The following is a 285,956-nucleotide window of genomic DNA, read 5'->3' as shown; positions in this document are numbered from 1 at the left end:
GAACAGGAGTGACGTTTCTTAACAGCCTCAGAAACCTGCTCCGGGCCAGCCACTCTACAACCATTGTCTCATTCCATACAACAGTGTGACCAAGAAGATCCTTGAATTTTCCTTGTTTTATAGATGAGGCAACTGAGTTTAGGTTAACTGACTTGTCCATAGTGATCTGGCATAGAATTCGTTGAGTTGGAATTCAAACCTGATCTAAAAATTAGATCTAGTGCCTGATCTAAAAACTCTTTTTGCTACATTTTGTTGCTTAACAACTGCCAGTAAATTCACTGCAGCTTCCATGTACATATCTTACTAACGTCTTGATCTACATAGTTTTTCTGAAGGAGTGTTGTTTCTCATGAATACATTCATGATGTGATCGAGTTTATAGTCTTTTCAGTATTAACCCTTCACCAGGCCCCCTCCAAAATTGTTCATTCAACAGACTTTTTTTTTTTTTTCCTTAAGGATGTTGTGTATCCCCAGTGATGTGTTAGGTAGGTTAGGAAAAAGTCGTTTTTCTTAAAGAAATTGTAATTTAACCAGGAGGTGGGGTAGAGGTCGAGATAGGTAGGAAGTCCAATAATTACCGTGTAGGGTACCAAGTGCTTGCACAAGGCAGTAAGAAAAACAGGAAGGGACCCCAGTGGGGCAGTGCTGGCTGTAGTGGAGACTTTCAAGAAAAAGTAATGCTGAGCAGTCGCCAGGCGACAGGCTCTTGGAAGTGGCGGTGAGAGGGGGGAGCCCAGGAAAACGCAAGAATGAGGGCCAGGAGGCAGGATTTTGCTAGGGGAGTGGCTGCAGGTAGGCAGGCACCAGATCTCGGAGGGTCTCAGAAGTACTTAGGAGTTTGCACTCTGTCAGTAGGACTGTAAGAAGCCTCTGAGGAACGTGAAGGGGTTAGAAAGATGACTGGCAAGGTGTAAACGTGGGTTGGAAGAAGGCGGCTGCAGGCCTGGAGACAGATTAAGGGCTCGTGTTGTCCTCTAACAGCGAGAGGCAGTAGAGTGGAAGGAAGTGGGGATGGCAGTGGGGATGGAGGAGGGCAGACAGCAGAGTAGTGAGGATCTGACCACTTCTAATGATCAGATTGATGAAAAGGAGGTGGGCATGGGGGAGGAGAGAAAAAGATGATTCCTTGGTTTCTAGCTTGAGAGAAGAGTGGATTGAGGGAGAATGAGGAATTCCAGACAAGGAACAAGCAGATTTTTGGAACATTGAAAGATGAGCCAACATAGAGAGCCCCACCCCTGGCCTTTCCACTCTGACCTCTCCATCTCTTTGACCTTTTCTTTTTTTTGTAACAGGCCTCAGAACCTAAGCTCACTTTTTTCCCAGTAGGTAATTGCTGCCACTCTATAACTAGGATTCTTCCTCTAGCCTGGTAGGAAAGTGGGATGTAGCCCCCACTTCATTCTTCACCCTTTCTGTCCGCCTTAGCCAAGAGACAGAGAATGATTATGATACCAGCTAACATTTATTGAGCGTTCAATATGTGCTAAGCATTTAACTTGCTGCATTTAAATGCACCCCATTTTACAGATAAGAAAATTGAGGCTGGTAGAAATTAACTAACTTGCTAAAAGACACACAACTAGGAAGTGGCAGAACCTGGATTCTAATCCAGAGTTTGATTCCAGAGTTGTTGTTTTTTTTTTCATCAGTTTATTTGAGAGAGAGCAAGAGCAAGAGGGATCACAGAGGGAGAGGGAGGAGCAGACTCCCTGCTGAGTGGGGAGCTGATAGGGTACTCAGTCCCAGGACCCTGAGATCATGACCTGAGCTAAAGGCAGATGCTTAACCGACTAAACCGCCCAGGCGCCTTTGATTCCAGAGTTCTTAATCCCTTCACTAAACTACCTGAAAACAAATAATCTAAGCAAGTTTATGATGTTTATAGCATTTTAACTGTTCCTTTTGAAATGGGCAGTGGAAACCCCAGTTATTGCTAAAAATGGAGCTCATCATATGGCCCGCTATTCTTGTAGGGGAAGAAGACAAAAAGACTTGTGATGAGAGGCCTTTGGCTCTCCAGACCTTTGCTTGGTGCAGACTGCGTTTGCTCACACGGTATTTAGACTAAGTGTAGGTGGACGTGCCTTCCCATAAGCAGCTCATTGAACTGTATTTGCTGTTTACTTGCTGCGTGTCAGCTGCCACAGGAGCCTGCTCACATGGAGCTTCATTCCAGTGGGAGGAAACATGATAAGCAAACATGTACCCTTAGAATGTCATGTGGCAGTAAGACTACCAAGAAAAACCAGATTAGCAAAAGGGGTGGAGAGTAATGCAGGCATGAAGCATGTACAGTTTTAGGAGGGGCTTTTTTTTTTTTTTTTAAGATCGTATTATATATTTGAGAGAGAGAAAGGGAGAGGGAACATGAGCAGAGGGAGGGGTAAAGGGAGGGAGAGAATCCCAAACAGATTGTGAGCGTGGAACCCAGCACAGGGCTCCATCCCAGGATGGGATCATGACCTGAGCTGAAATCAAGAGTCAGATGCTGAACTGACTGAGCCACCCAGGTGCCCCAGGAGGTGGCTTTTGAATAGAAGTTCTATGGATAACAGGGAGCCATCTGGGGGGAGGAGTGTTCCCAGGTACAACGCACAGCAGGAAACAGGGCGCATCCTTGGTCTGCTCCAGGAACAGCAAGGAGGCACGGTGTGCTTGGAGGCCACTGAGCAAGGACACACAGGAGCAGGAGGAGTCAGTTAGTTATTCGTTGGGCAAAAATCCGAGTTCTTATAACGGGAGTTCAGTTGTGAGATGCCCTTCCCCACCCCTTTTTTTCCTTCGCGTTTTAACACCTATTGACATCAGGATGCTTGTCACAATGGTATCATCCCTGTTGGCCAGGCGGCAGGTCTGACACACTTGTCATTTCCTGTTTGTGTGCACACCTGGTTCTGCCTGTTTATACTGTCGCCCCTTCAGTCGAGTGCCAGTGCCGTGGGTGTTAAATTTAGTTGCCATTGCAAATGCCTTCCCCCAAATCACACCTTGATCAGCAGTGATGAAAAGCAAATGTTACTTTGTATGCAGGAGGATGGGCGGCAGCAGTGTGCTGTAGTGTGATCCTAGTAAAGAAAATGTTTGTGGTTGGAGGAATGACCATGATTCCATCTTTTATTGCAAAGCACGAACGGAACGTATTAGGGAGCTTTAGAAAGGCGGCAGTCTGTACCTTTATGAAGCTGGGCGACATTTTGAAATTGAACATACAGCAGGAAGGATTGCCTTTCCTACCTAGGCAGCGCAGCTCACGATCACAGATACTCCACGTTCCTCAGAGAGAGATCTCAGAGCAGCGGGAGGCTGGTGTAACTGTTTACAACTCTGTCCTGATCTGTTGCTAAGCCATTTCGTTGTGGTTTAATGGGCAGCACTTCTTTTCCTTGGCAGGGCAGAAAATAACAGTGCAGCTTATTATAATCACTGACATCTTAAATTTGGTGAAATATATGTCCAGTCTTGTTCTAGACCATGAGGGTATTACCAATGAAAAGTTCAGGCAGAAGCCCTGCCTTCGTGAGTCTTAAGTTCTGATTTATGGTTTTTTTTACTGTATTTATTAAAATTTTTTAAACTAAATCCCTGTGCCCAGTGTGGGGCTTGAACTCACGACCACAAGATCAAGAGTCATATGCTCCACTGACTGTCCTAGCCCGGCGCCCCATTCTGATTTGTGTTTTAAAAGAATCATATGCTCTGCAGTGCATAGACAAAAGGGGAAAGAGTGAAAGCAGAAAGGAGGCGGTCCCAGGAGTCCCAGGGCAGGGTTCGCGTGAAGTAAGGAAGGGTCAGATAGTGGCTGGTCAGGTAAGGGCAGGAACCCGTCACACTGGGGGACGGTGGGGGACGTGGCGTGTAAGAGTGGAGTCGAGAATAGCCGAGCGAGTCGGGGTGTCACTGGGGGGGACCTTTGTAACAGAGATTTGCAGTCGCGGCTGCTTTAGAGAGGTTTATTTCTCTCTAAATAGGAGGCGGGGGCTGCAGAGGCAGCTTTGTGTTCACTAGGGGCCCAGGTGCCTTCTGTCTTATTGTACCAACTTGCCTAACTTAGGGCTTCCATCTTTTGGGCTATACATGTCTGCATTCTAGCAGGAGGGAAGAGAGGAGAGGGGGAGGAGACATCATATTCCTTCGCTTGAATGGCACAACTTGGAAGCTGCGTGATCATTTCTGCTCGCCTCCCGTTGGCTAATGAAAAATACAGGCAGAACCCAAGGCATGTGGCCACAGCTCCTCGCTGAGACACTGAAAAGTACGGGTTCTCCTGGGTGACCATATGTTCACCGAACAGTTCTCTTATGTTAGAAGGGGAGGACAGTCTAGGCCTTTCTTTCCAGACCTTTCTTCCCAAATCTAGAACACACTGTGCACCTTTCCAAAGGAGACAGCCCTCAGTCAGCTTCAGAGCCCAGAATCTCTGGCTGATTGATACACAGTCTAGGAAGCTTTAGACTGAAATACAGGATACCTACTGGTGTCCCCCTAACACTGTCCCCTGAGTCCTATGCTGTGATTCGGTAGGATAGGATAATGGAACTCCGGGTTGGGCTAGGGAAGCATGGGGAGTGCAGACCCCTTGCTGGTCCTTAGTCATTATTAGCTCCTGCCAGGCCATGTTGTGGGGACTTCTGCCTTGACAGTGGTAGGAGTTCCTATCTGCTCATTTAGCAGTCCTCGGTCTGCTGCTCTCTTGGAGGAACTCCCTTGTCCCTTGCCCTTTGGGGTGGTTTTTCAGTACCTGTTTTCCTCTGGGGAACGTGTCATTGGAGAATATCCCTTCCGGGGGATGAACAGTTTCTCTAGCTTCTTTTCTTGCTGGATATGGAAGGAGTTGGCTTTATCAACCCTTTTTAGCCCCCAAATTTTCAGGTTCTGAGTTGGTTGAGACTGTAGGCAGTGGACATGCCTTAGGCAGACCTGTATTCCCTTTTATCTCTGCATGCAGATCGGCAGGTTGTAGCTTGAATCTGTCTCACTCTCACGGGACTTCTTGCTTTAAAAAGTGGCAAGAAGCCAGTAAGCTCCCAAATTCTGAATTGTTCAACCAGTTCCCCTAGAATTACAGGCCATGTTGGCTTGCAGGCAATTTTCGAAGATGTCACGGGTTTTACCAAATACTTTGTTGTGGCCTAACAAGGGTCACCAACCTTCTGTCCTGCAATATCTGTGCCCATGCTGACCCCCAAGCCGTTGCCACATAATTGTAGTCTATTTAGGTTGATTACTTCCAGATTCCAGATTCTGTGCATTTGTTAAGATACTGGCTCGGCTGCCGCAGCCTAGACATCCAAAACAATAGTGGCTTAAACAAGGTAAAAGCTTATTTTTCTTTCAAGTAAAAATCTGAGTAGGTGGTTGAGAGCTGGTTTAGTAATTTCACGATTCCTAGGGAGCCTGACTCATTCCGTTTTGTGCTCTCATCCCCAGTGTGAGGCATGTAGCTTGTAGTCCAATATGGTGGCTCCAGGACCTGCTCACGCATCTGGGTTCCAGGACTCAGGGACTAAAGGGGAGGGGAGGACATGTTCCTGTCCCTTAAGGACATGATCAGAAAGCGTCACACATCATTGCTTACACGTTCTTGGCCAGAACTTAGTCACATGGCCCCAAGCAAATGGTGGCTGACTATGTTGCCTCCAGCAACCAGCAACAGTCATATCATGAGTTTAAGCCTACACAGCCTGAAGAATGAGTTCTCACCTACTGTAGTGAGGAATATTGAAAGAAGATTGGAGGAGGAAACCACGTTATGTTTCAGTCGTATGATGACTGTGTTGCTTAGCAGTTCTCCACATGGAGATGTTAAGTAGGTTGTTGGTATGTGTTGGGTTTGCAGCTCGAGGAGGTTGGGGCTGGGATACCCATCGGGATGTGTCAGTATATGTAAAATCATGAGAATGGGGGCATCTGGGTGGTGCAGTTGGTTAAGTTGTTGACTCTTGGTTTCGGCTCAGGTCATGATCTCGGGGTCATGAGATGGAGCCCCACATCGGGCCCCACACTGGGCAGGGAGATTCTCTTAGATTAGATTCTCTCTCCCTTTCCTCCTTCTCCTTCTGCTCGTGCTTTCTCTCTCCCAAAGACAGAAATAAATCTTCAAAAAAATTTTTAAAAATCATGAGAATGGACTGATTACATAGGAGGTGAGTGTAAATAGAGAAGAGAGGAAGTGAGACGACTGAGTCTTGAGCCGCTTGAGCAGTTAGAGGTGGGGAGGAGATAAAGAGGACCCAGAGAAGGACTGCTGAGGGAAGCCACTGAGGTAGGAGGAAGGTCAAGAGATCATGGAGTCCTGGCATCCAGAAAGTGTTTCATGCCAGAGGGGAGTGTTCAACTCTGTTTAATGTTCAGTAAAATAAGTTAGAGGAGGACTAGGCCTTGATGATAGGGCTTGGCTATATGGAGGTGGTTGGTGACTTCGACAAGGCCAGTTTCTTGGCTGATCAGAACTGGTTCAAGGGAGAATGGGAGGAGGGAATAGATAGCTGAGGAGTGAGGGACCGGCTCCAGGGAGAGGCTGAGGAGCCCTTGGAAAATGGTAGAAGCCTGGATTTAAGAAGTGGGGAAAGAGGCGCCTGGGTGGCTCAGTGGGTTGAGCCACGGCCTTTGGCTCGGGTCATGGTCTCGGGGTCCTGGGATCGAGTCCTGCATCGGTCTCTCTGTTCAGCAGGGAACCTGCTTCCCTCTGTCTCTCTGCCTGTTTCTCTGCCTACTTGTGATCTCTCTCTGTCAAATAAATAAATAAAATCTTTAAAAAAAAATGAAGTGGGGAGAGAGTACTTGGTGAGCACATCTTTCAGAATTTACCTTTTACCATTCTCTGTTACAATCATCAATGCCTTTCCTCAGTCAGTAGATACTTACTCAGTGTTTCCTCTGCTCCCTTCTTCCCCTGAAGCAGGAAGGAAAGGCGTAGAGATACATTTTGTATATTGTTCCTAGCAGGGTGTTGGGGGCCTGAAGAGTGTCACAAAGAAATTTTGAACTATAATCAGAAGAACACTAGATCATATTATAGTTAATTCTTAAAACCTTTAATAAAAAAAGGGGTGGTAAATATGTAGATGGCAAATATTACCAATTCTGTTAGTTTACTTCGAACAAGTGTAGGCGGGATGTTTACTCTGTGCTGGGTACTGAGGGGCCCACAGCTGGAGAGACCATCCCTGATACGAATAAGACCTGGTCTTTGCCTTCAGGGAACTCATAGCCCAGTGGAGGGACGGGCAGCTGGAGTGCACGTGCTACCACAGATGGTTCAGTGACGGAGTTAGGTCTGTGGAGGGAGCGTGTCATGCTGACCGTTTCCTCCGGGAGGATCGAGTTAGTCCTTAAAGATGCTCAGGAGGGTGGACATTGAGAAAAGTCTGTGGTGGGGGTCAGCGTTGCAGTTATCTCTTACTCTGAGCAAACTCAGTTAACGTTCATTCTTTGGAAGTTAATTGTAGAAATGACTGGAACCACTGAGGAAAAATTGGAGATGGCGAAAAAAATCCCATAGGGTTGGTGTTTGCTGATCTCAGAGATTTTAGGGTTTATCAGGCCCAGTCAGAGGTGTCACCCCCAAACCACCACGGTATGGGCGGAAGCTGAATGCCGGGTGGCTGGGGGAGAAGTAGAGAAGACAGAAAAGGTGTTTCATTAAAATTGCTTCTCCTCTCCTGATGCCGGTCACACTGCATTGGAATTGTCTGTGCGTGTAATGTACCAGCTGGTATGACACAAGCCCCTGACCGTCCTCGTTCACTGTTTCTTACCCAGCTCGTAGCACAGGGCTTGGCGCACAGGGGCCCACAGTAAGTATTGTTGAGGGGCTCCTGGGTGGCTCAGTCGGTTAAGTGTCTGACTTCGGCTTCCGGGTCAGGTCTGGATCTCAGGATCCTGGGACCCAAGCCTTGCATTGGGTTCCCCGCTCAGCGGGGGGAAGTCTGCTTTTCCTCTCCCTCTGCCCCTCGCCCTGCTCATGCTCGCTCTCTCTGTCTCCTCTCTCAAATAAGTAAAATCTTTAAATAGAAAATATTTGCTGAATGCATGAATTGAATACAGAGTGGCTTTTTGTGAGTCCCAGTTCTTGTATTGTAGGTTTTTTTTTTTTTTTTTTTTTTAAGATTGATTTATTTATTTTGAGAGAGAGAGAGCGAGCACGAGCTGGAGAGGCAGAGAGGAAGGGAGAGAGAATCCCATGCAGAGCAGGGAGCTTGGCCTGGGGCTCCATCTCATGACCCTGAGATGACTTGAGCCAAAACCAAGAGTTGGCTGCTTAACCAACTGAGTGACCCAGGCGAGATTGTTTTTTGTTGTTAGTCCATTAAGGGGCATCATTTAGGTAGAGGTAGGCAGTTGTAACTAGAGTCAGATAAATGTGAGTTTTAAGCAAACCAAGCAGTTGGAGGACCCCGAGCAAAGTACTTTCTGAGCCTCAGTTTCTTCAGCTTGTAAAACTGGGGGTAGGAACACCTGTCTCATGACCTTGTTCTTCAGAATGCTTGCAGCGACATGTAAATTTCCCAGCGCAGTGCCCTGGCAGGCTAGATTCCTGGGACATACGTAAGATTGAAGTGTACAGAATTAGAATTTTAGTGGCTGCCCGTACAACATCTAGAAACTTCCTTGCATGCCCAGCACACGTTGGAGGTACTACAGGTTTTATTCCAGACCGCTGCAGTGTAAGTGATGCCGAGCAGAGCGAGTATCAGAGTAAAGCCAGTCAAACAAATGTATTTGTTTCCCAGTGCGTGAAAAGCACGTTTACACTGCCGTCCGTTAAGTGTGCAATAGCCTGAAAAGTATGTATATTTTTAACAGTATGTATATCTATAGGCATATAAATATAGCATAAAATATATATATACCTTAATTTAAAAATACTTTATTGCTAAAACACGCAGACCATCATTTGAGCTTTCAGTGAGTCATAATCCCTGATCACAGATCTACCATAACAAATATAATAATGATGAGAAAGTTTGAACTATTGTACAGATTACCAGAATGTGATGCAGAGACACCAAGTGAGCAAATACTGTTGGAAAAATGGCGCCAGTAGACTTGTTCGATGGACGGTTGCCACAGACGCTCAATTTGAAAAACATAGTATCTGCAGAGTGCAGGAAAGCAGGGTGCAGTAAAATGAGGTTTGCCTATAATAATGCCAAGAGTGTAAAAGGCCGAATCTTCCAGGTTACGGTAATAAACAGGCCCTGGCTTGTATGGAAGGCTGGGTCGGAATTTTCTCTCTCGATTCCTTAAACTTCTCTTCTCACCCAATATTAAGCCATACTGGGCCCCCCCTTTTAAATATTTATTTATTTGACAGAGAGGGAGCACAAGCAGGCAGAGTGGCAGCAGAGGGTGAAGGGGAAGCAGGCTCCCCACTGAGCAGAGAGCCTGATGTGGGGCTCGATCCTAGGACCCCGGGATCATGACCTGAGATGAAGGCAGACGCTCAACTGACTGAGCCACCCAGGCGCCCCGCCTCCCCTCCGCCTTTTTCTAAAATCAGGAGAGATCGGGTGGCCTGAAGGAACTAGGGAGTAAGAGTGGAGCCAGGAGGTTTGAAAGGGGGGGGAGCCATGCAGACAGGACCTGAGGAGTCCCTGAAGCGATGTCACATATCGGACCTAAACAATAATACCGGGAGTGACCCAGTCTCCCTAAACCAGAGGACTGACTGAGTCTTCTGAAGGGCCTGCTGGTCCTGCAGTGCCGGGCAGGGCCGTGGATCTCGGAACTGGAGGTCATGGGGTTAACTGCTCACCAGCCGCTCTATCCTGAGCATCCTGTCCTCTTCTTAGAAGACAATAGTCCGGCTGGGATGAGAGGTATCTTTTGGGGGCGTAGTATTAAGAAGTGCTGGGCCTTGACTTCATTAGCTTTCTAATTAAACATTGTGAAATGTATTTAATGCACACTGTTTCTTTGTTCCCTGTCAGTGTTTGGTATAAACTCTAGATGGGTACTAGTGTTGTAATTTAATTAGTCCAATTTTCTGGGTAGATAAAGTAGTACTTTGCTTTTATGGGTCTTTTGGGGAGCTGAGCTCCTGGCTTCCAAGCAGAGCACAGTGAACACCTGCCACCTGCCAGGTGTCCTTCTAGAAGCATATCAGGTCAGGGTCTTCTGTTAGACCGTGTCTATACTTGTCACCAGGGCTGGCGTTCAGGGCATGTGACCTGCAGTCGGATGGTTTAATGCATACGTGGTTCAGTGCCCTGTTGTTGATGTCTTGGAATTCTTAATAAATCTTCAGCAGGAGGCCCTGCATTTTCGTTTGGTGCCGGGTCCCGCCGGTTCTGTAGCCGGGCCTGCTTTGTCTCTGACTTTCTCTGTGCCAGTGGATAAACGTCTGAGAAGAGTTTGCCCAGATTCCAAGATTATAGGAAACCATACGAAAATTGACCGAAGAGAGATGTTCCCGTTCTTACGCAGACAACGTTAGTGTATGTCTGACTGTGATGCCATGTCATTAATAGAGTTTCTTGAGATCTTTAATAATTTTCTACTTCTGTGTGATACGGGGTCTTAGGATAACTTATTTCACTTCAACCAGTGGATTTGTTTTTTTTTTTTAAATTAGGGTTTTTGTCACAGAGGCATTTACTTTTGTGTTATCTTTTTCATGTTCTACATCTTATCTCTCCAATCTCAATAGGACTTCTTTTGTATCTTACCCAGTGTGTATCTTGGTCATGCTTTCACAGTAAAACACTTCGTTCTTTTTGTGAAATATGGATTGTTGTATTTAAAGCTATAACTCATGTGGGGCACCTGGCTGGCTCAGTCAGAAGAGCGTGGGCCTCTTGGTCTCAGGGTCGTGAGGTCAAGCCCCGCATTGGTTGTGGAGCCTACTTAAGGAGAAAGGAAAAAAAAGAAAACTGCCTCTCCTGTTGGTTTTAACATTTTCAAAAATTTAAATTAAAAAATGTCCTCCAATAAATAAAATATTAAAAAAAAAAAGGTTCTCCAGAGACTGGTTTTTTTAAGTATTAGTGTTTCTCTGTAAATATTTATCTGTGTTGGCCGATCAGGTATTAAGACTGACCAAAAATAATCATGTACTAGTGACCAATTTTCAAAAGGAATAAAGTACATTTAATATTCGACCTGGACAATTCTGTATATATGTATGTCCTAGTAGGGAAAACTTATTTCTGAGAAAGAAAATTGATGGAAAATTTAAAAATACCTAGCAACCTTTATAATCTACTCAGTAGAACTTTCTGTGTATGATTTGATTTACTCATTAAATTGTTATGTTTAGGGTATTGAGAGATATGAAAAACCAGAAAAAAAAATCTTTTTTTGAGGTGAGATCAAGGGAAAATATGCCAAAAATAAAAACAAAAACCGAAAAAACCCCAACCACTTTTTCCATATTGTATGTAGATCTGCCAGAGGAATTTACGCGTTGGTTTGGGCAGTCATTATTTCGTGGGCCAGTTGAAAAAACTGTAGCCCTGTTGCGTTTCAGAGGCCAGTTATGTGAAGTGGATGTTCTGTCCTTTTCCGTGCTTTGTTTTAGGATGCTGGCAAGTGACAGCGCGCATACCTTTGTGTTCGATGAATATTAATGAATGAATGAATGAACCTTTTACTTTTGTATTAGTTCATCTTCTGCTTAGGATAGGTACAGGCCAGATACCATTTCTGTGGAGTTTCATCGACAGAAGGGCCATACTTTTCCCCCCAGGGTCAGTTTGGGGCAGATGAGGTGGTCATCTGCGAGGGCTGTGCTTGTTCATTCATGTTTGCTTTGTTCAGTCGTCCTCATGCTCAAAAAGTGCAGATTTCTGGCCCAGGGAAATGTGAATAAAGCAGGCTTTTGCCTTGAGATGGTGTGACTAGAATGGCTTGTGAGGGGGAGAACTTTAGGGAACGCCGAGTGGAAGAAGTGCTTGTGGAGTGTCCCCAGCGGACACCTCTTCATCCTTTCCTCTGTTATCGCCTACAGTAAGCACATTCACCCGTCCTGGAGTGAGACGGTTATGTGAAAATGTGGTCATTGCTGATTTTATTTACTAACATAAAAACATTTAAGAAACATCTTTTTAAAGATTAGAATGAGAGAATGTGTGCAGTTGCAGAGAGGGGCACAGGGAGAGGGAGAAGCAGACTCCCCACTGAGCAGGGAGCCCTAGGTGGGGCTCGATCCCAGGACCCTGGGATCATGACCTGAGCCGAAGGCAGAAGCTTAACCCACTGAGCCACCCAGGTGCCCCTAAAAAAATTTTTTTAAGTAGGCTCAACACCCAATGTAGGGCTCGAACTCATGACCCTGAGATGAAGAGTTGAATGGTCCATACCGAGCCAGCCAGGCGCCCCACCATTTCTGATGTCTAGAAGGGCCTGTTGGCATTGGCCGGGTGATGACGCAGAACCTGCAGGAGGAAGTTGCCGTTGACAGTCACATTAGGAAGGAAACCTGTATTCACACCCAGGACTTGATGGGCACGCGGCGCCCAGAGGGGGCGTTCTCTGTCCCTGAAAGAGCGCACTGCACACTGTTGACCAGATCTGCTGGAATACTGGCTTTGAGTGTTCGGACTGGGTGGGAACACAGAGCTTTGGTGTAGTGATCACAGGGAATGCATGAACCTTCCTGCAGAAGAGTGTACCCTTGGGTACACTCTAATTTTGTGAGTCAATTTAAGACACTTTCCATATACCTGGGTTTAAAAAAATTTTTTCGGAAGTATTTAATGCTGTCAGTTCCACTTGGTCCCTTTTAAGTGACCAGAATCCATTTTATGGAATGTGTCAGAAGTAGCCGCTGCTTGGGCTTGTCATCTTGTCTGTTTAACCAGTTGGGATCAAAGATGAGAATGGGGTTTGCCCACATCATCTCTATCACTTGGGATATTTTCGGTGAGGACATAAAACTGTAGTTGCAAGAATCATTTTTTCAAAAACCAGATGTAGTGAACACAGTTCTCCTCTCAGGACGCGTCTCTGCGGACTTAGGATGTTGGCGAACTTGGGTTCCTGCTTCTAGTAGTTTCCCCTGCCAGTTTCGTAGTCAGCCAACAGGTCCGATGCTAATTTTTAGTGGCTGGGCTCCACATTCATACTGCTTGGGTGAGACAGAGCCCTGAGTCCAAGGAAAACAATGTTTGGGCTTAAAGACGGGAAAGCAAAAGGATGAGAAAACTTGTAGGCTGAAGTTACGAAGAAAAATAATGACTGTTTATTGGGTGTCAGGTAGACACTTGTCATTTGTCCAACAAATAATTACTGTGGGCCATCTGCACTGGGCATCGTATTAGTTAGAGGGGAGATGGCCGCGAATGTAGTGCATCAGGCCTCTGCCCTCTGGGAGCTTACATTGTGCTTGGGGGAGACAGACTGTAGACGGCTAAAAATTCGGGTAGTAGATTCCATTCCCTTTCTCTCTGACGACTCCTGCTCTGTAGATAAGGGATGTTTATGTCATTGCCTTCTAAACGGGGAAGGCTCAGAGACATAACACAGCGAGAAAGGGGTACAGCTGGGATTGTGACCGGAGCCGGCGCCATGAGAGCGTGTCGTGTAGAAGACTGTGAAGATGGGACCACACGGCGACAATTCACTCGTCCGCTGCTTGGCCCCTCGTCTCACCTGTAAGTGGAATGCTTTTTTAAAAAAGGTGGCGCTAATGGCAGATGTTGATGAAGAGTCTAGAATAAGTCTTTATTCTTATAAGCTATTTATTATTCTAATTTGAACTAATTAGAATAACTAAGCGTTACAGGTGACTCAAGAAAGCACCTTTGGTGACTAGGCGGCTTATGCCTTTGGTTCTTAGCCCTTGCCCATCGGCAGAGTGTGGTTGGGCTCACTTAATGTTTTCCATGTTACTGATCAGGCAGAAAGTATTGGGGTGAGTAATTGTTGCAGTTTATAAAACCCCTTGTAATGGAAAAAATAGAATCACTGGATTACATGGGGGAATTGTAAGGACCACAGCCTTGTTGGCTCTCTAAGAAAATAGCAGTTCACAGTCTGTTTCTGATGACAATAGAACCATTTCTTTGGTTCTGTTTGCAGCCAAGGCAGTAGGAGTTCAAAAGATGACAAGTTTGAAAGTTGTGTAGTTGGCTAGTAATTGCTAGAACTTGGCCTTTGTAAGAATTTTGTGTTTTATTTTTGAGAGATTTAGTCGACTAGAAGAGGGCTTGCGGAGGAAGTAAGGTAACCTGCCTGGTCTGCTCTCCTTTCTCAGGGAAGGGAAGCAGTGGCCGGCAGCTGAGGGCACGGGGGATAGAGAGAGGCGCTGGAGGACAGGGGGAACTGGCACATGGATGTAGGGTGACCGCGACATGGTCACATCCAAACTAGAACTCTTCTGAGAGGGAGAATGAGACAGGAGCCTCCGGAGTCCCCCTGTCCTCTGTGACACTTTGGGGGTGGTGGGAAGCATTTGGGTCAAAGCATTAGTTGCTTTATAAATGTTGTGACTTGGGGGTCAGGCCTGAACATGGTCATAATATCCTTTGGAGAAGAAATCAGGCTCTTTGTCACTTCGAGTCAGCGTTGTTTTGAGCTGGGTGAGTAATCTGGAAAGGGAGGCAGATGATTGGAAAATGAGGGGACAGTGCTCCTGTGTTCTTCTCTTTCCACTGTGCCCTGATGTGCCCCGTGGCAGTTCTCAGCTGACTGGAGGGCTTGGTCCTTCATTTGTCAGCGAGGGCAAGGGGGTCGAGGCTATCGGATTCTTGTGTGTCAACACTCACAGTGCATGGTTACGCGATGACAACCAGTAGCCGGTTCCTCTGTTCTGATGTGTCCCTTTCATGCTAGTGGAGGCAGGACTAGAGTACTCTGCATTCTACCATGAAATGTACATTAGGTTCATCGTATTAGGAGGCAGAAATAAAAAGGAAAATAGGACGCAGAAGGTAAAAAGAAAATCTTTGTTCCAAATCACACTTTCCAAGGATACCAATTCTTTTTCTAGGTTAGGATTTCTTTTTTTCCAAGCTAAATCTTCTAATGTCCTTTCTTTCTCTTAGAATCACGGAGTTTTAGAACTTGAAAAGATTTTAGAAATCTTGGTTGCCTACCTTCTTCATTCAAATTGATTTCTTTTATTACGGATTCGGTGGCATAGATAACTGAATTCTGTAGGATTCTTCATAAGATTTCCAAATCAAGAATTAAGGCAAAAGCAAGAATTACCTGTAATCCTGTTATCCAGAGATGATCATTGTTAAATTTTTAGGCTTTTATTTTTTGGCATTCCATTATTTTCTCTGTGTTGTTAAAAAACAAAATTCGGTGGAGTAAGTTTAAAGATCGGGTTGGCTTTATTCACTGAATCATGAATGGGGCAGCATGCCATCTAGCAAATGGAAAGGAGTTCCCAAGAGCCAAACAAAATGGCAGACTTTTATGGGCAGAAGGGGTTTCGGAACAAGGAGAGAGTAGAGCACCTCATCCTTCTGTGGGGGCCAGAAAGGGTCTGTCAGGCAGATCAGGAAACTCCTAGTGCTGTCAGGAAATTCCAGATTGACTGGTTTAAAAGATTACGCTCCCAGCAGAGGTTGAAACTGTTAGGTGAGGTGTTAAGTCTTGGTTTGCTGATACGGGGCTTAGCACAAGTGACTCCAACATTATGGGCCTCTTGTCCCTCTTTTGTCACTGTGTATATATGAGGTCCCCTCCTGTTCCTTACTCCTGTATCTCTGCTCTTCCTGAAGCCCTCCCTCCCTGACCATGACAAGCTCGCCCTCTTGTAAGACTCAGCTGCCTTGTCACCTTCCCCTGGAGCCTTTCCCTCAACACCCCGCATGCCTGCAGACCCCGACTCTGGTTTGGCTTCACTTCTGCTCTCACCATATTGCATTAGAGCCATCTGCTTTTGTGTCTGTCTCCCCTGCTAGATTGACAGCACAGAACAGGTCACATTCATTTTTAATTTTCAGAGCCCATTTATTTCTGCCTGAAACACTGGGGCTTGGGGAAAGTTTGTGGAATCAATGAATAAATCATTGGAATCGTATTGTATGCGGTATATATATTGCATTTTAACTTACCCTCGTGTTATAAGCATTTTCTTGTATCCTTACAAATTAAAACACCAATTTTAATGGCTACAGGTTTTTCCATCATTAAGTGTAGTGATTAAGCTTTTCCCCAAATGTAGGAAATTCAGGTAGTTGTCAGGGCTGACTGGCTGGCTGGCTTTCTTTCTTTCTTTCTTTCTTTCTTTCTTTCTTTCTTTCAAGATTTTATTTGGGGTGCTGGGTGGCTCAGTCAATTAAGCGTCTGCCTTTGGCTCAGGTTATGATCCCAGGGGTCTGGGATCGAGTCCCACATCGGGCTCCCTGCTCAGCAGAGAACCTGCTTCTCACCCTTCCTCTGTCCCTGCTCCCGTGCGTTCTCTCTCTCTCTTTTTCATGTGTTCTCTCTAATAGATGAAAGAGAGTGTACAAGAGAGCATGAGTGCGGAGGAGAGGGGCAGAGGGAGAGGGAGAGGGAGAAGCAGGTTCCCCGCTGAATAGGGGGCCCTACTTGGGGCTCAGTCCCATGACCCTGGGATCATGACCTGAGCTAAAGGCAGATGCTTAACCAACTGAACCACCCACGTGCCCCAGTTTTTTCCTTTTTAATATGTGTGTGTGTGTGTGTGTGTGTGTATTCTTAAATGTTATTTCTTTAGTTTTGAACTTCTTAAAAAATTACTTTTATTTTTATTTTTTTAAGTAAACTCTACTCCCCGTGTGGAGCTCAAACTCTCCACCCTGAGATCAGGAGTCACTTGCTCTACCAGCTGAGCCAGCCAGGAGCCCCTCTTTTAAAATATATCTGACTGTGATGAAGCTTTGTGTATGAGTCTTTGTCTGACTTTTTTTTTCTTTTTTTTTTTTATAAATTTTTTTTTTTAAAGATTTTATTTATTTATTTGACAGAGAGAAATCACAAGAGGCAGGCAGAGAGAGAGGAAGGGAAGCAGGCTCTCCGCCGAGCAGAGAGCCCGATGTGGGACTTGATCCCAGGACCCCGAGATCATGACCTGAGCTGAAGGCAGCGGCTTAACCCACTGAGCCACCCAGGCGCCCTTTTTTTTCTTTTTTGAGACTACTTATTATTAGAGAAGGTGCCCATGTGTGAGAGCGGGCATTGTGGGGAGGGGCGGGGGAGAGGGAGAGAGAATCTCAAGCAGACTCCCCGCTGAGCGTGTGGGGCTCCGTCCCAGGACCCTGATCATGACCTGAGCCAAAACCGAGAGTCAGATGCTCAACTGATGGAGCCACCCAGGTGCCTCTGATTTTCTGATAATTTCCCTAAGGTTTCTAGAATCCCTAAGTCTAGAAACCCTAAGGTTTCTGGATCAGAGGGTGTGGTCATCGTTAAGGACTCTTCTGGAATGTAGCCAGATTACCTTGTAGAAGATGAGTAGGACTACTTCCTCAGTGTCAAGACGGTGGGTAGTGTTTTAGAGGGCTGGTGTTTTTGAGGTCACCTCTGTGATCCAGCGTCATTTTCTGAAGCTGCTGCGACCTGGGCCTAGTGCTGCACGTGAGGGGGGGCTCCGTCCGAGTCTGGGTCAGGGTTAGGGTGAGAAACAGGCTGTGAGGACATGTGAAGAAAAATGACGGGAAGGGAAGTGTAGTGTCAGTGGGCACAGGTGTCAGCGGGCGACTTCTCTTTGTATGGTGATTGCAGAATGACAGACTTGGCTCTGTCGCTTGTTTTCTTTTTCCTTCTTTTAAACCATTTACTGATCTTCTCTAATCCAACACTTACCATAACAAATTACCTTTTTTCCCCCTTGGCCTTTCCTTGAAAAACATGTTTTGGCTTTTTTGGCATGCCAGAAATCATGATACTGACAGCAGTAATAGCTAATGTGTCCAGCACTTCGGATGTGCTAAACACTCACGTGGGCAACGGCTGTTTGACCTCAGGAAGGGACGGTCTGGTCTGGTTCTCACTCTGTATGTGCGCAGGGAGGGCGATGCTCAGTCACTTGCCCAGGGCCGGTTGAGCTCTCCCTGCCTGCCCGATGTCCAGAAAACAGGGGTCTTGCTTGAGCAAAAAGCAGTCCTAAGCAGCCAGAGTTGTCTAGGGAGACACGAGGGATGTGTCTTTGCCCTTCCACTGCCCTCCAGACTGTTCTACTGCCCTCCGGAAGTATTAGAAGTACCCACCTCCCCCGCCCCCCCCCCCCCCACTTCGCTGAAGGGACAGCCCCTCTACATTCCCACTAGGTGACATTGTCTTCTGCTTTCCAAAGAAATCATAGTAGTCAGGCACTTTTTCCCTGTTCCTTTTACCTCCCTCCTTCGTTCCCACTAACTTCTTTCCATGTTCAGGTCATGAAACCTGCCTCTTTCTGATAAAAATAATAACTGTGGTAGTGGTAGAGGGGAAGTAGTTATGGGGCGCCAACCCCTGTTCTAAGTGTTGGATTTTTTTTTTTAAGATTTTATTTATTTGACACAGAGAGATCACAAGCAGGCAGAGAGGCAGGCAGAGAGAGAGAGGAGGAAGCAGGCTCCCTGCTGAGCAGAGAGCCCGATGCGGGGCTCGATCCCAGGACCCTGAGATCATGACCTGAGCCAAAGGCAGAGGCTTAACCCGCTGAGCCACCCAGGCGCCGAACGTGCTGGATTTTTGTGTCTTCTCTGTAGCACAGTGTCTTCATGGGTGTTCTTTTCTGTCCCGTCTTGCCCCGTGCCTGGCTTTCTGGGTGATCACTCAGTCTTCTGTCTTCCTTCTCTATCCCTTTTGACTCAGAAGCTCTCCAGCTCACACCCGTTGTAAAAACAGCAAGCTGCCCACCCTGGTTCTGTCCTCTCCTCTCGCTGTTGCTTTATCTCTGTCCTTCCCTTTCACAGACCAGACCCTTACAAGAGGGGATCTCCCGGCCCCCTCATTTTCCGGTGTCTTCCCTCCTTGTGCTCATTTGCACACTTTCCCCTTCATCGCTGCATCCACACTGCCCTCGCTAAGATTGCCAGACCCTGGGCACTTCTCAGAACATTCCCTTTAACCTCTCTTTGGCTTTTGACCCCGGTGATCACGTTTTTTTCGCAAGCGTCTTCTGGATGCCATGGGTATATGGCTTTCTTACCTTCCTGTCTCCGTCGCAGACTGCTCTTCCCCAGTACACCCTAAAGGATGTTTCTCAGGACTCTGTTCTTGGTTCTCCTTTTGTTTCCTACATTCCAGGTGCATTTGTTGAATGAATGAATGAATGACTGGCCTGTTTGGGGGCATTCATTTTATTTATTCTCTGGGCTCTGTGGTCCATGCTTAGTTCTGAGTGCTCAGGAGGTAGCCAAGTTCTGCCCTCTTGGTACCTAGCGTTTCTGCCAGTACCTACTGTACTGAGTACCTGCTGAGTACTTAATGATGACCCTCCAGTCCCCTCGCTGGTCCTGTCCCCTGCTTGAGATGTGCACACAGATCTCCAGCTTCCCCAGTGTGGTGGACAGAACATGGCTTTTCAGCCTGCCGTGCTTCCCTGCGTGGCTCTGCTTGCGGGGATGGGGGGCCACTGGAAAGCCACTAAACCTCCCCGTGGCTCAGTGCTTATGGAGAGTAATGGAGCATGTTTTAACAGCGGATTGAATGAAGACTATGCAGCCCATGCATGCCCCGAGAGAGTAGTTTTTAATCTTTTTTAGAAAGGGACTCCTTTGAAAAGCTAATGAAAACCAGAGGCCCTCCTGACCCTCCGGTTTTGAACCTGCCCTTGGTACTCTATCTTAAATCAGTCCGCACCAGCAAGGGTGATGTGTGGGTCTCCTTGTGGGGGCCCCTCTAAAATTGCTTTCTCTGAATCGTCCTGTGGCAGGAAGCCTCTGCGGGTATGTGGTTTGTGTTGTCAGTCACGCACTGTGTTGATACGTGCGTGTAATGTGTATGGATCTCTCTTCTGCCTTAGTGTTATTTTTTGTGTCCTCACTTTACTTCTGTCCTAATGTCCTTGTCTGTTTGATTTTAAGGTAAATTGAAAATATGTCTTACGTATTGTTAATCCCTTTGAATCTAGTTGCTAGAACAAGGAAATGGAAACCATATCCATACCCATGTCCGTCTGTCCATCCGTACCTACCCGTGTTGGCTGCCCATAGGGCAGTATTCTGTCTGGGTGTTTTTCGAGGCACCTCAGCCCACAGTGCAGTCGGAACTCACCTTCTCTTCTCAAAATGTCCTTTTGTAGTCTCAGTTTTAGGAAATGGTGCCATCTGTTTAGGCCTGAAATCTACACTCTTCTTCCTCACATGTCACTTGCAAGTAATGATCAGTTCTGCTGATGGAACTGTCCCTTCCATGGTCCCTGTCACCCAGGCTTGCTTTGTCCCACCCAGTCCATTCTCCACGTAGTAGACAGAGTGATGCTTTTTAAAAGACAAACCTGACCCAGTTACTCCCCTGCTTGAATCCATCAACATCTCTTCCTCGCCTTTATGGAAAAGTCAGTCTTAGGATAGTATCAGACCTCACCACGGGCTTGTCTCAGCCTGCCTTGTATTGTGCCTTGGCCGCACACGCTCACCCCTAAACAACTCAGAATTCCCCAAAACGCTGTGTGTTCTCATCGAGCCTCCCAGCCTTCGACAGTGCTCCTCTGTTCCGTCACCTGACGAACTCCTCCGTCCTGTCTTAACTCCAGTCCGGGGACGTGCATGCATAGCATACGAGTTCGTATGTTGCTCAATTTTCAGGATTACTGCCTCGGATGATTTGCCATGATGTTAACATACAGTCGGTGTAACTGAATTTGAATCCTGAAAACCCACTCGAGAGAAAAGCGAGGTGATGTTCCCCACGCAGGCAGAGGACTGAGAGCGCCCCTGGGAAGCTGAGGTCGTCACACGCATACACACAGGAAGTAACAGAATGACTCATTTGATTTATGAGATTTATTTTACGGGTGCGGGGGTCTTCTTTTTGAGCCCAAGGACAGAAGGAAGGCTGGGCCACAGGAAGAGACCAGAACCTGGAATCCAGATGCCGCCTTTGCCTTGGCTTCTGCTTCGTGATACTCAGTGCCTTGTGTACACTGCCCATGAGCTTCCCCGTCTTCACTCAGCAGCCCCGGAGACCCCGGCCTCGCGCCTGCTCTGTGCAGCTGAGCCCAGCTAGAGAAAGCATGAGCCACGCTGGTGAATCTCATTTATCCCCTCAGCTTCTTAACTCCAGGAATTTCCAGATTCGCAGAAAGGTTGACCGAGTCACCCAGATGCATCAGTGTTTGGTGTTGCCTTCTTGCCGTGTTCACTTCAGTGCTCTCGGTCCAAACACACGTGTGTGTACACATGTGAGCATACACGTGTGCCCGTGCATGTACACATGTGTGCACACACCCGGACCTGTGTACGTGTGTTCATGTGTACGTACGTACGTAAACATACCTGTTGGTTTTGGCAGGACTGTTTGAAAGTGGAGAACCGTAAAGCAGAGATAGGGGATAGGAGGTGGTAAGGGAAGGCCTCACTGGGAAGTAGCATTTGAGCCAAGAACCGAAGAGGCGATGCTGGGCAGTTACTTGGGGAGGCATGTGCGGTAAGTGACCCGTAACGTCACATATGCAGTGAATTTTTTTTTTTTAATAATTTATTTATTTGCCAGAGAGAGAGAGCATAGGCAGGTAGAGTGGCAGCAGAGGCAGAGGGAGAAGCAGGCTCCCTGCCGAGCAAGGAGCCGGATGTGGGACTCGATCCCAGGACACGGGGATCATGACCTGAGCTGAAGGCAGCCGCCCAACCAACTGAGCCACCCAGGCGTCCCACATATGCGGTGAATTAAAAACACTCTACTATACCAGACTGTGTTCTTGTTGGGATATTCACTGCCCCTTCCTGGGGGAGGGGGGTCTCTTTCTCCGCCCAGCTGCCTTAAGTTGTGCCCATGTGACTTGTTCTGGCCAATGAAATGTGAGCAGAAATGACCGGGTCCCTTCCGGCCAGTCCAGCCTGTGGCCCGTGGAGGCTCGGCTGTCATCCTGGCTGTCGGAGCGAGGGTGATCTGGAGCAGAGCTGCACTTCCACCGGAATGTTTTCCAGTTTTAGAGGCATGGCAGGAAATAATGATGATTTCGTTTTCTTCTTCAGAAATTGTGGGAAAGGAGAAGAGGGGGAAAAATAGAAACTTATTATGTATCCTTGCCATTTTCATTTATGTGTAATTTGCACTTAATAATAATATCCATTGTAATGTAAATATGCCCAAATGGAATTATTGTGTGTGTCCTTTTGCAGCCTGCGTTTCCAACTTAATTTTTTAAAGTACTGTGGTAAAACAGTGCATAAAAATAGTTCCCCTTGGGTCGCCTGGCTGGCTCAGTGGGTGGAGCCTGCGACTCGTGATCTCGGGGTGTGAGTTTGAGCCTCACTTTGGGTGTGGAGTCTGCTTAAAAATAAAATCTTTAAAAAAGAAAATCCTCCTTTTAAGAGCAGGAGATTTTGAAGTAAACAGAAAACACGTTGGGGGCACCCGGGTGGCTCCATTGGTTGAGCGTCTGCCTTTGACTTGGATCATGATCTTGGGGTCCTGGGATCCATTCCCTGCATGGGGTTCCCTGCTCAGGGTGGAGCCTGCTTCTCCCTCTCCCTCAGCCTGCTGCTCCCTGTTTGTGCGCGCGCGCGCTCTCTCTCTCTCAAATAAATAAAATCTTAAAAAAAAAGAAAACAGCTTGTTTTCTTTTAAAGATACAGCATTACTGAGCTCCCCGTGTGTGCACGTGTGTATGTGTGCACGTGCGTGTGCGTGCGTATGTACGTGTGCGTGCACGTGTGTGTGTGTGTACGTATCTGTAACCTCCCCATGAAGTGACAACAGATACCCCAGCCTGAGTTGGGGTCTGAGTTGCCCTCCTTTGTGTCTTTTCTACTCTCACTGCCTCTCATGCAGACCTTATCGTGCTGTATCCCAGTTGATGGTTTTTGTCCATGTTTTCTCCCCGCGTGGGTCTGGAAATCCTTGAGGGTTGGGCTTACTGCTCTGGCGTGGCCCGCTCTGGAGCACCTGCTGCAGTGACTTGAGAGCAGTTGATCGGCCAATAAGGGACTGAATCTGAGGGGGCAAGATTATGTTCACAAAGTGTCATTTTTGTTTGTTTTATTTGCTGGTAATCTGTATATTTTGGACCCGAAAATAGAAATGTTCTTTATTTCAGTGTGGGCGCTCATCAAAGAGGGAGCTTATAAATAGTCCAGTGTTCATAGAGTTGGATACAGTATCTGAAACACTAACATTAATGTATGTGCTCATTAACTCATAACTGATAATGAACAAGGACTGGGTCTTCAGCGGAATGAGGCCACCTCTGTGTGCAGGTCCCTGCGACTTCAGAAGGGATTTTCTAGATCAGTGGGTGTGGTTCATATGGGGCACTCCAGAGTTAGACTGTCCCGGCTTTTTTTTTTTTTTTAAAGATTTTATTTGTTTATTTGACAGAGATCACAAGTAGACAGAGAGGCAGGCAGAGAGAGAGAGGGAAGCAGTCTCCCCGGGGAGCAGAGAGCCCAATGCGGGGCTCCATCCCAGGACCCTGAGATCATGACCTGAGCTGAAGGCAGAGGCTTAACCCACTGAGCCACCCAGGCGCCCCGGCGGTGCGGGCTCTTATCTCCGCTTTCATTTTCTAGCTGTATCACCTTGAGCAAGTCACCTTATCTCTCTGAGCTCAGTTTCCTCATCTGTAAAATGGAACGATAAATAAATGGACTGATCTCTTTGGGTTATTAACTAGGTTTATAAACTATGAAGCCCTCAGAATAGCATCTGGCGGGACGCCTGGGTGGCTCAGTTGGTTAAGCGACTGCCTTCGGCTCAGGTCATGATCCCAGCGTCCTGGGATCGAGTCCCACATCGGGCTCCTTGTTTGGCAGGGAGCCTGCTTTGCCCTCTGCCTCTGCCTGTGCTTGCTCTCTCTCTCTCTCTAATAAATAAATAAAATCTTTAAAAAAAAAAAAAAAGAATAGCATCTGGCGTATGGTTTAAGGGCTGAGTAAGTGTTAGTCATAATATTAAAAATTACTGTTTTGTCTTTGAGTTTCCAGCACCCTTCTGGAATTAGTTGACAGTGACTAACCTTGGAAACTTTATTATCTGAGTGCTCAGTTAGCTTCCTGTCCGCAGGAGAGGTGATGGGATTGTATTGAGAAGTAAGGAGATATTTACTTGTGTTCATTTGAAATCTTCGAAGGAGAATTTAAGTCACTTCTTGCCATAATGTTAAGATTGAAGCAAAAAGAATTTTTGTAGGGGCTCCTGGCTGGTTCAGTCTGTAGAGCATGGGACCCTTAATCTCAGGGTCCTGAATTCAAGATCCACATGGGGTATGGAGTCTACTTAAAGAGAAAGGATTTTTCTGTTTTCGGCCTCATGTATGTAGGGTGACAGCAGACTGAACTTAATATATTTTTTCAAATGGGGGGAGGGATTTAGATGGCAAGAGTCCTGGAGCTTTTGAGTGAAGATTAATTTAAAATAGTGAATTTTTAAAAGGCAGCTGGTGAATTTTGGGTCACAGAGGTGTGATGTTCACTTTTTTTTAAAAAAAGATTTTTAATTTTTATTTATTTATTTGACAGAGAGACGGCTAGAGAGGGAACATAAGCAGGGGAAGTGGGAGAGGGAGAAGCAGGCTCCCCGCTGAGCAGGGAGCCTGATGCGGGGCTGGATCCCAGGACCCTGGGATCATGACCTGAGCCAAAGGCAGATGCTTAACGATTGAGCCACCCAGGCGCCCCTGATGTTGAGATTTGAATGCATTTACTTTGAGATACAAAATCAGCAATAAACAAAGTAAGTATTATCTCCAGGACACCATTCTAAGGAGTAGATATTCAGATGTGTTTATGTTGGAATTTAATTTTTTTAGAGTATTGAAAGATGCTTCTGTAGAATGACTCTTTACTAAATTTAAAGCAATGTTTTTTGGATTTACCACCCCCCCACCAAAGAAAACCCCACTAAAAATGAGAGGAAGAGTTGGGCCCATCCTGTCAGAGCCTCTGCCCCATGTCACCGCAGAGACCCTTGCTGGTTTGAACCGTAGCTGTTTTGAATCTATTTTTAGTTGATCAGGAACGTGAGAGTAGGAAATGCATCAGAATAGAACAATTCTGGGGAAAACCCTATTTTAATGCCACTTGTGAAATGAGATCCCACATGGTCAAGACCAGAAAAACTCTAGAAATGAGATTTCATGATCTGTATGTTGGGTTTGAATCGTGGCTCAGGACATAAGTTGCAGAATTGGAAGCTCCTTTTTTATGCTTTTGCTGTTTTCTCTTTGTGACATCTGGGAAAACCGAATTCTTGTTTAAGAGAGGTTATACCAATCTTATGTTCTTAGTTTGTTAAAAAAGTAGACTAAGCAAAGAGAAAAAAGTTCAGTAATATTTTGATGTGCCGAGCTATTTTTAGTTTGTGTCTCACATGTTGTGATGTTCTGTTGGTGATAAAAGTGAGGTCACATCTCTTAATAGTCAAATTAATGAGATGAGCCCTCATACCTTCAGATGCTCACAGCCATCTCCTAGCAGTCTCCTGTCTAGATACTTCATGGGTCTTCTGGCTGCTAAACCAGTTCATGGCCACCCCTGCTTAGAAAGTGGTCCGTCTCCCGAAGGGCACTGTCCTCCATGGAGTACGGCGCAGGCAGCCCAGAGCGCTGGCCCTTCCGTGGCTTCTTCTCCTCTTCCCAGTAGGTCTTGAAGATGGAGGCGGGTGAGGACGGGGCTTATCAGTCATCTACCAGTTCGTGTCATGCACGGACCTGCCTATGTCCCTCACTGCCCTCCCTGTGTCTGTTAGTAGTCCACACTGTATTTCACAGAGTCCTGATTCTTCGCTCTCCTTTCTTTCTTTCTCTTTTTCTTTCTTTTTTTCTGACCTGTGTTTGCAGAGTGCTGGGGGTAGGGATTGGGGAACGCCAGCGCAGTAGAAATCTTTCTTGGAAAACTTCCTTCCTTCAAGCCCGTATTGCTGTGAGCCAGGGCATTTATTCTGTGTTCACCCAGAAGAACCATGTAAATATAACATCTCAGGCTGAACTTGACACCAGATTGAAAAGTGGCTTTATATATTTTTTCAAAAACACCATGTGTGCTTTTTCAAAGTAATGATAATATTAATTCCTGAACAGTAAATTGTATGTGCAAGACATTTTCTAGCACTTTTCATTTATTCTTTCATTAATTCAGCAGCTGCTCAGAGAGCATCTTCCGTGTACCCGGTACTCTTCTAGGCACCGGTGAGGCATCAGAGAGGAAACTGAGAGAAGTCCTTGCTTCGAGAAGCCTAGAGTCGGGGAACAGTGAATGAGCAGTGCATAAAGAACATCACGTGTGTAGGAGGTCAGATACAGGCCGTGGACAAAAGTAAAGTAGGGCGCAGGGCACAGGGCACAGATGCTGGTTTTCCCACTGCTCTGTGGAGGCTACGGTGTTTAGCCCCAATGTCCAGACGTGGACACTGAAGCCCAGAGAGGGTTAAGTGACTTATCTTGATCCTACCTAGGTAGTAAGTGATAAAAGTTGAACTTGAATTTGAAACCAAGCATGGGCTCCTAAGTTAGTGGCCTTTAAGGTACTGAAACTCAGCTTCAGGCAGATCAGCCCAAATGCTGGTTTCTGTAAAAATTTTAGTCTCCCTTTATCAGGCCTTCTGTTGTATGGGTGTGTATAGATAAACACATTTTAAAGATTTTATTTATTTTGGAGAGAGCGAGCAGGAGGAGGAGCAGAGGGGGAGGGGGAAGGAGGGGGAACGAATTTCAAGCTGACTGTGCACTGAGCGGGAAGCTTCACATGGGATTCAGTCCCATGACCCCGAGATCATGACTTGAGTCGAAACCAGGAGTCAGACACTTGAGCCAACCGAGCCACCCAGGGGCCCCTAGATAAACCCATTTTAAAAATTAAAGTACTGGGCGCCTGGGTGGCTCATTTGGTTGGGCGACTTCCTTTAGCTCAGGTCATGATGCTGGAGTCCTAGATCCAGTCCTGCATCGGGCTCCCGGTGGGGGCGTCTGCTTCTCCCTCTGACCCTTCCTCTACTCATGCTCTCTCTCTCTCAAATAAGAAAAATAAAATCTTAAAAAAAAAAGTTAAAAAAATCAGACATGTAAGATATTTCAATTACTACTTCTTTATTCATTTATGCTAAATGAAAAAAAATTATAGAATCTACACCAAAAATGTAGCACTTGTAGGCCTTGAAGGACAAGTAGGATTAATTTTTTAAAAAATTGAATCACGTTTGGGACACCTGGGTGGCTCATCCAGTTAAGCATCTGCCTTCGGCTCAGGTCATGACCCTGTGGTCCTGGGATCGAGCCCCACATCAGGCTTCCTGCTCAATGGGGAGCCTGCTTCTCCCTCTGCCTGTGCTTTCCCCTGCTTGCACTCTTACTCTCTCTGACAAATAAATAAATAAAATCTTTTTAAAAAACTGTATCATGTTTGAGGGGCGCCTGGGTGGCTCAGTCAGTTAAGCGTCTACCTTTGGCTCAGGTCATGATCTCCAGGTCCTGGGATTGAGCCCCACATCAGGTTCCCTGCTCAGAGGGGAGCCTGTTTCTCCCTCTCCCTCTGGCCCGCCTCCCTCTCTCTCTTGCTTGCTCTGTCTCTTCTCTGGTAAATAAAAAAGTCTTTTTAAAATTTATTTATTTATTTTTATAGATGTTATTTATTTATTTGAGAGAAAGGGAGAGCACAGAGGGAGAAGCAGACTCCCTGCTGAGCAGGGAGCCCAACATGGGGTTCGATCTCAGGACCCCAAGATCATGCCTTGAGCCAAAGGCAGACTTTTCACCGACTGAGTCACCCAGGCGCCCCAATAAATGAAGTGTTTAAAAAAATGAAATTAAGGGGGCGCCTGGATGGCTCAGTGGGTTGGGCCGCTGCCTTCGGCTCAGGTCATGATCTCAGGGTCCTGGGATCCAGTCCCGCGTCGGGCTCTCTGCTCAGCGGGAAGCCTGCTTCCCTTCCTCTCTCTCTGTCTGCCTCTCTGCCTACTTGTGATCTCTCTCTGTCAATTAAATAAATAAAATCTTTAAAAAAAAAAAAATGAAATTAGGGCTCCTGGGTGGCTCAGTGGGTTAAGCCGCTGCCTTCGGCTCAGGTCATGATCTCAGGGTCCTGGGATCGAGTCCCACATCGGGCTCTCTGCTCAGCAGGGAGCCTGCTTCCTCCTCTCTCTCTCTGCCTGCCTCTCTGCTTGCTTGTGATCTTTCTCTGTCAAATAAATAAATAAAATCTTAAAAAAAAAATTAAAAAAAAAAATAAATGAAATTACGTCACGTTCGAAACATAGAGAAGACTCCATTCAATGTTGAAGTTGCGAGGAACCAGATATATAGCCCGGAAGCCACGGCCCACATGGCGGGCTTGCAGCCCAGGGCGTTTTCTCACCGTGCACACACCTGTGAAACTCGTCAGTTACAGAACAAGACCGACGGCAGCAGCCCGGGCGCCTGCCCACACCTCTTTTCTCTCGTCTGTGAACCTGATACAGATGGGACCACGCGGTCCGTGCTGGTTTACATCTAGCTGCTTCCGCTTCATACTGTCGCGAGTGGTACCCAGACTGCCGTGTGGACTGGAGCTCGCTCGCCAGCTCGCCCCCTGGATTCCAGAGTGGGACGCGCCGCCCCTAATTTGTCCTCACCTGCAGTTGTCAGGGCGCTTCTGCAAACACGCGCCGCCCGGTCTGATTGTAACAGCTGCCTGGGCAAGCTCTGCAGGGGGGAGTTTATCATCCCCACTTCCCCTCCGGGAAGGCGTTAAGTGTGTTACCCAAGACGACAGCGAGCACGGCCCGTCGGGACACCAGCACGCAGGTGTCCTGCCGGATTGCGGGTTCCCGTCCGTCCGCCGCAGCCACCTTTCCTGTCGCGTCCTGCACGTGACACCGCTGGGTTCTGCATCCACCTGCGCTCAGACACTTGCGTCTTTGCTGCTCTCCTCGGCAGAGGGCCCTCACTCCCCTCCCCTCCCCACTTTGGCTCTTCTGTTTTTTTCTTTTCCGACAGTAGAAAGTCTCCGAAATCGGTGCTTGCAGTCTCTGGTTCTTGGTTGGAGCTGCTGCAGTCAGGCTTTCTGCCCCTGCATTCCTCCAAAAAGGCCTTGACAAGGCCTTCAGCTCCCACCTCTTTGCCGGTTCCGACGGACACCTGTCCGTCTTCATGTGGCTCGCCTGTCCACGGAATGACGTTACTCGCCGTGGCAGGTCTCTGACTGGTTTCTAGGAAGGCAGGGTCAGTCCTCCCGGTGAACCCGGAGGCCGCCCGACACCATTCTCTGTCTCCTCTATTGGTGTCCCCTCCCCTCCCTTCCCCCGCGCCAGTTGTTGGTGTGTTGGCAGGCTCCGTCCTCGGACTCCTGAATCACTGTCTGCACGCGCTGCCTCGGTGACGTCATCCCGGCTCACGGCTCTCCGTGCTGTCTGGAAGCCAAAAGCTCTGCAAGGGTCATCCTAACCTGCCCTCTGTCCTGCACATCAGATCCTGTTTTCATTTTAATTGCTATTTATTTAATCACTATTTATTTTTAAAAGATTGTATTTATTTGAGAGAGAGAGTGCACAAGCAGGGGAGAGGCAGAGGGGGCAGGAGAACGGGGGCCTTGATCTCAGGACCCTGTGATCGTGACCTGAGCTGAAGGCAGACGCCTCACCGGCTGGGAGCCACCCAGCCGCCCCCTAATTACTATCTTATACTCAATTAAAAGTCATAGAATTCACATGAAGATCACGCCATCTGCATGTTTAATAATCATGTGTCTAAAGTAACTTTCATCTCCCTCCCTCCATGTTTCCTACTGTCGTCTTTGTCTCAGTAGACTGATTTGGTGAGTTGCTCAGGCCCAAGACGGTGTCAGCCTCGTTCCCTCCTTTGGTTCTGTCCTGCCCCGGTCCATCCGCAAATCCCGTGAGCTTGTGCTCTGCCTTCAAAGCGTATGGCAGCTGATCACCCCCCATGGTCTTCACGGCCACCCACCCCAGTTCAGGGTGTCGGCATCCTCCCAAGTGCCCTCACTGCCTATTCCCTTTCTCCCCTAGCAGCCACAATAGTACTTTAAAATGTAAGTTGAATTATGTCGCTCTTTATTCTCCGTAGCAGCCAAAATAATAATTGAGAAATGTAAGTTGAATTATGTCACTTTTCTGGTCAGAACCCCCTGGCGGCTTCCCAGTGTTTTCGCCACGGCCTACCAGGCCCCTTCATGCCTCTGATCTCATCATCTGCTCTTTCTCTCTTACGCATTTTGCTCCAGCCACACGAGCCTTGCTGACCTTGAACATGAGCCACCCACACCCCCGCCGTACTTCCCAGGTACCCACCTGGTTGCCTTCCTCTCTTCCTTCATGTTTGCTGACGCCCCCGTTAGCAGAGACGCTCTTCTGTCCACCTTAGTAAAAATCGCACACCCTCTCCCCACATGCCCTGCTGTCCCTCCCTCCCTGCTTTATTTCTCTCTGGTGGTGCTCATAACCTGCTGGCATACTTTTTGTCCGTTTGGCTCTTGTCCTTTTGACCTCTGCTAAAATCTGAGCGCCACGAGAGTAGAAACTCTTTAGTTTACTCTCCTGTACTTGATGAGTATTTTATTTGTTGAACGAGTGGCTGTCTGAAGAGGAGTGAATGTCAGACGTCGGAAACTCTGAGCTTTGACTGTTCTGTTAAACATTCTTCTGTGTGGCTTGAATACTTCGCCTTTCCTGATTCGACGTATTCCATTTCCCCATTGTTCATTACGTCCAGACCTGTTACGTGCCTGGCACTACGCTCAGTGCTGGAGATATACCCGTGAAAACAACGCAGACTGCTTTTCTCATGGAGCTTCCATTCTAACAGGGAAACAGTAAGCAAGACAGTAAGAAATAGATAATGTAATGACAGGGGCCCCTCGGTGGCTCGGTTGGTAAGCATCCGGGTTGGTTTCAGTTCAGGTCATGATCTCGGGGTTGTGGGGTCAAGCCCCACATGGGGCTCCACGCTCAGCATGGAGTCTGCTTGTCCCTCTCCCTCTGCCTCCCTGCCCACAGGTGCATAGGCATGCATGCCCTCTCTCTCAAATAAATCTTAGAAAAACCAAAAGGAATAGAGAATGTAATTACAGACCTTGCAGAGTGCTGGAGCATGTGATCAGAAGGCTACAGCATCAGTGTTTGTGGCGGGAAGAATAGTGCTAGGTAAGTGATCAGGGAAGTCCTCCGGGAGGCGGTGATACTTAAGCTGAGAATGGAGGGAAGAGGAAGAACCAGCCATGCCAAGAATTAGAAAATTGTGTCTAGGCTTAAGGAATTGCAAGTGGCTGAAGGTAAACAAGGGCTAACGACGGGGCCAGTGTGGCTGGCGCCTCGTGTGGTTTACCGTGAGCCTGGAGAGACAGCCACGGGCTCCGCAGGACACGGTGACGGCTTGGTTTCTCTTCCAAGTGCAGTGGGAAGCCGTTGAATGGTTTGAGCAGGGGAGGGTGGTGTGTGTTTTTAAAGAATTACTGTGATGGCTGCGTGGAGAGGAGATTGTAGGGGAAAGTTGGATAACATGCTTTCTTATCACTTAGGATTTTATTCTATACTTAGATTTTGAAAATCGCCCCAGCCCTTGGCAACCGCTATTTTACTTTCTGTCTCTGTGAATTTGGCTACTCTGGATACCTTATAAGTGGAATCATACAGTGTTTGCCTTTTCGTCACTAGCCGATCCCACTTAGCCTCAGGTCCTCAAGGTGCATCCGTGTTGCCGCACGTGTCAGGACGTCCGTTTTAAGGCTGAGTACTGTTCCGTTGTGTCTGTGTGCCACATTTTGTCGACCCACGGGTGGACACTGGGTTGCTCTTACGGACAGCGCTGCCGTGAACGTGGGGGAATAGCTCCCTGTTTGAGTCCCTGCTTTCACTTTTCTTGGGTATTTCCTAGGAGTGGAATTACCGGCTCCTATGGTAATTCTGGTTTTAATTTTTTGAAGACCCACCCAACTGTTGATAAAAAGTGGCTGCACCACGTGACGTTCCCACCACCGGTGCTCGAGGGCTCCAGTTTCTTCACGTCCTCACGAACACTTGTTATTTTCTGGTTTTTTTCCATGGCAGCTGTCTTCACAGGGATGAGGTGTTATCTTCATCGTGGTTTGATACGCAGTCATTTCCGAAATCTGAAACTTTGAAAGTCTTTAAAGAAAGGAATGTAGAGCCTTTGCTTTGACCAGGCCAGAGCGGACACAGATTCCTGGGGCCGTTTGGCAGAGGGCCTGGTGAGAAAGGATGGTGGTCTAGGTAGGGTGGGGGCCGAGGAGCTGAGGGGAGAGGGTGGACCCAGGTTGAAGGAGCAGAGCTTGGTGACAGACTGGGTGTTTGAGGAGACGGAGGGAAGCGAGGAAGCAGTGAACACAAATCCTGGGTCTGTGGCTTGAGTAATGGGATCGGAAATTTCTGGTCCATGTTCCCACCCTCTACCCCAGGTAAGTGTTCATGAGAGAAACACTTCAGGAATTTCTTTCAGTGAGGTTTTTCATCTGTTAACAGAGCAGGTGTGGGGCTTGACAGTAGGGAGATAAGGATGAAGACGAGAGGGCCTCCTGGTTCTCAGAGATTTGGTCTCAGGACTCCTTTACACTCTTAGGAAACGGTGAAGATCTCAAAGAGCTTTTGTTCAGGTGGGTTCTATCCATTGAATTTGCCATAATAGAAATAAAAAGTGAGAAACCTGAAAAATAATAATAAAAACATTGTATATTAATGTAAATAATGTATCTCTAATGAAAAGACCACATTTTCCAAAACAAGCGTTTAAAAAAAATGGTTTATTTATTTGAGAGAGAGAGCATGAGAGGGGAGAAGGTCAGAGGGAGAAGCAGACTCCCCATGGAGCTGGGAGCCCAATGTGGGACTCGGTCTGGGGACTCCAGGATCATGACCTGAGCTGAAGCCAGTCACTTAGCCAACTGAGCCTCCCAGGCACCCCCAAACGAACATATTTAGTGAGAAAAGTTGATATTATCCTCACTTTTGCAAGTCTTTTAAATGTCCGATTTACTAGAATACAGCTGAATTCTCATTAAATTCCATATTAAAGTTGTTGCAACATGACATGTCACATGGTCTCTGGAAACCTCCACTGGACCATTGAGAATGAGAGCAAAAGAGGCAGATGTCTTAGTGATATTGTAAAAATAGCTTTGGCTTCAGCATGCCCTCTTCTAAGGGTCTCGGAGATCCTCAGAGATCCCCAGACTATTGGAATAGTGGTGAGGGCATTGGCTGTGCAGCTAGATTGCATGGGCTCACATTCCAGCTCTGCCGCTTACTAATTAAGCAAGGATGTAACCTCTGTACCTCAGTTTGCCCATATGTAAAATGGGCATAAATGCACACAGAAGCTCATGATAAGGATTAAATGAGTTTGGCTTTATAAAGTGTTGAGAATATTGCCAGAAGACAAAGTGCTATGTCAGTGTTTGTTTTAATTTTATTTTTTCAGTTTATTTTTATTTTTTATTAATTTTTCTTAAAGATTTTATTGATTTATTTGACAGAAAGAGAGGTCACAAGTAGGCAGAGAGGCAGGCAGAGAAAGAGGGGGAAGCAGGCTCCCTGTCAAGCAGAGAGCCCGATGCGGGGCTCGATCCCAGGACTCTGAGATCATGACCTGAGCCGAAGGCAGAGGCTTAACCCACTGAGCCACCCAGGAGCCCCGATTTTTTATTTACTTTTTTGATTTGTAATCTCTGCCCCCCGCATGGGGCTTGAACTCCCAACTCTGAGATCGAGTCGCATGTCTAACCAATGGAGCCATCTGGGCGCCTCTCAGTGTTTATTTTTAATCAGTAAGACCCCATCTTTCCTTCAAGGGATTTAATTTAATGAAGTAGATAGATGAACAACCAGACAGCTTCAGGATTTTGTGGAAGTTCGTTGATAGGTATATTTGCAGCTGGGGCATAGGAATGGGCTCCTCAACTTTGGGGTTAAGAATCAGAATGTCTGGGGCGTCTGGGTGGCTCAGTGGGTTAAAGCCTCTGCCTTCGGCTCGGGTCATGATCCCACGGTCCTGGGATCGAGCCCCGCATCAGGCTGTCTGCTCAGCAGGGAGCCTGCTTCTCCCTCTCTCTCTGCCTGCTTCTCTGCCTACTTGTGATCTCTGTCTGTCAATAAATAAATAAAATCTTTAAAAAAAAAAAGCATCAGAATGTCTGGGGCACTTGAGAGGCTCAGCGGGTTAAGCCTCTGCCTTCGGCTCAGGTCATGATCCCAGGGTCCTGGGATCGAGCCCTGCATTGGGCTGTCTGCTCAGCAGAGAGCCTGTTTCCCCCTCTCTCTCTGCCTGCCTCTCTGCCTACTTGTGATCTCTGTCAAATAAATAAATAAAATCTTAAAAAAAAAAAAAAAGAACGAGGATGTCCTTGCTTGTCTGAACAGCGGAAGGGACAGGTTGTCTGCAGTGTCAGGATGACACATGCTTCGTCCGGATGCGCTGCGTCCCGGTCAGCGCTGTCGTAGGCTGACTTTCTCATCTTCCTTATTAGTGATGGAATGAGTATAGCAGCCTACTTGGTTTGCTTCTTGGATGGCTGCATAGAGCCAGAAGCTTATCACAGGAGTTAGATGTCCTCACTGCATGGGACAGCAGGTGGTCAGTGAGAGTTTATTGCCTGGTTGTAAATTAATGGTTATCAAAATGTGAGGGAAGCATTTTCGGAATCCACTGGGATTTTGTGGCAGGTATTTTAATCACTGGATAACTCTGGGGTATTATTATAGGGAAGAAGTAGCGGATTATATTTTTATTGCAATTAAGTAAGAAAAATTGAATTGTTTTGCTCCGGAAAGTGAGGACAAAATTTGTGTCTTGGTGTAACGTTTGTTACTTTTGCTTGAGTAAATTAAATTGGGTATTTATGAGGCGCCCGGGTGGCTCAGTCATTAGAGCGTCTGCCTTTGGGTCAGGGCATGATTCCAGAGTCCTGGCATCGAGCCCTGCATCGGGCTACCTGCTCCACGGCAAGCCTGCTTCCTCCTCTCCCAGTTGCCCTGCTTCTCTTCCCTCTGTCACTGTGTCTCTCTCTTATAATAATAATAAATAAATTGGGTATTTATTTAAAATCTCACCTGTTTAGGGGAGCTGGGTGGCTCAGTTGGTTGAGTATCTGACTCTTGATTTCTGCTCAGGTCATGATCTCAAGGGCCATGAGATCGAGCCCTGCATTGGCCTCTACATTGGTGTGGCGCTTTTTTTGGATTCTGTCTCCTTCTCCCTTTGCCCTTTCCCCCCCCTCTTCTCTCTCTGAAAAAACAAAAAACAAAACAAAAACAAACCAAAAAAACCCTCCCCCAAAACAACTGACCTATTTTGAAATAACCAAGTTAACATAGTTTTATTAAAATAACAAGCTTCGGTGTGTTTGAAAGTGTAGCATGCTTGCGGCAGATTCACGCTGTCACTTAAAGTGTGATAAACGGGGATCGTAAGGCAGTGAGATGCAGGTTTGAAAAAGCAATGTGGCAGTCCGTGAAGGTACTGGTATGCCAAGTTATGACCTGTTTTGAATGAGCCCTTTTTTCTCCAGACCTGTGTGGCCGTGAAGCGCCTGTGTGGCTTTCGATGCTTCCTGACAGCCTTAATGTTGTTCTTGGGCAGAAGCGTGTTTCTACGCTTGAGTTACAGAATGTCTTTTCTCCCCTCTTGTAGATCCGACGGAGGCGCCTTGCACGACTTGCTGGTGGACAGACCTCCCAGCCGACCACCCCGCTCACCTCGCCCCAGAGGGAGAACCCTCTGGGGCCTCCCATAGCAGCATCAGCCCCAGGCCCCTCCCAGAGCCTCGGTCTCAGTGTCCACAACATGACCCCAGCTACCTCCCCAATAGGTGCATCAGGTAAGCCTCACTCTCACACCTGGGCCGCGTTTATAATCTGCGTCATAGCTCCCTAGGAAGCTTGCGATGGCGATATTTCCACAGTAAGGGCGAAATGAATTGAGGACAGCAACTTTTTAATATCCTACAAGCCAAAAACAAAACAAAGCAGAAATTCTGCAAGGAGTAGTTTAAAAGATTAAGATCATTATATTGTGTTTTGTTCATTTCTGTTCATTTTGATGGTCAACTGTTAAAACTGATTGTTTTCCTTTCCGTAACTTTCGTCCTTTGGTTCATACAGGCGGCTCAGGTCTTAATCTCTGATGGCAAAGCCAGTAAGGCTTCATTTGGCTCAGCTGATTTTATGAGTTTGGTTGGAGCTTTTTTTTTTTTTTAATGATAAAATCATCTGAAAATGCAAGATTTGGAATAATGGCCAAAATAACAAACCTTGAAGTATCAATTTCCTTCATATTTACTTTGTCTTCATTTTACATTTCATTACTTTGGCTCCATTTTACATTGTCTTGTAACTCTTTCTGTAAACTTTCAGGGTATAAAAATTTACATGACGGGATGTTTTAGAGCTATCTCATTGACAGTTAATTAATGTGAAAATTTCTTTCTTTATAATTAATGGGCTCACAGTTGATATCCACAACTGCCTTTGTTGGGAAACAGTGATATTGATGCATACTGTATATTTGAAAATATCTGTCTTTTATCAAGTGAACTTTTCTACTGAGCCTAAGAATTATTACCATTATAATGAGTATTATAATTGGGATTCTAATTTTGAAAAAGCAGGTGCGTTCAGATCCGCATTCATCACTGTGTCATTGAATAATTTAATATGATCGTTCATTCTTACAGTCATGTAATGCGTTCCCCTCATTGCCTTCCGCATAATCCGTCTTTCTGAACCGGGTAACTCGTCAATTAAAAGCATTTGCCGAGTGTCTGTTGCCATAGCTCTTGTTAGGTATCACTGTAGACCGTTCTGCCATGTAAATATTAATGCTTATACGTCCTTCTGTTGATGATAAAAGTGAGAGATGCTTAGGCCACGTCGTCAGTTAGTACTTCAGAAGTGCCTTTGCCTGAAGGGTCTTCCCTGTACACCTCTGAGAAGCCGTGATGGTCTTCTGGTAGGGGATGGGCTCAGGATTCCAGTTGGGTTTTTGCCTTTTCCTTAGGAACAGCGCTTCCAACAGTGTCGTTTGTCTCACCATGGCCAGGTCCCCCCTGGAAGGCTGGAGATTGTTGGGGGAGAGCTAGTGGGATGGGGAGGGGCCTGAGATCGCACTGCATCAGTGGTGGGCAGACCGGAGACCCGAGCTCGTGTGTGTCTGGCTGACTGCACCTGCTCACAGCGCCGTGCCCCTTTGGGACTGCCAGGGATCATCACGGCCTGTGCCCTGTCCTGCTTGTCAGCCACCGAGACTCCCAGGTCCTCATCCCTTACTTCTTGGTCTCTCCGCTCTGTAAGGCTTGCTATATACCCCTCTGTACCCCTACCCCAACCCCCAGCACTGAAATGCTCACGGTCAGTCCCTGGCTGGTTCCTTCTCTGTAGACAGCCCTTCCCCTTGGGGCTCTCGCTGAATTTATACTCCTCCTCTGTTGCTTTCTCATTTCTTCTTCTAGACCAGTCTTCCTCCACTCTAAGAACACATTGATTTGAACCTTGTGTCGTCAGACTGTATTCTCCGCTCCTGTCCTTGTCGCAGCTGTCCCCTGACCCCGCTCTCCCTGCCTTGTGTGGTCCACTCTCTCCTCAGCGCTGCCTGTGTCGTGATTCATGGTGACTTTAGTAGCTATGTGGATGACCTTCCAGGACTCTGCCCTCTAACTTTTTGTGCTGCTTTCCCTTAGCGACGTTGTCTTCCATCCGACACCAGCCACTTACAGCCATGGTCAGGCTCTAGACTTTTCCGTCTCAGTGACTTCCTGAGGACCACCTTCAGCTTTTTGGCTCACTCCCTCTATGCCTCTTTCTTCACTTCTTCCTCCCCTAGGGTCCCCACTTCCCTCCTTGCCCCATTTAAATTCCACGGTCACTCATTGTCACTCCTCTCTCTTGCCTCCCTCTCGTTTTGTCTTATTTCCTTGGTTAAACCATGCTCCTAGTTGGTTGGTTTGCTCTATAAAGATTTTATTCACTAATTCATCCATTTATTTATTTATAAGATTTATTTATTTATTTGAGAGAGAGACTGCAGGTGCGTACATAGGCAGAGGGAGGGGCGGAGGGAGAGAGAGAGAGAATCCCAAGTAGATTCCTTGTTAAATGTGGAGCCCAATGCAGGGCTCCACCTCAGGACCTTGAGACCATGACCTGAGCTGAAATCAAGAGTCGGATGCTTAACTGACCGAGCCACCCAAGTGCCTGTAAATATCTTATTTTTTTTTTTTTTTAAGATTTATTTATTTGACAGACAGAGATTACAAGTAGGCAGAGAGGCAGGCAGAGAGAGAGGAGGAAGCAGGCTCCCAGCTAAGCAAAGAGCCCGATGCGGGGCTCGATCCCAGCACCCCGGGACCATGACCTGAGCTGAAGGCAGAGGCTTTAACCCGCTGAGCCACCCAGGCGCCCCGTAAATATCTTATTTCTAAGCAAATTCTGCACCCAATGTGGGGCTTGAACTCACTACCCTGAGATCAAGCGTTCCATGCTCTACTGACTGAGCCAGCCGGGTGCCCCCATCTGTGCTCCTGGTTTCAGATCCCATTTCCTGGCTTCTTGCTGTCTCATGCCATGGAACAAGACCAGAGAAAAATCCAGAACCATGTGTTTGTCTCATTTCAGATTTGTGGTCATGCACTCTCACAGGGAGTTAGAGCGTATTTCCGGTTTACTCGCCCCCTCCCAGGTCTGTTTCAGACCCTCCTCCTTCGGTGGCAGCACCTCGTTCTCCATGCAGCTCTGGGCTCAGGGCCTGCCTTCCTGTTTCATGGAGAAAACAGACACAAGATCCCCATCATCGCATCCTCCTACCTGCCTGTATGCGTGGCCAGTTCTTGTTAAGCTTGAACTGTCCCCCCTTACTGAATTCTGTCCCCAGATCCCACCTCCTCTGTCTTACTCAGAGCCGTTGCCCCAGCACTTCCCATCTTTCCTGCTTCGTCAGGTTTTCTCCCTCAAGTGGAAAACTTTTATTTTTTATAATAGTCATTATACATGCTGTTCCTTCTCCCATCATGGGAATACATAAAAAGGAACTCTTCCGATCTCATTTCCCCTGCCAGCTTCCACCCCACTGGCTCTGCATCACAACAGAACTTCCGGAGCGACTTGTCTAGCCTCTGTCTCCTTGTCTGTCCTTGTCTGTCCTTGCACCCACTGCTGACTCGAATCCAGCAGAGTGAGGCCTCCTGCGGTCTGCTCTGAGTCATCGTCTCAGCCTCAATGGATGGGGCTTTGGCCCTGTTCTTGAAACACTTTCTTCTCTTGGCTTCCAGAGCTCTGCATTCTTACGTGTCTTTCTCTTTACGTGGCTTTCATCGTGTCTCCGTCTGTTTCTTCTTGCTGCTCGTTATGGTTCTGTTTCATTCCTCTAATGTGTAAGTGTCAGGGGTCTAGGGCTCAGTATTTCACACTGTTGTGCCCTCCATCTGTGTTAATTCTCTTACTGATTTTATCTGGGTTCCCGGCTTTAATTACTGTCTCTGTGCTGCTGGTTCCAAGGTTGATCTCTCCAGCCCAGAACTGCTCCCTGAGCCTCAGACTCCTACACCGTCTGAGAAGCATCTCACAGTTACCACGTCCGAAATTGAGCGCCTGGTATTTCCTCTCATCTGGTCTCCTAGAATCCCGTCTCAATAAATGGCAGCTCATTTCTTTCTAGTTGCTTAAGCCTACAACAGTACCTCTTCTTTTGATCTCATCTTCTAGAGGGGTCAGTAAATGTTCTGTAAAGGGCCGGGTAGTAAATATTTCTGGTTTTGCAGGCCATATAGTCTCTGTCAACAAACTATTTGTTTCAGCCCCCGTAGCACAAAAGCAGCCATAGACAATATATAATGAGTATGGCTGTGTTTCAATAAAACTTTATTTACAGAAACAGATAGAGGGCCAAATGCAGGGCCCAGGGCACCAATGCAGCTCACCTGGATTATTGAAGTGGCCTCCTGACTGCTGTCTCCTGTCTGCCCTCGCTTCACTTCGGTCTCTTAGGGTAGCACCAGACCGGGTCCCCCTGAAGCGCAAGTACAACTTCGTGTTCCAGCAGGGTTGTTTGTCACAGCGAGCTCATGACGTTGCCATCACAAACCGCCGGCAGACTTGGATCGCTCCGGATGGTTAGTTCTGGGCGGTGCACCTCTGTGCTGTGAAGTCCTTGTGTTTCTCACATAATCACCGTTATTCATAATCACAGTTACGGAGATATTCTTAGCCTGGCTAAGTGTGCCTGGCAGGTTGGATGAACAAATTTTCATGAATTTTTTAAAGAAACAGTTAAAATGAAACCAAAACAAGTACCTCATAAGGTAGGCCACATCTGTCTTTTGTTGGCTCCCTCGGTTGGCTGCCCACCTCATCAAGAATGAAAGTCACGGTCCTCGCCCTGACCCGGGGCTCTGTGTGACATGGCCATGTTTTAGCTCTGACCTCCTTTCCCATTGCAAGCCTCCTCCTCGTTGCTTTGGCTCCAGCCATACTGGCTTCCTGGCTCTTTCTGGAACATTCCAACCATGAGCCCTATTGGAGCCTTCGTTTTTGCTATTTCTGCCTGGAAGACCCGGACCCTAAAAATCCACATGGCTTTTCGTTCAACTCTTTAGATGTTTGTGCAAGGGGCACCTTCTTTGGCCACGGTCTGTGAAGGTGCCGCCTCTATCTGACATGGATACTACTACTTTGAGCTCTGTCCCCAGCTGATGCAGGACCTACACTACTTGTAGATCCCGTTTTCTCCACTTACCCTTCTGATGTGTGAGCCACAGGGCAGGGACTTGGATCCATTTTACCGACTGCTGTATCCCCGTGCCTTTAACAGTGCCGGGCATGTTAAATCTGTGCATCTAGTGAATTGACTCACAAGAGAAAATGCCAAAACAACATAAGCATACATAACTTAAAAGAAAATCTCAAGAAGACTTAATAGTTTTCCATTAAAAAAAAATGCAAAGTGGGGCGCCTGGATGGCTCAGTGGGTTAAGCCTCTGCTTTCGGCTCACGTCATGATCTCAGGGTCCTGGGATTGAGCCCCGCATTGGGGCTCTCTGCTCAGCGGGGAGCCTGGTCTCCCTCCCACACCTGCCTCTCTGGCTACTTGTGATCTCTCTCTCTCTCTGTCAAATAAATAAAACCTTTTAAGGGGCACCTGTGTGGCTTGGTCATTGAGCATCTGTCTTCAGCTCAGGTTATGATCCTGGGGTCCTGGGATCGAGCCCTGTATTGGGCTCCCTGCTCTGCAGGAAGCCTGCTTCTTCCTCTCCTACTCCCCCTGCCTGTGTTCCCTCTCTTGCTGTCTCTCTCTGTCAAATAAACAAATAAAATCTTAAGAAAAAAAAAAAAATGCAAGGAGTTGCCATGAAGAAGATGAAGGCTAGTGCTTGTTTTCTGGGGTCCTTGCTGGTAGACAGAGGGCCAGTGGGTAGATTTATTGTCCGCTGAATATGAAGGAGGGACTTCTGCTCCAGAATCAAGAAGTGCTTTCTGCAGATGCAAATCCTGGGTAGACTGGCACCATGGTGAGAAGTTCCTGGCCCAGGAGTGATGTGGCAGTCACTTGCCCCCTCCTTAGTTAAGCTGCTTGCCGCCTACAGGTAACTGGAGCAAGGGTTAGGGAGCAGCAGCGTGTTCTAGTTGCTGGTTCTCCCATCGGCGGTCCTAGCTTCTTGCAACAGCCCCTTTCCTAGGGCCGCCGTAGCGAAGTATCGCAGACCTGGAGCCTTGGAACAAGAATTGTATTCTCTCTCAATTCCGGAGGGTGGGAGTCCAAAGTCGAGGCGTAGGCAGGGCTGTGCTTCTTCAGAAGGCTCCAGTGGAAACTCCTTGCCTCGTTCTGTTGGTTGCTGGCTGTCCTTGGCGTTTTTTGGCTTGTGGCCACACCACTCCGGTGTCCTCTGTCTTTTTATGGCCTTCCCTCTGTGTGCGTCTGTGCTCAAGTTTCCCTCTTCTTGCGAGGACACCAGGTATTGGACTAGGCACCACTCTAAGCCAGCATGACCCCATCTTAACTTCATGACGTCTGCCAAGACCCTGCTTCCCGGTGGAAATATCATTTATGGACTCCCCCCCCCCCCCCGTCACCATCCCCCCCTCCCTTTAACACATAAGGTCAGAACAGGGACCTCATCAGTGCTACTCATTCCCGTACCCCCAGAACCATCCCTAGAAGCACGCCCCAGAACCATGCTGGTAGGTAGCAGGTACTCCGGCAATGCCTCCAGTTAAACGACCAAATGGGTGAAAAAAAATTTTGTGTTGGGAATGTCAGATGCAGAATAAAACTCCAGTTCTATTGACTGATTGATTGATTTTACTTTTAACTAATCTCTATACCCAGTGTGAGGCTCGAACTCACAACCCCGAGATCAAGAGTGGCATGCTCCATTGACGGAGCCAGCGTGGCGCCCCTCGAGGTCGAGAGAACATTTACTGTAACATTACTCTCCCACCATAACCAGCTCTGGCTGTCTCTTTGCTTTTCCTGGCACTCCGAGCAGAATTTTAAAAATCCCTAAGCCCATTTTTTACTAAAATTTTACCAAGAAGTTTTTATAGAACATTCTGGACATACATGATCGTTAACATCCATGAGACATAGTACCACCTGTGAACCCCCGATAGGATCTCTGGCTCTTTACACCTCTTTTCCACACCAGCAGGCCATCGCTGTTCTGAATTTTGCAGATATTTCTTAATTTTTTTTTTTTTTTTTTTTTTGGTGCACTGTCAATATGACATTGCTTTTGCCTGCCTGAAAACGTTGTATGAGTAATTTCCTCCAACTGATTGCCTCTTTTTTTTACAGTTGTCATTGATTACGTTGCTTTTACGTGTCAGTTCGGCCTGCCTGTGTTTATTTAGGGCCGGTGGCAGGCTGGGCCCAGTGCTAGGTCATGGGAATGCAAAGACGAGCAAGTGAGGCTCAGTTTCTTTCTCGGAAGAGCTTACCATCCAGTACGGGAGAAGGTGTTCTTTCATTTTCTTTTAAGAATCTCTGCTTATTCAATTCCCGGGAGGACAGACTGGTTTTTAGTTCCTTCCCCTGCCCCCCCCCCCCCCCAGCTTAGATTAGTTCATGATTGCTCAGCCTTCGGAAATCCTTAACCCCCTTGGACGATTTTTATTTTACAGTTTTCTTTTGAGATGATACTTCTGTTCCTTCTGACCGCCCCTCTGGCATCTTGCGTAAAGCCTTCCTGGATGTCCTGACCGCTGCAAAGGTGTGGCCACTCTTGCACAGGAGTTCCTCAGTGAACCCTTCATCAGCTGCTTTTATCTTAACGGAGTTCCTTGGATGCCTTTTTTACCCTCTGGAGCTGGAGTTCCCTTTTTTTTTTTTTTTTTTAAGATTTTTATTTATTTATTTGACAGAGAGCGAGCAGGAGCACACAAGCAGGGGGAGTGGCAGACGGAGAGGGAGAAGCAGGCTTCCCGCTGAGCAGGGAGCTCGGTGCAGGGCTCTGCAGGGCTCGATCCCAGAACCCTGGGATCATGACCTGAGCCGAAGGCAGATGCTTAACTGTCTGAGCCACTCAGGCGCCCTCGAGCTGGAGTTCTTAAGACTGTTGTCTTTTTTTTTTTTTTTTAATTTATAATTGTTTGTTTCGGGGGTACAGGTCTGTGAATCATCAGTCTTACACAATTCATAGCACTCAGCATAGCACGTATCCTCCGGTGTTTATCACCGGCCACCCCATCCCAGCCCTCCCAACTCCCTCCCCTCCAGAAGACCTCAGTTTGTTCCCTGAGATTAAAAGTCTCTTACGGTTTGTCTCCCTCCCTGGTCTTTTCATGAGCTCTTCTGGCAAACCGATGAAACCTTGGGTCGGCATCTCAAAGTATATTTTTAAATGCAGATAATAAAACACAAGATTACAGAGGAAACTGGTTATGTAGAAATATAGTGATCACAATATTTTTAAAGATTGTGACATAGTAATTTATGTGCTTCTGTGTTAAATGCTTTAAATAAAAGATCTAGCCGCTAATCAAACAGCTACTATAATTTTGACCCCCTGAATTCTGTTTCCATCTGCTGTGACGAGCCTCTGATCTGGGAGCAGAAGTGAACGGCGGGGCCTGTTTGGAATGAGACAGAAGCCAAATGATACGTTTGGCCTCTGGGCTAGTTCCGGGGTTTGGATTAGAAACACAGAAGCCATTTCCTCCGTCTGCCTGCTAGTCTTTAATATACTTAATAATAATTTAACCGAAATTCTTGTGTGTGAAAATGGTCTTTGTCCTGCTTCCATTTATGCATTTGGACTCTTGTTTAATGCCTCTGTGTGCTAGGCTCTGGGTTAGGAGCCAGGACTGCCAGCCAAGATGGGGGCGTGTCAGAGGGCCCCTCGTCCGGCAGGAGGGGACGTCCTCAGGGAGGCTCGCGCACCACCCCTGACACCGCCCGCCTGCAGGTGGTCTCTGTCTGCCCCAAACTCCCGCCTGTGGTGGTCAACTCTTTGGGAGAATTTTCCCCCAAGGATTTATCTGATTGAAAATTCTGCCTTAAAACCCCACCACCAGGGACGCCTGGGTGGCTCAGTGGTTTAGGCCGCTGCCTTCGGCTCGGGTCATGATCTCAGGGTCCTGGGATCGAGTCCCGCATCGGGCTCTCTGCTAGGCAGGGAGCCTGCTTCCCTCTCACTCTCTCTGCCTGCCTCTCTGCCTACTTGTGATCTCTCTCTGTCAAATAAATAAATAAAATCTTGAAAAAAAAAAAAAAAAAACCCCACCACCAACACAGGATTATTACTTCTGAAAGTAGGGAACTTCCCATTGTTATTCTAAACCCCCCAGATTTGTTCGATGTGCTTTATGATCTGTTTTACATTTCGTTTTATATCAGTTGTTATCAGTGATCTACTGAACGCTGTAAATTCATGCAGCCTTCATTTACTACCTGTTTATTTAAATCCTCTCATGTGTCTGTTCGGTTCTGTTCTAGGTCACATCGCTTATAGTCTAGTGAGAGAAGACAGACGATTTTTAAGAACCATAAATCTGACAGGTGGTGAGAATTATTGTGGAGAAACTAGAGAGTTATGTTGCCAACGGAGGAAGGCAATGCTATTTTCAGTTAGAGAGTCGATGGTAGACCTCATTAAGAAGATGACATTTCAAAAGAAGCCTGAATGAAGCTGGGAGCAAACCAAGTGGTTATCTATTGGGCATTCTTTCCTGACAGAAGGAACAACAAATCCAAAGGTCCTGGGGCAGAAATGGGCTTGGTGGTGATTGATGTAAGGCACAGTCATCTTCAGTTACCCCTCAACTGCCTCCTCCAGTTCTGATACAGAACATATTATTAAATAACAGTACATTGGTAGAAATTCCAACAAAATCACACTTTTATAGTTAATTGTCTTTGGCTAAGAATGCTGTTAGCAATGATAGAACCTTTCATCCTATCCTTGATTGCCAATCTGGTATTTAAATCATTTTTTTCCCCTCCTTCTTCAGAAAGAAACCCTGTTGTTTCTGCTTGGTGTACAGCTTGGGAGAGGGCAGGGAAGAGGGCTTGAGGGTGAGTCAGAAGCAAACTGGAGGCAGAGGCTCAGGCAGAAGTTCAAGACCAGTGGGCCGCAGTGAGACCCCTGCAGAGTGCGGGGCTCAGGAGGCTCCTGGTGGTGGTTGAAATCCTTTTCACTTTCGTTGTCACAGGTGTATCCTTTACTGGCACGGATAGCTCATCTCACTGGAGCAGCTTTTTGGTCCCCCAAGGGGGCATATTTTAGATGTATTTTGGCCACCAAGGGGGCAGAATGTTCTCTGCATTGGACCGTCTGCGTTATTATAATGGACTGCATTATGTAGCATTATTCCTAGGGTCGCGATCCTTACTTTGTGAGTGTGGAAAAGGTGCTGACAGTTTGTCAGTGAGGTCTGTAGCGCTGGGAAACAACTTCCTGAGTTTCAGCCTGGCATTGGTCCCTCTCCTCTCCTTCTCTGTCTCCATTTAGGCTAACCTGGTCCTTGAACTTCTGTGAAATCGGACTCCAAACTACCCAGTAGCACTCCGCCCACACGCTGGGACACGAACAGGATGGCACGCCTGCTTTCCCTGCCTAGGTCAGGCACGCAGCTCTAGGGAGGGCGCTGAGGTCCATCGTGCGAGAGCGGGTTCCATAAAATGTGCTTCCTGTCTCGGGGAATTTGTGGCCTCGGTGCAGAGATCGGACACGTCGCCTGCTCAGAAGTCTTGTCTCCATGTTTGCGACTACAGTGTAGTCCGGGAGATTTCAGGGTCCTCTGTGATCAAGCCCCCCTTCATTTAACTCCACGTTCTGTTTTCAGAGCATTTCTGCTCCTGTTCTCGTCCCCATCACACCGGAGACACGGAGAACCCTTAGGAATCACGCTGCACAAGCCATTCTTAGTTTCGTGTGCATTTATCTTGTTTTCCTGACTAGATGGAGCTGTCTTCTATTTTCTCTTCTCTCTGTTGAGCTCATAGTAGGTATGTGTCCAGGAAGTCATTCTCTGGTTTTGATTTGGGAATATGCTGGCAGTTTTTCTCGCCATCTGTCTCCAGTCCCCCAATTGGAGTCTGAGGGAGTGCGTTTAAGAAAAATTAATGTTTTGACATACACCCTTCTAAGACTGAACCATGAAAAAAATAGAAAATCTGAATAGACTGATTCCTAGTAAAGAGATTGAATCATTAATCAAAAATCTCCAACAAACAAAAGTCCAGAACCTGACAGCTTCACTGGTGAATTCAAAAGAATTAATACTGATCCATCTCAAAGTCTTTCCAAAAAAAAAGAGGGACGCCTGGGTGGCTCAGTCAGTTAAGCCACTCCCTTTGGCTCAGGTCATGATCCCAGGGTCTTGGGATGGAGTCCCGCATCGGGCTCCTTGCTTGGTGGGGAGCCTGCTTCTCCCTCTTCCTCTGCCTGCCACTCTGCCTGCTTGTGCGTGCTCGCTTGCTCTCTCTCACTCTCTCTCTCTCTCTGACAAATAAAGAAATAAATAAAATCTTTAATTTAAAAAAAAAAAAAGGAGGAGGGAACATTTCCAAACTCAATTTTATGAAGGCAGCCACTACCCTGGTGCCAAAATCAGAAAAGGACACCGCAGGAAAAGAAAACTATAGACCACACACCTGGGTGGCTCAGTTGCTTAACCCACTGCTGCCTTCCGCTCAGATCATGATCCTGGAGTCCCGGGATCAACTCCCACGTCGGGATCCCAGCTCCGCAGGAAATCTGCTTCTCCCTCTAATCTTCTCTCCTCTCATGCTCTCTCTCACTCTCTCTCCCTCTCAAATAAATAAAATCTTTGAAAAAAAGAAAAGAAAAGAAAATTGTAGACCAATATCCCAAATGAATATAGGTACAAAAATCCTTGACAAAATATTAGCTGACCGAAATCAAAGGTACATTAAAGGAACATCCATACACTGTCATCACGTGGGGTGTATTTCAGGGAGCCAGGGAGGGTTCATTGTCGGCCCACCAGTCAGGGTGATGGTCCACATTAGCAAAATGAAGGATAAAATTATGAGCTTTTAGAATAAGTGCTCAATGTCCGTGTATGAGAAAAACTCTCAACGGAAGTGGGTATAGAGGAAATGGACTTCAATATAATGAAGGCCGTGTTCAGTAAGTCCATAGCTAATGTTCCACCTGGTGGTGAAAAGCCAAAAGCTTCTCCTCCAAGATTATGAACAAAAGAAGGTCCCGACTGTTGCTACTTTTATTCAGTCTAGTTTTGGAAGTCTGTCCTACAGGAGCAATGAGGGAAAGAAAACCCCAAATTGGAAGGAGAGAAGTAGAGCTGTCACTGTTTTCAGATTTGAAGGTGACTTGATACTGTGTGTACGAGACCCCAATGACTCCACTAAAATACCGTTGAAACTGACAAATGCATTCAGTGAGGTTGTCGAATATGAAATTAACATACAAAATTTCTTGTTTTGGGGTGCCTAGGTGGCTCAGTAGGTTAAGCCTCTGCCTTCGGCTCAGGTCATGATCCCAGGGTGCTGGGATCGAGCCCTACATCTGGCTCTCTGCTCAGCAGGGAGCCTGCTTCCCCCTCTCTGTCTGCCTGCCTCTCTGCCTACTTATGATCTCTTTCTCTGTCAAATAAATAAATAAAACTTAAAGCAATTCTTGTTTTTTTTTTTTAAGATTTTATTTATTTGTTTTTGAGAGAGAGAGCGCGGGTACAAGCGGGGGGGAGGGCGGGCTAAAGGAGAGGGAGAAGCAGATTCCCTGCTAAGTGGGGAGCCCAACATGGGGCTCAATCCCAGGACCCTGGGATCATGACCTGAGCTGAAGGCAGATGCTTAACGGAGTGAGCCACCCAGGCGCTCCAACAAAAATCACCTGTGTTTCTACACAGTTATAACAAACTGTGGGGAAAAGGAATAAAATAATCCCGTTTACAGTTGTATCAAAAAGAAGAAAATACCAAGGAATAAATTTAACCAAGGAGGTGGGAGATATGTACATGGAAAACTATAAGATATTGACAGAATTTAAAGAAGACATAAATAAATGGGACGATCTGTGGTCATGGATTAGAAGAATGAATACTGATAAAATGTCCATACTAAGCTAAAGCAGTCTAGATTCCGCGCAGTCCCTATGCAGATTTCCATGTCATTTTTCACCGGACAAAGCATCCTAAAATTTGCAGGGAACCACAGAAGGCCAGAACAATCCTGAGGAGGAAGAACGAAGCCAGAGGCATCACACCACCTGGTTTCAAACTTATAAAGCTGTAGTTTCCAAAATCATACGGCCTGGCGTAAAGACATTCACATAGATCAGTGGTACGGAACAGAGAGCCCAGAAGTAGACCTGTCTGTGTATGATCAGGTAATTTACAGTAAAGGAGCCAAGAATGTACAATGGGGAAAGGACACTCTCTTCAGTAAACGGTGCTGGGAAAACCAGACACCCACACGTGAAAGAATGAAACTCGACTGTCTTACACCATGCATGAATACTCAACATGGATAAAGACTTGAATTGTAAGACGAGAAACCATGAAACTCCTAGCAGAAAACATAGGTGGTAAGTTCCTCAGTGTCAGTCCTGGCGATGGTTTTTTGGATTTGACTCCAAAAGCAAGGCAACAAAGGCAAAAATGAACACGTGGGACCACATCAAAGTAAAAAGCTTCTGCAGAGCAAAGGAGATCATTAACAAAATGAAAAGGTAACCTAGAGAATGAGAGAGAGTATTTGTGAATCATGTATCTCATAAGCAGTTAATATTTAAAATATATGAAGAACTAGACCTAACTGTGAGACCTGAAACCATAAAAATCTTTGGGGTTTGGGGCGCCTGGGTGGCTCAGTCATTAAGTGGCTGCCTTCAGCTCAGGTCATGATCCCAGGGTTCTGGGATCAAGCCCCACCCGAATCGGGCTCCCTGCTCAGCAGGAAGCCTGCTTCTCCTCCTCCTCCCACTCCTTCTGCTGTGTTCCCTCTCTCACTGTGTCTCTCTGTCAAATAAATAAAATCTTTAAAAAAAAAAATCTTTGGGGTACTTCTATTAACTAAAGATGAGTCTCCTTTGGTCTCTGACAGTTTGTTAGTCTTTCCGTGGTTTTCATTATCTTGACAGCTTTGAAGAGCTTTGTGGAATTTTCTCTTAATTTGGCTTTGATGTTTTTCTCATGATTAGACTCGGGTTTGGGGTTTTGAGGGAAGAAAATCACCCATGCCAAGGGCCCTCTCATCGTTTCTCTCTGCGTGCACACTGTCCATACCACACCCCTGGTGGTGGTCACCTTCACCACCTGGTTAAGCTGGTGATTTTGAGGTCTCTCCACCGTGAAGTTAATGACTTTTTTTCCCTTTCCAGACTCCATTCTTTGGAATCGAGTTCCTAAATCCAGCCCACCCCACTCAGGCAGTGGGAATTAAGCTCTTCCTTTTGGAATGGGGATGTCTACGTGGAGATGTGTTAGGTGGACTCCTCTGTAAGGGGCATGTGCTTCTTCTCCTTACTTACAGCAGTAAGGACTCATGTATATTTATTTTGTATTTTGAGTTGTAATTCAAATTGCTGTATTTCTTTTTGCATTATTATTTTACACAAATTGTTCTAGCATTGGCCATTGGGAGCTCTTTTGGGTTGACTCCTCTGTTTGACATGCTTATCTTTTCATTTTTTTGAGTATTGTCTCTTGGGGGCTGTAAGATGGTACAGACCCAACCTGTTTTTTCTCTGCGCTCGCCCTCCACTCAACCAATTCTCTAAGGAGCGGTCAAGGTCTTCTGATTCTTTGCGTGATTCTTTGCATGATTCACCCTTTTGATATGAAGGAAGGGAAACTATCTCATAAGAAGATTAAATCATTTTTTCTAATTCGTGTCATTGGTTTTCTTCTCTTAATATTTTAGGTACCACTGTATTTCTTTGCAGGTTTGAGATGTCCTTCTATTTGTGTTAATTGGCCAGAACAAAATGTTTTCACTAGGAAGTTAGCTGCTGAGTGAATGTATCCGTCGGCTTTATGGAGTAGGATGTGCTCATTAGAAGCACTTCTGAGGGCTCACGTTTGGTATTGGCCAGATAAACTACTTTGTGTTTTCTGGGAATGTTAGTTAACCCTTTAGCTTAGTTCGTTGTCAAGATCTGTGTAAATTAGCCTTAGAATTTTAATTAGTAGTAGAACGATGGTTCTTTTTGTAAAACTAATGTCTTTTTAAGGTTTGCTTTTATAATTTTAGAATACATGAAACATACAGCTTCGGTGTAAATAGCTGTGATCACAGAAGTGTTCCGCAGTTTGGGATGGTGGAAATAACAGCATTTTCTTTAGAGTCAAGAGACATGTATTTTTTTTTTTTTTTTTTTTTTTTTTTTTTTAAAGATTTTATTTACTTATTTGACAGAGAGAGATCACAAGTAGGCAGAGAGGCAGGCAGAGAGAGTGAGAGGGAAGCAGGCTCCCTGCCGAGCAGAGAGCCCGATGCGGGGCTCGATCCCAGGACCCTGAGATCATGACCTGAGCCGAAGGCAGCGGCTTAAACCACTGAGCCACCCAAGAGACATGTATTTTAATCTTGCCTCTGTTTTTAACTTGCTAATAAGGGAAGTTCTTAGACTTCGTAATCTCAATATTTTCATCTGTAAAAGAAGAGGATTGGCCAAGACCTTTAAAAAGTCACTCCCTGCCACACACACACCTTTTTAACAGCTTTATTGGGGTTTTAAGGTTCCATTTGGCAATTCTGTTTCTTTTTATACTAGAATTTAGCAAGCCACTGTGTGTGTGTGTGTGTGTGTGTGTGTGTGTGTGTGTGTGTGTGTAAAATACTGGACTGGATCCAGTGTTAAAGCTTAAATAGGCGTTTGGTTTGGTTTATACCTGAAAGGGAATAGCATTCAGGAAAATACTGTGGTACTGGGAGGAAAATCTTAGAGATTTAAAACCCTCCTTTATTATTTCCTTTAAAATTATGGCCTTCCCACCCAGAATGTATAATTTTCCTTTAACAAGCTCTTATTAGTAATAAAGGTTTGGACAGTGGCCATCTTGAACGTCCGCGGTTCATCTTCTATTAAGCAGACATGGCTTTCTCCATTCTTTGTTACATATACCCTCACTTTTTGAAGACTTGTTTTTATTTTATTTTATCTTTTTTAGATTTTATTTATTTATTTGACAGAGAGAAACAGCAAGAGAGGGAGCACAAGCAGAGGGAGTGGGAGAGAGAGAAGCAGGGCTCTGCTGAGCAGGGAGCTCAATGTAGGACTCGATCCCAGGACCCTGGGATCATGACCTGAGCCAAAGGCAGACGCTTAACGACTGAGCCACCCAGGCACCCTGAAGACTTATTTTTAAATTGATAATGCACAGATTTTCTCATCTTGTAAAGGAGGACTGGAGGAGATTATGTCTGTTTTAATTTTTTAATACCTGTCTTTATGGAGATGAAGTGGGGAGATATCTCTGTTCTTTGAAACTTGGCTTCCTGACAAGTTTCCCAAGTTAGGAGCCAAGAGAGTGCATGCTTTGGAAACAAAGTGATGTTTTGTGCTGTTGCTTTGATTTGGTTTTAGCCACAATGTTTAATTTATATTGATTCTAAATAAAGTCAAAGACACCATCCATTTTTTTAAGTTTAAGAAAGCAGAGGGGTCACTCCAGATTCTAGGTGGGATTGAGGAAGACTGTTATACATACTAAATTCTGGGGAGAATTGCCCCACTGAAGATCACATGGAGGGTTCAGGAAAAAGAGAATTTGGATGTTATCCTTGATGTTTTATTAAAATATTACAAACATAGTATTCTGTACTATCTGGTGTACTCTGGGATTGTATTACTGTAGGATCATTGTACTTGCAGTATAGTTTAGTATACTGTGTTGCAAATACAGGTTTTTTTAAACAACTTACTGTGTTTAATTTTAAAACTGGTTTTACAAGGTAGAAGTTTTAAAGTTGCTTAATTGCTATTCCATAAAAATTGTTGAACTTTGTTATTATTGATTAATCTTATTTACAGCTATTGGGGCGCCTGGGTGGGACTCAGTTAAGTGTCCAACCCTTGGTTTCAGGTCAGGTCATGAGCTAAGGGTTGTGAGATCGAGTCCCACATTGGATTCAGTGTGGAGTCAACTTGAGCTTCTCTCTCTCTTTCTCCCTCTGCTGCCCCCCCCCCCCCGCCCACTCACGCTTGCTTACTCATGCGCACGCTGTCTCTCTGTAAAGAAATAAAGTCTTTAGAAAAATTGTTAGACCTTTCATCGCGCTAGGTAAAATAATATTCTCCTAAGGACCTTATGAAGGCTGTATTATTTATTCCTTCAATAAATAGTTATTGAGAACTTACTTTGGGTTACATTCTTGAATTCGGGAATATTTCTGAGTTTCTGCCACATTAGGCACTTTCTGTATTCTCCTTGAATCTATTTCGGAATAGAGGATTTAGAGTAGAGTCTCTTTTCTTGCATGAACCCTACAGAGGCTTTAACAAACAGAAACATGTTAAAACCCACTATCAGGAATAGATGAATGTTTTCTGATACTCTTCAATGAGAGACAGAAAAGGGTGGCAAGTCTACTTTCTTGTAATTCTGGGAGTGTTCAAGTTTATCCGCCGGATTCTTGTTTCAGCTACAAATGGTAATTCAAGTTGCTGTTGTTGTGTTTTTTGTTTTTGTTTTTAATGTCTCATTTTTAAATTTAAATTCAGTTAATTAACATAAAATGTGTTATTAGTATCAATCTCATTTTCTTTTCAGCAACGTGAGTATATATTTTTTAAAGTACTTACAAATGCCTGGGTAAAACATCTTTTTTTTTCGTGGAAAGGTATTTGTGGAGTTGGAGTATTTTTTTAATTCTCTGAGAAAAACATGGTTTCAAAGACATGGATGAGAATTAGTCTGCCCTGTCCTCATGGCTGTTGTTATCTATGCCGTAGGCTCTGCAAAGGCAAGGACAGTGTCAGGGTTTTTATTTTCCCCAAACCATCATCTGATGAGATGTTCGGTCACCAAATGAGTTGATCTGTATTTAAGGACATTGCTTAGATGGCTCTGTTGGCATGTTTTCAACATTTTGTGGTAAAAATCTTAAGCCTAACCCAAAGGTGAGAGAATTTGGCAATGAACACCTGTATATACACCAGCGATCCAACCATTAACATTTTGGTGTCTTTGCTGTGGCACACATCTATCCATCTGTGTGCTTCTATAGCCATTTACTGATTTACCGTATTTTTGGTGCATTTCAAGGTTTTTTTCTGGACCATCACCGAAGCTAATTTGTATGGGGGCCGTGTTTGAATCGGTGAAAGAGAAAGTGATGAGGAGTCGGTTTTGGCTCTCAGATGAGGCTGTGTCACTGACCTCGCACGATATACGCGGATCAACTATGATTTCTTGCTCATGTTTCCGTGATTTTAATACTAAACATTGAGCATGCTCTCCCGATGGAGATTCCTCATCTGCTGACTGTCGTGATGGCAGGAGTGCTGATTGTGTTTGCTTACTGTCGCCATTCCAGATGGCTCTAATGTTACTTCGCGGGAAACTTAACTTTTCATGTCTTTTCCGGCCAGGAGTAGCGCATCGAAGCCAGAGCAGTGAAGGAGTCAGTTCTCTCAGCAGCTCGCCCTCCAATAGCCTTGAAACCCAGTCTCAGTCTCTCTCACGTTCCCAGAGCATGGATATCGATGGCGTCTCTTGTGAAAAAAGGTAAAGTAAGCCGTTTGCCAATCAGCTGTCGGGTTTACGGAAAGGGAGTGATTCAGTACTTTGGTCTCTAGTCCGCTAGTCCCAAGTGCCAGCCCTTAGCAAATTAGTGCAACAGCTGTGAGGTTTATAGGTCTTTGTATTGTTCTGAAATAGTCTTTATAGAAGTTTTTTTGGTTTTGGCATTGAAATACCTTTTATGAAATAATGGCATAAGTGGTAAAAAAAAATTATTTTAAATTTTTTCTAATGTCCGTATTTTGTACACACTGTGTCGGCAGGCGTATGTCAATCCCTAAAAATTTCTTCAAAGTTTTACTGACTAGTGAAATTGGAAAGTTTCGCAGGGTACGGACAGGTAAGCCACATACCTTATGAGCTCCGTAAGGGTCAGGATGTCCTAGAATAGGGTCTGTCTGTGCTGTCACAGTGCCCTGAGTGGGTGACAAGAGTGGCTGGGTACTGAGTCCTTCATTGCTCGGGAAGGCCAGGACCCCCCACCTCCCGCCCCAGGACCCGGCTCCTCTGCCCTGAAGCAGCTCCCACAGTTCTGTCAGTGGACCGAGGAATACTGTTTTCTGTGTGTGTTACGACGTGGAAAAGGTTAAGAAGCAGTGGCATAGAGCTTTGCCACTTGATGGGCTTGGGTTGAGGAGATCACCTTACATTAGATCCCGTTCTTACATTAAGAATTCAGAAAGGACTGCATTCTCACGAAAAAGATCAAGTAGGAAAAAATCAACCCCACAGAGCAAAAACAATTGTGTTCTTATTACCTTAGCTCTGAGTAGATAAATTGGTAAAAAGCCAAGTCATCTCTGCAGTTTCATGGCCAGTGGGTGACTTCACTGGGTCGAGCACCTAGATTTATGCTCTTGCTATAGTCTGAAAAGCCTCAAGCTGAGAACTACTGTCATATACAGTGGAGCCAGGCCTCTGCTGTCTGAAAGGCACCGAGCAGAAGCAAACATAAATCATCCATGTCTTCAGAGAATTTCCCTAGAAAAATTGCCAAGAAGTGTGAGCTCATGGTCAGAAATCACAGAACACACCAGATAAAAGCCAGCATGAAGAAGGGACCCAGAGCGGAAGCGACAGAAGTATCCACCTGGAGACTTCGGGGGTTTGGAATTACTAGGTGTGGAATACAAAACACACATGTTTAAATAAATTACAATGGGAATTGAAAACATGAATAAGGGGAAAGCAGCTAGAAAAACAACCAAGCACAGCCGAAAAAGAATCATGTCGAATCTCTAGAAATGAAAAGATGACTCAGATTGAAAACCTGATACAAGAATGAGGCACAGCTAGATTAGACATAGCTAGAGACAGAACATACCGAGTGGTAAAGCTGAAGAAATTACCCAGAGTGTGCCACAAAGAGAAAATGATGAAACCTCTGCAGTGTATTTAGAGACATAACGGACACACAGCCAAGATAGACCGCATGGAAATTCAGAAGGAGAGAGTAGGGAGACTTAGAGCAACTCCCCACACCCCGCTTTGTTCTATGCTTTATTTCCTCTACTGCTTGGGAAGCCATTTTCAAAAAGATAAATGGCCACGAATTTTTCTAGAGTTGATAAATGATATGACTCCTGATTCAAAAAGCCCAGAAACTGCCACGCTGATTAAACCAAAGGAAGCTCATATCTGGACATTTTGTAGTACAATTTCCAAACATTGAAGACAAAAGAGTTTTAAAGCAGTCAGAGAGAGCAAAGAGTTTAGCTGCCAAGGAATGACAGATGTCTGAACGACAGAGGTCACGTGGAGGCATAATAGTATCCAAACGTTGAAAAGTAAATCAGCTGCCCACTGGCACTTGTGTGCCCTCGTGCACCTATCTTTCAGGCGCAAGGGTGAAATAAAGACATTTATCGATTCAAAATAAAACCAAGTGCACAAACAAAAACAACCCGATAGTCTGCCCCCAGAAGAGCCCAGCTTTCAGCAGATGTAGTTGAAGAGGAAGGGGAGTGGTCCCAGGACTGATGTCCGCGATGCAGGCTGGAAGGACGAATGAAGAAAATAGATGTGAATCTAAACCAGACCGGCGGTGCAAAACAGGAGTCACAGCACAGAAAATAACACTGGGGGAGAGAAGGAAAACAGTGAGTTAGACGGAACACGCGGCATAGCAGAGCAGGGAAGCCAGGAGCGGGGCGGTTAGAGCAAGCTCTGAGCTCCCTGGGTACTTGGGAGAGGGGTGACGATACTTGGCCAACTTTTAAGTTTTGATGGAAGGATACTTGGTAAAACTTCAAGGGTAGCCGCTCAAAGAACGGGGATGGAGTATGTCTTCCAAACCAGTAAAGGGAAAATGTGGAATGGGAGTGGGGAGCTTGGGAGGATTTAAGTCAATTCAAAAGGAGGGAAGAAAGAAACACAAGTTTTTAAAAAGGGACAAATAGAAGATCGAAAGAAATGAAAATCGGTCAGTCAGCATAATGCATCACAGTGAAAAGGCTTAGGTTGGGGTAAAAACAAAACAGAACTCAGCTTTATCCTTGTTTACAGAAGTCGCACCTGAAACATTAGGTTAGATCTTCAACCTTTCACTGAAAGCAAAAGAAAGGGAAAAGCCTATCCCACACAGATACTAAACAAGAGAAAACTGGGGTAAACGTATTCATAGATTAAATTTTAAGGCACAAAGCACACTAGAAATAAGCACTGTGTACTGTTTAACAGTTTCCAAAACATATGCACTCGGTAAGAGGACAGCAACAGCAGTAAGCACACAACAGTACAACTAGGAGAAGGCAACACATAATCATAATGGGAGATTTTCACATTCCTTTCATCCATCAATAAATCAGAAAGAATGACATCAGTAAGCGTATGAACAAATTAAACCACACAGCTAAAAGCTTGATGTAATTGACAGATACAGAACTTGGCACTCTACAGTTGGAGAACACACATTCTTCCCTAATACCCAACGACCGGAGAGTTTCTGTGTGACGCGTCCCATAGATCATGTTTTCTGACGAGGACATGAGATTAAGTAATTAATAGAAGGAAAAATCCTAAAAATTTCCTCATACAGTTGGCAATTTTTAAAACAGAGCATGCTTCTAAATACAGACCAGAGAAGAACTCAGAATGGGAATTTGAAAGGATCTGGAACTGAACAGTAAGAGATAGTCCAGGTTACGGGCTGTATGTCGTAGCTAAAGTGGTCCTCGGGAGTAAATAGAAGGCTGGAATATCTTACAAATGAAACGGGGAAAAAGAGAATATAAATAAGTCTCAGAAATAAAAACCCTTTTCTGGGAAGACTCTTTCCCTGCATATGTGCATAGCCGACCCCTCTCTGGTCTGTATTCATGCGGCATTTCACGGGGAGGCTCACCCCATTTCAAATGGAAAGGCCTGCACCCTCACTTGCCCTTTCCTTAATTTTTCCATAGCAGTTATCACTGTACGATATGTTTCACTTATTATGTTCGTTGGTGTCCTTCTCCCTCTCGAAGGTAAGCTCCATGACACGGGGGTCGTTTTGTCCCTTGTGTTGGTCCGTCGATCTCTCTGACAGCTAGAACAATGCCTGCATAGAAAGGGGATCTTGGTAATGTTGGTTATTAAAAAAGAGAATTCCGTGAAAAAAATATAAATGTGCAACATGCAAATAAACATGAAAATCAAATTCCTGGAAAAATGTCGTTCTCCCAAAATTGACTCAAGAGGAAAGAGAAAACCTGAATGATCAAAAACCAATGAAATAAATTGAGTCAGTATTTTAAAATTTTCCAAACTAAGCCCCTCGCTCGTATAATTTTATGGGCAGATTCTGCCATTCCAATTATACACAAATTTTTCCTGATAATCTTAAAAAATGGGGAATAGTTACCAACCCAATTTACAAAGCTTGTAGGACCTTAATATCAAAACCAGGCAAGAATATTATAAAAGAAAAAAATTACATGGTAATCATGTTTATATGTACTTACAAAAATCTTGAAATATTGACAAATCAAATATTATAACACATAAAGAGCAGACAAAGCTTCTCTGGGGCTAGCTGCCAGGATAGTGGTTACCGTGGGCTTGCTTGGTTGTGGAAGGGTCATCCGGGTGCTCTTGGAGATCTGGTAATGCTCTGTTTCTTGATGCGGGGTGCTGATTACATCAGTATGTTTCTTTTGCGAAGCTTTATTCAGCCAAACACGCATCATCATCTATGGATAGGTCTGTACGGATATTTCAGTTACAAGTTTAAAGTAATAACATAACATGAGCAACTTGGGTTTACCTCAAGAATGCAAGGGTACAGCATTAGTGAATCTATAAATATCATCCCGCACGTTGTATATGGAAGAGAAAGGCCGTATAATCTTGGTAGTTGGAAAAGTTTGATAAAACTCAGCCTCAGTCCTGGTAAGAATCTTCGCAAACAGGAAACAGAAAGGTGCCTCCTGAATTAGCGATATGGCAGAGACAGAGTTCAGCGAGTAGGCGGGGGCCAAGTGACTAGTTTTGTCCGGTAGACTGTGAGTGGAGGTGACTTGCGTCGCTTTTAGGCGAAGGCAGTTGAGCCGATTCCTCCTCCATCCCTCTCTTCTCTTGCTCCAGTGACCTTGGAGGCTGTGTATTGCAGATGGCATAGATTAAAGATGGAGTAAGGATGCTTCACTCTCACCAGACTTTGCGTAAGCAAGAAATAACCGTTATAGTGTTAAGCCTCTAAGATTTCCAAGTGTGTGTGTGTAACCACAGCATAGCCTACCTTATTCTGACTAATATAAAGGATCTCTCTCAAGAAACTACAGCAACTCTCATAGTCTGGGGTGAGAAATTAGAGACACTCCCTTTAAAATCAGGAAAAAGAACAAAGATGGCTGCTCGCTCTTCCTACATCTGATCAACACGGGGATCCTACCCAGTGCAATCCAATAAGGGTTAGAGTGGAAGAAATGAAGTAGTTACTATTTGGAGAAGAAATGGTTTTCTACCTAGTAAATCCCATGTGTAAGTAAAAAAGTTGCTTCTCAGAGGTCTCAGAGTTGTATTACTATGGACTAGCAACAAAAGAGGTACCATTCCCGATTTCATTTAAAAACATATGGTACCTGGTATAAATTTAGCAAAAGAAGTGAAAGACATGGAGAGAAAACTGTGAAAGTTTATTGAAAGACCAGGGGTGCCTGGGTGGCTCAGTCAGTTGAATGGCTGGCTCTTGATCTCTGCTCAGGTCTTGATCTCAGGGTTGTGAGTTCAAGCCCTGCACTGGGCTCTGTGCTAGGTGTGGAGCCTGCTTACAAGAAAAGGTTTATTGAAAGACCTTGAAGAAGAACTAAATACTTGGAGAGAGATTTTTATTATGGACTCAATAATGTAATGATATCCTTTCTCCCCAGTTTGATCTCAAGAGTCAATAAAATTCTAGTGAAAATACCAACAGGATTTTTAAGGAATCTGTGAACCTGATGCTTAAGTATGTGTGGATGAGCCAGAGGCCAAGAATGGCTAAGACTCTCCTGAAGTAGGAGAGTTAGGTGGAGACATTGACCCAGCAGATATCAAGATTGACTGTGAAGTATTAGTAAGTAAGATAGAGTGGTTTTTGTTCGGGGACAGGCAGATTATCTAATGGAACAGAAATGAGTATCCAGAAAAAGACCCATACGTGTGTACATGGTCACTGGACCTGTGAGAGGTGATTTCATATTAGCATAAAAAGGATGCTCTTTTCAATAAATGGTGCTGGGAAAATTATTTAATGTGGGAAAAATTAATATATGTGCTTCATGAGATTTTTGTGATCAGGCTCTGATTGTATGTGTGCCATTTAAAAATAATATGTATAGAAAATAACCTCTAATTTGCTTTTGAAAGTGAGCCTAAGAAAATGCCAACTTAGGAAAAATATTTCCAACAAGTGTAAAGACAGGATGTTTACATCCTAGTATATGAAGAGCTCTTAAAAGTCAATCAGAGAAAATGTTTATTATTATTTTGCCTTCTTGACTGATTTTGACTTCTTTGCTTTATTTTTGTCTTCTTGACTGATTTTGACTGATAGTCAAGAACTTTTCCTCAACCAGGAGCTATGACATTGGGTGGATTTATAAAAGGTAAAAGCCTTATTTGTCTTTTATGCTTAAAGCATGTCCCAGGTGGATGTGGATTCAGGAATTGAAAATATGGAGGTTGATGAAAACGATCGAAGAGAAAAGAGGAGCCTCAGCGATAAGGTTGGTAAGAGATGAAGCCCTTGCTTCTATTTGTAGAACAGGTAATATAAATGCCCTTTTGGTTCTTACATCTACACTGTTGATCAGAATGAGCTGCCCCAGGTCAGCAAATTCTGTTGAGGTGACTTTTTTTTTTTTGAGGAGAAATGGGTAGCTAAGATTGCTCTAATGAAAGGAGAGCTCACTTCTTTCATCCGGGCAGATCCTGCAATTAGCTTGGTTTCAGATCCATATTTCTGTCAGTAAATGGAGTTTGTAATGAGAAGGAATTTAGCCCTAATTTGAACTTTTTCTTTTGGTCTTTTGCTTATGCAAGTAGGTCATCAGATCTTCCATAGTACTGGGAGGAAAATGGCTGGGTATTGAAGCAAGAATACATGAAGACCAGTAGCACTTAGAAGCTCATATGAAATATGAGGTCTTTATCTGAGCTTAGTTCCCTATAGTTAGCCAAAGAGAGCTGTTCTGTTTTGGGGGGGAGACCTGGCAGAGACCGTTGCGTCACTTCCGGTGTGGTGATCAGGAGTGTTCCGAAGCACGGGGTGGTCACCTGTTGGACTGTGGCCTTCTAGTGGCGCGATGCTTTATTTTGTAGAGTGTTTCTTATGTGTTTCCAGAATTCTTTTATATACGTGGTATTTTATCTGTGACAGAAACTAGTGAGTAACATTAAATTCTGGAAAAGTTTTTGGATGTAAATGAGTTCTGTGCTGGTGTTATCCCGGTTCTTTGGCGTTCGGGAAAGGATGTCTATGCATCCTTTCTCTAATTCCGGCCCTGGTGATTACAGTAATGTCCGTACAATTATCCGTAGATAATTGTAAGCGGATGAAACCTCCAGGTGGTGCTGAAGTCAGAGTAACGAGCTGATTTCCCCCTTAGTCAGTGGGTGAACAGTCGTATGCATTTCTAAAATGTCCCGGTGAATAAATGAGTGACTTGAACTTAACCTGCAAATCTTCTTCCTCACAAGGAGCCTCCCTCGGGTTCAGAAGTGTCGGAAGAGCAGGCCTTGCAGCTGGTCTGTAAGATCTTCCGCGTCTCCTGGAAGGACCGGGACAGAGACGTCATCTTTCTTTCTTCTCTTTCTGCACAGTTTAAGCAGAACCCAAAAGAAGGTAGGAATCTAGCTTCGCTGTTCAGAGAAAGCAAGAGTGTCGGATCGTTGCCTTCTGTCACCCACATTCACCTTCTCTTGCTTTGGGGTTGAATGTTTTGACTACAGAGTTCTGATGAGGACACTGCTCTTTGGCCACTGTCCACAGCTCTTACTGATAAACTAGTGGTTTTTTTTTTTTTCAAGTTTCATGATTTCTATAGCAGAAAACTATATAAATAAGTTAATGTTGGGGCGCCTGGGTGGCTCAGTGGGTTAAAGCCTCTGCCTTCAGCCCAGGTCATGGTCCCGGGGTCCTGGGATCGAGCCCCATATAGGTCTCTCTGCGCAGCAGGGAGCCTGCTTCCTCCTCTCTCTCTCTGCCTGCCTCTCTGCCTACTTGTGATCTCTCTCTCTCTCTGTTAAAAAAAAAAAAACCAAAAAAAAACCAAAAAACCTACCTTAGAAAATACTCTTCTCTAGGAAACAAGAAAAGCTACCTGCTTGGTGATTTAAAAATCACTCTGATTTATTTATTTTTTGTTCTTTATTGTTCTTCATTGTTTCAGAGTCGAAGTTATTTGTCTCTAATAAGTAGGAGTCAGGGGTGCTGGGGGAGGTGCTCGGGTGACCTGTACTTGCTTGAAGTGCCGATCAGGTCACGTGCAGACCGTGGAGTAAATCTCGATCAGATTGCTTAGCAGGCTAAAACATTGATAGTTTGCTTGTTTCCGGGATTCTGTTTTAAGAGGCTACCCTAAGCCGCACGTCCGTAACAAAGCAGTAAAAATTCTAGCAAGATGGCAGCGTTTCGGGCACTGACACTCTTCTTGGCAGAAGTCGAAATCTGGAATGCGGAAGAGGCAGCGGTGGTGTGCTGCGTGTTCCTTCCATGTCACTCGACCATAACCCTGCTCCCTGATGTAGTCCTGGTGCCAAGTACTGTGCCTTGCACTTAATAATCCCTCTATAGACGTACTCTAAAGGAGTGAAATGGAAAGAAGATGGTCTTTCCCTTTTTGTGCTGCCCATCCTCCCTGGCAAGAAAAGTCCCCCATGTTCCTGGCACATGGGTAGTTCACTTCTGATTTTACTGGGATCTTATTATTATTATGGTTGTAGATGTGAGCCTGGCACCTGTGTGTTTCAAAAGTCTGCCACTTGTTCTTTTTCTTTTTTTTTGAGTAACAGCTACTTTTTTTTTTTTTTTGAGTAACAGCTACTTTTTAAGAAAATTTTTATTCCAGAGAGAGCAAGAGAGTGAGCAAGTGTGAGGGGGGAGGGTAGGGAGAGGGAGACTCTCTACCAGACTCCCTGCTGAGCAAGGAGCCTGACACCGGGCTCGATCTCACAACCCTGAGATCATGTTCTGAGCCAAAATCAAGAGTCGGGCGCTTAGCCGGCTGAGCCACCCAGGCGCCCCCTTGTTATTTTTCGTGTTGTAAACCTTAAGATTCTTAAATCTGTCTTGGACATATATAAGTGATCATTTTTAATAGCCAGATCAAATAAGATTTACATGTGTTACAGCTCTCATGTACTTAGTGATATTTAAAATGTATCTGAAGACCTGCAGTAAAGCATTTGGAGCGTCGAAGAATAAGGAAGGAGTTAGAAAATAGAATTTGTTCCAGAAAGCCAGATGGTGACTAAATATTAGTACCTTCATAAAAGATTTTGAACCTGGCATTTAATAGTTTTACTGTGCATAATACATAGGTAGGTGAAGAAATGTGAACCCAGCTTCGTTTCTAGTACGATAAACAAATCTCTGTAGTTACACAGTTAATATATATGAGCAGTGATTCTCATTGGGTGCGCTCCAATTTTCTTTTCTTTTAAATATGTTTTGTATTTCAGAATAATTTTAGATTTACAGAGGGTTTTGGAGATGGTGGCAGGAATTCCCATAAACCCTTCACCCAGTTTCCCTAATGTTTCCATCTTATGTAACCATAGTCTCTTTGTCAGAACTAAGATATTACTATTATCTGAACTCGGGCTTCGTTTGGATTTCACCGGGTTTTCCCGCAGTGTCCTCTTACTGTTCCAGAATCCAGTCCGGACACCACACTGACCCTCTGGTTCCATTGGCTGATTCAAGGACTGTGTATATGAAGAAGCATTGTAACCTCTTCTTTATTCTGCCTTTCCAACAGTGTTCTCTGATTTTAAGGACTTGATTGGCCAGATTTTAATGGAAGTGCTAATGATGTCTGCTCAGACCAGAGATGAAAATCCCTTTGCCAGTCTGACGGCCACGTCACAGCCAATTGCAGCGGCAGCTCGGTCACCAGACAGAAATCTCATGCTCGCTACCGGCTCCAACCCAGGAACTAGCCCCATGTTCTGCGGCGTGGGTTCCTTCGGTGCCAGCTCTTTCTCTAGGTCAGTGTGGTTCCTTGTGTACAGCGAGCTCGGTAATAGAACAGCCAGGAAGTGTGTGAGGGCGGGGACCACCCCCTCACGGGCCTTCGCCAGTCAGATGGCGGCATGTGTTGTATTCAGGTGGGGGCACTCCGTCGTGGCTGGAGGGCTTGCCTTTGCCAGATAGGGTTGTGTGGCTTCCTGTGGTTAGGCTGTTGGTAAAGTTGAGAAGCAGATGGCTGGATATAGTACATTATTCTTTGGAAAGAAGGCTTTATCATACTGTAAATGTAGCCTCAAGATGGGCACGGTAGTCGGATTATAGCCGTTTAGATGAGTATCTGAGAGATTCGTACACCTGAACGCTTAGAGATACAAAGTGTCATCATACTGTTCTTTAAAAGCGTGAATCATTTCCGTTTTAGTGATTTACCTCAAGTGTGTCTTCAATTTTCTCTTCTTTCCTCTCTTTCTCAACTGATTCAGCCTCTATGAAACTAGCCCAGCTCCCAGTTCAAGTTTCTGGAGCTCGGCGCCAGGGATGAGTCTGTCCTTTGCCTCCTCCCCTGCCCGTGCAGCCGGCCCGATGGCCGGGCCTGCCGCTTCCCTCAGCCCCCACGCCGCGGCTCCTGGGTCTGCCGCGGGAAGCCAGCCCTCATCTCCACGGTATCGCCCCTACACCGTCACCCACCCGTGGGGGTCCTCAACGTCTCCTACCCCGCGGTCCCCCGGCATCTCCATTCTGTCCAGCTCGCCCAGCCTCGCTAGTAGCCTTCAAGCGGCACCCGCCAGCTCTCCCAGACAGAGACCCAGCAGCCTGGGGCCACCTTCCTTGGCCGCCTCGCCCAGTGCCGCGAGCAGACGTCCCTCAGCCCTAAGGATCTCTCCTAGGTATTTATTCAGCAGGAGAGCTGGGTGCGTGTTTGCAGTGCAGGGAGAGGCGATTAACTCGCTTTGGAGGGACTGGTGTGTGATGCTGACCTCAGTTACGTGTGTTTCCCTGTTTGGGGTTATTAACCTGTGTGTGTAACCTGTCTGGTAGGCTCGCGCCCGAGGCCGTGCTTCCGCCAGGCTTTGATAACCAGAGAAGTTGTGGGTGTCCATTGCGCGTCCCTTAGTCCGTCCTTGCACCTCACTCTTCCCCCTTCCTGTCCAAAAAAAAAAAAAAGGAGTCCCTTTCCATGTTTTGAAATCTAGTTTATGTGTCATGGCTCATGACAGATGAAGTCCAGAAGCTGTGGGCAGTTCGACTCGAGAGTTGGGGCTCACAGAGCACTTGTTAACTCTCCATACTGTGGTCGATCATAGCTGGAACACAGTTCGCCCCCGGGGTGGTGGGAGCAAGTCTGGGCCTGTGCCCCTTACCTCTGACCCCTGGTCTGGGCCCGTGCTTGTGCCTCGACCCCCTGATTTGAGGCTGTTGGAAAGGAGCCCTAACAGAATGCCACTAATCCAATGTGCCCTGCCCCACCCCCGCCACATACCTGCGTGTTTCTGTCATTGAGGTGAATTGTTTCTCTGCATGTCCGTAACCAGAACTTTCAGCATAACATTTAATTAAAAAGGGATAACAGTCACAAAAGATTTCCCCCTCTTGTTTTTTTCCTTTGTTCCCTGATGACCTTTTTTGCTTCTGTTGCGGTAGTATGTACGACAGTCCATTCTCCTTCCTCTTCCTCGCGCTTTCTGGCGACAGTAGTGATGAAGATGAAGAAGAAGATGATGATGGTGATGATGAAGGTGGTGGTGGTGGTGATGAGTTTTCTTGTGTCCAGTTTGGGTCCAGGTACCGGAGGAATGGAGTCTTACCCTTGCATGTGCATAGGTGCTTAGGAACTAACTTTTATAAGCCCTCACTAGGGGCGCGCTTCGAATCTAAACAGGGCAGGTCAAATGAGCCGGCCTGGAGACGCAGGATGTGGGGAGCGTGCATGGACTGAGGCGTTAGGACCTTATCCTGGGGTAAAGTGGCACCTAGGAAAGTCTTCCTCGTTGTTGCCCGGTATGTTTGGAGGAACACTTACGTGTAATCATTTGTCAGAGACACAAACAGCAGATTAAAGATGAGTCATCAAGCCTGAGGTCTGAAATGAGGGACCCTTCGTTCATCTATGGCGAGTGTTCTCGTGAGCTGCCGGATGTGAGCAAACCGTACACAGTGGGGGCATGTTTCCTTACGTGCGGTTGCATGGATTGCTGCTACTTAGGAATGGCAACGGGGCTGGAACCATGTGTGCGTGTGTGTGTGTGTGTGTGTGTGTGTGTTTCCCCCTCTCCCGCCCCAGCCCGGTATGGCAATCTGTTTAAGAGCGTATGGGGCCATCCTGTCTGGTATAACTGATTCTGCTTTCACTTCTAACCTTAAATTTCACGGATCACCTCCTGACCGCAGTGAATCTAGACCCTTGTTTCGACAGCCTCTAGAATGACAGTCGAGGCTGACACTTAGTTCGTGATGCTGCTGAATGTTCCCCCCACCCCCGGAAGCCGTGTGAAAAAAGACTGCTTGGGTTCTCTAGGTGACTTTGGGCAAGAAAATATAATAGCACCTTCTTTCTGAACCTCTGACTCATTGTCTTACGATTTTGCTCTTAAATTAAAGTTTCCACTGGGCTGATTTGGTATTTGTGCTCAGCACTGTTCAAAAATAACTCCAGGTTATAAATAGAAGCGGCACTAGGCCTTAGGTACACTTCATTAAATTTGACAGCGTTCAGAAGAATCATTAGAGAGAGTACATAAAGAGAGAAAGGAATGTTGGTGCAAGGTTCGATTCAGGAAGGTTGATATTTGTATTGGGTTGAACGTTGTGTTACTGTTTCTTAAGTAAATTTCCCGAAGGTGGAAGTGTCTTTTTCACGTGGATAAAATCCTACTGCGCGATCGCAGTAATGCAGCAGGCATCCTTTTTAGGAATCCTTTTCCATCCATGATGGAAGTGCTTTGTGAATCGGTTTTACTGTAAATGGTGAGAGAAATGCTTTCTCTCCCTGGCCTATTTCTCTCCAGCTTGCGTTCACGAAGAGAGCAGATTGTGTGCTTTTCCTAGCGCTAGGCTCCTAGCATCCCAGCCTCGTCTCTGATCTAGATTCTGCAGCTACAAGGAGAGACAGCTGTGTCATAATAGCTCCAAATACTGAGCATCGCGGCCCAGACCCCATGCCGGCACCCTGCACACATTATCCCTCTGTCCTCACAGCGGCCCTCCCAGCTACCATAAGGAACCCCCGGGACAGGGAGGGCAGTCACGGGACTGAGTAGGCGTCAAGGCCAGGGTCCAGAGCTCACCTGCCGCACCACCACGCTGGGCTCGCAGCAGCGTTCGTGCTGTTCTCGTCCCTCACTGGCTACCTCACTCCTGAGTGTGCTTTTACTCTGTTCTTGGCAAGGAAGCGCCAGCCTTTTACTCGGTAATTACAAAATTCCATTCGGTTGGCAGGTCCTTGCTGGCTGTTAAAATGGAATCTGATCTCTCCAGATTTTGGCAACTTCATAGCTTTCTGAATCGCTTTCAAGCAGAATGTGAGAGGATGTAGAAAAATACATAACTGATTAAGCAAATAGGCACTCGAGAGTGCACGTAGGGCCAAATCCAAGAGGAGGTCACAAAAAACCTTGTTAATTTGAGTGATCAGGAAGTACCAGGTGTTTTCTTGCCAATCGATCTTCCCTGAATTTCGCTGACATTCAGGTGAGCAGTTTCTCCAGCTGCGCCCTCCCCGGTGAGGTGAGCGTTGTAGGAGGAGCAGCAGGGGCCCCGTCTGTCCCCCCCCCCCCCCCCCCCCGGTCCTGCTCCCCTGGTGGCGTTGACAGGTTACAGATGTTTTTGGAAGTGGTTGGGACACACGTTCCTATGTTAATTATCTATGGTGGGGACGAGGAGGATTAACTTAAGAACTGTGACACCCTGTAGCCCTCTGTGAGAGGAGCTTTTTGAATTCTGAGGATCGACCTGATGCAGGAGCGGAACGAGCAAAGTGAGAGAATCGCCTTGTAATGAAGACAATGTAGCATGTCCTCTGAGAAAAGTTTTTCCAAGTGTTTGCTGGGAAATAAATCTGTTTGTAATTGCTTAGATATTTCGGCGAAGGAGGCAGAATCTTCAGGGTCGGGAACTGGTGTGAACAGAGAAAGGGACAATTAGCAAATGGTAAAAGATGGTCACATTTACCCTCTCATTTCTGCTGCCCGTCACTGCTTGGAGATGAAACATAGACACACACCCCCGCCCCCATGTGTGTCTCCAAACCCTCCAGTGATGTCCCTGCTCACACAGAATAAAATGCAGAGCCTTGCCCTGACCCACAAGACCTTTGTCTCACGTACACACACGTGTGCACGCCACACACATGTACATTCCTCCTTTCCGACCTCACATGGCTCCCCTCACCTACACCTTCTGTTGCTCGCCACCCTGTTCTTTTTTTTTTAAGATTTTATTTATTTACTAGAGAGAGTGAGTGAGAGAGAGAGCATGAGCGGGGAGAAGGTCAGAAGGAGAAGCAGACTTCCTACGGAGCTGAGAGCCCGATGCAGGACTCGATCCCGGGATTCTGGGATGGTGACCTGAGCCGAAGGCAGTTACCCAACCAACTGAGCCACCCAGGTGCCGCTCGCCACCCAGGTGCCCCTCGCCACCCTGTTCTTGACCTCACCTGGCATAGTCCCTGCTGCCTTAGGCCTTCGTGCTTACTTCCTCTCTTTGGACAGCTGTCCCCGTGATGGCTGCATGGCTTGTGCCCCTGACGCTCCCAGGTCCCGTCTACACGCCATCCCCCCAGAGGGTCGTATTACACGTTATAGAAAGCACACACGCACACTTACTGCCCGTCTCTGTCACCATGCTCCGCTTTCATTGTTCTTCATAGCATTCCTGTATTGTTCCGGACTGTTCCCCGCTCTAGAGTGTAACCGCCACACCAGCAGGCTCTGTTCCATTCCGTGTGCTGCCCCCAGAGACTACAACAGCGCCTGGCACACACGGCACACCGTGAACATTTGTTCAGTGAATTCACGTTGCTCGAACCCACTGCTCTGACTTTGCCTTGCACTGAGAAAACACAGCATTCTCAAGTCTGCATTCAAAAAAGTGGGTTACATAGGAGAGAGATTATTCATGCCATTGTAGAAGAAATTACCAAGGAACATGTTTTCTCAGTGCATTTCAAATGGGATTCTGTTTGCACAGATCTCATGCACGTTGGCTCCCCAGAAGGATTTGCGTTGTGTTTCCAGAAGGATTCAGGTATATTTCTGTTATGGGAAGTAATCACTTTGTTAAATTGGACAGTCAATGCAGTTACCAGAAAACGGCTCAGACTTCTCCCAGAAGGAGGTATAAGTTTGTAGATACTTGCAGGACTGGAATGTGACATATTTCCAGTGTGGTATTCCATGTGTCACAGTTGTTAAAAGCATCATGAATTTCGGAATAACTTGTTTAGGAAAAATGAAAAGTTACTTTAAGACTTTAAGGATGTTTATTGCTAGCATGAACACATGCACACAAACACTACACCACTGCCTCCTTCAGCGTGGCGTTCAAAATTGGAGTCCGGTGCTCTCACCTTGAACCTGAAGATCGTTGTGTATTTTGATCGTTGAGACCTGTGTGAAGCGTTGTTGAGACCGGCCACTGTTCATGCCTGGGGATCGTGCTTTACTTCCACACCTTTAGGGCCAATCTTAAAATCGGTAATCTATGGACAAATGCTGGAGTTTATGCTACATTTCCTATTTGGTTAAATTTTATTTCATTTTTTTAGTCGTCTTCTGTTCTTCAGAGTTAGCTGAAGTGTTTTTTGGTGTCTGACAGATGATCACCAAAATATACCAACTTCTTTTAGCTATGAAAATTCTCTCATATATTCTGGGTGCCTTTCATTGCATTGCCTGGCCCGAGACAGGCAATCTTTACATACATTGTCACTCTTCATGTCTCAGTGAAACAGCTGTGAAGATACCTCAGTTGGCTTTGAGATGTTTTGAGTTAAAATTCAGCAGGATGTGTCCGCTAAGGATGGACCCCAGTTTCGGTGGCCACTATGGAAGCCCGCTGATTGCACGCAGGTGTTTGCGTGCTGGCTGTGGGTACTGACCCCTTGCAGCTGGCAAGGACTTACCGGCATCGAATGTACGACATTTTTCATCAGAAGTGTAAAAATGTGATGTTCTATAACATCAAGGAAATGGATAGTTGAAATTTTCGTTTTAAACATGAGGCAGATCGGTTTTCATTGTTTTCTGCGAGAGGCACTCAAAGGAAAATTAACCTTAGCTGGGTCTGTTGAAAGCCTGTGTTGGTCAAGTTCATCTTTGGAAGTGCAGTGAATAACGGGCTGACATCAGACAGAAGAGGAAAGAATTGCAGAGAGCTCGAAACTGAGATGGCGCAGTAAGAAAATATCTCCCTTTCCCCTTTCTACTGTTGAGGATTCACCATGCTTCTCATAGTTGTGGGTGAGTTTTGCTGTTTTTTTCTGATGGTTGCTTTTTCTCCCTCCCGCCCCCCACAATGCTTTCTTCTCTCTTCCATTTTGTCAGACCTGTAGAGCAGATTATAGGAATTCAGATTTACTAGACTGCCCTGAAAGCCTTGGATTTAAAACTGGCATTGTTTTCATCTTTGTAATTTTAATACCATACTTTCATTCCAAGGTTAAACCTCTGAGCACCATGGGTTTGAGCTGCACAGATCCACATATATGTGGATTTTTTCAATAAATATGGTACAGTACTGTAAATGTATTTTCTCTCCTTTTGGTTTTCTTTTTTTTTTTAAGATTTTTAAATTTTATTTATTTGACAGAGAGATCACAAGTAGGCAGAGAGGCAGGCAGAGAGAGAGGGGGAAGCAGGCTCCCCATGGTGCAGAGAACCCAACGTGGGGCTCGATCCCAGGACCCCAGGATCATGACCCGAGCCGAAGGCAGAGGATTTAATCCAATGAGCCACCCAGGTGCCCCTCCTTTATGGTTTTCTTAACAGTATTTTGGTTTTTTTAGCTTAAGAATAATATTTAAGAATATGCTGTAAGAATACAGTATATAATACATATACAAAATACGTGTTAATCGACTCATGTTATTAGTAAGGCAAAGTAGGCTGTTGGTCATTAAGTTTTGGGGGAATCAGAAGTTAAATGCAATTTTCAGTTGCATGGAGTTGACACCCCTAAACCCTGTGTTGTTCAAGGGTCAGCTGTATTTTTCTAAAATTCCGAGGTCAGTTATGCGTATATTCCAGAATTAGTCGCGTATTTCTATGCATCTACCTGCATAACGTGTTGTTAATACCTCAATCCCTATTAGTCCTGTCGGTTTCTAGCCTTCAATTGTCTGCCCCAGTTGAAGTCGGCATGGGTGGGTCTTTCAAGGTTGTGCTGTTCTTCCCATCCTTTGTCGTCTTTCATAGGTAATTTTTTTGCTAAGTTTATGCTTTCTCATTTCCTTTTCATTTCAAAATCCCTAGCCTCTCCGGTGCCATGATTACTCTCTTCGTATCTCTCATGTGTATCAAATAAATTTGTGAGCTAAACATCAGGTTTGGTATGTGACTTGTTGATGGCTGATCTCCACTTTAATTTCCTCACACCTAGCCCTTGAGATAATGCTTGGCTTTGGTCTCGGTGAATAGTTAATTGCTAATCATAACAGTGCTTCGTGCTGTGTCCTGCTTCTGTTTTACAAAGCACTTCGGTTTGGTTTCCTTTAAGCCTCACTGCAGAGATGGGGAGGTTCTAGGGTCAGGTGACAGGCAAGCAGCGCGGCCGGAAGAGAACCCAAGCTGGGGTAACCCTACACAGGGTTTTTGTCTTGTTTGTGTTCGCTGGACAACTTGGACTTTTTCACGGAAAATTTTGGAAATTTTTACATGAATACAAGTAGGTATATGTTTTTTTCTATAACTGGACGGTTCTCCTCCTCTGGTCCTATTGCCAAAGGCTGGCTGAAGGCTTTTGAGCTTATGCCAGAAGTCATGAGAAGGGGTCTTCTTGTTCGCCTTCATTACTTTACTCCTGCTGAGTTCAGTGATGGCAGTAGCATCGTCTGGTTTCCACCTCCGAGTCAGCTTGAGTGAAGCTGGCCGGGTTGATTTAAATCCACGTGCTTGCCCTTCTAATGCACAGCCCAGTAGCAGTTCCTAGTCCTCCTGGCTTTGTCAGTGGCCTTTCCCAGTAAGATAAGGTGTTGGGTCTCTGATCCAACTGACTCTTCTTAGGTCAGTACCGTGTTTAGCAGGAGTTCCTGTTGCTGGACTCGGGGCAGGTGCAGTGAGCAGTCCGCTCCAGCCTCGGCTGCATGGGCGTCTGCGCTTTGTCGTGGGTGCAGGGATCCTAACGGGCTTTCCGCCGCAGAAATGCAAACTCTGTCAAGGTGATTCATTGAGAAGAGGTAAGAATCACCAATTTTCTTTTCTCTTCTCCGAAGTTTGGGAGCCTCTGGTGGGGCAAGTACCTGGGATTCCTACAGTGACCATTTCACCATTGAGACCTGCAAGGAGACAGACATGCTGAACTACCTCATCGAGTGTTTTGACCGAGTTGGAATAGAGGAAAAAAAAGCACCAAAGGTAATACGAAACAGATCCAGTTAAAAAGCCCATCAGAACCTGGGTATTTTTTGATAAATGATCACTTGCCCCCTTCGGGAGTATTCCTTCCCTTATTCAGTGAGGAAAGTGGTTCTCCAGCATGTGTTACGTGCCAGGCGCCGTGCTGGGAGCTCAGGGCGTTAGCAGTGAACAAAACACACAAAGAACTCACAGAACCCTCACAGGATGCATGTCCTCGTGGCAGGAAGACGTGATGGGGGCAGGTTCGTTGCCACCAGAGTCTTACATGGCCCTCAGTTTCCGATAGACTGTGACAAGTGCGGTGATAACCGCTCACGGAGGGACCGCCGACCCTGGGCTCCCTCTGTAGGAGCTCCGATCTCACAGTTGTCCGGCTGACCTAGTATCAGCAGGAATTGTTTGTATTGTACGAAGAAGCAAATGCACCTCGAAGACCCTGAGTGATTGTCTGCGGTCACGTAAACGTCACAAAAACGGGATCTAAACTCCAGAAGCTATGCTTTTTCACCTGTTCATGCCGACTTTATTATTATTTCATTCCCTGTTCGTGGTCCTCTTCTAGCTTCCCAGACTAGTCCACTTGTCCCCCTGTTAGTTACGTATTTGTGACGGGCCTCTCGGGTTTGTCGCACTGAACCTTAGCGGAAGCGGAACATGGGTGCCTCGCTCTCCCGCTCTCTCTGCTCTGACCGTGCAGTTGGGCCGAGGCAGCCCACGTGGACGATATAGTTACTCTAGTTTGTTTGTCACGAGTCAAGCAAGAGAAAAGCGTGCCGCTACCTGGAGATGGACGTCTCCTGATTTTTGTCCGTTTTCAGCAGCGCAAGCGTATTCTGTTGGTTTTTGCGGTCCTGACCTCGGCCTTCTCTTTCAGACGTGCAGCCAGCCGGCAGTCAGCCAGCTTCTGAGCAACATCCGCTCGCAGTGCATATCCCATACTGCGTTAGTCCTGCAAGGTTCCCTCACGCAGCCAAGGTAGGAGAAACCAGGTGCGCCCGTGGTAGCAGGGAGAGGACCCTGTCTGTCAGCAGACGTCGGGCTGTCCGGCCGACTTGCCTCACCTTGGATAACGTACTTTCTCACCTGCAAGGTGAAAGGGGTTGACTGGATGATCCAAGAGGTCCCGTTCCTTCTCTGTAACACTAGGAAAATGAAACACTCTCTGCTTTACCTCTAGGCCACTGTTGACATAGGTCAGCATCAAGGCTCCTTGAAATCAGGGGAGAGCTTTGAAAAAAATATGCAGGTTCTCACTTCTCCATGTATCCTGCAGTCAATTTCTGTTATTCAGTGATAAATAATAGTGGGAGAATAGTTCGTTCGGGAATCCCCCGAAGTACAGACTACGTTATTGATTGTTTTGGAGGGTCCCATCAAGGTTTCTAGTCCAATGACAGAGTATTTATGTATTTCATTTCCTTTACTTAAATATCTGAAGGAAAAGTAATGCGAAAATACCTTAGGAAGAAATGACAGAGTCACAACATTTATTTGTTCTGGTGCTCTTATATTACTCTCTGTTCCAGAACCATCTGTGTGTGAAACTTGTCAAAAAGAAGGAAAAGGGGAGTGGGGGGGGGACTCTTGAGTTTGAGTCCCACGTTGGGTATAGAGATTACATAAATAAATGAACCTTAAAAAGTAAAAAAAAAAAGAAAAGAAGAAGAAAGAAAGGATAAACATGGATCAAAACCTCGAGAAATATTCTGTGGTTAAAATTAACAAGAAAAAAAAAAAAATTAACAAGAGTTTGGGGCGCCTGGGTGGCTCAGTGGGTTAAAGCCTCTGCCTTTCGCTCAGGTCATGATCCCAGGGTCCTGGGATCGAGCCCCGCATCGGGCTCTCTGCTTGGCAGGGAGCCTGCTTCCTCCTCTCTCTCTGCCTGCCTCTCTCCCTACTTGTGATCTCTATCTGTCAAATAAATAAATAAAATCTTTAAAAAAAAAAAATTAACAAGAGTTTTATTTAAAAGTCCTCTCCCATCGCTGATCTTTTTCTTTTCAGTTGGCTGTGCCATAAATAAGTAAAAGAGACCTATAATGCTTCATTTTGGGGGCAATGCTTTATTTTTGAAGGGCTTGACTGTAGAAAAAGATGGCTTCTTTGAAACTTTCTATTATAGTATCTTCATTCAAAAGACCAAAAAGCAATGATGAACAATTTAAGAAGGTTGGTCTTTTGCCAAAATTGTTGTGTAGACTATTTGAGAGATTTAAAGTTTGACATTGGACCGGACACTTCTGCGGGCGTGACAGCCCGTGCGCCGTGTTGTCGCACACCGATGAGCTGAGCCGTCGTGGTTTGCCTCTTGTGGGTTCGCAGGTCCATGCAGCAGCCGTCCTTCCTGGTGCCGTATATGCTGTGCAGAAATCTCCCGTATGGCTTCATGCAGGAGCTGGTGCGGACCACTCACCAGGATGAAGAAGTGTTCAAGCAGGTGAGGCTTTGCGAATTTGCCGCCGGCACGTTTAACCTAGGAGCCTCTGTGCCAAGGCTGACTTCTCAAGACACCCTCTACTGAAAACTTCGGTTTCGGAATTTGAACACACTTGTGTTCATTGCTCAGAGAGATCTACCTGAGATCTCTCTCTTGAGATAACCAGATTGACAGCTGCATGGTTCAGATCGTTTGTCCATTTCAAGCCGTCAGGCATCGAGTGTTGTAAGGAGTGCTGAGTGCCTTGAGAGGTAAGAAGTCACCTGAGGCTCTGTCCCTGACTTCAAGGTGCTTTCAGCACAGGCGTACAGAGATGGCACGTGACATGACGTGAATTTGCCAGTTGAGTCATGCTGAAAATTAGTTCTCTGAGTTTGCAAAAAGGAGGTTCGTAAACCAGCGACCAAATTAGCTCAGTGAGTCTGCGTACCCCCAGGATCTTTTGTCTTCTCGCCACTCAACTGGGAACGATGTCTCATATCTTGCTAACTGCTTCTTTCATTAAGTATTCATGCAGTTTTTATATCTCACTGTGTGAAGTCAAGTGAAAATGCAGATTTGGGATATTTAGGCATAAAGCTGTTTATTTAGTCCAAAAGGTTTCTTCTGAGGTGAAATTTCGGCATCTCGCTTGGTCGCTGTGTTCCGGCCTGTGTCGTGACATGAGCACTTGGCCACGGCAGCTCTCGCACAAGCCGTTTCCGGTGATGGAAGGATTTTTATGACACTTAGAATTTACCGTATGATCGTTTCTTTCTACACAGAACAGAGGCAATAGCTCTAAGTGATATGATTAATTTTTTTATACCTAATATTATTTGTAACTATTAATTTGAAATCTCAGGAATTGTGTTTTTAGCAGTTTCTAAAATGTCAGTAAAAGAAGAATCCAGAAGCAAAACTCCTAATTAAGCGTCATGTCCGTGTTAGGAACTCATCAACTACTTTTCTTAGATGATGGTCTTGTTGACTTGCAGGAATACTCAAGGCAGCATAGTGAGCTTTTCCTCTCCAGAGAGAGAAAAATGAATTCTGATGAAAATAAACAACTCTCAGGCCCCTGGGTGGCTCAGTCAGTTAAGCCTCTGACTCAATCTCAACTCAGGTCTTGCTCTCAGGGTTGTGGGATCGAGCCCCAGGTCGTGCTCCACTTTGGGCATGGAGCCTACTTAAAAAAAAAAAAGAAAGAAAAGAAAACAGAGAAGAAATAACCATCTTGGAAGGTTTAAGGGGAGCCGTCTGTTGTGTACGTGATGCGCATTAATTAGTGTACTTTCCTGCGGCACCCGGCTGGCTCAGTCAGTGGAGCGCACAACTCTTGATCTTTGGTTGTGAGTTCGACCCCCACATTGGGTGGGAAATAACTTTAAAAATAATCTTAAAAAAAAAAATGAGAACACTCTCTCTGTTGTACAAGACATTTGAAGAACCCAGAGTAGCTTTAGCTCTATAAAATCGGCCCAGTGATTAGCTGAAAGGGCTGTGTTATGCTTATCTTATTCATAAAGAAACTTACACAAACGTTGTGAAGTGACCCTTTTTTTCCCAATTGAGATGAAATGCACATAACATAAAACGAACCAATCCAGTGGCTTTTAGTGTATTCACAGTGTTGTGCACCAACTGTTTCTTTTTATTTTCCTCGGGGGGCTGCAGCAGATGGGGGTAGGGGCCAAGAGAATCTTAAGCACTCCCCACAGGGAGTGTGGAGCCGGGTGTGGGGCTCGATCTCACAACCCTGAGGTCATGCGCTGAGCCAAAATTGAAGAGTCGGACCCTTAACCAACTGAGCCACCCAGGTGCCCCCCACTGTTTCTTTTTAATCATAGCATTCTGATGCCTCTTCTGCCTCTCGGTCCTGAACACTCCTTGTCTGTCTTCGCATTACCATGTGCTTCTTTCTAGAGAGAAATGATGAGTGAGTGGAAAAGAGCACTTCACTTTCTTGTCTGAAGAGTTGGGCAGATTCAAACTACTAAATCTTTGACTGAAACTTCAGTCTCGTTTTAATGTTTGAGATGTTCACAGATGAATAGAAATAAACGGTAGCTAGAATTTAGGATTGGAGATGAACACTTGTATTTTTTGTCATTGCTCGAAGGTGTTTATTTGAAAACAAGAGAATCATTGCAAATACGTAAGTCAGGGGCATCTGGGTGGCTCAGGTGGTTAAGCATTTGCCCTTGGCTCAGGTCATGATCGCGGGGTCTTGGGATCAAGCCCTGCATCAGGCTTCCTGCTCAACAGAGAGTCTGCTTCTCCCTCTCCTTCTTCCCCTCCCCCTGCTCGTGCTCTCTCTGTCTCAAATAAATAAACAAAAAATCTTTTAAAAAAATCAAGTCTGTGCTCGCTTCGGCAGCACATATACCAAAAAAAATCAAGTCACACGAATATTCTAATGCTTAACTATTTGAGAAATATTACAGGTAGTCTTGTCTATTATAAATTAAATCGTACCTGCAAAAGAGGATAAGTCTTCCAGAAAACATAAGATGTTTTCTTCATAGCCTTCTGGAAAAAAGTTTTGACATTTTTCTAGATGACCAGTTATTTATTTTGGTGATTTGGGAACTTCAGTTCATTCTGTCCATTCTGTTCATTCATTCTGTCCATTTGTAGTTAGCTTCTGACAGCGCATTACTTCTATCCTGATGGTTCTGAGTTGCAAAAACTGGGATGATCTCTTCCAGAACTATCTTTTTTATTTCAAGACACTCCACAGACACTTTGTAATCCAGGGCAGCTTTTTTTTTTTTTTTTTTTTTTTTTTTTAAATCCTGGGCTCCTTAAATGACCAGGCTGCACACTATAATTGGATGAAATTAGTAGGAAAGGGAATTTTTCAGATTTCCTAGGGGCTTTATAGAGCACTCCCATGTCAACTTGTTGACATTTGGGTTTTCAGCGGTTGTTCATACCATCTTCTCCTTAATGTTCCTGGTCTGGAATCCCAACCAACTCCCTAAGTGAGTCGGTCAGTGAGTGCCTGGTGACATTTGTAGATGAGCTATGCTGAGCAAATTGTGCATGGCGACAGTGTGCCCTGGTGTTGATGGTAAACTTGGGAAAACAAATCCGGGTGCCCTCGAGCTCCGGCGTCATGTCCACGCATACATTTTACAGACGGAGGTAAGTCATTCTCGTCAAGTTTTCTTTTGCACACTCCACATTTACCAGCTACCTCTTTGCTCTGTGTAATTAAAGTTAACGAAATAATGATCATATCCATTACTGGTGTGTTTTTCTTGTTCTCTTCAAAATAGGGAACGACGGAAAGAATCAGAAGGAAGTGGGAGAGTAGTTTTAAATACTGATAGCGTTGAGAAGATACTGGAACATTTAGTCCAGTTTCTTTATAGATTGTAGGTGCTTGGTTATCGGAAACATAGTCATTGTAGAGATGTGGAGAATTTAGTTGACTAGAGTGAGGACCCTTGGGGACTCCTATAGCGGGCTGTAGTTGTGAGTTTCTGTTGAGTCACTCGGAGTCCTGCCAGAGCATTGGGGCTCGCCAGATCCTGTTACCTCCGGAGAATCCATCTATATATATTTCTTTATGGTTAGCCTTGTCGAAGGACAAAGCCACACTCCGTGGCCGGATACCAGATTCCTTTCTAAACAAAACAGCTTTTCCTTGGGGAAGGTGGAAATGCTTAGACATTCAGACTCAGCACTTTATTTTAGCACGCCTCCTGTTCTTACGTTTTCCTAAACTTACATTTCTGATTTTTTTTTTTTCCTTACAGATCTTTATCCCCATTTTACAAGGCCTGGCCCTCGCTGCCAAAGAGTGCTCCCTCGATAGTGACTACTTCAAGTACCCCCTCATGGTAAACCTTTGTTCTTTCTCTTTAAGCCATTCAGTAAACGCTTTCTCCCAGGTGATTATAACATGCACTTTTCTTTCAGGTTATCAGCCTTGTTTTCACACTTAAAACCTGAAAGCACTGTGCTAGCTGCACGGTGTTTGGTGTGCAGGGGTGCGTCAGTGGAGACAGGGGGATAGCAGCCCAGGACGTACTCCTCGCACGCGGGCCGTAGGCAGGAGTCGATGACACAGGCGCCCGGAATGCACTTGGCCTGACGTTGTAGCTTAGGAAAAAGACGATTCTTGGTGGATCCTTCTGCTCCTCCTGGCATCAGGCATACCGTAATCGGGATGAAATTTTGTTATTTAAAAAAAAAACTGTTACAAATACAAGGAGAAAGACAGAGTTATACTAGGAAGAGTAACCCAGCTTTCTGAAGTGACTTTCTATAGAAAAATCTTCAGAGTAGTTTTCTTTCTTTTTTTTTTTTATTTATGTATTTGACTGAGATCACAAGTAGGCAGAGAGGCAGGCAGAGAGAGAGAGGGGAAGCAGGGTCCCGGCTGAGCAGAGAGCCCGATGTGGGGCTCGATCCCAGGAGCCTGGAATCATGACCTGAGCTGAAGGCAGAGGCTTTAACCCACTGAGCCACCCAGGCGCCCCTCAGAGTAGTTTTCTTGTTCACCCTCCCCATTTCCTTCAGGCTTCCTGTGGGAAACAGACTGCTTAGCTCCTTCACGCACCTGCAGCAAGTGTAAATTGTGGACAGACCTTTCCCTAGACGCTCATGGAGGGCCCTGACTGCTGTGAACACACTGGAACCAGAAAGAAAAGAAAAGGCCCTTTTCTTTCTGAATTGGCTCCTTGGAAATTTAGAGCGAATACTCGGACATATGACTAAGTATTTTTCAGTCTAGGATGTGAAGGAAAAAAATAACCAAAATACGAAATAGCTAACTCAGTGAATGAATACAATCTTGTATAAATTGAGGCCCTGATTAAATCGATCTTTTTACTGACTTGATTCCATCTTACATTAAGTCATTGCTCACTGAGGACCTCTTCTGTGCCAGATACTTGGGTTAATTAGACAAGGCACCTCTCTACTAATTGCCCCTCACCCACTGCAGAACTCAAGTCCATAACAGTGCAGATGACCACACCATGATAAATGCTAACACGGGTGAACATGAAGGGGGCTTGTCTCTGTTTTAATCAATCAAAATGGAGCTAGGAGGCGAAGATAGTGTTGGGAAATTAGAAAGCGAAATGGGATTCTTTAGCTTTGAATGGATTTATGTCAGGCCTCTTTCTACTGCACCTGCCATTCGGGTTTCTAATAAAATTTTGTTAATCCTTTGGTGCATTATTCTGTCTGTGCCAGATAAGAGGAAGTGAAACCATCTGATTGTTTGAGTCCAGTGATGAAATAGTCGAGTGCACATTCGTTCTCAGCGAATGATGTAAATGTTCTTTCGCGGTACTGTTAGCTTTTCTGTTGCGGTCTGAGCTGGCTCGATGTTTCAGTAAGGAGCTTTCCGTGTCAGATATCAACAAAATGTTCTTCTCGGTCAAAAAACAAAGACCTCCATTATGGCAGACAATAGCTTTATTTTATACCCTCATTGATGCTTGTCCAGCGGAGAGAGTACAGTGCGAGGAAAGATAATGGGAGCAGGAAGAGGAAGACCACCGGAGCTGGAACCAGAAACAATTGTGATTGTTCTCTGGCCCAGTGCCTCCCCACGTTGCCATACCCTCGAATCATCTGGGGATCTTCAAAATTAAGCACCTGGTGCCTGCCTCCCACACTCTGTGGTTCCACTGGTCGCGGGTATGGTGAGGATGGGGCCTGGCGTTGGGTTTTTCCAGCTCCCCCTGCGATCCTGGTGTGCAGCACTGGTTGGGAACCTCTGCCCTGTGCGGTGAGAACTTTGCCTTCTCAGTGCACCCCAGAGACCTGTCAGGGCCTCCCTGCATGACTCACAAGCAGCTTCCGCAGGCTGGCTCGGGAACTTTGGTAGCTGTGTTCAAATCACAGAAAATGGAGCTCACTGTTCTAACAGTGTTTGCAGTCAAATGCTCTACCACTGAGCTATACCCCCTCTAACAGTGTTTGATTGGAACACGCCGGCTGTGTTAAACTGTGTTTATGTCCCTAAAACCCACTTTTCCTGATTCTCTAAAATGAGAATGATTGCGGTTCCAAAGGAGAAAACCGTGGAGTTCTCAGAAATATCCGAGATCTTGAAGCCAAGTAAGGCTTTTAAATATGTTCTGAATGTGGTAGCTTATTAGATTGCAGTGATACATAGTTGTGTTTCAGCACTGGCAAGACGAGCCGTCCCAAGTTGATGAAGCATATCTTTTTTTTGACGTGGAAAGATGTTAAGTGAAAAAATCACTTTTTGTAGAACTAAACCCATTCATTTCAATGTGGATTGGCACAAAAATATGGCTGGAAAGCTGTTAAGTAAAATAGCAGCAGAGGTCATCTCTTCGGGTGAAGTTTATGAGTGAGTCTTAGTTTCAGTTTATAGTTCTGTTTCATCTGAGTTTTTCACAGCACGCAGGTACCTCCAAAGAAGTGAGGCTCCTAGTGTTTTGGAAGGAGTGCACGTGGCGTCACGGCACGTCACGGCTGCTGCTTGGCGTTACACATGGCAGTCAGTTCAAGATGGGATGCATTTAGGGGCGTCTGGGTGGTTCATTGGGCTAAAACCTCTGCCTTCGGCTCAGGTCATGGTCTCAGGGTCCTGGGATCAGGCCCCGCATCAGGCGCTCTACTCAGCGGGGAGCCTGCTTCCCCCTTTATCTCTGCCTGCCTCTCTGCCTACTTGTGATCTCTCTCTGTCAAATGAATAAATAAAATCTTTTAAAAAAAAAAAAAAGATGGAATACATTGAAATGCCACTTTCTACGGGATGCCTGGGGGGCTCAGTTGGTGAAGCATCTGCCTTGGGCTCAGGTCATGATTCCAGGGTCCTGGGATCGAGCCCTATATCAGGCTTCTTGCTCGACGAGGGGTCTGCTCCCTCTCCCTCTGCCCCTGTCTCAAATAAATAAATAAAATCTTTTTTTAAAAAATGACACCTTGGGGCGCCTGGGTGGCTCAGTGGGTTAAAGCCTCTGCCTTCGGCTCAGGTCATGATCCCAGGGTCCTGGGATCGAGCCCCACATCGGGCTCTCTGCTCCGCGGGGAGCCTGCTTCCTCCTCTCTCTCTGCCTGCCTCTCTGCCTAGTTGTGATTTCTCTCTGTCAAATAAAAAAAAAATAAATAAAATTAAAAAAAATTAAAAATAAAAATGACACCTTTGGGGGTGCCTGGGTGGCTCAGTCCATTGGGCGGCCGTCTTCAGCTCAGGTCATGATCCCAGAGTCCTGGGATTGAACCCAGCGTGGGCTCCCTGCTCGTCGGAGAGCCTGCTTCTCCCTCTCCCTCTGCTGGCTGCTCTGTGTACCTGTGCTTTCTTTGTATCTTTCTGTCAGATAAATAAATAAAAAATATTTAAAAATTAAAAATGACACTTTCTGATCTTATTCCTAGGCTTTAGGTGAGCTTTGTGAAACCAAGTTTGGGAAGACCCACCCTGTGTGCAATTTGGTGAGTGACTCCCTGATGGACTTGCACCGGTTCTAGGGATGTGTAACTCCGAAGATACCCCTTAAGTAACATTGTGTGAAAAAAAACATCTCCTAGAGGACATTTAGGTTAGATGCAGGTAACACGTCTGGGTGACTGTCAGTAGTGAAATTGCTTAACCCTACACGTGATTGCCTGGGATGAACTTACTTACGTCCTTCCATGATCTTTGTATAAGTATCGTGCAAGGAGGAAAACAAGTCCCGTGGGAAAATGTACTTGAGTCCTTTGATAGTGTAAAAAGAGTTGGTCCAAGCGCTATCAAAGAGCTTTTCGAAACATAAAAAATCAAAAGACCATCCTGTGAAAACATAGAGGAGTCCGGAGGGTTTTCCGCCTCCATCCGAGATAAGAAAAGGCAGCAGGGGTCCTAATACGTTCGTGAGCTTTGGGGTTTTGTGTGTTAACTGTCTGCCCAGTCCTGGGGGCCGAGACCCCGCTGAGAACAGGTTGGCTGTCGAGAACTCTGCTCATCACGCTTCCCCCTCACTTGCTGGCGTAGGAGCCTGACCTGCCTCTGCCATTTCTTGCCCAGGTGGCTTCTTTGCCGTTGTGGTTGCCTAAATCCTTAAGCCCCGGCTCTGGGCGGGAGCTGCAGAGACTGTCCTACCTGGGGGCTTTCTTCAGCTTCTCGGTCTTCGCGGAGGATGATGTAAGTACAGCGGCCATTTGGACTGTGCTGCTCTGACGTTCGGATTCCTTCCTTAAATATACATTGTTTATCGATGGAATTTTCCCCTTCTCTTCCCAGGCTAAGGTGGTTGAAAAATATTTCTCAGGGCCCGCCATTACCCTGGAGAACACTCGTGTGGTCAGCCAGTCACTGCAGCATTACCTGGAGCTGGGAAGGGTAGGTGTTCGGGGAGTGAGTTCAGAGGACGAGTAGTGGAGAGGCTGGGTATGAGTAACAGCTGCCGTAACAGTAGTATGTGGCCTCCCTGGGCACTGGTTCAGCCTGGAAGCTACGGTTCCAGCCCGCTTGTGGGCCTTTAAAACATGAGAGTGAGCGAGCGCCGTTCGTTTGCACGTACTCCTCGGTCACTCGTGCCTCTCAAGTGTGGATTCGTATGCCCTCCGTTCTGAGACTTCTCGGGAGCAAAATTAGAGGCTAACGGTAGCTTAATTAAGGTAATTTTGATCCTGTCCTAAAAAGGGAATAGAAAAGGTTATTTTATTAAAACTGTAGTAACTGCTTGCCTCCCCCACGCCCGCCATCTGCTTGCGTGCGAATGGTCTTGACACAGTGGAATGTGGACACCCCTGTTCCTCTGGCAGTCGGGCTCTCTTCTAACAAGTGGAAAGAGGAGAGGAGAGGAAGGGGGAAGAAGCCCAGCTGTTCTCGAAGTCAAAGGGAATCATTTTTAAAGTCAAGTCTTAATTTTTTGCTTCTCCCTTTCTCAAATCAATTCCAGCAAGAGCTTTTCAAGATTCTGCACAGTATTCTGTTGAACGGCGAGACGCGCGAGGCCGCTCTCAGTTACATGGCAGCCGTGGTCAACGCCAACATGAAGAAGGCACAGATGCAGGTAGGGTTCGAGAAGCCCGCGTTCACTGATTGGCTAAAGTCACTCATCTGGCTTGTCGTCACTCGGCCCCTGCCAGGCATCGTTCTGGGAAATGGAGACACGGTGTTGAGCAGGAGGGAAAATCTTCCTTCTGCGGTGCAGCCGTGTTCCGCGGGCTGGATGAGTCAGCACGGAAGTACATCACGTCAGCGCTGGTGGCATCTGCGTTGCACGTAAAGCGCGTAGAGGGCTCGGAAGTAGCCATGGAGGTATCCGGAGGAGGGTACGGGAGTGTGTTTCGATCACGTGGTCGGGAAGACACCTTTAAGGAGGTCACATTTGATCAGAGGCCGGCCTGATGTGAAAGTCGGCCATGACAAGGCTGGAAAAAGAATTTTCTAGACTCTTGTAAGGCCCCAAAGTGGGAATGATCTAGCTTTGGAACAAGCCCCATATGCGGTCTTCAGCGGCTCGAAAATAGTATGCAGGAGGGAGGATGGCGGGTCGGGGGCTCCCATCAGGCTGTGGCTGACAGCCACAGGGAAGAACTAGACTGGGAGTCCCTGGGGGCTTTGCAGCAAGGAGACCGCCAGATGCGCTGTGTGGGAAACGGGCTAAGGTGGGAGGAGGGACAGAAGCAGACCCGAGGCGATCTGGTGGGGAGCCTGGTGGCCTGGACTACCTTGCAAGGGAAGAGAAGTTAAAAGGGCATCTTTCCTATATTGCTAATAAGTAATGAATGAATGACGTGACCTTTCTGTTGAGAAGAAGAAAAGGGTATAGAGAAAAGTGTGGCCCTGCGTGAGAGTGACTGGGTTTCCCTCTCTGGCCCCACCATTTACTAATGGTTGGACCTTAGCCATTGATTTCTCTGTGCCTCAGTTTCCTAAGTGCTAAATGGGAGTAATAATAGTACCTAACTGTGGGGTTACTATCCGTAAAGCTATTAGAACAGTGCCTGGTGCGCCATGGACACACAATTGATGTGAACTACCATTATTTTAATTGTTATGTTATCAACACAGGACTTCCGTAGTGACGTCAACTGGAGAAACTATTAGTCAGGGGCGCCTGGGTGGCTCATGCAGTAAAGCATCTGCCTTGGGCTCAGGTCATGATCCCAGGGTCCTGGGATCGAGTCCCACATCGGGCTCCCTGCTCCGCGGAGAGCCTGCTTCTCCCTCTGCCTGCCGCCCCCCTGCTTGTGCTCGCTCACTTTCTCACTCTCATTCTCTCTCTGACAAATAAATAAAAATCTTTAAAAAAAAAAAAACAACTGTTAGTCAAACAGTGCTGATGGAAACTAGGGTTTGACGGTCTTGAGGGGAAATAAAGAGAAAGGAAGCAGCATTTATTGTGTTTCTACTTAATTCATTTTGAGGATCTTAGGCAAGTCGTTTAGCTCTCTGAGCCTCAGTTTCCCCCTTTGTAAAACACGAATAACAGTATCACTGTGCAAGGGCTCTTCTGAAGATTCAGGGAACGTATAAAGTGCTTCACACGGGATTAAGACTCCATGAAGAGCCCCTCTGACAGAATGACAATGGTAATGGTATATGTCCTCTCATTGACTCTGCGGTGAACGGCTCGTTTCCTTTCTTACAAAGTTGTGCCAAAATGTCCTTTTCAATCATTATTTTAAATACCTTTTTTCCGTATTCCACAGACAGATGATAGATTGGTATCTACAGACGGATTCATGCTGAATTTCCTTTGGGTGCTGCAGCAACTAAGTACAAAGATCAAGTTAGAGACGGTGGACCCCACGTATATATTCCACCCAAGGTGTCGGATTATTCTCCCTAATGATGAGACGAGAGTGAACGCGACAATGGAGGACGTGAGCGACTGGCTGGCTGAGCTTTGTGAGTGACGACGCTCATTGTGAGGTCGTTAAAACGCTGCCCTTTTATTTAAACACGTCTCGTAGATTTGGGTGCTAATGATCTCTCACAAATTGTTGTTTTCTCTCCAGAAAATTAATTTTAAGAGCCAGAGATACACAGTAAAAATGAACGCATTAAAAACTTATTTGGGCGCCTGGGTGGCTCAGTGGGTTGAGTCTCTGCCTTCGGCTCAGGTCATGATCTCAGGGTCCTGGAACCGAGCCCCTCATCGGGCTCTCTGCTCAGCGGGGAGCCTGCTTCCCCCCTCCGCCTCTGCCTGCCTCTCTGCCTACTTGTGCTCTCTTTCTCACTGTCAAATAAATAAATAAAATCTTTAAAAAAAAAAAACTTCTTACTTGGCTTAGCCAAAGTCAAATAGTTAAATAGAACAAGTAGAAGGAAATACACTATTCAGACTAAAACAAAAAAAGAAGAAGAAGAAGAAAAGAAAAGAAAAAGAAATGTAATAGGGATGCCTAGGTGGCTCAATTGGTTAAGCAGCTGCCTTCGGCTTGGGTCATGATCCCAGGGTCCTGGGATCGAGTCCTACATTGGGCTCCTTGCTCAGTGGAAACCCTGCTTCTTCCTCTCCCTCTGCCTGCTGCTTCCCTGCTCTCTCTCTCTCTCTCTCTCTCTGTTAAATAAATTTTAAAAATCTTTAAAAATATATATATAATAAAAATGGTAACAGAGAATTATAATATAGATTTTATATATACCAATTAAAGTTCTCCTGAAATATTTCATAGATCGTGATGCATCATTGGTATTACAATGTGAATATTTTAAGGGTGTTAAGTTGTTGATCTTTTTCCTTTCTATGTGATAAGACAGTAATGATGCGTATCAGAACCCTATGGCATTTATTTTCTAAATATTATAAAATCATTTACGGAATAGGATAGGGGTTCCATGCCTACCTGGGAGCATCGTGATCAGATGGGTGCATACATTCTAGAGAAACATGTAAGCTATAATAAGAACTATCTGATGAGCAATAAAGTTAGTGTTTGATTAGTATCACTTGAATGAGTCGTAACCGGTGTCGTCTTGGAATCATATCATGGACTAGTAAATTCCAGAAGAATCAAAGGGTTAAACATTTTTAAAATATATATATATTTTTTTCTTTATATATATCCTTTATTTTGTATGCATTTTTATATTTTATATGTATAATATAAAAATAAAGAAAACATGAAAAAACTGAACAGACGATTTGACCCAGCCATGAAGGAAACAGAAATTTATAATGATTTAATAAATGAAGCATATCATCAGAGATGATATGTATATACAGTATCTTAGATAAATATGCTTTCTGTCGAATGAGATAAAATGAGTATGCAAAATTAAAGAATGAAGCAAAATATGTCTTATGTTTGATAGAATCATGTCTTTTAAAAGGTAAACTTGTGGGGCGCCTGGGTGGCTCAGTGGGTTAAGCCGCTGCCTTCAGCTCGGGTCATGATCTCGGGGTCCTGGGATCGAGTCCCACATCGGGCTCTCTGCTCAGCAGAGAGCCTGCTTCCCTTCCTCTCTCTCTTCCTGCCTCTCTTGTGATTTCTCTCTGTCAAATAAATAAATCTTTAAAAAAAAAAAAAAAAAAAGATTTGTTTAAAAAAAAAAAAGGTAAACCTGTTATAAATGTGTAAGGCCCAAACTGAATTATACCAAGAGACAGTTTTCTTTTGGGGGACAAAAATGTAAGCAGTATATATATCATAGAAAATAAAAGATACTTGCTGGAAAAAATACACATACTAATAGGAATTAGATACAAATTGAAAGAAATTCAGCTTATTGTTGTGTATCTGTAAATTATCCAAAAACAGGGGCATCTGGCTGGCTCAGTCAGTGAAGCTTGGGGCTCTTGATCTCAGGGTTGTGATTTTGAGCCCCTACATTGTTGGGTGTAGAGATTACTTAAAAATAAAGTCTTTAAAAATAAATAGATATATAATCCAAAAACAAAGTGATAAGATAGAATGTAAGTTTGTGAAGAAATAGATGGAATTTAATCAATTTATTTAATGAATTCTAATTTATACCAAAAATTATAACACTGTCATTCTCAATAATTTTACATTTTAGAATATACTCCCAATTCTGGGAGTGGGGTGAAGGAGTGATTTTTTTTTTTTAAGATTTATTTATTTGACAGAGATCACAAGTAGGCAGAGAGGCAGGCAGAGAGAGAGGAGGAAGCAGGCTCCCCGCTGAGCAGAGAGCCCGATGCGGGGCTCGATCCCAGGATCCTGGGATCATGACCTGAGCGGAAGGCAGAGGCTTTAACCCACTGAGCCACCCAGGCGCCCCAAGGAGTGGGGGGTCTTCCAAACACTATTTATAATAGAGAAGAATTAGAAGTGGCAGACATGCCCACAGTACGGAAATGGCTTTGGAATCTGTAGATTAATATAGTCTATCAGTATTTTGAGATTCAAGGTGATGTTTCATGGCCTGTGTCGAATCATAGGAACGGTTATATAAAACAGGTTGTTGATGTACATCTATGCAAACATTTAATCAGATGGGGCAGAATACCTGGTCATTCAGTGGAGCTCATGGGAATTCTGTGCTGCTTATAACTTAGTCTATATTTTTTAAAAAGCATCCTTAAGCTTCTTGAAAATTCAAGTGTAATTCTGTCTTAAATTGTGCTTTTCCCCTGATTTAATCTTGTTAGAGCCTTTATTTAGGGAATCACGTTATTTTTCCTAGATGGAGATCAGCCTCCATTTTCTGAGCCGAAATTCCCTACAGAATGCTTTTTTCTTACCCTGCACGCCCACCACCTCTCCATTCTGCCAAGCTGCCGTCGCTACATTCGCAGACTCCGGGCCATCCGGGAGCTCAACAGGTATGTGCGTGACCCCGTGTCCTGGGATTGCCCGAGGTACAGAGCAAGCAGTTCTGCTGTGACCAGTGGATTCGAATGCCGGGAGTGAATATAGTGCAGTGAACCATCTGCTTCTGGTTCCCTGTCCACAGTCCTCGGTCCACCAGAGTTCTTTATGTGGCAGAGTGCCCCGGCCTTGGTTTCAGAGCGATCTCAATCCTCGGTATGTGGTTCTAGACTTCCCTTAACTTTTTTCACTGAGTGTGGTGTTGACAAGGAAGCCCTTTAAAGGATCTCCTGGTTTCCATTCATTCTCCTCCTTCCCTGGACTCTGAAACATTAACTCTAGTTTTCCTTGATCAACAAGATCATTGACTCCTGCCATCACGGAATTCCCTTTTTTGCATGTTGGCCTATGGCATAAGGAACCCAGAATGACCAGGTAGTAGCCGTCAGTTTCGCATTCATTAGCACCATGGCTGTGTTTCTTAACCTAAGCATTTTTCCCCATGTGCCAACGCCTCCAAATAAATCACAGAAATACGAACCAAACACGTTTCGAACAGGTCCTCTGGAATAATAATAGTGTGGCCACTGCATTTGGTCCAGGACCTATGTACATGTCTGGCTATGAGAAAAAGTATGTCATATCTGCATCTGTGACTCTGTATCTCTATGTATCTGTCTTGCTAATCACCTGTTAATGCTCATGGTTACTCTGTAGATGCTTTAAGATTTTCTTTCTACACTTATTTGTGTTGTTGGTAAATGAGGTCAGTTTTCTTATCTACATTTTTTTCTGTGCCTTTTTGTATACTGGCTCTAAGTTCTAGTAAAATCTTGAATAGAGGCAGCTTTCTTCAAATTTTTCTATTGTTCTAATTCAATAGGGGAAAGGTTTTTTTTTGTATATCCTCTATTACCAGATGAAGAACATTTCCCATTATCTCTAGTATTTTAAAAGTTTTTTATTCCTAACAGAAGTTGAATTTTACTAAATGCTTTTTCCAAAGCTATTAAAAAAGATCAGAAATTTTTTTCTCCTCTGTTCGGCTAATGTGGTTGAATTGTATCAACTAGTTTTCTGATGTTAAACCAGCCTTTCATTCCTGGAATAAACTCAGTTTTTATATTATTGCTTTTACAACTCATTGGATATTCAGTTTGCTAATACTCTGTTTAGGATTTTTGAGTCTGTGTTCAAAAGAAAGGTGGGCCTACAATTTTCATTTCTTGGTATATCTTCCTCAGGTTTTGGTATCATACTTGCCAAATAGGATGAGTTGGGGAGTATTCTCACTTTTTATATTCTTTGGAAGAGTTTATTAGGGGCGCCTGAGTGGCTCAGTCGTTACGCGTCTGCCTTCTGCTCAGGTCATGATCCCAGGGTCCTGGGATCCAGCCCTGCGCTGGGCTCCCTGCCACTCCCTGCTTGTCTGTCTCTTTCTCTCTCAAACAGATAAAATCTTCTTAAAAAAAGAGTTTATTTTATAACAGTTATTTCTTTCTTAAATGTTTGGAAACATTCATTGATGAAGCTATCTGGGCTTAGAGTTTTCTTTATGGGAAAGTTTTTGATTATGTGTTTTATTCTGTTATTAGATTTATGACTATTTACACTTTTATTTCATCTTGTGTCAGTATTTCTGTGACATCTAAAGCTTCAAAACTTCTAGGCTTGAAGTTGTTCATAACATCTTTTTTCGTTTTAATGTCTGCAGGGTCTTCATTATTTCCTTCTATATTCTTTTAGTTTAAATTTGCTTTTTGTTGATATTTCTGTTGTCTCTTAAGATTGGTGCTTACATCATCCATTTTCAGCCCTTATACGTGTATTTAAGGCTGTTCCTTTCCCTGAAAGCCCAGTTTTAGCTGCAGCTCTCAGTTTTAGTATGTCACATTCTCCTGGTCAGTTCAAAATAGTTCCTAATTTTTATTATTTCTTATTTGACCAGTGGGTTATTGAAAAATACATTGTTAAATTCCAGATTCTTGGGGGATTTGTCTGTTACCTAGTTCAATTTCACTGTGGTCGGAGGACATGCTCTGATTTGTGTCCTTTGAACTTCACTGAAATTTACTGCGTAGCCCAACAGGTACGTGAGTAAATGTTCCGTGGAGACCTGAAAAGAATGTGCTTTCTGTGTCGCTTACTGCACGGTCCTGCATTTGTCAGTTAGGTCAGGCTTGTTCATCTTTTATTCAAATTTTCCTCCTATCTGCTGATTTTATCAGCTTATAATATCAGTTATTGGGAAAGGCTTAAGTGGTTTCAAGCTGTGATTGTGAATTTGTCTGTTTCTTCATCTTGGAGCCCTGGGATCCCATATCTCTTTTACTGACTTTGGTTGATCCATTTCAATGGTACCATCGACTGCGTTCACTCCCAGGCGACTGTGGACGGTCACTGTTGTGCTCAGAGGTATCCGTGTTTCCCTCGCCTGTGTGCTTTCCAGTGCTGGGATAGGAGAGATGTTCTCTAGGATATGGGGGGCGAGAGGCAGGTTTTGGGACGAGGGGTTGTCTGAGCCAGTCACCCGTGGTGTATCTATCTTAATATTTTCAGCTTCTTAAACTTTAGATTCCTTCCTCTGAATTCTGTCAAGGGATACCAGATAGCTCAGCTTCACTCAGCATAGGTCCCTGTCAATGCCAAGTTTGAGTCCACTAGCTGGGCACACATCTCAAACCCCTCCCAGCTACTCACGACCATCTTGAATGCAGGGTCTCTGGTGGGTGTAGTGGTGTCGGTGAATTTAGTCCTACACAGAAGGGTGTTCGCATGGTTCACTCTTGCGGATCAAGCATCTCCAGGATCCGTTCCACACACACTCCCGCATCCTCTCCCCACAAATGTGGTAGGTAGAACAACGATGTCCCAGAGATGCTCGCGTCCCAGCCCATTAAACCTGTAGATCTGTTACCTTCCATGGTAAGGAGTCAAGGGTACAAAGGGGAAGTAGTAAGTCCAAGTGCTTTGAAATCTATAGTGGCTTGTTTGAAAAAACAGATTTGTCTCCACACTGGTCGTCATTACCACCCACTTGGAAGCTAAACAAGGCTTCCTTGCACTTTGTCCCAAGCCTGTCCCGTGCAGCTCCCAAGAGGCGGCTGCCAGGCCAGTCAGCCGTTCCCCCGGGGCTTCTGAGCGTCTTCCAGCCCCACCTCCCCCACCCCGAGCTGCAGAGACAGGTCCCACGGGGCAGTTTCCGTGGCTGCAGTCATTCTGTCAGATCGTCATCAGTTCTGGGGAGGGAGGGAGGTATGTACCCAGAGTTCGCCTTTGAACCTGACCTGGCAGGAAGCGGCTCCAGGCTTCATCCTGACCGGAGAGCCTCTGTCACTGCCTCAGGCAGAACTCCTCCGCCACTGTGCTTCCAGAAACACGGTGTGGCTGCCACTCCCAGCATGCGCCTCTGCCTCCGGGGGGGGGGGGGGGGGGGGGCACGTCTCGATGGACGCTTAGGTCGTGGGCAGATTCACGGGCAGCAAGGGAGTCGGGGAAAGTGTAGTTCCTAAAAAATTTGCCGACCTCCAGTTTTCTATAATTGTCTTGACGGAGAGGGGTTGATAGAGCATTAGGTGAGCCAGTCTCTAAAATACGTTGCATGTGGCCTGACTGGCAGCTGATACTTGGGCGGGCATAGGAAGGAAGGGAAGGAGCGAGCACAGAGAATCTCAGAGAAGAGCATTGCACACGGAGGGAACGGTTGCAGAAGAGGGAAGGGCACTGGCATTGTTGAACCTGCCTTTGGTTTGGGGTAACTGACCAGGCCTGGTAACCGTGAATCCGCAGGTGGGACTTCCTTTTCTCCCTCCTAGGAAAATAAGGGAACGGTGTAAATAATGTGTTTCTTTGCAAAACAAATGACTAAATGTCATCAAATGTAAAGTACCATCAATTTTAAGACATTCATTAGATCAGGAACCCTAAGAAAGGTTCTGCCAACGGATGACAGGAAATACTCTGACTTTCAAGGTGCTGAAGGGTGGGAGGAGATGGCTGGCGGTCCTTGGTCCTCGACTGGTCAGAACAAGTAGATAAGAAAGATCCGGGCGTCTTCTTGTGTTTGACCTTTAGTCCTTGGTTTCAGAACCGTGGAAGATCTGAAAAACAATGAAAGCCAATGGAAAGATTCCCCACTGGCAACTAGACACCGCGAGATGCTGAAGCGCTGCAAAACTCAGCTTAAGGTTTGTACGGCTGATTGGAATCGTCGTAGCCGCGCAGCAGCCGTTTTCCGACCAGAATGTGTGCCTGGGCTGAGCCACGTAGTGTCCTTTTGCCTCTGTCGTTCTTTCCCCTGAAGATAAAACACGGGACTTTCAAACCAGTTGATGATCTCACCTGGGTCTCCCTGTGGGATTTAAGTCAGGACAGAATCTGCGGGTGCTTTGCCAGTGGCAGTGTGAATTCCTCCTGGTTTTATCGTCCTCGGTTGGCCGTCACCTGCCTCACTTAACCCTTCTGCAAGGCTCTCCCCCTCCGCTGCCCCCCAGCTCTGTGACCCAGTGTGCCAGCCGTGCATTTTCACAGTGTGTAACCGAGTGGATTTGTGGCCGTGGGAAGACCTCCCCCCACCCCACCGCCTTGTCCCTCCTTCATTTGTCGTTAAAAATGATCCGCTGCACAGAACCTAACAGTGGACAGGAAGATTTCTGCCGGTGAGACGGATGCTGAGCAAAGGCTGTACAAGGGAGTGTAGATCGCTTACTTACGCATTTATCTTGTGTGTTTGTTCAAATTCTAAACCTGAGTGTTAGCAGGTTCTGGTTTCTGTTGATTAGTAAGAGGATATGTGGACATTTTAACTTCGATTTCTGGTGCAAGTTAAGATAGATTTGCTTTATTTACTAATAGACAAGACCTGCTGAGGTGCAGAATACACCAGGAGCCATTTTCTGGTGTCTGTAGACCCCCATGAGCACCCCACAGACCTGTCAGAAGGAGCCTGGAAAGTGTTTAGACGGACACGCCGATGCGCATGCGTGCCTGGGTTTCCTTCTCACAGCTGTCCTCTGAGGCGGGTGCGGGACCATCAGTGGACAAGCATTTTGTCCAGGGGCAGCTCAGAAGCGGTGACCTAGAATTCAGATGCAAATCCGTCTGGCTTCTGTCCACTAACCATCTCTGTCTGACGCCCATCAACCCTGTCCCCCAGTCAAGCTATTTCAATATGACAGGAAGAACTCCTTTTTGAACCTGAACTATGTGCTCAGCCTTCCACCCAGTGGTTTGCATGGCGTACTTCTGTATCTCTCAGAACAAGGAAAGCTTTGGGGACGTGACCAGCATATTGTAGTTAGTTAGAGATGAAGCTCGCGAAAACCCTAGAACCTCGAAACTCCTGGCCCATTCCCTGGCCAGTCGACACCGCCGGCACTTGGCCACCGACTAATCTGTGGGTGGGGCGTACCTCCTTCCACAGAAACTGGTACGGTGCAAGGCCTGTGCTGACGCTGGTTTACTTGATGAGAGCTTTCTGAGAAGATGTTTGAATTTTTATGGCCTTCTCATCCAGCTGCTGCTCCGCATCCTGGACCCCGCCTATCCCGAGTGAGTGTGCCCCTTCCCCCTCCCTTCCGCCCTGCTTGTCTCGGTTGTGTTGTCTTCACTGTCCCTCAGTCGATAGCTGAAACCCAGACCCTTACTTTATCAAGAATCTGTTCTTCAGTTTCGAGGTTGTACCTGTATAGATTACAAAATCCGTAATATTAATAAGTGTTTTCCCAGTGATGACAGTTAAGAAGGGAATCTCAGCACCGCCAAGTTTAATTCTGACCTGGTCCTTTCTTTTTTTTTTTTTTTACAAATCGGCTAGATTGATAGAAAAGGAAATCTATATGTCAGAAACTAAATTCTGGAGATAACGGAGTATTAGGTCTTTTTAGGGACTGGGTGTGCAGGAAATTACAGACAGTTTTATTAGTTTATTGTTTCTATGAAGTCTCTGGAACCACTGATGTTGGTAAGTTTGGCCCAGCGCCCTCTGCAGGAGCCGAAAATACTGTGCAGCTCTGTTGTCTCAAAACAGATGGAATTGCATAAAATGACCAAATATGACCCTTCTGTTTCCTTCCTATTTTACTATATTAACCTTAGCGGAAAATCAGTAAGAGGAGAAACATCTCCTGCACCCCCAATCCGCCCACTGTCTTCATTCTTCCCTGTTGATTTCAGGCTCTGGTCTCCTGGCTTGTGTACCTTCTCCTCATTTGTGTTCTAGGAGGCTTTTCCCCCCAATAAAATATTTAACTTGTAAAGTCCGTGTCATAGTCCTTAGGGTTTCAGGTGCCAGGATTTTGTGGGTTTTTTTGGTTGGCTGGTTGGTTAGTTGGGGTTTTCTGCGGGGGGTTGGGGGGTGGTTTCCAGCTGCCATGGTTTGGTTCTGTAACGTGTGCTCTTATTCTCTTTGACAGTATAACACTGCCTTTAAACTCAGATGTCCCCAAGGTATTTGCAGCATTGCCTGAGTTTTATGTAGAAGATGTTGCTGAATTTTTATTTTTTATTGTACAGTAAGTGCCTTTGACGTACTACAGGGTTCTAATTTGTTTTTGTACGTGGCGTGTACATTGTATTACGAACTACACTGCAGCCCTCCATTTTATGCCTGAAATTCTCTGTAACTGCTGTAAGCGAATGCTGCCTGGAGACTGGAAAAATAAATCCAACTCTGGCACCAAGCCAGTTCCAATAATATCTTCAAGACAGGAGCAGGATTAACAATGCCGATAAGAATGTACTCTCTGAAAATTGAGTTGAATTTTCTAATAATTGAGTATGTGTTTCTGAGAAACAGAAGGAGCAAACAGTTTATAAATATCTAAGTGAACATTCAGAAGCCAGAAATACCCACATCTATATTTTGTACTGAAATTTTTCTTAATTATAACACTGGAGAAAGCTTACAGGGAAATGGCTTGAGTGTATAACTGGCATTTGAAGTTTGTTTGCTTGTTTGTTTAATTAAAAGAACTACCAGAAAAAATTTTTAGGGGCCCCTGGCTAGCTCAGTCAGTGGAACATTCGATCTTGATCTCAAGGTCGTGCGTCTGAGCCCCACACTGAGTGTAGAGAGTACTTAAAAATAAATCTTTCTTTCTAAATTTTATTTTTCAGGTTTTTTTTTTAACCAAAGAAAAAAAAACCTGAAAAATAAAATTTATTTATTTATTTAATTAATTAATTTATTTTAACCAAAAACAAAAAAAACTCTTTTTATGAACCTTACCCCATAATTTAATCATGGTGGCTTTGGTTTGTTTCCTAAAATAATGTAAGTTACTGTAACATGCTTTAGCCAATAGACACAGTAGATTTAAAATCTGTCTAGTTGTAAAGTCAACAGTCATTTGAAACTCAGCAAGTTCAAGGGAATTCAGCATCTTGGCTCGTAGACCTGTTGGCCCCTTCCCTGCTTGATGACCGCAGCGTCCACCGGGCTAGAGCTTCTGGGAACCTCATTTCTTGTTCTTCTTGCCTCTCTCCAGATACTCTCCTCAGGTGCTTTATGAACCCTGTACTCAGGACATTGTGACGTTCCTTGTTGTGATGTTGTGTAACCAGAACTACATCCGAAATCCGTATCTGGTGGCCAAACTGGTAGAAGTCATGTTTATGACCAACCCTGCTGTTCAGCCACGAACCCAGAAGTTTTTTGAAATGATCGAAAACCATCCTCTCTCCACCAAATTGTTGGTCCCTTCGCTGATGAAGTTTTATACAGGTAGGTTCTGGGTATTTGGGTAGGCAAGGCCCTCTAAAGCCCGTGGAGGGGAGTTGCTCTAAATCTGGTAGCTGATATCCTGGTGGCCTCTTCCAAGTGTAACCTGCTTAACCCCACCACTGTTGCTTAGTTTATGTCAGTGGACGTACCCCATGGACCATTCTCCGCACTGGTCCCTGATGATGGGGCAGGATCCAGTGTAAGTCAGATGAACTTGTAGCTTCTTTTAGAAATCGGTCGTATAACTCAGAGTTCCTAGAGCATGAGTAAAACGAGGAGCTTGTTAAAAATGTTTATTTTCGAGCCCCATTTAGGTAAGTGGAATCAGGATATCATTCTCTCATTCACTAAATCTGTGAAGGTTTATTGAGCACCTGCTGACGGCCAGGTGCTGGGTCCCACTGGCGAGCAGACAGAGCGCACATCAGACTCTGCAAGGAGGTCCTCCACGGCCGGATGAATTGGACTCCAAATTGTTATGCTTCGTTTGGCTTTTGAACTACCAGTGTGTTTTCATCAAGCTGATGACCTTGAGACCCGCTGACCTGTCTGCCAGCAAAGGCGTAGGATTGTACTAATGGCGCATTTTCCTTCCAGCTGGTACATGGTGCAGGAAAGGAAGTGCGTCTCGTCTGTCCTCCGTCAAACCTAGCGCATTCTGGGCACTCAGTGTCTTTAGCATTTAGTAGAGTGTACTTGCCGCACTCTTGGGAGAAACACTGGCTGTCGGTGAGTGCGGCTGCTTGCTGTTCCTGCAGCCGCAGAAGGTTGAGCATTCTATCAGTGGTAACCATCCTTGCCCTGTCGACCAAGACCTGCTCCGGCTCCTTTGGAGCTGGTGTCGTCCCCTCTCTCTGTGCTACTGAGGGTTCCCACGGTCCGTGCGCCTCCTTTCTCCTTTGTCACCACTGCTTTGTAACATCTAGTAAGAGTTTGGCTGGCTGGCTGGCTCCATTGGGAGATCACGTGACCCTTGAGCTGTAGGTTCTGAGTTCAGGCCCCACGTTCAGTATAGAAATTACTTTAAAAAAATGAAAAAAAAAAAAAGGTTTTTTTTCTTCCCAGCCTACCGATTTCCTTTAAAGCTAAAGCAAGTAGACAAGCACTTGAAGTTTCGTTAACATCCTTGCTTTGGCGACAGCAGAGGGAACAGTCCTGAGTAGAAAGCCTCTTCTTCGTTCCCCTTAGTCCTGGTAGGGAGGACCTCCCTCCCTGGTGGAGAAGGCCATTCAGGTGCAAATGATGAGACACCTGTGTACTGGACGCGACCTCATTCAGTGTCTTGCACATAACAGGCTTAGTTGAAGATAATTCTGCACTTCTTAAAATAACAGTAAGTTATCTCTTTTTACCCCTTTCTTTCTTTCTTTCTTTTTAAGATTTTATTTATTTAGGGGTGCCTGGGTGGCTCAGTGTGTTAAGACCTCTGCCTTCGGCTCAGGTCATGATCCCAGAGTCCTGGGATCGAGCCCCACGTCGGGCTCTCTGCTCCGTGGGGAGCCTGCTTCCTTCTCTCTCTCTGCCTGCCTCTCTGCCTAGTTGTGATTTCTCTCTGTCAAATAAATAAAATTTAAAAAAAAAAAAAAAAGATTTTATTTATTTATTTGTCAGAGAGAGAGAGAGGGCGCTCACAAGCAGGCAGAGTGCCAGGCAGAGGCGGAGAGAGAAGCAAGCTCCCCGGCATGCAAGGAGGCCGATGCACCCTGGAATCATGATCTGAGCCAAAGGCAGCGGCTTAACCGACTAGCCACCCAGGCTGTTTCTTTCTTCTTAGATCTATTTTTTAAAATGAGAATACCTAGTGCTTATAACATAGTTGTAGCGAACTACACTAACCTACAAATACTGTTTCATCTCCCCATTAGCTGGTGTGCGGAATCAGCGCTATGAAATTCTCTGAGAATGTAAATTGGTAAAACCTTTTTTTTTTTTTAAGATTTTATTAGTTGACAGACAGAGACAGCAAGAAAGGGAACACAAGCAGGAGGAGTGGGAGAGGGAGAAGCAGGCTTCCCGCCTAGCAGGGAGCCTCGATCCCAGGACCCTGGGATCATGACCTGAGCCGAAGGCAGATGCCCAATGACTAAACCACCCAGGCACCCAGTGAAACCCTTCTGAAGGGCAGTTTGGCAGTCCATACCAAAAGCCCTAAAAATGTATATATCCTATGTATCAATCAAGGTCCAGTAAGGAAAACAGACAGTTGACCCTTGAGCAACGTAGGATTCAGAGACACCCCCCACCGTGCAGTCAAAAATCCACTTTGACCTTTCGACTCCCCCAGATTTATTAACAGCCTGCTCTTGACCAGAATGTTAGATTTGCTCTGTTGTGCCTTAGAGGTAACATCAGCCGTCAGTTAACACATCCCTTGTACGTTATGTGTATTACACACTGTATTCTTAAGAGAAAGTAAGCTAGAGGAAGGAAAACGTTATGAAGAAAATCTTAAGGAAGAGGGACACCTGGGTGGCTCAATCAGTTAAGCATCTGCCTTCAGCTCAGGTCATGATTCCAGGGTCCTGGGATCGAGCCCACATCAGGCTCCCTGCTCAGCAGGGTATCTGCTTCTCCCTCTCCCTCTGCCCCTACTCGTGCTCACTTGCTCGCTCTCAAATAAATAAAAATAAAATTAAAAAAAAAAATAAGGAAGAGTAAATACATTTATGGTCCCCTGTATATATTTATTGAAAAAAATGTGTAAGTGGCCCCATGGAGTTCAAGCCTGTGTTGTTCAGGGAGCAGCCGTGTAAAAACTAGTCAAGTAGATATTGGAGGACAGAAAGGCAAATGAGAGCTTTGGCTTAAGGCAGATTACGGGTTCAGGAAGCAGCCATCATCTGTCTCCAGAGCTGGGGGAACCCAAGGAAGAGGCTGGAGTTAGTAAACTAGCTCAAATGAGGACCAGGACAGAACGGGGACCTAGGTCTCCAAGGGAGGACGCTGGCCAGCCGGTGTCTCCGAGGAGCGCAGGCTTACTAGTTCTGCCACGGTGGACCTGAGCTGGAAACTGGAAGCAGCTGGTGCTGCGGGGAGAAAGAACCACTGCTGCTGACAGGAGCAGCCAGCCTAGGGCCGGGTACAAGCCCTGCTCGCCTGTAGTTTTCCAGTTCTCCTGCAGCGCCCCCTATTGGCGAACCCAACGGAGGGTCTGCTGGCGGAGCCCCAGCCCCAGCCTGGCCGAGCGGAGTATAAAGGGCGGATTGGGGGCCGAGACAGCAGCTAAATAAACAGCTCACCCTTTTGCCTGCAAACTTAATTTCTAGTCATCTGTTCTGTGGGGATAATTACGAATGTGTGTGCGTGTTTACAGTGATACTGCAGCATCGTTTATAATGCAGTGCAGTGAAAATGCTAAAAACAGCCTAAATTTCTTCCAGCTGTGGATAAATTAAGGAAATTATAGTTTATCCATAAAGTGGGCCTATATGAGCTGGGAAGAATAATGTTATTTACATTAAATGGTTAAGTCATAAGAAGTAAAGAAAATGCCAAGTAATGAGCCCGTATATACAGTAGGAGCTCGTGTTGGTAGACATCTGTACGATGGAACATATACCACAGTAGCAACAGAGATGGTTAGTTCTGAGTGGTAGAACTGTGAATGGATTTATTTCTTTTCCTTTTTAAAAAGTTATCTAACTGGGGCACCTGGGTGGCTCAATCAGTTGAGTGTCTGTCTCCGGATCAGGTCATGATCCCAGGGTCCTGGGATCGAGCCCCATATTAGAGGACTGGGGAAACTGCTTTTCCCTCTGCCTCTCTCTTTCTCTCTCTCTCTGTCTCTCATGAATAAATAAATGAAATCTAAAAAAAAAAATTATCTGAACTTAATTACTCTGCAGTAAACATGTATTGTTAGTATTAAAAGTAAAAAGTGTTGGGGCACCTGGGTGGCTCAGTGGGTTAAAGCCTCTGCCTTCGGCTCAGGTCATGATCTCAGGGTCCTGGGATCGGGCCCCGCATCGGGCTCTCTGCTCAGCGGCGAGCCTGCTTCCTCCTCTGCTTGCCTCTCTGCCTACTTGTGATTTCTGTCTGTCAAATAAATAAATAAAATCTTTAAAAAAAAAGTAAAAAGTGTTTAGTTAAATGTATTTTTTTAAAGTTTTTATTTATTTATTTATTTATTTATTTGACAGACAGAGATCACAAGTAGGCAGAGAGGCAAGCAGAGAGAGAGAGAGGGGAAACAGGCTTCCTGCTGAGCGGAGAACCCAATGTGGGGCTCGATCCCATGACCCTGGGATCATGACCTGAGCTGAAAGCAGAGGCTTTAACCCACTGAGCCACCAGGCACCCCTAGTTAAATATATTTTATACTCAGTAAGTGCCCTGGGCCTGTCACTGTGGCTTTGGTATAAAGCATGGGGCGCAGAGGGGTGGGCTTCTTTTGGGAGACCCATGCTGGGTCTGGCAGAGCCCCACTAGTAAGATCTGAGAAGCTCCTTTTCCCCTTTGCCACCAAGCGGTGTACCCTCTGTCCCTGGACCACGTCTGCAGTCCTGGAGAGATGATACCCATACTAATAATAGCCACCACTTACTGAATCCTCACTAATCCTTTCACTTAATCGGCACAGCCATCATCAAGATGGGTGCTATAAATATCTCCCGTTTTCTAAATGAGGAACCTGAAGCTTAGAAAGGTCCAGAAGCTTGCTGAAGGTCAACAGCTAGTGCATGGCAGCAACTTCAGCAGGTGGGCCTTAGCACAGGTGCTCCTGACTGATGCACTGTTACTGCTGCGGTAACGGGGGACCAGTCCCCAGAGAGCCCTCCAGTGGGACACCACAGACAGCCCCCCACTCCTGCATCAAGCCCATAATAAGTCCTGCTGAGGGGCGCCTGGGTGGCTCAGTGGGTTAAAGCCTCTGCCTTCGGCTCAGGTCATGATCTCAGGGTCCCGGGATCGAGCCCTGCATCGGGCTCTCTGCTCAGAAGGGAGCCTGCTTCCCCCTCTCTGCCTGCCTCTCTGCCTGCTTGTGATCTCTGTCAAATAAAATCTTAAAAGAAGTCCTGCTGATTGAGGTCCAGAGTCTCAGACGTGAACTAGAGATGGACACATGGAACAGGCGCCTCTTTTCTACCCCCCGAGAATATCCTAGCTTTGGAAATACTTAAGATCAAATTTTTGTTTCAAAAATAAAATTAAGTTCCAAAATTAGAGTACTTTATTTATACCAGCAGTCAGTTCCGTAAGGAACAGCTCTCCCAACCTGGCTACTCAGAACTTAGAAGAACACTGATAACTAAGGCTTACTGCCAGACTGTTCTCTTCCCCGGGCAGATCTGAGTCAACAAAGCCCGCATTAACCCAAGTAGATTGAGTCTCTAACTCTGCACATACTTACGACGCTCCTACTATGTGTCAGCGCTGGTTCTGGTGCTGAGGTGGTGCAGATGGCTCGTGAGCCCGGTGTTCTAGTTGAGAAACAGACACGGAACCAATAAATAAGATACTTTCAGACGGTGGGTATGGGAGGGGCACGATGCTGCTTTAAGGAGCGCAGTCAGGGAAGGTCTCTGAGACGGTGACTTTGGAGTAACATGAGACAAAGAGTGAAGCATATGAAGTTCTGAGCCACAGCATGGCAGGCGACCGGGGCAGCTTAGTGACGTCGAACAAGAAGACCTACAGGAGGGAGCACAGCAGTAGCGGGGCGCGAGGCCCCCCAGGATCTAGTCATTTCAGGCCTCCTGGAACTCGGACATGGGAAGTCGAACTCGGGCTGCCACAGTTTCGAGGGAGCATGAGGAGTGAAGTTTTTTAAATGTTGGCAGTACATGGCTTCTGCTGTGCCCAGGAAGTGGTAGAGGCATTATGGGCGATATTGAGGGTATGAGAGGCTCTGTATCAGCCCCCCAGCGTCTTTCTCAAGTAGACTCCGTTGGCATCGGCTCTTACACTTCAGTTCACACTTTTTTTTTTACACACTTTTTTAAATTAAAGATTTGTCTGGGGCGCCTGGGTGGCTCAGTGGGTTAAAGCCTCTGCCTTCGGCTCAGGTCATGATCCCAGGGTCCTGGGATCGAGCCCTGCATCGGACTCTCTGCTCAGCAGGGAGCCTGCTTCCCATCCTCTCTCTCTCTGCCTGGCTCTCTGCCTACTTGTGATTTCTGTCAAATAAATAAAGTCTTAAAAAACAAAAAAATTTGTTTATTTGAGAGAGTGAAAGAGCACACACAAGCAGGGAGAGAATCTTCAAGCAGACTCCAAACTGAGCGCAGAGCCTGATGCAGGGCTCAGTCTCACCACCCATGAGACCGCGACCTGAGCCGAAACCAAGAGTCAGACGCGTAACTGACTGGGCCTCCCAGACGCCCCAGTTCACACTTTTTCCTGCAGTTAACAAATTGACACTTAGTTCATTGTGAAGAAAGCTTGACCTAATAAATATGCATCTGTGCTTTTAGGTCTTTGTATGATAGGTGTTAATTATCTTGTGCCTCTCATTTTTAAATAACCTTTCTTGTCACCAAAAAAAATAAGTTGATTGCAAAATATAGGAAATACCAAGAAGAAGAAAGAAGTTAATGATAGTCTCTGTACTCAGAATCTCTGTTAACATTTTGGTCTGTATTTTTTTTAGCCAGTATGTATGTGTATGTGTGTTGTGTATATATGTATGTGTATTTATGTATGTATATGGTGTGTGTGTGTGTGTGTGTCGTTTTAAAGATGATTGGCCCCATTCAGTAACCTGTGTTTTTCACTTCCTGTATGACAAATATTTTTTCACATTCTCCATTGGGCATTTGCATTTATGTTTTTTCTCTAATACAAATAGTAGTATAGAGAGTATCCTGGGAGATCAGTCTTCGAACCTGCCTGCATGTGTTTTCTGGAATAGAATTGGTGGGTCAGAGAGACGGGCTCGGTGGTGGTTTGTGATCCAAGTTGTCACATTGCCTTCAAGAGGCTGTGTCACTGTTCATTCTCACGAGCAGTCAGAAGGTACCTCTCACCCAGATTCTCACACGCGGTTTGGTCATTTTTGTAATACCTGTGAAGTAAAAATGGTATCTTATTTTAATTTACATTTTTATCTTTTTCTTGAGCCTTGTTGTCTTTATTTGACAACTTTCCCTCTTTTTAAAACTTGTCATAAACTCAGGAACTTCTTGAGCTTCAGCCCTTCGTCTTCCAGATACCTCAGTCTGACCTTTGTTCCATTTTAATTAGTAGGACATGAATGTCGGTGATTGGTAAATGAGTGAGGAGCACATGGGATTTTACTGAGCTTGTCTCTACTTTGGTACATGTTCGGAAATGTTAATTATACAAAAGTATTTAAAATAATACAGGCACATTTCAGAGATCGTGTGGATGCAGACTCCGACCTCTGTAATAAAGCAGATGCAAGAATAAAGGAAGTCAGCTGGATTCTTCTCTTTCCCAGTGAATATGAAAGTTACGCTTACGCCGCACTGTGGTCTGTTAAGTGTACCTTATCATGCTGTCCAAAATAATGATGTATATATCTTATTTTGAAAGTATTTTATTGGGGCACCTGGGTGGCTCAGTCAGTTAAGCATCTGCCTTCGGCTCAGGTCATGGTCCCAGAGTCCCAGGATCCAGCCCCGAGTCAGGCTCCCGGCTCAACGGGGAGGCTGCTTCTCCCTCTCCCTCTGCCCCTCCCCTTGCTCATGCTCGCTCACTTGCTCACTCTCAAGTAAATAAAATCTTTTAAATAAGTATTTTGTTGCTGCATCATCTGAGCTTTTAGTGAGTCATAATCACTGATCACAGATCACCGTAACAAATACAGTAATAATGAGCAAGTTTGAAATGTTGCGGGGATTACCAAGATGTGACCCAGAGACACGAAGTGAGCAAGCGCTGTTGGAAAAACGGGGCCGACAGACTTGCTTGAAGCAAGGTTGCCACAAACCTTCAATTTGTCAAAAAAAAAAAAAACCCAAAAAAACAACTTACAAAATGCAATAATTGAGATAGGCCGGTAGTCACATTTAATAGGTATGTGACCCTTTAGAAAATTCCACCCGTTTCATTGTTTTTTCTGGTCACTGATGCGTGGGCGCTGCGCCCGGGATGCTAAGCCGCTTTGCGAGCCCAACTCATTTGGTGTCGTGCCGCTGCGAGACCTTCGCTGTGAAGCCTGTGTCTCCAGAACCGCCTCCTCATTTCTGTCCTGCCTTACGTGTGAGAGATAGGGGCACAGTCTGGTCACATCCCTGCATTTACAGATTGGCGTGCACTCGGTAACATCCTGGGCGCACCGACTGCTTTTAGAAAGGTCGATGGTCCCCATGCTTCAGTCCCTCTCTCTCTCTCCTCTAGACGTTGAGCACACCGGAGCCACCAGTGAGTTCTACGACAAGTTCACCATCCGCTATCACATTAGCACCATTTTTAAAAGCCTTTGGCAAAACATAGCTCACCATGGCACCTTCATGGAGGAGTTCAAGTGAGTATTGGGCGCCCGATGTCACTGCTTGTCGCTTGCGAATCATGGGTAGGGTGACTGCTTAAATCTTTCTGAGCTGGTTCTTCTGGACCATTGGCTTGGTCTCAGCCTCCTTTAAGTTTTCTAGATCATTCTGCTACATGTGAGCAGGGTTAACTAAATGTCTGAGCTTCCAAGATATCGCCAAGCTTTAGAGCTGTCGAGACACTTTGGGGATGGTATGTATACATAAAGAGTCTATAAATATTCTGAGATGATCCATGAAGTGTTTTTTGGTGTTTCTGCGATTACAGTGTTAAGTGAAGTTGTCAGAGGACTGGAATGAGATTGTAGAGTGTTCGGGAATATGATGTCAAGCTTTAGATGCGAAATGTTAGGAAGACTTTAGATTTGGAAGGAAGGTTGGGGTTATTTCAAATGGCATTCTTTGTAATGCCCTAAACCTTGATTAAGGATTTTTTATTACCTACCTGAAATTTTAGTGGCTCCTTAAATCGGGACATTAGTCATTTTCATCTAAGTTACCATAAAAAGAAAGATGCTTTTAAAAAGAAGGGAGATGAAAATGTTGAACTCTTGAATTGTTCTTCGGGAGAAATTTTATCCTGTCTGGTTGGATCTTTTGCAATCCCTGCTAGATGACGGAGCAAGTCTCCTTGTCACTTGTTAGCTGAGTTACTAGTCAGTGCGATTTCGTATTACCAGTGGAGAACCATTTGTGGGATAGGTTTCTGTAAAGTAAGCTCTTCAAGTCAATTCTCTTTCCGAGAGTTGCTCTTATGGTCAGAATTACGTTCCCGCAAACCCTGGCACCAGCTTAGACCACCAGGCCCATGGCTTGGTCTGCGTGGTGCTGAGTGGGAGCGCTCGCCCTGAACTTTGCTTGTTCCTGAAATCCAAGCTTCCCACCCTTGTTCACAGGAACTTCTCCTCCCCAGGCACGGGCTTCCCACCCCTGACTACACAGCAGTAGATCCTAAAGTGTATGGAGCTCCTCTGTGCTCTACCAATCTTGCAGTTACAAAGCCTAACGGTGCGCCAGCATCTGAGTGCCCCAGCGAGCCCTCCGCTGTGACGGGAGATGCAGGACAGGTTTATAGGCTGGAAGCTTCGGGTTCTAGAAAGTGAGTTAATACTCTCCTGTATCAATATTGCAGCTTCCAGCTTTCCTTCCGTGTGACTTTATAATAAGGAATCACTGTACTGGTAATTCTCTTGTCTCTTATATGTGGGTAATTGTGCTTTCTTGGTGAGTTTAAACCTATTTTCTAGTCCGGAGGAGTGTCTTTTCTACTTTAAGTCATTGAGACAATGAGCCAGGGACGTGCTGGTAAACCTGCTCTCTGAAGAGGGGGGGAAATTCCGCATTCGCCGACTTTCCAGGCTTTGCACTCGTTCTGGTGCCAGATCTAAGCTCTCAAGGGAATCTGCTCACAGAATCCTGAAGCACTAGCAACTGGCTCTCCCGACCAGGCCGGGTCCCCCCAGTGCACCGCTGCAGTGAGCGTCTTGCAATTAGCTAAAAGGGGTAACAAATCCAAGGAGAGACTTCACAGACCTTGACCTCTGCGGTACTGGAGTGGTGCCAGGGCGGTGGGCAAGCTTCCGGGGCGACGTGGTCGGCACGTTGGGCGGGGCCCGTTTTCTTTGGGGTCTGCCGCAGCCTTTGGCCTCAGGGCGCTGTATGACCGTGTCCGACGTAATTGCCTTTTCAGTTCGGGGAAGCAGTTCGTCCGCTACATAAACATGCTGATAAACGACACGACGTTTCTGCTCGATGAAAGTCTGGAGTCTCTGAAGCGAATCCACGAAGTGCAGGAAGAGATGAAAAACAAAGACCAGTGGGACCAGCTGCCCCGGGTGAGGACACAAGGGGACAGCTGTGGCCCGGGAGCTGCCCTGGGCCCGGGGCAGAGCTCTGCTCCGGGGCTGCACTCGTGGGGCCTTGGTGACATGGATCTGACTTGTCGCTACCTGTCCCCTCCCACCTGTGGACTTCTGTGAGGTTCCATCCCAGGGTTGCGGGAGGGGTAAACACCTCATCTAAAGCCAAGAAATGAACTGAGAAGGCTTGTCGAATGCGTCCCGAAAACTTTCTTGCCTCCTTGATGTCAAAGGGCTTTCTTGGAGAACCGCTGTTACTGTCTGAATGTGCTGATGTCAATTTCTGAAAGTAGGAAGGGAATTCCTAGGATGCGGTGCCGACCAGGCATTTGATCTGCTTGTGTGATTTCCTTTGGACAGCTGTGTGCCTCCCGCGGGAGGTTTTTCCTTCCATTTGATCTTGGTTTTTGTGTTCGGTTATTAATGGAAGAGAGGGTTGTCTTACCAGGTTGCATGAGAAACTCTTGCCGCGCCGGTGACGGCACGCTGACACTCTTTTCTGACATTACTGCAGCTGTGTAGACGGTCTGTGCCGTGCCTGGTGTTCTCGGGCTCAGGATCAGAATTGCTTTCCAGAAAGAGTTCTCTTGGAAAAGTAGGGAGGACTGTTTTTTTCTTGACTAGCAATAGCATCCTCAAAACGAAAATGCTGTCGAGCTTCTAACACTTAAGGTAAGCCCATATGAAAGCACATTTCGGAAAGGTTTTCATTCCCAGTATTCCTGCGGCTGTGATGGGAAGTTTCCATCTTGCTGTAGCTCACATCTTACACCACAGACTGAAACCTCCTGGGGACTTTGCCCAGGGCCCGTGAGTGCTGGATTCCCCGAGTCCGGGCTTCTACGCTGCTGGAACCCCTCTCATCCCATTCTTGAGACGACGTGGTCGTTGTCCTCTCTGTCCTCCGTACTGCCCTGGCACCTGCCCAGGTGTGGCCTACCCTCTACCCTCGTGTTTATGTCTAAACACCCATTAAATTATTTTGCTGCTGTGCCTCCAAAACCTCCCTCCCGTGCCTCCCCACGTCCCACAGGCGGGAGGCAGCCCAGACTCGATGCTCCGTGGCCCCCCCATACGGTAGCTCTAAGAGAGCCTTCCAAGCTTACCTCGCATTCCGGTCCGTTGGATCCTGCCTGGACCGGTCCCCAGGCCCTTGCAGAACCATCTGGGAAACAGATGAGGCCTGTTGAAAGAGCTCCAGATTTGGAGTCCAGGCTACCTGGGTTTGAAAACGGACACTGCCATGCCCTCAGAGTTCTGTATCCTTGTCCGTGAACCAGAGATAATCCCTGCTTTGCGGAAGAGCAATGGGGAGGATTGCTGAAGGCCACCACATAGTTCGGGACTGTGCAGCCCCTGTTTTTCTGTGTGCCTTGAGCCGCTCCTGTCCACAGTTCTCTACTCTGTACTGAAATACTTTTTTCTTTTTTTTTTCTGTACTGAAATTTTTTCTGTACTGAAATCCTGCCCATTCTTTGAGTAAGGTCTTGGCTTGATGGTCCCTTAGGGTTGGACTACCCCATTCGGTACCTTTCTCGGTACCTCTGTCCCCTCTTTATGCTAGTTGTGATGCTCGGCTCAGACCAGCTCATGCCAGAGACAGCGGGAGACAGGCCCGTGCGTGGCTCGTTACCTTATTCACAGTCAGTGCGCGCTAGCATTTGCTCGTGAGACAACCGAACAATTCCTGTTGACTTCTGTGTGTTCATGGGTGAGGGGACGTCATAAATAATCCTGGACGAGTGCTATTCCCAAAGTCATGTTTGACCTTGAAGTCCCTTTCTGCCGTCCACCTCCCGGCCTTGCCTGCTCCTCACCGCCCTGTCCTCTGAACGCTGGAACTTTCTGCTGCTCGGCCCTCCGGCGCCCCGTCCCCTCCCCATGCTCGCTGCTGAGGCTGGGGTCTCTCGGCAAGGGTGCTGGTTGGGACTCAGCGGTAGCAGGTTTCTTTATCCTGAGAGACTGCACCATCCGTGGCAGGACATTTGACATCTTTGGCCAAGGAGGTACCCTCCTCCCGAGAGTCCTCAGGCAGCCAGAAACACTCCCACACACCTGATGCGCCCGGCTCAAAGTCACCATGGGGGGATCTCATCTGAGTAAGACACGAGTTGTGTCTTAAAGCTTCCAGAATGTGTGTCCTCAGCCCCTATCTCTCCTGACTCCAGACCTGCCACACCCTCCCGCCGTCGACCTGCCCCTCTGCCCGGTAGTCTAGTCCTCCACATCTCCTCGGGTCTGCCCGCCTCACTGAGGGACAGCCACACTCTGTCAGACGCTTGGACTCGACGCTTTGGAGTCTTCCTGATTCTTCTCCCTCAACACATGCCTCAAGACTTGGTCTTCGCATACCCGTGTCTGACCTGTTGTCCCACAGCCCTCTCTCAGCTGGCCTGCTGTAGCCTCTCTGACCGGCCCCTCGGCCTCCGCTGCTGTCCGGGTCCACACGGCAGGGACGCTGTTAAAACTTGTCTTCTCGTTATCACCGCTTGACTCAGAACCTGGCCAGGCTTCCCTTCTCACTCAGAGTCCAGTCCCGAGTTAGAGCGGACCCCCGGCCCACCATTTTCCCTGTCACTCTCTCGAACCACGCGGGCCTCCTCGCCCTTCTGCTGACCCGCGTGCTCGTCCCTTGGCTGGGAGCTCTGTTGCCCCAGATTGGCGCTGAGTCTCTTCTTCAGACCATCCACCTGCATGCCTTCTCCTCGGAGGCTGTCCCTGACCACTCTTTCTCTCTTCTTTTCCTGCTTGCTTTTTCTCCGTCGCCGTCAGACTTGTTACGTGTCCGTGTGGGTGTTTGTTGATTGCTTGTCTCCCTGCCTGCGATCCGGGCTCCATGAGGCCCGCGAGCTCACTGTTCACGTTCCACGCTCCGGCGTCTTGACGGTGGGCCTGGCCTGGACCAGGGCCCGGAGACCACGGGTGGAGGAATGCATGTGACACGCAGACACGCACCGCACCAGTTCTCACCTTGTTCTTGTGTCTTCCCGCTTCGACATGCGTTCTGCGCGCATCTGGGCCAACGGGGCAGTGGGCAGGTTACCCAGCATCGCTGCCCAACCTCCCCCACGCAGCCACTCAGAGGGCCCTACCCCAGGGTCCCCTGCAGCGTGTCAGCTGCTCTAGTTCCTTTCCGAGCCAGGATAGAAGAATTTCCGTCTTAACTGCTGTTTCTGGGGATTTTCTCCATCTCAGAGCCTTCAGTGCTCCATCTGGCTTTACCCACGAGTCAAACACACCTTATTATCTTGTTCCCCAGCCCGGGGCAGAATTGGAGGAGGAGGACGGTGCCAGAGGCAAACATGCTGACGGTTTTGCGGGGAGACAGTCTTGAGAGCGTGGCGCGACGAAACTCAAAACCTTAGCGCTCTGTAGGCACTCGGTGTAGAGGCAAAACTTCTGGGCCCCGGTATCCTAGCATAGCACAACTCATGTTTTTAAAATAATAGTGACTGCAAGTTGCTACTCAGGGAGGCAGAATATCCTTGATAAGCAACCGCGTGTATGGGGTGGAGGGAAGCTCCACTTACTTCATCCCACACGGAAGCTGAAGGTGACTTGTTTTATCACTGGGGAAACTGAGGCTCATGTAGGTGAAACAATGTGCCAGGGTCACCTTACCCAGAGTCCCGAGAGTTCTCATGCTGAAAAGAATAAACCTCAGTTACCTGGAAAATTCTCTGGTTTGGGTTCTTCTCATTCCCTCAGCGTGTGGGCTTTGCTGTGCGCTTGTCCCGCGTTCCTTCACGCTTGGCGTGCCGGGGAGCTCCCGGCCGGGGCTGACCTTGGCCTGGCCTCCGCTCCGTGTTTCCTAGGATCAGCAGCAAGCCCGTCAGTCCCAGCTGGCTCAGGACGAGCGCGTGTCCCGCTCCTATCTTGCCCTGGCAACGGAGACCGTGGACATGTTCCATATCCTCACGAAGCAAGTCCAGAAGCCGTTCCTCAGGCCGGTGAGTAGAAACTTCGAGGTGTTTATGTTGGGTATCGGATACCATGGTCAGGTTCTGGCCTCTGTCGCAAAAAGTAGTCGTTGAGAGCCTGGACATTTCAGCTCCGAGTTGCTAAGTGAAAGCTCGATGCCGATTCTGTTCCCAGTTCTGCTGAGTGCTCTGGTGCTCTGGGGAGAGACCGAAGTCTGCTAACGCTTTCTTCCAAGATAACGTAATTCGCTTTCTGCCTGCATAGCACATGGGATTATTAATGCCGAAGCTGTGACATATTTTTATCGTTATTGATGCCTGTATTTTATTTGTAGGAAAAGTAGAAAGTAGCATCCGTTGGAAAGTAGAGTATAGGAAGCAGAAATCATTGATCATGGGTAAGAGCTTTGGTTCTCCTGGTTGTAGCTTTGTTACGCTCAAGAAGCCAGAGGGTAACGAGAGCCATGATTAGGGTTTATGACAGACTGAGGGTAGTCAGGATATTTGGCCTTGATACTATCAGTGAGACCTGGGTCCTGCTTCTGAAATGGAAACCGAGTGGCCTAACTGAAGCCCGCTGCTTTGCATTGGCCCCCTGCTGTCCCAGTGCCACACAGCGTGGATGCTTTATGATGTGGCCAGGACAAGAGTGGGGAGGAAGGCAAGGAAGGGGCCAGGGAGCTGGTCGTTAATGGCCCGGAGATACGGAGGCAGGTTTGCAATGGAACGTCATTTTATTTCTCATTTCCTCCAGCGTCCACGTCCACCATTCTGCCCCACATTCTCACCACACCCTGGCCTGGGTGCCTCTCAGCGATGTGTGTCTCTCCTCTGTCCATTTTCCATTTCACAGCTCTTCATGAAAGAGCAGCGGAATGTGAAACAGAACGGAGCTCACTCCTGAAAGCATGCAAACACCGCAGCTAATTTAAACAAGACAGTTCAGACCCTTGCTTCCCTGGGGCTCACAGATGGAATTTCTTTAAACTTTTCCTACAAAGCCCCAGTAGTAAACACTTAGGCGTTGTGGGCTGCACAGTCTGGCATGCCTCCTTAACTTGCTGTTGTAGCACAAAGGCAGCTACAGACAATGTATATAAACAACTAGAGTGTGGCTTTTTCAATAAAACTTTATAAAACCAAGCATCGGGCCAGGTTTGGCCTGCAGGCAACAGTTGGCCAGTTCCTGTACTAAAAATTTGTCTTATTTTCTGTTCAGGAATTCTTAATTCAGTGAGTCTTTGATGATTAGGAAATATAATAAATTATTTGAGATGGAATTGTGGGTGATTTTCCTTCTTACCTGCTTCCCGGTGAATTTGGAGTGATACTTGTTTTTCTCATTGAAAGCATGAATTTGAAGAAAAGGTTGCCTTCTGCGCATATTTATAGATATTCCGCCAACCTGTGACATTATTAAGTGTTAGAATTACTGGATTAGAGATGGAGAATAAAGAAAATTTTGAATATAAATGTCCTTCAGCTTTATGACTCACAGAACTTCTCAAGGATTCTTTAAAGATGAATCCAGGCAATTCCTGTTCCTCCACTGAAATTTCAGGGAGTTTTGGTCCTTCTCACTTGTCTCAACAGCATGAAATGTCCCCTTACCCTGTGATTCCCTAGGAACTTGGACCCCGATTGGCCGCAATGCTGAATTTTAATCTTCAGCAACTCTGCGGCCCCAAGTGCCGTGACCTGAAAGTTGAAAACCCCGAGAAGTACGGCTTTGAACCAAAGAAGCTGTTGGACCAACTGACGGATATTTACCTGCAGCTGGACTGTGCCCGGTTTGCCAAAGCCATTGCCGACGACCAGGTCAGTGCCCGGGGCAGCAGGCCGTTGCGGGGGGAGCCTGGGCCTCAGACTGCCGACCCAGCTGGCCAGAGTTCGTGTCTCTCTGGACTTCCCGGCAGACCCATCTGTCCCGGGTTTCCCACTTGGAGTCAGGGAAAGCGATACTTTTCAGCTTGCGATTTGGGAAGTTTTTAGTACGTAAATGGAAATAATCACTGCGTGGGCCGGGAAAACTGGTCCGGTATAAATGAAGCTGAATCAGCTCTTTTCCTTTGGGTGGAAAAAGGTCGATTTGGCCCCCAGATCTGTCTGCAGCGGGTCCTGCCAAGGGCCTCGCACAACAGATCTGTCCCCTCCCCACCAGGGTCCAGCCCTCCCAGGGGACCAGGTCTGCTTCCCAGGCACCCCGTCAGTGCTGCTGTGACTGTGACTCCCGGTTTCAAACCTCACGTGGTCTTCCCAGTCTTCTCTCTGCTCTGTTCCTCATGTCCGCTGTGATGACACCCATTCCGTGTTTGTCATTTCCACAGCCGCCAATTTAGTCCAAGCTCCCCCACCCCTGACTGCCAGCGGTCTCATAAAGGGCTTCCCCACCTGCCATGTGCCTCTGGCCTGCATCATGGCCGTGTCCTCAGAGCTGACGCTTATCCGTTGAATACCAAGTTTAGCCACTTGGCTTGTTTTCATTGACTTAATCCTCACAAAATCCTCTGGTATAGGTTCTGTCAGATTCCTCATTTTCACATGAGGAAACTGAGGCACAGAGAGTTGAAGCAGCTTGCTCCAGGCGGCACGGGGAGTATGGGATGGAGGCAGGGCTCGTACCCGGGCCGTCTGGCCCTGAGCAGGTACTCCCGCAGCCTCTCTGCCCTCTACTTAAAATACCCAAAAAGTCCCATGCTCATCTGTCTCTCCATCTTTGTTCACCCCATCTGTCCAGATATCTCTCACGTATCAGGTTAACCAGCAGTAGGGGTTCTAGAAGGTTCTTTACCCGTCTCTCATCCAAAGGAATAATAGTGAAGTAGGGGAGTTTTAGGTACTACTTTTTTAAATAGTAGTTTTACTGAGCTATACTTCACATATGTGGGTACTTCTGGATGTAAGCAAGAGAGTCGGTCTTTTTTTTCCCTACAAGGGGAAACACCACATAGGTCTAAAGCGGGTTTTCTGTAAAAGGTAGAGGGTGTTAGGAGTTTGCAGTTACTGTGCGGGGGGGTGCAAAGATGTTTTTCTAGCCTACAGCTCCGTAATACTGCACATCCTGAGCTATGGACGGTAAGTGGCAGTCTGCAGTCCGAGGGAGAACGACGAAGACGTGCCCCCATCCGGATGGGGGTGTCTGCTTGGACGGCAGGCCGGCTGCAGGCAGGCTGCGGTAGCCCGGCCAGGGGTCGGGGTGTGAGAAGTCCCCAGACACTCTTCCGCTCTTTACCGTAAGAGGCTTAGAAGAGTTGCGTCGCACGGTGTTGCTGGTAGGCCTTGCTGTGGCTGCGGGCTCAAGCGTCGGGAACAGAACCATCCTGCAGTGTGGATAAACGCAACACGGCCGTGAGATGGTGAAGACCCAGTGGGAGACAGTGCCCGGTGGTGCCCGTGGGGTGTGGTGGGGCCTGTGAGGGCACCCAGCCTGAGTCGTAGACCGCAGCTTCTGAACCGTGGCCCGTAGCTTTTCTTGAATTTCTAAACAGCCCCGCTCTGCCAGGCTCGGAAAGCAAACACGTGCGACTGTCACCATGGACAGGGAAACGTTTTAAGTGTGATGTTTGTTCTGATTGTTGGGCATTTCCCATTTATAGTGGCTGTAATGATTCAGGCCCTGATGATCATCTCAGAAGAGGGTTTGGGAGGCTAGGGAAGGAAGGTTGAAGTCTAGAAAGCTCCAGAGGAACAGTAGTGGAATTTTGTTTTCTCCTTTGGGAGCCGTGGTCTTGGCTTGATCTGGGATGTCTGGGAAGACCAAGGAAGAAGAAAATGACGGCCCAGCAGGGAAAGAAACTCAGAAGCTTCTCTCCGGTCAGCCAAGAGCAGGCTAAAGATAAGGGTCTGGAAAAGGGGACAGGAGGCACGGCGTGAAGAGCCACTGAGCCTCTTGCTCACAAACTGGAGGAAAGAACCCGGCGTCAGAGGACTGGAGAGCAGCTGTCCTGGAGCTGAGGGAGCCTGGGACGGGGGGCCCTAGGGAGACTGTGTGCCACACTGATGGCCACGCAGGACGGGCTCTCACGGACACTCTGTGTGGACAGCTGCTGCCGTCCGTTAGCACGAGGGGCTGTTCAAAAATAATGAAGGGGCGCCTGGGTGGCTCAGTGGGTTGAGCATCTGCCTTCGCCTCAGGTCATGATCTCAGGGTCCTGGGATCGAGCCCTACATCAGGCTCTCTGCTCGGCGGGGAGCCTGCTTCCCCCTCTCTCTCTGCCTGCCTCTCTGCCTACTTGTGATCTCTGTCTGTCAAATAAATTTTTTAAAAGTCTTTACAAAAAAAAAAGAATAAAGAGGGGCACGTGGGTGGCTCAGTCAAGTGAGCGCGTGACTCTCGACACCAGCTCAAGTCATAATCTCATGATCTCGAAGTGATGAGATGGAGCCCCATGGTGGGTTCCACACTTGGTGTGGAGTCTCCTTAAGATTCTCTCCCTTTGAGGCGCCTGGGTGGCTCAGTGGGTTGAGCTTCTGCCTTCAGCTCAGGTCATGATCTCAGGGTCCTGGGATCGAGCCCCGCGTCGGGCTCTCTGTGCAGTGGGGAGCCTGCTTCCTCCTCTCTGTCTGCCTGCCTCTCTGCCTACTTGTGATCTCTCTCTCTGTGTTGAATGAATGAATAAAAAAAAAAAAAAAAAGATTCTCTCCCTTTTCCCTCCACCCCCTCTCCCTGCTCGCACTCGAGGGCTCTCGCTCTAAAATAAATAACATCTTTTAAAAGTAAAATAAATGAAAATAAAGAATAAAAAGCCCATCTTAAGTCACACTTCTCTCCATCTTTCCTTTTTGCTTTGTTTTTTTTTTTTTTAAAGATTTTATTTATTTATTTGACAGATCACAAGCAGGCAGAGAGGCAGGCAGAGAGAGGAGGGGAAGCAGGCTCCCTGCTGAGCAGAGCCCGATGCAGGGCTCGATCCCAGGACCCTGAGATCATGACCTGAGCCGAAGGCAGAAGCTTTAACCCACCGAGCCACCCAGACGCCCCCTTTTTGTTTGTTTTTTTTTGTTGCTTCTTTTTTTTTAATTGAGGTGAAATGCACGTAAGACCACGTTGAAGCGTGCAGTTCGGTGGCATTTAGTGCATTTCCAATGTTACGCAACCTCTACCTCTGTCCAGTTCCAACAGCTTACCCAGACATCACCCCCAGACGGAAATGCCACACTCACGAAGCAGGCGTTGTCCATCCCCTCCCCCCCCATCGCCGCAGCCCTGGGTAGCCACTGATCTGCTTGGTCTCTTCATTTTACCTAATTTGGGATTTACCTATTTGCCTATTCTAGATATTTCTTGTAAATGGGATAATACAGTACGTTACCTTTTGTGTCTAGCTTCTTTCATTTAGCATAATGCTTTGAGGTTCACCGGTGTGTACCGTACCTCATTCCTTTCTTGCAGCGGGATGGTCTCTCATTACATGGAGCTTCTCTTGGGTTTCTCTCTTCATCCATCGGTGGTCCTTTGAATCGTTTCCACATTTTGGCTGTTAGAAATGGTGCTTTGCCAAATATTTGTGACCAAGTATTTGTATACCTTTCTTTGATTCTTTGGGTTATCCACTCAGGAGTAGAATTGCTGAATCCTAGCAGTAATACGATGTTGAACTTTTCAAGGATCTGCCCCACTGTCTCCCACAGTGGCCGCATCATTTTCCATTCCCACCAGCAGTGGACAAGGGTCTCGTTTCAATTTTTTCGCATCCTCACCAACACTTGTTAGTTTTGTTTTTTTTTTTTCACAGCCACCCTAGTGGGAATGAAGTGTACTTCACTGTGGTTCTGATTCACATTTTCATAACGACAAATTTCATGTGCTTCCTGGCCATCTGTATGTCTTTTTTGGAGAAATGGCTGTTCAAGTCCTTCACCATTTTTTAAAAATGGGTCGTTTGTATTTTGTTGTTGAATTGTAGGAGCTCTTTATATATTCTGGATACTAGACCTTTATCAGATACATGATTTGTAGATATTTCCGTGTTTAATTTTAGAATGATTCTGTAAGATCCTTGAGGACAAGAACAGCATCTTTGCCGCATCTCTGACCCAACCCACATCAGACTCGAAGTAGCAGCTCAGTAATGTGACTTTGCTCCATGCGTTGATGCCATTGCTCCAGGAGGCTGAATGCCACGTCCCCTCATCACGGGTTGCCTTTGATTTCTGATAATGCCCACCACACTGCTCTTAGAACTTGACTTAGAGGTCAGCACAAGTCAGTTGGTTAAAAACTCATCGTTGTCGTTTGAGAAATAGGGTAGGTGATGTTTCATGAGGATAGCAAGTGGCCCCTTGTTACACCTCACAAGGTGAAGTTGTCTCAGTTGCAACGCCCAATCCACAATACATCCCTGTGCACAGTATTTTAATTTTGGCCTCCCGACATCTTACTATAATCTTTTGGCCACTTATCCCCTATGCCCCTCCCCAAAGGGATGGAGACTGTGGCTTCCTGGCTTATAAGAAGGAGGGATTGTCAAGTAAGGTATTTGCTGAATCTGTGTAGTAATTTAGCTTCAGAAAACTATACTGGAGGCTCTCTGAACTTTTCAGGATTGGACAGGATGGCTTTTGGGATTTCTGCCGGGCCGAGGCTAGCACTTGCCCTTTCCTCTCTCTGCGCGTGGGTGCGTGCAGAGAGAAAGCATGTATGCTTACTTCGAAACTGAAGTTAAAGAAGAAAGGTCGAGGAATTTCAACCCCGTGCTCTAAGAGAATATGGGTATTGACATGAATTCACCCCGTAGACGTTCGTCTGAATCCTTGGATGGGAAGCACCACTCAGGGTGAGCAGGCCTTCGTTCGGGGTCTTAGGCTCGATCTCCTCTTCCGTTTGCATCACTGTCACCGAATTGACAAGTGGCCAGTGTTTTTGCTATACATGCGAATTAGGATATGCAGTGATATTTCCGAGCGGCAGTGATGTATCCGAATTAGGCACGTGCGAGGTGGGTGTTACCACCCCGGTTCTATGCCGGAGGAAACCAGGACCCAGAGGGGTTTGCCTGAGACCGCCCAGTGGGCAGACCGTGGAGCCAGAATTCACATCCCCGTTCATCTGGGTCTTCACGGGCACTTGTCCTCCACCAGCCCCCGTGCTCCTCGCAGCAGAGCACCTGACATTTAACAGTGTGGAGCTGAGAGCTCTGGAAGGAAGACCGACCACGAGCAGGATAAAGCTCCTTTTGATTACCAGCTGTGTTGGGTGGTTTTCCCCATGTTGACCTTTAAGGAAAGAGCTGATGCTCGTCGCAGGCCACAGTGCCTTTCAAAGCCTCAAACAGACGTGATTTTCATTCTCTTTCTAATATTTACATTTTAGGGGCGCCTGGGTGGCTCAGTCAGCTCGGTGTCTGACTCTCGAATTCACTGCATCATAATTTCAGGGCGATGGGATAGAGTCCTGGGTCGCTCCTCGTGCTGGGCAGGGAGTCTGCTTCTCCCTCTCCCTCTCCCTCTGCCCCTCCCCTGCCCATTCATTCTCTCTCTCCCTGTCTCATAAAGAAATTTAAATTTTAAAAGAATGCATGTTTGCTGTAAAAGTAATTCCAGAGTTTAAAAATTCCCCTCCTTTGCCTCAACCCTGAAGTCCTCCGCAGCGATAATGATCTTGCGCGGTCTGGTGTGGCGTCTTGTGGTTTGTATTGTATGTGTTTGTAGCCACGTAAGAGTGTTTAGATCCACGGTACCTTCTCAGGGCTTTTTTAGAAAGACACAAACAGATCGTCCTTCGGGCATTTTCTGCAGCTTGCTTTTTTTCTACGTAAAATACACTGATGGCTCACATTGTCCTTCCTCGTTGGCAGAGATCCTACAGCAAAGAGCTGTTTGAAGAAGTGATCTCGAAGATGCGGAAGGCCGGGATCAAATCCACCATAGCGATCGAGAAGTTTAAGCTCCTGGCCGAGAAAGTGGAAGAGATAGTGGCCAAGAACGCGCGCGCAGAAATCGACTACAGCGACGCCCCCGACGAGTTCAGAGGCAAGTGGGCCGCTCTCCTCGTGCTGAATTCTTTGAATTACCTGAAGACACGTAACATGAAGAGACGGCGGTCTGTGCTTTTCACTGTTGTATGGTGTACTGGAGTTACGCCTGGAGACGCAGGGTCTGAAATTACGTTTGCCTACTCTCAGCTCCTGTTATAAATTAAAGGGGGGGGGAGGAGTCCTTATCTTGATATCAAACCAGGTAACGACCATGAACATGCCAAGATCAGCCTTGCCTTTGCAAGAGGGGGTTTGCATTTCCAAAGGAGAATCCTGGAAGTTCTGAGATGAGGGGCTCCGGCCGCTGTCTCTCCTGCAGAGCCCTGGTCTTTTTCCTCTGTTCCTCCCCGTCCCAGCTCTAGCTGGCCAAGGGTGCGTCCGTCCCCCGAAGGCACCATGGGCGCCTTTAACTCATGCTGACGTCTGGCTGCCCTTGGGGGCCCGGTCAGACCAGGTGATTGTTGTGTCTGTGGATCTAGACCATCACCTTCAGTTCTGGGCGCTGAGATGACAGTTCGCTGTGCTCTGTCTCCGCAGACCCTCTGATGGACACCCTGATGACCGACCCCGTGCGGCTGCCGTCCGGCACCATCATGGACCGCTCCATCATCCTGCGGCACTTGCTCAACTCCCCCACGGACCCCTTCAACCGGCAGACGCTGACCGAGAGCATGCTGGAACCAGGTAGAGGGGGGCGCAGCCTCGGGCCCGTATCGGGGCCCAGCCGTGGCGCCCGAGTCCCCTGTCCGAGAGCCATCGGAAGGGGGACGATGTACCAAATCCAGAAGCTTCCACAGCTTACGGCACTTCATGGAAAAGACACAAAACATTCTTGGCTCTGATTCACTGTGGGAGGCTGGTCCTTGTGTCCCGCTTCTTCCTCGGCCTTCGTGTCAGGGAGGGAGTGAATGGCCTTTTCTCTCCTTCTGTATAGAACCGCGGGCTCCATCTCCTAGCCGGAGCCCTCCAGCCCGGGGCCATTAATCCTCCCCTTTTCTTTCCCAGTGCCAGAACTGAAAGAACAGATTCACGCCTGGATGAGAGAGAAACAAAACAGTGATCACTAAACCATCCCCAGTGCCCATCCTCCGCGAGACACAGCCAAGGCCAGCCAGGCAGGCGGGAGCGGCAGTCAGTGGCGGAGACGCCCTTCCGATGCTTTTCAGCCCCGCCGGGCAGGAGACGTCGAGAAGCCCCCATCCCCGACCCCCCGGAGTGACCAGACGGTGGAGACTGCGAGGACGTGGATGGCAAGAGGAACCCCATTGCTGTACATATATTTAAGTGACGCACATGGTCAAAAGCTTGAGGGACACACTTTATTTACAGTTGCTTGTGTAATAAAGCTCGTCTGCCTGCGTCGCCATTTGGGGCTTTTACAACGGAAGGTCTTTCAGCGATTGATGACAGTTGGGTCTGGGCAGCATCCCAAGTTCATCTCCCCTCACCCCCAACCCTAAGCCCAATATCCGTTGATTTGATTGTGATTAGAGAACCTTGGACATTCTGCTGCTAAAGAATCCTTCCCCCTCCTCCTCCCTTCCTGACCCGACTTGCACTGCTGTGGATTTTTTTAAGAGAAGCAAAAACAAAAAAACAAAAATATACTCCTTCCCCCCACCCCGGCCCCTCCAGACATATACTCTGTGAGAGAACCGTGCCTGCGACAAAGTGTTAATCCTGGGATCGTATTTTTATATCATATTCACATATTTGTTTTTTTTAATTGGTGTTAGATGACATGATTAATAAAAAAGGCAAGATATTTTCAGAATTCGAATTTCAGTTTTTATTTTTTTTTCTTTTGAAATGTCCCTTTAAAGTTTTTTTACTCTCAACAAAATGAAGAGAACCTGTTGCTCTGGTCCTTGGCATAGGCCTCTCGTAGGAGCCCGAGGAGCAGCTGCAGGGCAGGAAAAAGTATTCACGTATATCAGGATTTTTACAGGACTTAAGGTTTTGGGGGGAGGTGCACGCGGGGCGGGGGCGGCAGTTCAAAACCATTACAGTTATCCTAGGAGGGAAAAGAAATTCCTCAACTCTGGAGTCTGTGAGTTCGAGGCAGGGGGTCATCTATAAGACGTATCCTTTGGGGCTTGCCCTTACCAAAGCAAAAATGGGGCACAGGAAACGGGGACGCGTGTCTCCCTGTAAACACACACACACAGACACACCCACACACGCACAGAACCATAAGACTTTTTGTATGACTTCAACATACTTGAATTCTCGCATTTCTTGTGGGGTAAAAAAGGATCTGAAACCATAAAGTGTTTTGAGGCAATTAAGCTACGAGAACAGACTTTCTTTTTTCCTTTTTCCTCCCCCTCCACAGACAATGTCCTCTGTTCGATTCCTAACGCAAACTACAATAAACGGTGATACGCATTCAGAAGGAACCTTCTTTGAGTCTCTTCTTTTTGCGGAAAGCAGAGGGGTGGGTGAGGGACCAGAGCCGAGCGAGTCCGCCCGTCGTGCATCCCGCCTGCAGCCAATTAAAATAAAACTTGCTCGCGTTTGTATCAGTCTCGGTTCTCATTTCGCCGATGGCGTGTGCGAGGGGCTGAGCTGTGTCGCGTTCGGTCTCTGCTGTCCCCAGCGTGGTCCCCATCGCCAGTACCTTTTCCCTGACTTTTCCAGTTCTCCCTCAAGGTCAGCCCGTGGCATCGTGCGATGCGGAAAGCAGACGCCTGCAGAGCATTTCCTCCGCGCAGAAAGGCTTCTGCCCACGTGTGGCTTCGCCCTCTAAGAAGGTGATTCTCTTGGGGCGCCTGGGTGGCTCCGTGCCTTGAGCGGCTGACTCTCGATTTTGGCTCAGGTCCTGACCGCAGGGTCCTGGGATCAAGCCCCAAGCTCCGAGGAGGAGTCTGCTTGAGGATTTCCTACCTCTCTCTCTGCCCCTCCCCGGCTCACATGCATGGGCGCTCTCTCTAAAATAAATCTTCAGAAAATAAGACGAAACTGTTGTCTTGGGTAGTTTTTAAACGCATCAGGGTGTGAGGTGCGGAGAGGTTAGGTAACCGGCGTGAGGTCACCTGGTCAGTTAGTGGAAGAGTAAACGTCCAGGCTCCGAAGTCTGTGCCCGCAGCCCTGTGTGACTTCTCTTGAGCAGACGGGTAGTAAGATATATAATGCATTCGTCATCCCGCCCCAGCAGACACTTCCACTAATTTAGTTCACTCTCTACTAAACTTATATATGTATATGTCTATAAAGCTATGTTTGGGGCGCCTGGCTGGCTCAGTGGGTTAAGCCTCTGCCTTCAGCTCAGGTCATGATCCCAGGGTCCTGGGATCGAGCCCCACATCGGGCTCTCTGCTCAGCGGGGAGCCTGCTTCCTCCTCTCTCTCTGCCTGCCTCTCTGCCTACTTGTGATCTCTGTCTGCCAAATAAATAAAATCATTAAAAAAAAAAAAGCAGTTATGTTTTAGGGCTTCTATGCCTAATCGAGTATCTATCTTACGAACATGTATTATTATCTCCTCTCCAACCAGTTTATAAAGTCTTCACAGCGCGGTGTCTCTTGTGTTGTCTACACGTCCCGGTGAATGTGATAGGACGCTGCCTGTCCTTCCGTGTGGCCTCAGCATTTTGAATATTTGGAATTCAGAGGTTTCAAGGATCTTCTGCTGGGTAGGACGTATCTTCTGTCTGTACCGTCTTGAGGGGCAAGATAATTCAAGTTTCAATTTTTTAGAGTCACAGGGTTACTATTTTATAGAAACTTGTGTTTGATGCAACCGGTTAATTACGGATACGAAGATAAATTCTGAAATATTTTAAAAGTAGGCCTTGGCTACCAGAAAGATGGTCAGATACAAAGGAAGATTCGAGTATCAGATGAGCCGAAGAGAAATAATCCTTGACAGAGAGATGATTAAAATAACTTCTTACTCGTTTTGTGACTCACTCTTGTGTGGGATTTTAAGAAGAGTTGATGAAATACCTTTTGAAAAAGATAGCCGAGCACGTTATTTTGTGCACGTTTTGCAGCCTTTGGATTTGATGCAGAAAGAAGTGAATTTCACCGTGTTTTGGTTGGCGTGGAAAGGAGACATAAAGAGGCCTGGTCTGACGAGGTTAAGTTTTCAATGGAAGGAGACCTCCGCAGTGGTCTATGAACTTGGCTTTGAAATCCACTGGTGTTGGGCCGAAGGAAACCACCTTGGTTGTAGATAACTTGTCTTTTGTGAGCATATTCTAGGCACAAGCCAGTCTTTCATGTAATAATTCACTTAATCCTCGACAACTGCCCGACGGAGATGATGTCAGTGAGACGGGCACGTGAGACTAAGCCACGTGGGCTTCAGAGGCTGATCCCTCCAACGCTCCCGCTGTGTGACAGTATCCCAGAATGGCCCAGCCTCAGAATGCCCAAGGACCTACGGAGAAGCAGCATGCCCTTCTGGAAGGGGCTTTGGCCTTGGGGTCAGCTCCAGACCCAACTCTCATGGGAACTGGTGAAATAACGTCAGTCCCAGTGCTTGGCTCACCAGCCACTCGCCGCCGAGCCCCAGTTTGTTTCTCCAGCCCAGGCCTCTCTCCCGTGCTGCGTACACCAGTCATCTCTGATGCCCTCCGAGTTCTGAATTAAGTTCCTGTTTCACCCCCAACCCCGTCCTCTTTGTCTCCCCACCATGCTGAATGGCAACTCCCTCCTTCTCGATCGCTTGGACCAAAACCTTGGGAGTCATCCTTGATTCCTCTCTTGTGCTCTTCTCCTACCCTTTCTGCCCACAGGTTTCTCAGCTCTACCTGCGGAACGGACCCAGAGTTCAGCTACTCTTCACCAGGCCCGCTGGTGTGACTGGTCTGAGGCATTCGCAGGGACCTGCCTTGCTGCGATAGCCTCCTGACTGCTCTCCCTGTTGCCCCTTGTTCTCCTCTCTTGTAACAGCAGCTGGGGTGGTCCTGTTAAAACTTGCCGGAGATCAGGGGCGCCTGGCTGGCTCAGCAGGTGGAGCCTGCAACTCTTGATCTCCGGGTCATGAGTTCAAGCCCCACATCGGGCGTGGAGATTACTAAAACCAAGAAGCAAACAAACAAAAGCCACTTGACTAAGTTTCCACGCTCAAACCTTCCATGGCTTCCCAGTCCCCTAGAAATAAAAAGGATTTTATAGTAACCTAGAAGGCGGCACGCTCCCTCTCCATGATCTCTCTGAGCATACATCCTACAGTTCCCCCTTCCTCCAACTGCCAAGCCTCCCTGGCCTCCTGCCCTCCTTAACCAGCAGGCATGCTCCCCACACTGCGAGCGCCCTTGAAATTTGCTCCCTGTGCAAGGGATCCTCTTCCCATGGATATCCACCTGGAACACAAACCCCTTATGGCTTTAGGTCTTTGCACAACTATCACCTCTGTGAGTCCTTCCTTGTCCTTCCTGTTTAAAATTGCACTATTTGGGGCCCCTGGGTGGCTCAGTGGGTTAAAGCCTCTGCCTTCGGCTCAGGTTGTGATCTCAGGGTCCTGGGATCGAGCCCTGCCTGCACAGGGCTCTCTGCTCAGCAGGGACCCTGCTTCCTCCCGCCCTGCCTGCCTCTCTGCCTACTTGTGATCTCTGTCTGTCAAATAAATAAATAAATAAAATCTTTAAAAATAAAATAAAATTGCACTATTTGCTGTCCCTTGCGATTCCCTTTCTTTGCATTTTCTCCTTAACATCTATCATTCACTAACTTCGGATATGACTTCTTTACAGTCTATTTCCCCCCACTACCATGTGTGCCCCAGGAGGGCAGGATTTTAGTACCTGGAAGGATGCGTGGTGCACAGGCTCAGTGCTCAGTCTGTGTGTTGCATGAAGGATCTCTTCACGTATCTGTCATTCCGGTTGTATCATCTATTTGTTGCTCCAGAACCAGATCACCCCCAAATTTAGTAGCGGGATGTGGTAACGGTGATTTTATCTCCGTTTAATTTATCTCCTTTAATTTATCTCCGTTGGTTCTGGAGGTTCCAGGAACAAGTGTCCAAGAGGACCCAACAGGAGCTGTGACACCTTTTACAATGGAGGCTTGGAAGTCACACAGTGTGAATTCTGCCTTAGTCGTAAGCCGGCCTGGATGTAAAGGCAAGGAATGTAGAAGCCACGACGAGACAGGTAGGTTGTTAGCCTCACACCGTAAGAACAGCTCCTGAGGGGCGCCTGGGTGGCTCAGTGGTTTAAGCCTCTGCCTTCGGCTCAGGTCATGATCCCAGGGTCCTGGGATCGAGTCCCGCATCGGGCTCTCTGCTTGGCGGGGAGCCTGCTTCCTCCTCTCTCTCTCTCTGCTTGCCTCTCTGCCTACTTGTGATCTCTCTCTGTCAAATAAATAAATAAAATCTTTAAAAAAAAAAAAGAACAGCTCCTGAGATGGGAGATACTGTTCTGGTCACCTTGCAAAATGCGATCGACTGCATTTCCTTTCCCCCGATAATTTATAGTCTTCATGTATGCAAAATACATCCATCTCTTCCCCCCAAAGACTCCCAGACTTCATCCCATTATGGCGTCACCTTGATATCCAACGTCTCATTGTCCAGAACAAGTCCAAGGGCAGGTGAGTCTCTCTGATGTGATTCTTTAGGTCCAGTCCCTGGAGGGCTACTCCTCTTGATTTAAAGTTCTGTGAACTAAAGATACAAGTTATCTATACACATGCATGCACACACACACACACACACACACACACACACACATGCACATACTACACAATGATGGGACAGATATGGAAAAAATCATTATAGATGCTCCTATTCCAAACGCTGGAAAATGGGAACCCCAGAGTCACTGGTCCGTCGTAATTCTGAAATCCCGCTGGCATGTGTCCCAGTTTCTTAGGATTCCGTCCTACAACCTACTGATTGTTCACCGATACTCTTAGCTCTGCCCTCTGGGCTCTTGGGTTTTGCCCCTGAACCTTTCCTCCTTTGTCCATAACAAAACCAAATTGCAACCAACACACGTGTCTCTGTTTCCTGTCGGTGAAAAGAGTCTGGGTTCAGAAGTCTCTTTCTACCTCCGGCTTTCTCTGCCGCCCTCCCTCTGAGTCAGAGGTACATTCCCCAGAACAATTCCCTTAGGATTTGGTGGGTTTGCTATGAATCTCCTTGGGGTTAACTCTATTAAAAGCTACACCCACGGACCTCTTCCAGATCAACTCTTCCCTATTTGGGATTTCTTGTGAAATCCTCAAATTTTGCTGAGATGTTAAAGGGGTTTGTAGTCACGATCTTGTCTTTGTATGTGATGGTTTCTAAAGATCTAAGTGGCTTCTGGAGGCAACGAGAAGAAGCCAAGCGACACTTTCAGGGTTTTGCCTGGCAATCTGACCGCGATCGTTGAATTCTCCCCGACATACACTCTTCCTCTGGCGTGGACGACGGCATTGCGGAAATTTCCACCATCGCATGAGAAGGCGTCTCCTTCCTTCAGCTTCAATAACTTTTACTCACTTTCCTTTAAAGCCTCTTTGATGCCCTTTAGGCCAACTACCAGCAGCCTCAAGGCACCCCGGTCTTCTGTGCACCATTCAGTATCAAAGCCAAGGCCACGTGTGTTCAGCTTTGTTTCACCCAGCACCCACTTCCAGGACCTAATTCCTGCTGCTAAACAGATCACCCAAATTTAATGGCTTAAAACAGCCACTATTAATTCATTATCATCTGTCATGGTTCTGGGGTAAATTACGCTCAGCGGCCAATTCTCGTTCCGGGACTCCATACTGAGTCACCTGAAACGCTTCCTTCCATCTGGCCCTCAGCTGGAACGTCTACATGTGGCCTCTCTGGGCTCTTTGGCTTCCAGACGCGGCCTGGTGACCAGGTTCTGAGAGGGAGCGCCGCAGGAGGGCCAGGCAGAAACTGGTCTTGACAGCCCAGTGGCCTTGGTGGTCACAGAACATCTCTTCTGCAGCAGACACAGGCCCGCCTGGATTCCCCGGGAGGGAGCGGAGACCCCAGCGCTCCGTGGGAGGAATGTCGGTTTCACGTTTCAAGAGCAGCAAGTGGATGAGAGATCTTGTTGCAAACATCTTAGAAAACGGCATCAGCCACACGGTTTCTCCCTCCAGGCAATTCTTACCTTTTTGTTTTCCTGTCCATTTTCTTGCTGTTTTACAGGCATTCTTGTGTATTTTTCTAGAACTTACTCCCTAGTCCCTTTGAGATGTTGGGAATATCCTCTCGCCATCTGTTCTCTCTCGGCCAGCTTTGTTGTGATCGCTTTTTTGCTTTTTTTTAAAAATTTATTTATTTGACAGAGTTCACAAGTAGGCAGAGAGGCAGGCAGAGAGAGAGGAGGAAGCAGGCTCCCTGCGGAGCAGAGAGCCCGATGCGGGGCTCGATCCCAGGACCCTGAGATCATGACCTGAGCTGAAGGCAGAGGCTTTAACCCGCTGAGACACCCAGGCCACCCCGTGATCTCTTTTTTGAAACAGGAATTCTGAATGTTCGTGTTGTTCCATCTCTACTTCTGTTTATGTATTTTTGAGGTAAAATTCATATGACATAGAATTAACCATTTTAATTGAATTCAGTGTACTATTCAGTCGTATTTAGTGGATACATGGTGCTGGGCAATGACCACTTCTCTCTAGTTTCAAAACTTTAGATGTGGTTTTAGGGCTTCGATTTTTAAATTTAATTATTTGGGGATCTGGGTTTTGTTTTTTGTTTTTGTATTTGTCTTTTAAAGATTTTATTTATTTAATTGACAGAGAGAGAGATCACAGGTAGGCAGAGAGGCAGGCAGAGAGAGAGGGGGAAGCCGGCTTCCCGCGGGGCAGGGAGCCCAATGCGGGGCTGGATCCCAGGACCCCGGGATCATGACCTGAGCCGAAGGCAGAGGCTTAACAGCTGAGCCAGCCAGGTGCCCTAATTTAATATTTGAATAGGAAACAGGTACACATAGTTCAAGATGAAAAAAGAACGAAACCTAAAGAAGACTGAGGGAAAGGACCGCCTCCTCTTTTCTACCCCACCCCACGCCGGCCTCCCCTGCCCTTGCCCTGTTCCTGGTTTCCTTTCTCAGGGGAAATGGCAGTCCCACGCCAGGCTGCACCTTGCTTTTTCTCACGTAAAATCCCCCTCGGGACCCACCCTCCCAGCAGTACCTCTACCCTCTCATTTCCAAGCCATTTACTGACGGGACATCAGCTCATTGCAGCTGGGGCAGCCTCCTGCGGCTCCACCGCCCGCAAACCCGTGAACACATCACCTCGGCGCGCGTGCAAACAGACGTGAAGATAAATCCGTAGCCGTGGAACTGGAGGATCCAAGAGTATACACGCGTCTATACTTGTATTTCAGTCCATTTGAGGAGTATTTGCCATGTTACGGCACCGCGCTCTGAGGACAATTGTCCAGACGGTGTTGCTCCTTGGGAATCTACCTGGCACGTGATTAAGTGTTGTGACCCTCATAGCTCAGTGTGTCTCCTCTGTTTATGAGGTATAGAATTTTACTTGTATTTATTATTTACAGCTTATTGATTGTATTACTGAAATCCTCTCTATTTTTGCTTACTCTTTCGTCTGGCTTCAGCTTGATCTGTTTATTTCAAGACTCCATGACAAATGTCGATCCCAGCTGTCCACTTACGTCCTTCTCCCCGTGGTTCTATCACTAATGGCTTTGTGTCTTCTGAACCGATGCGATAAAGGAGATACACTTGTGATTATATTTTCTTTTTTTTTAAGATTTTAAAAATTTATTTATTTGACAGAGAGAGCACAAGTAGGCAGAGAGGCAGGCAGAGAGAGAGGAGGGGAAGCGGGCTCCCTGCTGAGCAGAGAGCCCAATACAGGGCTCGATCCCAGGACCCTGAGATCCTGGCCTGAGTCGAAGGCAGAGGGTTAAACCACTGAGCCACCCAGGCGCCCCCCTAAAGGTATATTTAAATCTGGCTTTTCTTGTTTTGATCTTATATCATAAGAGTAATCAGTATTTCTGCATTACCTGTGTGAGTCTTTCACGTTCATTGCTAGATAGACTTCATTGTTTAAATATACCAAAATATTGTGTAGCCCTTTCACTGTGGAGGGACCCTGGGTTGTTACCAGTTTGGGATTATCACAGCTAACGTGGCTGTGAACATTCTTGAATATGTTTCAGGGTCCATCTGATGTTGGATTTTGGATTTTTGTCAAATGCATTTTCTGCATCTGTTGAAATGGTAATATGGTTTTTAAATTTTAGGCTACTATGGTGAAGTAACAGCAATTAATTTTTGAAAGTTAAACAAACCTTGCAATCCTGGGAGACATCCCACTAGAATATCATATATTATTCTATTTCTATATTGTTGGAATCAATTTGTTAAAATTAAAAAATACATTTTGTTTATTTATTTGAGAGAGAGAGAGAGAGAGAGATTGAGAGGACAAGTCGGGGAGAGGCAGAGGGAGAAGGAAACTCCGCATGGAGCAGGGAGCCAGATGTGGGACTCGATCCCAGGACCCCAGGATCACAACCTGAGCCCAAGACAGAAGCTCAACTGATTGAGTCACCTAGGCGCCCACAATAAAAGATTTTATTTATTTGACAGAGAGAGACACAGCGAGAGAGGAAGCACAAGCAGGAGGAGCAGCAGAGGGAGAGGGAGAAGCAGGCTTCCCGTGGAGCAGGGAGCCCAATGTGGAGCTCCATCCCAGGACCCTGGGATCATGACCCGAGCTGAAGGCAGACGCTTTAATGACTGAGCCACCCAGGCGCCCCTATAGTTTTCTTTTCTTGTATCTCTTTCTGGTTTTAGTAGCTTCCCCATTTACTTATCTCTCGTGGAAGATGCCGATTTTCAGATCCCCATGTTGCATAACACAGTGACTCAGCATTATAACCTGTGATGCCATTTCCACACATGTGTTAAAGGTTCCCTTCCTGGTGTCTTCTGATGGAGTTTCTCGGTCTGGTTTTCCAGGTCACGAATTCCTTCTTCGTACGCATTTTCCTATTGAACCCTCTCTCTTCAATTAGCTGTTTGGGTTTTTTTTATTTTTTATTTTATTTTAATAAATCCCACAGGACATCTTCTCTTTTTTTTTTTTAAGATTTTATTTATTTATTTGACAGACAGAGATCACAAGTAGACAGAGAGGCAGGCAGAGAGAGAGAGAGAGGGAAACAGGCTCGCTGCTGAGCAGAGAGCCCGATGTGGGACTCGATCCCAGGACCCTGAGATCATGACCTGAGCTGAAGGCAGCGGCTTAACCCACTGAGCCACCCAGGCGCCCCTTCCTGGTGTCTTCTGATGGAGTTTCTCGGTCTGGTTTTCCAGGTCACGAATTCCTTCTTCGTATACATTTTCCTATTGAACCCTCTCTCTTCAATTAGCTGTTTGGGTTTTTTTTAATTTTTTTATTTTATTTTAATAAATCCCACAGGACATCTTCTCTTTTTTTTTTTTTAAGATTTTATTTATTTATTTGACAGACAGAGATCACAAGTAGGCAGAGAGGCAGGCAGGAAGAGAAGAGGAAGCAGTCTCCCCACCGAGCAGAGAGCCCGATGCGGGGCTCAATCCCAGGACCCCGGATCATGACCTGAGCCGAAGGCAGAGGCTTTAACCCACTGAGCCACGCAGGCACCTCTGTTTGGGTTTTTTTTTTTAAATAACTGCTTATTTCCTGAATTGTTACCAATAGCCTATCTCTTTGATTTTTTTTTTTTTTTTTTTTTTTAAGTAGGTTCCATCCCCAATGTGGAGCCCCAGTGCAGGGCTTGAACTCACAACCGTGAGCTTGAGACCTGAGCTGAGATCAGGCGGCAGACACTTTCCTAACTGAGTCTCTCAGGCCGCCTCTTTGAAGACGCCTGAAGTTCTCACTGGGTCTTCTCCGTTAGTTCTGCTTCCTCAGCTATTAGTTTTTCCCTTTATTTCTCTGATTTAGAATATGGCCGTTTTGCTCCTTAGATGTGCAGTTATTTTCACACGAGCTCATATTCCTCTGGGGGGTCAGAAACTACCCGGGTGGTAGTGGTAATATGTAGTCAGCAAGGCTAAAGCTCGGGCCCCAGTGTCTGCCCCCGGGGTACTCATAAGTCCCCACAGGCCTTCTCTACAGGTCACCGTGCCCTTCAAGAAACCTTCCTGTGTCTCTCTCGAGCAGTTGTTTGGTTTGCCTTGGTTTGGTTTGGTTTGGTTTGGTTTGACGTAGGCTCCAAGCCCAACATGGGGCTTGAACTCACGATCCTGAGATTAAGACGCTCTCTTAATGCTCTACCAACGGAGCCAGCCTGATGTCCCAACGAGCAGTTCGTTTTTAGAGGCCTCTTAGCTTGGATGTCATCTCCTGGTCCTGCGACACTGGAGGAGAAGGGAGCGGTTGGCATGTGGCAGTCCTCCGGCATGAGCGACCTGCTGCCCCACAGCAGGCATCCCTGCCTCCTGCAAACAGCTCCCGCACCCAAGCGGGGCCAGGAGAGACAACACGGGGAGAAAAGGGAACACAACAGCCCTTGCCCAGCCTCGCCTCTCGGGGCCCGACACCCCGATCTGCTCCCTGCTGCCGTCACCACCCCACGCCTCCTCCAGCCCAAACACCATCTCTCCCCTCTTGCATTTCTCCACTTCTAGTTCCGCAGGCTCACCTGCCTCCCTCCCGACTCTGGCCGCTCCGTGGCTGGGTTCCGTGCTGTACATGACAGCCTCATGCCATGGCCCAAGAACCCTCGTGGAGGATCCTATTACCCATGTCCTTCTCCAGATTGAAACTGAAATGCAGACGGGTTACAGGATTTGCCTGCAACCACACAGCTGCTAAGTCAAAATCGGAGGCTCCTCGCTTCCTCTCCGCCTGGCAAGGCTAGAACCTGCTCTTCGGAGTCGTTTTTCCCCCAGATAAAGAAGTGTGGACGAGAGCTTTGCTTCAGCCATTTCAAACCCGGTGGGATCCTGGGACGGACAAAGGAACGGGGTTGTTGCTGATCTCCAGGAGACAGTCCCCTTTAAGTCCTTCACCCTTCGGTCTCATGTATCACTTTTTATGGAGGTTTAAATTATTTATACTGTTTTGTTGAAAGCTAAGCACGTTGGGTAAATTGCCACTCATCGGAGGGTAGAAAGTGGACAGGCAGACTGGATGGTGATTTAGAGAAAAAAACGAAACATGGTATCTCTGACCCTGGTACCCTGAGGTTCTTTTGGTGTAGGCTGTGTGTGTGTGTGTGTGTGTGTGTGTGTGTGTGTGTGTGTGTGTGTGTCCATGTGAGAGAAAGAGAGAAAAAAAATGAGCATGTTACCTGTCAACATTATATGGCTGGAAAGAAATTGCTGATGTAATGGATTTTTTCTTAAAGAAAAAAAATCAAGCTCTATAAAGAAAGGCGCATTATAAATAAATAGGGTTAATTTCTAGCCAAAACCACAGAGTCAGCTGTTTATATAAATGCTATAGATCTAAATGCTTAGCTTCTTCCGTGGAGGCTGACTCCTTGTCTTAGAAGGCTGCTTTATTATCCTCTCCAACCACAGCCTACTGGGGCCATCAGTGATGTGAAAACATTTTTCTTTTCCGGTCGATTTCTTTAGGATGATTGAGAAATACTACGGCAGCCAAGGGGGTCCCATCCTCAGTTCTCCGGCCGCTTACTGCCTTATGCCCTTACATTTGGGAGGAGAACATTGAACTTAAGGGCATCGCCAACCAACCCATATGGGCACTCATTTTCGAATTTCGTGGATATTCATTTATATGGCCAAAGGGGGAGGGGGAGTGGATAAAATGAATGAAGTTGGTGGACTGCTGACTACCCCAGGCTCAGGGTATGAACTAGAAGCTTTAATGAGTGTTCAGGGTATGAACAGAAGGTCCCCTTCTTACAGAGAAAAATGTGGGCTCATTTGCAGATTAGGATGAAATTCACACCCCAAATCCCAACTTTCCCATGAGATGATTTGCCTGGGAACGCAAATAGTCAGGAAGGTAGCAAGTGAGGGGAATAAAAATCAAGTTCTTAGCTCTTACTCACTTCCCTTTTGAGAAAATGGATGACCGAGAGTCCCAGTTGAAAGCGAAAAAAAGGAAACAACCCCTTTGAAAAGATAAGCAGCTTCTGCTTCTCTGATTGCCCGGAGGGGACTGAGTTTCAAATTGCTGCTGAGTAAACCCGTTCAGCTATAAACTAAGTATATCATCTTTTCTCTTTTCACAAAGTGTATCTTTTCGTGGAAGTGCACACATTCTTGGCCGGGACGCAGGTATGACCTAATTTTGATGTCAAGCGTGTGGGAGAATCAACTTTCAAAGCCGGGCTTCCGAGGCTGACCTGTTTGCAGCTAGGAGAATGAATCTGGTTGAACCCACCGCTCAGAATGCTCCCCGGCCCTCCAGAGGATTCCAGGGCTTTTTCTTTCTTTTTTCCTCGTTAATTCTTAGTCCACTTTCTGTTTGTTTTAGGCGTTCTAAGGGGCCCACAGTCCTGTGCTGAAGAACACGGTGTTTGGAGCCAGATGTTCCCGGATTTGAATCCTGGCGCCATGCCAACTCAGTGACTGTGACCTTGAATGAATTACTTCATCTCCGTGTGAGTTTCCTGGGGCTACTGTAAAATAAACCAGGTCACTTACAGGGTACCTGGGGGAGCTCAGTCGGCGAAGCCGCCAACTCTTGATTTCAACTCAGGTCATGATCTCAGGGTCCTGCGTTGGAGCCCTGGGTCAGGCTCCACGCTCAGTGGGGAATCTGCTTGGGATGTTCTCTCTTTCTCCCTCTGCCTCTGCTCCCTCTACAGCTCATGTGTGCGGTCTCTTTTTCTCTCTCTAAAATAAACAAATCTTAAAAAAACAATAATAAGGGGTGCCTGGGTGGCTCAGTGGGTTAAGCCTCTGCCTTGGCTCAGGACATGATCTCAGGGTCCCAGGATCAAGCCCCGCATCAGGCTCTCTGCATAGCAGGGAACCTGCTTCCCCCTCTCTCTCTCTGCCTGCTTGTGATCTCTGTCTGTCGAATAAATAAAGAGAAATCTTAAAAATAATAATAATAATAAACCAGGAGACTTAGAACAACAGAAATTTCATATTCTTTCTCATGTTTAGAGGCCAGAAGTCCAGCTTCTGGAGCCACCGGGCTGTCTGATCTTCCAGAGGCTCCAGGGGAAAATGTGTTTCTTCCCTCTTCCAGCTTCTGGAGGCTGCTGGTGTTCCTAGGCTCCAGGCTGCATCCTCCAGGCTCTGCCTCCTGTGCTCACACTGCCATCGTCACGTGTGTGTGCGTGTGTGTGTGTGTGTGTGTGTGTGCGTGCGCACGCGCCATCAAATCTCCCTCTACTTCCCTTTCATAAGGATACATAGGATTGCAGTGAGGGCCAATCGGGATCGTTCAGGATAATCCCTGCATCTTAAAAATCCTTAACACATCTACAAAAACCCTGTTTCCTTATAGGTAACATTGACAGTTTCCAGGGATGAGGACCTGGTGTCGCCGGGCGGCCATTCTTCAGCCCCCCACAACCTAAGTTTCCTCATATGGGAGCAATACAAGTGCCGCTTTTACAGGACCAGGGCAAGGATTAAACGAGGCAATGAGCGTGGAGTGCTTCCCGTGGTTCTTGGTTTAGCGTGCATTCTCGGTAAATATCAGCCGCCGTCATCCCTACCATCATCATCTACTTGTTTCTTCCCCTTTCCTGGAGAGGATGAAAAAGTCCAGTAAGCACAGAATGCTGAGATGAGATAGTGGAACCTGGACATACTTTAGAATTCATCTACTGTGACATATGGCTTAAAAACTGAAGTCTAGGGTTGCCTGGGTGGCTCAGTGGGTTAAAGCCTCTGCCTTCGGCTCAGGTCATGATCCCCGGGTCTTGGGATCGAGCCCCGCATCGGGCTCTCTGCTCCTCGGGGAGCCTGCTTCCTCCTCTCTTTCTCTGCCTATTTGTGATCTCTGTCTGTCAAATAAATAAATAAAATCTTTTAAAAAACCCAAAAAACTGAAGTCTAGAGGCACTGACTTGCCTCATGCTCATGACCCTGAGCTCAGGACCTGAACTGAGACCAAGAGTTGGATGCCCAATCAACTGAGCCACCCAAGTGCCCCTCATTGTAACATTTTATTTTAGTTTTTTAAAAGAATTTGCTTATTTATTTGAGAGAGAGAGAAAAAGAAAGAGAGACAACACAAGCAGGGCGAGGAGCCAAGGGAGAGGGAGAAGCAGACTCCCCACTGAGCAGGGAGCCCAATGGGGGGCTCAATCCCAGGACTCTCAGATCATGACCTGAGCCGAAGGCAGACGCTTATCTGACATCCCGATCCCAGGTGCCCCTCATTGTAACATTTCAGTTACTATGACTCTATAATCAGTAGATAGGGAAACCAAAGGAAAGGGATGACAGGGATCACTTGGGGAGAGAAAAGGAGAGCGAGAATAAAGACTCAATGTGAAGAGTGACCTAGGTAGTATCTTCATTCCCACTGCAGACATGAGGACATTGCAGGGGCGGGGCCGGGTTATGTGCTCAGGGAACACAGCAAGTGAGAGAATCAGAATCCAGACAGTTGGACGGTAAAGACGAGGTGCTCCCACCTCTCTCTACTCCGTCTTCCCAGTAGATGCTTTCTCAGCCTGAGTTATGTGTTCATCTCAAGCGGTTACCCTGTAAGCGGGAGTAAGAAAATGCAATTTCCCTGAAACACTGGCTGAGAGCTGGAGCTTTGGAGAGGGCTATGTCTTCGGGACAGTCTCCTTGGACTGGGGATTTGGGAATGGTGGAAATGGCGGGGTTATTTGAGATACCCTGACCCTCCTGAGCACTGGTCTGCTGCGGGCACCATGCTCCCAGCTCTCTGTTTTGCCCAGATCCTCCCAATTCTCGTGTCCCAGGCATCACTCCTGGCGGCTGGACTCTCTGCAGCCGTAGGAAGCCCATTTCAGGCACCATGTTCTGCCCATGTGTTCCGGGGCCATCTGTCACTGCAATTCCCAGAAACAATAATTTGGTTTCTTTAATCATGGCTTGAAGACCAAAGTTAATTGATACAAGGTTGTTCCTAATTAGTAAAAAATGCCTGTTACAGAAAAATGATATATACATAAACTGCAATTCAGAAGAGGGGAACCCAAGCGGAGTATTCTTATCTGGCTGAAATGATAGGTCCCCAGTCATGACCAGGGGAAACAGCCAGACAGGCTGATTATAGCTGACTGTGTTTGCAAAGAGCCAACAGCTGATTAAAACAAAACCTTGCACTAATCGCTGGGAACTAAGGGAACACACAAAAGTAAAATTTCTCATTTTCTTAGTCTTTACAAAGATATCAAATATCAGTGTTTGGTTCTTGATTCATTACTTCTGCGTGTTACCGTGTTTGGCATTCGCCACAGCGACCTCAGCAATTTTTTTTTTATTGCATGGTGATGTCTATATTCCTTATAAACTGATACGCAGTTCAATATATTTGAACATAGGAGGCAAAGAAAAAAAAAGTGACCCCCATTGATTTTGCTACTGGCTTTAGGGACTTCAGAAAATGTGATCCAGGCCGAAACTTTTTTTTTGTCTTCAAGGCTTCCCGAGAGGACTAGAAACTCCTTTTCAAAAGTGTAAGCTTTGTCCTACTCCACACGGTTTTTGAAATTACCTTTCCAGATTTGCGTTTCTATCCTGCAGACTCTTCTGGGAAGTCCCAGAATTCACTTTTTGTATTAATCTGGCTTTGGGAGATAGTCAGAAGTCATTTGGATCCAAACGTTGTCAGGTGGCTATGTTTTCTGAGATCCTACACACGTTTTTTAACTTTTTAATCTTCGCTGGACTAAGGCTCGCTTCTCCCAGCAGCTCATTCCCCTACTTTCCCCTTTCCTATTTGTGCCTACCAATCGCATTAGCAAAGAATTCAGGCACTCGGGCTTGTTAGAATTCGTGGTGAAAAGGAACGAGACAGGCTTGAGGAACGTTTCAAATGAGTAAGAAGCATGAGTTTTATGACATCTCTTTTGGCTGATTTTCCTTTCTTCCTTTCTGGATTCTGGGTCGTTGAAGCCACCAAATAAAAAAATCAGTCCTCAGCGAGCTGGAAACTTTGCTGTGCTCATCAGTTTCCTGACCGGGAGGACGAACCCGTGCTAAAGTATCTTCCCCTTTTGATTCTCCGATTCCACATAACCTCAGCAGAAGTCCTGTCACTGTAAGTTAATATTAATGAGTTAGGTCAGATTGCCTCCTAAGTGTTCGCTAAAAAAAACCCCAAAACAACCCAGAGCCTTTATTGATTTGTCTCCAGCTCTGCATTATTGTTACTTAATACAGTGTCCCATACAACCTGTACACACACACACTTCTATCAAAGGGACATTAATTAATATTTACAAGGACTTTGTATTAAATAACAGATACTTCCCAGCTTTAGCACAGTAGCCTCCCAGGTCCAAACATATAAGCAATTCCTATTTTTAAATGCGAAACATGAGCCAAGACTTAAATACATGTGCTACCCGACCTCGGTGAAAATACCCGCCAAATAATTCTCTTTATGGGCACAGACCGTCCTGCGGGGGACTGCGGTCTTCGTTCTCCCTACATTTTCATCAGCGCAAGTGGCGGCATGTGGCAGTTTTAAAGGACTATGGCCTCTCGGAGTCAACTGGCCAAGAGGCAGTGACCTTTTGCAGGGCAGGCTGTGGGACGAGAGTGTCTTAAAACCAGGTCAGAGAGAGGATTATGGCTTATGGCCTCCCGCCCACTCAGTCCCTCCGGCTGGCCCAGCTGCCAGGGTGAGTCCTGGCCCCTCGGATCCAGCTTCCGACCCCGCCCGCAGAGGATTACGGTAGGAGCGCAGCTGGGATGCCTTTGGACCATTTGTAGATGGTGAAATATTTTCTAACAGGCCTTCTAGAGACTAACATCACGGGCACTCATGGATGCACCCATCCCGCCGCTCCCTCCTCCCCAGAAATAAAATATTACAGAGACCGTTGAAGCTTTCTGTGTCTTGCTTGCTGCTTCCTTTCTTTCCCCTCTCCTAGGGTAACCTCTGTCCTGAATTTGTTGATGATCATCGTCCGTGCAGGTTTTCCCACCTGACTCTGCCGGGATGTGGTCCCGGGCGCTCCACTGTTCCTCTACACATGATCTCAAACTTTATGCACAAATTATTCTGCAACTCTTACCTTTTTTTTTTTTTTGCCCAGCTTTACGTTTTTGAGATTTAGTCATGCACTAGCTGTTTGCTTACTCTTCCTCTGCCCGGTGCCCCCCCCCCCCCCCCGCCTTTTGATATTGTTTTATTCCTCAAGCTCCTTTGCCAGTCGGTTTCCCTTTAGGTTCTTCCAGTAGGAGGCGTGGAAAAGAGGAGGGAAGTCTTAGTTTTCCTTTCTCTTGCTCTTTCCCTTCTTCTGGTGCTTTTTCCTAATACTGCCCCCTCTCCTCCCTGCCCCAAGCCCCCCACTCCCCCCATTCCCCCCACACCCCCCACGCCCACCCCAAGCCCCCCAGCTCCAAAACTGGCCCCTTCCCCAGTCTCCTCCCTTCCAGAACACTCCTTCCTCATTTTTTCTCCCAGTGCTAGGAGCTTAGCACCTTCCTGCAGTTTCTAGTGTCCGAATTATCATCCCTTCTCCTTTTTTATTTTTTTCTCTCCAAGCTTGGAACATCTGCATAACCAACTCCTCTATTAAACCTGTGTTTGTCATGACTACTGTGGTTTCTAACTGGGCCCTGACTGCTGCACTAATTTCAGTTGCTGCCCAGTATTCCCTCCTATGACCGTCTCACAACTGATTCATCCGTTCTTCCATCCATGGGCGTTTTGATTTTTCCCTATCGCCAACAACGGAAGGATCGCATTCTTGGACCTGTTTCCTCACTTACCTGTGCAAGAGTTTCCCTAGAGTATGTGCTGGCATCCTGGCTTACAGAGCTGTCCTCATCTTCCATTTTCCTGGCTGTTAACAGACTTTCCAAAATCGCTGTTCCATTGGCTTCTCTTCCTTCACCGGGTACTGTCATGCTTGCCGTTGCTGGCAATTTGATGAATTTGGCATGGTCTCTCATTTCCATGATTTAAGTGTCTTTCCATTCTTTCCTCTTTGAATTTGCCTACTCATAGTCTTGTGAGCCCTGTTTTTCGTTAGGTTGCTTGCATTTTTCATATTGGTTTATATTACTTCAAATTGATTGGATTTCTTTATATATTCTGAACACTGCTTATATGTGTTGTAAATATGTTTGTCTAACCTATGGCTTATTGTTTGCTTTGTTTCATGGGATCTTTTGTTGTATAGAAGTGTGTGTGTGTGCGTGTGTGTGTGTGTGTTTAAGATTTTATTTATTTATTTGACAGACAGAGATCACAAGCAGGCAGAGAGGCAGGCAGAGAGAGAGAGGAGGAAGCAGGCTCCCTGCTGAGCAGAGAGCCCGATGCGGGGCTCAATCCCAGGACCCTGAGATCATGACCTGAGCCAAAGGCAGAGGCTTAACCCACTGAGCCACCCAGGCGCCCTGTGTGTATGTTTTTAATTATAGTCAAGTTCATCAGTCTCTTTTGTTTAGTGGTTTTTGTTTCTTCTTTAAAATATTTTTCTTCGGGGGGGCGCCTGGGTGGCTCAGTGGGTTAAAGCCTCTGCCTTCTGCTCAGGTCATGATCCCAGGGTCCTGGGATTGAGCCCCACATCGGGCTCTCTGCTCAGCAGGGAGGCTGCTTCCCCTCTCTCTTTGCCTATCTCTCTGCCTGCTTGTGATCTCTGTCTGTCAAATAAATAAATAAAATCTTTAAAAAATTTTTTTTCTTTGGTGTGTCTGGGTGGCTCAATGGGTTAAAGCCTCTGCCTTCTGCTCAGGTCATGATCCCAGGGTCCTGGGATTGGGCCCCACGTCTGGCTCTCTGCTCGGCGGGGAGCCTGCTTTCCCCTCCCTCTCTGCCTGCCTCTCTGCCTACTTGTGATCTCTGTCAAATAAATAAATAAATAAAATTTTTAGAAAAAGATATATTTTTCTTCATTGGGGCCACGAAGCTAGCTCAGTTGGTGGAGCGTGTGACTCTTGATCTTGGGGTTGTGAGTTTGAGACCCATGATGGTGTAGAGTTTACTTACGACAATAGAGTAAATCCATAAAACTTTTATTTTTTTTTTAATTTTTATTTACTTATTTGACAGAGAGAGAGATCACAAATAGGCAGAGAGGCAGGCAGAGAGAGAGAGGGCGAGGCAGGCTTCCTGCTGAGCAGAGAGCCTGATGTGGGGTTCGATCCCAGGACCCTGGGATCATGACCTGAGCCGAAGCAGAGTCTTAACCCACTGAACCACCCAGAGCTGCCCCTCAATAAAACTTCTAGAAAGTGTTTTTATCTCAACATCATAAAATATTTTATATCTTCTACTAAAATATTTAAAGCTTTGTTTTTCTGATTCAGGTTTGTATTCCACCTGAAATTTATTTTTTATATGGTATAAGGAGCACATTTTTAACCCTATAGTTAAATAATTATCCCAGCATCATTTATTGTCATGCATGGTTTACCATTTTCCCACTGAACAGACATTTGTAATGCCAACCCTGTCGTATGTTGTGTTACCACATGCGTGTGGTCTGGACTTTATTCTGTTCCATTGCTGGACTTGTATATTCTTGTGCCAATACAACAGAATCCTAATTAGAAAGATGTTACAGAAAATCTTGCTAACTTATGGGCAAGTCCCCACATCTCGTTCTTAAAAATTGTCATGGATAATCCTGGCTTCATTCTAGCATATGAATTTTTTTAAATGGACATGGAATAGATTTATTATTTAGTTTTAACATCACCTTGTCAAATTCCATGAAAAGTCCTGTTGCAGTATTCATTGAAATTACATTGAGTTTATAGATGAAACCTGGAGAGGGTAGACAGCTTCATAATATTTTCTTCCTGTCCAAAAATAAGGACTATCTCTGCCTTGACTTTCTGGTGAGTAAATGAATTTTTATTTTAATTAATTTATTTTTTAAAAGATTTATTTGTTTATTTATTTGAGAGAGAGAGAGAAAAATCACAAGGGGGGGGAGGGGCAGAGGGAAAGGGAGAAGCAGACTCCCCGCTGAGCAAGGAGCCCAATGTGGGGCTCAATCCCAGGCCCCGGGAATCATGACCCAAGCGGAAGGCAGCTACCCAGGTGCCCTGATTTTATTTTACTCTTATTCATTTAATTTGAATTCCGGTATAATTAACATACACCGTTACATTTGCTTCAAGTGTACAATGTAGTGATTCAACAATTCTATACATTACTCGGTACTCCTCGCAGGAAGTGCACTCTTAATCTCCCTCTCCTATTTCCCCCATCCCTCCACTCCCCTCCCCTCTGGTAACTATCAGTTTGTTCTCTACAGTTAAGAGTCTTTTCTTTTTCTTCCCTCTTTTCTTTCCTTTTTTTTCCTTCCTTTCTTTTTTCTTTCTTTCTTGTCAACTCTACCCCCAACCTAGGGCTTGAACTCATGACCCCAAGAGCAAGAGCTACATGCCATATGCTGACTGAACCGGCCAGCGGCCGCTGTTGGTTTTGTTTCCTAAATCCCGCATAGGAGGGGCGCCTGGGTGGCTCAGTGGGTTAAGCCTCAGGTCATGATCTCAGCGTCCTGGGATGGAGCCCCGCATCGGACTCTCTGCTCAGCGGGGAGCCTGCTTCCCCCTCTCTGTCTGCCTGCCTCTCTGCCTACTTGCGATCTCTGTCTGTCAAATAAATAAATAAAATCTTAAAAAAAAATCCCGCATATGAGTGAATCATGTGGGATTTGTCTTTCTCTGACTGAGTTCTGTCACTTTGCATTATATTCTCTAGTTCTGGCCATGTTGTTGTAAATGGCAAAATTTCGCTCTTTTTTATGGCTGAGTAATATTCCATTGTGTGTATACATGTATGTGTATATACATATATGTACACACAGGTATAGACACACGTGCACCACCTTTTCTTTATTCATCTGTCAGTTGATAGACACGTGGGCTGCTTCCATAATTTGGCTGTTATAAAGAATGCTGCAATAAACAGGGGTACATATATCCTTTTGAATTAGTGTTTGTGTATTCTTTGGGTAAATACCCCATAGTGGGATAACTAGATCCTATGGTAATTCTATTTTTAATTTTGGGGGGAAACTCCATACTGTCTTCCACAGTGGCCGCACCATTGCACCCCACCAATATCACATGAGGGTCCCTTTTTCCCTACAACCTTGCCAGTACTTTTTGTTTCTTGTGTTTTTTTTATAAGGTGTGAGGTAATATCTCATTGTAGTTCTTTTTTTTCTTTTTTAAGGTTTTATTTATTTATTTGAGAGAGAGAGAGAGAGATTGAGACGGGAGAAGGTCAGAGGGAGAAGCAGACTCCCCACAGAGCTGGGAGCCCGATGTGGGACTCAATCCCGGGACTCTGGGATCATGACCTGAGCCGAAGGCAGTTGTTCAACCAACTGAGCCACCCGGACGGCCCCTATCTCACTGTAGTTCTTAGTTGCATTTCCCTGATGATGAGTGATGTTGAACATCTTCTCATGTGTCTGTGGCCATCTGGATGTCTTCTTTTCCTGAATTTTTTTTAAAATTTATTTATTTATTTTTATTTGCTTATTTACAGCATAACAGTGTTCATTGTTTTGGCATCACACCCAGTGCTCCATGCAGTACGCGCCCTCCCTATTACCCACCACCTGGTTCCTCAACCTCCCACCCCCCACCCCCTCCTGCCGCCCCTTCATAACCTTCTGGTTGTTTTTCAGAGTCCATAGTCTCTTATGGTTCATCTCCCCTTCCAGTTTCCCTCAACTCCCTCTCCTCTCCATCTCCCCATGTCCTCCATGTTATTTGTTATGCTCCACAAATAAGTGAGACCATATGATACTTGACTCTCTCTGCTTGACTTATTTCGCTCAGCATAATTTCTTCCAGTCCTGTCCATGTTGCTACAAAAGTTGGGTATTCGTCCTTTCCTGAATTTTTTTTAAAGAGATTTTATTTTTAAGCAATATCCACATGCAGCATGGGGCTTGAGATTACAATCTTGAGATCAAGAGTCAAAAGCTCTACTAACTGAGCCAGCCAGGTGCCCCTGTATATGTCTTCTTTGGAGAAATGTCTGTTCATGGCTTCTGCCCATTTTGTTTAAGTTCTTAATGTATTTTGGCCACTAACTCCTTCTCAGGTATATCTCTCCCATTCAGAGGTTGTCTTTCAGTTTTGTTGATTGTTTCCTTTGCTATGAAGAAGATTTTATTTTTATGTTGTCCTGACAGTTTATTTTTACTTTTGTTTCCCCTGTCTCAGGAGATCTAGGATGACATTGCTATGATACTTCGGTATTCCTGAAGTGTTTCAACAATACACTATAAAATTTTTTCTGTAAGGGTCTTGCTCATTTTTTGTCAACTGAACCTTCCATATTTTATAATTTTATTGCCCAATTTAATGATTTAATGGGATCTTTTAAAATCACATTTTCTAATTTGCTATTCTTATTGACTTTGGATTTTTGTATATTGATCTTTTATCCAGAAACCTTATTAGTTGTAGTGTGGGCACATGCATCACATTAATAGATCTTCTGATGTGATTTTCTTGCGTTCCAGGGATAACCTAATGGGGCCATGGCTAAATTCAATTTTCAAGAACTTGACAGCTCTTAAAAGGTGCCTTTGTACAAAATCTGTAATTTATATTAGAGAGAAATTGAATGACCCTGCAGAGTAACTTCATCTATCAAGAGGTCAAAAGGCTTATGCAGAGCTGGCTATTTGGGCCTTGAAACCTAGAACAGCCTTAACCTGCCTCTACTGATCCTTCTCGGTATGCTTTTGCTTAATTTCAGTGATGATTACCACCACATTCCCTTCACTCACTTTTAGATTCTTTTTAGACTGAGCTCTGAGAGCTCAAACAATACTACCTACCATCCAGGTTTTTGTAACTCTCCATGGTGCTTATCATAGTGCTTCTACAAAGAGTTCCAACCTAGGAACAACTTGGTATCTACTGATGACTTGATGAGCTTCTGTTCATTAACCCATTGGAATTTCATTTTTGTTCTGGCTTTCAGGGAGCTGGGAGCTGAGTTTTGTGCTCGGTGGTAGCAATTCCCTGACTCTGCTTTTTAATATTCGTTTTCTTTCTAAGCACTGGGCTTATTCATACAGCCTTTCTCTCCCACCATATAGCCTCTTATTATTATTTTTTTAATATTAATCTTACTCCTATGTTAGTGCTATACAATTTTATTCCGTGTATGCTTCCATGGAGTTATGTCAAATCCTTTTGTGGGTGGGTGGAGTTTAAATTCTAAATAAAATGAGAAATGTTCGATAAATGTTGACTGGATGGAGCGTATGAGGACTTTAGTGGGGATGCAGATTTTCCAAAATCATTAGTGTCAGAAATTAATTTTGATGTTTCAGTATCCGCTTATAAGTAAAACACCAACCTTGTATTGAATTCAGGGAGGAAATCCAAGTTTACTGTTAGGAAATAAAAAAGCATCTCACACCTTATATTTGGCATTGATAATTGCACTTATATGCCGTTGAGTATTTTATTTCATTAGGTACCGAACTGGACCGCTCATGAACAGTCGTGGGCTTTTCCTTCTGAGCTGAATCTAACTCTGATTTTCAGAAAACCGCTACTAGAGTGCTCGTGTTGCTCGGGTTGCTGAATCCCAACAACCCTCCTTCAACGGCATCTCCCGGAGGGGAGCTCGGGTCATTAGCTCAGGGACGATACAAAGCGTTTTGTTCTTTTACTCACGGTCCTTACCCGGTCTCCCAAGGAGACGAGCTGAATGCCCACTAAGTCATGCTTTTCCATTACTCATTCCGCCTTTTCTCCCAAGGTGGCGTGTGGGAGGTGTTGTGATCGGGCTCGGTAAGAATAGGCAGGGACGCTGGCTGCGGGATAACACACTCATCCCCTTGCGTGTGTCAGTCCCGACTGCGCCGTGTTTGGCGGCTTCACGGAGCGAGCAGCTTTCCAAACGCACAATGACCGCACACCCGGCCGCCTCCCATATCCCTCTCAGCCCCTCCGCAGGCGCCTGGCCCCCCAGTCCCGCCCCGCCCCACTTGGCCAAGCTTTGTTCCCCTGCAAGGCGGATCATCAGGTGGGCCGAGCGCGACTGCTGCCGATTCACGTCCTTCGCGGGTCACCCCGGAGGGGGCTCTGGGCGCCGGCCCACCCCGCAGCCCCGCAGCCCCGCAGCCCCGCACCCCCGCAGCTGAGCGGGCGTCCGGGCCACCAGGAGGCGCCCCGGCATCTCCGCAGCTCCTCGCCCCCTCTCTGGCTCATCCTGCGATTGGCCGGCCGCCCCGAGCTCTAAGCTCCGATTGGTCGCCTCCCGCGTCAATCGCAGACGTCGGGGCGGGCCGAGGTGACGAGCGGCGGCCGGGCTCGGGGCGGTGTCCGGCGAGGGCGGCTGCGGGCGGAGCTTCGCGAGGACCGACGCGGGGCAGTCAGACGGCGGCAGCCTCGGGAGGCGCCAGCGCGAGTCCGGGTCGTTCCCCGTCCGCCGCAGCTGCCACCGCCGGGTCGTTCTTCGCGCCCCGGCCTCCCGCGCTCCCGCCCTCCCCGCGCCGCGGCCCTCGATGCGGGGCCGGGCCGCTGCGTGATGGGGCTGCGGAGCGGCGCCCTGCGGCTCGCGGCTGCCGCTGCTCGCGCTGAGGAGCGTCGGTGTCGGGCCCCCCGCGCCCCCGCGCGCCGCGGCGCCTGCTGACCCGGCCCGTCCGTCCGCCCGTCGGTCCGCAGCGCGGCTGAGGTAAGGCGGGGGCGGGGGCGGGGGGGGGCGGACGGCGGTTGGCGCCGCGGCCGCCGCGGCTGGGGAGGGGGTCTCCGGGGGGGAAGGGAGGCCGGGCCGGGCGGGAGTCGCGCCGCCCCACCGGGGCGCGGGGCGGGGCGGGGCGGGGGACCCTCCCGGGCGGGCGAGCCCGGGCCTCGGGTGCAGCGGCCTGCTGGGTCGCCCGCAGTGCCCCGCACCAGCCCTCCGCTTCCCCGAGCCTGGGACTCGGGCTGCGGCCGGCGGGCGGCCGGGCGGCGGCTGTGGGCTGCGGGCGCCGGGTGCGCACTCTGCGGCTCTGGGCGGCGGGCGCCGCGGCGCTCTGAAGCCCGGGTTCCCGGGTCCCCCACCCCCTCGCCCCCGCTGTGGTCGGCGTCGGAGCCGAGCCTGGGAACGGGGTTGTGCCCTTTGCCAGATGAAGGTAGGCGGGGGCTTGGCGGGGCGGAGGGGAGGCCGGCGGCGCGAGGACCGGGGAGGGGGGCGCGATGCGAAGGGAGGGGGCGGGTGGGAAGCCGGCCAGCGGCGAGCGCGGCGGCTGTGGGCTCGGCGTGCAGCCGCCCGGGATTACTCTGGCAGCCATATTGGGAGGATGAGCTGACAAATCCTGGAGGAGCCAAGTCCGGTTGCTGGAAGGCACCGAGTGACAGCCCTGGCAGCTCTCAGGGTGACTGGCCGCGCCGGCAGCCAAGTCGTGGGGGTTGGGAGGCTGCTCGAGCAAGCCAGTCATTGTTCCTACAACACCACACAGTCCGGCCCTAAAACCAGAACTGAACTCCCGAATCACTTTTTGTCCTTGGTGCATTGCTAAATGAGCTTCTGTGCCTTCAAGATTCCGTTCCCGTTGGGGTGAAATCCGGTGTTTCTCTGTTCGTCTTGTGTGGCCAGGGCTCTGGACGTGGAGGCCTGGTGGAGATCGCTTACAAGTACACAGGCAGATGGATCCGAGGGTTGCTAAGGCCGGTTTCCCACGGCGGAGGCTTCGAGTTAGTGTATTGCGTTAGATGGGTGGATTTTCAGAGTAGCTCACCATGCAGGGTTTAGTAACCTGGCATAGTCTGACAGTGGGAGAGGCACGCAGCAGTGTTTCAGAGGGTGCAGGTTGTCATCCTTGTGGAATCTGGAGGTTGCTGAAATTAGATTGTCAACAGATCCCTTGCTCACATATCTCTCACTGCTCTAGGCAGCTGTTCTGCCGACACTGAATATGCCGCTTTGTGTCATACATGGGTCTGTCTGAGCCCCATGAAAGTGTGGCGATTGGATCTGAATAGCTCTTAAGTGATATCATGGTGGATATTTTACATAAAGGCTGGCATTTTGTCAGCTTAGCTTAGTCATAATAAAATCTTAGCTTGTGTTCTCTTGAGTGAGGTGGTGCTTTCTCATTAACTTGGTGTGGCTGTTGGATTATGGGGCAGGTGGAGTTAAATGTACTCTGCGGGGACGGAGTATGAGGATTACACACACCTTGCGATTGTAAAGCAGATCTGGAGATGATCAATAACTGAATCCAGTGTGAGCCTGTGAATCAGGCTTCTCCTACATGCTTGATGTGGACAGGACCTGGAGGGTGGCATTCCTGTCTTTGTGCCCTTTGCTTTCAAACTTCATTTCTTAATGAAAAAAAAAAAAATTCCTGTAACTTCTCAAGTTGAGCTATCTGAAAATTTTCAGTTAGGGTTCTCTAAGAGAAGTCTTAATACTTTATTTTTGTATTTTTATCGTCAAGCTTTCATTTGAAAACTTAGTTGATCAAAAATGGTGTCAGTGGAAACTGGTGCTTTTTGTATTACTTGAACATGAGAGAAATACAGAATATCTGTTTTAAAACTCCATGGCCCGATTAAGAACTATTTCTAAGTTTTAAACATTTATAGTTACTTTATTAGCAAAAAAAGATCTGAAGAATTGTGGTAAATATAATTTCAGCATTTGATAAAATCAGACCTGGTTGTGAACCTGATTTGGTAGCAGAATTTTATGAATCTGTGCAGCTCTGCTCTATCAAATGTTTTCCCAAAATTTATCCAATTAAGTACAGCTTTGAAGGCTTTAAACAGACCATTTTCCTTCCAAGACCAGATATGAATGCAGCTTTCCTCTTTTCTCTTTCCCATTTTGAATTTGTTCAGGGAATAAACTCTCAAGAAGAGTGCCAATGGTCTCTCCCAGCCCAGAACTCTTTAGCTCACTTCCCTGCCATGGTCTTGTTCAGGGTACAAAGTAAAGGACAACAATGGGCCCCTGCCTTGTGGTTTGTAAACCCCTTCCTGGGCTGCTAATCACAGCAGGTCTTTCCCAGGAATGAAACATATCCTTTTGATCTTGTAAACTGATACGATATAATTTTCCAAAGCTCTGATTTGAAACGTATAGCCTGTCTACTTCATGTCGTTGTCTTTGAAAGATGGCCTTGTTGGAACAAGCTGATGAATTCTGGAGTTCATGAAAGTGTGGATAAACACACATGCTTTCAGAACTTTTCTTCGTGCAGCTCATTAGAATTGAAGATAAATGAAGCAGAGGTGACTGTCCTGGGACTTCTCTTTGAGGTGGACTTTTTTGGTTAATGGCCCAGTGATTCATTGATGCTTACTTTTGATGTTCATTACCAGTTTATTGACAGTGCATGTAGAGATTTAGTTCTCTTTACACTTTACCATTTGTATACAGACATGGTAAGATAAAGTTAACTCTAGGTCTTTGAAGCTTTCGTACTACTTAGTGGTTTAGTACAATTTAGTCCATATCGTGGTAGCTTCTGTGGTTTTTATGGTCAGAGCCTTTTCCCTTTTGTACTGCCGTATAATACTTACCTAGTGCTTACTCGATACTTTTATGATTGCTTTGTGGTCTTTATGTGTTTGAAGTCAACGAGATTGTAAATGTCTGATGGATTAAAGAAAAGTTTTTATATTTAATATCACAGACGTAATACCATGCTTATTCCAAAGCGTATCATTCAGCTATACCATCCTCCACCATTGTTCTGTGTGATGTCTTTGATACTTGGCTTAGTTTCCCTCTGTCTGAATTTCTGACATCATCCCGGCAGATGTCAGTGACTGTATAAACAATAACAACAACAGTAAAGACAACATAGCTCACTCAGACTGAGCCCCTTCTATGTGCTATAGGCTCTTTTCCAAGCACTTTACATTGTTCAGTAATTCAATCCTTGTAACAACCTTATGAAATAGATACTGTTACCCCCTATTTTACAGATGAAGGAACAGGGGCTAAATGACTTCCTCTAGAAATTGCCCACTAGAAATAAGGGCATAACCGCTGTACTGAATTTCTTTTGTGATCACCTTTAACCATAAAATTCCTCGACGTCAGCTCGAGCAGCCGTGCGCTTCTTGCCGTTGCGGTGACGGTATCGCGGTGCTGCCCGCTACTCTGTCATCGCCTCTGGATCTTTGGTTTGGTTTTTTGTCTTTTGTCTTATTTGACGGAGAGAGAGCCAGCAAGAGAAGGGAACACCAGCAGGGGAGTGGGAGAGGGAGAAGCAGGCGCCCCGCAGAGCAGGGAGCCTGATGTGGGACACGATCCCAGGACCCCAGGATCATAACCTGAGCTGAAGGCAGGCGCCGCAGATTGTGCCTCAGATCTGAAGCTCTCGCTATTGTTTAAGGCTCTCGTTACTGTAGTCTCCTTCCAAGTGCTCTTCCACTTCGTCCCCTGGGCTACCGGCCTCTTCCCGATTTTACTTTTTTGTCCCCCTTTAGTACGCTTGACTTCTGGGGTGCACTGCTTCAGCTCTTTTCTTACCAGCACTTGCAGCCTTTAATCCTTTATTATCCCACAAGACCCATTATGCAGATGCCAGCCTTGCATCCTTCCTGCCTGCCATACCTTCTATTTTTAGTCTGCCTTGGAGAAATCTCACACCGTGCTGCGGTTTGGTGCCACAATTACTGTATAACCTTAGGTCTCCTCTGAATCTGTCTTTGGTTCTTTGGTGTCTGTTGCAGTAGTTCTCTTTCATTCCTTCCCCTGTTCTACACAGTGACTTCTAAGATTTTGACTGGTTTACTCAAGCCTCTCCACTGTCCCATGCTTGGCTTAAAACCTTACCTACCACCTCATAGGGAAAAAAAGGCATGAAGTTCCCCCCTCCTCTTTCTCTACTTAAAGAATTCTCTGCCTTCTTTCTTACCTTCTTTCCTCCGGTCTTAGGGAAAAGGTTACTCTTCAGCTAATAATCCCTTGGCCTGTGTTCTGGATGTCATCGTTTTGTAATCTTTAGGGACTTGCTGTGTTGGTTACTCTTTACCCTTTCGCTGTTTCCCTGCAGTCCCACCGTAGGGCCTTTGCTCTGACTCTTCTACCTGGAATGGTCTTCCTCTGAAAGCTGCTTGGCTAACGACTTCACCTCCTTCAAGTCTTTGCGTAAACTTCACCACCTCAGTAGGCCTGCCCTGACGTCCTTAATGCTGGTGCACAGCGTCCTTACCACCGTACTCCTGAACCACCTGCTTTTTCTGCACTTTCTCTCCCTGGTAATGCCTGTCATCACATAGCATTCTGTAAAGATTATTATTTTCTTGTCCCCACTTCCCCTACTAGAATTGGATCATAAGCTCCTCCGTGGCGGGGATGTTTATCTGTTTCATTCATCGATTTATCCCAGACTCCTGGAACTGCCTGTCGTATGGTAGGCACCTAATAAATAGCTGTTGAATAAAGTGTAGAGACAGGTTTGTCTCTCCTAATAAAAACGGGGAAGCGGGAAAAATCCTCCCTTCATTCCTGTTGCCTCCTAGCTCTCACTCTCCTGCTCCCCACAGCCAAGTTCTGGAAGCAAGGAGGAAACTTGTATTTCCATTTCTAGCCTCCTAACGACTCTCCAGCCCACCATAGATTGGCTTCGGTGGCCCTTGCTTCCCAACCCCTGCCTGATGGCTGGTTTCCAGCCTGTTATTGCTGAAACCAGGGGACACACTTCATGCCTTTGCTGCACTGAAAGTCCTCACTTCACACTCCCTCCACTGAACTTTTGTCTGCTTCTGTTTGGTGGATCTGGTTTCAGATCTTGGCCGGCCTTTCTGGCCACTCACACTGTTACCAAATTAATTCAACACAAATTTTTATATAATTCTTAAAGTCTTTTGTTTTTAGAAGCTAGATTTTGACATATTTCTTTTTTTTTTTAATATTTATTTGACAGAGAGATCACAAGTAGGCAGAGAGGCAGGCAGAGAGAGAGAGAGGAGGAAGCAGGCTTCCCGCTGAGCAGAGAGCCCGACGCGGGGCTCGATCCCAGGACCCTGAGACCATGACCCGAGCCGAAGGCAGCGGCTCAACCCACTGAGCCACCCAGGCGCCCCATCAACTTTTTTTTTTGGTAATGAGTTCTAAAACTAAGAGAAAAGTGTTATAGACATCCTGATATGAGGATGTACTCACTAAGTGTATTCAAGAGGTCTTTAAGAAAAAGGAAAAAATGTTCTTCAAAGACTGTTTTAAAAAAAGTAATCCACCTGCTTTCCAGACTGAATATACAACACTAAACCATAACCAAAGTCTTTTTTATGCAGGATAGGACTGATATGGTTCAGATATGTAACTTTTTATGAAGATACACCTGAATTTACCAGCAGAATATTACAATATTCTGCTTAACTGACTGAGCCACCCAGGCACCCCGTTAGCTTTTTTTTTTTTTTAAAGATTTTATTTATTTACTTGACAGACAGAGATCTCAAGTAGGGAGAGAGGCAGGCAGAGAGAGAGAGAGAGGAGGAAGCAGGCTCCCTGCCAAGCAGAGAGCCCGATGCGGGGCTCGATCCCAGAACTCTGGGATCATGACCTGAGCGAAAGGCAGAGGCTTTAACCCACTGAGCCACCCAGGCGCCCCCTTTTTTTTTTTTTTTTTAAGATTTTATTTATTTATTTGACAGCGATCACAGGTAGGCAGAGAGGCAGGCAGAGAGAGAGAGAGAGGGGGAAGCAGGCTCCCTGCTGAGCAGAGAGCCTGATGTGGGGCTTGATCCCAGGACCCTGGGATCATGACCTGAGCCGAAGGCAGAGCCCTCAACCCACTGAGCCACCCAGCGCCCCGTTAGCTTTTTTAATTAGGAAAGAATTTGAAATTAATTTTATCCTTTTTCCTTTTGATCAGATGACTCGTCTGTTTTGGAACAACTTGCTGGGTTTATTCATGCCATTCAGGCATCAGCCTGTTGACACAATAACGAGGAATTCAACCAAAATATTTTAGCTCCCATATTCAAGACCTTGTATCTGGGGTTAGAAACATGACTAAAATTAAGTTTTTGTCCACGAGGAACTTAAAATATATAGTAGAGATAAGAAACGTAAGTAACTTCCTTGGCTCCGGTAAGGTCGGTGAGTTGGGTGGTAATAAATGGAGAAGCATTAGGGAAATTACACAATAGGGGCACCTGGGTGGCTCAGTCAGTTAAGCGTCTCCCTTGTGAGAGTCTGGAATACTTGTATTGTCATCTAAATGAAAACATACCTATTAAACTTTCTGTATCTTTTTATCATGTGGCAAGATTGACATGTTGTTAACACATGGAAAAGTCTGACCTGAATTCTTGACCAGATAGTGAGCTCCGTCCCAGGCTGGTAGCTGCAGAGGTGTGGTCATGGGGAGGCTTCAGAAGGAGGGAAGCTTGGCTCATACCAATTTATTTATTCATTCGTTCCTTCTTTCTTGCTTGCTTGCTGTTTCTTTAAGGGCAGGGACTCAACTCTTAACCAAATTTGAATTAGCCTCTGATTTAAACTTACCATTTCTACACTATAGCTGAGCTGAGTTCATTTTAGCCTGGACAGTTCCACTTTGACAATAGAAGAGTGTCAGTGGAATGTGGGATTTGAGTGCCAGAATTCCCAGCAGATCTGCTAGAATAAAATTATGAGACATAGCTTCAGATGTTAGAATGGAATTGACTTACTAGATAGAGTTAAGTATTAACTATCCAGAATTTGGAAGAAAAAAGAAAAAAAATCACTTTCATTTAGAATAGTTGATTTTATGCCACAGGAGCTGTTTCTTTTTTTAATTAATTTTTTTTTTTTAAGCTCTGTGCCCAGTGAGGGGTTCAAACACACGATCCTGAGATCAAGAGTGACATGCTTTACAAACTGAGCCAGCCAGGTGCCCCTAGGAACTGTTATCTTTTTCTTTCTTTCTTTTTTTTTTTTTTCTAAAGATTTTATTTATTTATTTGACAGAGACAGAGATCACAAGTAGGCAGAGCAGCAGGCAGAGAGAGAGGGAGGAAGCAGGATCCATGCTGAGCAGAAAGCCTGATGTGGAGCTCGATCTCGATCCCAGGACCCTGAAACCATGATCCAAGCCGAAGACAGAGGCTTAACCCACTGAGACACTCAGGCGCCCGGCTGTTATCTCTTGATGTACCTCTTGGTTTATGAGTAAAATCATGTTACCGGTAAAAAGGAGGATCCTTGATTTATTAATTGCAGTGACCGGAAGACGTGTGTCTGATAAATCCAAAACCGTATTTTAAAACTTATTTTAGATAATGGTGAAGAGAAAACAGTTGGAGAGTCTGGGTGAGCTAGTTTAACTCCATTCGAGATTGAAAATCTGAGCTGTCAGGAGGCTCTGTGCAGTCTGATTCTTGGCATTGGGTTAGAATGCAGAAAAAAGCTTTTCCAACATGTGATCCATTTTGAGCTTTCACAGCTTGGCTAATGGCTGGTTTTTATTCATTGAGTCAAAGGCCAAGAATAGGTAATTCATACACATAGAAAAATAAATTCTTACCTTGGGGGGGGGCATTTTAGCAGTATAGCCATGGCCAGTGAAACAGTATTGGGTCCTAAAATCTGCTTGGTCCTCGTGGAAATTATTGGCCTGAGAGATGCAAAATTTATATTAACAAAGTTTTCATAGCATCTCAGAACGGGCTCACTAGCTCCAGAGACTTACTTTTGGGAACCCATTCGTAAGTTATAATTCATTTTTTAAGCCATAATTCATTGGAAAAGATGATCTTTTAAGTAGACTACTTGTTGCTATTATAAATTTGCTGCTGTATAGCAAATTGTGTGAATATTGAGTGTAAAAGACTGAATTTCTTGGTTAAATTCTATTTTCACTTGTGACAGACATGTACTGAATACTTATCAGTGCGTGAGAGTTAAGTGAACTACTGGCTACAACACAGGGCAGGTGGAAGAAGCAGGAACATGAAGAATCAACACAACAGGGGTGCCTGGGTGGCTCAGTGGGTGAAGCCTCTGTCTTTGGCTCAGGTCATGATCTCAGGGTCCTGGAATCGAGTCCCGCATTGGGCTCTCTGCTCAGCAGGGAGCCTGCTTCCCCCCTTCTCTCTCTCTGCCTGCCTCTTTGCCTACTTGTGACCCCTCTCTGTCAAATAAATAAATAAAATCTTTAAAAAAAAAAGAATCAACACAACATTTTAAAAAATTTTTTATTTATTTCTTATTTTTTTTAATAAACATATAATGTATTTTTATCCCCAGAGGTACAGGTCTGTGAATCGCCAGGTTTACACGCTTCACAGCACTCTCCATAGCACATACCCTCCCCAATGTCCCTAACCCCCCTCCCCCTCTCCCAGCCCCCCTCCCCCCAGCAACCCTCAGTTTGTTTTGTGAGATTAAGAGTCACTTATGTTTGTCTCCCTCCCAATCCCATCTTGTTTCATTTATTCTTCTCCTATCCCCCTAACCCCCTATGTTGCATCTCCACGTCCTCATATCAGGGAGATCATATGATAGTTGTCTTTCTCCGATTGACTTATTTCACTAAGCATGATACCCTCTGGTTCCATCTACTTCGTCAGAAATGGCAAGATTTCATTTCTTTTCATGGCTGCATAGTATTCCATTGTGTATATATACCACATCTTCTTTATCCATTCATCTGTTGATGGACATCTAGGTTCTTTCCATAGTTTGGCTATTGTAGACATTGCTGCTATAAACATTCGGGTGCACGTGCCCCTTTGGTCCACACAACATTTTTAAGGAGCAAAGGGAAGGTATCAGTTTTGGCTCAGAAAGGAGCTGGAATGTGTGACTTTACACTTCCTGCTTCACGGTGATATTTGACCTTGTCCTTAAAAGATGTGGACTTCTGATAGGTTGAGAAGGGAGCTTGAGCTTCCAGGAGCATTGTGTTTGGTGCAGTAAGAGGGTGCTTGGTGGAGAAGAAGCTTGAAGCTGGTCATTGAAAATGGAGACTGGAGAAGGAGGTTGGATTGTGGAGGCCCTTGAATTTTTAGGTTGTGTTCTGAGGACGCAGAAACCAATGGACTGTTTTTAAGTAGAGGAAGTGACATGAACTGACTTCTGTTTTAGGAATATAATCCTGGCTGTTTTCTGTAGAAAAGGAATATAAAAACAAGCCAAGCAGAAACTAGTATTATTTCATTCCTGTTTATTCCCTTTGCTGAAAGGTCAGTTTGAGAATTAATGTTCTCCTTAGGTTCCTAACAGCCCAGGGAACCTCTGAGGGCAAGTTCCGTTGCACAAGGTCAAAGGTAAGCAATTGGGCAAAAATTCAGAAAAATTCAAATAAATTTGGCCTGTTTTATTATCCCTTTATTGTTAGTGAATGCTTTGGAATTTTTGCTCCATTCCGCTTTCCTGATGCCTCTCATTGTGTGTCATAGGAAAGAAAACCAGTCAGAGGAACAGTCTAGAACTGAGGCTGTGTAAGTGATTTGGAGTATGTGTGGATTGTGTTTCCTACCGGCCATTCTTCCTTTGGCTGCTCAAAGCTTGGAGAGTAATTTTTATGCTAATTAGAAGTAGTATTGTTTTCCTATAACTTCCTGAAAATATTCTGTAACTACTGTTTCTAACTGGAATTTAAGCCTGACTTCAGGCTTATATAATTTGTAATTTTTCTTAAAGAGCCAGGGGATTTTGAAGCTGTAATTCTTCAGTCTAATTCTGTTTTAAAGAGATACTGTTTATAGTAGTAGAGAAGTAGCAAAGTAACACTTTCTGTAGTTCATTTAACTGTAGCTTCCTATTACTGTGTAAAAGATTTTTTAAAAGATTTTGTTTATTTATTTGAGAGAGAAAGAGGGAGGAGGCGTAAGCATGAGCAGAGGGGGAGAGTCAGAGGGAGAAGCTCCCCACAGAGCAGGAAGCCTGATGTGATGCTGGGCTCCATCCCAGGACCCCAAGATCAGAACCTGAGCTGAAGGCAGATGCTTAACTGACTGAGCCACCCAGGCGCCCCTACTGTGTAAAATTTTAACTCGCTTGTGAAGATGGTTGCAGGTCGGTTTTTGTTTGTTTGTTTAAGGTTTTTTTTTTGTTTTTGTTTTTAAAGATTTTATTTATTTATTTGACAGAGAGATCACAAGTAGGCAGAGAGGCAGGCAGAGAGAGAGGAGGAAGCAGGCTCCCCACGGAGCAGAGAGCCCTATGCGGGGCTCGATCCCAGGACCCTGAGATCATGACCTGAGCCGAAGGCAGCGGCTTAATCCACTGAGCCACCCAGGCGCCCCTTAAGGTTTTATTTGTTTGACAGAGACAGAACACAAGGAGGCAGAGGGAGAGGTAGGAGTAGGCTCTGCACCGATCAGAGGGCCCAGTGTGGGGCTGGATGCTAGGACCCTGGAGTCATGACCTGAGCCGAAGGCAGATACTTAACTGAATGAGTCACCCAGGTGCCCCAAGATGGTTGCAGTTTTAACTTAAGACAGTTAAATTTTTTAAAAAAAATTATATTTAGGTTCAAATTGTTTGAGAAAAGTAATTTTATTTGTTTGGAGGGAAAGTAATTTTAAAATACACTTATCACTTCCAAAAAAGAATGACTGTTAGCTTTTTTTTTTTAAGATTTTATTTATTTATTTGACAGAGAGAGAGCATAAGTAGGCAGAGTGGCAGGCAGAGGGAGAGGGAGAAGCAGGCTCCCCACTGAGCAGGGAGCCTGATGAGGGGCTTGATCCCAGGACCCTGGGACCATGACCTGAGCCAAAGGCAGCTGCTTAACTGACTGAGCCACCCAGGCTCCCCTGTTAGCTTTTTTTAGTTAGGAAAGAATTTGAAATTAATTTTATCCTTTTTCCTTTTGATCAGATGACTTGTCTGTTTTGGAACAACTTACGGGGTTTTATTCATGCCATTCAGGCATCAGCCTGTTGACACAATAACGAGGAATTCAACCAAAGTATTTTAGCTCCCATATTCAAGACCTTGTATCTAGGGGCTTAGAAACATGACTAAAATTAAGTTTTTGTCCACGAGGAACTTAAAATATATAGTAGAGATAAGAAAAGTAAGTAACTTCCTTGGCCTCGGTAAGGTCAGTGAGTTGAGTCGTAATAAATGGAGAAGCATTAGAATTTAGTGTGGGAGGTGGGGAGATTCTGTGCGGGCTATAGACACGGGTGGCGCCCAAGAAGATCTTAGAAGAATAAATTGGATTTTGAGAAGAATGGTAGAGGAAGAAGGGCACAGTGTTCCTTCTGGAGCATTGGAGCAAAGGCACAGAAAAGCATGATAAACTTTCAGGAAGCTCTCTGGTGGGTGGTTGTGAAGGAATGTGGACGGAAGGCAGTGTTTTGTGGGCTTGTAAAAATAGGTGGTTTATGTTAAAAGGACACATTGAACGCCAGTGTGGGAAGTGCAGTCATTGCCTGGGAGAGAGTAGACGAACTTTGAGGATTTTTAAGTGGACACAGACATGAACAGACCTGTGCTTCAGGAAGACCAGTTTGTTGGTACTGTGTGGTATGGACCGAGCAGATGAACGTGGCAGTATGGGCAGTAGGGTTGGGGTGGAAGGAAGCAAGAGAAAGTGGTAAGGTTAACAGTCTTGGGTAAGAAATACTGCAGATCTAAAAGGGATGGCAGGGGTAGAAATGGAAAGAAATTTTATAGGTAGAAGCTATTTAATTTGTCAGTAGATTAGATGGGTAGAAGAAGCAAGCAGGTGTTGGAGATGTTAGTGTTTTGGTTCTGAGTTAAGAATGCCTGATTCTTTGTATCTAAATTCCTGCAAGGGCGTTTCAGCCTTTGTTGTCTGTCTGTAAATCAGTCAGCAGCATTCAACACTTTGGCAGGCCTTGAATAGAATACAAAAGAAGAAGGGTTTGTTTTTGTTTTAAGTCAGTTTTTAAAAAAGATTTTATTTATTCATGAGAGACGGGGGGGGGGGGGGGTGGGGGGGGTGGGGGGGTGGGGGGGTGGGGGGGGGTGGGGGGGTGGGGGGGGTGGGGGGGTGGGGGGGGTGGGGGGGGTGGGGGGGTGGGGGGGGGTGGGGGGGGTGGGGGGGGGTGGGGGGGTGGGGGGGGGGTGGGGGGGTGGGGGGGGTGGGGGGGGTGGGGGGGGAGGGAGGGAGTCAGAGGGAGAAGCAGGCTCCCCAAGGAGCAGGAAGCCTGATACGGGTCTCCATCCCAGGATTTTGGAATCCTGACCTGAGCCCAAGGCTGGTCCTTAACCATCTGAGCCACCCAGCCACCGGAAGGTTTTATTTTTTTAACTTAAATATCTACAGTATTCAATGACTGTCATTTTGGCAAACTTCTTCTATCTTCCCCTAACAAATTTCCTGACATTATCTGATACCCAGTCTATGTTCAGATTAATCTGATATCTAAGAAAAAAAAAATTTTTTTTGTGGAGTTTCTTGATTAAAAAAATCATGCATTTGGTTGGTAACTAACACAAGTCTTTTTTATTATACCCCCTCTCCCCCATGCTATTTAAGAAACTGGGTGTATTGACCTGTAGATTTTTCTATATTCTGGGTTTGGCTGATTTTATCTTTCAAGTGTCATTTTAAATTTTTCATTTGCTCCCCTATGTGTCCTGTAACTGGTAGTCCGAGCTGAAGCAGCTCAGGCTCTTCTTTTTTTTTTTTTAAGAGGGTAGGATAAGAATGCTTCCTAGGTGGTGCTGTGTATATCCCATAGCAGTACACGTGCAAGCATAGACCACCTACGTGTCCCACTTTTAGTGATGTTAAGATTATTTGGCTCAGTTACTGTCAGCCTAATCCAAGCAATAAAATGTTCCCACATCAACCAACCATTCATCATCCAAGGCTTCCCCCCAATCCTTGGCAGCTAGTGACGATTGTTGCAGAGAGCTTTTCTATCAGTAGGGTTGGAAAATGGTGACATTCCAATTGTTATCTCTTCTGCAATTATTACCCAGATTCTGTGTGCGTGTGTGTGTATGTGTGTGTGTGTGTGTGTGTGTGTGAAGAACTTGCCCTCATTGACTATCCAGCTGTTTGGCTATCCTGGAATTGTGTGTGTGTGTGTGTGTGTGTGTGTGTGTGTGTGTGTGTGTAGAACGAGCCCTCACTGACTGTCTAGCTATTTGGCTATCCTGGAGTTGTACAGACTGGGTGTATGCTTATTTCTTTTATTTGCCAGTTTTCAGAATAATGAGGCTTTTAAAAAGTATTATAAACTTGTGAATTTATATATTTGATGTTCTCCATGCATCTGTGGTTTGTATGAATGTATTTACTCTCATGCTCTGATTACTGCATGTTTGGGAGCCTTTTAAGTTGGCACTTGTGTCCTTTTGCCATGACTCTCTTCATCTTTGATAGATTTCTTGCTTGTGATCAAAATAAAATGTCCCAGGGTCATTTTGAAATTTCTTGCCCAGCCTTGAAATTAGCCATTTTTTCAAGGAGTCCAAGTTCAAAGAATTTTTCAAGGCAATAAGAATTTCAATTTGGGAAGCTATTAAAGAACAGTACAAGATAGACTGTAGCCACAGGAAATGATAGCAGGGTTCTCATCGTGTGTTTGCGGCTATACATGCTATAGGAAATACCAGTGATTCCTGGAGTATTTGCGTAGTCATTTAGGAAGAGGTAAGACTACAGCTGGCCCATCAAATAGGAGAAAAATGAAAATTCCCATGCCCACTGTAGGGAGAAATTGTTAGAAAATGTGAAAGAGCATGTGTGAGGGATGGTCAAGGAGCCTGATTAGAACACAGAGTGCCTTGACTTTGGTCTTAATGTTGTAATCATGGGGAATAAGAGAAGATTCTTGAGTTTGGAAGTGAAATAGAAAGTCATGCTTTAGAAAGGTTAATATTGCAGCAAGGTTAAGAGATTTGCAGCATAATCTTCAGAGAATGAAAAACCAGAATTCCTATTTCAGAACTGTTAAATACCAGGCTTATTTGCTTTTCGCAAGACCCTTGTGTGGTTGTTTTGTGCAGCCCTGTGTAAGGACTGTTGGATTCAAATGAAAAGCTCAAAGATCAGTTCCACTATTGCAAGTATATGCTAGGCATGACATAGTGAGGACTAGGTTAGGCAGTGGCATTGGGTTAGGGTAATGCCAATGGGGATGGGAATGAGAGGAACGAATTGATAGAAATATGCAAATTTGTGTTTTAAAAGTTTTGATACTGTATATCAATGATGTTAATACTAATAAAAGGATTCAAAGAAAAAAAAACACACCTGACTGCAAGGTTTATTGTATGAGGTCAGATGGAAATAGGAAGATTGACAGAGATTGTTAGCTCGGGGGAGAAGATAATGGAGCGTGTTAAGTGTTCGGATGTGGCTGTATATCACGGTGAACCCTGCGGTGGGGGGATTGAAGTGTGTTCTGTGTTGCTTTTTCAGAATACCGTGCGCTCTTGGCAGAGTACTCAGCTAGTGACTATGGGTGATGCTCTATTGACTGGGAGAGTTAATAACTCCAAGCTTCATTTGATAAATGTGATTATAATAAATGTTTGATATATTAAACAAGAACCATCTGTTTAATGCTAAATAAAATGGGAAACAGACTGGAAAAACATCACAGCAAATATAAAAAAGATTAATACCAATAAATATTACAGTTATTTGAAACAAAACCAAAAAATGTCAGCAAACCAGGCAAAGGACTTGAACAGATACTTCTCAAACTGGGAAATATACAGTTAACCCTTGAACAACTTAGGGGTGCCTTTCCCCTCCTCCCATGTAGGGGAAAAATCCATATATAACTCGTGATTCCCCAAAATTTAACTGCTAACAGCCCACTGTTGGTATAGTATCAGCCTTACTGATAACATAATGAGTTGATCAACAGACATTTTGTATGGTATACACGTGTTATATACCATATTCTTACAAAAACGAGAAAAGAAAATGTTAAGAAAATCATAACAAAGAGAAAATATATTTGTCGAAAAAATCCACGTGCAAATGGACGTGTGCTTTTCGAGCCCATATTGCTCAGCGGTCAGCTGCAGTGCATTAATTCACTCCTTCAGCGGACGTCTGAGCCTTTCATCAGGCTCTCGTCTGAGTGGTAGCAAACAAGAACTCTGAGCATTTGGATGGAGGTGTGAGAGATGGACAAGAGGCGTGTCCCAAAAAACAAGAATTTTAAATAGTGCCCTTAAGAAAATAAGGGTAATGAGGTAGGGAGTGGCTTTTGGTTTTTACTTTGTTTTGTTTTGATTTTTGCCTTTTCTTATTGGAAAAGCATTAGTAGTTGTGCAGCGTGGTTTAGGATTGCAGGTCTCTATTTCATTGTGTGGGGAAAAATGAAATTGAAGTTTTATTGGGGTCCCCTGACAATTGGACTTATGTGTGGTTTTCTTTTTCAGTTTTTTCTTTCATTTGTTTCCTCTTGAAAACATTTATATAATGGATAGAGTGCAGATTGAGATCTGTCGTTTCTGGTGGAGATTACGTACATGGGTTCTTTCACTGAATAGTGTTTGTTTTGTTCTGTTGGGAAGGAAACCGTTCCTTTGAAAAATGTTCACATTTCTTCCTGTGGCTTCATTAAGTAGTGAAAACGTAGTGATTTGATTTTGCCATGAGTCATTGGCACATCCAAGGGTAGAACCTTCTCTGGAAACTTCTCTGCTCATTGTAAAGGATGGTTGTGACGGTCACATGAGGTACATGTGGAAATTCAAGGAACCCCTGGGTACTTAGAAATGGAAGGAGCTGCTTAAACTTACCTGTGTCCTTTGCTGTTTAATTATATATCATGTAACTGAATGTTTCAAACTGCAGTTGAAGTATAGTAAATTCAGAGCATTTCTTTAAAGGAAGGTAATAAGGGGTTTTGCAGTTGGGAAGTTAACAGATAAACATATGGTGTTTTTCATATATTACTGAAGATTGATCCAGAAAAACAGAGAATAAGAAAGATGCCTGCTACTTTGCAGTTATATTTATTATTATGGTTATTATTTTATTATTAAGTTTAGGTACTTTTTAGGTATGGGAAAGAGATAATAGAATAGGAAAATAAGTTTGTCTTTAATTTTCTATTTGGAAATTTTGAGAATGTAAGATCTATGAGAAGAATAGGGATTAGGTTTTTCGAAATGGAAATAGAAATAGTCCTGAGGCAAGAGAGTAGCCTTTATGCTCATGGTAGCCCATGCTTTCTTTAATTCTGACTATCTGTGTGGGATTGCTTTCTTTTTACAGGAAACTTGAACATAACTTCAAAAGAAGATTTGATTCTTTCTTTCTGGACTGCATATATATACATATATATATAGCAAGACCATCAGAATGTCGGGAGCCTCAGTGAAGGTGGCTGTGCGGGTTCGGCCCTTCAATTCTCGGGAGACCAGCAAAGAGTCCAAGTGCATCATTCAGATGCAAGGCAACTCGACCAGTGAGTACATGTTATTTTCTGTCAGTTATATCTCATCTTCCCGTCCTTTCTCTTTTCCCTTACTGTGAGCAGAATAAATAAACATTTGGATAGTCAGATTTTGAACTTCGCTACTCTGAATGAGCCACTAGATGCTTCCCCTGTGATATTTGCTGTAGCATATTGAAATATGGACTCTTTGTTCTTTACAAGTGAGAAATCCCTGGAGAACTACACTAATTTACCTAGAATTATTATGTTGAATCTTAATGATAATAAAGGTGTAAGCAGGGTTTTCTTTTTTCACTTAATCATGATCTGAAATGTATCTGTGGAGGCTCTTAGATTATTTTCCTTTCTTGATTTTAGATGGTACTTGGGCTTGCCAAGACGGTTTTAACTTACTCTCTTCCCTTACAATGGTTCTTCGAGTTGAAAAGCAGATATAGCTATAATTGATAATAAATTTATAAATTTATTACTAAAATTTTAAGTAATAATTTGCTTATCTTTCTTTTACAAATAAGATGATTTATGATTGAAATTAAGTCATTGGTTTCTAGTTTCTTCATATATAATTGCTTAGGTGAAAATGACTTAAGCTGGTTTATTATTTTTAATTTTTTTTAAAGATTTTATTAATTTGACAGACACACAGCGAGAGAGGGAACACAAGCAGGGGGAGTGTGAGAGGGAGAAGCAGGCTTCCTGCTGAGCAGGCAGCCGGATGCAGGGCTCGATCCCAGGACCCTGGGATCATGACCTGAGCAGAAGACAGATGCTTAACGACTGAGTCACCCAGGCGCCCCAACCTGGTTTATTTTGTATTTGCATTAATAATGCCTTGATATGGATCTGTAAGCAAATTATTATTATTATTTTTAAAGATTTTATTTATTTATTTTAAGGTTTTTTTTTTAAAGATTTTATTTATTTACTAAGGGAGAGAGTGAGCAAGAGGGAGAGAGAGAAAGCACACAAGCCAGGAGAGGGGCAGAGAAACGGACTCCCTGCTGACCAGGGAGCCCAATGCAGGACTCCATCCCAGGACTCTGAGATCATGATCTGAGCCAAAGGCAGATGTTTAACCACCTGAGCCACTCGGGTTCCCTCTGTAGGCAAATTATTAGAGTAGTGGTATTATTAAATTATTACATTATTAAAGTAATGTAGGCAAATTATTAAAGTAGTATTATCTTGAAACATACAACTTTATGATAAAGCAGAATCCTTGCTCTTCCAGACACACAAGTTAATTCTGAGTTGTTGGAGAAATCATTCTGATTTTATCTATTCCATTTGCCAGTGTTCTCTGTAGAGGATTCTATCAGTGGGAAATAAAATGTATTTAAGATGTACAGTGTGATGTTCTGATGTATGTGTACATTGCAAAATGATTACTACAGTCCATACTAATTAATGTATCTGTCATCTCTCATAGTTACCCTTTTTTTGTGTGTGCGTGGTGAGAACACTGGACATCTGGGACACGTGGGTGGCAGCTAAGTGTCTGCCTTTGGCTCAGGTCATGATCCCGGGGTCCTGGGATCGAGTCCTGCATTGGGCTCCCTGCTCAGCGGGGAGCCTGCTTCTTCCTGTGCCTGCTGCTCCCCATGCTTGTGCTCTCTCTCTCTGACCAGAAAATAAATAAATAAGATCTTAAAAAAACACACTGGAAATCTATTTCTTAGCGGATTTTAAGAACATAATACTTACTATTAACTGTAGTCACTATGCCGTATATCAGGTCTCCAGAACTTACTCATCTCCGGACTGTAAGTTTGTATCCTTGGATCAGTATCTCCCCATTGCCCCCATCCCTACCCTCTGGTAACCAGCATTCTGTTCTCTGTTAGTATGAGTTTGCCTCTTTATTAGAGTTTTTTTTTTTAATAAAAATATGAATCCATGAATTATATCCTATGAGTAATTGTAAAAGAAAAAGATGCAAAGTTTAGTATTGAATTGTACGCTTCAAATGGGTGAAAGGTGAACTTTATAGGGTATGAAAATTGTAAGTTTTTGGGTGTGCCTGGGTGGCTCAGAGGGTTAAAGCCTCTGCCTTTGGCTCAGGTCATGATTGCAGGGTCCTGGGATCGAGCCCCGCATCAGACTCTCTGTTCAGCGTGGAGTGTGCTTCCCGCCACTGCCTGCCTCTCTCTCTACTTCTGATCTCTGTCAAATGAATGAATAAAATCTTTAAAAAAAAAAAAAAAGGAAAAAAATGTAAGTTTTTTAAGAAAGGTCAATATTGATCATTTACTCCTTAAAGTTTGAGCTAGATTTGTAATTGAACTAGAGAACAAATGTTTGTTTATTTATAAACAGTTTTATTTATTTGAAAGAGAGCAGGAGTGGGGGGGGGTGGGAAGGGGCAGAGAGACAAGCAGACTCCCCACTGGAGTCCCCAAGATCATGACCTGAGCTGAAGTTAGACGCTTAACCAACTGAGCCACCCAGGTGCCCTGAGAACAAATGTTTATGCTCTTAAATGTCACTCATTTAAACTATGTTATTATTTGTGTTTCATTTTAAGGGTTACATTTTACAGAGTATGTAACTAAATCTTTGCACAGGGGCCATGCTAATTTGTGGCCTTCCGATTTTAGTATATGTGCTGCTGAAGTAAACCCAGTAAATCCTGATTATTGAGCTCTTCTTTCTCTCTGCAAAATGTGTTTAATCATAACTTAGTTTAGAGGCATTTTGGCTATTGACATTGCCTCTAAAAATGCTGGTATATATCACAAGTTCTTTAAAAAGGTAGACTTTAGAAAATCCTGGATCAGGAGTCAGAATTAATACTAAAAAGAACTACTTTTCTCAGTGATATGTTTTGCATACTGAACTACCCAGGAAAAATCCCCAGTGTGACGGGTATCTGTTGCAACTTTCCTTATAGCGTTACAAATCTTACTAAAATAACTTGTAAGTAGAAAATAAGTATTAAAAGGCCACATTCATTAAATACAAAAATCAATTTATTATGTAACAAAAACAAATGGAAAAGTTTTATTAATATAAATAATGATACGGGACACCTGGGTGGCTCAGTGGGTTAAAGCTTCTGCCTTCGGCTCAGGTCTTGATCCCAGGGTCCTGGGATCGAGCCCCACATCGGGCTCCCTGCTCAGCGGGGAGCCTGTTTCCCCCTCTCTCTCTGCCTGCCTTTCTGCCTACTTGTGACCTCTCTATCTCTCTGTCAAATAAATAAAAAATATCTTAAAAAATATATATATATAAATAATGATACTAGTTTTTTTTCCTTGATGACAAATCATTTTAGATTTTATAAAGGCAGATGCCCACATCTTAAATTGGCTATAAATTTATATTCATTGTCAAAGTCAAATAACATTATGTTCATTTCCCCACAGTTTTGTTTTGGTTTGTTTTAAAGATTTTATTTATTTATTTGACAGACAGAGATCACAAGTAGGCAGAGAGGCAGGCAGAGAGAGAGGGGGAAGCAGGCTCCCTGCTGAGCAGAGAGCCTGATGGCGGGGCTCGATCCCAGGACCCCGAGATCATGACCTGAGCCGAAGGCAGAGGCTTAACCCACTGAGCCACCCAGGTGCCCCTGTTTGTTTGTTTGTTTGTTTTTAAGATTTTATTTATTTATGTGACAGACAATGAGAGAGGGCAAATACAAGCCGGGGGAGTGGGAGAGGGAGAAGCAGCTTCCCACTGAGCAGGGAGCCAGACTCAGGGCTGGATCCCAGGACCCTGGGATCATGACCTGAGCAGAAGGCAGACACTTAAGGACTGAGCCACCCAGGTGCCCCCCTACAGTTTTTGTTTTTGTGATTAAGTGGAACCTTCATTCACATGGTATAAAAGTCAAAAGTTGCAAAAAATATACAGTTAAAACTCTTCTTCTCACCTATCATGTAACCAACCCATTCCTCTCCTCAGAAGCAACTTGTGTTTCATTTCCCTCCAGAGACGGTGTAAGCAGCAACATCTTTTTCTAAGATAGTTTTTTATCATTTTAATTAGTGGTAAGTTATAATATTAACTTATTTTTCAGTCTTGACTGATTCGTATGTTTTATTTACTTATTTTCTTACCCCTTTCCCCAGCAGTGTATGTTTTACCTGAATAATATAGTTCATGTTTATAAGTTGTAATAGTTGTTTCCTTTGAGATTTTAGCATGAAAGAATATCTGTGTAAGTTAATTGTGTCTACTATGTATATAATGATATGCTGAGTACTAAATAGAACATTAAAAAAATAATCAACTGACCATCTAGAAGAAGAAAACTGTTATAGTATGTAGTAAAACTGGACGTTTTCCTGTAGTTCTGGGTAGTTTGAAAAATGGATCTGAGTCTGCTAGGTTTTCTGACTTTGCTGTTTGTTTGTCATACGGATTAAAAGCTCACTAAGAAGTTATTAGTGGATTACAAAAAAGATGTTAGAGCTCATTCTTTCTAAGACATACAGATTTCTTTTTGACCTTGTTGTTTTGATTATAGAGAAAATACTGTCGATTTAGGGGAAAAAGTAAAATTACCCAAATATGATACTCACTCTGGATGAAGAATGTCAGATGTTACCGTTGACAGTCGGTAGCAAACTAGTTATATAGCTTTTGAGGACAGGGCTGTAAATTTCATAGTTTGTGAAGATGTAAGTTCTTTTCACCAATCTTATCTCCCATAAAAATCTCTCCAGAATTATTGGATGTATTGAGTTATCTTTTTATGAAATATTAATGAAGAAATACCTAGTCTTTATTAAAAGTAGTAATATTAAAAGTAGTAATTTGGTTACACTAGGCCTGGGGATATTGTACTGATCATATGACAACCAGTCTTTGGACCAGGTGAAGCACAGTGCTGAACTACCAAATGTTTTTTCTATGATATTTTGTTCAGAACTGTTGTAGACAGCGGGCTGGGTGGTTCTGCTCTGCCTTACCCTTTTCCTTTCTCTTTGGAGAGTTTGCTCTATTGTTAGTCTGTAGGAATCACAGAGTTGTATATACTATAGGATCCTGCCTTGAGGGAGTTTTAAAAGTATGTGGAAGAAGACACAAGACATACTGAAATAAGCCCAATACAAAGGAAAAGTGATCAAAGTGATAATTGCCAAAAACAAGGGTTTTTTAAAAGTGCAGATGTGAGTTTGGCAAAGGGCACATGTAAGATTTGTAGATGATAGGGCATTTCAGCTGGACCTTGTGGAGTAGGAGGATTTAAAGTAAACATCCAGTATGTTTTTGGAAAATTTTTGAATTGCAACTTTTTAAAATTACTAGTGTTATGACTAGATATGGTATTCCTGACCATCTGGCTATACCACATTGCTTCTCTGCATATAAACATTTAGGAGAAATTTGTGACACTTATTTATTTATTTACTTGTTTAATTTTTTATTTTTTAAGAAGATTTTATTTACTTATTTGACAGAGCTAGAGATCACAAGTAGGCAGAGAGACAGGCAGAGAGATAGGGGGAAGCAGGCTCCCCACTGAGCAGAGAACCTGATGTGGGGCTCCGTCCCAGGACCCTGAGATCACAACCTGAGCCGAAGGCAGAGGCTTAACCCACTGAGCCACCCAGGTGCAGTGGAGTTTACTCCTACTTGTTTAATTCTTTAAAAAGATTTTATTTGACAGAGACACAGCGAGAGAGGGTCCTAGGCTCGATCCTAGGATCCTGGGATCATGACTTGAGCCAAAGGCATATGCTTAACGACTGAGCCACCAGGCTCCCCAACACTTATTTTTTTTTTTCTATTTAATTTATTTATTAACATTTTTTGAAAGTAGACTCCATCCCCTGTGTGGGGCTTGCACTCATGATCCTAAGACCAAGCGTTGCATACTCTACCAACTAAGTCAGCCAGGCACCCCCAGAATTTTGTGACTCTTAAATTAACATTAGTCTACTGAAACAAAAATCCTCATTTGATGAATTAGCTTTGGAAAAAGTAGGGTTGGTTTCCTAGCTAAATACTTTGTTATGGCTCAGAAATTTGGGGGTAATTTTGGTTCCTTTGAAAGTTATTGTTCTTGGAAAACTAATTAATTGTAAGAGACTTTTTCCTCTAGATTTTTTGGTGGTTTCAGTTTTCTACTAATGTTTTTTTTTTCTCTTTTCAATTTTATATGGCAATTTCTTAGTAATTTGACTAAAATATAATCCAAATAATTTTATATGAGAGACTTTAAACAAACTGCTTGCTCTGTTAGAAAGTATTAATGGCTTATTAAAAAAAGTTGGGCTTAAGATTGGGAGAAAGCGTGCATTTTGTTGCAAAAAATGAAATGAATTTGCTTTAGCCACATGTGTTAGCTGCATTAAAAGACTGCTGTGCCGGCAGGCTGGTCTGGACTGTTGCTCATAGGGATTATAACTGATTGCACATGGAATGCAGTGGAATGTTCCTGCCATAAGGTCTCTTACAAAAAAGTAGAAGAGGGTGAAGAGTATTTTAGGGAACGTGCCAGATCTGAAAACTGAGTAGTAGCAGTTTTATTTAAGTACTTTCTGGTCTCAGAGAGAATATTTTCCATGGCACAGATAAATGTTACTGCCTTTGACATTTTGGAGAGCCACGTGCATACAAATGTCTTCGTTTAAAAATATCCCGTTATATTCCAAGTTTCTCCCACTTTGGAAGCATTTTTTTTAATTGTCTAATTACTCTTAAAAAGGAAAGTGGGGCAGAATTAATGGCTGAACTGCTCACATTAATGGTAAATGTGGAGACTTTGAAACCGCATGAATTCCCCTCAGAAAAACAGGAGGGTAGGTAAAGCCGGCTCCCACATGGTCCTTTAGGTGATTAACTTGTAGGCGTTTGCTTCGCCTTTAACCACAGGAATGTGTCTCTAGCTGGCCTTTTGCTAAGTCTCCTTCATGTATTTATCAGTCTTCTCTTTTCCAAGGTCTTTTTGTTGTTTTAATGCCCCAAACTAGTGGAATAGAAGGGACCCAGTTTTTCCCCCTGTTAATTACTAACATGGTACATTTTTAAAGGCTTTTTTATTCACAGATGTACGTTTCTAAATGAAATCCTGCACATCATAACTGATACAAAGAATGACTTCCTGTCCATTAATGAAAATTTGGAATGGAGGAAGGAACAAAGTAGAGGTTTGAAAAGAAAGGTGGCTCAGTGGGTTAGGGCCTCTGCCTTCGGCTCAGGTCATGATCCCAGGGTCCTGGGATCGAGCCCCACATCGGGCTCTCTGCTCCTCGGAGATCCTGCTTCCTCCTCTCTCTGCCTCCCTGCCTACCTGTGATCTGTCTCTCTCTCTGTCAAATAAATAAGTAAAAAAAAAAAAAAAAAAAAAAAAACCATTTGAAAAGAAAGACTTTTGAAAGGAATTCTTTTAAATTGGAATGTGTTTTCTAACCAATAATCAGAATGAAGTCTCCTTAAGTCTCTTCTGGGATAAGCCATAATTAGTTCGATCAGACTGAGGTGTAAACTCCATAAAACAGTATCCAGAGTGCTTTCGTGTGGCTAGAGATGCAGGATAAGGCCAGATATTCAGCAGGACTTCTCCACCTCCACACCGTGTGCTCTAACTGTAGAGGTGGACTGCTCAGTCGTTGTTAACCTGCATTTTCTCAGGATGCATTCTGGGAGCTGCATATCTGACTTCTGCCCAGTCATGTGTCTCTATAACCTGCCACCATTTCACTGAGTCACTAAAACTGCTGATGAAGATTTAGGCAGTTAGACTTTTTTTTTTTTTTTTTTAATAAGTAGGCTCCATGCCTGGCATAGAGCCCAGTGTGGGCCTTGAACTCATGACTCTGAGATCAAGACCTGAGTTGAGATCAAGAGTCAGATGCTTAACTGACTGAGCTACCCAGGTGCCAAATACCCAGGCATTTAAAGTCTTAGCAGCATGATTTTTTCTTATTCTTTCTTTTTTAAAATTTTTATTTATTTTATTTTTTACTTTTTTAAAGAGATTTTATCTATCTGACAGAGAGAGACACAGCAGGAGAGCGAACATAAGCAGGGGGAGTGGGAGAGGAAGAAGCAGGCTTCCCGCTGAGCAGGAGCCCAGTACGGGGCTCAATCCAAAGACCTTGAGATCGTGACCAAGCCAAAGGCAGACGCCCAGCGATTGAGCCACCAAGCGCCCTGCATGATTTTTTCTTAGAGCAAAAACTGGAAACAACCCCAGAATCCATCAACAGGGGAATGGATAAATAAATCATGGTAGATTTACATAAAGTAGAATACAGTAGAGAAGAATTCTATGTGCACACACACAAATTATAAACAAACTGTAGCTGTACAAGCAACTCAAAAAAGAAACCGGTGTATTTATATAAATTTCAAAGCATGCAAAGCTGTTCTCTGTATTCTTTATGCTGTACAAACACACGGGTAAAACTATGAGGAAAAGTAAGGCAGTAATGACAAAATTCAGCATGCTTCAGAGATGAGACAGCAGGCAGAGAGATCTGGGAGGGTTGGATAGGGGAGCTGCAGAGGTGAGAATCCTATTCTGTAACTGTCTGGTGGGTACCTGGGGTTTTGTCCTCTTGTCACAGCTTGTGCATTTTATTAAAAAAAATAAGTATATATGAAGATTTATTTATTTATTTTTAGAGAGTGTGCATGTGCACGGAGTCGGGGATGGAGGTTGGGGGGGAGAAGGGAGTGTCCCAAGCAGACTCTGAGCTAGGCATAGACCCCCAACATGGGACTTGATCTCATGACCTGAGCCTCAACCAAGGGTGAGACTCTCAATCAACCGAGCCACCCAGGTGCCCCTATAAATTATAAATTTTATGAATCTATCTACTATTTGTATACTAAATACTTAATTTGAAAAGTATACAAACAAAGGGAGAAAACAAAGTTTTCACCCTGCAAATAGAGCTACCATGTACGATGCCTGTTTATATCATTGACCAGGGCTTCTCGTGTGATGGGGACAAGCCCATGAAATTTTTCTCCTGCCCCCTCTTTCTGAATCCTTCTAGATATTTTCAGTCCTTTTTCCAAAGAGAGGCATGTTTACTCGTTAAGTGGCATGTACATATTGATTAAATGACACTCATTTGGTCACTGCTTGGAAGAAGATAAGTAGCAACGAGAGGCTTCTGTGGCCCTGGAGGAGCTCAGTAAAATCTACTGAAATCCATGTGGGTACCAGTGGCATTAAACTTTTTTAAAAATTTTGAAATGAAACACTTTTGCTGTAATCAAGACTTGGAGTTCCAGCAGTGAGGGTTGTGTGTGTGTGTCGGGGGTGGGATTAAGGTTGGGGAGCAGAGGGGCCCCAGAAACGATACCGCATTCACGCAGTTGGAGTTGACTGAAGTTGAGTTTGTCCGTTAGAATGGCCGTTAGATGGTCTTTGAGGCTGGCCTTTTTAGGTTAGCACCGTCTGCTGGCCCCTGACTTTGCTGTGTACCTTTTTACACCCTGACCTTCTGCTCTCCCCCATCAGCCTTCCGAGCAGCTTTTGCCTCCTTTTCCTCAGGCCCAAAACAGACTTTGTATTTTCTTCTACATCTGACATGATGGTGTCTCACATGGCAGGTTCAAAGCTGATATCCTGGAATGTATCCCTGAATGTACCCTCTTTCAGATGTGATAAATTATCATTAACTTATTGAGCACATTTTTTTTTAAAGATTTTATTTATTTGACAGAGACGGTGAGAGAGGGCACACAAGCAGGGGAAGGTGGAGAGGGAAAAGCAGGTTACCCACTGAGCAGGGAGCCTGATGTGGGGCTCCATCCCAGAACCACCCAAGAACCATCCCAGAACATCCCACCACCCAAGCCAAACACAGACACCTAATGACTGAGCCACCCAGGCGCCCCAGCGCATCTTTTCTTAGGTATTCTTCAAGGACGTGATTGTCATGGATATATAGTGTTCTGTTGTATTAATAAAGCATAATTTATCTAATCCCCTATTATCAAATAATTGAGCTTTAAAACTGCTTCTTAGGCCTGCTGTAAAGAAGACAGTGAGCCCACACAGGAAGGGAAGGAATTGTTTCTAGAAGGCAGTTTATATGCAGCTGTCTACTTGGCATCTCTGTCTGCCTGATAAACATGTCGAACTCAGCGTGTTCGAAACTTAGTTCCTGATATGTCCTCTTCAGTCTCTGCCTGAAGTCTCCCTCAACTCAATGGAAATTCTGTTTTTGTGGTTGCTCAGGGCAAAAATCATATAATCGCCCCTGACTTCTCTCCTTTCTTGCCTCCGTCAGAAAGGCCTGTGAGCTCTGCCTCAGAAGATGCTCAGAACCCGACCACTCTTTCCTCCACTGCCCCTACCCGCAGTCACCTCCTGGCGAGTCTTCGGGCTTCAGCGCCCATTTTCTACGATTCCCTCGGACAGAGCAGCTAGAGCAGTCCTTCTAGAATGGAAATCAGATTGTTTTTTGGTTTTTGTTTGTTTTCTCCCCACAAAACTCTAAGATGGTTCTCATTTCTTTCAGAATAAAAGCTAGAGTTTGTTCTTTGACCCCTCCTCTCCGTTTGTAAAGCCTCCAGCCTTTTACTAAATGGTGTATTGGGTACATTTCCCCATGTATTCTTTAAGAATGTGATATTAGCGGCTACATGGTCCTCTGTTATATTTATGAAGCGTGCATTTTTTAGCTCCTCTTCTGGGATCAGACATTTGAACCTTAAGTCTTTCGTTTATTCAGTGGAAATGTTGCTAGTGCCTGCCTAGCCCATATCCCAGGGTTGCTAGTGAGCATCAGATGGAATCAGGTATACTGCAGAGGATGGTATTTGAAAAGTTACTCAACATTTTTTTTCATGGTGAGTTTTGGTATTTAAATTGTTATTTTCTTTTTTTTTTTTTTAAGATTTTTTTTTTATGTATTTATTTGACAGAGATCATAAGTAGGCAGAGAGGCAGGCAGAGAGAGTGAGAAGGAAGCAGACTCCCTGCCGAGCAGAGAGCCCGATGTGGGACTCGATCCCAGGACCCTGAGATCATGACCTGAGCCGAAGGCAGTGGCTTAAACCACTGAGCCACCCAGGCGCCCTAAATTGTTATTTTCAATGGGAATGTAAATTTAAAGGCAGAAACAATTATACCTCTTCCCAAGTTGGAGGAAACCTTTGGTATTGTGTATTTACAGCTGCTTTCTGTTACATTTTATAATTTAAGCTTCTTCAAATACCTAAAAAATCTGCCATCTAGATTCTGAAACAGTCAAGAGAAGAAGCCCAGCTAAAATCTCCTAGGAAACCTAGTCCTCTCTCTGTGCTGATTTGCATCATATTGTTCTAGTCTTTTGAGGTTGTCTTGATTAAATCCAAACTGTACTTCATGGGGGTTTTATATATGCATTTTTTGTTTTTGTTTTTGTTTTTGTTTTCCTGAAGGGAAAGCAACCACCCCCAGGCTTTTCTTTTTTCCTTTCCTTGAGAGGTACTGGAGTTGATTTTGAAAAGTCCATATGCTGATAACATGGTGCTGATTGCTCTTGGTAGTTGCCTAGTGAACTGTGAAGTGCTGTAACCTATCCGAGCTAGCAGAGTCGGAGAGCTGTGAGTGAGAACAGGGAAGGGCCTGCAGCATCTGGTTATTTAGGCAAGGTACGTATTTAGATTTCATTCTTGGTAATGTATTAACAATTTTTTCTTTTGTCAAAATCATTTCCAGTGAGCTAAAAACAGTTCTTAGTTACATTGCTTAGGGATGAATGCTCTGTACATACAGATGGTGAGAAAAAGAAAGATGAAATCAGGTTTTTGAGAGCATCTATAAGAAATTAGATTTTTGTTATTCAGCACACATAAGCTGGGAGGCCCGTAGGCTCTCAGAGCCTTAGAGAGAAAGAATAACAGCAGTGTGGTGACTCATGAAAGCATCTAGGAGAGACATCTGAAGGATTGAGGGATAGGGCCAGGAAAGGTAGGGGAATGTCTGGGGAGCCTTTTTGCTTTGGCAGAATAAAAAAACGTGTGGCCAGAATTAGCAGAAGCTCTGTGTGAAGGACTCACTGTCACATTTACTGTTTCCTTGTGACGTTGTTCCGCTCCGATACCAAGAGTTCATTTTGTAACTCTGAATAAACTTGAGGAGGCAGAATGGATGAACGAAGAAACAAAAGCAGCTTTTTAAATGCCTGTTAGTGGGGGAAAACCAAACCATGATTAGTAATTAACAACAACAAAAACAGTAATAAACACTTAAGCTCTGCCAGCCACAGTCAGGCACTTACAGATTTTAACTCACTTAGTCCTCGCAATAATCCTAGGGCAGATACTCCTATTTCCCCCGTTTTACAGATGACTTATCTGTGGTCACAGGTGTAGGAATTAGGAGAACTAGGAAATGAACTTGTGCTGGCTGACTCCAGAACCTCTCTCTTAACACCTGTCCAGTATGCCTTTTGCCTCTCAAAATAGTAAGTTCTACTCTTCTGTGTAGAAGTACTCTCTGTGTGTGATTTGAACTTAACTGTTAGGTTAAAATTTATTTTGATGACGCTTCTTGATGCAGGGTAATTAAGAATAACAAGGGCATTATTACTAGTTCCACTAACTTTGTGCCACTGGACTGAGGGGAGAGCTAGGCCTTCCAGAGCATCTCCCTTCCCAGTCACTCAACATTTACTTAGGAGTAGTTATTAACTGGGGATTTGGTCAGTGTTTATTATAGCTTGGGGCACCTGGCTGGCTCAGTTGGTAGAGTGTATGACTCTTGATCTTAGGGTTGTAAGTTCCAGCCTCAGGTTGGGTGTAGAGATTACTAAAGAAAAGGAAATCTTTAAAACAAAATGTTTGTTCTAGCTAGCATATTAATTTTATACCCACTTGATGCATTGTGGCATTATAGAGTTAGGAGGGTTTTTTTTTCCCCCAGTGTGTATATTTATTTTTAATACTTTGGGATTGAGTATATAGTGAACACATATAGTACACTTATATTGTTTATAGGATTTGGAATGTAAGTTTGTTATTTTAAGTGATGAAGGATCTTTATGGTTATAGTTCTGCTCGGTTATACTTTATGGTAATATGCTTTTATATCATTTTAATATGTTTCTAGAAATATGTTATTCTAGGTAGGGAAAGGAACTGCTTATGGGTTTTGGTTTAATGATTTTGGAATAGGTGTACAGAATGGCTTTAGTGTGTGCAATTTTTTAAAAAAATTTGGGCATTGAAGCTTTTGGAAGAGGAAGTTCGTATTGAAGATGTCACTGGGATTTTTAACAAGCTGCAAACATTGCTGTTAGAAAAGTTAATATAAAGTTACAGTGTTGCACAATGATAAGTTAATTGTAGTTGCGGGCAAAATCTTTCATAGTTTGCCAACAGCAGTATAATTGCTACATAGAGACTTTGAGAAATTAGATAAACAAATTCATTCTGGAGAATAAAAAGGTTTTTAAGTACAAATCTTGTTTTGACTGCCTTGTTTTCTGGGGCTTAGTAATTAAAACATTATTTCTGCATCTTTATGCTGAAGTAACAAAGTTGGTAAGAAGGCAAAGAAAAAGGTGGTAAAATTGGCACTTAACAGACTTTATAAGGCCAATTTGACTAGAAGGGTCTCTAAGAAAGAGAAGATGGTCTTATGGTTCATCAGTAAACTAACAGCCGTGGAACATTTTGTGATAATCATTTGAAAGGCATTTCCATTTATCTGGGATGAGGGTCTTCAGGTAAGCCCTCGCGTGAAAGTGGCTGTCCTGTTCCTCACTGTTGTTCGCTCCCTGAAGGTAATGAGTGTCAGCTACAGCATGAGGAATAAAACCTTTAAAGACAAAGGGGAAAAGACGTGTAGGGCATAGGAAGAGAGAAACCAAGATGCTCTTCCCTGTGGACTGGGGAAAAAGTCTGGTCAGACTCTCAGTGCTGACGCTGCCTTTCTGATTCGTGAAGGGGACTTAAGAAAACAGCTTTGAAGCTACATGAGATCTGAATGGTGACGGGAGCGGAGGCACAGAGGTGAGGGTGAACAGAGTTGTTTGCCCGGAAGTCAGGAGATCCCTAGAACAAAGGCTCATTCCTCCAGGGGGCCGGAGAAGCTTGTGGTAATCAGCATTGTCATAATAATATGTAGCAAAGCTTGACTTCCTCTGTGAAACATTTCTGTCTCCTCCCGTGGCTGTCCAGTCCCTGTGTTCTCCCGATTGCCTTCCTCCCTCCCAGGCCATTCTCCCTCCGCTGGTCCTCACCTCCTAGGATAAAAATGCACCAGGATTTTGCCTCTTTCCTTCGATATCTCCTCTGTCTCCAGAGAAGACAGACCCCCTAGGTTATTTCATTCAGGCTCAAGGCTTAAAGGGTCATGAGGTGGCAGTGACTCCCAGATTAATTTCTCCAGCCTGGACTGACCTCTTTGTAGATCTCTAGAATTCTCCACCCAGCTGCTAACCTAACACTACTTGAAAGCCTAAGAAGTATCTTAAACTTAACATGTCCTCAGTAGAACTGTTGTTTTCTCCTCCCTGGGCACCTAAAGTGGCCCTTCCTTCATTCTCACCCATTCTTTTTAGTTTCTCAGACCAAATACTGGAGTCACTCTGGTCGTCTGTCTCTCTTATAGGACAGTCCATCAGTAAGTCCGGTCCCCTCTGCCTTCATAGTATGTCCTGACTCCTGTTGCTTTTTACCATTTCTGCTCTAGCCTGAGTCAGTGCTCAGTAGCTTCTGTCTTTCTGCTTCTGCCTCTGTTCCTATACAGCAGCAGAGTCCTATTGGGAAAGGTAAATCAGATCGTCACCTCGGTGCTTCAAATCCTCTGTGACTAGTGTTACTAGAATAAATCTAAAAACCCTCACCTTGGGCGCAGAGCCCTACAGAATTTGGTCTCTGATTAGTTAGCTGATTGACAGCTCATCGTTTTTGTTTTTGTTTTTAAGATTTTATTTATTTATTAGAGCAGGAGAGCAGGGCAGGGTGAGGGGTAGAGGGAGAAGCAGACAGCCTGATGTGGGATTCGATCCTGGGACTCTGGAATCATGACCTGAGCCAAAGGCAGATGCTTGCCCTGGCTGAGCCACCCAGGGGCCCTACATCTCATCATTATTATTTATTTTTTTTCTGGCCACAGTTGTGGTCTTGCTTTTCTTTAAATGTTACTAAGGTCTGTGCTTGAATTACCTTCTCAGAGTATTTTCTCTTTTTAGGTCAACTTGTATTTTGATCATTGAATATTGAGTCATACTGTAAGACAAAATTCAGTTTTGGATCAAGAGACACAATGTTTTTGTTAAAGGAATGGGCCTTTCTCTCCCCCTGCCCCGACAAATGCTACATAGTGGAACTCATGGATTTCTGATGCCAAATCCAGTTGTCATGGGAGTCATTCTATAAACGGCAAGCAGAAGTTCCCAAACATTCTGCAGTGGTTGTTGTGTTCTATGTAATTGGTCTCTATACTTCCACTCAAGCCTTCTTCCAATCCACTCTCCAAACTGTAGTCTGTAAAGAGAATCAAGTCATTCCAGTGGCTTCTCATTGCCCAAGGGTTCACTAACTCCTTGAGGTCTATCAGTGATTTGACTCCGAGATTTTAGTGATTTTTCTAAGCACTTTGTTTTTCCTTTTACTTGAGACATACCCGCCAGACCGGTATCCGGATGCCACATGTGTCTTTTTGCCCCAGGGCTCCCTTCCTGGCTTGGGATACACACTGCCCAGTGGTTTGGAGCCTTGGAGCCGCATGTTCCAAACCGTAGTCCAGCCTCTCAGCTGGGGCAGGTGCATTCTCTGCGGTGCCTCAGATGTAAAACGGAGTTGATAATAGTGCCCACCACCTAAGGTGGTTTTAAGGACTCAGTGAGGGAAAACATGTACTGCTTTGACACGGCGCTTGGAACATAGCAGGCATGTAACAAGTGTTAGCTGTGGTTATCTCCACTTTCCCTAGCTGTCTCCTGTTTATCCTCAGCCAGCCTTTTCCGTTTTCTCAAATCAGAATTTACTGACTCAAAAATCACCTCTCTTCAAAGTTTCTTTTTATACATACCTGTTTTTGTTTTCTTCTAGAACTCCATGCTTATCTAGCATGGCTCTTATCACAATTTGAAAGTGTTTACTTATTTTGTGTGATTATATGTCTGTCTCCTCCCTTGACTATTAGCTCTAGAACGGCAGAAATAACTGGTTTGCTTGCCATTATATTCCCAGCACATTGCTGGCACATAGTTTGTGCTTAATAAATGTGCCCAATGAATGAAAGTGCTGTTTAACTTTTCCTTTCTTAAAATAGGATCTTGGGATCTTTTGCAGTAGGGCTGCTGCTGCTTTTTTGCAGGGGACGGAGGGAGCAGAGGTGGAGAGAATCTTAAGCAGACTCCATGCCCACAGTGGAGCCCACCGTGGGGCTTGATCTCATGATGATAAAATCATGACCCAAAACAAAATCAGGAGTTGGATGCTTAGCTAACTGAGCCACCCAGGTGCCCCAGGAATGCTGCTTTTGAGAAAGATGAATGTTAACATGGAAACTAGCATTAGTTCTAACTTGGGAGGCTTGGAAAGCTGAGCACAATGAGTAAAGATAGAGAAGGCAGAGGGTCAGGGACCGCTGGAAGACAGGCGGAAAGATCAGGAAGATGGACTTGTTCTTAAAAAAAAAAAAAAATCCTTATGCAGGTCAAGCTTGTTATATCTAGAATACTGGAGAAAACGTCACAGCAATAAATTTGAGTGGTAAAGTGGTAGGTGTGTCTGATCTGAGATTCCATATTTCCTGTGAAATGCATACAGTGAGAGATAGTTCTAAACACCTGGGGGAAAAGAGAGATTTCCAAGAGCTATCCCACTCTCCTGCCTCCCATTATATTTTCCTTTGTCCTTATCTTTTCTGGTGACCCCCATCAGAACATCTTCCAGTTTAAAACTTGGTCATCTTTCCTTATGTCCCCTGTTTACCTATTACTGCTGTTTCCTACAAGTTGTATTTCTACCACTGAAATAGAAATTTAGATTCCTCCTCTCCCAGAGATGAACTGTCTTGGCCAGAAGTTGAGTCAGTTGGCTGCTCAGGGAGAAAAGACTCAAGAGGCAGGTTGTGCTGGGATATCTAAGTACCAGTCCACAAATCAGCGTCACCTACTTATGAAGTCAACACTGTGAGTGATGCAGAAGAGGAGTCATGGTTTCCAGCTACAAAGAAGTAACCATCTGTAAGGAAAGAGAAAACTAATATAGTCATTGGTTCTTTGGGTATGCGTTGAGTATCTGCCATGTGGCAGGTGCTCTCCTTGGAGCTGGGATATAGCAGTAGATGAAACAGAATTTCTCATATCATGGAACCTACATTCCAGTGACTCTCAGAGTAAGTCAGGTGGTCTAGAGTGCATTGCAGACAAAGCGAGGTAACCAGATGGAGAGCGAAGGCATCCTGTTTAAGTAAGATGGTCAGAACAGGACCATCTGCTCTCTCTGGCGATGTTTGAGCAGAGACCTGTGTGAGGTTAGGGAGTGGGCTGTTCAGATACCTGGGACAGGAGCATTCCTGGTAGGACCAGAGTGCACAGGCCCCGAAATGAGAGTATATATCTTCAGTGAGAAGGGCAGCGGGGCTGGAGTAAGGGGTGAATTACTGCAGTAACTGGGCAGGAGGTCAGAGAGGGAATAGAGTTGTCTTCAGTGTATGTTGGGAACCTGTCGGAATGTTCACCGGAGGCATGACGTGGATACGATCTGGGTTATTGTGAGAAGAGGACCGCAGTTCGCAGTGTGAGGAATAAGTGTCCAGGGGTGCAGGGGGAAGTCAGGAGCCCCGCTGGGAGTTAACTGCCATCTTCCAGGTGAGAGAGGTGGAGGCTTGGACCAGGGCGGTGATGGTGGTGGTGGTGAGAAGTCACGGGATTCTAGATTCATTTCGAAAGTAGAGTTGACAGGATAAGTCAGATGTGGGGTGTGAGAGAAGAAAGTCAGAGATGACTCTTAAGATCATCTGTTAAAAGTTGCTTGTGGAGGGGCGCCTGGGTGGCTCAGTGGGTTAAAGCCTCTGCCTTCGGCTCAGGTCATGATCCCAGGGTTCTAGGTTCGAGCCCCGCATTGGGCTCTCTGCTCAGCAGGGAGTCTGCTTCCTCCTCTCTCTCTCTGCCTGCCTCTCTGCCTACTTGTGATCTCTGTCTGTCAAATAAATAAATAAAAATCTTTAAAAAAAAAAAAAAAGTTGCTTGTGGAGATGGGTCTAGGTCTGGAGTATACTGTGTGTCCAGAGGAGTCTCACTAGGAGGGGGGAGGCCTTGGGTCTGGAAGATGCTTAAAAGGGGCCTTGAAAAGTGTCATGAAGGGTGACTTTATAGGAAATAAAGCAATATGAGGGGTACAGCATTTAAAACAGAATTATGTTCTGACTCGGATCCTCAAAATATGCCTGGAGTCCATTCTTTGCAGAAAAAGTGGTGATTTATCCTAAATAAAGCCTGCATACTGATGACACGTGGCCCTGGGAGGCATGCTACGTTTGTAACAGCTTTTATGTTGGTGAAAATAGTTTATATGTTGAAGATATTAATTCCTGTTATTTCGTTCTTTTTTTTTTTGTTGTTATTTCATTCTTAAGTGCTTTCTTCGTTCAGTTGACTTTGATACAGAGAACCATCATATTAAATATTGCCACATCTTATGGTAATACAATTCTCTCTATATTCTTTCTCTGAAAGTTGATGAAATGAACTGATATTTTATGTGTAAATTGCATAGGTATGCAGTGTTTTCATTTTTCTTTTTATGCTCCTGTAAATGGTATAGGATTTAATGATTTAACGATACTAGAATTATACATAGCAAAAGAAGGACATGCATTGTAGAGGGATCCCCAAAGACATGGTACATATACTGAAGGGATTTTTTTTTTTTTTTTAGATGAACATCCTCCCATGACAATAAATTCTTTTTCTTTTTTTCTTTAAAGATTTTATTTATTTATTTGACAGACAGATATCACAAGTAGGCAGAGAGGCAGGCGGTGGGTTGGGGGGGGAAGCAGGCTCCCCACTGAGTGGAGAGCCTGATGTGGGACTTGATCCCAGGACCCTGAGATCATGACCTGAGCCAAAGGCAGAGGCTTAACCCACTGAGCCACCCAGGCACCCCTACTGAAGGGAGTTATAATGTGGTAGGACACCAGAGATTCGGGGACACAGCTGTAGGACCTCAATGCAATACTTTGATTCTTGCCAAGAGATAGAATTCTTACTTTACCAGTCAGTGGATGAACTTTACTCATTTTGGTTTAAGGACCATGGAATAGGGTTAACATATCCACCAAAACACTGAGAAAGTTAAAAACAAAAAGTACCTGTTTTTGAAAATTAGCATTTGTGTAGTGTTTTACTCATTTAATCCTGTGAGCTAGGTATTATCTCGGTTTTAGGGAGGACTCAGTGCAGTGGTACCCCAGGTGACAAAAAATTCTGAATATATTTACTACGTGTTCATCATCTGTTTAGAATATTAACATATTCTGAATGGTCCTTTGATCCAAATCCCATTTCCTTCCCATTACATGTACTGTGTCCACCCCCCCCGACCACGTTTTAGTCATAATTGGAAACATCCTGTTTCTTAGGTTGAAGGAAGTAAGTTAGATCTCAACTGTTATTAATTCAGAAAGAGAAAACATTTGGCACATTAGAAAACATTAGTTCATTGTCCTTGGAAGTAATGGTAGAGATCATGGGCTTCTGATGAGGTGAAGGGCTGTTGCTGATATTTTATTTTTATAACAGTGTTTTCGTTTGCAGAGTTGGAAAGTTTCAAATTTTTTAATTAGGAATCATTTCATATATTCAAGATAGTACAAGACATATATAAATATAAAGAATTATACAAAACAAACTATCCTATTAAATACTCTCCAGCTAACATATAGAAATTATCCATGCCAGGGCACCTGGGTGGCTCAGTGGGTTAAAGCCTCTGCCTTTGGCTCCAGTCATGGAATCGAGCCCCACATCGGGCTCTCTGCTCAGCAGAGAGTCTGCTTCCCACCTCCCCACCCCCCGCCTGCCTCTCTGTCTACCTGTGATCTCTGTCTGTCAAATAAATAAGTAAAAGCTTAAAAAAAAAAAAAAGAAATTATACATGCCTTCTGGGGCTTACACTGCCCTCTCAAACAGGTAACAACAGAACTGAGTTGAGTTTTACATTGTTCTAAGGTGTTTTCTGTAAAATATCCTTCATATAAGAATTAAAATCTTTTATTTTTGTAAATGTATTTATTTGACAGAGAGAGATCACAAGCAGGCAGGCAGAGAGAGAGAGAAAGGAGGAAGCAGGCTCCCTGCTGAGCAGGGAGCCCGATGTGGGACTTGATCCCAGAACCTTGAGATCATGACCCGAGCCGCAGGCAGAGGCTTTAACCCACTGAGCCATCCAGGTGCCCCAAGAATTAAAATCTTTTAAATATTGTGGGTAAATTTCATCTTTTTTGACATAACTATTATGAAAGTAGCTCTTCAGAATTATATTTTGATTTACTTATTTATGTTAAAATACAAAGTTTTGTCTACATGCAGGCAGTTACTTAGAAGGCAGCTTGGGTTCAAATCTGTACGTTAGGAGACTTAGATTCAGAAGCTGCAAAGATCTGGAAGGAGGGAATCTTGAGGAAGAGGAAAAGGATTTCCTGTGGATCAAGAAAATTGCTTGCTGGTGTAGTGTTTCTGCTGCTTAGTCCTAGGGAAAAGAGAACAAAGAGGAGGCTACTGGAAACTATCTTAAGTTGTTCTTGGCAGAATTGGTACCCACCAGTGAGTAGCTAAAAGACTGAGTAAAGTATGGCTTCGAGGTCTTGTAACAGCAAATTTTCTAGAGGTTCGAGAGTGTTTATATTAACCATGTTTTTGAGCAGTGAAGACTCCTTGAGGGGTCATGTCCAGTGTCTTGTCCTGGTCTCTGTCCCTGAGCCACTGAAGCCTGAATCAGGCGCACATAGTGTGACGCTAAGTTCTATTGGCTCGGTAGAGTTTGTGGGTAGTCTTTCATCTTTCAGGAACTGTAATCCTCCTCGTTCTTAGTTTTCAGTGGGTAAGGAGGTTTGTTTGTTTGTTTGTTTTTTTAAAGATTTCATCATATTTATTTGACAGAGATCACAAGTGGGCAGAGAGACAGGCAGAGAGAGAGAAGGGGAAGCAGGCTCCCCGAGGAGAAGAGAGCCCGATGCAGGGCTCGATCCCGGGACCCTGGGATCATGACCTGAGCTGAAGGCAGAGGCTTTAACCCTCTGAGCCACCCAGGCACCCCTGGGTAAGAAGGTTTTAAACAACGCCTATGATGCAATTTTAGCGGGTGGTCGTAGACATGTGCATACACGCACACGTATGTATACATATGCATAAAATGCCTGACTCTGTTTGCCCTGGCAGTCGCTACATAGAGGCGAAGAGTAAGCCCGTAGATGGGTGCCTTGGCTACAAGTGGGGGCTCTGGAGCCGAGCCATCGGAGTCCACATCCTGGATTGCCACTAGCTAGCTCTGTAGCCTTGCTGACGTTACTGAACCTCTTTGTGATGGTGTCTCTGTACAGTGACGGTGATACAACCTCTGTCTGCCTTAGTGGCGGGAGGGCTGGTGCACAGGACGTTCCCAGAGCTCAGGGCTCACCGTGCTTCTAGCGCTGCCTGAGGTTGGCCATTATGTAAGTCTCGTCCCTGGTGCCTTTTGGTTCATTGCTTAGGTTGCCATTTGTGTGTGGGGAGATGTTCTTTCTAGAACCGGGTCTCCTTGTCACATGATTGTGTGCAGTGTGAGCCTGTTCACACTCTGTCAGCAGTTGAGGTTTGAGAAGTGTGTGGAGCCCAGCGGGAGGGAGAACTGAGCGCCGTAGCAACTGTTGCTGTTTGTGTCCTGAGCAGCAGCTGCCCTGGAAGGTTATTTTTTCATCGTGATCTCACCGGTAGCCTGGGATGTGGCGGTGCCTTAAAGAAGTGGATTGGCTGAGACGTCTGGTCTTTGAAGAGATTTCATGACCCCGCCTTGTCATAAAGATTCTTTTCCATGTGCAGTCGGAGGCGCTAAGGCTTTCCGTGTGCGAGGAAGGAAGGGAGGCTAAGCCTTGGGTTCAGACGGTCTCTGAAGTATGTTGCGCCTGGGTTTGTCACACCAAAAATACTTTCAGTAGGGGCAGTAAGGCTTCGTGCTTTTCAGTCAAAAAGTAATTTTGCTGTCTAGGGGCTGGCTCAGGTCATGATCCCAGGGTCGTGGGATTGAGCCCAAGTCAGACACTGCTCCCTCTCCCTTTGCGCACCCCCCCCCCCCCCGCTTGTACTCGTGGGCGCTCTCTCTCATATATAAATAAATAAAATCCTTAAAGAAAAACCAGTTTTGTTGCCTACAACATTCGGCAGATGATTTGTGGTCTGTGATTCCACTGTAGACATACACAGTACACACATGTATATGTGTGTGTATATATATATATAAATACACACATATATATGTATGTGAATATATATTTATATATATAAAACATTATCAAATGTGGATTTCAGAAGTAAGACTGTCTTTCCAATGAATACTTAATTATCAAATGCTTTTCTAAAGTAGATAATAAGGTCTTTAAAAAGGATTTATTTCAGGTAGTTGTATCCAGTAATTTTCTAATTTTTATTTATTTATTTATTTTTAGAAGATTTTATTTATTTTTTTTGACAGAGAGAGGGCACAAGCAGGAGGAGTGGCAGGCAGAGGGAGAAGGAGAAGCAGGGGGAGCCTGATGTGGGACTCGATCCCAGGACCCTGGGATCATGACCTGAACTGAAGGCAGTTGCTTAACCAACTAAGCCACTTAGGGGCCCCTAATTTTTATTTCTAATGTATTTAAATATTTATGCAAATAATTATGTGGCCCATTTCTGAATTTTGGGTTCTTACTTACCATGGTTCAGCCATAAAATATTTACTGAGCACCTGCTGTATAGCAGGCTGTGTTCTGAATCCTGGTGGCACCCAGTGAATGTTGATGGTCTGATTCTTCTAAATTCTATATACAGATCCTGCCTATTAAAAATGTGATTATTTTTGTTTTTTGATTGCCTTCTTCAGATTCAGTGGTATGAATTTACTGATTTGGATTTTTTTTTTGTTTTTTGTTTTTTTTTATGATTTTATTTATTTATTTGACAGAGATCACAAGTAGTCAGAGAGGCAGGCAGAGAGAGGAAGGAAAGCAGGCTCCCTGCTGAGCAGAGAGCCTGATGCGGGGCTTGATCCCTGGACCCTGGGATCATGTCCTGAGCCGAAGGCAGAGGCTTTAACCCACTGAGCCACCCAGGCGCCCCTGATTTGGATGTTTTGAACTTAAAACAACATCATGTTGAACTAAAGAACATGTAACTGAGTGACTTATAAAACCAAATCATTTTCATTTTCTAGGTATTATTAACCCAAAGAACCCAAAGGAAGCTCCAAAGTCCTTTAGTTTCGACTACTCCTACTGGTCTCACACCTCGGTGAGTATACTTACGGTGTGGTGTAATAATAGAACAGTGCTGGTGGTGAACAGTTTGAAAGAGCTTGAAGGTCCAGAAGGAGTATAGAGATGACTAACACCTAGGAAAATGGAGAGAGTAGGGCCCTTTGCAGTACTCTTCTTATTAGTAAAGGACCCAAATCTTGCCGGCTTCTAGGGATTTTTCATGAACTACAGCTTGCGTTTGTTTCTCTTCATTACATTTTTTTTCTGTTTTGTGCTGGAGTAGGAGAGGTTTTAAACTACTGACAGAACCTGATGACCGACAGAAAGGCCAGTGAAAGGGGTTGGACATTTGACACTAAAAGCTAGGTTTATTGAAGAAATAGCCATACTACCTAGAGTGAGTGCAGGGAAGTATTTTTATATGTGGACTTGACCTTTGAACTTTTATTACCATTTTCCATTTAAGAACATTTTCTTGTACCTTTCTGTGGATGGAAGAGTGACACTTTGAAGGCTATGGAAAGTGACATGTAATTAAGTGAGATAATTTCATGTAGATATTTTTATGTATGGCTGAGCTGGATGACTGTGTTTGTGTCTATGTGTGTGAGATAAGAGAAGAATAAGCTATATGTAGAAAGGACTTAAAAATTTTATAATATATTTTAATAGGTGACTGTTGAGATTCCAGACACTTAAATTTATTATAGCAGTAATCAAATAAGCCTAGGAAAGAATACGAATAAAATGCCATTTATTTCTCCTTTTAATCCCTACAGCCTGAAGATCCCTGTTTTGCATCTCAAAACCGTGTGTACAATGACATCGGGAAGGAAATGCTCTTACATGCCTTTGAGGGATATAATGTCTGTATTTTTGCGTATGGGCAGACTGGTGCTGGGAAATCTTACACAATGATGGGTAAACAAGAAGAAAGCCAGGCTGGCATCATTCCACAGGTAAAAAACCAAAAAACAACAAAAGACCTCGGTTTACTATTACTCTCAGTCTTCAGTTGCTGTAACAATATATATTTTTCTTTTATTTAGCAAACATTTATTCAGGGACTATCATATGCAAGGGACAAAAATAAATCACTTATTCCTTTCTTCAAAGGATCTAGTCGTCTAATGGAAAAGGCTGGCATGTATACATGTCTGTCTTTAAATGTGGGAGGTGGGCATTCTGTAAAAGTTTTGCTGCCGACCCCTGTCTGGGCATTTTACCTTTGAACAGTGCTACCAGCTTCTTTAAAAAATGGTGACATGTGCCAGGCTTTGTTCTGAATCCTGGGACACCTGGTTGGCGTTGTTGGTCAGATTGTTTCCCAAATCCCATAATATAGATCACCTTTTAAGCATATGATTATTTTTTAGTTTTTTAATTGCCTTATCAGAGAGATTTTCCTTTTATCTTACTAATTTAATATTATCACAGTAAGCTTGAATAGTCTGAGACTTCTTTTTTTTTTTTTAAGATTTTTATTTATTTATTTGTCAGAGAGAGAGAGCGAGAGTGAGCACAGGCAGACAGAGTGGCAGGCAGAGACAGAGAGAGAGAAGCAGGCTCCCCGCCGAGCACGGAGCCCGATGTGGGACTCCATCCCAGGATGCTGGGATCATGACCCGAGCCGAAAGCAGCCGCTTAACCAACTGAGCCACCCAGGCGTCCCTAGTCTGAGACTTCTTAAGAGCAGTGTCTTTTGACCTTACATGTTTGGAATGGAGAGGAGTTGTGACATAGAAACTTAGGAATTTAGAAGGAACTTCTCTCATTAATAACAGAAGTGTGGTTTGCTTTTATTGATGATATTTGGAATTAATTTTAAAGTTTTTTTGTTTTGTTTTTTTACTATAGGCCTAGTGTGACCTCTGTATTCTGAGAATAAGATACATGAGAGAGCAGCAGCTACTTTTTCTAATGGATTATTGGACTATAATTTTAAATTCAGCTGTATAATTGAAATGCTTAACTATCAGTAAAGATTAAGAATTTTTCAGAAAAAACTGAACATACTAGCGTATTTTCTTCTGTTAAAAATATATGTCAGCATTGACATCTATTAGGAATTGGCCTTCTTTGTATATAGGAGTAGCAAAAATTATACTAATAATTAGAGAAAATACTGTAGCACTCATGATGTGCGAGCACTGGTCTAAGTGTTTTACAGATATTCACTCAGCTAATCCTCCTAGTGTGACCCTAAGAAGTAGATGCAGTTGTTACCTTTATTTTATTTTATTTCCCTCATTTTAAAGATGAGGAAACTGAAGCATAGGGAGGTCATGTCACTTGCCCAAGGGAGTGGTAGACCCAGAATCCCAATGCAGGCCCAGTGGTTCTGGAGGCCTTACTTCTACTACTATGTATACTTCTTTAGCAGTGAAATAATTTTTTGTAGATTATAGCAAATTATACTAAACAGTCTGTTTACTCCATCATCACGCTTAGTTTCTCCATCCTTGTCCTTTAATCTTTTTTTAAAAAAGATTTTATTTATTTATTTTGACAGAGGGGAACAGTGAGAGAGGGAACAAAGCAGGGGGAGTGGGAGAGGGAGAAGCATACTTCCCGCTGAGCAGGGAGCCTGATGCAGGGCTTGATCCCAGGACCCTGGGATCATGACCCAAGCTGAAGGCAGACACTTAATGACTGAGCCACCCAGGTGCCCCTAATCTGTTTTTATATAATTACATATATATCTCTTGTAGAATTTTGAAATATTTAATTTTAATGCAAAAGCATTAATTTTTAAAAACAAGATTATCGTTTAGAAACTGCCATTCATAATAAATTTTAAATTCTGTTTAGACTTCTAGAGAATCACAAGCATAGAGTTCATTTTCCAAATCTGTACTGATTGCCTAAACATTAAATGTATAGCAGATGAAAATTTAATAGAATTTTACTAAGTATTCCCATTAAAATATCACATTTTGAATAAATTCAGAGGATGGGGAGAGTAAAATTTTGTGATTTTCCTGATCTAGAAAAGTTAATGTTTTCTGTTGGAAATGTCACTGTGAGGTAGAATAGCCTCTTATAAAGGACTTGGAATCTTAAGACAGAGGTAAAGGGGAAAATTTTAAACGGATAGAATTATTCTTTTATTTATTTATTTGAAGTAATCTTTACACCAAGCGTAGGGCTTGAACTCACAACCCTGGGATCAAGAGTTGCATGTTGCACTGACTGAGCCAGCCAGGCACCTCTGTACTATCAAAATTATTCTTAAATACCTTCATTTACTCCCTTGAAATAGTATGCATTCTCTCTTTATACATACGTATGTATGATTTGTAATGTGTATGGTAACTGACAATATAAAATTATATAGCATAATAAAATGTGTACAAAATGTAGGGGTTTTTGTTTGTTTTGTTTTTGTCAGAGAGAAAGAAAGTATATGTGAGCAGAAGCAGGGGGAGTGGCAGGCAGAGGGAGAAGCAGCCTCTCCCTAAGCAAGGACCCAATGTGGGACTTGATCCCAGACCTCTGGGATCATGACCTGAGCTGAAGGCAAATGCTTAACTGACTGAGCCACCCAGGCGTCCCCAAAATGTACTTTAATAGTAGTTTGACTGCTACATAATAATAGTAGATTCACTGTTACTCTAGGATAGTGTGAAGAATTGGATTCTACATAAATTTAAAATGCTAGGGACCTAGCACAGGAAGAAACAGAACTTTTCCCCTAAACGTGGCTTGCTTTCTAAGGAAACCTTTCTGAGATGCTGTCATCAAGGGAGAGTAAAAATTCACAACTGTCCTTTCATTTCATTCAATGCTTTCTCCGTTGATGTCATTACCATTAATATTTTGAGAAAGAGAAAAGGGATCTCACTAATTCATTTAGCACTCATGGGTATCTTCATACTTCTGTCGTTTACGCTGTTCACACCTCTCTCCTTCTGCCTCTGTAGTTATGTGAAGAACTGTTTGAGAAAATCAATGACAACTGTAATGAAGAAATGTCTTACTCTGTAGAGGTGAGTACAACCGTGGGTTCAATAAAGCCACAGGCCTCTGGACTCCGTTCCCTCCATTCCAGTGGGCCCAAGTGATGACTGTGGATGATTTAACCCTCTCCCAGTTTTGTATTCTTAGGCTACTTCTGAGTTTTGGTCATCATGAGTAATGTTGCAGTTAAATCCTTGTTCATAAGTCAGAAGCTTGTTCATAAGCTTTATTTTTAGTTATTTCCTTTACGCATCCGGTTGTCAAACAATACATGTGAATTGCCAAATAGCTTTTTAGAAAGAAACGCTGTACCAATTTCGAGTTCCATCAGGAGGGTGTAAGTACCCGTTGTGTCATTGCCAACTTGGAGTATTTTTGTTTTTTCTCTGCTAACTTGATAAGGGCTCCCTTTCTCACTTATTTAAATTAGAGTTTCTTTGAGGATTACTGTAATTGAACATCTTATAAATTATACATATGCCTGTTTACATTTTTAGATTGTAGTGTTTATCTTAATTGTTTGTGTGAACTCTTTCCCCCTTTTATATTTATTAATAGTGATTTGTGACAGGCATTGGTGTCTGTTTTTGAAGATTTTATTTATTTATTGGACAGAGACAGTGAGAGAGGGAGCACAAGCAGGGGGAGTGGGAGAGGGATAAGCAGGCTTCTCGCTGAGCAGGGAGCCCGATGCAGGACTCGATCCCAGGACCTCGGGATCATGACCTGAGCCGAAGGCAGAGGCTTAATGACTGAGCCACCTAGGCGCCCCCCGGACATTAGTTTTTAAATTCTGTATAATCAGATCTCTTCTCCCCTTCCCCCTTTATAATTGCCTACAATTGTCGACAGTTATTCTTCACCCAATGTATACTCCAGCTCTTTGAAGAAGAGGTCTGTAGAATTACATTGTATACATTCATTTATTTGACAAACATTTCTACTCATTGATATGCGCTTTTTTTTTTAAAGATTTTATTTATTTATTTGACAGAGAGAAATCATAAGAGAGGCAGGCAGAGAGAGAGGAAGGGAAGCAGGCTCTCCGCTGAGCAGAGAGCCCGATGTGGGACTCGATCCCAGGACCCTGAGACCATGACCTGAGCCGAAGGCAGCGGCTTAACCCACTGAGCCACCCAGGCGCCCCTGATATGCGCTTTTTGAAGCTGTTTCACTTACCTTCTGCTTTGCTACTCAGTTCTGTAGTACTGAAATTAAGTGTTTTGTTAACATGAGCCTGTTGTTCTGAGACATGAAGCTGTGTTTAAGCAAACTTTTTTTTTATGTATGTATTGTGATGTTCTATAGGACTTACACAATTCCTAAGTTGACCCACGTAGCTGGATCAACTTTTCTTTACCTATAAAGTATAAATAAATCTATAAATTTTAGAGAATTCTGCCTTGTGACTATCATACACCAAAATGGGAATGTGCTGCTCTAAAAATATTTTTGTTAAAATTAATTCTCTAAATAACTTGTCTCATCCTACATTCTTTTTGACGACTAAATGTGTAACAAATGAAAATTCAGTAGATTTTATTCTTATTAAAATATCACATATTTTAAATAAATTTGAAGGATAGACAGAGTGATAGAATGTGGCAATTTTTTGAGCTTGTAGATAAGAAAAGAAGATGCCATTTCCTTTCATGCTGGAGTTCACAGCTTGCTTGGAGTGCAGTGTAGTTGATACTGTACTTCCTTACGTTGGGACCTCTACCCCCTCTCCTGCTTTTCTCCTTTATTTGCTCCAGCCACACTGGCTTTTTGGCCGTTTCTGGAACAACAGGAACTTTTCCTACCACAGGGCCTTTACATTTACTTTTTTTTTCTGCCTGAAATTTTCTTCCTTTGTATATCTTTTTGTCTGAGTATTTCAGCTCCTTCAAGTCATTTGCTCAAGGCTTCCCCTCTCAACGAAACTTACTGTGACCACCTTATTTAACCCTGCAGCTGGCCCTCCAGCACAGCACTCCTGGTCTCTCTTGCCCTGTTCTCCCTCCTCTCTCTACCCCACCCCAGGTCTCTTCATGTTCTAACCTACTTTTAGAACTCTGTTCATTTATGTATTTGTTACTTATTTTTATTTAGAATCATAAACTCGCTGGGGCAGGGATTTTTGTCTGTTTTATTTACTGATGTGTGCCAAGTGCCCAGAAAATGCCTGGAAGATGCTGCTGCTCAGTGAGTTGAATTTGCCAGGTGGGGGCTGTAGTGGCTGGCTCGGAGGTCAGGGAACTAGTGCTGGCTTAGGTGGGCTTGCATGCTAGAGAAGAAGTAGCAGAGCACAGCAGAGCCCAACCCTTTCCCTGGGTTACTTGGGTCCTCATACTCCCACACCTGGGTGAAAAGGGACAACAAGTCATTCAAAAAGATGGAGTATCTTTCTGGGACTCTGGAGTGTATGTCCAAGTTTAAGTGCTACACAGGAATGTTAAAGCACCATTTCACTTTATAGGAAGACCTGCTTTAAGAAGGTGTACTTGTTGTCCTGTTGTTTTAATCTCATAGGGGATCAATTACTCAAGGGTTCTCCATATTTTAAAAAACTGATTCTAAAATGCAGTATAGATATACAGTCAGTGGGACGCCTGGGTGACTCAGTCGTTAAGCCTCTGCCTTTGGCTCAGGTCATGATCCCAGGGTCCTGGGATGGAGTCCCGCATCAGGCTCCCTGCTCGGTGGGAAGCCTGCTTCTCCCTCTCCCACTCCCCCTGCTTCTCCCTCTCCCACTCCCCCTGCTTATATTTCCTCTCTTGCTCTGTCTGTCTTTGTCAAATAAAGAAATAAAATCTTTTTTTTAAAGAAATAAAATCTTTTTTTTTTTTAAAGATTTTATTTCTTTATTTGACAGACAGAGATCACAAGTAGGCAGAGAGGCAGGCACAGAGAGGGAGGGGGAAGCAGGCTCCCCGCTGAGCAGAGAGCCTGATGCGGGGCTTGATCCCAGGACCCTGGGATCATGACCTGAGCCGAAGGCAGAGGCTTCACCCACTAAGCCACCCAGGCGCCCCAATAAATGAAATGTTTTTAAAAAAATAAAAATAAAAAGTATATAGTCAGATCTGAGACTGAGTGAAAGAAGAAAGCAATAGAAATGGCAGTTCTGTTGTTTCAGACACTTGGAAATGTGTCTATAGAAATTTAAGTATACAAGTGCCAAATTTTATTGTGTGCTTGAATAGCTCAGGATACACAAGAGAAGAGCATAATGAGTCTTCCTGTGCTGAATTCCTCCCTCCAGAGCCTTATTTGCCTAGAAGTCTGATCTTACAGATAAATCAGGATCAGAAGCAACCTTCAAAGCCAGACTCTTGAATGAAGCTCATTTGACTTATGTTATGAAACCACTGTTTTTATTTGTTACTTTCCCTTTTATTTGTTATTCTTCCCTAGACCAGAACATTAAACATTAGCAAGCCTGGTATATTATCTTCCTGTGGACAGACTTCTGTTGGAACCCTGCTGGTTTATTAGTGAGCATGGAATTAGAGAGGAAGGAGTTTCCTAGATGAGTGAGATGTTGGCTTGCTTCAGGTAAAGAAAGGATAGTCTGGGACCTTCATCTCCACGATAGGAACGGTTCTGCTGGTGGGACGAGAGTTCCAGCAATGTGCTAGCTGAGGCTTCCTCTTCCCTCACCGGTCGTGGACAGGTCTCGCCATGCTGTCAGACTCCATGCTGACCAGTCCTCACTCCTTGTGGTAGTTACGTGGTTTGTGTGTGGTTGTGTTACCGTACTGGGGTTACTGGTCCCTTTTTTGTTTTCCCTGCTCTGGAACATTGGTAGTATTTCTTCTTGTTAACACTAATAGAATTTTTATTTCTAAGTTTTTAGAGTAAGCTCACTGTAACCCTCAGTTATTGACAACAGCATACATTTTTAGAAGTGTATTAGTAACTGGTAAGTTGCTACTAAAAATGGTATTTTTTCTGACTTAGGTAGTGGCTGCTGACTGCCAAGGTAGCCTTCTTAGCTCCTTTTCTTTCCCGAGTCCATCAGAAAGCTGGTTCTAAGCTAGACAATGATATCTGTGCGACTGTTAATAGAATGAAATGGACTAGACTGTGGCATTTCTCTTTGTAAAGATTGCTGATCTCTCGTTGTAGAGCTGTTTTTTACAAGTAATCTCTGTGCCCAGTGTGGGTCTTGAACTCACGACCACAAGATCTAGAGTTGTGTGCTCCATTGGCTGAGCAGCCAGGCACCCCTAATTGCAGAGTTGGGTTTTTTTGTTTTGTTTTGTTTTTAATATTTTATTTTTGACAGAGACAGAGTACACAAGCAGGGGAACTACAGAGGGAGAGAGGCAGGCTCCCCAATGAGCAGGGAGCCCCTGATGTGGGATTCGATCCCAGGACCCTGGGATCATGACCTGAGCTGAAGGCAGAGGCTTAACTGACTGAACCACCCATGCGCCCCAACTGTAGAGCTTTGAATAAAAGTATAAAAATAATTTTTAATGTATAGGATTTCTTTTTCCAAGTCCTCCAGTTCACTTAGTAATTTGTTCTTAGGTGAGCTACATGGAAATTTACTGTGAAAGAGTACGAGACCTGCTGAATCCAAAAAACAAGGGTCATTTGCGTGTGCGTGAACACCCACTTCTTGGCCCATATGTGGAGGATCTGTCCAAGCTGGCAGTCACTTCCTACACAGACATTGCTGACCTCATGGATGCTGGGAACAAAGCCAGGTATGGTAGAAATAGACGAACGACTGAAGGCTTTGGCACATTTTCAGGTCCTTTGTTCCCAGTTAAGGGTTTGAGATCACCTTTATACTTACGAAAGTTGCTTTAATTGTAGATCCTCTGATCCCTTGGCTGTGCTGGGGTAAAAAGAGAGGGTTTCAGCATATTCAGCATCTTCTCATCAAAATAATGCAGTGCTGAACCATGGCAGAACATTGGTTAAGTTAAAATATCAGGTTTTGATTAGGTTGTGGTAAAATGTTGGATAATCATATGCCTATGAATTAATTGTGGAATAAAGAATACAAATTAGGGGCGCCTGGGTGGCTCAGTGGATTAAGCCGCTGCCTTCGGCTCGGGTCATGATCTCAGGGTCCTGGGATCGAGCCCCGCATCGGGCTCTCTGCTCCACAGGGAGCCTGCTTCTTCCTCTCTCTCTGCCTGCCTCTCTGCCTACTTGTGATCTCTCTCTGTCAAATGAATAAATAAAATCTTAAAAAAAAAAAAAAAAAAGAATACAAATTAAATGCCCCGGTGGTTTCTAAAGGGACAGCTGAGGTATGAAAAATGATTCTGATGGGAGACCTTTGGATTTGGGGATAACTTGATAGGCTCATAAATAAGGTGTATTGAGAACAATTTCTGCAAGTGACAATCTCGTGATCTATGAATAAAGCTGTTGTTTCTGATTGTTATAGTTATGCTGGCCATTTTAACTTTCATCTAAGAATTCCGTTGTCACACGTCACCCTTATGTTCCTTTAGGACGGTGGCGGCTACCAACATGAACGAAACAAGTAGCCGTTCCCATGCTGTGTTTACCATTGTTTTCACCCAGAAGAAACATGATACTGAGACCAACCTTTCCACTGAGAAGGTAGGACAATGTCAGTGTCCGGGCTTGAGTTGTATGGAATGGGGATTTTCAGAAGTCCCTCTTGCTACTCTCTGCAGCTTATGGAGGGGAGAAAGTTACCCTTTTTTTCTTAAGAGAATATTTTGTATCTTTTGCTTGTCATTTTTATTCCCATCCAAAAGCAATTTTTTGAGTGAAATTTTTTGGGTTTTTGAGTGAAATTGCAAGATAGAAAATAGGGTGAAGAAAAAACAGACTTTGGGTCTCAGAAACTACTTTGTTCAAAAGAGTTAAGCAGTTCTGTGGGGAGAAAATCTTTCCTTTTTTATTTCTTGACTAGAATCTCTAATTACTTGTTTGGTATGTAGATTTTTGTTTGTTTATTTGTTTTGAGCCCTGATAATGTTATTGGGGGGTTAAATATTTAAGCAAACAACTAAGCAGACAAGGTGTGTTTTTCCTTGGAAAGTAAAGGACTGCACAGCGCCTGTGATGCTCTTCGAATACCTTGCTTGTTACTGTCTCCTTTTCTACAGGAGTTACATGTCGTAGACTTTGGGGTTAAACTGCTTTAGATCGTGGCACTGCCACTTCACAGCAGTGTTACCTTGGGCAGGTTACTTACCCTCTTTGTGCCTCAGTTTTTCCAACCTCATGGGATTGTTAAGGTGATTAAATATTGAAACAGGTTAGTGCGTGGAATAGTTCTGACTCAGAGTAACCATTCAGTAAATGTGAATTTATTGTTATAATAAATTTATGTTGAATTCTTCTCTACCTATGTATCTAAGTAGCATGCCGCTGGATTTTTAAACCTGAAGTTAGATTTATTATACTGGTAGTGATGAAAGATCCTTTGCCTTATAAACTGAGTAATTTGTGATACTGACATCACTAAAAACTAGGATCACCTTTAACTTGGTGACTTGTTTTTAGCTGAAAATTGTTTTATTTTTTAAAAAATTTTTATTTAGGGGCGCCTGGGTGGCTCAGTGGGTTAAAGCCTCTGCCTTCAGCTCGGGTCATTATCTCAGGATCCTGGGATCGAGCCCCGCATCGGGCTCTCTGCTCAGCAGGGAGCCTGCTTCCTCCTCTCTCTCTCTCTGCCTGCTTCTCTGCCTGCTTCTCTGCCTACTTGTGATCTCTGTCTGTCAAATAAATAAATAGAATCTTTAAAAAAAAAAAAAAATTTTATTTAAATTCAGTTTGGTTAACATATACCATGTTATTAGTTTCAGACGTAGAATTTAGTGATTCATACGTTATGTATAACACCCAGTGCTCATTCCATGAAGTGCCCCCCTTAGTGCCCGTCCTCCAGGTACCCATCCCCACACCCACCTCCCCTCCAGCAGCCCTGTTTGTTTCCTAGAGTTAAGTCTCTTATGGTTTGCCTCCCTAGCTGAAAGTTATTAAAAAAAAAAAAATACCCTTCATCTAGGCGATCAGATAACTTGACATTGCTTAGTTACAATATTAATGCTATTTACATCTTGAGTGAAAACATTTTTTCCTTTCTTTTATGACGTCCCATCTACAGAAATAATTATGTTAATCCTATAACCACAGCTTCTTTGATAATCCATTTTGGATACTTTTGTCTAACTTTCCCAAAGCTTTATTTTATTTAACAACTTTTATTGATTTGTTGGCGTGCAGTAGACCACACATAAGTATAACATCGGATTAGTGTGTATGCACCTGTAAAACCAGTATCATAGTCCAAGTCGTAGGCACGTCCATTCCCCTGAAAAGCTGCCTCATGCCACCTTATAATAACCGTGTCACTCCTTCTACCCTCGTACTTCTTAGGCAGTTCTGATCTGCTTTTTGTCACTACAGATTAGTTTACATTTTCCAGAATTTTACATGAATGGAATTAATAGTATGTACTGTTTTCTTGCCTTGCTTCTTTCTCAGCATAATTCTGAAATTCACCTGTGTTGTTTTGTGCATCAGTAGTTCACTTGTTTTCATTGCTGATTAGTGTTCCGTTATATAGCTGGATCACAGTTAGTGCATTAACTCGCCTGTTGGGGGGCATTTAAATTGTTGACCATTTGGATCATGAAAATGAAAAAGCCACGAACATTTGGGTACAAGTCTGTGCGGCTGTTTGCTCTTGTCTCTCCTGGTAGATACCTGGGGTGGAGTGGCTGGGGCTGACGGTAGCATATGTGAGGCCCTGTAGGTCTCCAGCTCTGCCGAGCGGCCTTCCAGAGGGATTGTATCACTTCACATTCCCACCAGCCGTGTGTGAGGGTTCCAGTTGCTGGAGGCTTCATATCTAGTGTGCCATTTAATGGGTTAATGAGTTTTACGACACACTGTTATGAAATATATGTCGTGTGTATCTTAAAATGACTCATTTTGAACCAAGGTAATTGCTGTGAACTTTTGTGCATGCTGCATCTCCCTGTGCCGTATGTGAGAGCTCTAACGAGTATTTGTAGTCTTTTGCGTGCCTAATTTTTAATTTCCTGCCTCTTGGTGTTTTCTGGTTCTACCTGGCTTATTTTTGAATTGCCCCAATGTTCTTGTTCTTGACCAGGTCAGTAAAATCAGCTTGGTGGATCTAGCGGGAAGTGAACGAGCTGATTCAACTGGTGCCAAAGGGACTCGATTAAAGGTACTTATTTTATCAAACAGTTGACCTAGTCAGTAAATGTTCTGTAGCATAGGTCAGCAAACTGTGGCCAGTAGGTCAAATCTGACCCACACCTGTTGCTGTAAATAAAATTTTACTGGGACACAGTCCCCTCTATTTGTTCGTGTGTCGTCTGTAACAGTGAGGCTGAGAGCTTGTGACAGAGAGCACGTGGCCTGCAAAACCTTTACAGAAACATTTTGCTGACGCCTGATCTATAAATTCAATGAAAGATAAGTAACGTAACGTAATAGTTAAGGAGGACTTGATGGTCAGGGTGAGAGCTGAAAGGTGTTCTGAGGAACAGGCGAGGTGGAAGCATCACTAATGGGACAGGAACACACAAGATCCAAATGTGAGAACACATGCAGCCCTCTCCAGAGGGATGGTTACTTAACAAGAGCAGAAATCGCATGTTGATGAGTTGGGGGAAGAAGGCAGCGTCCGTAAGCTTTTGGGGCAAGCCATCTTGCCCATACTCAGGACTGTGAGTTAGGCGTGTGGTCCTGGCGTGGCATTAATGTGAACAGGGGAGACCGTGGACTAAAAGAGGTTTTTAGAATTTGTGGTCGTAAGTCAACAAAGAGTGCTAGCCATGAGGCTCAGTTGTATCCTGCGCATCATAGATGATGTGGCCGTAGAAGATATTCTTCATCATAATTCTGTCATGTTTGGTATTGATTTCAGGAAGGAGCGAATATTAATAAGTCTCTCACAACTCTGGGCAAAGTCATTTCAGCCTTGGCAGAGGTGGTAAGTATTATTTACTTGATTACATGGGAAAGCTTGTCTGTTCAGCAAATGTACTTGATGATATTTTGTCTGTTTATGAAGACTGACCTTTTCCGCCCTTTTGTGTAATCTTGCTTTCTCCTTTTAGAGCTTTTCAGATAAGATACTAGGTATAACACACTTTGACTTTCTACCGAACACAAAAGAGATCAAGGAGAGTGAAAGTAAACAGATCTGTAGAGGCCAGACTGAAAACTATTTACGAAGACCTAGGGTTTGGTTGCTTTTTGAGCCTACTTCAGATCTCTCATCAAAACCAAGGGTTTTGTTGCATAATCTTTTCCTATACAATCTTTTTAGAGTAGGTTACAGTACCTTTTGGAGTTTTTTTAAGCATTTGCCTTGGTGAATGCTGTTGATTTGGGGGCCAATAATGTATTTTTAAAAAGTGTGTTATTCTTTCCTATTCTTTAACAGTGGGATACTGAAACTGCAACAGTGTTGAATCACGGGCTTCATTTTTTAGATTAAAGGCTAAGGAGGTACTACTCATTGTATATTCTAGTTTAGTACATCATTTGAATCCCTAAAAAGAATCAAATGCTTTCTTGCTTGTTTCTGAAAAGTCATACTCAGTTTATTACTTTAAAGTACTTTCTTTTTGAAGGCTTAATCCTGTGTTCTTTCTTTTAAATGCTTCATCTGTAGGATAACTGCACCAGCAAGGTACGGAGGGGTTTGGTAGGAATGAACTAGCTGTAGAATCAATTGTGATGATTGTAAATCCTCAGCAGGATGTATGGAGGCATAAGTAGGAATGGAACCTTGAAAAAGAACTTTTTGTTACTTGCTTTCTGGCTCTGGAATTTTGAATTGCTGTTTAGAGTGACCGTGAATCATGAGACTGCACACCAAACCTAATTTAGGGAACACGATTTGCTTTGGAGAGGGAATTCAGAATAAAGGAACAAGAGGGAAAAGGAGGAAGTGTCCATATTGTGTTTTCTTACTGTTTCTCCTAGTCATCTTTGGCACTGTCACTTGAAGAAGTCACCCTTAAAGCTCTTGAAAGGGCAATAAAGATATTTCTTATGGGTACTCCTCTAAAGCATAACGGCCTTCTTGAAAGTATTAGGATATTTTCCTTAAACCTCTTTGTATAATCTTGTTTCCTGTCCTGAAAAGTCATGGGTTATTTAAATTGTTAAAAAAATTTTTTTCCTACTCTTTGGTTATATATATATATATATATAAAGTGAAGTCTGTAGAATCAAGTTAAACTCCATCTCTAAAACACATGCTCTTTGGGGCACCTGGGTGGCTCAGCATTTAAGCTCTGCCTTCAGCTCAGGTCATGATCTCAGCTCCTGGGATCGAGCCCCATATTGGGCTCCCTGCTCAACGGGGAGTCCGCTTATCTCTCTCCAGATCCCCTATGCTTGTGTTCCGTCTCTTGCTATCTCTCTTTCTGTCATAAATAAATAAAATATTTTTCTTTAAGATTTTATTTATTTATTTGACAGAGAGAGACACAGCGAGAGAGGGTACACAAGCAAGGGGAGTGGGAGAGGGAGAAGCAGGCTTCCCACGCAGCAGGGAGCCCAATATGCGGCTCTATCCCAGAACGCTGGGGTCATGACCTGAGCCTAAGGCAGCTGCTTAATGGCTGAGCCACCCAGGCGCCCCAAATAAATAAAATCTTTTTAAAAAATGTTCTTTTGCATCCTTTTAATCCAAATACTATAGACTTTTCCTTATATTTCTGTACATATATTCTAGAATTTCTTAGTACTATTTTGCATTAATAATAGAGCACTCAACAGCTTTGAATTACATGATGACATTGGAGATAAAGGGAGTATCTGCAATGAATTATTTTATTTTTAAAAAGATTTTATTTAATATTTGAGAGTGAGAGAGAGCATGAGCAGCTGGGAGGAGCAGAGGCAGAGGGAATGGGGTAAGCAGACCCTCTGTTGAGCAGGGAGCCCAACTCGGGGTTTGATCCCAGGACCCCGAGATCGTGACCCCAACATCATGAAGGCAGACGCTTAACTGCCTGAGCCACCCAGGGGCCCTGCAATGAAATATTTTATACTCGTATTTTAAAATATATAGGTTTGTTCTCTACTTGTACACAAATTAGTTAATAAAAAATAATGCTTTTGTTTCTTTTGGTTTATTGGAAAAGCTGCCTTAGATTTTAAAAGTCTGTTGTTTGATATTATGCATGTGTGGATATTCTTCAGATATCTAATCTGAGTCCCCAGATATGAAAACTGTTAAAATTTAGTGGTTTTTCTAACTTGTCCTGTCCATTTGCTCATTTTTAACATTCATTATCAACCAGAGGATAAGTTTACCAAGTATTTACCTGCTTATTTCCCATATTGCTTTGTGTCGCAATCATTTGCAAATGACTTCTTTAGGATTAGTTTTGGAAAATCCAGTTTAGAATTTTGCATCTATGCCATAATTGTAACAGATCAAAGACAAATTTTAGTTTTTATGTAATAAGTATAATTTGGGGTGAATTAAAATGTACTATTATTCCTACTGGGGAGGGAAACAGGATTATACTGTCTGTATTTGATAGTACTTCTTTTTAGAGAGGCTAGTGATGTCGGTAAGTAAACGTTTTTAGGTAATTACTGAGGCCCTTATTTGTGAGAACAGATGAGATTAATAAGTGTGAGAGAGCAAATGGAAAAGAAGTGGCTAAAATTCCGAGATATTTTCAAATGGAAAAGGTGGAAGTTCTGTTTATGGTTCTTTATTTAGCTACTCCTTAATTTAGTCAAATTGACCAAAATGAAAATCAAACATTGTTTGGCAAAGAGACACTGCTTGTTTTTCTAGTACTGCTTGCTGCCCTTGTAGCAGACAAATGAGCTCTTGCAGCATTTTCAGTACTAACCTGGAGGCAAAGTGGAGTGTTCAGGTGTGGTGAGGGGCTAGAGAAGGAAGAATTGAGGTGTCAGGCCTCGGGAATTTTGCAGTGCACTCATATTCCCGCTAAGCTGTGGATGACAGAGGGGTAATTCTCCCCACAGGTCTGTGTCATTTAGAAATAGACCCTGGTATGGGAAATGACTTTCTCATTGGTGGAAAGTGTGTCTGTGGTGGACTAGGATGAATTGGAGGGGGTGTTTTTGATAAGAGATGGAATTAAAGTGCTACTTGCCTACTTCCTTTCCTCCTCAACAGACCAGAGGTCAGCTACTTAGTACTCTTTTTCTGAATACCCATGCTTTCGCAAGAACTAGATCATCCTTAGTTCAACCTTTAACCTCAGGTGATACCAGGACTGGGGAGAGAGGTTTATCAGTGAACCCTGTGGCTTTCTTTAGTGGCTTCTTAAATCGTCAGGACCTAGTTGTCAGCCAGAACATGCTGCAGTAGCTGTTATCTGCTAAAGATTTGCATTAATTTTTACTTTCAAAGGCTATAATTCCCTCCATTTTAGTACTGGCTTTATATTGGTGCCTTTTGCTCTATCTCATGGTAATGCGAAGGGTCACAGCTGTATAAGTAAATGCTTCATACATATATACAGACAGTTCATCTCGCAGCCTTTACAGATCTCCAGATTAGCAAATCACATCATTGTCTTAGACCTTTTCACTTTGAGTCCTAACTCTGTTGGTTGGATTTATTTGGGGTATAATTGCCTTCTAAAGAAACCAAATGTAAATTACTTTTACAAGAGATGCAACAGTCTGCTTGATGATTTGGTGGTTGGCCTCATTAACTAACTGACGTGGCTCCTACACATCTAACCTGGAATGCCCAGGATTCATACCTCTCTGCAAAAGTAAAATACCGTTGTTGGAGGCTTAGAAATGAGAATGATGTTAAGGAATTATTGTTAATTTTGTTATGTGTGATAATGGTCTTACAGTTCTGCTTAAAAGAAAAAAGTTCTCCATTTGAAATATGTATCTAAAATACTTACTTATAGGTGAAATATTGGATTTGCTTTAAAACACTACCAGCTGTAAAAGATACGATACAGAGATATTAGATAACAGTATATTTACATTAAATTTCCTGAATTCGGTCATTAAAATGTGGCTGTGTAAGAGAATGTCCTTATCTGCTGAAGTATTTAGGGATAAAAGGACATGGTGTCTGCAATTTATTCAGATGGTTCAGGAAGAAAAAGTGTAAAGCATTTTTGAGGGATAATAGAAACATGATTGGCAAAGTATTGATAATGGTTGGAGTTGCATGATGGATATATGGTAGGTCATTAAGCTATCTCTAAACTGTTGTGTATGTTCTAAATTTTTCCAAATAAAATATAAAAAGAAAAAATTACTTTATTGCATGAACTTTGATATTGTGAAGAATTGAAGCCATGAATGTTAAATGTCTACAGTAATGGGGTTCTACTGTAGTTTACTTAGGAATTCTAGACAGGTTTGCCTTTCATGTGACTTTTTCCTCCCTAACAATGCTAAAACCATTTCTTTCTGTTTATAATAGAGTAAGAAGAAGAAGAAGACTGATTTTATTCCTTACAGGGATTCTGTACTTACTTGGCTCCTTCGAGAAAATCTAGGTATGTTGATCACTGGTGTGTACTTATCTTTTTAAAGCTGTTTACTGATTATCTTTTGTGGTTAATTGTCTTTGATGTTTGTTTTGGAGAACATCAATCTCTAGATCTCCATGTTACTCTTGATTTAAGCTGGTTGCATTTGCTCACTTTTTAATTAGGGTTCTCTCCCCCATCGTGTTGACCTCAGAACAGACCACCACACCTGCTTCAAACTATCGCTCCTTCTTCAAACCTCTTTGGAAACTCCATGTTACCATTTTGCTGATGGTTTTTGACCTCTGGGTCATTCTCTTTATTCTTTGTTCTGTTAGCCTCTCTCTCTCCTTATGAGAAGGGAGTGATGAGCTATGTCAGATGTCGCTGATAGGAGGAAGAGGCTGGACTGTCCACGTCACCGAGACTTTGACTCACTAAAGGCATTTTGGTGGAGTGGCTGAAGTCTTCACTGGAGTGGGAGAGGGAAACTGTCACACTAGATCCAAACTCCAAGATTTTAACGGTGTAACAGTGCCTGACATGGGAGCATGCAAGACATTGGTTGACTTTTTATTATATCTTAGGATCTGAGATGGTGGTGTCTAATTTGACATAAATTTAATAAAATTCTTCTTTCTGAAATGAGTATGATTTGTGGTAACCATGATTTGTCTTCTTAGGTGGCAATTCTCGAACTGCAATGGTTGCTGCGCTGAGCCCAGCAGATATCAACTATGATGAAACTTTGAGCACTCTGAGGTACTCCCAATTGATCTTGATAGCTAAATAGATTACTGTGCCGCCATAAGATAGCATAAGAAAACCATTGGTAATTTTTTATGTAAGTAATGATCCATCCCTCTCATAACAGGGAAAACGTGGGTTGGGGAGATTTTCATTTTTGTTTATTTTATTTTTGGGGGTGGGGGAGATTTTTATTGTAATAGAATTGACCTGTTTATGGTTTTCAATGTCACTTTCAGTTTGTTACAATTTTCATTTCTGTAAAAAGAAGTTCCCTTGTAGTGTTTGTCATTACAGAGATGCTCAGCTCTTAACAAGTCATACAATTATGAGTATACATAGTGTTAAAAAAAATTACAGACTGTTCGCTAATAGAATATAGTTGGCTGATGAACAACACAGTGGTTAGGGGTACCAAACCTCTGCACAGTTGGAAAACTGCATATAACTTGACTCCCCAAAAGCTCAATTACTAACAGCCTGCTGTTGCCCAGGAGGCTTACTGATAACATGAACAGTTGATTAAGCCGTATTTTGTATGTTGTACGTGTACATAGGTATATGTATATAATGCCATACTGTATTCTTACAATAAAGTGAGTTATAAGACAGAACATGTTATTAAGAAAACCGTAAGGAAGAGACAACACATTTACAGTAGCGGACTATATTTATCGAAAAAAAATCTGATTATAAATGGACCCATGTAGCTCTAACCCATGTTGTTCAAGGGTTAGCTGTATTTCTATATATGAATAGTTTTCATCACTTTAATCTAGAACTTTCTACTCTTCTCCTGGTAATGGAAAGAGCCCTGTACAGTCTGACAAATGCATTTTAGGTCCTCTTTCTGGTGTTTATTTCTTTTATGATTTGGGGTAAATCACTAAAATTCATCTGAGCCTTTTTCCTCAACTTGTTAAGATACTATAAAACTTTCTGACGCACATGCTGTTAGTATGGCTCATGAAGTGTGCACCTGCTCCAGCTGTTTGGTTTAGAGATAGAAGTAACGGCACATTACTGAGGAGAAGTGGAGTAGCTGAGGAATGGCAAAAATGAATGTTCTTTCTGGATGTAGATATGCAGACCGTGCAAAACAAATTAAGTGCAACGCTGTTATCAATGAGGACCCCAACGCCAAACTGGTCCGCGAATTGAAGGAGGAGGTGACGCGGCTGAAGGACCTTCTCCGTGCTCAGGGCCTGGGAGATATTATTGATAGTAAGTGAATTAAGGGTCAGCACGAACTCTCATCTGTTCCTCTTCAGGGTGCTTGTATTTAAACTGAGATTCAAAGCACATGATGAAGTTAGATGGTGGAAAATGGTTTTTTTGTTTTTGTTTTTTCTTTAAAAAAAAAAAAATCCAATGAAAATGATCTCAGAATCTTCCTTTATGTAATATGTACTAGTCTATCCAGCTGAACCCATGAAATGCGTTTTTAAAATGTATATATGTTATTGCTTATATTTTTTATTAGATTGTCATTTTAGATGAGCTTATTGTCACTGAGAAATTAATCACTTCATAAAATCGTTACTTGAGATTGTTGTTTTTGTATTAGGGGCTTCTCTGGATTAATGCAGTAGTGGTAATACACGTGTAACAAACCTACCATTCCAGTCCCCTTTCAGATTAAGATTTACCTTGGAGTGTGGTATCTTTCCCCTCCTGCAAAATGGTTGAGGACCACTCCCCACCCGGCTCCCTAAGAACACACGAAGGGAAAAATATCCATTTCCTATCAAATTCAAGAATTAGACTTCCAGAGAATATTATTTTACGGTGTTGTCTTAAAAGGAATCTTTTTTTTAACCTCCGTGATCTGCCTGCATAATGTCTAATCAGAAGTTAACTGGGTGATTCAGGTAGAATAGTATATGGGGTTTATTTGATAAAGCATATTTTTATTTTTTGAGTGAAAAATTAATATTGTTTGATATTCTAGTAAGATTTTCAAAGTCTCTTCTAGTTTAGTTCTTCTTACCGCTTAGCGCCTGAGTTTAAGTGAATACAGTGTGCGAAATGATAATGTATTTTAAGTGTTAGTTTTTTTCATCTTCCCCAATGCCAAATGCTGCTCTGTTCCCTCTCTGTGTCACTGCTGAACCTGAACTTTGACCCTTCTTGTATTTTCCCTCCTGCTTACCTTCAGTTGATCCATTGATCGATGATTACTCTGGAAGCGGAGGCAAATGTGTGTATTTCATGTATTGGTTATTTCCAGTACTCTGATTTGCTAATCTGCCTCTGCTGGATCAGCCTTAAAATGAGCTTTGCATGCCAGCAACCCTAACAGGGAAATCCCAGACAGAGCATACCGTAGATTTGGAAATGATCCTGTTTTTGCCCTTCTCCATTTAGCAAACACTGCTGAATTTCGGTTTGTGGGTTAAGTAGTTTAGAGGCTTAAGAGTCTCTTGCTGCTTCTGCTGTTCAGTTTTTCCACTTACATGATTAAACTGGATCCAAAGTCATAAGGGATGGTGATAGCGATGGCAGCAGCTCACATTTCCTGAGCGTTTATAGTGTGCTGGGCCCCATTCCAGGGACCTGGACTGTATTATCTCATTTAATCCTGTCCCTGATTCCGGAAAGGATTCCATTATGCCTGTTTTACCCCTTGAGGACACCGCTTGCCTGGGGTGCTTAATTTGCTACTGCAAGCCCGCGGTTTCTGTGTAGTTAGATTGGATAGTGTAACCTCAGAGCCCTGGTTTTTAAAGTCACTACTATACCTTTTTGACCTCTTGAGATCCTTCAAGGGTCTGATCATTTAACAGAAAAATCCTTTTAAATTAGCTATGTAATTCTGAGCCTTGGTGAATGTACACTTAAAAACAATCACTTCCAGTTGGCTAACCTATCCGTGGCTGAGTAGCTCGGAGTGTTGGGTTAGCACTCACCTGGGCTTATACTAAGTTAGTTTCCTCCATATTTTGGGCCTCAGCTTACATGGTGGTTAGGGAAGACTTTTATTTCCCTCCTTTTCTGGAATTACAGATTAGATTTTAAGAACTTGGGTGTCTAAAATATGTGTTCAAAATGACATTTTTATGAAGGATCACACCTCGTTCTCTCCATAGATACCATTAGGTTGGTGAGGACAAGATTTTTTACCCTTTTAAGATAATTTATAGGGGAATTTTTATCTTAGAAGAAATAAAGAATCTTGACTTTGTGGTGGCTAAGTTTTAGATTTTAGTTGATTTGCTTATTCATTTAATGAGGCATGTAGTAGGGCTGGAAGGGAGGACATCCATAGGAGAAAGCAAACGTAGCCCTGGCTGCCGTGATGAGCCCAGGCCTTGAAGACACAGTGACACTCCCATGCAGAGTGATTCTTGGACTGGAACAGCTCTGTCTGAGATTTCCGAAGCTGACTGATACTGATGTTGGAAAGACATCATCTTGTTCTTGCTTTTGTGCCCCAGGCGGTGCTGCCGTCAGCTTGTTGCCTCGCTCTCCTCCGAGCACTCGTGGCATCTCCCAAAAAGCTATGCATGACCAAGTTTTAATTTTGTCTCCATGCAGGAAAGCAGCCCTGACTACTTCTGAATTTCCATTTCAATCTACTACTCTTAATTTCTTTGAGGGCTTGCATGTGTCCATTGGACCTTCTGAACTCCACCCATCCTATTCTTTCCTACCTTGCTGCCGTCACCTGGTGGCGGATTTTTTTGCTCCAGTTCCTATCCCCCTTTAGAAACTTGCTTGTTTCCCTGTGTTCTACACTTGCAGATGGTGGTTTTCAAACTGTCTTGAAGCAACCACTGGTTTTAAGGGGTTTCAAGAACTGGCTTTGATTCAGTAGAGATGAGTAGACCACAGATAGAGCAAATACTAATGTTTTCCGACTGCGTTGACTTGTATCATTTAAAGAAAACTTAGCTTAGTTTTGGTATGAATTTTAAGCAGTGTAGGTTTTCTCAAATTTTCAAACATGAGCTAATTGTAAAATAGGAATCCGTCAATACCTACGGTTTTTCCCTGGTTTCTATTTGACAAGAATGACAAATGAAGGAAATACAAACAGCAAATTAATGAGTTTTGTTGTTTGTGGATCTTTTTGTCAAAACTAAATTTGAAAACAAAACTTATGTTCTATTAAAGACCTTAGTAAGTGAAAGTGTGTCCCTGAAACTTGAATTTCACAGTAGGAACTCGGCTTACCAGGGACTCATGGTAGTACTGTTGGGCAGAGTAAGAGCCTCACTTTGAATAATTAGCAAATAATCAGCCTTGATTTTTGCTTGCTCTATTAAATGAATGTTAACTCTCCCAATTTCATTAATTTGCTAGTTGTTCTTCCCTGTTGAGGTAATTGGCCCTGAGTTCTCGACCAGAACTTAGACAAAATTCTTGAGATTTCTACATTTACCTCTCTTTTTAAAAAAAAAGGCATATTTTGAAGGTGCTTCTTATTAGCATGTTGAAATGTTGCTATACAAAGGACACTACAGATTTTTGTTTTAACTGTAGTATCTTCTTGAGAATTTTTGCTGAATGCTATAAAATACTGGCCAGGTTGATATCACTGATAAATAAATGTTCATCTTTTTTCCTGTACCCTTACAAACTGCTGGGATTTAAGAGTAGTGGAAATCTAAAACACCGCAGATTTGGAGCTGTAGAGGGGATAGAAGGAATGTAGCATGTCTTGTTTTTGGAGAGTGCCGGAGCATTATCTTTTGAGGCTCTGGTTACCCCCTACCAAACACAATTTTAACCCACCCTGGAAGTTTTTAGATTCTAAATTTTTTAGTTTTAGAAGTGGTTCTTAACCTCAAAGATACCAGTATTAAAGACAGACATGTTTTAGAACTGCCATCTAGAAGAACAATTTTAACTTGGCTTTGTTTTATAACGTGTCTTTGTCTTGGCGCTTTAATGCTAGCCTTTCTTACACTGGTGTTCCTTCCTGTCTTTTTTTCTCCCTCTGCTCCTTTCCTTCTTTTCTACCTTTTCTGCCTTTCCTTCTTTCTGTCTCCCAGATCTGAAAGATTTTCAGAACAATAAGCATAGGTACTTGCTAGCCTCTGAGAATCAACGCCCTGGCAATTTTTCCACAGCATCCATGGGGTCTCTTACTTCATCTCCATCTTCCTGCTCACTCAATAGTCAGGTGGGCTTACCATCTGTCACCAGTATTCAGGAGAGGATCATGTCTACACCTGGAGGAGAGGAAGCCATTGAACGTCTAAAGGTAAGCGATAATTCAGACTTAATGAAAGGTGGTCTGTGTAGCTTCACAAAGCAGAGTTGGTCTTAAAAATCACTGAGATTTTTGTTCAGGATAGGGAAGAACTTTCTAACTCTTAGAGGTGTCCTGAACATAGAATGTGCTGCTTTATAAGATAATTCATTTCTTTTTACCGGAATGCTTGAGTCATGACTTGGCCAGGCAGCGATTTGAGAGATGTTTGGCTAGATCATTGGTTGGCCATGAAAATAACTCATAAATAGATAATGTCCTTTCATTCTGAGGTAGTTCATAAGTCACAGGGAAACTGTTTAGTTAGAAATTTAGTAGGAGACTAATTAGTTAGAAGCACTTGGACTCATCTGAAGATGGAATTCTGTATAGAGCCATGTTTGTGTTATTAAAATAAATAACAACCAGAAGAAGGTTTGAGCATGTGAGTAGCTCTACCAAGGTTTCTTCAGAGACGTGTGAGATGACAACTTGTGGCAGCTCATAGGAAGTCTTGGAACCCTATCACTGCTGTGGGAGGGCTGCCTCCTCGTGTGCTGGGGCCCGTGGGATCAGGGGCTTTCGCGCCGGGCGGCAGGCACGCTTGCACCCTGCGTGTGCGGGTCCACCTGCCGTGGCACCCGGCCTCGCTTTCCCAGTCTGTGGTTGGCTCTGTTGGGAACATTCTTGTCTCTCTTCGTGAGTATGAAAGTGAGCGGAGGCAGCACCTGCTGACTTCTGGCTTCTTCCTCCTGCTCAGTGACTGCAGGGAGAACAGACCCTGCTGTCCCTCAGATCACGGGACAGTATCATAGACGCAGATGCCTTTTCTTTCCCTGCTCATTGCCGTCAGGGATCGTTGGAGTCACACTTTTGGGTCTTTGCATTCCCCATGCCAGGGCAGGGAAAGCAAGGAGGGCGGCGAGAGTGACGTCAGGAGCTGTAGTTGTGCTTGCCGCCCGCAGGCCTGTTTGTGTTGCCCTCGGTGCTCTCCGCAACAGCTGCTTGCTCAGGCTCGGCTGAGCAGTGACCCACTTTGACGAATGAGTGATGGGAAGGGTTTGCTGAGCCTTTTCACCACTAAAAGGGAATGAAGCTTGATAATTGAAGATGGCAGATGCTTTCATTTCGGTATTTAGGTGAGGCCAAGAAAGATTTTGTATGAAGAATGGGCCTCTGCTTCTTAATCAGCTGCCTTTTCCCTTGGCATTTTTTACTCACTTCTAACCTAAGGTGCTTCAGAAACGAAAGCAATGGTATTGTTCCTTCCTTCAGAACATGTTTGTAGGAAGTGGGTAGGTTTCTGATACATCTAGCAAAGGGAGAAGGGTAAGAAATCTTTTCATTTCATTAATTGTTACAGATCAAACGGCAATTCCTGCTTTTGTAAAATCGCCTTTGAAATTGTAATAAAGACATTAGTGAAGCCTGTGCAGGACAGCTTTATGTGTGTGTTTTTTCACAACGGACATTGGTGACAAATTTGCTGTGCGGGGTTCAGTTGGGCCAGTGGGGGAAATGCAGGGGTTCCATGAGCAGGAAGTAAAGTCTCCTACTTACATTTAATATAAAATGTTCCTTTTCTTTGGGGATTTTGAATCTTACTATATCGCCTATTAAAGCCTTGGTGCACAAATAAGATTATAATTTCTGTTAATTTACGTCTTGGTGTAAAAGAAAAAAAATTTCCTAACTGCCATGTGGCTCCATCTGAAAATAACGTTGAATGTTAGGAGTCAAGACGTTAACCAGACTCTTTAAGAATTAGGTCACCCAATGTCTTCCAAATAGTTTCTGGGGAATAACACTGCCATTACTCAGGGAACTCTCCCCCCAACCTTCCTCCTTCCCACCAAAACCAAAACAAAACTGTATTACTTTCATGAGAAAAGAAATTTCTGTTTTAATTTTCCTTGAAGTCAACGTAAGTGAGATCTTCCATTTCCCCTACCTTTAGAAAATTGCTTCTTGCTGGTTTTGCATTGGATCCCGAGTTTTAAATGCAGCCCAGCAGTCCTCTGAGGCAGAAGTGCCTTCGTTTTGCTCCTGTTTTGTGCATGGGGAGAATTCAGTCCAGCAGACCTGCATTCTAATGCCTCAGGCAGACAGCATTGTGCATGCACAGTGCAAGGCAGTGGTTATATAACAGAAGTGCCTGAGAATATTCTTCCTTTTGGACTGCTTCATTGTTGAGTGTTTACGAGCTGCGTTCCTAAGGCATGATACTGCAGGAGAAAAATACTGTCATGGAAAACTTTAAAACTATGGTCAGCTTGCGAACTATTTTTTGCATGACGTGTTGCTACTGCTTCATTTTTTGAATAGCTTCTTTTCCATGCGGAAGAGACGCGTGTTACCCTATCATAAAAGATCTCAACCCCCTCCACAAACCTCTCTGGCAAAAGAGAGTGAAATGGAATTGCTCTCATGTTTTAATCCCAACTCACACTGAGTTGGGATGTATGTATCCTTGACTTGGATTCTTACAGAGTACGGTTTTAAACATGAGACTCTAACTACTGCGCGGTAGCTCTGGTGTTGATTAGTTCAGCACCACAGCCAGTACTATAGGGCCATCGCCTCGGCTTGAGCTATAAATATCCACAAGTATCCGTTACAGAAGCACGCGAGGGCAGATGCTGGAGGCGGCCGGAGGGCCCCACACTTGGAACACACGGAGCATACTATGTTCGGTCCAGTAGAACCTTGGCTATCTGATGGCTTCAGGGAATGTTCCGTGTAGTAAGCATTGAACCTTTTAAATGTCACAGTTGAAACTGATTCTTTTTTATGGAAATATTTCTGATTTGTTCTGCGGATTTCTCTGCCACCTTAACCAAATCATGACAAAGAAATTAAGTCGTGTGTGGTAATGTGAACATAATTATTAACGAGTGCTACATAGATAGACATTCGTGATGTGAGACCAAAGTTCAGTGGTGCCTGGGCCCAGCATTTCTGAGAGCTTTAAGACAAGGTTCCTCATGTCACTGCTTTTTGGAATTTTTTTTGTGTGTACTACCTCTGAGAAGGAAGGACCCTTAAAGATTGTCTGGACCCCTCATTTCTGAAGCATGCATCCTAATTTTTTTTTTTTTTAAGAGAAAAAAAATCTCATTGTATTTGATTCTGCCTTCTACCCACAAAGGGCATCGGGTGCCTCTTGCTGGCCATCCTAGACATAGAGTGTTACATCATAAGGCTCTTCTCCGCTTTAACTGTGGGCTTCCTCTTAGGAATCGGAGAAGATCATTGCTGAGCTGAATGAGACCTGGGAAGAGAAGCTGCGTAAAACAGAAGCCATCAGAATGGAGAGGTCAGCAACTTAAACTCTTGGGGTATCTGCACATTTTCAGGGGAACTGGAATTCCTTTTATAGATGGAGAAGTTGAACTGGAAGTAAAAATGAAGGGCCCCTTTGCCAACCGCAGAAGAGAACAGAACTCAGTCTGCTCGGGGCCTTCCCCCAGCAGAGCTTACATAGTCAGACGTTCTCTAGAGGTTCCTGTGCTCATTACCATACTGCATGGTGTTCAGGGTCCATGTAAAATGGAAGGTATCCAGGGGTAGAGGAGTTTTTTGGTCTTTTTCCCTGGGTTTTTTTTGGGGGGTGGGGGTAAATATTTTATTATTTTAGAGTGCAGGAGGGGCAGAGGGAGAGAGAAACCCAAGCAGGCTCCACACCCAGCATGTGCCCAAGGTGGGGCTCAATCCCATGACCCCAAGATATGACCTGAGCTGAAATTCAGAGCCAAAGAGTTGGACGCTTAACCGACTGAGCCACCCAGGTACCCTGGGATAGAGTTTTTACTTTGTAAAACAACTGCCTTGGACAAAGGCCCGAATAATAAAGCTCTCTGATGATTGTGAGTTGTGTTTTATAGAACCTCTTCGGTAAGAGGTGAAATAGTTTGACTTGCAGACTTTTCTACTTTTACCCTCTCAGTTCTCTACCCTGAAGGTGACTGTAACTCGAAATAATACTTTTCTGATTGTGATGAATATACATTAAAAAAAGGTCAGATCTGTCTTCCCCCTTCGTGGAAGTGAGTGCTGATGTATCGATGCAATGGATGTATCAAACGGTTAGAATATTCTTACTATAGGGATGTTAAGCTAGAATTCTAGAATCAATGTGATTTTGGGCTGGGGAGCATCACATAAGGTTTATTTGACATTTTGGTATTGGTATTCTGATGTGCTTGTTGTTTTTCTAGGGAGGCCTTGTTGGCTGAGATGGGAGTGGCCATTCGGGAAGATGGAGGAACACTGGGAGTTTTTTCACCTAAGAAGGTAGGAAACTTGTGAAACTCAACCCAGCAGAAGCCCTTCCTGTTTGTCTTGGTCACTGAGGCACTTCTGGTCTTTCAGGTCTAGCCCCTCCTCCCTTCATTTTATCTTGAGATTTGGCTTAATTTCTGATTTCATACTACAGTACATGGGCAGCCTATTTCTCAAGTGTCTGTCGTGTTTGCTGTTTACAAAATCAAACCCAAGGCAGTAAATCTAACTTTTGGACATGATTCAGTATGTTTACTCATCTGCATTGTTGCTTTCTCTTAAATTCCCGGCCTCTCTCCTAGCATACCTTGCTTCAGTTTGGCTACTCTTTCTATGTAAATTTTCCCACAGATGCCAGCAGCTCTGATTTATAACTCTTTGGAAGCAATTTCAGCTATTCAGGTTTGTGTAGAAAATACCACACAAGTTTGTTTCTGTAGTTATGTTGCAGATGACCATTCTACTGAGTAAAGCAATTCCTGTCCTCACCCTTCTAGCCTCCTCTGCTCCTTTCTTAGCTTTTGTTTAAAAAAATGACTCCAGTAGTTACCCTCCGACTTATATAATCTTAGCTGTTAGGTAGTAGATACCTAGTTGTTAGGTAGTAGCTAATTAGAATAGTAAAGTCGGTTTTGTTTTTTGCGGGGTTTTCTGTTTCATTTTGTTTTACTAAGTTGCTTCCTAATTATTTGTAGATATTGGAAAGCTATTATCAAATTATGATTTTTATTGATTTACAAAGCATATATATTTATGCCAGTAAAAAAAGGTTCCTCATTTCAGATGACCCCAGCTTGGCTATCAGGGGCTTACACATGTTCTGTGGGGCCTGATGATGGTCTCTCTGGGTTGGCATTGAATGGGCAGGAGTGTTTCCATTTCTGTTTTTATGTGATAGGAAATATTCCTGGTTTTTACTAGGATTCTTTAGGGTTAGTTTTTCTGTCAAGGTCACATAACCTTTTTTAGGAATTCCATTGCTTATTTTCAACAAATAGAAGTGTTTTAAAGACATTTTCGGTACATATTTTGAAGCTAGAATAATAGTAACAGTAATTTGGGTGTCTGTACTGCCAACGGTTTGTGATTTTAAGTTTAATAGTGTTTCCTTCAGTAAGACATTATTTATCGAGATACCATTCTTAGGATTGTAGAGGTTTTAGCAGTTACAGGTTTGATCAGGTTGTGCCTTGTGTATATTAAAAAGCTCTTACATCTTTGAGAGTTAAAGAACTATATAGAAAATTTTTGTAACAACTTGTAAAACTGTGGCATTTAGCACAAGTCATAAATAATTTAAGTGTTGTGACATAAACAGCATGGAAGTCCACACTGAGATCTCTGTTTCCAAAGCTTTTTCTTACTTTAATTTTATGCATCTTGTTTTAACTTTCTAGACTTAAGGAAGGGATACATCACTGGCTACATCCAAATTCAGTTTTAGAACCTGTTTCTGATGTGTTAACTTGATTGTGGTAATCATTGCATGATGTGTATGTATACTAAATTGACACGTTCGACACCTTAAAAAAATCATATTGTACAACCTAAATGTATACAATTTTTATCTGTCAGTCATACCTCCATAAAACTGGATCGGGGGGAAATAACTTTAAAGGCAAAGGGAAGCAAAACCTGTTTCCAGGATTCCCTTTTTCTGAGGCCAGTGACCTGATGGGCTTTAAAGAACACTGTCCACAAGGGTCTTGACTTTCTCAAACCAGCAGAGGTCTTAAACTACAGAGACAGATACTGATGTAGATCTTTTTCTAATTTCTGTTTAATCATTTTTCTCATTCTCTGTTCTTAACCCTCTCATCTGATTCTTCTTTCATTTTTCCACATTTGCTGGCACTGTCTTGAGTAGATTTTGACCCCAAGACCATGTGACTTATTTTTGGATTCCAGTGGGGTATTTTCACCAAAGAAGGTTGGTTTTTCAAAGATTTTAGAAATATTAGAGTTAGATGAAGAGCAATTTTACAAGATGTGTGTATAGTTGAATGTCAGTAATTTTAATTTCTTCTTTAAGGTAAAGACTAATAAACTAAAGACAGTAACTGGGACCATGGAAGAAGTGATAAAAATTATACAGGGAAATGCCAGGAGATATGGGAACACTTTTTTTTTTATTAAAGATTTACTTATTTTTAGGGGGAGGAGGGGCAGAGAGAGAAACTGAGAATCTCAAGCCGACTCCATCCTGAGCGCAGAGCCTGATGTGGGGCTTGATCCCACAACCCTGAAATCATGACCTGAGCCAAAACCAAGAGTCAGATTCTCAACTGACTGTGCCACCCAGTAACCCCCCCCCTTTTTTAATTTTAATTTTTTTATTTTACAGGCAGAGATCACAAGTAGGCAGAGAGGCAGGCAGAGAGAGAGGAGGAAGCAGGCTCCCCACTGAGCAGAGAGCCCGATGCGGGGCTTGATCCCAGGACCCTGGGATCATGACCTGAGCCGAAGGCAGAGACTTTAACCCACTGAGCCACCCAGGCGCCCCATTCACCCCTTTTTTTAAAGCACTTTAATAAGGGCTCCTGAGTGGTTCAGTGGGTTAAGTGTCTGCTTTCGGTTCAGGTCATGATCTCAGGATCCTGGGATGGAGCCCCGCATTGGACTCCCTACTTCCCAAGGAGTCTGCTTCTCCCTCTCCCTCTGCGCCTCTCCCCCTGCTTGTGCTCGCTTTCTGTCGCTCTCTCTTGCGCGAGCGCGTGCACGATCTCTCTCATGAACAAATAAAGTCTTGAAAAAAAATTGAAGCATTTTTATAAAGTAAGTGAAAAACTAACTATTTTTGGAGATTGTAGGAAGGGAAAATAATTTTCCCTCTACCCTTTTGAGTTCTTGGCTGAGAGCCCTGTAATAAAAGGTTAATAAGAGAAAAACAAAAATAAGCTTGTTAACGTTTTTGCCTCATGTATGTGTGGGAGCTACCCAAGAGAAAGTGAGTGACTCCCCAAGATGGCTTAGAATTCAGACTTAAATGCTATCCTAGTAGGGTAAGGGGAGTGGGGATGTAGGCGTCTCAGGAGGGAATAAATGATTTTCAGGAAAGATGAAGGGGCTCTTGGGAGAATACATGGGGTGGTTGTGATCCTTTGTGACAAAGTCTGAGTGCGGTGTCAACTTCTGGTCTCCTTTCCTGGGATACAAGTCCCTCCTCCCTGGTTGATGGACTCCCAAGGGGACATGGCAGCTGAGGCCATTCAGGAGGACCTCTCTTGAGATGGGAGAGGGGGTTCTCAAAGAAAGCTTCTCCTTGCCTTTACTGTTTTTCAGGGCAGTTTAGCTCAAAATAATATGGCAAAGTGGCATATTTTGTTACCCTTCAAGATTTTTGTCCAGATAGTTAAAAATTATGATTAACCCATCCAGAGAATTGTCCTGTCCTTATTTTTCTTTTGTATTCTTCATGCTTTGACCTTAAGAGTTGACTCTTGTGCTTAATCCCTGAACTCATGTTTTAAATAGAATGTATTAGTGCAGTTTGAGAAGGCCCGAAGAGAAGTGTTTTCTTTTTGTAGTGGAATTGCAGCTAGGAACTAGTAATAAAAGACATCCCTCTTCTAGGGACTGTGGATAATGTGGGAAGCCATTGCCCTCCTAGGTCGCTGTTACTATCACCGCCTGCTCAATGGTACTTGCTCCAAATTGATCATCTGTACCTTTTTTCAGACCCCACATCTTGTTAACCTCAATGAGGACCCACTAATGTCCGAATGCCTGCTTTATTACATCAAAGATGGAATTACAAGGTATACTTGTTTCTTCTGGTCACTTACTATTTTCTTTTCTCTTAAATGAGGGAATAACTAAAGGGAAGTTATTTGTTGAAAAATTTGTTGTAATGATTTGCTGTTTTTCGCGTCTGAAATCGTTACAAACTCTCTTGGCTTCCCAAATGATGTAAGCACTTTAGCCATCTGAACCAGTTAACATGTAGTTTTCCCTAAGAACCCTAAGTAAAAATGTTTTCCGTAACTTCTTATATGAATTCATTAGGGAGACTAGTTCACTTTTGTCTTTTTATAAAGCTGAGTGAGTTACATTGATGTATCCTTGCTCTTTGGTTTCTTATTCTAATGTAGGGAGTTTGATCATATGTGAAAATAAAATTTGCAGTTGAAAGCCTCTGATAAAAAGAAGCGATACCTTTTTTGTACATACCAAAGAATATTCTTTGGGAGAAAGGGGTTCATTGTTTTCAGTGCTTTTTGTGTCTGAATTTCCCTGGGAAACACTTTCCCTTGTGTTCAGGGTTGGCCAAGCAGATGCTGAGCGGCGCCAGGACATCGTGCTGAGCGGGGCTCACATTCAGGAAGAGCATTGTATCTTCCGGAGCGAGAGAAACAACGGTGGGGATGGTGAGAGTTCCTGGCGTAGCTTTTCCAACAACCTTTTCATTCTATGTTACTAGAAATCCCCAGGGCTTGCTATTCCCTGTCTCTCTCAGTGATACTTTCTTGTACAATCTAATATTTGAAAATGGAGAAACCTGGCCTGCTTACAGATTCAGGGAGGGACGTAGCTGTTTTACATAAAAATAGCCTGGACTAAAGGAGCCCTTTTGTAACTGCCAAGAACTGAGGGGGACATAGGCAATTAGGCTTGGTCTTGAATGTTAATTATTTAATACACAAGTAAGAAAGGAACAAATATCCTGGGTAGTGGGAGATTTGAAGGGCCTCTGATCTTAACCCAGAACTTACTTTTATCTAAAAGGGAAGAAAAAGTCAATCTTGATTTTTGTCTGGGTTACTAACAAAGTAATAATCTAGTAGTATTTTTATACTATATGACTCATTCCTTTAATCAGAATGTTTGCTGCTTTTGATTTTGCATTTCTGGTTAGTAACTATATCTTATACTTAAGATTTCTGATGGTTTTCAGTTTTATGGACTGAACTGTCAGATATCACCAAAACTAGCATTTCCCACCTTCTTTCTGAGGTTTGTCAAATTCATTTAAATGTTTCTCTTAGCCACGCCCCTGGTTTTGACATCCTAGAAGGAGCTACTGTGTAGATGCTCTGCCACTTGGTTGGTTGCACAAATGTATTCCCAGGACCCTGAATCTTCATAGCCATCTTCTTTCCACTGCTTTATTCCACTGGCTTGTGATGCTAATACTGGTTTGTTCTTCTTAGTTATTGTGACCCTAGAGCCCTGTGAACGCTCAGAAACCTATGTTAATGGCAAGAGGGTGGCCCAGCCCGTTCAGCTACGCTCAGGTGAGCCTGGGAAAGTTTTTTTTTTTTTTTCAATTAGCAATAATCGCGCCTCGGATAAACCTCATTGGCTACGATACTGCCACTGCGCAAAGCTAGTTTTGTTTTTTTTTAAGTGCTTTGCTTTCTCCTCTTCTTCTTTTTTTAAAGATTTTATTCATTTATTTGAGAGAGAGTGCACGCACAAGTGTGGGGAAGGGCAGAGGGAGAGGGAGAATGTGGACTCCCTGCTGAGCAGGGAGCCGTCACATGGGGCTCCATCTTTGGACCTTGAGATCATGACCTGAGCCAAAATGAAGAGTTGGACACTTTAACCAACTGAGCCACCCAGGCACCCCTGAGATGGGGAAACGTTTGAAGTCTGTGTGAGCAACTCTTGAAATTTTGACCCTTCCTTTAAAGACTCAAGTATAATAGCATTAGGATTTCTGTTCTTGTAAAACTCCAAAGGCTGTCTTATTGCCTTAGGGAAAGGGAGGGAGAGTGAGGTTATTAACCTAGATGGGTATACATTTAAAAAATGGCTTCTTAACTCAGTTTCTGTTCTGTGCTAGGAAACCGTATCATCATGGGTAAAAACCATGTGTTTCGTTTCAACCACCCGGAGCAAGCTCGGGCAGAGCGGGAGAAGACTCCTTCTGCTGAGACCCCCTCTGAGCCTGTGGACTGGACGTTTGCCCAGAGAGAACTTCTGGAAAAACAAGGGATTGATATGAAGCAGGAGATGGAGAAAAGGTAATGCAAAATATGATGTGGCCCCATGACTGTCACGTCTTTTGAACATACAGTGTATAGCCCACATCGAACAGGCCAGTGATTTCACAATTTATTCCTTCCTCTCGTGTTTTTTTTTTCCTTCTAGACTACAGGAGATGGAGATCCTATACAAAAAGGAGAAAGAAGAAGCAGATCTTCTCTTGGAGCAGCAGAGACTGGTAGGAGTCCGTCCCGAATCCTCTGTTAGGAAAAGGGCTTTTGCTCTCATCCCTTCCCTGTTCCACAGATGAGCACCTGCCCAGCTGCTTGTCCAGCTCTCACTGATGCCATATGCTTTCTCTCATTTCCTTAATGGAGAATGAACTTACATCTCCTGGTAGCCTTAGTCTGAAAAAGTGTCCATAGAGGTACAGTTTCGTGCCTTTTATGTCTTCAAGTTAAATCTTTAGTTCTAGCAAAACCAAGTGCTTTCTGCGGAACTAGTGGGAGCTTTTCTGGTAGGCTCTGCCTCTTGATCGTGGTTTCCGAGTATGCGTCAGTGGCGATTCTTTTAGTGATGGTTAAACTGAATATTGAATTTGGCGGGTGTTTGCCTTGGTTTTGTTTCTGATCACCTGATAGTACTAATTCTCTGCTCTTGGGCTGACTTGGGGATTGTTCTTGTGCTGGGCAGACTCTTTTTTTTTTTTTTTCTTTTTCTTTTTTTAGTTAAACTGTGTCTAAAAGTGTTGCTGCACAGTTGCATGTGTTAATCCTTTTCTGTTCCCCTGCATGGAGTCTGAATTCTCAGTAAGGGTCTCCGTGACGTGAGGGATGACAGGGGAAACAGGGACTACGCAGTCAACTCAGGAGAAGGAAGCCTGGTTTCTCTAGGCTGAGAGAGATTTGGGTGAGCAGCTGAAAAGTTGGTTTAAGGTTACAGCTTATAGTGCTAATGGGTTTATTTAGCATTTTATGATCTGCATTGCTTCTCCAAGTTTGATAGAAACTGAATCTCATGAATAAGTTGGCCCACTAGTTAGATTATCATTTTTAAAGCTATCCAGCTGTGGTTAACAAAGCCCTGGTCATAAAAAGCTTCTTCTTGGCATTCTTTTGATAGGTAAGAGAAAGATACGATAAACCTTTGGGTACTGTGGATACAATTTAGGATTTTTTAAGATTCACAGACATCTTCTAAGATGAAGAGAAAGCTGGGATACTGGTTTCTTCCCTTAACATAAAACATAGCATCTAAAATACTGTGTGTAAACTGCAGCCTTCTGGTCATGCTCTGCTTTGGGGAAGAGAGGCTGGTGCCAAATAGGCCAGAAATACCAAGGGCTCGAGCAAAAGCAGACTTTTCCAAGGCCACTCACTTCTTAGGCCTGGCAGTGTGTTATAGTTTATTATCTTGGAAACTATAGTGAAGTCCAGGAAAGAATAAATCAGGTCTGGGGGCCAAGATAATAGCAGTGTTCAGATCCCTTTATGAGGCCTGGTTGACATTTAGTTTTTCATGAACACAGAAGGATTTGACTACAGTGTGGTGGGACTTGAAAGGTTGGTGACACATGAGGAGCCTTTTGATCACGCATAATCTAGTAGCGTGCCTCTGATGGCCTGTGAGACTAAATGAGGACAGGCATCATTAAGCTGTGTGGATCATTAACAGTAGTGCTTTGTAGTTGTATAGTGCTTCATAATTTACAGGGAGCTTTAACATCCAGCATTTGGGGAGGGGGGAATTCCCAAAATAGCCCTCCCTGATAGGTGTGTGTATATACATGAAATGAGTAATATTACCTCCAATTTATAGTTGAGGAAACCAAGGAAAAAACATGCTGTCTTGCTCACTCTTAAAACACCTGTTCAGTCATGGGGTCTGAAGCTTAATCTTGGGGCTTCTGAATTGCTTCCATGTTCCTTCTGTCCAGTAAGAGCAGTGCTTCTTCACCAGCAGGAGTCCTATTAAAATGCATGTGCTGATTCAGTAGGTCTGGGGTGGGAACTGAGAGTCTTGGTTGCTAACAGGCTCCCAGGTGATACCAATGCTGCTGATCCAAGACCACGTCCTTGGTTTGAGTTCACCAGCTGAGATAGAATGATGATGGCTGGTGCTCTCCATAAGCAAGCACTCATGATCATTCTTTGCTCTGAAATAAAGATGATGGCCATCAAATAAAGAGAGAGTAAATGTCTCTAAGACATACTTAGTTTCGAGGGGACATACTTAGCCTGCAAGTGATCAGGTCGGGGCTGTCCTGTGTTCTGTGTATCTGAAAGCAAGCTAGGATTTCAAGAGCAGTTACGTAAAGCAAGGAGGTTGCTTTCCTCCCCTGAGTCCAACTGTCTATTCCACTCAGATTTCTTGTCCTCCAGAGGAATTGATTTCTAACGCCTTAGCCTGAGGAATATCTAGCAGTAACAATACTGAATGGAAAATGTATTTTTATGATCCTTTATTGGTCATCCAACAGACACATTTTGAATGCACCCTATGAATAAACACTGAGAGGATACAAGAATAATCATTCAGTAAAATGTATTTAATATTATATGTAATCATTTTTGCATAATGACAACATTAAAAAATGGAATTCATTTTTTGAGTTTTCTATTATGGTAGTTCCCCAAATGCGTCATATTATCACACTGCCTAACGTTCTCTTCTAGTACTGCTCTCTTACACACTTGGTCCTCTCTGTGCTTGCTTTCGCACCCATCTTTAGGTATCTTCTTCCTTCTTTCTGCACAAGCTTCTTGCAGAGTCTCTTCAGGAGGCCTTTGCTTTGGGATTTCATGAAAACGGAAGCATCATTTAGCGACACGAATTGGCCAGACCCAAGTAGTTTTTCCAACCTTGTAATAAGTGAATCTAAATATCTTTAGATCTTTTTTGGCATGAGAGAGGTGTACATCTTGGCACACAAACTTTGCATACAGAATTTTTAGTATCATGGTCAGTGTGTGATATGGGGCCATAAGGAGAACATATTCTACAAAGACAATATGGAGTATTTTATTTTATCTTATTTAATTTATTGGGAGGGGCTTGGGGAGGGACAGAGGAAGAGAGAGAGAATCTTAAGCAGGCTCCACGCCCCGCACAGAGCCCGATGTGGGGCTTGATCTCACAGTCCTGAGATCACGGCCTGAGCCAAAATCAAGAGTTGGATGCTTATCTGACTGAGCCGCCCAGTCACCCCCAATGTGACAGTATTTTTAAAAGAATGACAGCTACGGCCATTTAATTTGAGATCTTTTGGATTTATGTAGGCTTTTCTATTTATTTATATTTTATTTTAGAGTTTAAAGACCTAATCTCTGTCTCCCAAGTGTGATATGAAAGCAGTGATTAGAGTATTTGTTATTTTTTAGATTAAGTAGGATTCATTTCATCCTTGAGCAATCTTAAAAGGAAAAGAAAAGAAGGTGGGGTGGGAATAGAGTGATAGTTGTCAGTTATGTGAGCATAGTCAGTATATTATGTTCTGTAAAACTTAGTTTGCACATACTGGTAAGAAGATCTTCGGTAGGAGTCAGGCACATTTTTTTCTCTAATGTTTATTAATGTCCTCTTTTATCACTTCAGACTAGACATTCTGAGGTTTAAACTAAAAATGAAAAGAAAATAGTGTAAAGTCTAAATTTAACTCTATCTGCTATTTATTAAATTTTCAGCTAGAAAGGACTATTTAGTGGATTTAGTACCCATTTACAGACCAATAGAAATAATACAGGTCAGCACCTCCAAATTCAGGGACCAGATTATTGTCCTTACTGTTACACGTTATTTTTTGGGAAATAATTGTACATAGAAAATAACTGTACATAGGAATCTTTGGCCTAGACAGCAGGATACTATTTACTAGAGATAATTTTGGTAATCACAGCCAAGTAAAAGAGAGTATGAAGATTTTTTTTCTAACTAGACTATCCTGAACTACTCTTCTAAGGGAATGGTTTCTTTTCCAAGGAACTTTTATTTCCTGAATTGAAATTTCTTCCTTAAGCCTTCCTTAATTCCGTAGGGAATTCTAAATCTAACATTGTTTTTGTGTAGATCCAACATTGCTTTCATGTTGTAAAGATGTGCTTGTATTATTTAAGAACAATGGATTATTATCCAGATAGCCCTTGAAGACCAGTTAGTTGGGCAGTCAGGTGCTGTTTTGCTTGTTAGTTTGTTTTTAAGATTTTATGTACTTATCTGAGACAGAAACCTAGAGAGTGCGGCAGAGGGAGAGGGAAAAAGCAGGCTGCCTGCTAAGCAGGGAGCCTGACTCGGGGCTTAATCGACTGAACCACCTAGGCACTCCTTGGCTGCGGTTTTACTTGGGCCTATAACAAAAGTAAAAAAAAAAGCAACCTGACCGCCCAACTAACGTTTTTGAAAAAGATGTAAAGTGCAAACATAGCCAGAAAGACAGAATTAGAGACAGCATTTTAAAAGTGGATCTGAGTTTTATGTGCTGATAGAACGAGTTGTCACTTAAAGTGATACTCCTTAAATTGCTAGAAATGCTATCGGTTTTCATAGATAAAATAATATTTATTAGGTCATATTTATTAAAATATTTCTTGGAGAATTTTAAATGATGTTTAAAAAAAGTGTATTTGCCTAGCTTAATTTATGTTCTGGAAGCTTCTTAAAATTTTGGAGGTGAAGTGTGTATTGGTTTAAGTGCGTGAAATTAAAACAGCAGACCCACCGTAAGGACCCTTTTTTTATGCTTCCTTGTTCTCTAGATAACAAACGTTACTTGTATCAATGTAGCACATTGATTTAAGGTGACAAGAGAATAGTAAATCCCGTATATGCTCGTGGAAGGACTAGTTTCAAAACTCACTTGTCTTCTAGAAAAAACAGTTTGGTTGATAAGAACCCCGTGTGGTCTGCTAATAGGGATTCATTTTTAACATCATCCCTGTTGACTGCTTCTTTTTCTACCTTCTCCTCTTCTAACTTTTTCTAGGGCTGCTCTTTTTAGTAAAGCTAAACAAAACGTGGCATCCTACAGCCTTACTAACCTTTGTTAATCCGCCTGCTCGTCACATCTTGTATGGCATCTGTGCTCACTCATGGGGGAAAGAGTTTCTGGAAGAAGCAACAGCAATAACCAAGGCAAATGTGGGGACATGGCTGCATGGGGTGTTAGCATGTGTGGGACGTAGGTTTTACTGCATTTCCGCAGGTGTTACTTCACAGCATTTTGTTAATAACGTCACATGACCTTAGAGGGAAATGTCACTGTATCAATCCTCCTAAGAAATTGGATTGCACTTTTCATCACTTAAGCCAGAAAGTGAGAATTCGCATTAGTATTACTAAACAAGCAAATCTTAATATTAATGACCTATATATACATAAGCCTTAATAAACTTACACACCACTTGGGGGGTTTTTATTTTATCTTCTTTTTTTTTTAAATTAATTAATTTTTTTTGTTTTGGTTTTAAATTTGGTTAAGGCTTTTTTGCTTGTTTTTTCTTCAGTTTGGTTTTCCTTTTTTACATTTTAATTTTGGTTATTTCGGGGCCATTTTTTGATTTTGTTTTTCCAAAGGACGCGGATTCTGATAGCGGGGACGATTCTGACAAGAGGTCCTGCGAAGAGAGCTGGAAACTGATTACTTCTCTGAGAGAAAAGCTACCTCCCAGCAAGTTGCAAACCATTGTTAAAAAATGTGGCCTCCCTAGCAGTGGGAAGAAACGAGAGCCAATTAAAATGTATCAAATCCCCCAAAGAAGGCGCCTGAGTAAAGATTCCAAGTGGGTCACCATCTCAGATCTTAAGATTCAGGCCGTAAAAGAGATATGCTATGAGGTTGCACTCAACGATTTTAGGCACAGTCGGCAGGAGATTGAAGCCTTGGCCATTGTTAAGATGAAAGAGCTTTGTGCCATGTATGGGAAGAAAGATCCCAATGAGCGGGACTCCTGGAGGGCAGTGGCTAGGGATGTGTGGGACACTGTTGGTGTAGGGGATGAGAAGATCGAAGACGTGATGGCCGGCGGTAAAGGCGGAACTGACGTAGATGACCTCAAGGTTCATATCGACAAGCTGGAAGATATTTTGCAAGAAGTAAAAAAGCAAAATAACATGAAAGACGAGGAAATAAAAGTCCTAAGAAACAAAATGCTCAAAATGGAGAAAGTCTTGCCGCTGATTGGATCTCAGGAACAAAAAAGCCAAGGAAACCACAGAGCAAAGGAACCTCTTGGTGCTGGTGTCGGTGGCAAGTCTGAAAATGACGGAAGCAGAGGGGACAGTGGAGAACTTGGGAAAGAAGAGCGCGTGTCCCAGCTGATGAATGGGGATCCAGCTTTTAGACGCGGACGTCTGCGTTGGATGAGGCAAGAGCAAATCCGCTTTAAGAATCTGCAACAGCAGGAGATAGCAAAGCAGCTGCGTAGGCAGAATGTACCTCACAGGTTCATCCCTCCTGAGAACCGCAAGCCCCGGTTCCCCTTTAAGAGCAACCCCAAGCACAGAAACTCTTGGAGCCCTGGGACGCATATCATCATAACAGAAGATGAGGTCATCGAGCTTAGAATCCCAAAAGAGGAAGACGGAAGGAAAGGAAGTAAAGAGGAGAGCCAAGAAAAGGGGGGTAGAGCAACTTCTAAGGATCCCCAGTTACCGTGGGGCTCTCAGGGCGCGCGAAGTCAAGATCACATCCAAGTTAGCAAGCAGCATATTAACACCCAGCAACAGCCACCTCAGTTACGCTGGAGAAGCAATTCTCTCAATAACGGCCAACCGAAAAGTACGCGCTGCCAGGCATCTGCCTCCTCGGAATCGTTAAATTCCCACAGTGGTCACCCCGCTGCCGATCTGCAGACTTTCCAGGCGAAGCGCCATATTCACCAGCACCGTCAGTCTTACTGTAATTATAGCACTGGAGGTCAGTTAGAGGGCAATGCAGCCAGTTCCTTCCAGAAGCAGACGGACAAGCCCAGCCACTGTAACCAGTTTGTGACACCTCCGAGGATGAGGCGCCAGTTTTCAGCGCCCAATCTCAAAGCTGGTCGAGAAACCACAGTGTAAATGACCGGACAAACTTGGAATCTTGGGGGAGGAAACAGGCAACGTTAGCTCATGATTTGAGTTGGTTCTAGCCTTGGCCTTGAGTTCCTACTCTTTACGTTATGGTTTTCATGTTGCGTTCCTACAAATCCTAACTGATTTTAATATTGTTAAAACATAAAACACTGGTAGACATTTCAACACTTCCCTTTTGTTTGTATATGCCGTAAGTGGGCAGTTTCTGGAATTTTGGACAAAACACTGAGACCTCCCTTATTTTTCTGAGACTTTCCTCCATTCTTGGTGCCTAGATAATACACTTACTTACACAGACTGGTCTTGTTTTGGTGTAAGTTTGGTATGTTTTTATAATGCCTGTGAACTGATCTGATATCCAGAAAGCCCTGCCTCTTGGTTTATGCAGACATTCAAAAGGGGAATTTGATACACAGAATTAAGTGTCTGTTATTTCCCCATAAATGTTAGACATTAGTTGAGTAACATTCAACTATGTGGACACAGCTTTGGATTTCTCATCCATGTCTGTTCCTGTCTTGAAATATAATTGGAATTTTCATAAGCCAAACTGAATGTCTTCGGACATAGTTTATAGTACACAACTTTGCATCCTTCGGTAGAACTTCCCCCGTCTTCTTCATAGTTTACATAGAACTGATGCTGTAGGTTTGTTTGTGTTTTTCTTTTGAATGTATCAGTATGTGTATGAAATTTGTCCTAGTACTGAAATCTTTACATTGGCACCATTTCTCATAGACACAGACACGCACGCACACGCACACACACATACACACTCACACTCTGAACCATTCACCAAATCATGCCAACAGAAATGCCAACAAAACACTTGTATGGCGCTTTGAGCAACATGTTTGAGTTCACAGGGAGGTTATTTGGTGGAGAGGGAAGAGGTGGGCCGTGGGGAGAAGGCCACAGCGCACGGCTCTGTGCTGTTTATTCTCAGTAGATGAGGAGATCGTGAAATAAGTTGACTTTGGTTGGATTGACAATAAAGGAGATGATGTATAATAAACCATTCTTTGCGTAACAGTAGTAATGCTCACAGGTGCTCAGGCAAGGAGAGGAGTCCTGATGAACACTTATTGTATCAATACCTCATTTTTCCGTGTCGTGGTCTCAGTTTGCCTCACTGGAGAATCTGCTAAAAAAGATGGATATTGATGGGAAGCAAAGAATAGTTTTCCATATCCTTCCTCATCTCTTGAACTTATCAGCAACTTTTTTAAGAGGCAACGCAAAGAGCCAGAGAGTCTGTGCTACTGCCCGACTTCGTGGTGACGACTCCTCTAAGTCACGGAGTCCCCTGCCCAGCCCATTCAAGGAAGCCTTAAAGATTGTGATTATATGGTTTTCCTTTCCTTTGCCTGTGGGCTCTATGCCTTATTAGAACACATTATTTTTAATCATAGTATTTTATTTTTTATTTTTTTGCTTCTAAGAAAATGCTTTCTTAATGCACAGAAAGTTGCTTCTGATTAACTTTGGGGATACTTTTGCTTTTATAGCTAGAACGGTTCTAGCCTTCGGCTGAGGTTTTATGGCAGATTAGACAGATTAGGCAGATGGGGAATGATATTTGTAGTGGGTGGACTTAATTGAGACAATCTCCTGTACTGTGTGGTCTGAATGATCTCACTAGGCTACTTCAGATCGGTCACTTCAGGGCATCTGTATAAGCCCCAGTTGCTCTTTATGATTCCTAGAAACATATATTACTTGTTCCTTTCTTGCAAAAAATTCATTTTCCATGACAGGTTTCCCCTGCTATCTGAAAGTAGAGTGTTTCTATGAAACCTTTCATGAGCTGAACATGGTGAAAAGTGAAGAAGCCATTGCCATTAATTTAAATGGAAAACATTTTTGAGCGTTCCCATACTCAAAAAAATAACCTCTTGGGCTTTTCTGATGCCTTAGGACACATCTTGCTGGCAGGTGTGCAGAATGAATGGCGAGAAAGCACACATGCTCACAGACACACTTCAGAGCTCTGGCGCCTGGGCGTGAACTCCGGTATGTGTTTCCGGGGAAGAGAGCTCGGTGCGGCCACTAGCTACTTGGGACGTGTGTTGCTACCTCTAAACTGGCTCGTGCAAAACAAACACACTAAATGCAGATTTTCATAAAAGCGAAAATCCTCTTTGAGTTTCCTTCAGTTAGCAAAAACAGGTACTAACATAGGTCTCTCTTAGAAGCAGAGTGGCCTAACACACACTTTCGAAATGCAGGTTATACCTGTTTTAATATTAGTAATAACTGACTCAGCTTCCACCTCTGTACCAAAGGTGGCTCTCATTTCCCTAACTTGAAAATACCATAGGATGGGTCCATCCATTTTCGTTTTCATGGTGGCCTTTTAATCTTACTATGAGCAGGTGTCTCCCTTTCCCGCTAAACAGCGGGAGTGCGTTTCTACTGGAGATCAGTAATACAGCATTTTCATTCACAAACGTGGGTTGTGGTAAGCACTGTGCCCACTGATAGTCCAAAGAATTAAGTTTGTGTTTGTGCTTCATCTGCTGACCTAGCTGCCCTCGAATTGCTAAAATGTTTAGATTTCTAAAAGAGCCCTTCATTTCCGATGACCAGAAAGGAAAGAACCGAGGTTGGATTGATTACCACATATGTGCCCTCCAGCATTTCAGACCAGATGCTTGTCTTAGAAAGTAACTTTGAGTGAATAAAACGACTTCATTGGCCTTTTTACGGAAGAAGCTGTGCCATGCTTCCGTGAGACACTGGCGTAGCCTCTCTCGCTTTGTTTTGAAATCTGACAGCGCCTCTCCCTCAGCCTATGCGACAGGGCCAAAGAGAAGAAAGGTCATCAGTAAACCGTTACTGTATTATTGAAGTAGTCATAGCTATGATCATAGAAAAAACGGGGAAAGTGTGCTACTGAAATTATCTAGTCTGAAAGTTACGGAAATGTGAGGGAGTGCTAATTGCGCAGTATAATTTGTACACCACAGTGGTATTCTCTGAGGAGTTAGAGACATTCTGTTCGTCCAGTAAGTCTAAACCGGAGGGTTTTCCCTTCATTTTTGCCTCTAATTCTTTCTAGCCCTTCAGATTGTTTTCTCCATTCACTGGATATGCAATGAACGGGGGTCGTTTATTCCGTGGAAGTGACTTGAAGTGACCTCCGGTGCTTTAGGTGCAGGTCGGTGCCGAGACTAAACACAGCACCGCCCAGAGCTTGCCACACTGATGTCTGCATTAAAGGCCGTCTGACTGCAGGAAGTTACATAGCTTTGCTCTGGTCAGCCGCTGTACTCCTGTGCCTGACTGGTTCTTTGTAGACTTGCCTTAACGCTTGTTCAAAAGCCTGGGAGGAAGGGAAGCTGCCATGTCCTGGTGTGAAATGTCCCGTAGTGAAAACACCTTCTCGGGTGCCGCGTACAGCCAGCATTTGTCCTAAACTGTTAGAGCCAGAGTCTGCATTCTGAGCAGTTTTCGTGATTGTCCAGTTTATGTCATCTTTCCAAGATTGCAAAATCTGCTCTAGCTACTTCGTTTGAACCACTCTAGGTTGTGAAATGTATTGGTTTCCTGCCATCATTACTGTAAAAAGAAGTTGTGAGTCTTGTTAATGAACTATTGATTTCTCCCCCATTTCTAAAATGAAATGCTTGAAGATTGTCTTTGAGTATAAGATCTACCTTTTCAGAAAGGGAGAGTTAGTTTGTAATGTTAGAAAATAAAGTCCTCGTTCAATAAAAGTTGAAACCATCTTTTAAGAGTGTGATTTCTCTCTGATGTGGGAAGAAGGAAAAGTGAAAGAGGGTGATGCTAATTAAGTCTGATCTTGACTTTTGGAAGATGGTTGCAAACCACATCTTTTTTTAAATGTATTTCTGCATGAATTTGACTGATTTAAAGATTTTGCTTCTGTTCCCTTTTCTTTTTATCAAAATTCTATCTTAAATGGTATCTTTGACCCCTACTTTTTGTCACATTTTATTTAAATAAAAACTTGTCTAGTGTAAGTTGAGTTTACCTTAGCTGTGTTTTCAGTCTTTTTATCATAAAATCTGAAAGTTTTTACAATGAAATAGTATAGTTCCCTTCATATGGATAGAAACTGAATTTCCACAGAGCTTTCAGCTACTCCGTTTAGCTTCTCTTTTTCCCCTTAATTGCTGCTCTTCTCCACCCAGAGTATTTGTGGTGGGCCAGAGGTGACGTGGGATAAAGGAGAAGAGTTTTCTGGAGCCGTCAGCCTTAACGATCATTTGGACGTGACATTTTTTATATTGAAAAATGACAGTCATGTGTTATAGAGTCGAGTCCCTTTTTTTCCCCTGTGAGTTTAGGATATGAAATTTGGAACTTGAGAAGAATGTTACACTTGGATTGGTCTGCTGCAGGCCTTGTACTCTGTCCCTCAGGGTACTTTGTATTTCTCTGCTTTTGGAAAAACTGGTGGAAAAGTTGCCAAGACCTGATGGACCATTTCTAGGGTGACACAGAGGATTCCAGTGTAGTAGGAGGTGCGCAGTGGTAGTCATGTGCACGGGGGAGAGTTGGGAAACGTGTTTGAAGGGGGAGGCCCTGAGCCCAGAGCAGAGTCCCAGAGCACAACCGGGAAATTTATCCAAGTGCCGAATGGTGGGCTGGGAGAGGAAGCGCGTCAGGTCCGGCGAACCGTGAGTGCCTGTGAGTAACCCAAGCTGGTCAGAACAGCCACCGTGTGCCAGCGAGAGGTAACAGACGAGGAGGACTGGGGGTGCCAGGGCCACATCATGGCATGTGAAAGAGTTGGGATTTTATCCTGAGTGTGCTGGGAAATACCAGATGATTTTATACGGGGGGTTGTACGATTAGTTCACCTTTTCTAAACGGTTAAAGTTTCAGTTGGAAGGAGGCAAACTCAGAGCCCAGTGACCCAGTCGAGAAATTGCTGTTTGGACAAAATGAGCGACAGTACTTTCCCAAGCAGGGACAAAGGAGAGAAGGAAAGACTCTGATCAGAGGTAGAATCAAAAAGTCAGCTTGTGGGTGGGATAAAAACCCCGTGTGTACGGCCTGAAAAGGGATGAATGTTCTCATGTGGATCATGGTTGGAAAATAAGTGAGACCAAGATGGCCCTAGGGGACCGGGAGAAAAGAGGAGCCACTCCCGGGTAAGAATAGGTGCGGTGGGGTCCCTGGAGCGAGAGGTCTGAGGCCGCATCCTCACGGTGCCACAGGTGGGGAGCAAAGTTAGGGGTTGACAAGAACCCGGCGTGGATACCTCCCTTCCGGCTATTGCTTACTAATTATAATCTGCCGCTAAAAGAGGAAGGCAGTATTAGCAAAAGGAGCCAAGTCTCTAATGTCAAAAACAGACCCAAGCAGAAAGTCCGGAATGGTGACATTGATTTCGCCTGAAGTGCCGCCTCCTGGGACATACTCCCGTGTGCCACTGGCGTCTCTTCCTGAGATCTCTTCCTCCCCCGTCTCTTTGCTTCCATCCTGGACCCGAAGCCGCTGTCCGCACAGCAGCCAGCATCATCTTGTGAAAACAAAAATCAGATCCTATCAGTGGCCTCTGGTGGCTTCCCATTGTGGTTTAAACTCTAACCTTCTTAGCGAAGCCTACAGAGCATTCCGTGTTCTGGCTGCTTGCCTGCCTCTCTGACTTCATCTCTTAACATTCCCATACTGCAAGCACTTCGGACGTTTGGTTCCTTGAACATATGCCAAGTGTGTCCCCACCTCTGGGCCTTTGCACTTCCCCAACACTGCAGTCGCTCCTCGTCACGTAGGACTCCTCTGCAGACCTGCACTCACAGGCACTTCTGCTGCCCCAGCCCACCCCAGGCCAGCTCTCCCGGGTGACTAATGACAGCCTGTCACAGTCTCCGTGCTCGTCTGGTTCTTCCGTGGGAGCACAAACCCACGTAGAACAAATGCCTCACCTGTTTGAGTAGCTCTGCCGTTCCCTCTACACGGTACCCAGAAGAGTGCTTCTGAGCCCGAAGCGCATCAGGATTCCCTGGGGGCCCCAAGAACAGAGACCGCTGGGCCCACCTCCAGAGTCTGGGGTAGGGCCTGAGAATTTGCATTTCTCTTTCTTTCTTTCTTAGAGAAGGGGGGAGGTCAGGGACAGAGGGGGAGTGGGGAGGAGAATCCTAAGCAGGCTCCACACCTAGCGCAGAGCCTGACTTGGGGCTTGATCCCATGACCCTGAGATAGTGACCTGAGCTGAAATCAAGAGTCAGACGCTTAGCTGACAGGTGCCACCCAGGTACCTCATAATTTGCATTTCTCATAAGTTCCTGGGTGATACTGATGCTGCGGGACCAGCAGCCACCTCTGAGAGCCACTGATCTAGAACAGGGGTTGGCAGACCTTTTAGGTAAAGGACCACATAGTGAATATTTTAGGCTCTATGGGTCCCACGGGCTCTGTTGTAACTGCTTAGCCCCACGGTTACAGCTGAAGTGCCGCCGGATGCGAAGGAGTGGGGGTGGCCACGTTCCAGTAAGCGTTTTATTTCCAGCAAGTAGGCAGGGGCTGGATTTGTTCATGGGCTGTTGATTGCCAACCCTGAACTAAAAGATAGTATTTTTTTTTTTTAAGGTTTTATTTATTTATGGGGCACCTGGGTGGCTCAGTGGGTTAAGCCTCTGCCTTGGGCTTGGGTCATGATCCCAGGGTCCTGGGATCAAGCCCCACATCGGGCTCTCGGCTCAGTGGGGAGCCTGCTTCCTCCTCCATCTCTGCCTGCCTCTCTGCTATTTGTGCTCTTTCTCTCTGTCGAATAAAATCTTAAAAAAAAAAAAAAGTTTTTTTTTATTTATCTGACAGACACAGACACAGCAAGAGAGAGAACATAAGCAAGGGGAGTGAGAGGGGGAGAAGCAGGCTCCCCGCCGAGCAGGGAGCCCCACTCGGGGCTCGATCCCAGAACTCTGGGATCATGATCTGAGCTGAAGGCAGAGGCTTAACGACTGATCCACCCAGGAGCCCCTCTTTACCCCATTCTTGCTGAACTCACTCTAGTCAAACTCTTGTTCCACATCACCACACTGAGGCCACTCTTCTCAGGGCCACCAAAGATCTCCACGGCGACAAACCCCAGTGGTGTTTTCTCAGTCTTCTGCTCTGACCTCAAGACGCCAACACACAGCCATGACCACAGCCGTACAGCTGACTGGCAACCAGCTCAGGCCAGACATCCAGGAGCCACCCTCAGTTTCCCCCTTTTTTTTTTTCACACCCCCGACCACATCAGCAGTCAGCTGTAGTTCCTCTACCTGTAAAGCAGACCCCAACTCCATTCTCTATTCACCACCTTTCCTGCTGACACCTCGGGTCACCTGCCACCATCTCCCTCTGCACCGCTATGGCAGAGTCATGACTGCTGTCCCCACGCTTTCTTCCACAGAGAGTGATGTTTTTAAAAACATATACTAGACCCATATTACTTCCTGGCTCTACACTGCCCAGTGGCTTCCCTTAGAATGAAATCCACAGTCTTTACCATGTCCCATAAGGCTGTCCATAACCCAGTCCATCTGCCTCCCTCACAACTGCATCTCTGCGCCTTCTTCCTCAGTCCACCATACGCGTTTTCTTGCTTTTTCTTAAAACACACCAGGCTCCTTTCCCTCTCAAGACCATCGTACTTGCTGTCAGCTCTATTTCGATTGGAATCGTCACCACTGCCACCACTCCGAGCCCTGGAGACCTCTCAGCATGCCTGCTTAGATCTCTGATTAAATGTCCTCTCAAGGGGCACCTGGGTGGCTCAGTGGGTTAAGCCCCGCATCAGGCTCTCTGCTCAGCGGGGAGCCTGCTTCTCCCTCTCTCTCTGCCTGCCTCTCTGCCTACTTGTGATCACTCTCGCTATCAAATAAATAAGTAAAAATAAGTAAAAAAATTTTTTTAATTAAAAAAAAAATGTCCTCTATGCAGACTTTCCCTGAGCACTTAATCTCAAAGTTCCTCCTGTTCCTCTCACCTCCCTATCAGCCCCCATACCTACCAACCTTTTTTTCCTTCATACTACTTCTCGCTGCTGAAATTGTGGTGTATCTTGTGTCTTTTGACTATTGATTGTCTCTCTTTCCCTCACCAGGGACACTTTTGTCTTACTTACCACTGCACTCCTAACATCTGCGTGTAGTAGGAGTGGTCGTGGTTAAAAGACCATGCCCTGGAGTCCAGCTGCCTGAGTTCAGATCCCTATATCCAAGCTTGCTAACTCTGATCTTGACAAAATTACTTAATTTCTTTAAGCAATTACTTTAATTTCTTTAACATGAGGGTAACAGTAGTACCATCTTCCTAGGGTTATTGGGAAGATTCAGATGATCTATACAAAACATTAAGTACAGTTCCTGGCACAAAATAAGCTTAAAAACAAGGATGGGCAGGAGAGAGAACGTTCTAGAAGTGGGAACAGCCACTGTAGTGCCCTTATAAACATGGGGATATATCTAAGCAGTTGGGACTTCTTACAAACACAAAAGACTACTGATAAATGTATTATTTGGTGTGCTTTCCATATCCGAGTTTCCACCAAGAAATCAACAGAACAATAGTATTCAAGTCTATTTACCCATTTGCTGAAGGAAAATCCAATACTTAGAATTTTTCTGATGACATGCAAAATGTCCTTGTTGGAAGCTCACATATAGCTTAGTCTGGAGAAGAGGAAGCCAGTTCAGGTTGTAGTATTGATATTTGGATTGTCAACTGCCGATAGAAATTTTCCCAAGTCAACTGCAGATAAAATTCTAGCTCCATAGTGTTACAGGAAACCTTTTTATGTCCTCTTTGCTGCCGCTAAAGCATAACCAGAGCTTTTAAGGGGAATGTCATCTTCATACCTTAACTATCAGAATCAAAGGATTTTGTTTTTATTGGTAGTTTGACCAGGTTGTAAACTGATTCTTGAAGAAAGCCTCAAAAATAAGTTAGTCACTAAAAGCTAAAGTTGGGGCGCCTGGGTGGCTCAGTCGGTTAAACATCTGTCTTCGGCTCAGGTCATGATCCCAGCGTCCTGGGATGGAGCCCCATGTTGGCTCTTAGCTCAGCAGGGGGCCTGCTTCTCCCTCTCCCTCTGCTCATCTTTTTCTTTCTCTCTCAAATAAATAAAATCTTAAAAAAGCTAAAATTATGTGACTCCGCTTATAGGGGATACTAACAGTAGTTAAAATCATAGAAAATAGACTGGTAGTTGCTGGGGAAGAGGGAAAAGGAGAATGGAGAGTTAGTGTTTAGTGGCTATGAAGTTCCAGTTTTGCAAGATGGAAAGAATTTTGGAGGTGGATGGTCGTGATGGTTGCCCAACAGTGTGAATGCATTTCACACCACTAAACTGTGCACTTGAAAATGGTTCAGATGGTAAATTTTAAGTTTCATACATTTTACTACAATAAAAAATTGGGGGGAAGCCAGGGCGGCTCAGTGGGTTAAGCCGCTGCCTTAGGCTCAGGTCATGATCCCAGGGTCCTGGGATCGAGCCCTGAGTTGGTTCTCTGCTCACCAGGGAGCCTGCTTCCTCCTCTCTCTCTCAGCCTTGCTCTCTGCCTACTTATGATCTCTGTCAAGTAAATAAATGAAATCTTAAAAAAAAAAAAAATTGGGGGCAAATGAAAAACAAAAAAACCTTAAAGCTAAAATATTAACTATTTTCTGACCAGAGGACTTTTAGGTTCCCACCAGAGAACTTTTAGGTAAACAGTCATCTTTCTCTTTTGAAAGGATCCCGTATATCATACAGGTTTTTGTAAGGGGAAAAAAAGTGCCCTTTCCCGAGCATTTTATTTTGAAATATTGCAAACATACCAAGAAGCTGAATACATAGTATAATGAACCTTTGTATACCCGTAATTATGTATTTTTTCTGATTCATTTGAAAGTAAGTTGCAAGCATCATGCAGCTTACCCCAAAATACTGCCCTGTGTGTCTTCTAAAATCGGGAATATTCTCTTAATATCATTAACCTATCCGAGAAATTTAGTACTGATTCAGTATTATATAATATACGGTCCATTTTCCAATTTTCCTCATTGTCTGAAAAATATAATGATGAGAAGTGCATGTGGGTTTTAATCCCAGTTCCAAGCACAGTTTGTATATTACGGTCGGTCCTGATGTCTCTTTTCCCTTTTGTTGCATAGGTATTTTTGAATAGGTTACATTTTGATTAGTCTGATTATTTCTCAAGATTAGATTTAGGTCAAGCATGTGTGATAAGAAAGCTGTCAAGGTGACACTGTGTGCTTCCCTCGTGTCACGTTAGTGGACGAAATGTTCAGTTGTCGACTCACTAGTGATGCTAAAGTTCGTAGATGTGATGTGACTTTCCCAGCTCTTCCTTTGTCCTATTAACAGGCGTCCAGGGCGGCATCGGGATCGGGCGGCTCTTCTGTTCTGCGTCCAGCATTCCCCCAGTTGCTTGAGCATGTGTGGGTGATTGTTGCCGGATTGAGTCGTGCTGTCCGGGGTTGCAGGGTAGTTTTTCTAATTGCCGTTCCTCTGCGTTTACTTCGTAGCTGGCTTCTGCAGGGGAGCAGCGAAGAGCTTCTCCGTTTCCCCCCTTCTTTTAGCGGCACTGTGGACTCCTGGATTCCTTTTAATACCCAGTGTGCTGTATAGTGTTGCTGTTATTTTTTTTTTAAGATTTTATTTATTTATTTGACAGAGAAAGACACAGTGAAAGAAGGAACAGGGGGAGTGGGAGAGGGACAGGCCGGCTTCCCACCGAGCAGGGAGCCCGATGCGGCGCTCAGTGCAGGGCTCCATCCCACCTGATCTGAAGGCAGATGCCTGACGACTGAGCCACCCAGGCACCTCTTATGCTTCTGTTACTGTTTACTGGCTGCTGGGATTCGGTGCCCTTTGGAAATGGCCCCATCAGGGTTTGAGCACTTCTCTGCTTTCTGGTGCAAGATACTCTTGAGTTCACCTTGTACTTTCCTCGCTTCAAACCTGGAATCAGTTGTTTTCCCAAGGAGCCTTGTTTCCTTTTAGTGGAGAATAGTATTTAGAAACCAAGATCTGGGTGCTGGGTATACTTAGAAAATAAGCTTTTTTATTTATTTATTTTTAAGATTTTTATTTATTTATTAGAGAGAGAGAGAGCATGAGAGCATGAATGGAGAGAGGGGCTCAGACTCCCCAACTGAGCATGGAGCCCAGTGCAGGGCTGGGTCCCAGAACCCCAAGATGATGACCTGAACTGAAGTCAGATGCCTAACCAACTGAGCCACACAGGCACCCCAGAAAATAAACTTTTTAAAACATGGCCTGTCATTTTGATAGTGTATGTTACAATTAAGAAGACTTTCACATGCATTTTTTTTTTTAGATTTTATTTATTTATTTGACAGAGATCACAAGTAGGCAGAGAGGCAGGCAGAGAGAGAGGGGGAAGCAGGCTCCCTGCTGAGCAGAGAGCCTGATGTGGGGCTTGATCCCAGGACCCTGAGATCATGATCTGAGCCGAAGGCAGAGGCTTTAACCCACTGAGCCACCCCGGCGCCCCCATGTGCATTTTTAAATGGTTCATCATTTGGTTCTTCCTTCAGTCCTGTGTGGGGGGTCAGGTCAGATACGAAAATGTCCATTTTAAAGATGACAAAAACGAAGTGTAGAGAGGATTTAACTTTCCCAGAATTATAAGACTAGTAAGAGCAGGTGCCAGGAGCAAAACTTTTAATTTAATTAATATATTTATTTATTTTTGCCACAGTGCATTGTCTCCCAAAAAGTGTGTTTCGGTAGCTAATAAAGCGGTGCGGCTGGCTTCTCTTCAGAGCTAGCTCCACGAAAGAGAGAAAGCTTCCTCTGTGAGACTAAGTGATAAATGATGAGCCTTGGGAATATTTGCATCCTTCTCAGTTAGCGTCGCCATTGGGAGTCTTTTTGTAACAGAGTTTGCTAGGAGGCTTTCAGTGGTCCTTTTGTAATGAAAAGAATATTTGACTTAGGAGTCGGGGAGAACTGTGTTTGAAAACAGTACATGGCCATACCCAATCCCTCTGTCTCAGGACAGCCTATAATTGGGACACTCCAAGGAAGCAGGAAACCCAGGCAGTGTATCTTAAACTACTATGCTTATGCTGTGATTTGGTATTTTATTATGGGAAGGTCTCTTTTCTTAACCTTTACTTGATTTATTCTCAATAATGCAAGCTTTTTAAAATTACCGCTCCAAGGAACCTTTTTAGCATTTTTTCCTTAATCTTTCCCCACCATGAAATTTTAATACCTCAGATGTGTAGTACATCTCTTTATATACTGTATATATATATTTGTGCTTTATGCATAAAAAGAGTAAGATTTTTGTATCCTTCAAGAACCATATTTTTTCCCTCTTCAAGGTCATACCACCCCCACTGAGAATGCATCGAGTGAGTAGATGGAGAATTGAAGGGTACATCTGATTTGTATCACAATAATACATTTTGTATTATAATAGTATATTTTAAAACATCTTTCTTGAATAGCTAAATACGGTCTACACATTATTTTGGCCCGAATAGCACCGTGATCTTTTGGTTACCTGAAGGCTGTATCCTGCATCCTACAACTGCAAACCCAGCAGTGTTCCATCCGCAGAGTCCAGAGTCCATGGTTCCCATCCAAACAGCTCACCAGAACTATTGGCGATACTGGTGAATTTTCCAGTATTCTTTTTTTCTGGAATTCCTTGATGTGTGAAGGTTCTGCGTAAATACTACTAGGAAATAAATTTAAGGGACCCACGTGTTTTCCTGCTCAAAGTACCCCCTGGCTGGACCTCAACCCCAAATAAAGAACTCTTAAGTCCGAGGGCGTGGCAGGGGGCGCCTGGATGGCTCAGTGGTTTGGGCTGCTGCCTTCGGCTCGGGTCGTGATCTCGGGGTCCTGGGATCGAGTCCCACGTCGGGCTCTCTGCTCAGCAGGGAGCCTGCTTCCCTCTCACTCTCTCTGTCTGCCTCTCTGCCTACTTGTGATCTCTCTGTCAAATAAATAAATAAAATCTTTAAAAAAAAAAAAGAAAGAAAGAGATGGCAGTTCGCTTTCTTCAGCATTTACCCCTTACAGCAGCCTATCTTGTGTTTTTATGGGGTTTTCCCAAGTATTTCTCTGTATGTCTTTTTACTGTTTCCTGCCTCTGTCTTCCCTTTTTTATCTTTTGCTTTCTCTGCTTTCCCCAACTCTGCTGTCATTCCTCCTCCCCTCTGTCCACTTCTTCCCTCTCCTACATGTCCTCTCCTCTCTTTTCATCCAGGACTATGAGAGTAAGTTGCAGGCCTTGCAGAAGCAGGTTGAGACCCGCTCCCTCGCTGCGGAGACAACAGAAGAGGAGGAAGAAGAGGAAGAAGGTGAACTCCAGAGATGAAAATTTCCCTCTGTAGCTTTTGGATCTGTGCCTTCAGATTAGCCCTTCATCTGTGATCAAAGCTGGATTTGATCAGAGTTGGCCCTACCACTTACTGGTGTTTTACCGAGCCAGGTTAAAGGGATTCAGAAGGTCCTCAATGCTGAGAACACAGACTGCGCGCTCTGAGGTGGGAGAAGGGCTGACTGTGTTCCGTCGAACACAAGGTTTCTTAGCTCGGTGCTTATAGGAGTCTCTTAGGCAGTTTACATCTATTGTCTCAAATTACTGCACATGTGAAGCTCGTGTGTGTGTTACAGGTAAATATAGGGCCTGATCTTTGGTAAGATATTCTTTTATTTGCTGACATATGGTCTATGCCCAGGATTACCCAGAGAGGACTTTGAACTATATGAATGTATATTAAAGCCACTTCTGGCGGATTTCTAATCCTAGCGCTTAGTCATGCCTACCTGCCGAAAATTTTTCAGAATTTCTTTGCTGAATCGGGGCGTTAATTGTTTGTCATTTCCTTATGGTGCCGTATGAATACTCCTCTCAGTTTGTTTCTCCACCCAACCTCCCAGTAATCTCAAGGCTTCAGATTAACTTTGGAGAAACTCTAATTTCTGTACTAAATTCTTTACTCTTTAATACTGAAGTAAAATATGACCTTTTTATTTCTTGTACTAGCAAGAAAAATACATGCATATGAAGTTGTGTAGGTACCATAGGGCTCTTCTTCTTTATGTCATGTATATACATTTTTTAAAAGGAAGAGAAGTCTGTATCTTTCGTGAACTGTTTTAAATAGAGGGTTTTTTCTTTGTTAGGTTTTCTAAAACGTATATACTACCTCGTGATAGCAACAGAATTTAGTAAGCTTTACTGAAAAGCAAAACACAAAAGCAGCTGAACGGAGAACTATGGGCACATAACTTGATAAGAGAGATGAGGTTGAGGAGACATAATTTCTCTGTAGCGACGAGATTACCACTTGTTACGCTTCGTTTGTTCTTTTCAGCTGCTTGGACACAACATGAATTTGAGCTGGCCCAGTGGGCCTTCCGGAAGTGGAAATCTCACCAGTTTACTTCATTAAGGGACTTACTCTGGGGCAATGCTGTTTACCTGAAGGAGGCCAACGCCATCAGTGTGGAACTGAAGAAGAAGGTATGGAGGGCAGGAGCCCATGGGTCATCTGGAGGTGCAGATGTCCCTCAGGGGGTTGTGGCTCTCATCTTGAACTAGCCTTTCCCCTGGGTGAACTCAGCTGCTGCTGGCTGTGAAACAGGGTTATATACGCCTAAAATTCACTGTATGTGCCTAGAACATAGTAGGTACTCATTAAATACTTATTACATGACTTTTTTTTTTTTTTTTTTTAAGATTTCATCTGTTTATTTGTCAGAAAGAGAGAGAGCCAGAGCAAGGGGAGCAGCAGATGGAGAGGGAGAAGCAGGTTACCTGTGAGCGGGGAGCCGGATAAGGGACTCAATCCCAGGACCCTGGAATCATGACCCAAGCCAAAGGCAGACACTTAACTGACTGAGCCACCCAGGCGTCCCAATTACATGACATTTTGTTATTTTATTTTTTTTTTAAGATTTTATTTATTAATTTGATAGAGAGATCACAAGTAGGCAGAGAGACAGGCAGAGAGAGAGAGAGAGGGGGAAGCAGACTCCCCGCTGAGCTTCGGGCTCAATCCCAGACCCGGAGATCATGACCTGAGCCGAAGGCAGCAACTTAACCCACTGAACCACCCAGGCACCCATTACATGATATTTTTAAAACAATTTGTTTTCCATCTTATTTACAAATGAGGAGATTGTCTTCCAACAAGAGCTAGCAAAACTTTTTTTTTTTTTTTTAAGATTTTATTTATTTGAGAGAGTGAGCGAGAGAGAAAGCGCAGGAGCAGAGGCAGAAGGACAGGGAGAAGCAGGCTCCCCTGCTGAGCCTGATGCGGGGCTTGATTCCAGCACTCTGGGATCATGACCTGAGCCGAAGGCAGATGCCTAGCCAGCTGAGCCACCCCAGGTCCCCAAGAACTAGGGGAACATATTAATAGGAGAATGCTATTCTTGGGTCTCTAAAAATCTCAATTTTCTTTGAGTTTTCAACCATGACATTTGCACCTGTAAGTCCTAGGTGCCCTTCCTGGTCTAGGGTCTGAGAGGCCAGTGTACGCAGGGGACAGGCCCTCTGCACTCAAACAGCCAGGCTCCAGTTCCAGCACTCCTCGTGTATGGACCCCAGTGGCCCTGTGCGTCCATTCCCTCATTCCCTCAAGAGAACTTTGCAGTGCCCCTGCCATCTAGGGTTCTGTGAGGCCTGAAAGAAGGAGTAGTTGTAAAGAGTTGAAATAGCTCTTAGACTTGGAAAGGCAGTAAGTGTTACTGCTTTTCCTTATTGCCAAAACGTCACACCACATCTTAGATTGCTTCTTCTCCGTGTCCCACTGTTGAATGGAGGCTACCAGGATGACAGCGGGGTCAGTGGACAGTATCACGTGGCCGGAAAGAGCACAGACGGCTCAGCCTTGGGAGATTCATTCTCTTCCCCTAGGGCTGTATTCTAGTTCTGTACAACAGGGGAGGATATCTTCTTCTTTCATTCTCAGCAGCCCGTTTCATTTTGTAAGTATTTACCCCTCTCTCCAAGCAGACGAAGTACAGGCAGGGGACTCTGTCTTTTCTTCTTGCTGCTGTATCTGGCATTTACGTGATACGCGTAGGTGAAAATACAGGGCGGTAGCAAGACATAAATGACACGGTGCACGCGACGCCCTTACCGTGCAGTAAGCACTTCTCAGAGTGGCACGTGTGCTTCTTGAATTTAGGATGGAAAACCAGCTGTGACGTTGCTGCACCCGCCGCCCACCCCCCCGACTCAGTGAGAAGCTAGAGATGTCCTCACGGGTCCAGCTTTTGTTCTCTTGTGTGAGTTCCATCAACCAAAATACAGGGACTGAGATGTTAGTTTGTGTAAAAACACTGTGCTGGGCTAGGAGAGCAAAGTAAATAGTTTAATTCGAAATTAGGATGGTTCTCTACAGCTGATACACACGTGGCCGTTTTTCCCCAGTTAATCACAGGCTGTTCACTGAGCACATACTACACGTTTGACCTCTTTCCCGTGGGGTATGATTCTATCGCCTCATTTCTGAGGCTGACTTGCTGAAAACATAAAGGCCATTGGGATGGTTTCTTCTTTCTTTTTTTTTTTTTTTTTGGTTTCTTCTTTCCACATAGGTGCAGTTCCAGTTTGTCCTGCTGACGGACACGTTGTACTCCCCTTTGCCTCCGGAATTACTTCCCACTGAGATGGAAAAAACTCATGAAGACAGGCCTTTCCCTCGTACTGTGGTGGCCGTAGAGGTCCAGGATCTGAAGAACGGAGCAACGCATTATTGGTCTTTGGAGAAACTCAAGTATGAAAAATTCCTCGTACAATCAGTTGTTTTATTTAGGAAATAGTAATAAACTGCTCGGGCGGGCTCCCTCAGACTGTCCGCTGTGTGATAGCACTGTTGCTTCCTTTTCTGGGGTGCTGAATGCTCTTGCTCAGCGGGCCGCCGCCGTCCGTCCGTGTCCAGCTAAGTGAGGGAATCCCGCTCTGTTGTGGCTTGTAGATCGGATTTAGATCTGCCCCCGTAGACCCTCTCACATTTTAAATGTTTCAGTCTCATGACACCTAGTTCTGCCTTGGGTCTAGTAATCATTTATCTTTTCTGTTCTGGATCTGGTGATCGGTATTAAACAGGGAAGTTACAATATGGTTTCCTTTGCCTTTAACATGGTGAGATATTTTCCACTGTTCAGTATATTTGAGCTGTCCTATACCACTGAACTACGTTTCTCTTAAAATTCAGTAGCGGTTAGGTGGCCTTTTTTTTTTTTTTTTCCTAAAGATTTTATTTATTTATTTGACAGACTGAGATCACAAAGCAGACAAAGAGGCAGGCAGAGAGAGAGAGAAAGGGAGAAGCAGGCTCCTTGCTGAGCAGAGAGCCCGATATGGGGCTCGATCCCAGGACCCTGGGATCATGACCTGAGCTGAAGGCAGAGGCTTTAACCCACTGAGCCACCCAGGCGCCCCAGGTGGCCATTTTTTACTTTGGTGGCTTGTCTCTAGACTCAGACACTGTGAATACCGAGAGTTTTGAGTTTTTCTACTTTGGGCCTTCATTCTTTTCTAATATCATTAAATGATGGGAATAGCTTTTTTGTTTTAATCTTGCATGGAAGATACTTCCAGAGTGAAATTTTGATGCAGTCTCATGGTATTAAGAGAGCACTTTATGTTTATGCAGGCAGAGGCTGGATTTGATGCGCGAGATGTATGACAGGGCAGGTGAGGTGGCCTCCGGCAGCCAGGATGAAAGCGAAGCCACCGTGACCGGCAGTGATCCATTTTACGATCGGTTCCATTGGTTCAAATTGGTAGGAAGGTATGTGATGATTTCATCAGTGTCTTCTTTTTAAATAGTGAGTGATTTGTTTAAAACCTCAGCAGCTATTACAGAAAGTTAAAAGAAAAAGTGTGCACAAATGCTCCATGTATAATCTTATCCATTCAGACCCAGCCACTGGGTCCTACGGTAAGCTTGCCTATGCTTTATTCAGTGTGCGTCCTTCAGTCTCGTCTTTGATCCAGAGTAATTGACAGCCTTCCCTGCCTCTTACAGTTGAAGAGCATAGATTTGCAAGAAAAAGGAAACCTCTGTCTGTATCCTGCACAGTTTAAAATCAGTATGACTTATAGCTTACCAGCTGGCAACTAACTTCTTGACCGACGTGTCCTCTTTTTTTTTTTTAAGACAATTTATCTCATGTTAGTCTTTGCCACGGGTGAGCCAACTGCATATCTTGGTCATCTGCCTGAGCCTCTTTTGTGTATACATAAATTTCAACATGTAATGAAAACAAGTAGTGCCCCTGTGAATCCATACGGAGTCCAAGTTCTTAGAGGTTTAGAATTTTAAAAGCAGAGAAATGTAATATGTTTTGAGCTTAATGATTTCGGAAATTGAATTGTTTTCCAACTGCAAAAATTTTCTGACAGTTTTACAGGAACTAGGCCAAAAGAAGGAGCTGAAGTCCTAGTATTTTGTAGACACGAAGTTAAATCTGTTCCATTCCACTCTGTTAGTAGAGTGCCTCTGAAGAGTTGAATTGGCCAGACACGTCTTATCCAAGCAAGGCATGTACTTGCTTTGCCGTACACCACTCCATCCATTTTGTTTTCCGCTCCGAGATGACGTGGGAGTTGGAATAAAGATCTGTACTTTTTTTATTTGACCAAATGTTGAGTGGCTCCTTTGAGGCTTGGCTGCCGCTCTTTTGTGTGAACTGGAAAATACAAGCATTTGTGCAGCACACTCTTGACCTGGGATCGTCTACTCATGTGTTTCCTTTGCTTTTCTTATTCTAAGGACCAGTCCTTGTTCCCTTTCACCTGAACCAGACGATTTATGCTCATTTTATCCTTTTGCTTTTCCACTGGCTTTAATTGTGTTGATTCCCCAGTGGGTTCTGTCCTGTTGACACCTATAGCTTCCTGTTTAACCAACTGTTCCTCTCTCCTTCCTTGGCTGTGTCCCCTGGCGTCTTCCCTGGTGTCTAGCTCCCCCATTTTCCACGGCTGTGTGAATGAGCGCCTTGCTGACCGCACACCCTCCCCCACTTTTTCCACGGCCGATTCCGACATCACTGAGCTGGCTGACGAACAGCAAGATGAAATGGAGGATTTTGATGATGAGGCATTCGTGGATGACACCGGCTCTGACGCAGGGACGGAGGAGGGATCAGATCTCTTCAGTGATGGGCATGACCCGTTTTACGACCGATCCCCATGGTTCATTTTAGTGGGAAGGTTGGTGAGGTTATTGTGAGAAGGGCAAAAAGGGACCAGCTCTTGCTTTAAAGAGGCTCCTTGTGCAATTTGGGATGATGTTCCTTAGCAGATTGCATTTGTGACATGCCGATCTGGCGAGGGAGAGCCCTCAGGCCGTGTCTGTGGGGTAGTCAGTATTTGCTCGGAACAGCATACGGCAGTGTGTGAAGGCTCTACGTGGAGGACCCCTTGTTTTAAACTCCCCAGTAATTTCCCTCTGGAGGGGAAAACCCCAAAGGAGAAAGTAGTTAGAGCTGAGTCTAGTGTTACAAGGTCACAGAATGTTCCTATGTTGTGATGCTTCCTTTTTGTAGGAATGTGAGTGAAGAAGCATAGAGGGATGACATGAGGAGAGCAGAGCAAGGCCAAGGTTGGAGCAAAGGATGTATAACACCGGCAGGAATCAAGAGGATAAAAGTGGAATCAGGAGTCGTGTTGGGTCACTTAAAAATAAAATCTAAATAAATAAATAGTAGGGGGCACCTGGCTGGCTCAGTCAGTAGAGTGTGCAACTCTTGATCTCAGGGTTGTGAGTCTGAGCCCCAAGTTGGATGTAGGGATTACTTAAAAATCTTAAAAAGTAAGTAAATAGGAGTAGTGTGGGGTTTTTTACCTACTTTGAGTCAGAAAAGGAATCAGGAACATGAAATTTCCTTTTGTCTGAAATGGATGCCTTTCTTTAGCCAGTTTCAGTGAACCTATCTGTAGATCTTTGGCTTCTGCCAAAATTTTACCTATAGGTTTTATAATGATGAAGCTCATGAAATTATCTGTTGACACCACCAACAATGGATATTTGTTCAGCACCGCATGAAACTGCTCTGTGTTAAGTTTGGTTTTCCAAACTGAGGCCTTGTCTCAGACTCCATCTGTCAGTGACGCAGAGCTCTCCTCGTATGACCCTCATACGGAGGTCTTTGTCTACACCCAGTCTTCGTGCTGAAGTAATTTTATTACAAATTCAGCAGTGCAGCACTCGCTGGATTCACAAAAAGTGTGTGCAGGTTTTAAGGTATGAAATTGAATCTTAAGAGTTCATTAGGGCCGCATGTTGCTGAATGCTTTAAAAATAGGGAATTGTGCCTGTTCTCTAAAAATTGAAGCACAGCACGTGTCCTGAGCCAGTAGGGAGGTAAGTCTCACACTGAGCTCATGGTGTGATGTCGGTCGCCTGGCAAGGACTAAATATAACTACTGGGGTGTACGGTCACTGAGCTGGACAGAGGGCAGGACAAGCTTGCTGGTAGACACGAAAGCCTCAACTGTGACCAGGGCTTGTAATGTAATATTAGACAGTCTTGGGAGTTTATGATAGCGGAGCGGCATCTATTCAGTTTTTCCATGCATAAGCATTAAGGGATTGTGCAGCCATGAATATTGTTTTCTGCTGGTGTATTGCCAGAAATAGATGCCTAGAATTTCAGAGAAGCTGATTTCTATTAAAACTGAGAGCAGTGATTCTGTGTACCAATAATGGGACCATAGAGCTTTTTCTTATTTTATGGGTTTGTGTGTTCTAAAAGGGTTGGGAGTTAGAACTGAGTTTCTGTCCCTAAACTGCTTGTCCTGGCGCCAGCTGCGCAGCCTCTGAGGCTGCTCATTGTGCGCCGTCACACGGGGAGGACCGTGGAGCTTCATCTCGCGTGGCACATCGCAAAGAACCCTGACCCTAGGAGACGTTTGAGGCCGCACGTCGGCTTCACTGAAACCGAAGCCTGTCGGGTTCTCAAGTACAAATGAGGAGTTAGGTAGGAAAACGGAGAGCCTTAAAGATCTTTATCTCTTTGATTCTGTCATCCGCACTAGCCAAGTGAATGTCCTCGTGAAGAGTTCTCCAAAGCCTTTGTACTTGGAGTCACTTGTTGGAGAACTTGGGTCAGAATCCCACTTAATATGGACATTTGCTGGCTTAAAATGTATGCATTATTTTCTCTATTGTTTTAATCATGTCAGATTTAAGTATAGGTATAAAGCAATCAGCTCTGCTTTGATTTTCAAGTAATTTCCATATGTTTGGCTTCCCAAGTTCTACAGCTAACTTTTAACTTGCAAGGAAGAGGTTAGTGGAGGGGGTGAAAGCGTGGCCATCAGCCAAGAGGGATAGCTCTTTACTTTTCACCTTTGACTTCATTTCCCATCGACGATCAAAACTGGTAACTATGCAACTTCACCCAGATATGTAGTGGTCATAGTACGTATGAGAAGTAACTACTTTCCTGTTTTTGTGATTCACAGGATTGGACTTCCCATATCGGCGCATAATTGCAAATACAATTCGCTTATAAAATTTTCCACTTTCTTGTGAAATTCCATTTGTAGGTTTTGTTTCTTGGCCTTGGCTGCCTCTGGTGAATTTTTGTATGAAAATGAAAAGAGCTTGTCCCTTTAGCTATTCTCTTATGGCATGCTGGGATGTTATGAAGCATCCATCATAATTTGGGATGAAATGTAAAATAGTTAAGCTAGTCTTCTGGGTTAAAAGGGGGCAAAAGATGGTTATTCTGACTCCTAAGTCTGAACTGACATTGTGTTCTGTAACTAGAACCATAATTACACTGACTTGTCTTTCTGTTGACCAAATTTGTTTCCCTTTTTGATGTAACTTCACAGAACTTATGCTAATATACCCTTTACATCTTCCCCTCTCTCATTTCTGTTCTCCTTCAGTCTGCTAGGTCAAAGTATGAGGACTCTCACGAATGCAGAGTATTTATAAAAATTCCAGCTTAAAAAACCTCAGAGGAGAACTTCTACGGCATTGACCTTGGGCAGAGAACAGTCTTCCGATAGTAATACCGGGAGAGCTGGCTCGTGACCCTGCGGTTGTGTAGCCCTGTGCCAGTGCCCCTGCCACTGCCGGAGAATCACAGAAGTCTCTTTTCTAAAACGGGAAATACACAAGGATACTTTCTGTCCTTTCACCTTTGGAATAACCATGGCCATAGGTAGAAAGGAGATTCTTGCCTCAGTGTGTGGTCAGACGGTACTTTGTTGTAATGCGTGTATGAACACAATATGCAGTGCCTTCAAATGGGAAGCTTGTTGAGAATTAGAAACAGGCATTCCCGGCATAAGTACAAAAACAACTATACAAGTGAAGTACAGTTAGGGACCGAAACATGTTCTCTGTAGTTAATATCTATCTTGAGTGTATCTTCGAAAAATCAACTTAGTATATAAAGTTGGATCGCTTTGCTTCTCTGCCTCTGGTGTAACCCATTTTTCTGGAAAATGGTCCACTTCTGCTTAAAGATAGAGAACAAGTCATGTACATAGACGCTCAATCATGTTGATTGGATGCTGGGCATCCTTAATAGATACGCCAGACCCTCTGTAGACAGTGGTAAGCAAAATCAAACGTGAATCCTATTCTCTCAGGTTTGCAGACTGGTGGTTGAGACAAACAGTCATATAGATGTAAATCATAGCAATGATGGAGTCGTGTGTGTTACTGAGATCACTTAGCACTAGGGGGGCCTGTCATAAGAGTATGTTCAGAGTAAGACCTGACCTGCAGTTGTGAAATCAAAGGCATGAGGTGGGCAGTAGAGTTCAAGGAGGGCTTCACGCCGGGGACAGGTACGTGCGGTGACTCTGCCCCGCCGAGGCACTGAGAGCGAGCAAGTGGGCTGGAATCGTGAAGAGCCGAAGGTGGTCTGTACGGTGCTGACTTGGAAAGGGAAGCTGTCCATTTGGTACCGTAGGCCAAATTCTTCGTCTTTAACCTCTGTCACAGTAGCTAATACTTGAGAATTTTGTGTGTAATCCTTCTTAGAACACTTTTCATTTTTAAATTTTTATACAACATAGCTTTAACCCTGTTTCTTAGCATTTTGTTCCCCACCTTTGGAGCAGACTGAAAGGGAAGTAGACTTCATTTGATCCGATTCAGTGTTTTACTTACAGTTGTTTTTGTTACAGTTTTCATTCACATTTCATTTATGCTCTTTAAGTTTTATTAACATGTCTTTTTCTGTGGTGTACTTTGTCTATTTTCAGTATTTTTTTCATCACTTTGAGTTGAAATCGCACAAATCCACTCTATCTCCCATTTCTCTTTGTTGTAATGCAGACTCAGAGCAGGAGGAGAAGCAGACAGAGTTATGTTTGATTTCTTGGTGCAAATGTTTACTCTCTGTCCTGCTTTGTGTTCAAATATCGCACGCCCGGTGGGAAGACAGAGTAACAGTAGGAACTAGATGCCGTATCACATCCACTAATTGAAATGAACTTGGGATCACATTTTTATTGTGAAAAAAAAATCAATAGATACAAAATAATGACGTAAAAAGAGTACAGATGCGATGGGACTCTGCTAGTTTGTTTTGAAATAGACGATTTTAGGTCTATAACCTTCCTTTCGTGTTTCCATTTCTGAGTTAAGTTGTGGACTCCAGAACAAAAGCAGTCCTTTAGGGATCAGCTGTCTTTTTCTCCCTGCATATTCGTCTCTGTGTCCAGCCAGAGTCTCCTATAAACTTGCTCCTCAGAAACTTCTGGCTACAAACCCTCTTTACTCATATGTGTCAGTCACCTGCCTGAAAGTAAGAGTCACTTCCTAGAGCATTTCCGTAATGCTGTGACTTGAAATCTGTTTTAGAGTTATTAACTGTATTTCAGGCCCATTCCCTGCCTTTTTTGTCTCCCAATTTCTGTTTTATCTCTTGGGAGAAATAAAACAAAACACCTTTATGTTAAAAGGTTAAGCTCTTCAGTGGGTTCCCTTTTCTCCACCGTAGCAGTATCCATAGGACAGTCCTCTCGACAGTCTGCTTCCAGTTGTCACTCTTCTACCTACGCTGGTCGTTTCTCTTGAACTTGTCGGTTTTATAGGGAGTAGTGTGCTGTGAGTTGGTCTTTGTCAACTGCTTTACCAAGCATTTGCATTTCTTTCTGTATTATCTCTGCCAAAAAAGCAAGGGGAGGCAGTCTGGTAGTCCAGAACAGAAAGGTGACCTCAAGACAGGGCCTAGAAGCCCTGAGAATATTCTCGGGAATCTGAGAGCCAGCTTCTCTGCCTGCGGGGTGCTCAGATGTTTGTCTCCTGGTTTCTCTCTCTAGGGCATTTGTTTACCTGAGCAACCTGCTGTATCCTGTGCCCCTGATTCACAGGGTGGCCATCGTCAGCGAGAAGGGTGAAGTACGGGGGTTTCTGCGTGTGGCCGTGCAGGCCATTGCAGGTAGGTGACCTTGCCCCAGCGTGACAGCTGTGGGTTCTTCGCCTAGAGACAAGACAGACCAGTTGTGTGTGGGCCACACTTCAGTTGCGTGATGGCGTGTCTGTCTCGGAGAAAGCTTTCATTGCTTCCTTTTAGTGATCACTCCCCCGTATCGTAAATAGATTCTGTTAGTCTGGGCCACAACTATTGTGGAGTAATGGGATGAAGGGATTCCTTTAACATAAAGAACCAACTTTCATAAAAGTCATTTCTAAAACTGCTTCAGAAGTAACAAAGGATATTCAGGACCTTTTTCTTGCGTAATTTTCTCTCACGGTACTTGTACCAGACATTTCAGTCCTTGGACTGCTGCTTTGTTGTTTATGGATCAAGATTCCGCTATTTTACACTTCCCCAAGATCCAGCCTACATTCTGAGGAGGGCATGTGGCCGTTTCGTATAATTTCCAGATGCCCTGTGGTGTGGAGTGGCCTTGCAGCTTTTCCCTGTGGAAATCTTTGGCACGGTCACCAGGGTCGATGCTAGGACAGTTTGTGCGAGCGCGGTCTCATACCTTCAACTATCCGTTGGGTAGTATTGCATGTCATCTTGCCAAGAGTCCGTGTTTCTAGGCATGACATTTGAACAGTATCAAGAATGAAACCGATTCCTTACTAAATGGTCTCATTTGAGCTGAGTCGGTTGGTAAATACACCTCTGCGTAGAGGTGGACTCAGCCCCCGTGACTTCACTGCTTCTGCTCTTCCTTTCTTAAGCAGAAGCTAGTTCTTCAGCATCTCCTCTCACGAAAGTCTTTGAACTAGAAGACTCCGCCACTTTCCTGTTTATTGTATAATCCAACAAGAGCCATTCCTCTGGCCCCATCCTAGACTCATTTGATCCTTCTCTTTTTTGTTGTTGTGTTTTCTACTTAGCGGATGAAGAGGCTCCTGATTATGGTTCTGGAATTCGACAGTCAGGAACGGCTAAAATATCTTTTGATAATGAGTACTTTAATCAGGTGAGAAGCCTTCCAGGGAGGGAAAAACTCATAGAAGGAAAAAGCAGAAGACAGGTTTATAGGGAGGATGTTCACTAGAAAACAGTTCTTCTGGCCAGAGCTACAGAAGACAGATAACCACGGGCTTGTTGCATGAACACAGGACATGTCTAACAATTACAGAGGCAAAGACACTACGACACTATTTGTATTTTATTGCCTTTTCTCAGACAGCTCTTAGTCCACATACTTTTCCAGCCATTGTTACTTTTGGGGCAAATAGACATGAGTAAGGAGGCTGGGGGAAATATGCTGTCGTACTGCTTGATCAGCTCCCTGCTCCTGCCTTGTTTTCAGAATGACTTTTCTTCAGTTGCAATGACTCGTTCTGGTCTGTCCTTGGAGGAACTGAGGATTGTGGAAGGACAGGGTCAGAGTTCTGAGGTCATCACTCCTCCGGAAGAAATCAATCGAATGAATGACTTGGGTACGTAGACAGAGGTTACTGTGACTGGGGACGTTCTCAAAGAGGGCAAGATAGTGACCATCATCAAGGGAGATAGTTGCTTTCATCGACTAGGAATGGAAAGCACGCCCTCCTCTCTCATTTTTGAGAGTGGTCTGTGCCATATTTGAACCATATGTGTGCTCATGTGACCCTTTCTAGACTTGAAGTCGGGCACTTTGCTGGATGGTAAGATGGTCATGGAAGGGTTTTCTGAAGAGATCGGCCACCACCTGAAACTGGGCAGTGCCTTCACTTTCCGAGTAACTGTGCTGCAGGCCAGCGGGATCCTCCCGGAGTATGCGGATATCTTCTGTCAGTTCAAGTAAGCCCCCCTCTGCCTGCCTGCCTAGCTGGTGGCCCAGGTGACATCCTTTGCGTACCACCCAGTGCTTCACTTTACATATGCGGGGTGTGTTTTTGTTTTTGTTTTTTTCCCCATATGTGAGGTGTTAATCCTCTCAAGAGGAAAACAACTACCAGTGTCTAAAATAAAACAGCTTTCTTCACTCCAGGGGGGGCAGTAAGAACCAGAAACCTAAAATGAGATGAACTCGAGTTTGCTGTGAGGAGGGGTGGGACCGTGCATCTAGCTAAGAGGATTCCACGGTGGCCTCTCCCCTCGCTGCTGGAAATACAGGATCTAATGTAGATACGCCTGTTTAATCATCTTTTTAATGCTCTTCATGGGGAAATATCTTATTAATAAACAAGTCTGAAGGCCATGAATTATCCAGCTACCAGTTACGCCTGTTTAATACTTGGAGGAAAAAACCCATGCAAATGACAGTAAAATTCCACGTCAACTGAAAAATAACTCGTATGTAGAGATATGACTGGTTTCATTCCTTAGCCACTTACAAACTCTATCCTATAACCCTCTGGAGTTTTTCTTCTCATAACTCTCCTTGGAGAACACTCTTTTGACAGTGTTAACTTTTTTTTTTTTTTTGACAGTGTTAATTTTTAATACCTCCAGACATCAGTATGTTTTTTCATTACTGAGGAAGGGCCACAGTACAAGAGAGTGTGTTCTCCCTCGACTCATTCCTAAAGTCCGCAGTTGGCCCCTGGCGCCACCAGGAGGCTCCTCCGGAGTTCTGCCATCCCTGTCCTTCAGCATGTGCCTCTCTGCACATCAGGGGTCCTCGTACAGTTGACAAAGCACTGCCTTTATGGAGATTTTAGCCACGAATCAGATGTGATTACTGCATAGTAAGCCACTGATACCGTTTGCTAGAACTCGCAGTTGTTGTTGACATATTACCTATTGAGTGTCGATTGTGCCCCGTCAATGTGTTTTCACTAGCAGCCCGAAATGAACATGGGGGTGGACTTAGCTAGATGACCCTGTTGCTTTGAGCTTTCATTATTATACTAGTTACACAACTGAAATTTTTTTTTTTTTTTAGATTTTATTAATTTGAGGGAGAGGGAATGAACAGGGGAAAGGGGAGAAGCAGACTCCCCTCTGAGCCCCCAACCTGGGGCTCAAGCCCAAGACCCCAAGATCATGACCTGAGCCAAAGGCAGATGCTTAACCAACTGAGCCACCCACGCATCCCACAACTGAAATATTTTATGGAAAAGACCTACTTGGCAGGCATCTGAAATGCCAGTGATGTCGTGTTGATCTTTTTGTCCTAAAATCTCCAGCACCAGAGTAGCCTCTCCACCTGGTGTCAGCTCTGGAGGAGAGGGAGTGTTGACTCCTGTTGAAAGAAGGCTCCGATTCTTCTTGAGCTTTTACAGACTCTCATCTGGCCTGTATAGAGAAGACACAGCTGTCGAGCAGTATGAATGATTTCACGCATCACCAGTGTGGAACCCCAGGATATTTGTCCCTGCTCTTAGCAGAGCACTGGAGGAGTGTAGATCCCAAATCAAGCAATGCCCCTGGCACATACAGCTTATGATCTGGAGAGGAAAAAATTAGAAGGAAAAAAAAGAAGAAGTACAAGGAGAGGGGTACCTGGGTGGCTTGGTCAGAGTAAATCTTTGTATTCAGCTATTTGGGTGAGTCAGGGAAGACTTCCTGGAAGAGGTGACATTTAAATTTAATCTTCGTAGGTCGTCAGAGACTGTCCTAGGCAAGAACACTAAACACAGGCTTTAGTACTACTTTATGGCAACTTGAATCTGCCAGATCTTTTCTGCACAGAATGATTTCAATAATTTTTATTCTCAATAAAAATAATGTTCCTGCAAAGAAACAGGAAGTCACTGAATTCACTCTTGATGCTTTCTGAGATATTCCTGCATGTGTGTCCACAGAGCTAAGTGGTCAGGGTCCATTAATCTTTCAGTCATTTTTTTTTTAATTTATTTATTAGACACACAGAGAGAGATCACAAGTAGACAGAGAGGCAGGCAGAGAGGCAGAGAAGCAGGCTCCCCACTGAGCAGAGAGCCTGACGCGGGGCTCGATCCCAGGACCCTGAGATCATGACCTGAGCCAAAGGCAGAGGCCCAGCCCACTGAGCCACCCAGTCATTTTTGAAATAAAATCTAAAATGCTGTCTGAGTGATAATGGAAAATATATATCACAAGGAACTACTAATTACTTGGTTCAGTTAAAGATTCTGCTTAAGTAGTCTGTTCTTTTCCAGAGGATCCAAGTCAGGTTCTTTTTTTTTTTTAAAGAGGGAGGTGGTCGGAGGTGGTCAGAGAGGGCAGAGGGAGAAAAAGAGAGAATCTTAAGCCGGTTCCCCTCCCGGGTCAGGGCTCAGTCTCACAACCGCAAGATCATGACCTGAGCTGAAAGCAAGAGTCGGACGTTTTAACCAGCTGAGCCACCCAAGCACCCCTCCAAGTCAGGTTCTTAAAACATAGTCTTGATCTTGATGAAACTGTGTAATTCGAAGTTCATGTGTCCTGTTTTTTTTTAATTAAGCTTTTTGCATCGTCATGATGAAGCATTCTCCACTGAACCCCTCAAAAACAACGGCAGAGGAAGTCCTCTGGGCTTCTACCACGTGCAGAATGTAAGTGACATGGACGTTTTTGCTAGAAGAATTGCAGGTCTGGGGGCTGCCTGAGATGCCTGTGCGGGCGGCCTTTGTCTTTGAGCCCTGGAAGGAGGATTATCCCAGCTGCTCAGTGGCGAGGGTAGACAATAGAGGGAGTGGCCAGAGCGATGAGGTAATCCTCAGTGGCCGAGTGGCCAGTGAGCCCCAGTGGGCCCCAGGAGTGTGTGGGGTTGGGCTGCCCATAAAAATATAATGGAACATAAAAATGTTCCATCGGTAGGAATATAGTGAGTTGTTTTTAGTGTTTCCTTCCTAGAAAAATAAGTGGATTTAATACGAGTTTTGTTAAAGTTAACGTATTGTCCTTTAAACTGTTAGACACTTAGATTGCTCAGATGTAGAAAAAAATAAAATTCTCTTTTGTAGCTAAATTAAGATTCAGTCTCTCTTCCTGGCAGCTGATCAGCTGATGACTCCATTAGTGCCCCTTAGAGCTGTCATTTGTGGAGGAAGACAGCAGGCTCTCCGGCTCCTCTAGGAAGGCCGCCCACACTCGATGCACAGTCTGCAGCCTCGTCACAATAGCTGACGTTCTCTGAGCTCTTATTTCACCTCAGTTACTGCTCCAAAGGCCTTTTTTGTGTCTTCATTCATTTAATCCTTACCTTTATACTATAGACCCTCATAAGACCCATATGACAGCTGAGATGACAGGCACAGAGCAGTTAAAGCCACACACCAGGGTGACCGAGCTAGGAAGAGGCGGAGATGGGGTTCAAGCCGAGCAGTGTGGCTCTGATGTTCAGGGTCTTCCCTACACGTGAAACACTCTCCTTCTCTTGCTAACGGTAGGAGCAGGAAGGACAACACTGAAAATGAAACAGCAAACACAAAACACACTGCTTTCTTTTTTAGGTTTAATTGCATGAATATAAGCATGCACATATCTGATAAATATTCATTGGGTGTACACAAGGTCTGTGCCTGACACGGCTGGGGAGTAAGGATGAATCACAGAGGATTATGCCCCAAAGAGCTTAGGGGAAATCAGATGAATATTTAAACAGCAGTAGCACGCGATCATAGAAAAGTATTCCTCAAATGCAAAGGGAGTAGAAAGAAGGCAGGGTCATTTCCGTTAATGGGAAGATACTTTAAAGTTATGTTGGGTGGAGAAAGGAGGTAGGGAACTTCCAGAAGGATGTAGTGTAATAAGAAAAGGTGGGTCAAACCTGGTATTGTACCTGGTGCCTGGTCAACAGTCATGTTTTTCTCACTGTTGTTACTATTAAATCTGGGCCTTGAATGTAGGAATGACTTAGAGGCACCGAGACAGGGGCAGGCCTTCCAGGCAGAGCTGTAGCCTGGGTAGGTCTCAGGCATCGCATGGAGCGAGGCTCAGGCAGGAGGAAAAGCAGGTGAGTTTGAGCCAAAACGGTACGTGTGTGAAGGGCAGCAGGTAGGGCAGGTGACGGAGGGTCTTGAAGGCCTAGAGCTCAGGAGAGTAATGAGAACCAGGGAGGAGCCCTTGTCTTGGTATGGGAGGCCTGCAGAGTCGAATACCGCCAAGCACATCCCGGCTACCCTGAAGTGCTGACTTTCTGTGTGTGTGTTAGAGCAGATCTTTCCCTAATCTAGCTTGGCTTTATTCCTTACTAGATTGCGGTGGAGGTCACGGAATCGTTTGTGGAATATATCAAAACCAAGCCGATAGTATTTGAGGTCTTTGGGCATTATCAGCAGCACCCGCTTCATCTGCAAGGACAGGAACTGAACAGGTTTGAACCAGAGAAGCAACAATTCTTGTTGATCTTACTGTTACTCCTCCTGCCACTTGCCGGGAAGGAAGATATCTTTCAAGGGATTCAGATAATTGAAGAACAATTTTCTGTGTTACCTGATGTTTCCTCTAGAAACATCAGCACCTTTTGTCTAAGCCACCGAATCACTAATGATAGGTGAAGCACATTGACCCGGAGTACCATCCCTTTCCTAGGAAGAGACTTTGAACAGGATAGAAAGTGAGGATTGTGCGTAATGATTCCTCACTACCCAGAACTTTACGACGCATGAGCTGTAGTGGAGATATTACAGGTGGTGAGAGCAGCGATGGGGCCTTTTGGGTGATCGCCGAGTGTCAGTGTTAACAGGAAAGTTCTCATACTTCACTTATTAGCTGGGACCCACAAGGGGACTTTTATTAAAATATCTGATTCTCAGTTTCACTGTGGGGTCATGTCTAGTGCCTGATTCTATGCTTCATCAGAAAGTGCAGATGATCTGTTTCTAGAGGGGATTAATGTTAATGTCCACATGAGACCCTTTCTCAGCCTTGAACTTTGTTTCCTTCCTTTGCAGCCCACCTCAGCCATCTCGTCGCTTCTTCCCTCCACCCATGCCACTCTCCAAGCCAGGTGAGCCCTTCTCTGGGTGACACGGCTCTTATTCGGATCGCTTTTCAGAAAGAAAGAATTTTTACATGCCCGCTCCTCTCCTGTGTATCTTTACATATTCCTGTGTCCAGCAGGAACTGGAATTCTAGGTTCCTGATTTAAATAAGAAAGAAACGATAGGGCTCCTTCCCTGCCAACTTTTTGTGGTCTTATTGCAGACTTTAATAAGCTCCCTGTTCCTAAATCTCTCTGCTTTATATGTAACTCCTCCTGACTGTTGGGTGACTGGGCATTTCTTTGCATCTCAAATGTATTCTGCATGTTCATTCATCTTGTTTTGCTTTTTCTTTATTTTCATCCTTTTTTCCTCATTGCCCCCTTGCCACCCTCCCTCCCACCCTATACTTGTTCTCCACCTCTGTACTGCTGCTCTCCATCCTGCCTTCAGACCATGAGAGAAAGATTGAACTCGTTCGGTTTCTCATAGCTGACTATGTGAATGTGCGTGTGTTGGACGCGTTTTCTGAGCACGCCAACGCGCTTGCTTCCTCCGCTGTTGCCGCCTTCCAGGATGGGGCGGACCCAGGGCCGTCTTTTCTCTCTCTGCCAGTTCCAGGCTGCCAGAGTGAGAGGGCACCCAAACGACATGGTTAGTAGCTGACCCAGCTCTGCCGTAGATGTAGCACCATGCTCAGGGGCTTATCCTAAAGCCTGGCTCTCTGTGTAGGAAACACGCATCGCTGTTTGCTGCCTGAGCCGGGCCTAGGGTCTAGGGTCTCCCTTGGAGAGATGTGAGGACGCACCTTCTCTGCTTGGGCCGCTTTGGCCTCACCTGCGGGGGCGGGGCGGATCCCCCCCACCTTGTGTTTGTTCACTTGGGTTCTTTGCCATGGTTCTTCAGTTTGAAAGATTTTTCCTAGTAGATGGTTTTTTTGTTTTTGTTTTTTTAATGCTTCTGATTTCGCTTTTTGGCCCTCAGATGACCGCTAGAGTCAGTGACACTGATTTTTTCTTGACTAGCAGCACCAGCTCAGGTGGAATTCAGCCGGAGTGAATCGTGCAGATAGGCTAACATTTGACGAGGACTGTGTGAGTCCTAAGGCCCCTTTAGATACCCTGTGTCGGTGGGTCCTCACGATACCGCTGCAAGATGGCGGGCTAATACCCTGATCTGCTTCGTGTAGATGAGGAGACTTACTCCGGGATTCAGTGACTCAGCCGAAGTCGCCTAGTAGTTAGGGGCTGAATGGTAGTCGGTCCCAAGTCACTGGACTCTCCCGCCGGTGCTCCCAGGTCCTGAGCAGAGAACGTGCACATTGGAATGACCTGGAGGGATTTCAGTCCTCTCAGAGGACTGGGTCCTGCCCACAGACATTGGGTCATGTAATTGCCTGGGCTTTGCTTTAAGAGCCCACGTGCAGGCAGGTTTGGGAGCTCCTGGGCTGGAGCGTGGGTCTTCCCTCATGCGCTGCAGCTTTGAGGAGACCGTCTCTGTGGCGTGTGAGGCTCTGCGTGTTCCACGGCACCTCCTGCTCCGCCTGCCGCCGAAGAGGAGAGTCGAAGGAAGGTTTTTGAAGGGTTTTGTGAGCACTTTTACTCTGCACAAAACCTGGCTCTTGTCAACAGATACTGTTCACTGAGAGGGAGAGAGATACCAACTCTCCATTCTCCCAGTTCTCTGAGTTTAGAGGCACTAATGTCCTTGATGGTGATGTTTATCTGGGTCTTCTACATTTAAATCTCACCCTGGCTCTTGTTACCGTCCCCGAGTGTGTCCTTAAAGAACTTGGGCTTTTACTAAGTAGACTCGGAGCATATTTTGACATTTTTCTAAAAACTTTGACAAGTTCCAGCCACCAAGTTAAACACCATGAGCAAAACCAGCCTTGGCCAGAGCATGAGCAAGTATGATCTTCTGGTTTGGTTTGAGATCAGCGAGCTGGAGCCTACAGGAGAGTAAGTACAACTTTATAAACTTTTAAACAAAGCCTAGGTTTTTCAAAGTTAGAAAATGTGATTTGGAATCTCCTCACATTCAGGTTGTCACTGTTGAATTCCAGTTTTGAATTGAATTTTTGGTTGTGCTGGTATTATTTTTTGAATTAGATGTTGGACAAAGAAGTGGCTGTCCAGAATAGTAATTTGCCTTCTTATTAGCAACAGCAAGAACACGGAGACTGGCACTTTGTGTGAGGAAAGAAAATGTACAGAGTGGATTCTGTCAGCAGCAAAGCAAAGGGAGTCAGAAGCATGTTGCACAGAATATAGTCAGGACTTTAACCTTAATAATCTCAGTGAGAGGGGCGCCTGGGTGGCTCAGTGGGTTAAAGCCTCTGCCTTCGGCTCCGGTCATGATCCTCAGGGTCCTGGGATCAAGCCCCACATCGGGCTCTCTGCTTGACGGGGAGCCTGCTTCCCCCCCTTCTCTCTGCCTGCCTCTCTGCCTACTTGTGATCTCTCTCTGTGTGTCAAATAAAATCTTAAAAAAAAAAACAACTCAGTGACAGGACTGGGGGCAGAATGTTTCTTTAGACCAGGGTTTCTCAACCTCGGCACTGTTTTGGGCTGGATAACCCTTTGTCCTGAGCTGTCCTGTGCGCTGTGGGATATTGAACCACATCCCTGGCCTCTACACATGAGATGCTGGAAGCACCGCCCCTCCGGTGTGACAGCCACAAATATCTTCAGACATTCCACACCACCTCCAGTTGAGGACTGCTGGCCTAGATCACAATGATCAACATCAGCTCCCTTCCTCTGTGTGAGCTGTGTGAGAGTAAGCGGTGAATGTAATTGTTGTTCATAGTTGTCTCTAAAATGCTCTTGGAAAAACACACAAAATAGATCCCCATTCTGAAACAGAGGCAAGGGGCTGTATCGGTTCACGTAAAGGGTGGGAATAGATGTCATCTTGAGGATAATGCTTAGTACCGCCATCGTGTTCATCTCCGTGGAACATTTCTTGAGTTCCTGCTCTGTGAGAGAGTATGGCTGTATCAGTACTGTATTTAACTGTCAGTAGTGACGTTGCTTTAAGAAATTGTGCTTTCCGTAGACAGATCTATAATGTGATTATAACTTGCATTATGAGGGAGACATACTTATGGTAAGAGTGTCTACTGAGTTCATAGCTTTCTGATTCTTAAAAACTGCCTAAAATCCGAAACGATCCCTTTCTTCCCTCCTGACACTTCCTGTTGCAGTTGTACATTTATTTATGGACTGTTAGGCAAGCGGGCGGGATGGAGCCGAAGGATGTTGCTGGGCTGGGAGCTCTTCGGTCTTGTGAGGGTGCTGTGGCGTGGATAAGCGACAGGGTTTCTTAAATGCAAAACGACTGTGTGATGAAGTGCCCAGATGGTGAGGAAGACAGGAGAGACAGAGACCACAGGGGCTGTAGCGACAGGGGGGGACTTGCAGGTGAGGTGGCCCTCAGCACCGGCATCCCATCTAACTGCTTTCTTGTGCGTTTCTGTTTTACAGGTACATCCCAGCTGTGGTCGACCACACAGCGGGCTTGCCCTGCCAGGGGACGTTTCTGCTTCATCAGGTACTAACGAGGGAGCCAGAGACACCCTGAGGGAGGATGGACCCAGAGCTCTTTCTGTTTCTCTGCTTGTCCTCTCCGTTTTAGTGGATATGGGGATTGGAGAGACCTTGTCCTCTTGCTGCTTCTTTTTTTTCTCTTTCCTTTTTTTGTATGTTTGTTTTTTAATGTTTCTTCCTCAGACCTGGGCTTATATTATACCCTTATTTAAATATATAAATATGGGGCACCTGGGTGGCTCAGTGGGTTAAAGCCTCTGCCTTCGGCTCAGGTCATGATCCCAGGGTCCTGAGATCGAGCCCCACATCTGGCTCTCTGCTCCTCAGAGAGCCTGCTTCCTCCTCTCTCTGTCTGCCTCCCTGTCTACCTGTGATCTGTCTCTCTCTGTCAAATAAATAAATAAAATCTTTAATAAATAAATAAATATATAAATATACTTTAGAAGACCTATTTTGAAAAATATTTTGTTTTATTCAATTACTGTAATTCGTGCAGCTCCCATGTCATTTTTTTAAATATAATTTTATTTTCTTGTATACAGTTTTCATATTTGGAAACTGCTTTCACAATTAAAAGTTTTGTTTTGCTTTGTTTTTAAAGATTTTATTTATTTATTTGACAGAGACACAGCGAGAGGGAACACAAGCAGGAGGAGTGGGAGAGGGAGATGGAGGGGCGCAGGTGGCTCAGTTAGTTAAGCCTCTGTCTTCAGCTCGGGTCATGATTCCAGGGTCCTGGGATTGAGCCCCGCACCAGTCTCCCTGCTTCTCCCTCTCCTGTTCCTTTTGCTTGTGTGCACACTCTCTCTCTGTCAAATAAATAAATAAAATCTTAAAAAAAAAACCCAACTTTAAAAAAGTTCTTAATGGAGATAGAAGATGGACGTTGCAACGGACTAAAAATCCGGCCATGCAGTGTGGGTCCTCCTTTGGTAAATCAAAAGTAGATTCAGTGAGTGCTCGACAGTTCTTGACTGGGACGCCTGGCTGGCTCAGTCTCTGGAGCTTATGATTCTGGATCTCAGGCTTGTGAATCCAAACCCCACGTTGCGTATAGAGATTACTTAAAAATAAAATCTAAAAAAAAAAAAGGCTATGACCCAGGTGGGCATAGGAGTTGAGCGTCTCATATTCTGGGTCATATGATCAGGTCATCTGTTCTTAAAGCCATGTCCGAACCTGGTTCTCCTCAGCCCCTGACCTATATCCCTTTGTTTAGAGTAACAGTGGGGCAGCGTTCCTCCCCTGTCTCCAGACCTCTCCTCTTGCCCACCCCTATACCATACAATCCGGAAAAGAACACGATGAAATCATAGACGGTCCCAGCTACATTGCAGCCTGGCTCTGTTACCTATAGGGCATCCAGCGAAGGATCACAGTGACCATCATCCACGAGAAGGGGAGTGAACTCCATTGGAAGGATGTCCGTGAGCTGGTGGTAGGTGAGTACATGCCATCGGCTGAGGTTGGAGCCAGGCTTTTTCGAGGAACACGGGGAACGTGGAGAAAGAGTACTGGAGAACACAGAGAGTGGAGGACATGTGGCCTTGAGTTTGAAGCTACTCTTGTTTCTCAGTCCCCATGGTTAGGGATAAGGCATTCAACCAAACATTGTTTTACTCAGCTATTGTGGGAATGGCTCTGTGTTAGTGGCTCAGAGAGGGCAGAAGTTTCTGCTCGTTGGGAGTTTCGTTGGGGAGACAACATATGTATGTTTAAAACAGTTTGGGGAGCCTGGCTGGCTCAGTTGGTGGAGTGTGCGACCCTCCGTCTCAGCATCGCGAGTGCAGGCCCCACCCCGAGTGTAGAGCGTACTGAACAAATATATATACTTTCAAAAAATCATGAATAGATAAAGCACTTTGATGAGTCAGTCCCAGAATGAGGGCAAGGGAGAAAGATCTGTGTTGAGAATTAACAACAAAAAGGATCCAGGTGGGTCTGAGTAGATGCAGGAGAAATGAGAGCGTTTTCATCTGTTTTGTTTTACACACACACAAAGCGTCTTGAGTAAGAGGGTCAGGAACGGCTGCAGCGTGCAGATGGCTAGAAACCCACGGCCAGGGTCGCGTGATGAAAAGAAAAAATTGACTAAACCTTACAAGCTTTAGAGTCCCAAGGCAGGGTTCTGAATCTTTATTGCCATGAACCCCTTTGGCAGTACAAAGTCTCAGAATTGTGTTTTTAAATGTAAAAAATAAAGTACAGCTGACCTTTGAACAACATGAGGTTTAGAAACACAGTCGAATATTCACTTGTAACTTTTGACTCCCGGAACGTAACTGCTAACAGCCCACTGTTGACCAGAACCTTTCCAATAACTTAGTCAATTAACATATACTTTGTATGTTATGTGTATTATATACTGTATTCTTTCTTTTTTTTTTTTTAAGATTTAATTTATTTGGCAGAGAGAGGGAAAATAAGCAGTGGGAGAGGGAGAAGCAGGCTCCCCACCAGGCAGGGAGCCCAACTTGGGGTTGACCCCAGGACCCTGGGATCATGACCTGAGCCTAAGGCAGATGCTTAACCCACTGAGCTACCCTGGCGCCCTATATACTGTATTCATTAAGTAAGCTAGATAAAGGAAAATGTTACTAGGAAAAGTATAAGAGGGCACCTGGGTGGCTGGCTCAGTCGGTTAAGTGTCTGACTCTTGATTTGGGCTCAGGTCGTGATCTCAGGGTAGTGAGATGGAGCCCCACGTCGGGCTCTGTGCTGGGCTTGGAGCCTGCTTAAGATTCTCTCTCCCTCTCCCTCTGCTCCCCTCAGCTTGTGCATGTGAGCTCTCTCTAAAAAAAGAAGTAAGAGAGAATACATTCACAGTGCTGACTGTACTTAAGGAAATAAATCTGTGTATATAAGTGGACCCTTGTAGTTCACACCCATGTTCAAGGGTCAGCTGTACATAGGGTTACAAAGGGAACTAATGGTACTGAAATTGCCCAAATACTAAACAGATTTATAACATAAACTGTCCTTTATATTAATGCAGTAAGTGCATTAAAGAAGCAGTGGGTCTGATTTTTATCATTTAGAGTGTGATGAATGTCAGGATATTTTATCTTAGTATTATATGAAAACTTCTGTGATTTCTGCTGTGGACAGAGTCACAGGTACTACTGCTTTTCCTGTGAATTATCCCCTCCTTTCAGATTTGAAGGAAATGCCAAATTTCAGTCAGAGGTTTATGAAAATAAAGTTGTACTTCTTTTTCCCATTTAAGCACATAGACCTCCTGAATTCTATACATAGACTCTTCGAGTTGTCTGTGGACCAGATTAAGAACCTCTAGGGCAGGGACGCCTGGGTGGCTCAGTGGGTTAAAGCCTCTGCCTTCAGCTCAGGTGATGATCCCAGGGTCCTGGGATCGAGCCCCATATCGGGCTCTCTGCTCTGCGGGGAGCCTGCTTCCTCCTGTCTCTCTGCCTGCCTAGTTGTGATTTCTTTCTGTCAAATAAATAAAATATTAAAAAAAAAAAAAAAACCTCTAGGGCAGTGGTTTTCAAGCCCTGTTGTTGTTTTTTTTTTAATGAACACTTAATTTACTCTAACAGGTACATTTCTGAATGCTTTAAAAATGCTAGTTTATTTAATATAATGTAACAAACATATAACATGGTTGTAACAATCTTGTGAGGGCAGAATTGTTAACCCCGCCTCAAAGATGAGGCTCAGAGAGGTTGAGCAATACACCTGAGCCTCACAGTCAGAGAGTACTGAAGCTGAGTTTTGACCCCGGGCAGTCCAGCTCCACAGACTATGCTCTTGACCTCGAGGCCCTGTACCCCCTAGGGTTCATCTAGTCTTAATTTGAAGACGGTTGTAGGATTTTAAACAGGAAAAGTGGTATAACGAAGGCAGTGGCTTAAGAAGTTGAAAGTGGGCGTAGGGTAGATTGGAGAGGGGGAGAGGTGAGCAGCCAGGAGCCCAGTGAAATGGCCACCGCAGTGCTCCAGACAGGAAGGGGATGACCTTCGTGAGCAGGGGGTGGTGGAAATAAAAGTTGAGGTGAATCTGAGAAATTTTTTGAATAGAGAATCAGTCAGGTTTCACAATGGACTAAATGTGGGAAGTAAGTAGAATGCAACACGGGAAATTGTGGGAGACCACTCGGTGGTGAGCCGCGTGTCCCTCCCAGCACCTGAAGTTACCTGGGTTTAAAAGTCTTTCTTTGGCTAAATGAATTTCTGTTGTGTTTGCAAGTGTACCCCTGTCCTAGTTTCTTTATTCTTCCTCGTAGGCCGGATCAGGAATAAGGCTGAGGTGGATGAAGCTGCGGTGGATGCCATCCTCTCTCTAAATATTGTCTCTGCCAAGTACCTGAAGTCCTCCCACAACTCCAGCAGGTAGGGGCTCTGCACAGCCCGAAGGGGCCCCCCTGTGGGGGCTGATGGCTCCGCCATTGGGATTCCTTGTTCACCGGGGACTCCTGTTCAGGTGCAGAAACAAATTCCTTTCTCACGTCAGACATCCCTTTCCTCCCTGCCACGCTGCTCTCCAAAAGCAAATAGAGGTCGGGGCATGTGGATCAGTTACAGGATTGAATGAAAGTTCTGTCCTGTGTGGTGGAGTTTGTGTAGATGTAACAGTCTGAGAGACAAGAGCAGCAAAAGAAAGTGCAGCCTGCTACCCAGGGGTTTAAAGTACAGATTAATTGTTGCTGAGACTGCTTTCCTGTGAAGGGGTTGCTGTGGAGGAAGGTCTGTTGGTCCTGAGTGTCATGGAAACATGTGCTCCTGGCATAGCGGACCCTCTCGTGTCTAGCCTTGGCTGCCGCCCGCAGGGGCTCCAGGAGTCTGTGTGCTTTTCATGTTCATTTACTCATAAAGGTGACAAACTAATATATATAAACTCTCTGAACAAGGTTGTCTGCTATAAATGATGAATTTTATTTTAAATTTTAAATTAGTTTCCCTTAAAATTCCATTTTATAATCAAATGAGGACAGGCAGTGCATAAAGTACATAGCCAGTCTGCTTTCCCATGTCAGACTGGAGATAAATCTACTGGGCCCCCCTCCCTCCCCAGGAAAGGAGTGATGTCACTGTGCACAGACCCCATTCCTTCATGTGGCAAGGGCTGGGAAGCAGGGCTGGCCTTTGCATTACAGGAAGACTTCTTAAACCTCTGTCTGTTCCTGAAAAATGTCCTCACATCTGTGTTGGAAAGAGGGAGAGGAAAAAGGAGACAAAAAGCAGAAACAGGTATAAAAGTTTGGGCCAGGATTAATTTCTTTCCATATGTTTTGCATAGAAAAGAGGAAAAAAAGTGTGTGTTTTCTGCCTGCAGGAGGAGCTCAAAGTGCAGAGAGAGAGAGAGAGAGAGAGAGGGAATATGAGGGTGTCCCTGAGTGGGAGGGATGCAGAGATAAGGAAGCACCCTCTGGCCCTGCCTGGCCTAGCCCTGAGCAGAATGGTGAGCAGTCCATTTCTCTGAGGTCAGCAGTGACCGCACATGGTATTCTCTCCAGCTACATAGATAGCAGATACTCAGCCGGTATGCACCGTGCTTTCTCTGCAACTGTAAGAAATAGATCTGAAATTTCCCTAGAATATTTAGCAAAATACACAGAACAGTGATGTTTGGTTGAAATGCTGGTTGCCTACATTAGAGGAAACTTCAGAAGTTCGTTGATTCATACCAGCCACAGGTCAGATGCTGTAGGTTAATTTGGCTTTTGTTAGAAGCAGCTTCTTTCACAGAAGTATAGAGTTCATCAAAGAAGTTGGCCAGGGACGCCTGGGTGGCTCAGTGGGTTAAAGCCTCTGCTTTCAGCTCAGGTCCTGATCCCAGAGTTCTGGGGTTGAGCTCCGCATCAGATTCCCTGCTCAGCGGGGAGCTTCCTCCTATCTCTCTCTACCTGCCTCTCTGCCTACTTGTGAGCTCTGTCAAATAGATAAATAAAATCTTTTAAAAAAAAAAGAAGTTGACCAAAGTCAAGTATATTTAACAAAAAGATACACACTTTAAACATTTTAAATTTAAGCTGTATAAACGTACATTAATTTGTCAACCTCTTACTGCAGGGCCAAGGCCTTTCCTTAAATTGTAGGCTCATTTATTGGACTTCTGATTGTCTTTCTTGCAAAACCAAGCCCATAATTCATCATCTGATTTTTAATTTGGTGGAACTGTTTAAATGGTCAAAGGAGCGAGACTGATACAAAGCAAAGGTCAAGCAAATCTTTATTTTGCACCAAGCATCGAGAATCAAACTGACCAGCAGGGCCGCTCTCTTGCAAAGAGGCTACCCCTCCCAGCCTCACAGACTAACTTTTATAGAACAAAGGCCATGTGGTTGGCCGCACACAGGTGGTCAACTGAATTACACTTCACCCTATAGTAGCTATTTGAACTAGCCTATCACTCTGGTCAGAATTGGTGCCCAAAAGGCAGGGCCCACATTCTTGGGTGGTTAGGGAGGTGCTTTCCTGATTGGATGTCTCACCTGGCTTGACTCATCCTTGTATTCTGGTCTCTGTTACCTCCCCCTGACCTGACACGTCCTGGTATATAGGCTCTGTTATCAGGGGCTTGTCAGTCATATTTTACTGGTTTCCCAGACTTGTTTCTAAGTAAGTTCCTCTTGGGGGGGAAGAGTCAATCTGAGTTTACTGCATAAACAACAAAATGGCTCACTCTGGCTAAACAGGCCCTTACAAAACAAAAACTAGAAACCTATGAAGAATCTGAATGCAAAATCCTTTAAACTTTTCATCATTGATCATTGAAATTTTATTTTTTGCCCCCCCCTTTTTTTTACATTGATCACGTCCAAACTTAACAGCTGTTTTTTAACTCCATATTATCATGTCTTTTACAAACATTCAACCTTGGGGTTGTGCCTGGGTGGCTCAGCGGGTTAAGCCTCTGCCTTTGGCTCAGGTCATGATCTCAGGGTCCCTGGGATCAAGCCCCACATCGGGCTCTCTGCTCCGCGGGGAGCCTGCTCCCCCCCCCACCCTTCCTGCCTCTCTGACTACTTGTGATCTCTGTCTGTCAAATAAATAAAACCTTTTTTAAAAAAATATTTTATTTATTTATTTGACAGAGATTACAAGTAGGCAGAGAGGCAGGCAGAGAGGCAGGCAGAGAGAGAGGGGGAAGCAGGCTCCCTGCTGAGAAGATAGCCCATGCGGGGCTCGATCCCAGGACTCTGGGATCATGACCTGAGCCGAAGGCAGAGGCTTTAACCCACTGAGCCACCCAGGCACCCCAATAAATAAAATCTTTAAACAAACAAACAAACATTCAACTTGGAAAGCGCCTAGATGGCTCAGTGGGTTGGGCGTCTGACTCTTGATTCTGTATCAGGTCACAAGCTCAGGGTCATGAGTTCAATCCCTGCATCTGACTCCGTGCTGACCGTGGAGCCTGCTTGGGATTCTCTCTCTCTGGCCCTCCCCCTGCTCACTCACACTGTCTCACACACTCTCAAAAAATAAAATAATTCAACTTAGGGACACCTGGGTGGCTCAGTTGGTTAAGCGGCTGCCTTCAGCTTAGGTCATGATCCCAGGGTTCTGGGATCGAGTCCTGTCTCAGACTCTCTGCTTACCGGGGAGCCTGCTCCTCCCTCTCCTTCTGCCTGCTGCTCTCTCTGCTTGTGGTCTTTCTCTGTCTGCCAAATAAACACATAGAATCTTTTTTTTTTTTTTTTTTTTTTTTTAGTTTCTGTTTATTTATTTATTTGACAGAGAGATAGAGACCACAAGTAGGCAGAATGGCAGGCAGAGGGAGAGGGAGATGCAGGCTCTCCACTGAGCAGGGATCCTGATGTGGGGCTCGATCCCAGGACCCTGGGATCATGACCTGAGCTGAAGGCAGCCACTTAACCAACTGAGCCACCCAGGTGCCCCTCTAATAAATAAAATCTTTCCCAAAAAAAAGAAGTTCAACTTAGTTTTGTTTTGCAGTAAACAAAAATTCCTTTTGCCCTTATGTTTCATGGATTTGCCTAATATTTGATTAAATTAGATGATTTTATTAATTAAAACTGTATAAACAGGTTCAAAACCAATTATATTGGTACTTGGTAAGCACAACACTCAGGTCTTGGAAGCAAAGCGTCTGGCGTGGGAGATCGCACTGTCTCGGATGCTCAGTGCTAACGGACATCTGTCTTTATAGTTGAAGAATACGGAGAGCATAAGTGAATTTGGGAAGTTGCCAAGTGGAATTTGGTTAAGAGAGCTTTTGTTCTATTTGCCTAAGGTTTACTGTTTAAAGTCGAACTTAAAGAACTCCAGTTTGGGTGTGTGGAGCACATTCGCCTGTGAGCGCTCTCCCGTGGCCCAGCTAGTGCTGTGCAGGCCACAGGGGCCACTGCCGCTTCTCTTCCCAGTCCTGCTTCTGGGTCACCTAACCGAGTGGTTTCCTTTCACGCCACAGCAGCTTCCTACCGTTTCCAGTACTGCGTCACCTGCAGACGGGTGTTAATGAAGGTGGCGTCCACCACCCTTTCTGTGCCCAGGGTTTTCCTTAACTGAATGTCTCAGGAGAGGGCCCCGTGTCATTGTAAGCTGTCTGTCAGATTGTGCCCACGGAGTTCTCGGTTCATTGTCCACTCGGATTTACTTTGCTTCACAGCAAATTTGTCTTTTTTATGTATTTTTTTCCCTTTTGCTTTGCTCTTTTTTCCTTTCCTTTTTTGTTCTGCTACTACACTAACAAAAGCCTTTTCTATGTTTTTGCAGGCTCTTTCTTGATAAGGATATTCCTAGGTATTTTCTGTTTGCTTTTTGCACATAAAGATTCTAGTTTATCAGAATGCTTTATGTCTTCTGTTGCTTGGACCGCCGTTCTCATTTAGTAGTGTTGCCCCGTGCAGACCTAGGATAGAGCTGCCCCATATCGTGTACCCTCTGTGCCCTGGCTGTCCCTGCTGCGCGCCGTTTCACACACCGCTTTGCCAGGGCCTGATAGAGCCCCTCTTTCTCGTCCCATTTACTAAAGCTGCCTGTTTTATCCTTGTGCACCTTCGGCTTCTCCTCTGCTGGATTACAAATGAGAGTGTTAGAGATTCCATGAGGAATCTCAGCCTGGGTCTTCTGTTCTTCTCTTTGTTCTCTGTCAGGAGTGTGAGGCTTTGCTGCTCTGTAGTTTTGCATAATCACTCGCTGTTTTCTTGGTCTTGGCCTGTGAGGTAGTAGAGACTATTTGGGCAGCTGAGTGTGTGAGAAATAGGTTGTTTATTTTTAAACATTTCTCTTTCTGCTGTCAGAGCTGCTTGTCTCATCTGTTTATTTTCTTCTTTTGGGGTAGAAAAAAAGTCCTGGTTCAGCATTGAAGGAAGTCTTTTCCCGTCTCTCTTCATCTCATTTAGGGAAGTTATTTGTCGTAGGAAATCTAGAAAACACAGCAATAGCAAGGTTACCATTTGGGAGGGAGCTAGGAGGAATGTAGAAGGAAGCAAAGTGGGAGGAAACTCTTTCTCGCTGAACCAGGTGCAAGCCAGTGGGGATTGAATGTGCTCTGAGCCGAGCAAACCCTTGTCGTGGGGCCTGCCGGGGTGGGGGGGCTGCGGGCGGAGCTGGGAGCTGGGCTGTAACTCAGTGCAGTGCTTTGGAGGGGGTGGCAGAACCGGCAGAAACGCTGCCCGGTCAGGTTTGTGGGGCTTTACCAGTAGGAGAAAAGGTAGATATTAGAACAACTTAAAAACAGTTTCTCATGGGGCACCTGGGTGGCTCAGTAGGTTAAGCCTCTGCCTTTGGCTCAGGTCGTGATCTCAGGGTCCTGGGATTGAGCCCCGCATGGGGCTCTATGCTCAGCGGGGAGGGAGCCTGCTTCCCCCCTCTCTCTCTCTCTGCCTCTCTGCCTACTTGTGATCTCTATCTGTCAAATAAATAAATAAAATCTTTTAAAAAAAGAACAGTTTCTGGTGCTTATAAAGTCAAGCTTCAGGTTGTTGTTGAAGTGTAAGATTGGTTTTCATGTAGATTTTTTTGAAAGGTAACAAATAATAACCAGTTTTGGTATTAAAATCATTCTCTTACTGAAACCTCAGCTAAGAGTAGCCTCTTATTCTTTTATTTGAAATCAGATTTTCTGTACTTAAATTATTCTGCCTGTTTCCTCTGTCAGGCCTCGCAGGTGTTTCTGACATTTCGAGGTCTCGGCGGAACTGGACTGGGATGTGAAGATATAGGCTTCCAGGCTCCTTAGGATTTGCTTCTTGCTCTCTTTGTTGACTGACTGAGGCACTTACTTAGGCTTTTTTTTTTTTTTTTAAGATTTTATTTATTTATTTGACAGAGAGAGAGATCACAAGTAGGCAGAGAGGCAGGCAGAGAGAGAGGAGGAAGCAGGCTCCCTGCGGAGCAGAGAGCCCGATGCGGGGCTCGATCCCAGGACCCTGAGATCATGACCTGAGCTGAAGGCAGCGGCTTAATCCACTGAGCCACCCAGGCGTCCCTTACTTAAGCTTTTTTCCTTCAGTTTCTGTCCACAGACACTTGTCCTTTTCATCTTAATCTCTTTGATTGATCTGGTTTTATATTTATAGGCAGAGAAGCAGGCTTGTCCAGAAAAGAAAAGCATAGCTAAGTGCTCCTAGATGGTGGGTGGGGTGAGAGACTAGGGGCCTGCCTTTTCCTTCTAGGGGATGAAGGCTCCGCTGTGTCATTAGATTTCAATACGCGGCAAGTGTTTGTTGGTGTAGGATGCGGTTGGTGTAGGATCAGTCACTGACTGATTACCTGGACCGAGGTGACTTGGCTTCTTCTGGATGACTGCCTCTTGCCTTTCTGACCTCAGGACCTTCTACCGTTTCGAGGCCGTGTGGGACAGCTCCCTCCATAACTCTCTCCTTCTGAACCGAGTGACGCCCTATGGGGAAAAGATCTACATGACCTTGTCAGCGTACCTAGAGGTGAGGAGATTGTGAACCCAAATCACCACGAATGGCTGGGCCTGAACAGTGGGCAGATTACCACAAGAAGTGAGGAGGAAAGATTCACCCGAGTGTTTGTCAACAGTTTCCTACTGTTCTGACTATATTGGCTTCTGTTCCTCGTTTCTGTGTAATCACAAAGTCTACGATGGCGTGCTTGGCTGGCTTAGTCAGAAGAGCCTGTGACTCTTGATCTTGGGGTCATGAGTTCGAGCCCCATGTTGGGTGTGGAGATTACTAAAAAAAAAATAATACATAAACTTAAAGAAGGTCAGATGGCTTCTATTATAACTTCAGTCTTAGTAACCTAATCACCTTCTTCACAGAAGGTATGATTTTAAGAAAACTTCGCCTCTTGTTTTTATGGCTTTGGGCAGAGCCTAGTAGTGATTAACAGCGTAGACCCTGGAACCAGCCTGTCTGTTCAGATCCCTGTGCTGCCACTTACTGCCAGCATGACAGGGACTCTGTCTGCGCCTCAGTTCCCCCATCTCTCAAAAGGGAGTAATAATGACGGCATTTACCTCACAAAGGGGTAGAAAGGTCATACACAAAAGCATTAGAACAGTGCTTGGCACATAATAAATAAAAACTATTTGCCATTATTTCAGAAGAAAGGTTTTTTTTTTAATTTGGGGGAAATAAAGCAGCTGCAAGGACTGTGACCTCCTCCTGCACACACGATCTGCTGAGCTGCCGTTGACGTAGTTGGTAGAGCTGACATCTCCCAGCCCCCACCTCCGGGACCAGCTCTCCGACTCTGCGGGGCACAGAGTCCTGCCACGGGTGCCCTGGCTGCATTTAAGTGGAGCCCACTCCTTTGTGCTTTCAGCTGGATCACTGCATCCAGCCGGCGGTCATCACCAAGGACGTGTGCATGGTCTTCTACTCCCGGGACGCCAAGATCTCACCGCCCCGCTCTCTGCGCAGCCTCTTCGGCAGCGGCTACTCGAAGTCACCAGACTCGTAAGTGTCTGAGACAAGTGTAGCTTCCAGCTGGTTCCAGCCCACAGCAGACTCAGCAGAGCCCTCGGGGTCCCTGGCTTGCTGTTTCAGGGTCGGCTTCCAGCCTGATAGCGGGAGTGCGGTAACTCCCAGGTGTTGGCCTCGACTGAAATGCTGATGGAAGCGTGAGTGTGTGAAGGGACGAAGCCGTATTACACTGGGACCCTCGCAGAACAGTTTTGCAGGGACTGAATGTTCTTTCAGATGTCGTTAATTCTGACCGATTACCACTGAGATTTTCTTCTGTTAAAGACTTATTCCCATTTAAGGCACATCAAAATACGTCAGGCCTACACAGGGATTACCTGTGCCTCACTCCCCAGCCTAAACAGTAAGGTTCAGTACCTTCCTAGTCACACGCCCCCGAATTCGATGCTCACCACTTCGTCCTAGTCCGACTTTCCCCCTCGTCTCTTCTCTTGTGGTAAGGCAGATTTTCCATTTGTGTATTTGTGTTACACACTTTCGGGTTTATCATTCAGTTCATTCCTCCTGCTGAAGCAATTCAAGAGATTGGGTTGAAAACAAACTCCTTCTAGGAAAAATATACTTCTTAAGTTTAGAATAAGAAAAGAAATAAGAAAAGTCTGTAATTGTATTTGAGGGTGGGCTGCAGTCCCGACAGCAGTGTTTTAAGTAGAAGGAATTGAGATTTTCCTGCTTTTGTGCTGAAAGAAGTTAACCAGTTGTTTGTTTTCATTCGAATAGCAATCGAGTCACTGGGATTTATGAACTCAGTTTATGCAAAATGGCGGACACGGGCAGTCCAGGTAAGCCCTTATGGATTGGGGAGCTGATAGTTATCTTTGCCTGTGTTTGGAGTATATTATGTCAAAAGTCTATCCTACTCACGAAGGATAAATAGAAAATTTTTTAGAAAGCAGGTATATTTCATAAGCCTTTTTTTTTTTTTTTTGGTGGTGATGAGAGTTACCTTTTTCTGAGTTACAACACTGTTTGGTTTGAGATCTCCTAAACAGTTATAAAAACTATATTAAACGAAATGTCATGAGGTTGCAATATATTGTAAAAAATTTTGAGTATATTAGAATGAATTTGGGTTGGCAAACTTCATAACCATTTCCCTTTCCACGTTAGTGCCAAAGATACCTCGGCAGGGTAGCTTTATAGGTGCTGTGGAGCTAGAATTCGAACTTCCTGTGCTCTAGGAAGACAGATTATTAAATTGAATCTGTACTGTGTCCTTTCTGATGTCTCTTTGAACTACTGCTATTCCTCTAGCTTGGTGGCCTTTTTGCATTTCTATGTTTATAAACTGGAACATGGACAAAAGTCAGGGTTCTTAAAGAGCATTTGATTAAGGTGAGTTTGAATCATTTTAGAGAACACTTAACGGAAGAAGGTCATGTCCCACAAGTAAGATTTAGATTAAAAACAGAACTTGAGTATGAGTCCTAGTCCCAATAGCAGCTAATTATAGTGTCCAGATACCTTCTTAAGAAAGTTTCTTAATTAACGTAAATTTATATCTTTGATATGTATAAACAGTCTAACATTTTAAAAAAATTGATGGGAAATGATGGTGCTGAAGCTGTCATCTGGAGTCCTAACCGAGCTTCTGAATGTGGGGTGTGGCGGGGGGGAGGGGGAGATGGAGAGGTGGTCCTTTCCTACTTTATTCATAAGGGTGTATTTTTATATATCTGGAACCATAAGGTACAGACTATTCAGTCTTTCTATATTTTCACTTAACACGATAGCTTGGGCATCTTTTCAAGTTGCATTCCAGTCTTCATAGTTATCAAAGAATGTAACTCAGTTTTAAAAGAAGTTCAAAGAATTCCTTTAGGGGAAAAGGGATGAACATTTATTAGTAAATAAAATCCCATGTATCTTGAGTAAGTGTCATGATTTGCCATGTATATGAGTTATTTTGAGCTAAAAATGGAATCAGTTTTCTCTGAAAAAAAAAAAATGTTTTCTCTTGGCTCAGGCATGCAGAGGAGAAGAAGAAAAATCTTGGATACATCAGTGGCATATGTGCGAGGAGAAGAGAACTTAGCAGGCTGGCGGCCCCGTGGGGACAGCCTCATTCTTGAGCACCAGTGGGAGTTAGAGAAGCTGGAGCTCCTTCACGAGGTACCCAAGGGCAGGAGATGCTCAGGTGAACTCTTGAGCACGAGTCCCAAAATACCAATCACACACTCACCTTCTCTGTGTGATCTTGGCTTTTTGGCTTTCAGTCATGATGGATCTTATCAAGATCTTAATGAGCTTTGGGGTGCCTGGGTAGCTCAGCGGTTAAGCGCCTGATTCTTGGTTTCGGCTCAGGTCATGATCTTGGGATCGTGAGTTCGAGCCCCGTATCAGGCTCCTTGCTTAGTGGGGAGTCTGCTGAAGATTCTTTGTCCCTTTCAGTCTCCCTCTGCCCCTTGCCACTCCACTCACACAAGTACTCTCTCTCCCTCCCTCCATCTCTCTCTCTCTCTCTCTCCAATAAATAAGTAAATGAATCTTAAAAGAAAAAATCTTGGGTCGGGTCCTGGGATGGATCCCCGCGTCGGGCTCCCCTGCTTGGCGGGAAGCCTTTTTCTCCCTCTCCCCCTCCCCCTGCTTGTATTTCTTCTCTCGCTCTGTCAAATAAATAAATAAGAAATCTTTAAAAAACAAAAAAATCTTAACGAGGTTTATGTCCGCTGAGGCAGCTGTGCTGATCTTCTCAGGTGGAGAAAACTCGCCACTTCCTACTGCTACGTGAGAGACTTGGTGACAACATCCCCAGATCCCTGAGCGACTCGTTGTCCCCCAGCCTCAGCAGCGGGACCCTCAGCACCTCCACCAGCATCTCCTCTCAGATCTCCACCACCACCTTTGAAAGCGCCATCACCCCCAGCGAGAGCAGCGGCTACGACTCGGCAGACATCGAAAGCCTGGTGGACCGAGAGAAGGAGCTGGCTACCAAGGTGTGAGGCCCTTCTTCTCGCCGAGACCCCGGGGGCTGGTTTTCATTTTCATGTTTCTTTGAGGGCCTCTGTTTCAAGGCCTGTACTCGCTGTGAAGATAGAAATAAGTAAGACTCCATTTCCACCCTTGCTGCACTCACAGGTGACTTGGTGACAAGCCTGTGATAAAGGTCTGTGTCTGAGTCCGGAGGAGCCAGAGGAGAGGCCTCCACCGGCCGGTGCTGCTGAGCTAAGCTCAGAAGCCTGCCCCGGAGAGACCACGTAGGCTACAGCTACAGCTCAGCGCTAGGGAGTCACTGGGGAACACGGGGAGGGGCAGGACCAGATCTCGCAGGGTCTGGGGACGGGACTAGAGTGCAGAGTGTCCGGGGGGTGATACCGAAATATCTTGAACAAGTGTTCGTGTTTTGGGAAGACGCTGTGGCAGCAAGGAACAGGGTGGGTTTGGGGTGACAGAGACTCGAGGCACAAAGAGCTGTTGATGGCGCAAAGCTCTCTCCGGATGAGAGATGGCGTGGGTCTCGGCTGAGGCAGGAGGCTGCGGGCTGGAGAGGAAGAGTCGTCACGGAAGAGACACCGGGCGGTAGAGCTGGCGCTCCTTGTTGCCCAGATGGGGGGGAGAGGGCAGAGGGGTCGCCGAGGATGAGTCCCAGGCGTATGGTGTCTGGGCAGCTGGGCCACAGCGGGCTAGAGGGGTGAGGGGGCTTTTGTGCCATGTTGTTTCAGTAACTGGACGGTCTTCTAGTCAGTTTAGAAGAAGAATGTCCATCCAGAAGTCTCCATGGCCTTCAGGACCAGGAGGAGTCGGCAGGGCACTGCTGTGTCCTGAAGCACCTGCAGACTGTGGTGCACGCAGCTCTTGTCGTCCTGACAACGGCTTTTGACCCTCTTCATTTCTCTGCATTAGGCATCCGCCAGGCTGCCGCTGCTAAATTACATTCTTACTTCATTCTAGACCTTTCGGGGCCGCACCTGAGCTCCCCTGTGGGTGTTAGCCCGTTGTTTCCTCTTCCTGCCTGCGTCGAAGGTTTCATGGAACCGTTGAAACTCACACCTTCCTCTCTCTCCCCTAGTGCCTGCAACTTCTCACCCACACTTTCAACCGGGAGTTCAGCCAGGTGCACGGCAGCATCAGTGACTGCAAGGTGAGCCGCTCAGGTTCCCTGTCCCGGGTTCCCTGCTTTGACATGGCCTCACGTGCCTGTAGCGTCGGGTCTGAGGATGAAGGACGTACCTGCTCTTGTGTTTTATTTAATCTCTCCGAGTTGGAGCACTGACTTCCGCAGATAAAGGCCCTGCAGTATTATCAGATTTGTCTCTCAGAGTGTTATCAGATGGGATACAAGACCTTGTAGGGACTGGTATGTCACTGTGTGACAGGACACCAGAAGTCCTGAGGTTCTTGGTGGCATTAAATGTTTGTTGCCTTCAGCAAAGAGGCGAGCGCTGAAAGCGCCTCTGCAGCGCTCACTCAGTGCTGGGCCTTGCGACCTTTTCTGCTCCCTCTTCCTTCCTGCTGGGGAGGCCTTTGCGCCCTCGCCACCGTTCCTTTCCTCCGGGTAGTCTCCTTCCAGATGTTCCCATGATTGGCGCCCTTATTGTGTTCATTTTTCTCTCGAACAGCCACTCCTTAGCTACCCTCTACAAAGGCAGCAGCTCCCTGAAGCCGCCTGACCTCTCTCCCTGCTGCATTTTGTGCCGTAGCTCTTACCGCCACCTGACGCCGCGTTTTCCTCTAGCGCAGCTGACACACGGTGTTGAGCCGGCTCCAGGCGCGCAACATAGTGATGGACTATGTCCCTTACCCAGCGCTCGCCACGCGACAAGTGTCGTCCCCATCTGTCACTGCACCGTGTTATTACAGAATTAGTGCCTGTATTCCCGACGCTGTCCTTGTCATCTGCATGACCGACTTACTCTGTAACCGCAAGCCTGTACCTCTTCATCCCCTTCATCTGTTTCCCCATCCCCTCACCATCTCCCCTCAGTTCATTTCTGTACTTAAAAGCCTGCTTTTTTGCTTGTTTTTGTTTGTTTGTTTGTTTGTTTGTTTTTTAGGTTCCACATATAAGTAAAATCATGTGGTCTTTGTCTTTCTCTGTCATGTTTCACGTGGCGTCGCACCCTCTAGGTCCATCTGTCTCGTTGCAAGTGATAAGATCTCGTGATCTTTGTGGCTGAATGACATTCCACTGTGTGTATAGACCACGTCTTCTTTATCCGTTCATCTGCCAGTGGACACTTGAGTCGCTTTCCTGTCTTAGCTAGTGCACGTGATGCTGCAGTGAACATAGGTGTACATGTATCTTTTTTGAAATAGTGTTTTCAGTTTCTTTGGGCAAATACCCAATAGTAGAATTACTGCATTGTACGACTACCCGACACTTTGCAAATTATTTGTTGATTTGTTCTCCACTTAGAATGTAAGCTCCGGGAGGACAGGGCCTCTGCCATATTCTTGGAATAGTGCTTGTTGTTTTAAATACCCGGCTCACAGAGGTAGGCTCATTTAATTAATGCAGGACAGTCACAGAATGAAAAACCAGCCTGGCCGCTTGTAAATGATTCCTAACGTGACAGGCCATTAAGGATTTTTAAGTCGTTTTCTTGAATGACCTGCAGCAGCAGATATATGAACGGGAGGTCACTGGGTGTCAAAGCGCCTCATTAGAGAGGCATTTGGGGTTTTCAGCTGAGTCTCACCTGCTGTCTTTGTTTGCCACCCCCTCCCCCCAGTTGTCTGATATCTCTCCTATCGGACGGGATCCCTCCGTGTCCAGTTTCAGCAGCGCGACCCTCACTCCTTCCTCCACCTGCCCTTCTCTGGTAGATGCCAGAAGCAACTCTCTGGAGCAGAAGTAAGTACCCTCGTTTACTTAAAATAATAATAATAATAATAAAAGAGGCAGCTGGCTGGCTCAGTTGGTGGAGGGTGCAGCTCTTGATCTTGGGGTTCGAGCCCCGCATTGGCGGTAATGATTACAAGAAACACATACATAATACGAAAAAGAAGAAGCCTCAATTACCCAGCCTTCACGGAGAGAAGCTAGCCTAAGAACCAGAGATATACTAGCCTTCCTCTAGCTCCAGTTCTCCGCTGAGGGCAGAACCACCCCTCTCGGCAGCACTCGGAAGTATGTGGGAGCCCTTTCTGGCTATCCCAGCCCCAGGGAGATGCTCCTGTTCCTTCTGCCACCATGTCGCCAGCTTCCTGCATGAAAACCCTTGGTTCCTCTTCTGACTCCCTCGCCTACGCGTTGTGGCCTACCATTCCTACTCCTGCGTGGTTCCCCAGTCCTATCAAACAGAGCAAGTCCCCATCTTGGGGAAAACAGTTTAAAACTAGTTTGGAAATTATATTTTGACGGCACAATGAAACATGTTGGTAAGACTAATAGAGACAAATTTAGTCTAGATCCAATGAATTCATCACTGTAATCACTTGTTTGTGATTCACTGTCACACTCCTGGGCCTGTCTGATCAGCGTGCTCTCCTGTCAGAACCCACCTGGTATCGTCCCAACTGTCTGTCATACTGTACCCACAGGGCCACCAGTGCGTGTGGCTGAAAAATAGCACAACCAAGTGGTTTAATTAATTTGGGATGTCGTCAACTATAACATTATTTCATGGGCTGCCACTAAGAAAGAAAAAGGCACTGCCACCCAGAATGTGGCCTGTCATCAATTGTAAGATGCGTCCCAACTTGAGAAATGGTGAAGTATTTTAAAAAATGGGATTTTTGGAACGGGTGAGCTACAGTTCACCAGGCTAAGCTGCTCAGTGATAACTCACAGTGCAGAGCGCTGGCGCTCCTGCTCACGTCACGGTCCCAGGCTGCCCTCAGTCGGTGGTCGTTCCGGGAAGCCAGCTTCTTCCCAACTTGTTCGCTTTCTCCGCCAGGCCCCCTAGGGCAGGGGCGCTTCACTGTCACGGCACACCAGCGTCCCCTGGGAGGCTTGTAGAGACGGGTAAACACCCACCGTTTCTAATTCTGCAGGCCTGGGTTGGAGCCCGAGAATCTGGGTTTCTGACGAGCCTCCAGGTGAAGGTGTTGGCAGCTGGTTAGGGATGACATGTTGAGAACCACTGCCCTAGTTGTGGCCTGGGAACAAAATAGAAACACGTAAGGGAATGGAGTCGGTGCCCCTGACACTTCCGTTCGGAGGGCTCCAGAGCAGGAAGAGGGACGGCATGACTCGGTGACTTTTGTAACTTCTGAAGGAGGACCCCAGTTACAGCTGGAGTTAACATTCTGATACCGCTGGTCTTCTCCGCCGAGCTCCCTGCAGCCGATGTTTTCGAGGCCCCTGCTGGTGAGGGCGGCTTGTTCCTCCCAGTGAGCGGGGTGGACTTGTTACGCATGCACCTCACTGACGCTCCTCTTGCCCCTGACCTTTCTCTTTTAAAGGACCCCAGAAGCCAATTCTCGGGCCTCTAGTCCCTGCACAGAATTTGAACAGTTTCAGATTGTCCCAACTGTGGAAACACCCTATTTGGCCCGAGCAGGAAAAAATGAATTTCTCAATCTTGTTCCAGATATTGAGGAAATCAGACCAGGGTGAGTACTGTACTGACCAGGGATGTCGGGCATAAAGGACGGATCACAGCACTTTTCTCTCCGCTCTTGTACCCGAGGCGCACGTTGCTGTCTAATGCCGGAGCCGTCTGGGCTAGGGAGCGGGGCTGCTTCCTGCCCCGCGGCGTCCCATCAGGCACGTCACCGCACCACAGTGTGCTGGGGGGGCGGCACTTTGTGTTCTTTTGCTGTGTCACTTTAGCAGAGAAGATTCGAGGCCAAACAGATCTTTGGCCTGTTTTGTTCATCCTGGGCACTGGGCCTCGGTGAGACCTGTTTTCGTGTTCCTCAGGCCATGTTCACTTTCTTTTTGTGAACAACCAGCCACTGTCATATTGTCCTTTTTAGCTCCGTGGTCTCTAAGAAAGGGTACCTGCACTTCAAGGAGCCACTTTACAGCAGCTGGGCTAAGCATTTTGTCGTGGTCCGTCGGCCTTATGTCTTCATCTACAACAGCGACAAAGACCCCGTCGAGCGTGGCGTCATTAACCTGTCCACGGCTCAGGTGGAGTACAGCGAGGACCAGCAGGCCATGGTGAAGGTCAGTCCGGCTCTGTCGGCCGCTAGTTGCCACGGCACCCCTCCCTTCCGAGTTCTAAACTCTCTGCGGTGTGGTGTGGCCTCTCTCCTGTGTGTCTGGTCTCCCTGAACCTTCAGTGTGAGGTGCTTTGTGCCCTGGGAGGCTGGCAGGGTGGTCCCCGCTGTCAGCAGCCGTCGTAACTCTGCCGTCGCCCTGCGTCTCTTTCAGACACCCAACATCTTTGCCGTGTGCACAAAGCATCGTGGGGTCCTCTTACAGGCTCTCAATGACAAAGACATGAACGACTGGTTGTATGCCTTTAACCCACTCCTTGCTGGCACTATACGGTACGAAGTCGTCCTCGTGTTTCCTCCTTCTCCTTGGCTTTTGGTCAGTGTAAATCAAGAAGGAAGTCTTGTCCCCAAAACGTAGGTTGAGGATAGAGGAAGGATAGCCGCGTAAGTGTGGTTGTAATGTGGGGACGAGACCTGCGCTCGCCATAAGCTATCGCCTGCTGTTCTGAATGACTAAGGGAAGCTGGTCACATGTGCGCCCAGCTAACGTCCTGCTTTTTTTTTTCCCAAGATTTTATTTAATTTTCTGACTGAGTCAGGGGAAGGTGGTAAGAACCTTCATGGTCTCCCAGTAGTCCGGCCTGTGATCCAAGCCTCTGATCCTGTCAGGGGCTTGTGTCCCAGGGGCCCCCACAGCTTAGCCTACTTACTCAGGAGCCTAGAGACCTGGGCCTTGAGTGCTGGAGGGGAGGAAGCCCAAGGAGAGGAGTGCTGAGGGGAGAGACGTCTGGATCGAGCTTTCTCATCAGTTGTTCCTCTGTCCCCTGTTCCCCTGTAGGTCAAAACTCTCCCGCAGATGCCCCAGCGAACCGAAAGACTAAGTGACTGTGCTGAGCACCCTCACTCGCCTGTGAGAGATAAAGAAAGTGTTGCCTCTCACTTCTCTCTGTGATTCTTGATGGCCCCTCTCGTGTGTAAGCCTGTGGAATAACCGCTTTCCCTCCTGTCAACACTCTTTCTAGCTCTCCGGGCCCCCGTCTCCATTGCTCCGTACCCTTCTCTTTCTTCTTGTGCTGAGAATCTTGGTAGTAGCATGTGGCCTAACAAAAGGGAGAAAAACAAACAAAAAAACAAAAACAACCCAGAGGGGATCCAGTGAATCTCCAGATTATTTTTTTGTGTCTTTTGGCTTCCTTTTGTATAATAGGTCCCCATTATGACCACCTGTGATGTCTGTACTGCTGTCTTTGGATATCTTTGTCTGTTTTTTAAGACAACATAATACTTCTTTTCCTTTTCATATTTGTGATATCACTTTAATTTTGGGTGGGGGGGTGGCTTAGAGACGACAGGAGGAAACATCGAGCTTTTTTTAGAACCTAAAAGGAAAAAACTTACCTTTTCCCTTTCCATCTCTTTTTGCCATTGTGAATCCCTGCATTTTCCCTTCAGGGAAGAGGTTGTCGTGAGTTTAGAAACTGCACAGGTGTGTCTCTGAAAGCGGAGCTTATTTCGAATGTGGTTATGCAGTTTTCTTTTAGTGGAAGAGAGAAAGCAGGACTTCTTAGCGGGCCTGGAATGGCGGCTACTGCTGACCTTGTAGGAAGGGAAGAGCCGGATATCACCCGTGGATCTGAGAGGACTGTGGGATCTGACGTTGCATCGTGGAGGGAGGCAGACAGTGAGATGCGGGTAGTTCCTCCCAGCAGGCGCTCCTGTGAACCACTTTTCTCTCAGAGTTTCTCATTTTTCCTCTTGGCATTAGCGATGGCGGTACAGTGTGGAAGCGGTGCGGTGTGATACACAAATGTCCCACAAGGCGGGGTGACTTTCCGCTAATGAGTTCAATGGTCATTGTTGTCATTATCATTCTGGTAAAGCTGAGTAGTGACCTTGTGATTGTTGTAGCTCCTTTTGATCAAAGAAATGTAACTTTCAAGTACAGACTTGGAAGTCTCCCTCCGAATCCAGGGGTCGTCTCCAGTGATCCTTGTCAAAAGGAAAATGCTTTCAGTAATGCGTCTCCTCCCATAATCAGAAATAAGCAGACGCGGCAGGCTTTGCCTCCTGGATCGAGAGATTAAAACAAATCCCCTCCGACCACTGAAAAAAAAAGAAAAAGCAAAGGGACACCCGGGGCAGAGCAGAGGCACACCCGAGCCCCGGCCCCGTGGCTGCCGCTGCCCCCACCTTGCCTTCATGGGATGTGGAGATACCACCAGAGGAAGAAAGAGGAAGCTCGCTGCTGATAGTCCCTTCTCTGACAGAACAGGGTCCTCAACCTCCAGATGCCATCATGGAAGAAGATGAGATACTCTTTTTTCTTTCAGCTGCCAGGAAGTTTTATAGGAACAGCCTGGGGAAGGGAAGGCCTGCAGGTTAATTCAGTTGCTTTGCCGGTTGACGTGGGGTGTTCTGTACCATCCTTAACCCCTTACACACACCTCTGTTGGCCATCCCTCAGGCATTCAGCAAAGTACCTGCCCTCTCTCACCTCGTGGAGACTGAGGGTCTCCAGCCATGAAGTTGCTGCCTTTCCGGTGGTGCGGACCAGCTGATTTTCTGCTTCAGGCAGTGCGGGGCAGGGGCTCGTGCCCGCTGTGGAATAGAGCTGGGCAGGCGCGTGTCGGCGGACCCTTGCTTCTGACCTCCTGGTTGGGCTCATCTCTGAGAACAGGTCTTCTGGCTTTGGTAGAGTTGCCTTGCAGAGAGGAGGAAAAGTGAATCATGGCAAGCTTGAGAGAAAGGATAGAAATCCCAGGCTGCGATCTTAGCTGAAAAGTAATCAGTAAAAACTCCAGGTTTTTTTTTTAACTTCCTTCCTCTCCTTAAAACATAGGTCATTAACTATGATGTTACTTGTTTTCTAAGCAGTGAGTGAGGTTTTTAATGTAGTTAAAGGTTCCTTCGTTGTCTGATGGGCACAGTAGGCCCTTCTGTGCCCTTCTGGTGTAGACTCAAATCCAGGATCTGTTGGTGTTTAGAGACCGCTGCTGGACCGGAATGAAATCTGATTTCAGGGAAATGAAGATGAAATTCGAAGGTCATGTTTTAAAATGAAGTCACGGGTGCTGCTGCTGTTTGTCATGAAGTCTGACAGAGGGACCCATGTCCATGGCAGGGGGAGGTGGGGAGGGCTGAGGGGGAGTCAAATCACGTGATACACTGAAGCGACGTTTGGTTTTTCTTCTAACTCAAAACTGGCTTGGAAAGTCTTTGTGTTGGAGGTGTCACAGATGAGAGCTGGTGGCACTGGGCTGTTCGTAACAGCCCGGGTGAGAGGGCCCCTGAGGACGCAGGACATCCACGTCCGGCAGGGGTCTCTGGCGCCCGTGCTTTCCACCACCTGAGGACGGCCCTTACTGGTTCCCCTTTCCTTCAGCGGCCCGTGTCCAGATCGGAGTTGGAACGGTTTCAGGTTTAATGTTCCCTTTCTGGGCAGATCCGTCCCCACTTCAAAGCTGAGACCATTTATGGCAGGAACTACTTACGAGGCTTTAGCCGAAGCCATGGTGGCAGGAAAGTTACTATTTAATATTAACATATTAATATTAGTAGTTAAAGAAACTACCTTTTGAGGGTTTTTTTTAATGTGGTTTTTTTTTCACCCCCAAAGTACTCCTTTAAACAAGCAAAAAACAAAAAACAAAAAGAGAAAACTCCTACACAAAGGAAGGAGAAATGAGTGCTAGTTAAAAGTAATCATGTCCTCCCCTCCTTCCCCACCCTCCTACCTCCTGCCGAAGCAAAACATGACCTCACAGCCCACACCGGACCAGCGCCCCAGCGCCCACAGCCGCCTCACCTCTCGCCGGCCTGGGAGTCAGCCAGCTCTCAGGCCGGGCTGTGCAGGGCCAGCCAGCCGTGCACACAGCCAGGGGTGCAGGGAAGGGCTGTTGCTGGCGGCGGGGTGGGCCCCCAAATCCAAGCATATCGTTAGACGCTCAAGCCATCACTGTGAGGGGAAGGAAAGTGATTTCTCCCAGCTAAGAAACCACCGTTGCTTTACATTTTTGCCCCCTTCAGCTGCATTGAACTTCCGCAACTACTCCCATATTTTCAGTGGGGTTTTTCAGCTCTTTTAAGATGAAGGAATAAGTTAAATCATTGTGAAAGATCTTTAGGGTCTAAAAATGACTTCTCCTGGCGCATATTTCAAAGCAAAGACTTCGTTGCCTGCTGCTTGTTGTGATTTACAGGGATATTTAATTTTTTTAGGTATTTGTATATTTATACAGCTGTAATGAATTGCACATTGGCTTGGGGAAGAACAGATGACCCAGTGCGGGGCAGCTCTGGTACGCTCCCATTTCCTCACGCTGTGTCCACGCGGGTCCTCCAGGACGGGTCAGGGGCTGGTCGGTCTGTTAGACTTGGGTCCTTCATTTTTGCTTTGGGTTCCCTTTCTGAAATGTGATTGTTAACCTGCTCCTTACAAAGAAGACACTAATTCTGCTGCTGCTCTCAGAAGGTTTGCCGAATGCACTTGCCAGAGGCCTCGGACTTGTGTGCCCGGGGGCTGTCCACCGTGGCCGGCAGCACCCACCCAGCATGCGGCCAGACCGTGACTGGGTGCCTGGGATGGACCGGTTGTGCTTCCTTAGGAAATGGAAATGAGAGATGATCTGCGGTTGTTCAAAAGGCCATTTATGAAATTCGGATTTGAGCCCCATGAAATCTTAGGAAAGCCTCTGATCATTTAAAGGAAAGAATGAGAGTTGATGCAAATGTCATGTTAAAAGCTGTGCTCAGAAAGTCCGAGCTGAGGTTGGTCTCTTGCCAAACCCTGGCTGTTGCATGTCGTCTTCATGTCTTCAAGTTCCCTTTTTCCAGGCTGCACATTCTGGCATCGGTTTGTCCAAGGACTCCTTCGGCCCTCTCGCGTGCAAGGCGCCACCCGTCGGGATTTCGGGTCTCTTCTCACCATCCGCGTGCGCTCCCACGGAACCCGTGGAGCACACGTGGCCTTTCTGAACCAAGACTTTACAAACTGATCTCTCCCCAGTAAGGAGTTGAGCACATTAGCAACAATGTACATTATTAATTTCAGATTTTCATTTTCATGTTTTATTATGTAAATAGTATCTGATGTTTGGAGCTTGAGTATACAGAATGTAAATATAGTTCTTGTATTTGTACTAATTCTGGTTCTTTCGCTGTATAGCCTTAGATGTGCAATGCGGACATTATCTAACTGTGTATGGTAACCTTGCATCACGGAACTCTTAGTGAACGAGGTAGACATAATAAAGGTACAACCAGTGCATCAGAAGGCTCTGCACGTGCGTTTGTTCTCCTCCTTTGAAAGGGACCTACACAAGCTTTTTTTTTTTTTTTTTAAGATTTTATTTATTTATTTGACAGACAGAGGTCACAAATAGGCAGAGAGGCAGGCAGAGAGAGAGAGGAGGAAGCAGACTCCCTGCTGAGCAGAGAGCCCGATGCGGGGCTCAATCCCAGGACCCTGGGATCACGACCTGA

At 44.9% G+C, this 285,956-nt stretch overlaps 2 protein-coding genes and 1 non-coding gene across 14 annotated transcripts in view; 2 read left to right on the top strand and 1 right to left on the bottom strand.

Annotated features, from left to right (window-relative positions):
* Positions 1 to 120,230, top strand: part of UBE4B (ubiquitination factor E4B) — a 123,535-nt gene extending 3,305 nt beyond the window's left edge. The window contains exons 2-28 of one of the 2 annotated variants that reach the window (XM_046002488.1): positions 35,645 to 35,831; positions 54,024 to 54,159; positions 60,272 to 60,359; positions 61,333 to 61,477; positions 63,615 to 63,843; positions 64,309 to 64,713; positions 72,252 to 72,393; positions 73,271 to 73,371; positions 74,719 to 74,833; positions 78,580 to 78,663; positions 82,190 to 82,246; positions 82,821 to 82,937; positions 83,037 to 83,135; positions 83,698 to 83,811; positions 85,457 to 85,655; positions 88,401 to 88,539; positions 92,613 to 92,712; positions 93,948 to 94,075; positions 94,939 to 95,037; positions 96,013 to 96,248; positions 104,550 to 104,676; positions 106,392 to 106,536; positions 110,376 to 110,510; positions 112,107 to 112,298; positions 118,277 to 118,451; positions 118,994 to 119,140; positions 119,462 to 120,230. In XM_046002488.1, the coding sequence (XP_045858444.1) occupies positions 35,645 to 35,831; positions 54,024 to 54,159; positions 60,272 to 60,359; positions 61,333 to 61,477; positions 63,615 to 63,843; positions 64,309 to 64,713; positions 72,252 to 72,393; positions 73,271 to 73,371; positions 74,719 to 74,833; positions 78,580 to 78,663; positions 82,190 to 82,246; positions 82,821 to 82,937; positions 83,037 to 83,135; positions 83,698 to 83,811; positions 85,457 to 85,655; positions 88,401 to 88,539; positions 92,613 to 92,712; positions 93,948 to 94,075; positions 94,939 to 95,037; positions 96,013 to 96,248; positions 104,550 to 104,676; positions 106,392 to 106,536; positions 110,376 to 110,510; positions 112,107 to 112,298; positions 118,277 to 118,451; positions 118,994 to 119,140; positions 119,462 to 119,523 (3,903 nt within the window). In that variant the 3' untranslated portion in view covers positions 119,524 to 120,230. The remainder of the gene's footprint in view (positions 1 to 35,644; positions 35,832 to 54,023; positions 54,160 to 60,271; positions 60,360 to 61,332; positions 61,478 to 63,614; positions 63,844 to 64,308; positions 64,714 to 72,251; positions 72,394 to 73,270; positions 73,372 to 74,718; positions 74,834 to 78,579; positions 78,664 to 82,189; positions 82,247 to 82,820; positions 82,938 to 83,036; positions 83,136 to 83,697; positions 83,812 to 85,456; positions 85,656 to 88,400; positions 88,540 to 92,612; positions 92,713 to 93,947; positions 94,076 to 94,938; positions 95,038 to 96,012; positions 96,249 to 104,549; positions 104,677 to 106,391; positions 106,537 to 110,375; positions 110,511 to 112,106; positions 112,299 to 118,276; positions 118,452 to 118,993; positions 119,141 to 119,461) is intronic. The other variant, XM_046002477.1, reaches the window with a different exon arrangement.
* A 24,571-nt stretch (positions 120,231 to 144,801) lies between these two features.
* Positions 144,802 to 285,747, top strand: KIF1B (kinesin family member 1B). Of its 11 annotated transcripts, none has more exons than XM_045998403.1 (49): positions 144,810 to 145,145; positions 161,578 to 161,770; positions 185,069 to 185,145; positions 185,891 to 186,070; positions 189,035 to 189,100; positions 193,593 to 193,771; positions 194,534 to 194,645; positions 197,176 to 197,253; positions 197,959 to 198,024; positions 198,712 to 198,729; positions 202,492 to 202,567; positions 203,224 to 203,302; positions 204,369 to 204,511; positions 205,446 to 205,487; positions 208,363 to 208,496; positions 211,721 to 211,800; positions 212,702 to 212,777; positions 216,444 to 216,523; positions 217,026 to 217,132; positions 217,916 to 217,999; positions 218,551 to 218,731; positions 218,859 to 218,931; positions 238,976 to 239,069; positions 240,090 to 240,238; positions 242,323 to 242,501; positions 243,384 to 243,521; positions 244,697 to 244,945; positions 250,028 to 250,146; positions 251,061 to 251,146; positions 251,483 to 251,612; positions 251,793 to 251,955; positions 254,525 to 254,615; positions 256,260 to 256,378; positions 256,959 to 257,014; positions 258,841 to 258,949; positions 260,477 to 260,543; positions 261,897 to 261,981; positions 264,783 to 264,888; positions 271,298 to 271,412; positions 272,266 to 272,399; positions 273,147 to 273,208; positions 274,393 to 274,538; positions 275,123 to 275,362; positions 276,436 to 276,507; positions 278,099 to 278,220; positions 279,774 to 279,923; positions 280,290 to 280,482; positions 280,690 to 280,808; positions 281,314 to 285,747. In XM_045998403.1, exons 2-49 carry the CDS (start codon positions 161,665 to 161,667, stop codon positions 281,354 to 281,356), a joined length of 5,373 nt encoding a protein of 1,790 aa, XP_045854359.1. In that variant the 5' UTR covers positions 144,810 to 145,145; positions 161,578 to 161,664; the 3' UTR covers positions 281,357 to 285,747. The 11 variants fall into 11 exon arrangements, with proteins under 11 accessions (XP_045854406.1, XP_045854359.1, XP_045854340.1 ...); XM_045998384.1 differs by having other exon boundaries at positions 208,285 to 208,496; positions 217,026 to 217,123; XM_045998371.1 differs by having other exon boundaries at positions 208,285 to 208,496.
* LOC123927812 lies at positions 217,949 to 218,093 on the bottom strand. The gene has a single exon (XR_006815552.1). It is a non-coding gene; the product is annotated as a U4 spliceosomal RNA (small nuclear RNA).
* Positions 285,748 to 285,956: the final 209 nt, after the last annotated feature.

The sequence above is a fragment of the Meles meles genome, chromosome 1 (genome assembly GCF_922984935.1).
Source record: "Meles meles chromosome 1, mMelMel3.1 paternal haplotype, whole genome shotgun sequence".
NCBI lineage: Eukaryota > Metazoa > Chordata > Mammalia > Carnivora > Mustelidae > Meles > Meles meles.
Note: the sequence above shows the minus strand (reverse complement) of the source record. Positions and strands in the feature narration are given on the sequence as shown.

What these genes read in the sequence shown, in the direction of transcription:
- KIF1B (XM_045998371.1), top strand. Translation starts at nt 161,665, where the DNA reads ATGTCGGGAGCCTCAGTGAAGGTGGCTGTGCGGGTTCGGCCCTTCAAT. An exon ending in CCTGGGAGATATTATTGATA is followed by an intron (nt 204,512 to 205,445) that starts GTAAGTGAATTA and finishes GCTTACCTTCAG; the next exon opens with TTGATCCATTGATCGATGAT. An exon ending in CATGCCACTCTCCAAGCCAG is followed by an intron (nt 257,015 to 258,840) that starts GTGAGCCCTTCT and finishes AACTTTGACAAG; the next exon opens with TTCCAGCCACCAAGTTAAAC.